The sequence below is a fragment of the Panicum hallii genome, chromosome 3 (assembly GCF_002211085.1).
Source record: "Panicum hallii strain FIL2 chromosome 3, PHallii_v3.1, whole genome shotgun sequence".
In the NCBI taxonomy this organism is placed as follows: domain Eukaryota; kingdom Viridiplantae; phylum Streptophyta; class Magnoliopsida; order Poales; family Poaceae; genus Panicum; species Panicum hallii.
Window position 1 is genome coordinate 5682987 of NC_038044.1, and position 258155 is coordinate 5941141.

At 46.7% G+C, this 258155-nt stretch overlaps 35 protein-coding genes, 2 long non-coding RNA genes, 1 other non-coding gene and 4 pseudogenes across 50 annotated transcripts; 22 read left to right on the forward strand and 20 right to left on the reverse strand.

The window, feature by feature from the left end:
* Nucleotides 1–7587: 7587 nt before the first annotated feature.
* On the forward strand, nucleotides 7588–9896 carry LOC112887196 (V-type proton ATPase 16 kDa proteolipid subunit-like). Its single transcript, XM_025953321.1, has 3 exons — nucleotides 7588–7797; nucleotides 7893–8178; nucleotides 9514–9896. The coding sequence occupies exons 1-3, from the start codon at nucleotides 7716–7718 to the stop codon at nucleotides 9644–9646; spliced, it is 501 nt and encodes a 166-aa protein (XP_025809106.1). The 5' UTR covers nucleotides 7588–7715; the 3' UTR covers nucleotides 9647–9896.
* A 416-nt stretch (nucleotides 9897–10312) lies between these two features.
* On the forward strand, nucleotides 10313–14389 carry LOC112887779 (zinc finger transcription factor YY1-like). Its single transcript, XM_025954049.1, has 6 exons — nucleotides 10313–10612; nucleotides 10725–10783; nucleotides 11005–11204; nucleotides 11694–11783; nucleotides 12374–12514; nucleotides 13580–14389. The coding sequence occupies exons 1-6, from the start codon at nucleotides 10500–10502 to the stop codon at nucleotides 14093–14095; spliced, it is 1119 nt and encodes a 372-aa protein (XP_025809834.1). The 5' UTR covers nucleotides 10313–10499; the 3' UTR covers nucleotides 14096–14389.
* Nucleotides 14390–14938: 549 nt separating this feature from the next.
* On the reverse strand, nucleotides 14939–15011 carry TRNAA-UGC. The gene has a single exon. It is a non-coding gene; the product is annotated as a tRNA-Ala (tRNA).
* Nucleotides 15012–19617: 4606 nt separating this feature from the next.
* LOC112884899 (tRNA pseudouridine synthase B) lies at nucleotides 19618–23987 on the reverse strand. Its single transcript, XM_025950526.1, has 9 exons — nucleotides 23068–23987; nucleotides 22629–22684; nucleotides 22463–22545; nucleotides 22161–22239; nucleotides 21563–21673; nucleotides 21023–21132; nucleotides 20821–20904; nucleotides 20337–20374; nucleotides 19618–20230 (listed from the first exon to the last, which is right to left on the reverse strand). Exons 1-9 carry the CDS (start codon nucleotides 23918–23920, stop codon nucleotides 20160–20162), a joined length of 1485 nt encoding a protein of 494 aa, XP_025806311.1. The 5' UTR covers nucleotides 23921–23987; the 3' UTR covers nucleotides 19618–20159.
* A 277-nt stretch (nucleotides 23988–24264) lies between these two features.
* On the reverse strand, nucleotides 24265–28856 carry LOC112884900. 3 transcript variants are annotated; one of them, XM_025950527.1, is made up of 15 exons: nucleotides 28454–28851; nucleotides 27703–27843; nucleotides 27501–27609; nucleotides 27274–27417; nucleotides 26976–27080; nucleotides 26529–26612; nucleotides 26280–26395; nucleotides 26087–26188; nucleotides 25893–26006; nucleotides 25752–25808; nucleotides 25589–25655; nucleotides 25044–25097; nucleotides 24886–24960; nucleotides 24744–24779; nucleotides 24265–24606 (listed from the first exon to the last, which is right to left on the reverse strand). In XM_025950527.1, the coding sequence occupies exons 2-15, from the start codon at nucleotides 27729–27731 to the stop codon at nucleotides 24493–24495; spliced, it is 1206 nt and encodes a 401-aa protein (XP_025806312.1). In that variant the 5' UTR covers nucleotides 27732–27843; nucleotides 28454–28851; the 3' UTR covers nucleotides 24265–24492. The 3 variants fall into 3 exon arrangements, with proteins under 3 accessions (XP_025806312.1, XP_025806313.1, XP_025806314.1); XM_025950528.1 differs by having other exon boundaries at nucleotides 28449–28851; XM_025950529.1 differs by lacking the exons at nucleotides 24265–24606; nucleotides 24744–24779; nucleotides 24886–24960; nucleotides 25044–25097 and adding an exon at nucleotides 25109–25143 and having other exon boundaries at nucleotides 25555–25655; nucleotides 28454–28856.
* Nucleotides 28857–31458: 2602 nt separating this feature from the next.
* On the forward strand, nucleotides 31459–36810 carry LOC112887313 (probable serine/threonine-protein kinase WNK2). Its single transcript, XM_025953454.1, has 9 exons — nucleotides 31459–31671; nucleotides 31789–31826; nucleotides 32859–33086; nucleotides 33332–33555; nucleotides 33633–33790; nucleotides 34861–35041; nucleotides 35136–35216; nucleotides 35325–35471; nucleotides 35557–36810. Exons 1-9 carry the CDS (start codon nucleotides 31597–31599, stop codon nucleotides 36366–36368), a joined length of 1944 nt encoding a protein of 647 aa, XP_025809239.1. The 5' UTR covers nucleotides 31459–31596; the 3' UTR covers nucleotides 36369–36810.
* A 1300-nt stretch (nucleotides 36811–38110) lies between these two features.
* On the forward strand, nucleotides 38111–40107 carry LOC112887699. Of its 2 annotated transcripts, XR_003227610.1 has the most exons (2): nucleotides 38111–39225; nucleotides 39834–40107. XR_003227610.1 is itself a non-coding variant. In XM_025953955.1 (1 exon), exon 1 carries the CDS (start codon nucleotides 38187–38189, stop codon nucleotides 39117–39119), a length of 933 nt encoding a protein of 310 aa, XP_025809740.1. In that variant the 5' UTR covers nucleotides 38111–38186; the 3' UTR covers nucleotides 39120–39314. The 2 variants fall into 2 exon arrangements, 1 of the variants encoding a protein (XP_025809740.1); XM_025953955.1 differs by lacking the exon at nucleotides 39834–40107 and having other exon boundaries at nucleotides 38111–39314.
* Nucleotides 40108–56504: 16397 nt separating this feature from the next.
* On the forward strand, nucleotides 56505–58071 carry LOC112886361 (general transcription and DNA repair factor IIH subunit TFB5-like). The gene is made up of 3 exons (XM_025952246.1): nucleotides 56505–56692; nucleotides 57427–57490; nucleotides 57608–58071. The coding sequence occupies exons 2-3, from the start codon at nucleotides 57456–57458 to the stop codon at nucleotides 57783–57785; spliced, it is 213 nt and encodes a 70-aa protein (XP_025808031.1). The 5' UTR covers nucleotides 56505–56692; nucleotides 57427–57455; the 3' UTR covers nucleotides 57786–58071.
* A 1874-nt stretch (nucleotides 58072–59945) lies between these two features.
* Nucleotides 59946–61489, forward strand: LOC112888080 (cysteine protease XCP2-like). The gene is made up of 2 exons (XM_025954432.1): nucleotides 59946–60881; nucleotides 61003–61489. Exons 1-2 carry the CDS (start codon nucleotides 59997–59999, stop codon nucleotides 61216–61218), a joined length of 1101 nt encoding a protein of 366 aa, XP_025810217.1. The 5' UTR covers nucleotides 59946–59996; the 3' UTR covers nucleotides 61219–61489.
* Nucleotides 61490–65282: 3793 nt separating this feature from the next.
* Nucleotides 65283–67703, forward strand: LOC112887094 (cytochrome b5). The gene is made up of 3 exons (XM_025953185.1): nucleotides 65283–65611; nucleotides 67065–67131; nucleotides 67225–67703. Exons 1-3 carry the CDS (start codon nucleotides 65534–65536, stop codon nucleotides 67479–67481), a joined length of 402 nt encoding a protein of 133 aa, XP_025808970.1. The 5' UTR covers nucleotides 65283–65533; the 3' UTR covers nucleotides 67482–67703.
* Nucleotides 67704–71021: 3318 nt separating this feature from the next.
* Nucleotides 71022–72138, reverse strand: LOC112885069. Its single transcript, XM_025950750.1, has 3 exons — nucleotides 72000–72138; nucleotides 71515–71735; nucleotides 71022–71321 (listed from the first exon to the last, which is right to left on the reverse strand). The coding sequence occupies exons 1-3, from the start codon at nucleotides 72136–72138 to the stop codon at nucleotides 71022–71024; spliced, it is 660 nt and encodes a 219-aa protein (XP_025806535.1).
* A 1506-nt stretch (nucleotides 72139–73644) lies between these two features.
* LOC112887218 (beta-sesquiphellandrene synthase-like) lies at nucleotides 73645–77740 on the reverse strand. Its single transcript, XM_025953343.1, has 7 exons — nucleotides 77316–77740; nucleotides 76339–76594; nucleotides 75722–76088; nucleotides 75401–75619; nucleotides 75019–75154; nucleotides 74360–74611; nucleotides 73645–74126 (listed from the first exon to the last, which is right to left on the reverse strand). Exons 1-7 carry the CDS (start codon nucleotides 77646–77648, stop codon nucleotides 73827–73829), a joined length of 1863 nt encoding a protein of 620 aa, XP_025809128.1. The 5' UTR covers nucleotides 77649–77740; the 3' UTR covers nucleotides 73645–73826.
* A 4937-nt stretch (nucleotides 77741–82677) lies between these two features.
* LOC112887497 lies at nucleotides 82678–83273 on the reverse strand. 2 transcript variants are annotated; one of them, XR_003227569.1, is made up of 3 exons: nucleotides 83255–83273; nucleotides 83073–83173; nucleotides 82678–82982 (listed from the first exon to the last, which is right to left on the reverse strand). It is a non-coding gene; the product is annotated as an uncharacterized LOC112887497 (long non-coding RNA). The 2 variants fall into 2 exon arrangements; XR_003227568.1 differs by lacking the exon at nucleotides 83255–83273 and having other exon boundaries at nucleotides 83073–83192.
* Nucleotides 83274–85336: 2063 nt separating this feature from the next.
* LOC112886584 lies at nucleotides 85337–85981 on the reverse strand. The gene is made up of 2 exons (XR_003227403.1): nucleotides 85803–85981; nucleotides 85337–85704 (listed from the first exon to the last, which is right to left on the reverse strand). It is a non-coding gene; the product is annotated as an uncharacterized LOC112886584 (long non-coding RNA).
* Nucleotides 85982–87473: 1492 nt separating this feature from the next.
* Nucleotides 87474–90860, reverse strand: LOC112887648 (beta-sesquiphellandrene synthase-like). Its single transcript, XM_025953881.1, has 7 exons — nucleotides 90743–90860; nucleotides 90262–90520; nucleotides 89634–89997; nucleotides 89246–89464; nucleotides 88641–88776; nucleotides 88156–88407; nucleotides 87474–87965 (listed from the first exon to the last, which is right to left on the reverse strand). The coding sequence occupies exons 2-7, from the start codon at nucleotides 90509–90511 to the stop codon at nucleotides 87666–87668; spliced, it is 1521 nt and encodes a 506-aa protein (XP_025809666.1). The 5' UTR covers nucleotides 90512–90520; nucleotides 90743–90860; the 3' UTR covers nucleotides 87474–87665.
* Nucleotides 90861–95539: 4679 nt separating this feature from the next.
* Nucleotides 95540–102245, reverse strand: LOC112885985 (pumilio homolog 1-like). Of its 2 annotated transcripts, XM_025951713.1 has the most exons (10): nucleotides 101454–101849; nucleotides 99202–100436; nucleotides 98816–98957; nucleotides 98620–98727; nucleotides 98004–98216; nucleotides 97805–97915; nucleotides 96546–96740; nucleotides 96234–96408; nucleotides 96066–96144; nucleotides 95540–95949 (listed from the first exon to the last, which is right to left on the reverse strand). In XM_025951713.1, the coding sequence occupies exons 1-9, from the start codon at nucleotides 101847–101849 to the stop codon at nucleotides 96104–96106; spliced, it is 2616 nt and encodes an 871-aa protein (XP_025807498.1). In that variant the 3' UTR covers nucleotides 95540–95949; nucleotides 96066–96103. The 2 variants fall into 2 exon arrangements, with proteins under 2 accessions (XP_025807498.1, XP_025807497.1); XM_025951712.1 differs by having other exon boundaries at nucleotides 95540–96144; nucleotides 101454–102245.
* Nucleotides 102246–106566: 4321 nt separating this feature from the next.
* Nucleotides 106567–108713, forward strand: LOC112887471 (E3 ubiquitin-protein ligase RDUF2-like). The gene has a single exon (XM_025953647.1). The coding sequence runs from the start codon at nucleotides 107065–107067 to the stop codon at nucleotides 108268–108270; it is 1206 nt and encodes a 401-aa protein (XP_025809432.1). The 5' UTR covers nucleotides 106567–107064; the 3' UTR covers nucleotides 108271–108713.
* Nucleotides 108714–111549: 2836 nt separating this feature from the next.
* Nucleotides 111550–112537, forward strand: LOC112886272. Its single transcript, XM_025952114.1, has 2 exons — nucleotides 111550–112009; nucleotides 112141–112537. Exons 1-2 carry the CDS (start codon nucleotides 111735–111737, stop codon nucleotides 112277–112279), a joined length of 414 nt encoding a protein of 137 aa, XP_025807899.1. The 5' UTR covers nucleotides 111550–111734; the 3' UTR covers nucleotides 112280–112537.
* A 6990-nt stretch (nucleotides 112538–119527) lies between these two features.
* On the forward strand, nucleotides 119528–122643 carry LOC112884112 (uncharacterized protein At5g02240-like). Of its 2 annotated transcripts, XR_003227037.1 has the most exons (8): nucleotides 119528–119860; nucleotides 120085–120356; nucleotides 120480–120516; nucleotides 120687–120784; nucleotides 120929–120990; nucleotides 121071–121194; nucleotides 121381–121568; nucleotides 122513–122643. XR_003227037.1 is itself a non-coding variant. In XM_025949441.1 (7 exons), exons 1-7 carry the CDS (start codon nucleotides 119671–119673, stop codon nucleotides 121498–121500), a joined length of 903 nt encoding a protein of 300 aa, XP_025805226.1. In that variant the 5' UTR covers nucleotides 119528–119670; the 3' UTR covers nucleotides 121501–121728. The 2 variants fall into 2 exon arrangements, 1 of the variants encoding a protein (XP_025805226.1); XM_025949441.1 differs by lacking the exon at nucleotides 122513–122643 and having other exon boundaries at nucleotides 121381–121728.
* A 70-nt stretch (nucleotides 122644–122713) lies between these two features.
* On the reverse strand, nucleotides 122714–123872 carry LOC112884113 (scarecrow-like protein 9). Its single transcript, XM_025949443.1, has one exon. It carries the CDS (start codon nucleotides 123699–123701, stop codon nucleotides 122736–122738), a length of 966 nt encoding a protein of 321 aa, XP_025805228.1. The 5' UTR covers nucleotides 123702–123872; the 3' UTR covers nucleotides 122714–122735.
* Nucleotides 123719–124625, reverse strand: LOC112885070 (scarecrow-like protein 9). Its single transcript, XM_025950752.1, has 2 exons — nucleotides 123796–124625; nucleotides 123719–123728 (listed from the first exon to the last, which is right to left on the reverse strand). The coding sequence occupies exons 1-2, from the start codon at nucleotides 124623–124625 to the stop codon at nucleotides 123719–123721; spliced, it is 840 nt and encodes a 279-aa protein (XP_025806537.1).
* A 2624-nt stretch (nucleotides 124626–127249) lies between these two features.
* LOC112885071 lies at nucleotides 127250–129105 on the reverse strand (annotated as a pseudogene).
* Nucleotides 129106–131964: 2859 nt separating this feature from the next.
* On the reverse strand, nucleotides 131965–135051 carry LOC112887529 (scarecrow-like protein 30). Its single transcript, XM_025953718.1, has 2 exons — nucleotides 134977–135051; nucleotides 131965–134291 (listed from the first exon to the last, which is right to left on the reverse strand). Exon 2 carries the CDS (start codon nucleotides 134196–134198, stop codon nucleotides 132000–132002), a length of 2199 nt encoding a protein of 732 aa, XP_025809503.1. The 5' UTR covers nucleotides 134199–134291; nucleotides 134977–135051; the 3' UTR covers nucleotides 131965–131999.
* Nucleotides 135052–136740: 1689 nt separating this feature from the next.
* On the reverse strand, nucleotides 136741–140109 carry LOC112887005 (uncharacterized protein RAB5IF homolog). The gene is made up of 5 exons (XM_025953077.1): nucleotides 139983–140109; nucleotides 138427–139462; nucleotides 138251–138354; nucleotides 137187–137316; nucleotides 136741–137103 (listed from the first exon to the last, which is right to left on the reverse strand). Exons 2-5 carry the CDS (start codon nucleotides 138568–138570, stop codon nucleotides 137065–137067), a joined length of 417 nt encoding a protein of 138 aa, XP_025808862.1. The 5' UTR covers nucleotides 138571–139462; nucleotides 139983–140109; the 3' UTR covers nucleotides 136741–137064.
* A 195-nt stretch (nucleotides 140110–140304) lies between these two features.
* LOC112887004 (kinetochore protein Spc25-like) lies at nucleotides 140305–143231 on the reverse strand. Of its 3 annotated transcripts, none has more exons than XM_025953073.1 (8): nucleotides 142913–143230; nucleotides 142740–142805; nucleotides 142224–142370; nucleotides 141978–142094; nucleotides 141801–141890; nucleotides 141572–141697; nucleotides 140907–141115; nucleotides 140305–140654 (listed from the first exon to the last, which is right to left on the reverse strand). In XM_025953073.1, the coding sequence occupies exons 1-8, from the start codon at nucleotides 143142–143144 to the stop codon at nucleotides 140643–140645; spliced, it is 999 nt and encodes a 332-aa protein (XP_025808858.1). In that variant the 5' UTR covers nucleotides 143145–143230; the 3' UTR covers nucleotides 140305–140642. The 3 variants fall into 3 exon arrangements, with proteins under 3 accessions (XP_025808858.1, XP_025808859.1, XP_025808861.1); XM_025953074.1 differs by having other exon boundaries at nucleotides 141572–141694; nucleotides 142913–143229; XM_025953076.1 differs by having other exon boundaries at nucleotides 140315–140654; nucleotides 142224–142280; nucleotides 142743–142805; nucleotides 142913–143231.
* Nucleotides 143232–143630: 399 nt separating this feature from the next.
* Nucleotides 143631–146581, forward strand: LOC112884360 (PGR5-like protein 1B, chloroplastic). Of its 2 annotated transcripts, XM_025949739.1 has the most exons (7): nucleotides 143636–144087; nucleotides 144301–144363; nucleotides 144465–144551; nucleotides 144660–144894; nucleotides 145021–145094; nucleotides 145200–145298; nucleotides 146217–146581. In XM_025949739.1, exons 1-7 carry the CDS (start codon nucleotides 143908–143910, stop codon nucleotides 146310–146312), a joined length of 834 nt encoding a protein of 277 aa, XP_025805524.1. In that variant the 5' UTR covers nucleotides 143636–143907; the 3' UTR covers nucleotides 146313–146581. The 2 variants fall into 2 exon arrangements, with proteins under 2 accessions (XP_025805525.1, XP_025805524.1); XM_025949740.1 differs by lacking the exon at nucleotides 145200–145298 and having other exon boundaries at nucleotides 143631–144087.
* Nucleotides 146582–146845: 264 nt separating this feature from the next.
* On the reverse strand, nucleotides 146846–150071 carry LOC112884359 (receptor-like cytoplasmic kinase 176). Its single transcript, XM_025949738.1, has 6 exons — nucleotides 149521–150071; nucleotides 148412–148737; nucleotides 148171–148306; nucleotides 147935–148077; nucleotides 147727–147850; nucleotides 146846–147456 (listed from the first exon to the last, which is right to left on the reverse strand). Exons 1-6 carry the CDS (start codon nucleotides 149585–149587, stop codon nucleotides 147038–147040), a joined length of 1215 nt encoding a protein of 404 aa, XP_025805523.1. The 5' UTR covers nucleotides 149588–150071; the 3' UTR covers nucleotides 146846–147037.
* A 6285-nt stretch (nucleotides 150072–156356) lies between these two features.
* LOC112887438 (dehydration-responsive element-binding protein 2C-like) lies at nucleotides 156357–157128 on the forward strand. The gene is made up of 2 exons (XM_025953612.1): nucleotides 156357–156647; nucleotides 156786–157128. The coding sequence occupies exons 1-2, from the start codon at nucleotides 156390–156392 to the stop codon at nucleotides 157104–157106; spliced, it is 579 nt and encodes a 192-aa protein (XP_025809397.1). The 5' UTR covers nucleotides 156357–156389; the 3' UTR covers nucleotides 157107–157128.
* A 5318-nt stretch (nucleotides 157129–162446) lies between these two features.
* LOC112885072 lies at nucleotides 162447–164849 on the reverse strand (annotated as a pseudogene).
* Nucleotides 164850–166685: 1836 nt separating this feature from the next.
* On the forward strand, nucleotides 166686–172046 carry LOC112885073 (annotated as a pseudogene).
* Nucleotides 172047–172897: 851 nt separating this feature from the next.
* Nucleotides 172898–176852, forward strand: LOC112886976 (replication protein A 70 kDa DNA-binding subunit C-like). The gene is made up of 2 exons (XM_025953040.1): nucleotides 172898–173301; nucleotides 174317–176852. Exons 1-2 carry the CDS (start codon nucleotides 173006–173008, stop codon nucleotides 176682–176684), a joined length of 2664 nt encoding a protein of 887 aa, XP_025808825.1. The 5' UTR covers nucleotides 172898–173005; the 3' UTR covers nucleotides 176685–176852.
* A 1974-nt stretch (nucleotides 176853–178826) lies between these two features.
* Nucleotides 178827–181163, forward strand: LOC112888130 (small nuclear ribonucleoprotein Sm D2-like). The gene is made up of 5 exons (XM_025954484.1): nucleotides 178827–178945; nucleotides 179293–179333; nucleotides 179455–179529; nucleotides 180583–180687; nucleotides 180774–181163. The coding sequence occupies exons 2-5, from the start codon at nucleotides 179316–179318 to the stop codon at nucleotides 180888–180890; spliced, it is 315 nt and encodes a 104-aa protein (XP_025810269.1). The 5' UTR covers nucleotides 178827–178945; nucleotides 179293–179315; the 3' UTR covers nucleotides 180891–181163.
* A 97-nt stretch (nucleotides 181164–181260) lies between these two features.
* Nucleotides 181261–184109, reverse strand: LOC112888131 (mitochondrial import inner membrane translocase subunit Tim9-like). 3 transcript variants are annotated; one of them, XR_003227723.1, is made up of 4 exons: nucleotides 183953–184109; nucleotides 183628–183860; nucleotides 182650–182713; nucleotides 181261–181462 (listed from the first exon to the last, which is right to left on the reverse strand). XR_003227723.1 is itself a non-coding variant. In XM_025954486.1 (3 exons), exons 1-2 carry the CDS (start codon nucleotides 184054–184056, stop codon nucleotides 183659–183661), a joined length of 306 nt encoding a protein of 101 aa, XP_025810271.1. In that variant the 5' UTR covers nucleotides 184057–184109; the 3' UTR covers nucleotides 181261–181462; nucleotides 183628–183658. The 3 variants fall into 3 exon arrangements, 2 of the variants coding, with proteins under 2 accessions (XP_025810271.1, XP_025810270.1); XM_025954486.1 differs by lacking the exon at nucleotides 182650–182713; XM_025954485.1 differs by lacking the exons at nucleotides 181261–181462; nucleotides 182650–182713 and having other exon boundaries at nucleotides 183296–183860.
* A 280-nt stretch (nucleotides 184110–184389) lies between these two features.
* On the forward strand, nucleotides 184390–187924 carry LOC112885074 (outer envelope pore protein 16, chloroplastic-like). Its single transcript, XM_025950753.1, has 5 exons — nucleotides 184390–184615; nucleotides 184739–184770; nucleotides 187128–187161; nucleotides 187267–187334; nucleotides 187457–187924. Exons 1-5 carry the CDS (start codon nucleotides 184390–184392, stop codon nucleotides 187778–187780), a joined length of 684 nt encoding a protein of 227 aa, XP_025806538.1. The 3' UTR covers nucleotides 187781–187924.
* On the forward strand, nucleotides 185092–185981 carry LOC112887517 (outer envelope pore protein 16, chloroplastic-like). Its single transcript, XM_025953706.1, has 3 exons — nucleotides 185092–185256; nucleotides 185381–185448; nucleotides 185559–185981. Exons 1-3 carry the CDS (start codon nucleotides 185232–185234, stop codon nucleotides 185880–185882), a joined length of 417 nt encoding a protein of 138 aa, XP_025809491.1. The 5' UTR covers nucleotides 185092–185231; the 3' UTR covers nucleotides 185883–185981.
* A 471-nt stretch (nucleotides 187925–188395) lies between the features above and the next one.
* Nucleotides 188396–191340, forward strand: LOC112885075 (annotated as a pseudogene).
* Nucleotides 191341–205271: 13931 nt separating this feature from the next.
* Nucleotides 205272–208343, forward strand: LOC112887616 (outer envelope pore protein 16, chloroplastic). 2 transcript variants are annotated; one of them, XM_025953840.1, is made up of 6 exons: nucleotides 205272–205591; nucleotides 205733–205784; nucleotides 206748–206779; nucleotides 207214–207247; nucleotides 207389–207456; nucleotides 207957–208343. In XM_025953840.1, exons 1-6 carry the CDS (start codon nucleotides 205478–205480, stop codon nucleotides 208092–208094), a joined length of 438 nt encoding a protein of 145 aa, XP_025809625.1. In that variant the 5' UTR covers nucleotides 205272–205477; the 3' UTR covers nucleotides 208095–208343. The 2 variants fall into 2 exon arrangements, with proteins under 2 accessions (XP_025809625.1, XP_025809624.1); XM_025953839.1 differs by having other exon boundaries at nucleotides 205281–205591; nucleotides 207954–208343.
* A 15697-nt stretch (nucleotides 208344–224040) lies between these two features.
* On the forward strand, nucleotides 224041–224924 carry LOC112883802 (metallothionein-like protein 2C). The gene is made up of 3 exons (XM_025949034.1): nucleotides 224041–224261; nucleotides 224372–224446; nucleotides 224551–224924. The coding sequence occupies exons 1-3, from the start codon at nucleotides 224056–224058 to the stop codon at nucleotides 224651–224653; spliced, it is 384 nt and encodes a 127-aa protein (XP_025804819.1). The 5' UTR covers nucleotides 224041–224055; the 3' UTR covers nucleotides 224654–224924.
* Nucleotides 224925–227626: 2702 nt separating this feature from the next.
* LOC112887705 (putative protein phosphatase 2C 46) lies at nucleotides 227627–229833 on the forward strand. The gene is made up of 5 exons (XM_025953962.1): nucleotides 227627–228241; nucleotides 228299–228889; nucleotides 228985–229098; nucleotides 229201–229465; nucleotides 229579–229833. The coding sequence occupies exons 1-5, from the start codon at nucleotides 227627–227629 to the stop codon at nucleotides 229731–229733; spliced, it is 1740 nt and encodes a 579-aa protein (XP_025809747.1). The 3' UTR covers nucleotides 229734–229833.
* Nucleotides 229834–230337: 504 nt separating this feature from the next.
* On the forward strand, nucleotides 230338–235095 carry LOC112884801 (pectin acetylesterase 5-like). The gene is made up of 12 exons (XM_025950376.1): nucleotides 230338–230624; nucleotides 230791–230873; nucleotides 231331–231460; nucleotides 232085–232164; nucleotides 232241–232330; nucleotides 232905–233029; nucleotides 233715–233775; nucleotides 233857–233907; nucleotides 234027–234104; nucleotides 234205–234310; nucleotides 234533–234678; nucleotides 234800–235095. The coding sequence occupies exons 1-12, from the start codon at nucleotides 230375–230377 to the stop codon at nucleotides 234920–234922; spliced, it is 1323 nt and encodes a 440-aa protein (XP_025806161.1). The 5' UTR covers nucleotides 230338–230374; the 3' UTR covers nucleotides 234923–235095.
* Nucleotides 235096–237017: 1922 nt separating this feature from the next.
* On the reverse strand, nucleotides 237018–239794 carry LOC112884800 (E3 ubiquitin-protein ligase XB3). The gene is made up of 8 exons (XM_025950374.1): nucleotides 239488–239794; nucleotides 239330–239389; nucleotides 239112–239183; nucleotides 238904–239025; nucleotides 238675–238815; nucleotides 238459–238566; nucleotides 237846–238107; nucleotides 237018–237716 (listed from the first exon to the last, which is right to left on the reverse strand). The coding sequence occupies exons 1-8, from the start codon at nucleotides 239668–239670 to the stop codon at nucleotides 237306–237308; spliced, it is 1359 nt and encodes a 452-aa protein (XP_025806159.1). The 5' UTR covers nucleotides 239671–239794; the 3' UTR covers nucleotides 237018–237305.
* A 10524-nt stretch (nucleotides 239795–250318) lies between these two features.
* On the reverse strand, nucleotides 250319–252559 carry LOC112884248 (probable clathrin assembly protein At4g32285). The gene has a single exon (XM_025949625.1). It carries the CDS (start codon nucleotides 252305–252307, stop codon nucleotides 250457–250459), a length of 1851 nt encoding a protein of 616 aa, XP_025805410.1. The 5' UTR covers nucleotides 252308–252559; the 3' UTR covers nucleotides 250319–250456.
* Between the last annotated feature and the right edge of the window lie 5596 nt (nucleotides 252560–258155).

Genomic DNA, 258155 nt, shown 5'->3' on the forward strand with positions numbered 1-258155 from the left:
GATTCTGCGTCGAATGAGTGGGGATCCAGCTTTTTTATATATAGATGGTAAATCAAATCAAGACCAGACAAACTTGCATTTTCTCTAGGCATTTATTTGTTGGGGGAAGCATCATATCATCTGCCTGCCCCTTTGTTTAAAAATGGACATTATGCGGTTTAGCTGAGAATTGGTTCCATGAAAAAAAAAGCACCATCGGTCAGACAATAAAAATATAGGCCGGCTAGGCGACAGACCGCACAAAACATGAACTTATGCATGCTGTCTTTTCAATGGTAGGAGCGCATTCAGCAGATCACCATTCACCACCTGTTGGATTGATTCCATCCACGGCAAGCTTTCTTTCTTCCTTCTTATCTCCGGCCTTGCAGATCTTTGGTTCATATCTTCAGAAATGACATGACTTGGCAACTGGGCGCTCTCTCTCTCTCTCTCTCTCTCTCTCTCTCTCTCTCTCTCTCTCTCTCTCTCTCTCTCTCTCTCTCACACACACACACACACACATTTACTTTGTTGTGTTATTAATATAAAAAAACATAGAACTAACCTTGGATATGTAAATTTCTAGCTCCATCCAAAGTAAGCAAGGAAAATTATGATTTATACAAAAGGAGGCCTTTGCCCCAAAAATTAGTTCTTAACGTATTTATATTCTGCGGGGATTCTTAACATATTTAAGTACCAATTGTTGGGAATAAAGATAAACCCTTTGGAGGAGATAGATTTTGTTTTTTAAATCTAATTAAGTCAAAATTTATAATGCCACCATAAAAAGAAGTGCTTTGTCTAACTGGGCCAATCATCTGCAAGTGCTTTTAAAGTTGGGGAGACTACATACACATATATTGAATTGCTCATCGTTGAGTAGTTGGACAGAAACTATCACACCAATCTACTATCTCGGACTCTCGGTCATCTTTCAATTCAATCAGGCGTTTCAATGGCACTTTTCTGTTTGAAGGGGGAATGCGGGAGAATTTGAAGGCTGCAAGCAGCTTCCCTTTTAATTTTCTCTTGTGTACTACTCCAAAGGAGGAGATATATATTATCCTTTCTTTCCTTTCCTTTCCTTTCTTCTTTTTGAGGGGCCCCAAAAAGCCCGTCAACTAACAAGCAAGTGCTTTATTTTGCATGATTGGGAGGCCATACTATATCAAGCTGATAATACTAGGTTGCAGACAAATTAAACTTACTTTTCTGAAATGGAGTACATATTAGGAGTACTAGTGGTATATTCCCTCTGTTCTAAATTACATGTCACTTTTGGTTTTATTAGATACATATAGTATTTATTATGTATTTAGATATTGCATATGTCTAAGTGCGTATCAAGAATCATGTGGTTATAAAACTAAATGACCTATAATTTGGGACGGGGAAGTATCATCCAGTTATGTATACATATGGATAAAAACGTTCTCCCAACGCCCCATGAAGCTTACATACAACAACCTAGGCCAAAAAAGATTATGCATTAATAGTGAACTTTGAAACTATCTTTTACCAAATCAATCTGACAAGCGGACATTAACTTGTTTATATTGCAAGAAATATTTTTATAAATCATAATTTTAAAATATTGATGGAATAATTGTAAACAGTTAGTACCAAACTATGGATCCTCCCCAGCGGACAGCATCAAGGACAACTAAATCCTTGGAATGTTTAACAGTCCTCACAACTATTGTGACCCTCCTATTTTTTTTCAATTGTATTATTAACTTTGCTTAGGAAAGACATAAATATAATCTAAATTAAAAAAATTATAAGGGATGGATTTTTTTCACCTCGTAGTGTTTGTGTGTTACCACGTGGGTAAATATACAGTAGCTACCCTCACAAAAGAAAAGGAAATTTGCAACAGCTAAGGAACATGTGAACGATGTTTGGTCAATTAAAATGCATGCTTTAGCTATAGCGACCTCCTGGCTACTCAAGGCCGGCCTTTTATATATCTTTTCTGACTGTGCAGTTTTCTATAATAAATCATGATCATTGTTAAGTCTCATCATCCTAGAGGTTGCCCGGCCTGGACCAAATGAACTTTTGGAAATCCACAATAATAATCAATAATGAATCATCCTAAAGAGATCGAATTTAGTGGAACTGAAGCTAGCCATGGAAAGAAGTTAGACTAGCCACAGAGAAGAAGATATGCATCTTATTAATTTAATAAGATGCATGCATGCATGCATGTACCTTTTTTATGCAATGAGAGAAGAAGATGCATCTTATCAATTTATTTTGAAGCGTCATAGAAGAACGTAAGAAGATATTAGTTAGCTAGTTATTTGTATGAAAAATAAATAGATTTTATTTCCATGTACAGACAAGATTAAACGAAGTTTATTTAAGTTATGCACATGTCTACTGTATAGTACTTGGCAAACTAGGCCAGTGACGTGCCAAATAAACGTTGGGCACAGCAATAATTGGAACAAAAAAAAACACATGCACAAACATACACGCCGGTTGCAGTATTATTGCAGCACTGTGCTTGAGTATGCGTCGTCGTGGTCTCACACTCGCACAACTTTAGTGAAATAAAGTGTGCGTGTATCCATTTCACCACGATCGATCAGGACGCTTTCTTTACACGAAAGGTTGGACGGTGGATGGATGTTTTCCGTTGCACCTGTCGACTGTCGTCCAGCTAGCTGGCTAGTAGCTAGCCCAACGCAAAGCAAGCAAAGCCTGCATCACAAATGCATGTGCACGCGGGCCAACAGTAGCACCCGTGTGTATGTATACGTTCATGCAGGCATGCGCCCACATTTCGAAAAAGCAAAGATGGTACTTTTATTTGGTTGCTGATACCGCACGTTTTGCATATGCGTGCATGTAATCATATATATCCTAGTCATCATTACAATTCAAGTTCAAAAGCTTTGGCCTTGATTGTTGAGTGCACTTTTCCACTCAACATACGTGGTCTTAAAAAAATTACTAATTACTACTAGCTAGTAAAGATATTAAGATGGAAACATGTGATGTGTGTACAGGCACAAGAGACACACCTATAGGCCCATTTGGTTCCGAAGGGCTAGACTTTAGCCACATCACATTAAAGAGAATCTTACCATTTAGGAGCATTAAATAAAATTTGTTTAAAGAACTTTTTGCACAGATATATGCTAATTTGCGAGACGTATTTAATAAGCCTAACTAATCCATAATTTGCAACAGTTTTGTAACCATCCGCTAATCATGGATTAATATACCTCATTAGATTCGTCTCGCGAATTAGCCTAGCGGTTCTGCAATTAATTTTATAATTAGATTTTATTTAATACTCTAAATAATAATATTATATTATTATCTTTGGTGTGACATGGTTAAAGTTTAGCCTATAGAACCAAACACCCCGTGCAAGGATTATTGCTTTTAGGGTCGATCATGGTCGTCGCTTTTATGGATCGTCCCCTCTCCAATGGATCCGATATATTACTGGGGTGACCGATCGACAGTTGCGAGATTCTTGTGTGATCGTCGATGGTGGTTTGCTGATGACGACGAAGCAGTGCATGCGCGTGTGCATCCACAGTACAGTAGCCAGTAGGCCTCATGAGTGGCAGGGACAGTGCAGTGCGTCGTGGGAGCAGAGATCCACCGGCTGCTGCCCGGCCGGCCGTACAAAAGGCCCGCCGGCGGCGGTCCAAAGATGCATCTATCACAGTATCATACGGAAATTAAGGTAGCTGACTGGGTCGATCGAGCTCAATGCAAAAAGATATACTATTACTAACGTGCACAGTGCATACATCTAATGGAAAGGAAGAAATTAAAGGGCTCGCCATTATTCTAAAAACTTTGAGAAACAGTACAATAAGTAAGCATGGTGACCGAATGATAGCTTACTGGTTAAGGTTGTCATCTGCACGTAATGCACACCCATAAGCAAAGCAAGCATCAAAAGCAAAGCCGCGGCAGCCGATGGAAGATATGCAGTAGTACTACATGTGTATGATGGATGTGCGATCCATCGACATTCGACATGAACGGCCGACCGGGGCCGCATCACAACGTACTACTATCTAGTAGATAGTGTACGATCGGTGGATCGAGTATGTACGTCGTAGCTTTAACTCCACTTTCAGGTGTAGCAGGAGTTGTCGATCTCATCGTATGCAGCATGTTTGGATCCAAATGCTAATGTTCCAAAATGCTAAAATTTAGCACTATTTCATTTAAACTGGAGTGCTAATATACCTATGTCCTAGCTACTAGCGAGATCCTGGATCATGGTTGTGATGGGCGTATCTATGACATGGATCTACTCCATCCGTGTCAAATTATAGATATTTTTAAGATTTCTAGGTGCATAATCTTTTGCTATGCATCTTAGGCGGTGTTTGGTTCCGAACGTCTAAACTTTAGCCCTGTTATGTCAAAAAGAATCTTATCATTTAGTAGTATTAAATAAAGTCTAATTATAAAACTAATTGTAGAATCTCTAGGCTAATTCGCGAGACGAATCTAATGAGGTATATTAATCCATAATTAGCGGATGGTTACTATAGCATCACTGTAGCAAATTAGCACCCACATGTGTAAAAGGTTTTGTAAATAAATTTTATTTAATACTCCTAAATGACGATTCTCTTTGATGTGAAAGGGCTAAAGTTTAAATCTAATGAATCAAAACAGCCCCTTAGATATACAATATATCTAGATTTATATGGACGACATATAATTTGAAACCAAAGGAGCATATCATATCATATGAGTGTGATGACATGTATGATGTGTCTATACATATTCGTTGGTACTCCTCTCGTTCCATCGTATCTAGCATATCCCGAACGCCCGGCCGCGCCAGCTGTGGGTCTCTCTATCTGTCACCTCGTCATGTCAGAATATACATAGTGATGGATCGGTGATCCGTATTGCTCCGCATCCACTATATATAACTGACGATGATGGTTGTGTTACCAACAATCTCGATCGATTCATCGGGGGTGTTTGGCGCAGCTTCTCAACCAGCTTTTTAACATCTTTAAGCGCTTAGGCAGCCAAACACCACGCTTCTATCCGCGCTTAACAAACCAGCGCTACTCTGTGCCTTCGTAAAACCAGCGCAGAGGAAAAGCTGAGGCCACCCCGCTTCCCACCGCTTATGCGGTCTCAATGCCCTCAAAGTTGCAACAAATTACCCGCAATTTCCACCATATAAAAAGAACCACCCAACCCACCCGCGCCCCTCTCCTGACTCCCTACGGCGCTGCGCCCCTCTCTCATCCCGTTCCTCCCTCCTGCACCCCCCTCTCTGCTCCATGGAGAGCTAGGGTTCTGCCCCGCCCCCTGCTCCACCAAGCCGCCCCCCAGAACAACGCCGGCGACGCATCTGAGCCCCGGGCCGCGCCGCCCCGCCCAGCCGCGGCCTCCGCCGCCCGGCCCCGGGCCGCGCCGCCGCAACCCCCCCCCCCCCCCCCCCCCCCCGCGGCCGCGCCCTGCCCCGGGCGGCACCGCCCCGCCCGGCCGCGGCTGTTTGTGATTTTGACATGAGATTCACATTTGTGGTGGCGGGATGGCCTGGATCTGCTCATGATACACGTATATGGAGGGACACTTTGTATGGCAAGTACAAGGATAAATTTCCACATCCTCCTCAAGGAAAGTTCTATCTTGTTGATTCAGGTTATCCAAATCGAAAGGGTTATCTAGCACCATACAAAGGTCAAAGGTACCACATTCCAGAATTTCAAAATGCAGGGCAACCGATTGGATTGAAAGAGGTGTTCAACCATGCTCACTCATCACTTAGAAATGTTATTGAACGTTCATTTGGAGTCTTGAAAATGAAATGGCGCATTCTTCGAAATGTGCCAAGCTACTCAATGGAGAAGCAAACAATGATCATAATTGCTTGTATGGCGTTACATAACTTTATTAGAGATAGTAATTTGAGTGATGTGGATTTTGATAGAATGGCAGCAGATGAGACGTATATCAATGAGGATGGGGACATGGGAGCTAGTACAAGTCAATTTGTGGATGAAGAAGATATGAAAGGTGTACGTGATGCCATTGCGCAAGCATTGACGGGAGGTTACTAGATATGTAATATTTGCCCAAATAACTTATGTAACAATCATGAATTATCTAATATATAATTATTTAATTTGTGTTGTTAATTATTTTATTATTAGTTTGTTATTATAAATACATAAATATACATCTATACATACTAAATACATGTATTCAGACAACAGGGAGAGTTTTCCGGTCATTTCCCACTTCTGACAGGGTTTCAGCCCATTCAATAAGCAGTCTGCCAAACATCTAACTTCTGTGACCAGCTGCTTCTTCAACCAGCTGCTTCTCTGGCCAGCTGGCTACCAGCTAGCTTCTGAACAAGTTCCAGCTGTCCCAAACAGGCCCATCAACTCCCTCCCCGGCCGCTGGATATGAACATGGCCACGTGCGCAAATGAAATTAAAGCATTGGAGATTATACAACACACTTCCCACTGACAGTAGATAAATTAAAGCAAATGAGTGAAAAACATTCGCTTTGAATCTGAAACACACGCACGTAAACAAAGGCTTTCACCCCTAAAAAGCATGAAAACAAGGGTGAAAATATTTTCCGTTTTGCCCAAAAATAACCTTATTTTTCAGTCAAATATAAAAGCTTCAATTTCATCTTAAAAAAGTACTATTGCATCCAATGGCCCCAGCTGGGAGCAAATAGGGAGGGTTGTCCGCCCGACTGGTCACGGGAGGCGGAGGTTTAGAGCCCGTCTGACGCGGTTTCCTCAGCAGCTCCACAATCAGCTTCACGTGAAGCTCTATGTAGAGTTGTAGTCATTTTTTAGACCAGTTTGGCAGAGCTCCCAGAGCTGATTCTCTGCTGAATCCAGCAAGAGCTCTGCCAAACAGTTTTTCAGAGAGAACTGATTCTCTGCTGATTCTGTGGAGTGATTCTCTGAAATGAACTAAGAGGCTGGGAGCTGAAAAAAGTAGCTTCTCCTGATTCTGTGAAGTGATTCTCCATCCTGATTTTAAGAGTTTATGCTAGAGAATTAAAGAGAATCACCTTTAGCCACAGAATCACTTCTCTTAGAGAATCAGCTCCCACAGAGAATCAGAATCAGTTAGAGCTCTATACTATCAGTGGGAGCTGGTGGAGTTAGCTCCTCCTGCTGTATCGCGGAAGCAGCCGCGCCAAAGGTGGCCTAGAGTACTGTGTCCGTGAGGTCGTGAGTTCGGCTCCGGCAGCCGGCAGATCTTAGCTTTTTCACAGCAGCTTCAACCAAACAGCGTTCAGCTTTTTCACAACTGCCATCTCACAGTAGCTTTTTCACAGCTATCATCGCTTTTTCACAGTTACCGAATCCACCCTTAAACCTCCTCCTGTAAACGCTTGGTCTCGGTCCGCCGCTTGTTTTGTAACTGGGAGAACATTCACCAATCCAGGCAGTATCGCGCGCTCCGCTCCTTTCTGCTCTATATCTCAGCCCAGGAACTAAGAGGCAGCCCACGAGCCGAGCTCAAAAGAAGGATCAAAATCCCAGCCCACGAGCCCACGAAGAAATAGTATTGTTACTCTTTTTCTCTCTCTTTCTGCCGGTTGCTGGAGTCCACAGAAAAGAGAGAGGAAGGGCGAGCGAGTCAGATCGAGCTCCAGCAGGATCATCGTGGCCTGACCCTGACCCCGTCCATCCTCTCTCTCTCTCCGATCCCCTCCTCTCCTCTCTTCCCCGGCGAGATCCCATGGCGGGCACCACCTTCAGCGGCGATGAGACCGCCCCCTTCTTCGGCTTCCTCGGCGCCGCCGCCGCGCTCATCTTCTCGTGTAAGCACCACCCGCCCTCCTCTCCGTCGCTTCCCGCGCCAGATCTCTTTCCCTCCCCGCCTCACCGCTGGATCCGTCCACCCTCGGATGCTCAGGCATGGGCGCCGCCTACGGCACGGCCAAGAGCGGCGTCGGGGTCGCCTCCATGGGGGTCATGCGCCCGGAGCTCGTCATGAAGTCCATCGTCCCCGTCGTCATGGCCGGAGTCCTCGGAATCTACGGCCTCATCATCGCCGTCATCATCTCCACCGGGATCAACCCCAAGGCCAAGCCATACTACCTCTTCGACGGCTACGCACACCTCTCCTCTGGACTCGCCTGCGGCCTAGCCGGGCTCGCAGCCGGGATGGCCATCGGCATCGTCGGAGACGCCGGAGTCAGGTAACATTATCCGTTTCATTCCATTTCCTTTCCTTCCCTTGCGGTACATGGATCACGGATCAGGTGGATCATGGATGCTGCTGCAATTCAAGGGAGCTCTCATTGTAGTTGAGATCCCTTGTACACTTTTATCTGGTTTGATTACAATAGACAGCGTCTTGATAACTGATTCCGGCTTAATAAATTGTTGTCAAACTAAGATCTGGAAGTAAGTAATGTAGGATGGGCGGCAGGCCGAGCATGATAGTTCAATGGCTAATTGATGAAAATGACCAGATTTTTCTATCTTGCCTTAGGAATGGATGGTTGCAAATTACAGAGGATGAATGCTTGTCAGTTTAAGACCTGTTTGAATTTGATCTCATATTATTTATGACTATGCAGTCTCTGCTTCTTGAAAGGGGAAAAACGCACTTGTGTCTGAATTGGGCATGCTTCATTAGTTACGCATAGTAATGTTGTCATTGTTCGGCCTCTAGATCGATGTAATAAACAAAAGGGCTCCTTCATGAGTTTGATGTGTCTCTTTAACATGCAAATTATATAGTATGGTAGTGGTGCATTCATTGAGGACTTGTTTTAGTTCTGATTTGAGATTTCAAAATTCATGATCCTCCAAACTCCATCTAGTTCAGATCATTCCACAATTTATTCCAATAAATAGAGCTTTTAAGATACTCATCTGCAGCAATTTTCCACACGAGCTAGGGTTGTGGTGTCCATTAAGGGTTTTCCCTTTCGTAGTTTTATTTGTTGATTGGTGTTACCTACTCTACTGCTGTAAAACTATGATCTTTAGACTCTCATTTATGACATCATAATGCTCTGGTGTCCTAATCCACACTAACCTTTTGCTTTCACACTCAGTTGACCTGCTAATAAATCTGTCAATGAATGGCATGCAAGTATTTCAACTCAATTTATTTTGTTACCTCAGCTTTAGTACTTCTGGATCTCTGTTGTACCAAAACTTATTCAGGCTGAGTGTAAATAATATGCCGTGGTAGCACTAGTTTCTGTTATTGGTTGCTAGTGTACACTAGATTTTCTTCTAAGGAGGTATATTTTGTTCCATGGCCAAATATGTTACAGCTTAGCCCATGTTTGCATTAAGTTGTCATTATAATTTTCTTATCATCTGCAGCATTTTTCCATGTGAGCTAGGCATGCAGTGGACTTGGGGAGGGAGGAAATGGGTAAAGGGTTGTGGCATTAACGGTTCCATTTTGTAGTTTTGGTTGTTGGCTTTGGTGATACATGTTCTACTTCTACAGCTTAGCCCTTGTTTGCAGCAAGTAGGCAATCTTAGCTCATTCTGACTTGTCTCCTCTTCAGGGCGAACGCACAGCAGCCAAAGTTGTTTGTGGGCATGATCCTCATCCTCATCTTCGCGGAAGCTCTTGCTCTGTATGGTCTCATCGTCGGTATCATCCTCTCCTCTCGTGCTGGCCAATCTCGCGCCGATTAGAGGGGGGGTCGGAGAAATGCACACGACTCATGCATCATTGTATTCAAAGTGTTCCTTTTCTCGGTGAACATTGTGCAGGATCATGTTGAGCCTGTTCCACCCTTTGTAATACTATTATTATCATTGTTCTGCCACGACAAACCTAGCTAGCGCTTGTAGTTGGTGCTGTTGTATTTATTTGAAATAATAGGCAGCATGCCCCGGATGTGATGAATAAATAAGCAAGCTGGACTAGTATTTGTTCGTTCAATGCTGTTTGATTTCATTGTGCTTGTAGTGTCTGCAGCGATCTGTTTGCTTTGTGTTGCTTCATGAGTTGTCGGTGATGCCATATTGCCATCACTCATCACTGATGCAGAGTTGCTGTGATGACAATGTTTACCGGTTCTAGTTATAGCTTCTTGTTACTTCTTCCATGAAAATGTGCTGAGCTGACTGTTTACACCCAAAAATAATAAAATTGATGGCGCAAAAATATGTAAAGACATCAACAGTGCCAGATGAAGTATAAATTGTGCGAAATGCATTTGCTTTTATGTAAATCTCATGGAGCTTAGAATGAAACAGATGCGTGCAGCAGCGTACGTAACAGTCATCTTAGCAGGATCTACGGTTGAATGGTGCTTTAAGATTCGCACAACAACGCATGGGATGGAGGGAAGAAAGCAAAGCCAAAGGCTTTCTCCGGCCGCCGTTAAACTAACCCGCGAGCAAAGGTGAGCTCCGGCTCCGACCGACCAAGCCAAAACCGACCGAGAGGCTGCTCCGACCCACCCGCAGCCGTCGAGAGAGAAAGACGAAACCCTAGGGGGCAGCGAGCCAGCCATCGGCGCACAGGGAAGAAGGGAAGGCGATGGAGTACCCGGCGGCGGCCGCCGGATCGGGGGGCTACAAGTACTACTACCCGCCGCAGCCGCAGCCGGTCCGCCGCCCGCCGCGCCCCGCCGCGCGCTGGGTCAAGCAATGGTGCGTCCTCGCCCTCTCTCTCGCTGAGAACTTTTTCAGTGCTTCTGCCCCGCCTGGAGTCCGATTAACCGTGAGCGCTCTGCGTTGTTTTTTGGTTGCGTTCGGTTCACAGGATCCCGCTGGATCTCGCGTCCTCAGGCGGAAAATGCTCACTCTTCAAGTGGGTCAGAGGTACTGATTTTACTAGTTACTACTACGAAATCTCCTCCCTTTTCGTCATTCCCTTGTTGGGATTGCATGATGCATAGGTTCATTCTTGAATTTTCAAGAGGCTGGGTCTGGTGTCCATTGGAAATGCTGATGGTTCATGGATCTATAGCACTAGCTAGGGCTGAATTGTGGTAATCCGCAGCGGGTGATTAACCACAACCACCTTCCTTACCGGTGTGCAGAGGATGGGCACAGAAGCTCCAAGGAAAACCCCAAAGTGCTAGAGGCAGAGGCGCCCAAGCCTGAACCCACCACAGAGATCCTTTTCCTCTGCAGCTACGAGAACTGCGGCAAGACCTTTGTTGATGTCAGCGCACTCCGCAAGCACGCTCACGTGCACAATGAGAAGCAGTATATCTGCAATGAGCCCAACTGTGGGAAGGTATCTTACTATCTTCGCTGGGAATTGGCATAAGTACCACCTTTCTTTGTGTTGTTGAATTTATGCGCTTCAGCGTTGGTGTACTTATATGCACCCACCCATTCATGAAACATCTAATTATGAACTTATTTCTTAAGGAAATTATGATGTTCTTGTTGAATTGAGTATGTCTAGCTCAGACTATCTGTAATTGCTCAATATTTAAACTGACTAGTCCTGTTATTTCCCTGTAGTGTAATTGTTCTTTTTATAGATTTACTCTGTTATTACATTGCAACTAATGGCAAAGTATATAGTAACTAATTTGATGCTACCTGTCATACAGAAAAGCCCTAAACAAACAACTGTACATTTAACTTTCTAAGCCCCTATGCCCTGTCTTTATATTAAATACCTATAAACTAGTAAACCACATTTCTGCTATACGTATGCTGAGAACATTCAAAGTGTCAATGTAGACCCTAATTACTTAGTTGTTCTGTCTTGCAGAAATTTGTCGATAGTTCCAAGCTGAAGAGACACTATCTTACACACACAGGACAAAAAGATTTTGTCTGTCCGCATCCAGGCTGTGGTAAGGTGATTACCTCGTCCCTCTCTAGCAATGCACTTATAAGGTACCACTAATTTCTAAGGCACTGTGGCTCCTTTGCTTTTAACCTTCAACATATACCTTATCCTTTCCAAGTTATATATATCCACACCATTCTTTACATACCATGTCGTGTCTAATGGTGAGCTGCCATCTGATTCTCTCTATTCGAATATGTTCCTCTATTTTTGTAGCTCAATCTAATCAAATTTCATTGGATCCATCCAGCCCCATTGTATGTGTGCATACTCAAGTACTCAATCGATATGTTCCTAAAATTGTTGCTGATTTGGAGGGTATACAACAAAAACCTTCCAGTTTGCACATCCATGACTGATGACTCCATGAATGATCAGTTTGAAATAGTTTTTTTTTCCTCTAAAAAAGTAGGGTCCTCAACTGGCATCTGCCTATTGAAGGCCATTTAGGCGCACGAGGATATGGTGGCCTGACTCAAACCACCTAGCCAACTGGTCCTTTCCAATTCCTTTGTGTTGATGTGAATGGATGTCCTTTCTTATGTGTGCATGTTATCTGGCTATTACTGCATTCACATTTTGTAACAAACTAATTTCAGGCCTTCTCGTTGGATTTTAACTTGCGGTCACACCTCAAAACACATGCATTGGAGAATTATCACATATGCCCTTTCCCAGCATGTGGCAAAAGATTTACAAGCGACTCCAAACTAAGAGTCCATGTCAAGTCACATGAAAAGGTATGCTGCTATTGTGCTTAAACTTCTTTAATCATGATACAGGGTACACTTGCCTCTTGATTGCTTGTTGCCTGCAGTGGTTACTATTATTTTTATACAACCCTAAGTTACAATCTTGGTACTAAGTGGATATGAGAAGTGTGTATTAATAATCAGTGAAAGGTTATCTTAACGAACTATTTTCTACACCCCAAAGCTATCATGCCAGACTATATTGCAGTATTTCTCAGTGAGGCTGCTCATCTTGTCTGTGTTGTATGTTGTGCTTATGCTATAGTTTTTTGCTATCAAGCTATCAGCCTATGAGCTTCCTTGTAGATTTCTTCCTTCTCTTAAGGATGAAGATTACATTGCAAAACAGTCCTTCCGATGCATTTATTTTTATATAAGGTGAAGGGTATCTCAACGCACGGATATTATGTTGTTTGTGGCCACATAGGACTATAGAAACAGCTTTACCCTGACACCTTGTAGAGATTTTTTGGACTATTCAGCAAGTATAACTGATTAAATGCATAGCAAAACTCCTATTGCAATAAGTTGTAGCACATCAGGTTTGTCAGATTAATCTCATATCAGTTTACTAAATAATCAAGGAGTCTCCTGGGTTTAAGCTGGCTAGCGCATAGGATGTGGATGGTGGGATGTCTCTCCCTTTGAGAAAATTTTCAGAAGGGATGTATCTCACTTCTGACTGCACTTGTGTACAAGAAAAAAAACAACTAATAATCATTTTTGAAGTCCAGTATTACATTAAAAAATTCACATTTGCTAATCTGAACTTGTATATTCTTTCCATGTTAAATACAAAGTTTGCATATGCCCATGGTCCTTGGAAATCTATTCTAGTTTTTCTGCAAGTTTAAATTATTAACTGTAACGCATTAGCAAAACTATATCTAACTAATGAGATTGATTCATATTGATTTAGTATGGCTAAACCAAATAAGCAGTCACTCTTTAAAAGTTCCATAGTGTTCCAGTATAAATTTTACAGTTGCTAATCTGAACTTTGCATTCTTTTGCCATGTGTAATTGATTGTGTCCATTGTGGTCATGGTGCAGACTGGAACTCCTGTTGCAGTGCAACATACTCCACCAGTAGAAAAACCTCACAGTGCACCAAAGCCTTCGACTCCAGCAACCACAAGCTATGCCGATCGCCCGTATGTCTGCCCCTATGAAGGTTGCGACAAAGCATACATTCATAGTTACAAATTGAACCTTCATCTAAAAACTCAGCATCCTGAACACAGCCAAGAGGAAAATGGTAAGCTTGGTGCTTCTGGTCAGCATGGTGTGAATGAAACGACGTATCAGTATAGCTATGCTGAGGTTGGTGACACTGCACCAAACCCCAAAAGAAGCAAGTCACACAAGGTCCACTCGTCTAAAGTCTACAATGCCAAGATTTCAACCGTGATGCCTTCCAATATCAGTGGTGTCAAGAATCAGTGGTCAGGTAAAGCTACGTACGAAGATGATAGTGAAGAGACCGAAGAAGATGGGGGCAACAACATTGAAGATGGCTGGAGGTATGGCAACAATGCTGATGATGAGGAAACTCAGGATGAAGATTGACCAACAGCTCGTCTTTGCCCCTTTCCTGACATCCAGCTGAGTTTGTGGATTCTAGGTAGATGTGGTTGTCTGCTACATTTTGGTTTTTGCGAATTCTAAATATCAGTAATCAATGTAGTGGCGGGTAATTCTAAGCTTTAACCATAGGGTAGTAGTCGGTGTAGATGGTGCATGATATATTGTACTCTGTTTTGTGCTCCTGGATATTCACTTCCCCAGGAAACCTATGTGAAATAGTTGGGATATGTTTGCCTTGACATTATTTTTCATTTTAAAGATTTTTCACTTCGGTTACTATATTTGCTGAACATGAATGAACAAGGGAATGAACAAGGGAGTTGAAAAACTAATCCACACAGTTGATGGAAAAGAAAAAAAAAATGGTGGAATAAGCAAAGTGCTGCGTGGTGTGCATGGTGCTGTTAAGGGGCCAAGTTTTACTTATAAATTATAATGTACTCATTTAAAATCATTCAGAAATCGCCTGCTGATCTTGGGCCCTGCCAGCATGATCTTGATGGTAGGAGCCAGCATCGACAGGTTGGTTGGTTTAGTTTGGTTTAATCTGCACAGATAAACCGTGGTGAAAGTGAAACCTGTCAGCCGTCCAAAAGGTTGAGCTACGAATAAGCAATCCCTACAACCATGGTACCATGGTTGTTCTTTTGTGCTGGCTGCACATCCCCAGCGGCTGCGGCTGCACAACAACACAGGCCAGCGTCGTGTGGGCACCTAGTGAGTAGTGTGACTCAGATCATGCTGGCAGCCTGGCACTTCCGAGCACGGTTGCAATGGTTGGCGAGACGGTTAATAATAATAAAAGGGGACAAAAAAATAAAAAAATGGAGATGCGGGGGATCGAACCCCGTGCCTCTCGCATGCAAAGCGAGCGCTCTACCATTTGAGCTACATCCCCTGGCTGTTAAATCTCCGAATTAAAATTTATAATTCAAAAGATGCGACCCGCTCAAACGCGAAAGGAATTTTTACGTACAGAAACAAAATTCCTTTATCTCGAGTATTTTCTATTGAAAAAGATACGAGTCTCTGATGGGGATTCAAGGAGTTGATTGAACCTTCCTCTGCAACCATCTCCAGCAGCCAGCAGGTTAATGCGTACTGTCTGAAGAGGCAATACAGTACAGTACAGCAGACGATGAACTCTGTCTCCAGCAGCCAGCAGGCAATTCAGTACGGTAGAACATGAAAATGATATGCTACTGCAACCTTGATCTAACTGAAGTAGCCAATGGTGATAAGTTGAAAATGCATCGGCACCAGGCAGAATTAACGTGGCGTCGCCCCTGCATTTGACGAGCTCAAACAAGATAGTATCAAGCTAAAAAAACACAAAGTTTCGGCTGTGAGGAGTCTAGTTGCAGGCTAAGTTTACAAGCAAATGAATGAAGATGCTTAGCGCGAGAGCAAAGTCTTAAAGTGCTACGCATCGTGCTGTACCAAAGTCGCTAACGCGCGACCCCGACGCCGCCGGAAGTCGCCAGAACGCCGCCGCCGGAGCCCTCGTCTCCTCCCAGCAGGCGTGCCGGCGAGGCGTTCGCTTAACTCGGCTCGGATAATCGGATGAGGTGAATGCACGACAGCGCGAGCTTCAGTCGATGGCGCGGGGCCCGGGTGAGTGAAGAGCTGTAGCTAGGGCTTGAGGATGGGAAGGGGATGGATTGGTCGGGCCTCGCGGTTGCAGGGAGAGAGGGCGGCGGCGGATCGCCGACGAGAGGGGAGAGAGAGGAGCTGCTGCCCATCTCAAGTCTGAACGAGGGCATGGGCTTATATGTAAATAACTAGGGGTCTTTATGTAAAATATTGGTCCGTTATTTACACAAAACACCCTACTTTGGATCGCGATTAATAGTCGCGATCCAAAGAAGGAGTCTTAGTGCAAAATATTGATACGGTAACTTTACAAAACACCCTCGGATTGGAATTTCTATGGGCAGACGGCGGCCGGCGAGGGGGCGCCGAGGCCAGCGGGCGTCGCGATGCGCGCCTCCACGGCTCCACCCATCGACAGGGCACACTCAGCACCGGCTCCGGCGCTTGCTAGCGCCGTCGGCCACACGCGTGCGCTGCCTCCGGCACCAAGCCGCGGCTTCAACTGGGGGATGGATATGGATCCAATCCTCCCAGGCCTGGGCAATTGACGGATGAAGCGATCGCCTTCCCTCCGTCCTTTCAATTCCACGACATGACATGACGTCGGGTGTTCCGGCTCGACGCCGTGGTAGCCGCGTGTTTCGGCGTCAGCTCCGGCGCTGCTCGCCTCGCGCATACAGACGGCCTGGACGGCCGCAGGCGCGGGCAACGTACGCGCGCTAGCTAGCCAAGCTCATGGCGGCGAACCGCGCCAGCGGGCAGGGCAGGAGCCACGCCGGGGCGCCTGGGCCGCGAGGTCTAGTTCCGCATCAATCCTTCGCTCTTCTTCCTCGTGATGCGAATGCGATGAGGAACAAAGGCCGCTGCCGGGGCAGAGGCAGAGCACGACGCCTTCAGCTAGCCCGCCGCCTTCCCGGGCGGCGCCGGGGCGCTCTCGGCGCAGAGCTTCGCGCGGGGGTACGGCGGTCACGCGCGCGAGGACGGTGGACAGCACTCCTGCCGGCAACCAGTCAGGTCGATCTTGGCCGCATGAGGTCGATCCGACGACCAGGAGAGGCCAAGGGGTGGACGGTATTAATACCGTCCGCCCAACGTCCGGCATTCCTCGCCGCGCGCGGCTTACGGAGGCGCCCGGAGCACCGCCGGTTACCGTTCTGCGCTCCCGGCGACCGGACCTGCACGTTCCCACAGCCGCGCGTGAGGGGAGCGCCGGTGTCGCCGCTGATGGGAGGCCTCTGCCCGGTCCCCCGTCCCCGTTTAACGGATCCATGCCGGCGCCCGGCGTGGCGCGCCACCGGAATGCGAGAGCTCTGCGACCGCGGCGAAAGAGCTTGGAAACTACGAGTGGGGGAGGCGCTCTTCGACAAGGCCGCCGGAGCGACGGCCGCGGCGTCCGGTGCAGGGTGTCGCGGCCGCACGCGCGACAATGCAGGAGCCAGTGCCGGGGCGTCTGGAACGTGCCGAGGAATAAAGGTCGCCGGGGCGGAGAACAACGTCCTCAGCTAGGCAGCTAGCATAGTGCCACAGCTTGCCTTTCAGAGATACCTGAAAACCTCAAATGCAGTTGCCACCGCTTGCCTTTGTACTGATTTCGACAACGAAGCAACTGAAGTTTGCACACCTCACTGAAAAATTTGTGGGGAATATGCTAGATATATAAACTGAAGTAACCAATGGTGATGGTGATCTTTCGACAGAACATGAAAATGATATGTTACCGCAACCATTTGGTGAGCTCAAACAAAACAGTATTCAAGCTAAAACAGCACAAAACAGGAAAAAGGGAGAGATGAAGAGGTGATCGGTGTTGGATCCACTACTCTGCGTGTGATGGTTCATGGTTGCTAGGGCGTCGATAATGGCCCCCTGACCTGGGTCGGTTCGTTGCGTTCAGTACAACGGTCTCATCAGTCCTCGGCGAGGGCCCCCGGCAGGATGATGCGCGGCGACCGTGTTCTGGCTTGACGCCGTCGCGGCCGTGCGGTTCGGCTCCCGCGTGCTCCCTGGCGCTGCCCCGCCTCGCGCAGGAGCCAGCGCCGCGGCGCCTGGATCGCGAGGTCGAGCTCCGCACGACCGCACCAATCATTCGCTCTCCTTCCTCGTGATGTGATGAGGAACAAAGGCAGCCGGCGCCCAGCGGGGCAGAGCACGACGTACCCAGCTAGCCTGCTGCCTTCCTGGGCGGCGCCGGGGCGCTCTCTGGACGAAGCTCGACGCCGCGCATCCTGCAGGGGATGAGGGGAGCGGCGGTCAGGCGCGCGAGGACCGTGGAGAGGCCTCGCTGCCGGCAACTGGTTAGGTCGATCTTGGCCGCACGAGGCCGATCCAACGGCCAGGAGAGACCTAAGGGTGGACGGTATTTCATTTACCGTCCAGAGGTAAATGAAATACCGTCCGCCCAATGTCCGGCATTCCTCGTCGCGCGCGGCTTACGGAGGCGCCCGGAGCGCCGCCGGTTACCGTTCTGCGCGCCCGGCGACCGGACCTACACGTTCCTGCAGTTGCTCGAGCGCGGCTTGCCGGTGCCGGTGAGGTCTCTGATGGGAGCCCCCGCCCGCCTAAGGGGTCTGTGCCGCCCGGCCTGGAGCGCCACCGGCGCACGCGTTTGCGTCGCGCGGGATGGGGATGCTCGAGCTCTGCGATGACGACGGAAACGGAGCTTGGAAGCATACGGCGGGAGGCGCTCATCGACGAGGCCGCCGGTGCGACGGTCGCGACCGTCCAGTGTGCAGGGTGTCGCGCGCGCGCGGATGGGTGTCCGAGGAGACGTTGGATGGAGGCGTTCGAGACGCGGGCGGACGTGCGCAGTCCCGCTGAGTTAACGCAGACATGGGCTCGCAGGAAGGTCGGCGGCGGCGAGCGTCGTCTCCTGCTTATCTGCCTGCCTAGGAGATGACTTGACTGATGAGGACAGACGGCGAGGCTGCTCAGCCTCATGGCGACGAGACGCGCCGGCGGGCTGAACCGCGAGGTCGAGTCCGCATCAACCGTTCGCTCTCTTCCTTGTGACGTGATGAGGAACAAAGGCCGCCGCTTTGGCAGAGCGACGTCCTCGCGAGGCCGCTGCCTTCCTGGGCGGCGCCGGGGCGCTCTCTGAATGGAGCTCGGCGCATCGCATCGCGCCGGGGAATGGGGGTCATATGACCGTGGAGATGTCTCGTACTCGCACACGCTGCAGGCAATTAGTCAGGGAGAGAGGGCGGCGGCGGATCGCCGAGGAGACGGGAGGAAGAAAGGATCTGCCGCCCGCCGCCCATCTGGAGGACGGCATTGGCTCTTTTGGATCGCGATTAATAGTTGCGATCCAAATCAGAGGTCTCAGTGCAAAATACAGATATAGCAATTTTTATAAACCACCCTGGATTTGGAATTTCTATGGGCAGGCGAGACAACGGCCGGCAAGGGGGCGCCGTTGCGCGATGCTTCAGGCGCCACCGCTGCACGCAGTTGCGTGGCGCCGGACGCTCGAGCTCTGCGATGACGGCGGCAGCGGAGCTTTACAGGCGGGATGCGCTCTTCGATGAGGCTGCCGCCGGAGCGACGGCGAGGGTCGCGGTCGTCCGGTGCAGGGTGCGCGCGCGGGGGTGGTGTCCAAGGAGGTGGTGGAGGAGGAGTTCGAGACGTAGGCGGATGTGGGCAGCCCCGCTGCGTTGACGCCGGCATCGTCGAGCAGGACGGCCGGCAGAGATGAGCGTCGTCCCCTTCTGCCAGTCTGATTTGCTGCTCCTACATCTTTATTTTTCTGCATTTTGTAACACTTGGCAATGCATCAGACTGGTATCCTCTAATTTGGATTACTACAATTCGTGGTCTAATTAAATCAAGTCAGGCGAGGCTGCTCAGTCTCCTTTTTTTTCCATCTTTTTTCCTTGACAAGCTGTATACATGATCAAATCAGATAGTCATCTCGGTAATACATATTACACAACCTTTTCATGAAAGTGTTGACGATCAAATCATTCAGTCCTCTTTATAAGACATATTGCTCAACCTTTTTCATCGAAAAGTTGAGAGAAGAAACATCAACAAGCCAACAAAATTGTCTGTCTCCTTCACTTTCCAAAAAGAAAAAACTGACTCTCTCTCCATCCCTTGGATAGTCAGCTCAGAGATAAGACTTTGGTGTCCCCCTCAATTGAGAATTGGGGGTTCGGTTCAGAAAATCAACAATTCAGATGAATGCAAGCTAGCTTATGTATCCGTGACTAATTTCGCGTTCCTAATCTATGCCTATGAACTGAGCGAGTGCGCATTTCTTCAGCTCCACCCAGTCCGCGCTGACAGCCTTGGGAGTTGGGAGTGAACGGCTGCCCACCCATTTCAGGATTCAACACAAACATCTACTCAAGGTACCACTTCACTGTCGACTTAATTCCTAGTGGCGCCATGGGAAATGGTTGTAAGCTGCATGTAACCCAGCTCACTGGCATCTTCCAGAAGGCATGATTTGTGCTCATAAATATGCCTTGGTAATTTGTTCTTCAAGCTCATCGAAGTTCCAAGCATCATTGACTGAGTATTCACCTGCAAAGTAAGTGTTTATTAGAACCTTCAGAGGGAACAAATTTCACTTCATTAGAACTATTGGACCATGTAGACTGTAACCAAGATGCACGGCATTGGAAATTACCTATTGACTCTCTCCGCAAGGCAGTTAAATGAGCACAGCTGCAGGAAAATTCATAGATTTAATTAAGTCATAAAAATATATTAGCATGAAGAAGATGGAGATGGCTAGTAACAGTTACTAATGAAATGGAAAAAAATAGCATGGGGTTAATCTACAATTAACGGATAAGAGTGTATCTTAAACTACACTAAAAAAACAAGAAGGAATAAGCATTTGGATTCTAAAACTCAGGTGAACAGATATCAGAAACTAGTCAGCTTCAGGTACTTGATCGGGCACATATATTAATAAGTAACATAAAAGGATGAAAGCAAGTAAAGCGAATTGCACAATCCTAATGACTCAAACCTTTATAGAAACCTGAATTTGATCCTAACACTTTTATTCAGTCATTGCACAACATACATGCTGATGTTCATTTATGCAGACCCCACACACATAAAGAAAAAGAAAATAAGGCTAATACAAGAATAATTGAGCAAACCTTCCAAGTGCTTTCCCCAAGTCTGCACACAGGGACCGAATATATGTCCCTTTTGAGCAAGTAACCCGAAATATCAAATTCTGTCTGTAGACATGCCGGGAAAAAAAACATCAAGAGGAGTTCAGGCAATCATACAAACAGTATCCAGATATTTATTATCCACTATGAATTCAAAGGTAGGAAAAGAGGAACATAAGATTACCTGTCTTCCAAACTGCGCTCAATGTCAAACTGGTATATCGATATGCGTCTTGGTGAAAGCTCTACTGTTTCACCCCTCCTTGCTTTGTCATACATCTTTTCACCACCAACCTGATACCCGTTATACCACAAGAAAACAGCACAACTTATGAACTCGTGATTTCATGGTTGATAAACCAGTAACAGGCAGTGTGACAGCACATGGAAGATCAGTAATATCAAGTTGCATCACGACCAAATCCAACTATACCCTTATGGCCTTATGTTATTATTTTCAGCAAGCACAGTACATAAACAAGTCCTAAAATAGTGTGACAACTGTAACCTGTATGCACCTTATATATTTATCTTTTTTTATTTTTCATAGAATCAACAATATACTCCAAGTGGTTTGTATCCAATTATCTAAAAAGTGTCAGACTGCTGAGCAGATTGTCATTCATGCACAACAGATAGTTAGCAACTCCCATAAACAACTTTAGCTACATTCTCTTAAATATATTAAATGGGAAAATTAGCTTTAGACACAAGGATAGTGTACCTTAATGGCAGAAAACATCGGAGGAACTTGCCATATCTCACCCTTGAATGATGCTGCTGCCTTTCTAATGTCTTCATCTTTGATGTGTTCCCATGGTTCCCTCTGGATAACCTGATCATAGAAAGATGATAGGCATAACCTTCATTTAAGCAGAATTGTAGAGATACAAATATAAATTGAACGAAAGTTAATATAAAAAATTAGGCATGCGGAACAGATTTGGGAAATCACAAATGGATTTAAATATTATTTCATGAAAAGGTTTAGATTGCACACAATCAACTACTGACATATAAATAGAGTTAGTAATTTCTGACATTTGCAAAGACAGGATCAACAAATTCTTGCAGAGGTTAAGTCACCAGCTAAATGCTATGTAGATTATATACATGCTGATAAGGTGATGAACCTCTTTTCACAATAGAATATTTCAATATAATTTTTCAGCAACATCAAACAGAAGCATAATTAAATGTAAATCTAATAAGTTGGTATTTGGTATCGCTTCCCGAAATTCCATGCAATAAGTTAGATCCATTTGTGATCCCTGAATAGAAGAATGTTCAGCAGATCATCAAAGAGATGCTAGGATACATACTGGTGAATCTGCATCCCAGGTTGATGTGGCTTCTCCAAGTCGGAAAACACCGCTATAACCTTTAACCATTCCTTGGTAGCTTCAGAAGCATAAGAAAATTCATTCAAAAACGGAATTTACAGCAATGTGCTGGAGATGGAGGGATGATAGCATCTAAACTGATAGTTCCAGAGTCCATCATACTTTATTTATCCCAAAAACCTAATATACTAGAGCAAATTTTAAGTAAGATAAACCACAAGAAGATCGTTCCAGTGTCCACAAGAATAAGCTTTTTCCCAAAAGGTTATATAGGACGTTACCTATCGACTATTTTGGTTGCTTTTCCTACACAAACAATCAACAATCCAGTTGCCATGGGGTCCAGAGTACCAGCATGTCCAACCTGCCACCACAGATATTACAAATGTATACTTAGTGCTAAGAGCTAATACTACATTCTGATATTATGGAAAGCCCTGATATCACCTTTTGCACCTTCACTAAGCGCCTCAACTTTCCACAAACAGTAAATGAAGTCCATCCTGATTAACAAAAAGATGAGTTCAGATAAATAAATTAGGATGGAAGGCAACAGGGTACAATAAAACAATGCCCCAAGCTAATCCTGTCTTCACATTATAGGAAATTGTAAGACTAGCTCTCCAGATAGGAAATAGAATAAAAAACCATATCTTTGAGGCAAGTTGCAGTAGTGCCACACTGCCTGACTGCAATGCGATCGTTGTACTAATCGCACATATTTCATGAAAGAAATACCTGTGCATCAGATAAAATAGCTAAAATACTAGTGCTATATTAATCTTACACACGCCAACCTACTAGTATTGTTGAATGTTGATGCAACAGGGTGAGAGTATGAGAACCTGCAACTGCAATGCACCAAAGGGGAGGAGAAAGGCACCACCTTTGGGCTTGTCAATGAGCACGACGGTCCCAGCCGGCCCGTCCCACCTCGGCGGCAGGTCCGTCGTCCTGGTCACGAGATACGGCTGCGGGCGCTCCTCCTCCCTTGGCACCTCGCGCTTCACCTGCCGCGGTTCCGCTCCTGCTGCCGCCGGTCTCTTGGCCTTTGTGCTGGCTTCGCCGGGGGGCTTCCTCAGAGACCTGAAGAAGTCTTCCACCTTCCTCTCCAGCACCTCCCCTTTGTCGTTGTCGCCTTCCTTCTTATTGGCCACCCGGTCCTCTCCGTCATCTTCCTTCTTCTCATCATCGAAGAAGACGAGGCCCCTGTCGGCGTCGGAGGGCGGCCCGGCGTCCGCGGGGACGAATGCGTTGTCCAGCGACTGGTGAGGGAAGTACTTCTTCTCGAGGCGGTAGAGCATGCGGTAGTGCTTGTCCTTCTCCCACGGCATGGCGAAGGTGTCGTGGAAGTAGAGCGCCTCCTCGCGCGCGTGCAGCCGCGGGAAGTCCACCACCTCCGGCTGGAGCTCCACGAACTCCGACGAGGAGGACGCGGAGGGCTTGGCGGAGGCGTCCGGGTCCGGGAGGAGGCGGCTGCGGCGCTTGCGGAGGTACCGGCGCTTGGCGCGATCGAGCGGCTGCTCGTCGGGGGTTGGCTGCGGCTGACGGTCGGCGCTGGCGTCGGAGGAGGCTTTGGGGGGCTTGGGGTCGGCGGGGCGGTGGACGATGAGGTCGTAGTAGAGCGGGTAGGGAGTCGCGGTGAGCGAGAGGAAGCGGCGTGGGAGGCGGAGCAGCGGCGACGAGGAGGAGGGCAGCAGCGCCGCCGCCGCCGCCGCCATGGCTCCCGGTGGAGGCATGTGTTGTGTGTCTGCGGTGCGCGGCGTTATCGGTGAGGAAGCCTCATGCGGCAGCCCAGCCGTTAGATCTGCAGCGGACGGCTCAGATGATAACCTTTTCATCTTTTTATAGTTTCAATGAACATTACATATGGCGCGTTTGGTCGGGGCGTAATTAGTGTGAGAAAATGGGAGTTTAGAGATAGAGATTTAGAATTCTCTTTGTTTGACGGGAGTGGGAATTTTAAAATGACAAATACAATAGGGATCCAAGCACAACATTTAACCTAGCAAGGAACCAAGTCATCTGAATCACGAGGCAAGATGGATGATGATTCTTGAGCATCAGCAAAATGGACTCTCCATGAGCAGAACAATCGGTTGGTATATATGTATAGATCAGATAACATCCCTCGTGTACAAGCTCCCATTCCATCACGAATTCGCCACACGTTTACTTACAGAAGGACCTCGCATCAGCAGCTACACGCACTCACCGTCTCTACCTCTCTATATCAAAGTGGTACTAGCATATCATCAGCCCACCCGCCGCCGCCGCCGCCACCATTGTTTCTGTAGCATCATATCAAGAGCTAGGCGAGCGTGGAGTTTGGAGGGGTGATACCCATCATCTTGTAATACGCCTTCTCCGCCTCCGCCATCCTCGTCTGGAACATGCCCCATTCCTTCCTGCACCGCGCCCTCACCTGGACGACAGATTGAGATGGAGTGAGACCCCCCCACCCCCAAGAACAACAAGATGGCCACGAGGTTGTAGCAACCGCGCTCCTCGGTAGAAAGGAATAAGGGATTCAGTAGTGACAAGTCAGATAATAAGCGTTACCCCTTCCCATGGCGCTTTTCCGTTTTCTGACTGCCCCTGTGAGTTATTGCACATATGATGGTAGGCAAGAGGTAAGAAATCCGTAGTTGCGATAGCGGCTGTCAATCTGAAGAAAGTAGAGACAGAGAGTATTTCTCCTTACCTGGTTCCCGAGAGAAGGAACCACTTGGTGAACTATCCACTGTGAATCGACAACTCCAATCTTTTCATGAGCAGGCTGCGAGTAATGACCTCATTCAGTGAGTGCATTCAGGATAGCAGGTTGCTGGAAGGCAGAACTTTGTCACAAGCAGAACATACCTCCACACATTTCCTGAGAGCAAAATCCAGGCCCCAACCGTGAATCAAGTCATTCTGCATCCAAAATCAACATTGAACAATTACGCGAAAGGAAGATTAGGCTGTCTCCATCGGTAGCCTGTAAAGCGTTCTGTACTCTATATATAGAGGAAGATTTCGTTCTCTATTGCTCCAGCAACGTTCTCTAAATGGTCCTCTAAAATAGAGAACGCTACAGGTTTCCTCTATATATAGAGATTCTCTCTCCTCTTCTCTATTTTTTCTTTACTTTTCAAACACTGAATTAAATAAAAATAAAATATGTCCATAGCGTTTGAGGTATGATAAATACGTACGTACAAAAATTTGGAACAAAATACGTTTCTAATATAGGGTTTAATGTATAGAGAACGAGATTTAGAGAACGTTGTTGGAGAGAAATGAGATATAGAGGAGAGAATCTTATAGAGAATTCTGTAAATGAAGAATGCAGAAGATGGGATTTGGAGGATATCGCTGGAGACAGCCTTAGAGTGAAGACAGAAGTGAAAGTACAGCAGACAAACCTGAATCATATGCCACACACATCTCCATGCATCTCTAGAAAAGACAGGAGCCATTATCTCAACAAACCTGTACATCAAAGATACTAAAGTTAGCTCTCTATGTAATGCATGATAATCTGGTGACAGTATGATGGGAACTAGGAAGCATTCTGGGAAGACATACGCAGCACAAGGTGGAAGATGAGGGTCAGAGCACCAGCCCGGTCTCTCCTCTGTATCCCTACAACAAATGATGCTAAAATTAAACACTAGGCCTCAACAAAAGAACAAACAAGTATCTGCTTCAGATCAGAATTACACTCACTTGTGAACCTCACGGTCACCTCTTCTTTTTGTCATCTGCCATGTTAATCCCCGATCAGGCTCTAATCCAGGTTGAGAGATCTCCAGATTATGCTTCTCAACAAGCTTGATGTACCTGTAATCCAACACCATCATGATATGTAAGCGAGTCCTGGCAAGAAGCACCGAGAGGAAGTAAGGGGAATGAAGGCATACTCCTCTGCATTAAAATGCTCCACCCCAAGGTCCTCATCCCAGATGAATATGTACTCGTAAGCTGACACAATATCAGGATGCAGGAATCTCTTGGCATACCACCTAGAGGTGTAAGTTGACAAACAAACTTTTAACAAGCGACTATTTCAAAGCAACTGAAATACAATAAGTACATTAGAGCACAGAAACATACCATTTAGTTTGTTTCCTGACACTTATATGGATAGCTCGCTTTGACCACTCAAATTCATCCCACTCGGTCACCCGACCATCATAGTGGAATAACAGAATGGCAAAATTCTCAGAGAACTGCAGAACCAACAACGAAATAATAAGGTAGCTGAGTTAAACTAAATGCCATATAAGGATCAAGTGCTTAATTTTTATCAAAACTAGGGAAAAGCATTTTGTTTCAGCTCACTAATACTACTGGCAAAATTACCTTCTTCACTGCTCTGTTTATATTTTCCTTCTGTGCTATCCCAACAGTAAAGGTAACAAGGTACTTTGGTTTGAAGGGCAGGTCCTGTATATTCAAAATGAAATTTCAGCATACAACATTACAAGCAATAACGTGGAAACAGTGCAAAAGTTAGGTTCTTCAGTTTGAATTATTTGTCAACCCATCAAACAATAGTGATGTTAAGCAATCTATATGCTTGCAGCACATGTCAAAAGAAACATCAAAACATAAAATTTGGAAATGGAAACAAGAAAGAACAAGCATAAGAAGGATCATATGCTTATAGCATGTTGGAAGAGAATCATCAAAGAGACAAAAATTTAGGTTTTCAGAATACTTCTCGACATGTTCAGCTCTATAAATACTTCAAATTCACTTGGAGGAGATGGTGAGATGATGCAAGTATGGTGCACAAGAAAATAATACCTCACTTGGCTCTCCCCATAACCTGCGTAGATGGAAGTCAGACTCTGGCACAACGATACCTGGTGCTAGCCTCTCTGCACCCTTGGGATTTGTTGGGACATAAATCTAAATATCATCAAAGGAAAATCTCAGTCAGTAAGAATGAATTAGATATTTGTGAGCAAAATAGTGAGCAGAAAGAGTAAATGATTTATTAACATGTTTACATTTATCAAGTATTCAAGGAGAGGGTCGTGTTTAATGGATACCATTCAAACGGCCTATCACAAGTAGTATAGCACAAAGTAATATAACAAACCTTTAAAGTACTGTTTGAACTTGGTCCGGTACCGTTTCCCCTTGCATTTCTGGCAGAAGTCCAAGCATGATTGAGTATAGCTTGGGTAGTCAGCCCAGAGTTTTTGTCTTCAATGTATGAAACAAAGCTAGCTGGGAAGTGAAGCTGGCAGATTTCAAACAGACATAGGTTACATCTTTACAATTAGTGGAAATATTGCAGTTACGTTGAAATCACTATCATGATACCTTTGTTATGCTGACAGATGGGAATGAAATTCCAATGAAAAAGCCAAGGACCGCTCCAATAATCGTTACCATAACAAGCCTCATGCTTTCATTTGGAAACCTAAGGACACTGCAAGCATCAACATGCCAGAATGAATTAGTAGGCAAAAATAGCCATCAGGGAGTTCATAGCTAAAGGGAAGACAAGAATAGGTATACGAACCTACGGCCGAAAGTTGCGAGTTTCGCCATGCTCTAGTACAATGATGCAGCTAGAGGAGCAAGACAGTTGAAACTGACAAATGTTAAGCATCATATGGCGAGATCATAATGGAGGCAGCTTTGTGGAATCAAAAAGGGAAGCCTGGAGGAAACACAGACAATGGCAATCCATAGTCAGAATCAGAAGACTCCAAATAAAGTTTTGTGTATTTACCTAGCTAACGTGTAACAAGCCAACAATTAAGCAGAATAGGTGAGCCTCACAAACAGTAGCATTATACGATTTTGTGCGTGTACAATGAACAGCTGCACAATTTTCAGTTTTCCTTGCAGTCAAATTCAAACAGCTTATTTTCCTCTATGGAATTACAATTACTCACAAGTACAGAGTAGGCCTAGTAGGAACAGCTGAATTAACGGCTTCTGTTTATAGGACGCAAAACAGCAGCTCCGAATTCGAAACAGAAAACTGCGCATCTATATTTATTCTTTCTTTCTGCAGATGTAGCCAGTAGCAGAAGCCCCGTGCATCTGAAATCCCAATCCAAAGACCAGCCAAATCACCTACCCGCGGCGCTTAAAAAACAAATCTTTATTGTTTTTATAATGATGAAGCAAATAAAAGAAGAAAAGATCTTTGTTTGCACGGCGGAACGATATATAATACTACAAGTGGCTAGTACGACGAATCGAACCAAAAATCAAAGCAGAGGGCGGAAAGGAGGAAGCTTTGGCAGCAAACCAAACCTGACCTGGCCTCCGCGAGCTGCCTGGCCGCCGGACGGAGCTGAATCCCGCGGCGCCGGGCTTCCGATCGAGGGAAGCGGGCGCTGCACCCCCCGGCCGAATTCCGGCCGATCAGCCACCGGCCGTGGGCACGGCCGCGGCGGCGTCGGCGTGGAAGGGGCGAGGAGCGGAGCGCGTGGGCGGGCCGAGGCGTGCGGGGGAGGGAGGCAGGCAGGCGCGCGCGTATATATGCGTGAGGCGGACGGTGGACAGGGTGGAAGTCGTGCGCGCCGCGGCAATGTCAGTTGCGATGGAACGGAGGAGCGCAATCCGATCGATCAAGGCGGAGCGGAGGAGGAGGGAGGCAACCAAACCCAAGGGAAAGTTGGGGACGACAGGGAGAGCGCGGACACCGCCCGTCTCTGCCGTGGCCGTGCCAACAAACCATGGCCGCCAGCCAACCCGACCAACCGCGACAGGCAACCTGGCCCCTCCCCGTCGACGGGGACGACCGGGCCGTCGGATGCCAACGTGCCCTCCTCCCGCCGCCCGATCGCAGGACCACCCGTGCCACGCACGTCACGGCACAGGTGTATGGGCCGAGACAGCTCCACCATCCCCGCCCCCCCCCCCCCCCCCCCCACCTCTCTCTCGTGTTGGGGCCGGCCTGGCCAGAAGAAGAGCATGATCCATGTGTTGTGTAGGCTTCAAACTTTTTTCATTTTTATCGATGGCAGCTGTTAGTTTTTTTTTAGATAACCACAGGCACGTCAGCACGTTCCTGTGAAAAAGGGTGTACCTGTGAAGCCATTCGGAGTAGGCAAATACACGTTTTGGCTACCGGTTAGAAAATAGCTACGGTAGTTATTTTTTCTGACCTCCAACAGTATAGGCAAAAGCATACTGCATTCCACTGGTAGTTGGCTCTCGCCAACGGCAAGAAATCTCTCTCCTCCCGAACCGGCGAGTTCTCCCTTGCCACACAACCTTCTCTCTCCTCCCACCCAACTGACCGTTGGTCCAGCCGCGGATGGCTTGGCCTGGCAGAGCATGCATTTTAACTTCCCTCTCCCCTGCTAGTCAAAATACCTTGCTTTTATGCCTACTCTGTTGGAGACGGATATTTAGTGCTATAGTATTACCACAGTAGCTATTTTGCCTTTGCCTAGCCGAATGGCTCGCCTGTTGGAGTCAGCCTTATCTGGCTTCTTTTCCCCTTTGAGAAGGGACTTGTCTGGCTTGATCAAACACGAACACCTTTGAGGTTCCCTATAATATCCGGTGCCTAGATATTCAAGAACGTTGCGAATTTGACAAAGCTTACGTGGTCAGGTTTATTGTGGTAAAATATATTTCAGGGATGTTTGCCTGTTACTGGATTTATTTTAAAAATTAACATCAACGTTCTTCTGATAATAGTCTACATGCCGTTTCTGATGATAGTCTATATGTCGTCGTTACGAGGTACATGTGATGATTTCGTCAATCTCAATAAAAATAAGATATATTAGCTCAATCTAAGATGATATGGAGCGTCCTTATGCGTACATTGACGGCTTCAAATAAATAGATCACAAGGATATTTGTAATAATCTTTCTATTTTAGATGGCTTCACGTGGCAAAGCATATCGATATTGAATTCAATGTTATGATTTTGCTACGCTCGGGCCTAATAAGCTATAGTTATTTATTTATTGTAAAATAAGGACGGCCAAAATATTCCACGTGAGGTACAACTTGAGTCAACATTTTACAAACTCGTATAAACGTGCAAAGCCCTTGGCCACTGCTTATGCGTAACATCACACAAAAGAGAGAAGGAGATGCATTCCAAAAAGGACACCACAGGGACAATGAAGAAATACCTACATAAATCATAGTACTACAATCAATGCTTAGAGAAATCGTAGCAGCTTAAAAAGTCAAAGCGCGTATTCTGAAAATTTATGCATTTAATATACTTTGCCTAACAAGAGGCAAGGAAAAAAAATAGTCTCTTCGACCGTTAGGCGAAAAAGAAAAGAAGAACATCCTCAACCACGAGGTAAGTTACGTGTGGACCATGCTGCTCTAGTCGTATTGATTAGGTCAAATCCACGTATGCCTAATTTATCTTAATAATAAAATATACAAAATAGAAATCTCTTCAAATAATTAATTCACTGTAAAACTGCAATCACGTGCACATAGACACGGTTGATCCGATACATAGCCAGTTAGAAAATCTACTTAGACCCTTTTACGGTTCCACTTTTATCTTTTACGAAAAAATAAGAAAATAAGAAAAAGTAGTATTGATCTGTAAAAATCCATTTTACTCCCCTCATCAATCCATGTTGTCCGTTTAACTCCTAACAAAATCTAGGCTGAATTTATTTTTTCAACTATTTCAATTGATCCAATCTACCTCTTATTAAGATTTCTTTTTTTTATTTCTCAACATACAAGTGGAATTTTAGTTTCAAATTTTGCAACATGACTTGTAATATGATGCCATATGCCAGATAAACATAATTTTTCATCAATACTTTTCATGCACTTTTCATGCAAAATTGTATCTCTACGATCAATTTTATATTAAATCTTTCTAACCTACGAAAATAACTATTAAAAATTTTTAATATATTTTTTAACATAAGGCTCGTGTTGTCTACTCACTCATAAAATTTGATGAAAAATTATGTACATAGAGAAATAAAAATGAGAAATATCATTAGAGATAGATTGGACCAACTAGATTATTCGGGGGAATAAATTGAGTCTAATTTTACGAGTGAATTGATGAAAGAAGTAAAATAGACTTCTTCCAATGGAATTTGATCTCACTACATCCTACCAAAACGCTGCCAGACAAGAAGAGAAGTTGTCTAAAGAAAAAAAAAAAGACAAGAAGAGAAGTTCTTTTAAGAAGAGACCGGTGTGTGACGTGAGTACGGAGCCTGTGACTCTGACCTTCGTCTCCTTCGCTCAATCACAGACAGTGTCTTCTTCTCGTCTGGGCTGGGTCTGAGTCGGGTCGGGTCACAACTCACAACTCAGAAAGGTTGCTTTCCGGCCGGAAAGGGAGCCGACCGCGAGCCCCCTGTGATCCCAATTAAGCGCCTAACCGCGACGCCCCAAAACGGCAAGCTCCCTCCCAAACCGCCGCCCGCCCCCCTCGCCGCCGCGATGCCGCCCACGCCGCCGGAGCCGGAGACGGAACCGGAGTTCGCCGAGGTCGACCCCACCGGCCGCTACGGGCGGGTAATGCCTCCCCCGACCACGCTTGTCTCCCTTCCCCTCCCCGCCTCTGCTCGATTCCGCCTCTGATGTCTGATCCCTCGGCCCGCCACCGCGCTGACGCATTCCGCCCTCTTGCAGTACATGGAGGTTCTTGGCAAGGGCGCCTTCAAGACGGTGTATCCTTTCATTTTCATTCCACAGGACTTTAACGTCTGATTCCGATTTGGAGTCCGTCCGGGGGGTTGTTTGACTTCGAGCTATCGATTAAAGATCCCTCTTTTAGGCTCTCGGCTCTTTGCTCACCGATGGCCCGCGCCATTTGGATCGTTCAATGCTTTCTGATGCGCTCATCGCCCCGAGTTGCAGCCCAGATGCCTCTATGTGTGGCCGCTTGGGGCGTAGGATACTCTGTTTGTCTGTCTGTCTGTCTGTCATATGTTGCCTTTGTGTGCAAATTCTGACCTTTCATTTAAAGACGCGACTGGCATTGCTCTTCTGTGATTTGCTTGGTGCATTGTCTTTCTTGCAGTTCCCCATTTAATTTTGTACCTGCTGTCCTAGGTTCATTAAGTTGACATTTTGCTATGTCACTTCCAGGCAGTGATTTGAGACTCACATACACGACTGGCCTGATTACTTAGCAGTTTTTTTTTCTTTTTTGGTCTCGTGAAATAGGAGAAAGGCTATCTTGCTGTGCGTTACTGTCATTTACATTAACATTTCATATGTTTGTAAGAATACATGTGTCATTCTACTGTACACTTATAGTTCTTTTTCCCTTATTATATGCAGGATACATATATGTTTGATATGTAAGTTTTCATGGTAACCATTAAAATTACTTGGCTACTTGGAATTAACAATGTTTGTGCCACATTAATCTTATGCATTTGATGCATTGGTCATGGAGTACTATTTTTTAGATGCTGCTAATAGAATTGTTTTCCTTACATTGTAAAAAGATCAATTCCATTATTTTTTTTATTTATGGTAGCATCAAGGTTGTGTGTGCATGCATTTCACTTGAAAAATTCTTTTTGTTAATCGTGATGAAAAAGCAAAGTAAATTCTACTTTAAGGTACCTGTATTAGTGTGTTTTTAATCCTGTGGAGATATGACAGAATGATAATTTGTATTGCCAACTGATAGTGTTATCTGCACTAATTCTATGCACTTGGGATCCTTGATCTATATTTTATTGGCATAGATACAAGGCTTTTGATCAACTTGAAGGGCTAGAAGTTGCTTGGAACCAGATCAAAGTGGGTGATTTACTTCGAAACAATGATGATTTGGAGAGGTTGAGATCAGAAGTGCGGTTGCTGAAGACTCTCAAGCATAAAAACATAATAAAGTTCTACAATTCATGGCTTGATAGAAAAAACAACAATATAAATTTCATCACAGAGGTCTTCACATCAGGGACGTTGCGCCAGTACGTGCCTTTTTTATTACCATTTGTATGCGCATCCTACATTAAGTAGCTGAAACCATCTAGGTTGACATTGTTGTTGTCACCCAGTATCCTGCCCCCTGATGCATGATAATATGTCATCTTTGCACCAATACTACAAGCACTCAACATTGATATGAACCAAACAAAAACTATATGCATGCTAGGTCTCTCAAAATGCACCTCTCTCTTGCTGAGCCTTATATCTATCTTATTCTTTTTTTCAGGTACCGCATAAAGCACAAGAAGGTAGACATTAGAGCTTTAAAGAAATGGTCAAGGCAAATCTTGAGTGGTCTTGTCTACCTGCACAGCCACGACCCACCAGTAATCCATAGAGACTTAAAATGCGATAATATATTTGTAAATGGAAACCAGGGTGAGGTAAAGATTGGAGACCTTGGTTTAGCAACTATCCTGTATAATGCACGTTCAGCTCATAGTATTATTGGTAAGGAGTTCATTTGATTAAAATATTCTAATTTTTTCATCAGGCATTTAGTCTCATGTGACCTCTATTCTTCATAGGTACACCGGAATTCATGGCACCGGAACTCTATGACGAGGAATATAATGAACTTGTAGATATTTATGCATTTGGGATGTGTTTACTGGAGCTTGTTACATTTGAATACCCATATTGTGAATGTTCTAATGCGGCGCAGATATATAAGAAAGTTTCTGATGTTAGTTTACTTATCCTCTGTATATTTTTTTGGCTATCTAATCAGTTTGTCTTTATGAGACTCTATGCACGTTTTATGGTTAGGGAAAAAATTTAAATGATGCTTTATGCTATAATGGGTTATCTCCTATCATTACAGTTAACTGAGAACCATACATTATTTTTTACAAACAAATTACATTTTTCTAATGCAATTTGTCAGACTAGGAATCTTGCATCTACCGAAAGTATTCAAAGTGTAGAATCAAGATAAAAGTTCTAAAAATGTGACTCATACATCTATGCAAAGAACAATTTTGATGTTCTTAAGATGGAAAGATCTTGTAGGCTCCAATGGAGGGTTTCTTATTTTAGTTGCTGGAGTGTTTGTTCATTGCTTGTCAGCATACTCAATGTGGTTTGAATGAAACTTGAATATTCTTTGCAGTTTTTAAGTGAGCAAACGTGGTTATTCTTATTCATCAGTGAGTACTGTGCTGGAAGCACAGCAGTGCATACATATTACATTAGTAACCGCTAGCATGATTTACTTGAACTGTCGTAATGGATAACACCTGTGGTGGCTGTGTACTATTTTATATGTCTGTGCTTTATTATTACTGTTCATAGAAATTATATCTTAACCACTATCGCTTGAAATGTTACAACGGATTGATGGGTAGTGCCTGGCCGCAGCATCTAGCTCTGTGGTGGTCTTGTGTACTACTACTATGTTGTTTTACGTGCTCAACCTGCTGTCAAACTACATATGGCGTCATACTTGTGGATGCCGTCATTCTGAAAGAGTTCATGACTTTTTTTAATGCAAAACACAAACTAGTTTGTTAGCCAGCAATTTCATGCTTTGGAGGAATAGCTTTTCTTTGCCACCCTTCTTTTTGTTGAGTGAATTGAACACAACTAGAGTATGCATATACTGGATTAGATTATAGTCCGCTCTATTAAACAGATCTATATCACTATTCATGTCCTGTGCATCCTAGGAAATATATGCTTAACTATTATTGTCATAGTACAGTCAGGTGACATTATACCTTTTCACTTTCATAATCTCTTGATGTGGTATGACAGGGTGAAAAGCCTAGTTCGTTGACTAAGATTGATGATCCTGAAGTGAAATTATTTATAGAGAAGTGCATCGCCAAAGCCCCTGAAAGACTCTCAGCAAAAGAACTATTAATGGATCCTTTTCTCTTAGATGTTAGTGATGAAAAAATATTCTATCCACTGCATCCAAATATTAATGCATCAGGTATGTGACTGAATTTGCGATATCTCATGTTACAGATGCAGGTTTCAGTAAACTTTTTTCTGGTTCTAATATAATCATAGAATAAAAATGGCAGATACTGCTGGCAGTCCAAACCCTAGCACAAGCTACAGATATGACAGAGCAGCAGCATCTGTGGGACGCCATGATCACACAGGTATAGACGTATGGTCATGAAGTAGTGTAATGGTCTGACAAATGTGACAACAATTTAATGATTCACTGGTTTGAGGCTTCTCTCCTTATGCCTTATCGTGAAATGCAGGTAGTATGCCAGATTCACATCCTACCGACAACTATGCACATGACACCATGGATCCACATGCTGCAATTGGTCGAAGTATCACAGTTGAGAGTCAACGGAAGGATTTGAATACAATATTTTTGAAGCTGCGTATTGCTGATTCAACAGGTTTTTATGATCAAATCTTGTTTTGAGTTATCATTGTAATGTTAATCCGGCACTTCTCCTCTATCCATTTTTCCTCCCAATGCAGGTCATGCCCAAAACATCCACTTCCCGTTTGATATTGAAGCTGACACTTCAATCAGTGTTGCAACCGAGATGGTCGTGCAGCTGGATCTAACAGACCAAGATGTAACAGCAATTGCAGAAATGATAGATGCTGAGATACGTGCGCATATTCCTGATTGGGCAGTAGAGGAGTCAGTTGACAACCAAGGGGATGAAGGTGCTCATTCTGAGACCCATAGTTCAGAAGGTGATGAGGGAATTTCTGAATTACGTAACGAGCTTGATGCCTCACACAATGGCTTTGTTCAAGAACAGCTTCCTTCTGGAAGGAAGTACTGGTCAGACTCACCCAGGAGAGATGGTGAAATATCTCATTCAATGGTTGTGGAGCCTCAAATCGGTGATAATATTGCCAATGGAATACCAAAGAGGAATGATTTGGATGATATTGTGATTGCAAAAGATAAGGAGGACCAATCCTTTGGCTCTTCCATCCACCCTGTGGAAGGTATCTTTGAACAAATATCGTCATCTGTAGACTTGTCCAACTCATCTGTGGTCGGCCGCATTTCTAGAGGAGCATCTGTCGGTAGCAGCCCTCGCTCTTCAGATGACGAGCGAGAGTACAATTGTGGTCAGCATCTGGTAGCAGATATCACTGAGAGGTTAATAAACTTATTGGCTCAGCAGGAAAAGGAGCTCAGTGCGCTGCAAAGGAAGCATAAGGCAGATATAGAGGACATGTTGAAAAGTTTACCTGCAAAGGATCGCGAAGAGACCTTAACTAGGTGCCGCTTGAAGATGGATGAGAAAATCAGAGGCGACAAACTTTAGCTAAACTGTTTCTGGTGCACCTTCTCTGAGTGTTGGTAGATTTATGCATACTCACGCCAAGGAGTTGTTTGCAATTGTTGTTGTGCAAAATTGGATCTCTCTGTTGTGCAAAAGGTAGTCTTTTTCATTGTTCTTTTTGATATAATGGAGAAGCTGGAAGTGCTTGTCTGTAGGTCTTTCGATGACCAAGCACTAAATAGTAACCAAACTGTGTGGAGGTTTTTGAAGGCAAGATGAAGTTTCTGCTCACCAAAGAAATATGCAGACACCACTATGCCGCTGTGTGCCTGAATTGCTCATAAGGAGTGCCTCCCTTTTTTGTTCTTTTGTTTTTTCTTTTGTATTTTGACCTGCCAAGGACATACACGAGTGTTTGAGCTGTTCCATACTTGTAATGACAAACATAAAGTGCAATTATTTTCTGGATCACATGGTTCCCCAAGTTCTTAGAGCTGTACCATATGTGTGCACATACTTATGCTTGGTTCACTCATTTCTATGATTGTCTGAGCGCGCACACATATACAGATAGATGTATATATTTGTTAATTGCATGTGTGGCGTGGAGGCTGCTGAAGCTGCGGAGGAACTCTCCACTCCCAGAGTCCCAGTGATGAGGTAGCAGATCTGGAGTGGCCAGTGGATGATAAACAACCATTTCTTCAACACATGCATGCTCCAGATCTCACATGCGTATGCCTGGCTGCCCCAGCTTCGTGTGTCTTTGTGCACTTCTTTTCAGTGGTGCATCTGAATCTGTGTACTTGAAACCTGAGGCTCTGTAACCCAGCTGGTTGGGTTAGGAATGGTGCACACAGAATTTGGATCTGTGTTACAGTGGGAGTGACAAGCTGGGCCACCCTCCAATGCTATGCTGTCTCCATATCTTGGGATCAATCCCCTCCATATAAGGAGGAAAGGGAGGGATGTGGGGACTTGTTGACCACTACAACTGGTTTTGTTTGGGGATCTTAAACTGAACAACCAGCAGGTGAGTTGCAAGACTTACAATACTAACAAAAGATTACATGTAGCTAGGTTGCCTTGCTCAAAATTGTTACTACTTCATTACTTTTGCACTGTGGTGACTCTCCTATAGAAGCGAGATTGCAGCTTATGAAGGTGTTCAACGATGACGGTATGCGCCCCACAAACAAAGCCTCTGTCGTGGGTCCGATGCATGCACATCAAACCAATTAAGAAGGATACATGCCCAGATGCACAAGAAAACAACAAGCACTCCCCTTGCATTGCATGCCTTGCTCTCCTTTCATTTTCGCACAACAGCGACGATTAAGACCCGTGGATACCATCGCAAATCGAGGAGCAATGAACTGAAATGGACACGAACAAGAGAAACAGAACAAAATCAAATCCAAAATCGCCATGCTGACTGATGGTACCTATATATATGTATAATTATATATGTGGTGGTGATGATGGTATATATATTCATATATATACAAATGCATGCATTCAACAAACAGGCCCATCATCGAACAACACATGAATCCAATGCAATTATGCAGCATTTTGCCTGTATCCAGCCGAGCTGAATAGAATAGTGATGATCCATGATCGTCAGTTCATCACCCACCCACCCTGCGATCATGCATGTTCCTTCTCTCTCGCAACAACCTCCTTCCCCTTCCTCCCCTCTCTGCAAGCGGCAAGAGCCTACTACTATATAACCTTCTCTTCTTCTCCCTGCGCCGTCCTCTCTCTCTCTCTCTCTCTCCCTTTCCTTTTCTTCCCGGCCTCGACTCCCCCCTCTCTCTGGCGAGGACAACACTACATGTCGCGGCCGCGGCTGTAGCCATGCAGGACCACGTGTCGGCCTACATGCACCGGAGCGGCGAGCAGCAAGCGGCGCCGTCGTCCTGCGACCTCGCCGCCGTCGACGACGTCCCGGCCAACGGCCACAAGCCCGGCAAGGCCGTCACCGCCTCCGTCTACCGCGCCAAGATAGCCGGCCACTCGCGGGTCGTCACCGTGTCCTGGTCCCGGGACCTCCTCTCGCACGCCTTCGCCGTCGCCATCTCGGGGGCCGACGGCGCCGCCGCGGAGTGCAGGATCGAGCTCCGGCCGTGGCAGTTCTGGCGGCGCGCCGGGTCGCGCCGCGTCGAGCTCGGCGGCGGCGCGTCCACGGCCCCAGCCACGGTGCGCGTGCTCTGGGACCTCCGCCGCGCGCGGTTCGGGGCCGGGATCCCGGAGCCCCGGGGCGGGTACTACGTCGCCCTGGAGGCCGCGGGCGAGGTGGTCCTGGTCCAGGGCGACATGCGCCGGGACGCGCTCCGGCGCGCGGCGTGCGCGCCCGCGGAGGCCGAGGCCGTGCCCGTGGCGCGGCGGGAGCACGTGTTCGGCCGGCGGCGGTTCGCGGCCAAGGCGCGGTTCCACGACCAGGGCGACGTGCACGACATCGCCATCGAGTGCGGCGGCGGCGGCGAGGGCGGGGACGCCGACATGGAGATGACCATCGCCATCGACGGCGAGGAGGCGGTGCAGGTGAAGCACCTGCAGTGGAAGTTCCGGGGCAACCAGTCCGTCACCTTCAGCCGGGCCAAGGTGGAGGTCTACTGGGACGTGCACGACTGGCTCTTCAGCGCCGGCACGCGGCCGGCGCTCTTCATCTTCCGCCCGATCGTGCTGTCCAGCGCGTCGGCGCCGGCGGGGATGGCGTCGGGGCTGCTCGACGCGACGGTGGCCACCACCGGCTTCTGCTTGTACCTCTACGCGTGGAAGCTCGACTGAGCCAGCTAACGACATTGCATTGCTAGCTGGGTCTCTGCTGCAAGCTACCATGTTGTTGATGAGACTGTCTCTGTCAGCGAAAATGCCTGTGAACTAAAGTTGATGAGTAAGAAATTTTTTCTTTGATTTTGTAATTCTTGAAGAAAAGGTTACATATATAACTATTGGATATATATAATTCTTGAAATTAAGCTACGAGGCCACTGCCACAATCCTGTTGCATTTGTCCAGCAAGTAAGAGAGGCGAGGATCAGAGCTTCTCTCTCTGTGTGCAGAAGCTATTGGATCTTCTCACCAGGAGTACTTAGGCCAGTCCTAATGGAAGTTTCATATAGATCATAGCATGAAATTATACGCCACATCATCAATTTTGCTGATATGGCAAGGAGAGAGAAGAAGAGAGTTTTATAGAATGGGAGAGGGGTTTTATCCCATGAAGCTCAGTCGGCACAGTTACCTAGTTCCCAATCTTGATAACTGTACCATAAAACTGTGCACTGGAACTGGTCTTACGTAGTTTAGTTAATTTTCTATCCACACTTATTTGAGAGTTATCTAACAACAGTATCTGAGAGTTGAGGTAAAAAAGAAACAGCATGTTGACTTTATGCTACATTTAGACAACAAAGTACTTCAGTTATTTACATGTATGTTCATGGTGTATGTGAAGGATACACTGTAACTTTTGGAGAATATGTATATGATGATTGACAGAGGAGGATTGGAGGAAGAGATCTTACTGCCAGCACTGCATGATTAGGGAGATGATATGAGAGAGAGACAGGTGGTCTGCAAGACTGGAGTGCAATGTGTTGGGTGGGAGGCACATGGGAGGATGAGACGACAGGGAGTGGGTTCCAGTGCTGTGGTGTGCTGCAGCAGGCAGCAGCACTTGTGGTGGACGACTGACCTGACTCAGCCTCGCTCGCTGATCCAAGAAAATAAAAGAAGTTATATATATACATGTTGCCACCGCAAAAGGTGACAGATTGGATCCACCACCCTAATCTTCTTTCTTTCCCCACATACAGCTGATTAGTTTTATGTTTATCAGCAGCCACCAATTGGGTCACATTATTAACCTGCTAGCCAGGGCATGGGCATCCTATGTGATGTCTTCTCCTCCCACCTCTCGGCTGCTGAAAACATGGCACAGCAGAGCAATTTCACAGTGAGATTCCTGTGAAGTTCTTGGTTCAAACTGCGCCTTAGTTCTGTTTGTGGAACCAGACAATTTGATTAGCTGCATGCATGCATAGAGGAAAAAAAGGGACAAATAGATGATACCACGAGCTTCGGGGTTTACGCGGTTCCTGTCATCAGAAATTTGCAAGGCTGTATCTCCATTTGTTTATCCTTGTGATGTATCAGCATCGCCCTTATATGAGTGATGATCGGGAGTGTTGGTGAGATGCTAAAAGGCTGTCAGATTCCATCATGGGAAATAAAACAATGAAGGGAGGAAGATGGCGCGAGTAAACAATCTCCAGCCATTTTGTTCCCTTGCTATGCATCTGTTGGATATATAGCTGGTGCCCATCAAGGCTTTAATTATTTTACTAAATATAAAGGGTTAATTATACTACTTGTGATTGGTGCCAATTGTCTTCATGGCATTCGAGTAATGGCATATTAATTAATATACATCACACACTGTCACACTGCAAAGATATTTATTACCAGTTCATTTTATAACATAACAGAAAGTTCTTTTCATTTTTCGCCTCTCCAGATGTTGATGCCAGCGGAGGATGGTTTGATTGGCATAGCGCAGATCAAAACCTGGCCATGCTTGGAGTTTATTGACCAAAGTGCCGGAATGCACGCTTCAATTTATATTTAAGCCCAGAGTACAACAACAAAAATAAAAAAGGGAAAATGAAATGACTGCGTGGTAAAAAAATAAATGTGAAACAAGAAGTTCAAGCAAATATTTTTCATTCAAATTGAAAACCACAATCTTTGTTTTGTTAAAAAAACATAATAATTTGGCCGATAAACCAAGAACAAAAAAGGTGGTAGCTAGCAAGGAATAAATCAAAATAAAATGGAAGCAGCAATTCCATCTAAACAGTGTTCCCTCAAGAGTAGTTTTGAAAACAACTATGGTGCTGTGCGGGGGCAATCAATTCAGTTTTTTGTTTCCAAGACCCTGAACGGCAGAGAGCAAGGCCATTAGTCGCATCTCCCCGTTTCCCTGGTCAAATTAAAGCTGCTACCTCTGTCGCTAGGACAATCTTCCTAAACAAATCAACTTGCTTGTTTTAAACATATATGCAGTTTCCTGACAGAGCCCACCAGTGGTCTGATGGATTTCTTTGATCCCTTTTTTTTCTCCTGCTCGATCTGTTTCGGAGTTCAGAATCGGAAGTTGCTTGGTCAAAACTGTGGTAGTTGCATAGTACTAGTATTTACTATTGTTAGACTCTGCAAATACCTGCAGTGTTTGACTTTGACTCCCACGAATAGGATATATTACTAGCCTGTTACTCCGATCCTTTTCTGAAGAAAACATTAGTATATCTGTATATGTAAAGTGAAACTAGTTAAACAGTCCATCAGCAACAGAAAGGGATCAAGCTAGCGCAACAAAATCTACAATGTATATCACACAAAGAGGAGGAGGAGGAGGATTAAAAACAAAGCAGAAGGTTAATTTGATGCTGCATGCAGAAGGTTAAACTGGTTAAGCAGCTAGCTTAGTTAGCATGGAGGTTTATACTCCATGCGCAATGCATGCATCGGTGGACTGGAGTATGCTTGTCTGTGCCCGGGATCAGCGGACAGGGGTCCCTTAATTAGCTTGTGGTGGATTCCAGCAACCACTACCATTTGGCCTTGTGCACATGCATGTCCGATCCGACCTGGTTGCGTTGCTTTCTTCTTCCCTGGGATGCTGCCTCAAATCACATCGGCTCAAACGGCGGATGGATAGACAACCTTGTCCTCTTCTGCCCCTACGTCTATAGGGACTACTACTAGTAGTATGCGTGTGTGTGTGTGTGACTCATCAGCATGCATGCAAGGAACAATAATCACAACCCTAGCTAGCTAGCAGTATTTCTTAGCTCTTACTACATTGTAATGCAAATGTATATATAATAATGGCATGCAATAGTACTGCAAACAATGCATGTAGGCATTGACAATTTGGCATGCATGCATAATATCCAGTTTACGCAATGCATGCAGGATGGCCGATCAGCCATTCAGCATATATACAGCTAGCTTAGCTTGTGCACATGTCATACCAAGTGCTAGCTACTACATCACAAATACACGTCTTTTGTACTCAAATTTATGATGGACCATGCTCCATGCATCATGCTGCCATTATTGGTCAGTTATATTTGGTTGAAAAGAAATATATTATTAGTGTGAGAACCGCCCAATTTAACACCATTTTAGACGAGTCGCCGGTCGTTATAATTAAGAGGAGAGCTAACACGCGCTCGCGCTTCGGCGTGCCACGTGTTAACCCACATCTAAATCGTGACGACCAACACGACATTCACCCAAAATGAGGCTAAATCCGGTAGTCCCGGTATGTGCTCCACCATATGCCCAAGATCATGCATATACACATACCGTTCACAATCTAGTATTTCGCCATTGTACCACAAAGAGCAATTTTAAGCAGCAAGTTCAAAATGAAATTACGGTTCAACACGAGTTACAAGCCTTGGGCTCACAATCCAAATAAAAGGGACATAGATCATGAAGTTTAGTGTGACGAGATAATTTCCCAAAAGACGAGTACGCAGCGGAAAAATAAAACGCGCAACGAGACGGAGTCTTGCTCAAGGACGCCGTCGACACCACAAGGACCTACTCCTCGCCCGCACCGGGATCGGCGGGGTAGAAGTGGCCAAAAACAATTTCCGGCTCACCTGCAACTTAGTTAAGAAATATAGCAACATGAGTACAAAGGTACTCGCAAGACTTACGCGAATAAATAAACAAGGAGTATGCAAATGAGGGCTCACAAGAAAGCTTTAGGGTTAAGTTGATAGCATAAGCATGAACTTCCTAACCAAAACCTATTCTAGCAATCCTAGCATTTTTATTATCTTGCCCAACCCACCATAAAATTTTAGTTAAACATTGACCAACCATAAGAGGTGACATAAGCGTCATAAACCACATACGACCAAGATCAAAACACTACGAAGAATTCGTCGAAACTTGAGCTTGCTCATAACCGAGAGCGCGGCAATTCGAATTGATTCATTAACTTTGCAAGGGTGTACAACTTTACCCACACGACACAAGGACCATGCGACTCACCCAACCGATCACGTGGGGTGAGGGGGTACTCGCGTCAACCTTTCCCGACGAGTTCTAACCGTTGAACATCACGCCTAACTTGCGCGGAGAGTTACCTAGGTCCACCGGGGACACCCCTAAGGCTCTCTACAAAGCCCCACGGCCACGCATCTAGGACCGTGCATCAACGATTAAAACTAGAGGGTATTTGGTTTATCCACCCCATGAATGGATATGTGGTAGTACGATAAGTGCTCAATTTCCAAGGTCATCCACGGACGGTCCTTAATCGGTTTAAGCGGACTAAGCCTCCGAGACTCCTTTCTCTAGGCCCTACCTTCCGCTCAAACCCCAAAAGCACACTTCCAACTAGACCGATCCAACCAACAACCCGACACCGGGTAATATGCTCAAGATAATCAAGGGTGGTGAAACAAGTGATCCTATTCCAACTTTCCCTACAAGATATCTACCAACTCTAAGCACAACTAAGCATTTAGTTAATTAAGTTGCAACTAGCTACGTGTGCCAAGGACATGGATATATAAATCAAGGAAGGACATTGCATGAAAATAGGACCACGATGCAATAGATAAGTATTTATCATAAGCATAGATACCCAAGTGAAATAACTAAATTTAAGCAAGTTAAATAGGTCAAGGAATCATGCTTAGCTGCTTGCCTTGGTTCTCTTCTTGCTCAACCTCACACTCGGCTCCCGGCTCGGTCTCAACGAACTCGGCGGGCTCAACGGGTACGTCCTCCGGCGTCTCGGTCACTAGAATGCATGAATGAAATGTATGCATTAGGATGATGCCAATGATGTGAAAATGAGATGATATGCAATGATATGATGATAGAAAAGAAATGTCACATCAACGCGAAAGCAATACCAACATTGCACTACAAGCTCGATTACTAAATTAAATACTAAGCCCGAAGGCAAACTTGCTCATGCAACAAATTAACAAGAACCAATCATGATTTAATTTCTGCACCCAGAGGATCTCAAAATAAACTCATGAAAGTTGAGTTTGTATCAAAAACTTATTTGTAGAATTACTTATGATATTTACAAATTTCAGCCACTAAACCCAAGATAAATCTTACAAACCATGCAAAACATTTTCAAAAATCCTAATAAAATTAACAGAGGTACAAGACATGATAACCAGGATAACAGAAGTGGTTTTACCATTTTATCAATTTTCTATCAAAAGATATTCATTTTATAAGATTGCAGGCAGCAAAACTAAAAACACATTAAAAACCTATCAAACAGTACTGGAACATATACACCACTTGCACTATGAGAAAGAGCATTTGACAGGGAATATAACAAACTTTAGTTTGGCATTTTTAGAGCACCACAAAATAAGATTAAGGATTAACTTGGTTTAACAAGAATACTTTATAACTTAAAATACAGAACTCTAACATGCATGAACTTAATTTATCTAAGTAGATCTATTACAGAGGATTCAAACAAAACAATTTTCACAATTTTTGGAGATCTACAGCAATTTCTACGCAAATTACAAAATCACATGAAATGATAAACGGGGAAACGAGGCGGCCGGCGCTAGATCCACCCGGATCTAGCACCCCTGGGCACCGACAGGTGGGCCCAGGCGGCCAGCGCGCGGCCCAGGCGGAGTCAAGGCCAGGGGGGGCGGCCTTGACCCGCCACGGCGCGGCCGGGGCGCGCCCACGGCGCAGCCCGCGCGCGAACGCGCGCGCGCGGCGCGGCGGCAGCCGGCAAAGGGGACGAGCGGCAGGGGGGGCGAACGGGGCAGGGCGGCGCGCGCGCCAGCCGCGCGGCACGGCAGGGACGCTCGGCCGCGGCGCGGACGAGCGGGGCGGGGCGGCAGGCGACGGCGCGGCGGAGGGCGGCGGCGGCGGGAAGGGGCGAGCGCCGGGGAGGAGCAGCAGGCGGAGGGGGGAGCAGAGGGTGGCCGGACTCGGGCGAGGAGGAGGAGGAGAGGCTTCACGCGCGGGGAATCGGGCGGAGGCTCACCGGCGGCGGGGATTGCGGCGGCGGCGGGCGGCTCGGGCGGAGGGAGAGGAAGAGGCAGGGGCGCGCGGAGGCGGGGAAAGGAAACGGTGCGCTTTGAAGAGGGGAGCGGGGGAGGCGAGCGGGCGGCGCACGGGAGACGAGGAGGCGGCGGCCACGCTGGACGGCCCAGCGGCCGCCGGCGTGCCGCGCCGCGCGGACGCCCAACGGGCGGGCGCAGAGGCGCGGGCGGCGCGGAGGGGTGGCTGACGTGCGGGCCCAGGCGCGCGGGGGAGAGGGGAGAGAGACAGACAGGTGGGGCCGGGAGGAAAGGGAGAGAAAACAAAGCAACGGTTCAACTTACAAATTCAAAAACGTGCACTTCCCGGGCTCCAAAATTCACCAAATTTTTACTGGAGCTAGATTAAAACATCAAGAACACAATGCAACAACAAGAGCTCAAAAATCCGTCATGGATTGCTCACAAAAATTCAAACAACGTTGCAGTTTTCAAACTTTCCAAGAATTTTATGGCTCGGGTTAGGCATTCAAAAATTGCACAAAAACATCCACAAATCACCATTTGAAATCTAGTATTTGAATAAAATATTTGGGGGCACAGTCACATAGCAAAATTTAAACTTACTTCACAACTTATACATAATTCACACAAGAAAAATGGATGGTCACATGTAATTAAGTGCATATGATGCTCCATAATGCTTTGATGATGCTCATGATGATGTTACTTAATTTTTAATCCCGTGCTTTAATTTTTGGGTCGTGACAATTCTCCCCCCCTTAAGAAAATCTCGTCCCGAGATTTGGTAGACAAAAGACGATAGAGCTTCGGGGGTATTAAGGCCATATTCACCTAGACAAGGTAACATCGAAGAAGGGATGTGCAAGGCATGGGTAGTGTGGAACGGTAGGACACCTTTAATTTCTCTTCGATGGTGATTGTGTACACATATAAGATATCTAGAAGGATGAACTTCTTAAAGAAGGTTGGGTGCGGTGGGAGAAGCTTGAGGACTCACTCATTGGAAGAAGAAGTCGGGGTAGTCTTGACGCAAATGATCCTCGCGTTCCCATGTGGCTTCGTCTTCGGAGTGGTTGCTCCATTGAACTTTCACAAACTTCACCATACTTCGCTTTACTTTCCTTTCAACGCGATCTAGGATGGCAATAGGATGCTCTTCGTAGGTAAGACCCGCTTGAAGATCGAGTGATTCAAGGTCGATGGCGTCGGTAGGAGCACGAAGGCATTTCTTCAATTGAGATATGTGAAACACGTTGTGAACGGTGGAAAGTGATTGGGGAAGATCCAATTGATAAGCCACCATTCCAATCCTTTTTGTGACTTGAAAAGGTCCGACGAAACGAGGTGCCAATTTACCCTTGACCCGGAAGCGACGAGTACCCTTGAAAGGAGAGACCTTAAGATAGACATAATCACCGACTTTGAAATGGAGTTCACGGCGGCGACGATCGGCATATAGCTTTTGACGGGATTGGGCAATGCGAAGATTTTCGCGAATGATCTTAACTTGGTCTTCGGCATCTTTCACCAAATCCGGGCCAAAGAAAGGCCTTTCCCCGGATTCGGACCAATTGATGGGCGTTCTACAACGCCGTCCATAAAGAGCTTCAAAGGGGGACATCTTGATACTCGCTTGATAGCTATTATTATAAGAGAATTCCGCAAATGGCAAACAAGTGGCCCACTTCTTCTCATATACTAGAACACAAGCCCGTAACATATCTTCAAGGATTTGATTCACCCTCTCGGTTTGGCCATCGGTTTGAGGGTGGTAAGCGGTACTATAGGTGAGGTCGGTTCCCATGGCTTCATGAAGACTTCTCCAAAAGTGGGCAACAAATTGCGGACCACGATCGGAGACAATTGTTTTAGGAACACCATGAAGACATACAATGCGAGTAAGATACAATTCCGCATATTGCTTGGCTCGGTAGGTAGTCTTGACCGGAAGAAAATGAGCCGATTTGGTTAAGCGGTCAACAATTACCCAAATAGAATCATACCCATGAATAGTCTTCGGCAACCCGGTGATAAAGTCCATTCCAATATTTTCCCACTTCCAAGATGGAATAGGCAACGGTTGAAGGGTACCGGCCGGTTTGAGATGCACGGCTTTAACCCTTTGGCAAACATCGCACTCGGCGACATATCGAGCGATTTCCCGCTTCATGCGAGTCCACCAAAATCTTTGCTTGAGATCTTGAAACATTTTGGTGCTACCCGGGTGAATCGAGAATTGAGAATTATGAGCTTCGTCAAGAATTAAGCGCCTCAAGTTGTGATCCTTAGGCACGACAATACGTTTCCCAAAGAATAGGACCCCTTGATCATCATAAGAAAAACATTGAGCTTTACCCTCCTTCATGAGTGTACGAATTCGGGCCATACCTTTGTTATTTCTTTGAGCTTCCTTAATTTGATCATAAAGATTGGACTTGATTATAAGAGCACCGAGATGACCTTCCTTGACCATTCCTAATTCAAGTTTCCGGAATTCATCACAAAGAGTATGAAGAGGAGGTCCCATGGTCAAACAATTGCATTGAGCCTTGCGGCTTAGTGCATCGGCAACGACATTTGCCTTGCCGGGATGATAGTGGACTTCAAGATCATAATCTTTGATTAACTCAAGCCATCGACGTTGCCTCATGTTGAGATCGGATTGGGTGAAGATATATTTAAGACTCTTGTGATCGGTGTAGATATTGCAATGATTTCCAAGAAGATAGTGACGCCAAATCTTTAGAGCATGGACCACGGCCGCAAGCTCCAAATCATGGGTTGGATAGTTCTCTTCATGACGCTTGAGTTGACGAGAGGCATAAGCCACCACTTGGCCTTCTTGCATAAGAACACAACCAAGACCGACGCGAGAGGCGTCACAATAGACATCGAAGTTCTTGTGAATATTTGGTTGAGCTAGAACGGGAGCGGTAGTAAGACGATCTTTAAGAGTTTGAAAGGCTTCCTCACAAGCTTGAGACCATTCAAACTTGACTCCATTTTTCAACAATTCGGTCATAGGCTTGGCAATTTTTGAGAAGTTTTCTATGAACCGGTGATAATATCCCGCAAGCCCAAGAAAACTCCGAATATCGGTGATGCTTCGAGGTTGCATCCAATCAAGGACATCTTGCACCTTGCTAGGATCGACGGCGACTCCATCCTTGGAAAGAATGTGACCAAGGAAGGATACTTTCTCGAGCCAAAACTCGCACTTGCTAAATTTAGCATAAAGACGATGCTTCCGAAGTTTTTGTAACACAACATGGATATGGTGAGCATGATCATCCCGAGTCTTCGAGTAGATAAGAATATCATCAATAAAGATAACCACGAAGATATCAAGTTCCTCCATGAAGATACTATTCATTAAGTACATGAAATATGCCGGGGCGTTGGTGAGGCCAAAGGACATGACGGTGTATTCATAAAGACCATATCTAGTAGAGAAAGCCGTTTTTGGAATATCTTCTTGACGAATTTTGATTTGATGATACCCCAACCTTAGATCAATCTTGGAGAAATAGCAAGCTCCCGATAATTGGTCAAACAAGATATCAATTCGAGGAAGGGGATACTTATTCTTGACGGTGACCTCATTCAACGGACGGTAGTCAACGCACATCCGTAGACTATCATCCTTCTTCTTCACAAAGAGAGCCGGGCATCCCCAAGGAGAGGAGCTCGGACGAATAAAACCCTTATCCAAAAGGACCTTGAGTTGCTCCTTCAATTCTCTTAGCTCATTAGGAGGCATACGGTAGGGACGCTTGGAAATGGGAGCCGTCCCGGGCATTAATTCAATAACGAACTCCACCTCACGATCGGGAGGCATGCCCGGTAATTCTTCCGGGAAGACATCCGGATACTCGCAAACCACGGGAATATCTTCCAACGCCGTGGTTTCGGTACCCGCCAAGGAATAGAGACAAGCTTTCTTTGTGGCGAGAGAGAGAAGAACCCTATCCCCGGAGGGGTGCAAGAGATCGATGGTGCGTGGCCCACATTTGATAACCCCATCATGTTTTCCCAACCAATTCATCCCAAGAATTACATCTAAGCCTAGCTTATCTAGGATGAGAAGATTTGCTCGAAAAGTGGCTCCCTCAATAAGAATTGGGACCTTATCTACAAAGTGCTTAGAGATGATTTCCCCACCCGGTGATTCTATGTGGTAAGGTTGTGGTAGGGTTTGCATTTGGAGTTTGCTATGCATCATGAATTTCTTATTAATGAAGGAAAGGGTTGCTCCGGAATCGAAAAGAACGAGGGCGGGATGGGAGTTTATAAGAAGCGTACCCATGAGCACTTCGGCATCGTCCGGAACCTCTTCCGCGGTGGTGTAGTTGAGACGGCCACGCTTAGGAGCTTGCGATGGCTTGGCTCCTTGGCGTGGGGCTTGCGGTGGAGGGTTGTTTGGTCTTGGGGCATTGGAGGTGCCGCCTTGCCTTGGTGAAGGACAATTCTTGGAGATGTGACCCGTGCCACCACAATTGTAGCACGGACCCCTTGGAGCGCCGCTTGGGTTGTTCCAAAAGGCATTGGCCGGCCTTGGGGGTTGTCCTTGAGGTGGTTGAGGATGACGTACCACCCACATCGGGCGCGGTGGTTGCGCACCCGGCGCGCGCGGTGGGGGAGGTGGCCCCACACGTGGGCGAGATGAGCTACCACCCGCCGAGGTAGGAGCGGGACACTTGTGCTTAGCTTCGAGTCTCTTCATCTTGTGCTCGGCGCGGATAGCAATGTTCACCAAGTCGTTGAAATCATCAAACTTGGTGGTGGATAGCTTGTCTTGTAGCTCTTCCGAGAGGCCGTCATAGAACCTCTCCCGCTTCTTGGCATCGGAGGACACTTCATCGGGTGCATATTGTGATAGAGTGTTGAAGGCATTGACATAGGCCATTACATCCCGATGGCCTTGGGTGAGGTTGAGGAATTCCTTTTTCTTGATGTCGATGATACCTTTAGGAATATGGAAGGAGCGAAAAGCCGTCCGGAATCCTTCCCACGTGAAACGGTGATTGGCGGGTTGAGAAGCCTTCCAATTACGCCACCAAGCCCCCGGGGCATCATGGAGTTGGTGAGCGGCGAATAAGACCTTATCATGCTCATCACATTGGATGAGATTAAGCTTCTCCTCAATGACGTGAAGCCAAAAATCCGCGTCAAGAGGGTCCTTGGAGCCACGGAAGATTGGTGGGTTGGTGCGGAAGAAATCCCCAAACTTGTTTACTTGCGGTTCCTCCCTAGGAGCTTGAACTCCAATGTTGCCCAAGTTGCCGATATGATTGACCAATTGCCCAAGTAGTTGAGTTTGTTGGGCGAGCACATCCGCGAAAGTGGGGTGGACGGGAGGTCCGGGAAGGTCGTTGTTGTTGTTGTTGTTGTTGTTATTGTTATTCCCACCCGAACCGTTCCCGCGGTTCGCGCCGGTTCCCGAACGCAAATTCATCCTAGCAAGAATTTAAGATAAGTTAGCGACCGAGGAAGAAATGATAATCTTAAGGAGAACGATGGAATGATAAGGCGTAGGTAATGACTTGACTTAAGATCGAGATTCGAACGGTAACTTATCAAAGAAAATATAATAATGTGCCGAGTGACAAAGATTTGATCATCACCATTCGAGTCACTAGGGCAGATTTAGGGAGCAAGAAAGACGGAAAACGGTCACCCATATGATTTATAATTGTTATATGAGTATGCGTGCATGCATGCAACATATGAGTGCAATATGTCGTCACCTCACATCGTTTCCACATGACAATATAGGGCTCATATATAACTCTTAAGGAAACACGTATGAAATATTCAAATAACTCACATAATTAAAATACCAATAACACATCGAGGCATAACCATAATCATGCAATTAACTTGTCCTTAACTCACAAGCATCCAAAGAGTTTAACCATCACAAAATGAGCGCGTCTTAACGTTCTAGCGCTTAGTTCCACCTTACAACCGCATTACCCCAAGTGCCACGTCCCTCCTACTAGCACTTGGACTAATGGGCGTCTTTCCCTCTCTCTAATCGATAAGCCATCATGGGTCAAAAGGCTCCGGAAACCCCAAAAGACTCGCACGGGTGGCGGGCACCATGCGGAACCGACGCACGGGCAACCCCATCGAAATGGGATTATACGGTCCCCGCGCCTCGGCCCAAGTACCCACCACATGCGGAAAGCGGTGCGACGGAGGCGCCTCCTCATGCGGTGTGTTCCGTGCCCAATCATCCATGATCTTCCTTGGCAACTTCATCGAACGAAGGTAAGGCTCCACTTGGTATTGGAGGCGGACGAGACGACTCCTTGTCTCCTCCAGCTCCCATACCAAACTCCGGTGCGCCATCTCGTAGGCGGAAATGGTGTCCGCCATGCATGTCTCCAAAGTGTACGGTCCCATCGGAGGCGAGACAACATGAGCAATGGGATCCTCCGGTCCCCTCACCGGAAGGTAGGTGAACGGAGCCTCCCAAAGCTCACGGTGCTCGTGGCGAAGACGGGCGATGGCTTCACGTGCCACCTCTTGAATCACCATCTGCACGGAGGTACCACAGGCGCGGAAGTTGTACCTCACAGCTCCCACCATCCACCTTGGCTCAAGGTGGAGGCTCGCCATGTAGTCCACCAAACCAACACCACAGCCGCGAGCATAGACCTCATACTCGGGCTGGAAAAAGTAGTGCGAGCTCCTCAACATCTCGTTGAGGATCGCCGGGAACCCGATCGTGTCCGGAGCGCGAGTCGCCATGATCAAAGTGGCCATCTATTCAATAAAACATAAGAAATTAAGCATATTTAATTGACAGGTGAAGCATTAGAGAGAATAATAGCTCTAAGACAAAGGGAGAAAGTTAGCAATCAATCCTTAAGTTCAAATTTTAGAAAAATAAATATTAATGCAAGTATTCAATTTTGTTTCGCTCTCAACCCCCCTTTTAGCAAACTTTTAAGTTCACTTCGTGGAACCTCGGCTCTGATACCCGCTGTGAGAACCGCCCAATTTAACACCATTTTAGACGAGTCGCCGGTCGTTATAATTAAGAGGAGAGCTAACACGCGCTCGCGCTTCGGCGTGCCACATGTTAACCCACATCTAAATCGTGACGACCAACACGACATTCACCCAAAATGAGGCTAAATCCGGTAGTCCCGGTATGTGCTCCACCATATGCCCAAGATCATGCATATACACATACCGTTCACAATCTAGTATTTCGCCATTGTACCACAAAGAGCAATTTTAAGCAGCAAGTTCAAAATGAAATTACGGTTCAACACGAGTTACAAGCCTTGGGCTCACAATCCAAATAAAAGGGACATAGATCATGAAGTTTAGTGTGACGAGATAATTTCCCAAAAGACGAGTACGCAGCGGAAAAATAAAACGCGCAACGAGACGGAGTCTTGCTCAAGGACGCCGTCGACACCACAAGGACCTACTCCTCGCCCGCACCGGGATCGGCGGGGTAGAAGTGGCCAAAAACAATTTCCGGCTCACCTGCAACTTAGTTAAGAAATATAGCAACATGAGTACAAAGGTACTCGCAAGACTTACGCGAATAAATAAACAAGGAGTATGCAAATGAGGGCTCACAAGAAAGCTTTAGGGTTAAGTTGATAGCATAAGCATGAACTTCCTAACCAAAACCTATTCTAGCAATCCTAGCATTTTTATTATCTTGCCCAACCCACCATAAAATTTTAGTTAAACATTGACCAACCATAAGAGGTGACATAAGCGTCATAAACCACATACGACCAAGATCAAAACACTACGAAGAATTCGTCGAAACTTGAGCTTGCTCATAACCGAGAGCGCGGCAATTCGAATTGATTCATTAACCTTGCAAGGGTGTACAACTTTACCCACACGACACAAGGACCATGCGACTCACCCAACCGATCACGTGGGGTGAGGGGGTACTCGCGTCAACCTTTCCCGACGAGTTCTAACCGTTGAACATCACGCCTAACTTGCGCGGAGAGTTACCTAGGTCCACCGGGGACACCCCTAAGGCTCTCTACAAAGCCCCACGGCCACGCATCTAGGACCGTGCATCAACGATTAAAACTAGAGGGTATTTGGTTTATCCACCCCATGAATGGATATGTGGTAGTACGATAAGTGCTCAATTTCCAAGGTCATCCACGGACGGTCCTTAATCGGTTTAAGCGGACTAAGCCTCCGAGACTCCTTTCTCTAGGCCCTACCTTCTGCTCAAACCCCAAAAGCACACTTCCAACTAGACCGATCCAACCAACAACCCGACACCGGGTAATATGCTCAAGATAATCAAGGGTGGTGAAACAAGTGATCCTATTCCAACTTTCCCTACAAGATATCTACCAACTCTAAGCACAACTAAGCATTTAGTTAATTAAGTTGCAACTAGCTACGTGTGCCAAGGACATGGATATATAAATCAAGGAAGGACATTGCATGAAAATAGGACCACGATGCAATAGATAAGTATTTATCATAAGCATAGATACCCAAGTGAAATAACTAAATTTAAGCAAGTTAAATAGGTCAAGGAATCATGCTTAGCTGCTTGCCTTGGTTCTCTTCTTGCTCAACCTCACACTCGGCTCCCGGCTCGGTCTCAACGAACTCGGCGGGCTCAACGGGTACGTCCTCCGGCGTCTCGGTCACTAGAATGCATGAATGAAATGTATGCATTAGGATGATGCCAATGATGTGAAAATGAGATGATATGCAATGATATGATGATAGAAAAGAAATGTCACATCAACGCGAAAGCAATACCAACATTGCACTACAAGCTCGATTACTAAATTAAATACTAAGCCCGAAGGCAAACTTGCTCATGCAACAAATTAACAAGAACCAATCATGATTTAATTTCTGCACCCAGAGGATCTCAAAATAAACTCATGAAAGTTGAGTTTGTATCAAAAACTTATTTGTAGAATTACTTATGATATTTACAAATTTCAGCCACTAAACCCAAGATAAATCTTACAAACCATGCAAAACATTTTCAAAAATCCTAATAAAATTAACAGAGGTACAAGACATGATAACCAGGATAACAGAAGTGGTTTTACCATTTTATCAATTTTCTATCAAAAGATATTCATTTTATAAGATTGCAGGCAGCAAAACTAAAAACACATTAAAAACCTATCAAACAGTACTGGAACATATACACCACTTGCACTATGAGAAAGAGCATTTGACAGGGAATATAACAAACTTTAGTTTGGCATTTTTAGAGCACCACAAAATAAGATTAAGGATTAACTTGGTTTAACAAGAATACTTTATAACTTAAAATACAGAACTCTAACATGCATGAACTTAATTTATCTAAGTAGATCTATTACAGAGGATTCAAACAAAACAATTTTCACAATTTTTGGAGATCTACAGCAATTTCTACGCAAATTACAAAATCACATGAAATGATAAACGGGGAAACGAGGCGGCCGGCGCTAGATCCACCCGGATCTAGCACCCCTGGGCACCGACAGGTGGGCCCAGGCGGCCAGCGCGCGGCCCAGGTGGAGTCAAGGCCAGGGGGGGCGGCCTTGACCCGCCACGGCGCGGCCGGGGCGCGCCCACGGCGCAGCCCGCGCGCGAACGCGCGCGCGCGGCGCGGCGGCAGCCGGCAAAGGGGATGAGCGGCAGGGGGGGGCGAACGGGGCAGGGCGGCGCGCGCGCCAGCCGCGCGGCACGGCAGGGACGCTCGGCCGCGGCGCGGACGAGCGGGGCGGGGCGGCAGGCGACGGCGCGGCGGAGGGCGGCGGCGGCGGGAAGGGGCGAGCGCCGGGGAGGAGCAGCAGGCGGAGGGGGGAGCAGAGGGTGGCCGGACTCGGGCGAGGAGGAGGAGGAGAGGCTTCACGCGCGGGGAATCGGGCGGAGGCTCACCGGCGGCGGGGATTGCGGCGGCGGCGGGCGGCTCGGGGCGGAGGGAGAGGAAGAGGCAGGGGCGCGCGGAGGCGGGGAAAGGAAACGGTGCGCTTTGAAGAGGGGAGCGGGGGAGGCGAGCGGGCGGCGCACGGGAGACGAGGAGGCGGCGGCCACGCTGGACGGCCCAGCGGCCGCCGGCGTGCCGCGCCGCGCGGACGCCCAACGGGCGGGCGCAGAGGCGCGGGCGGCGCGGAGGGGGTGGCTGACGTGCGGGCCCAGGCGCGCGGGGGAGAGGGGAGAGAGACAGACAGGTGGGGCCGGGAGGAAAGGGAGAGAAAACAAAGCAACGGTTCAACTTACAAATTCAAAAACGTGCACTTCCCGGGCTCCAAAATTCACCAAATTTTTACTGGAGCTAGATTAAAACATCAAGAACACAATGCAACAACAAGAGCTCAAAAATCCGTCATGGATTGCTCACAAAAATTCAAACAACGTTGCAGTTTTCAAACTTTCCAAGAATTTTATGGCTCGGGTTAGGCATTCAAAAATTGCACAAAAACATCCACAAATCACCATTTGAAATCTAGTATTTGAATAAAATATTTGGGGGCACAGTCACATAGCAAAATTTAAACTTACTTCACAACTTATACATAATTCACACAAGAAAAATGGATGGTCACATGTAATTAAGTGCATATGATGCTCCATAATGCTTTGATGATGCTCATGATGATGTTACTTAATTTTTAATCCCGTGCTTTAATTTTTGGGTCGTGACAATTAGGAGGCATATATAGTGTGTTTTCGGTAATGTAAAGAAAAAATAGAATATTGACGATGCTTTCTCCTTGGATGCCTTTGGCCAGCCGCCGACTTAACAAAGAACAAGGGTGGACCATTTGCTGCACGTCGCCCTGCCGGGCCTTTTTCCAAACTTTCAACACAAAAAGTGCTCGATTTGGTGGGTGCTTGTCTTCTTTTTTGCTCGTGGGATGTGTTTCAGAAGAAGCTTGCACACTTGTTTCAATGGGTCCCAGCACCATCGGTCATTGTAGTTTACTTCGGGTGACTATTCTTTTTAATAGTAATTTGGATATGAAGAAAAAAATTTCAGATCACTAGCAAATCGAAAAATTCGTGAGAGCTTCATGGGCGGATGGAGAAGTCCACAGGCCCAACAACAACTTCTTTAAACCGCAAAGCGGCCCAGAAAAGGAAAAGGAGATATAGGTTACGGCCGGCGGACGGAGCGGCGACGCCGGCGAGCGAGGAGCCGCCTTCAGCCTTGGTGTTGGATCCGATTCCGGAGCGGGAGGACTGAAACCGGCGAGGCAGCCGCAGCGGACGCGAGATCTCGGGGACGGTCATCGACGCTAAGCAGCGGTGAGGGCGGCCCCCATCTGAACTTGCTTGTTCTTGCCCCCCCCCCCCCCCCCCCCCCATTTTCAATCGACATGGTGACAAGGTCCGGATGGAGCTCCCCAAGTGGGAGTGCTGATTCAATTGACTTTGATTGATTGTTGTCCTACTTGCTGTTACCATTAAAAAAGGAGAGATTTTGTTTATTGTCTACGGGTTATTATGTGCCAGTGGAGTCGCTGTGTTCAGTAGATTCTCGGTGTAATTCGTGTGGCGCTCCCATTGATTTTGCGGTTCTGGACGAGGAATTACAAGATCCTTGCATGCTGAAGTTATGTGCCCGGGAACACGTGAGCAATTACCATGGGTCTTGCTTAAACACACAACAACAACAAAAACGAAATGATTTGGCTACCACTGCTCGTTTTGTCAGAAGAAAAAAAATGCTCAGGGAGGAAAGTAAAATTGGAAATAACACATATTGTAATGATCTTTTTGGTGAATAAGGCAGTGCAGGATTTCTTTAGTCATAGTTACATATGATTTCAGTATTACCATCTTAGAACACCGCAGCTTATGTGTGCCTGTTGGTTTATGGTCTGCTACTTTTGCAGCTGGCTCGAGAATCACTGCATTACCATCTTAGAACACCACAGCTTATGTGTGCCTGTTGGTTTATGATCTGCTTTGTGCGAAAGTTTGTAGTACTTGTGCTGCTTGCTACTCCAGCTGACATCGATGTGTTGTTTGCCAATCAGGTAATTTTCTTGTCTGTAGCACAGACAAGATGGTTAATGCGATCAAGGGGTTGTTCATCTCCTGGTAAGCTCCTGATACAACTGAAAACCAAATCCATCATTGTTTTCTTGTTAACAAAATATTCCTTTAGAGTTGTTCATAACAAGCTGCACTCCTGTCAATCCTCTGTTTTTTTTCCAGTGATATACCTATGGCACAGTTCATTGTTAATCTGAATGCCTCAATGCCGGCATCAGAGAGGTTCATCGTGCACATGCTGGATCCTACACACATGTTTGTCCAGCCTCATGTGGCAGAAATGATCAGAAGCAAGATAGGGGAGTTCAGAGACCAGAACAGCTATGAGAAGCCGCAGTGAATGATCATTCCACCTTGCGATTTATTTGCATTGTTTCCCTCCCTCCCAAAGATGCTTAACTTGCGCTGAAATCTGCGGAACTTCTATAGAATGGGTGGTTGGATGGCATTTCCATGCCTCACCCATGATGATCAATAATATATATTCGTATTTTGAGTCTCAAAAACTGGTGTATTTCAGTGACTTGCTTTGTATCCGGGTTGAGCCTTTTTCTTGGTCCTAGCCACTTGGCAACGCACTTTTTGGCGTTGAGAAATTGAAGCTGCAGTTGGTTACCTGTTTTGAAGTGTGGACCAACTCTGATGTTTGTGTGTTTTTTTGTGAGAGTTGATGGTTCCGTGAAATAAGTAGCACTGTTGTCGTATTTTCTTCTGGTCGAAAGAACCGCATTCTTCGTTGCGGAGGCCGGAATAAAAACTAACTCCGAGTGAGACTGGGCTGACGAGCGGCGATCATGGGATGGGCCGGCCCACACGGAAACGAAGGGATGGCCCGAGACTGTTTTGGAATCCTACTCGGTTACGGTGTTGGGCTAGCGGTAGCATAAATAATCAGCAGATGCAGGCAGGGGCGAGAAGCGACGAGTGCAGCGTGAAGCAGGGCTCAAAGGCAGCCACAGCCGAGCTAGGTTTTCGCCGGCCGGCTGAAGAGCTGAGACCGTAGCAGCGGTGAGGACGAGTCATAAAATTCTCCGCTTTCTACTTACATGTTTTATCTATCTGTGTGTGCTTTGCAGTTGATCTAGATTTTTAGTACTTTCGCTCCTAAACTAACAAGTTTTCTTTCCCAATGCAATCAGGTATCTTCTCCTGTCCGCAGATCAGAAAACATGGTTGACGCAATCAAGGGGCTGTTTATATCCTGTTAACTCCAACTGACCGCACCATTTTATTTTACTTTATTTTATGTCTCACTTGCTCTCTTTCAGCTTCGTCATAATCCACACCTGCTTGTTACTAATTCCTTTTTGTTTATATATACAGCGACGTGCCCATGGCGCAGTTCGTCGTCGATCTGAATGCCTCTATGCCTGCATCCGAGAGGTTCATCGTGCGCATGCTTGATCCTACACACATGTATGTGCTGCCCCATGCGGGGCAGATGATCAAAAGCAAGGCAGAAGAGTTCAGGAAGCAAAACAGTTACAGGGAGGCATGAAGAAGGATCACTCATTCGCAATTCCAGCTCCACCCTCCGTTCAGAGATATACGTCTCAATTCGGCTCATACCCATGACCCCATGTGATAGTAGCACTATCATAGAACATGGGTGTATAATGCAGTGTTCTTATAGTTGAGTAGGCTACATCGATCTTACATGTATTTCCATTGTGATGAATTATGATGATATATACGTGTACTTTTCATGAATATAGATCAACCTTCATACAAAAATTATCTGACATGGGTGGCTTGTTGGAATGCACTGTGCTCCACTAGGATCTACTAGTAGGAACCAAAGATATCCCCAGTGTTGCCTTTTTTATGTCCTGCAGGAGAGATGAGGATGCCATGTACAGCATGATCTATGAACATGGCGCAAAATGATGAATCTGATGCCCCTGTTTTACTCCATGTAGCAAGCGTGGTCCAAGAGATAACGTGTTCTTTATGAAACGGAAAGAACTTGTACTGACTGCTTTACCGAGATAATCCTGTAAGCTAGTGAACTGCAAACAGGCATAGAAAAAAAAAACCAACCAACCATTGTTGTGTTCCATGTTCAGCAGAGACAAGAAGCATAAGCCTGTAAAGGACTCCAGGGTCCAGACTATTGACAGAGAGCCAATCCATCAGGTTGCAATTGTTGGTTGCATGTACAAGTTCCCTTAGGTTCAGACTTCAGATGCATGCCAGATTAATTCCTTCCCCTGAAGGAATAGGTTCAGACTTCAGCATCATTCAGATCTGTCTCTCGATCTGAACTTTGCAGCCAAACAAGCATCGCGCGTCGCATGCTGTTTCTGCACCCGGCATGCTTGGAAGCAAAGTCTATCAGACTGATCAGAGACCAAAGCTTCAAGCCTTGGCATGATTCAGGGAACACTCATTGGCGCCGGCCGCATTTTCCCTTCCCTTCCTTGGCTTTGCTTCCAAGCGATCACCACGATGACGAGTATATATACACATGCAATCCTCTCATGCGATCTCACAATCAAACAGAAACCTCTTCCCCTTCCTACTGAGCAAGCACTGGTCACTTGTGATCAAGATGGCTTCGTCCTCTGCTCGTCTGATGAGCAAGCTCTCCCTCGCCGCCGTCCTCCTGCTGTGCGGCGGCGCGTGGCTGCTGGCGGAGGCTCGCCCCCACGGCGGCGACATCGACAGCGACTTCTACTCCATCGTGGGGTACGCACCGGAGGACATTGGCAGCCATGACCGGCTGATCAAGCTGTTCGAGGAGTGGGTGGCCAAGTACCGCAAGGCGTACGCGAGCTTCGAGGAGAAGCTGCGACGGTTCGAGGTGTTCAAGGACAACCTGAAGCACATCGACGAGATCAACAAGAAGGTGAGCAGCTACTGGCTGGGGCTGAACGAGTTCGCCGACCTGACGCACGACGAGTTCAAGGCCACCTACCTCGGGCTCAACCGGCAGCCGAGGAACTCCGCCGGCGGCGGCTCCTTCAGGTACGAGGGCGTGGGCGCCCGCGACGTGCCCAAGGAGGTGGACTGGCGCAAGAAGGGCGCGGTGACGGAGGTGAAGAACCAGGGGCAGTGCGGCAGCTGCTGGGCCTTCTCGACGGTGGCGGCGGTGGAGGGCATCAACCAGATCGTGACGGGCAACCTGACGTCGCTGTCGGAGCAGGAGCTGATCGACTGCAGCACGGACGGGAACAACGGCTGCAACGGCGGCATCATGGACTACGCCTTCTCCTACATCGCCGGCAGCGGCGGGTTGCACACGGAGGAGGCGTACCCGTACCTGATGGAGGAGGGCGACTGCGACCAGAAGGCCGGCGACGAGCAGGTGGTCACCATCTCCGGGTTCGAGGACGTGCCAGCCAACGACGAGCAGGCCCTGGTCAAGGCCCTCGCGCACCAGCCCGTCAGCGTCGCCATCGAGGCGTCCGGCAGGCACTTCCAGTTCTACAAAGGGGTAGGTCGTCTATTACGATCCTTCCTCCATTGACGCTATCTCGCTCCTTTACTTGGATGAGTGATGAGTCGTCGTTGATCTCATCATGCAATGTGAATGATGACCTCCGATCCTGCTGCAGGGCGTGTTCGATGGCCCGTGCGGCGCGGAGCTGGATCACGGCGTGGCGGCGGTGGGCTACGGCACGAGCAAGGGGCAGGACTACATCATCGTGAAGAACTCGTGGGGCCCGCACTGGGGCGAGAAGGGGTACATCCGCATGAAGAGGGGCACCGGCAAGCCCGAGGGCCTCTGCGGCATCAACAAGATGGCGTCCTACCCCACCAAGGACCAGTAGTGACACTGTGACATCACTACTGTGTCCATGAACATCAAGATGCATGATGATGATCCCTGAAAACCGGGCTTCTCTCTTCGATTTCGATCAAGTCCAATCGATCATAGCCTCTCTCTTCTTCTTTTTTACTTCTCATCTTTTATTTACTTTTCCCTTTCTTGTTGAGCGTGTTTAATTTCTCGAGGAGCAAAATTAAGGACACTCATGCACGAGCTGCTTGATGAAATGATGGATGAAATTGAATAAATTTTTACTTTTATTTTACTGGCTATATGAATTTGATCGTTCTTTAATTTCTTTTCGCCGTTCAGTAATACGATCAGCCTTATGCGCCGTCTGGTAAAAACAGGGCGCTACAAGCAGGCACAATATAATGCAAGCGAGAACAAGAAAATAACTTTTTTTTCTTACCGCAAATTTCTACCAAATGAGATTAAACAAAGCCAATTACCATAACTATGAACAGTGGTCGTCGAAGGGCAGCGAAGTCGTGCGTGTGAAACAGATAACTTGTGAGCATTGTACCGCATGACTCTGACCCATGCATCTAAGTTCAGGGATTGTTGTTTGCGCCATGAGAGTAACTTAATTGTTTTATTTTTTGGTTGTACCAGTGCCCTTTTTTCTCTCATCCTTTTCCGATTTACTATTTTTATCGATGGAAGAGCGAAAAGAAAACTGTAATTACCTACAGCGGTGGCTATGAATTTCACCCTATTTTTTCTATCCGTGTGATGCACAACATTTTCTTTCGGACCCAGTTGTACACTTATGCAATCAGTTTTACTCCTGACATGCACCTGTGTACTAATAAAAGCTGGAAGCAGGTGCTGGAATTTTCGTGGGCTTGATCTATTAACAAATTCAAAAATTCTAATAAATTTTAAAGGTTCATGTACGAAAGAGAAAGTGGTTTAAATTTAGTCCTACCTTACTAGTGGAGGAGTGGGATGACCAACATAAATATGAAGGTTGTCTCCATTCCTCTAAGCTACGTGATTTGGGAGGGAAGATAAACACCACATGCACGCGCATGTTGAGCTAGGTGTGAATGGTCCGCCGAAATTTGGTTCTATGCATGGGTGTGGCTTCCTTTTGCAATTTTAATTTTGGTGACTTGGTCCCTAAGTTTGCAAGATATAAAAGTCTGAACCCTAAACCTAATCGGTTTAGATCCGGATCACGACGCGAGGTCGGTTTAACTTTCCTATATATATATATATATATATATATATATATATATATATATATATATATATATATATATATATATGACCTATCGGCCTCCACCAAAGACACACCAAAATCTAGGATTTTTGCTTCTTCTCGTTGCTGCGCCGCCACCATAGTCTTCTCCATCCCGAGCGCCAGCGTGCACCGATAAACAGGAGAGCAGGTCTCCGGAACTCTTCGCCTTTGGGATCTTACACCGGGAGAGGGCGAATAAGATTTTTAGGACTCGCTTTTGCGCGACTGCTCAAGATCTTCACCACGACGCGTCTTCCACCCAACTCCGTCGCCTCACGGGCCAACCGCTTTTGTTGTCTCCAGCGGCGGCGGTTGTCGTCGTCAACTCTTCAGTCAAGGCTCAGTACGTGTTCTGTTATCTGATCTGTTCCTTAAGCATGTATTCTTATTTGCTGGCTATGCTGTTTATGCTATCTAGTATGTTAGACTTATGCATGTTAGTTCCTGTATTCATTATGATTTATTTTATACGGAATTTAATATTGCATTGCCTATATTCTCAACTGCAGGCACACAGTTAATAAGTTTTATAAAAAAGAAAAAAAATTCCCTCCAAACCATGGGATTCTAGTTTAGGCGATCATTAAGCAGGCCTACAACTACCATTTCTCTTTCAGGAGAGGTATAGGAAAATAAACATGCGCTTAAGGAGAAAGTAACAAGAAGGAAAGCGTGTGTGTGCTTGTGCGGAACAAATTAAAGATACTTTATCGTACTGTGCGCGCGTGATGGGCCGGGGATGGAGAGTGCCAGCATATATTGGGCTCGCATTCGCATCTGCATCTGCATCTGCATCTGCATCTGCCAAGCCAGAGGTTTCCTCAGGCTTTGTGCACTCTGATCACGTGACAGAAATTAGCTGGACAGAAGAGACCAGCTAGCATACCCCTCATGGCAGATAAGAGCAGAAAGAAAGAATTTTTACGAGATGGTTTTTGGAGCAGTCCCTTGCCATTATTAGAAACTACTACGGCTTTGTTTACGCTACGCTACCCTTACAAAAAGGAGGGAGAAACAAAGCTCATATGAGAACTAACACAGAAACTACAAAAGGTAGCTGAAGTTGTCAACTCTAACTACTGAATACAAAAGGAGGTCAATTCTGGCAGCCGTGCAGTGCGAAACGTCTGACCATGACGAGTGAAAGAAGCGCACAAATCAGGGGGCGCAGCCACCAGCCCACTGATCACAAAATGCAGTGCAGAATTATAAAAAGAAAATGCAGTGTAGCCCAACTACCATGCATCTACCACTAGTCCTTGCTCTAGAAACTTCTCTTCTATATTCAACCACCAGCCCGAACTGACTAATGTAGATGGTCATGTTTTTTACTCCATCCATCTCCCTTCTCCATTCAGCAGCAGCTGCACAACAAAGACGGCATTGCAGTTGCAGACTACTAGCAGCTAGCTAGAGATGGATTGAACATCTCTTTTCTTTGGTGGTAGGTAGTGTGTGTGTGTATACATATACATATATATATATATATATATATATATATACATATATAGTGGCAAATCTACTTTATAAGTATAAAATGGAAGATCCTACTTTTCTCTACCGCAGGCCAAATTTCTTTATTACTGATTCGTTCTGGCTCGCTGCTGTCCGATTGAAGATCTGGATCTGAGAACAAATGAATATAGAAAAATATATTCGCTGCTGTATAAATTAAGTAATTAAATGACAAAAGCAAATTGCTACATACACTCGACCTGGAATCAAGTCTCTTCCATACTCTTACCAAGTACCAAGCATATAATACTTGTAACAAAACTACTAGGCTAAGTTAGGCCTATTTCACATCTCCATCTCGCATGTTTAACTTATATAATATATCGATCCTATGAAAGCATCGTCCTAATGATACTAGTCAAACGCCAACGTTCCCGTATGCCCACAACTAACATGATGAGTTATATCTGTTAGGAGTATCTTAAGATTTGGCTATATATATCCACCATGTAAATATAAAAGGCCGGTTTTTTACTTTATCTAAAAGAATGAGTATCTTGATTTGTGGTAGTACGTTTGATAGCTAATTGCATCTTTGAAGAGGAAAACAGAACAGATATGGTTGAATCTCAACGTGATCTTCAGTTCAACCTAACAGAACAACGCTTTAGCATTGTGTCAAATCGTAAGACTAAAGTAGCTTTCGTAAAAAATGAAAGAGTAAACTGCACCGCCAATCCTCGAATTATACTATGTGAGGTCCAAATTACAGTTGTTTAAGCTAAATCGAAAGTTATATAATTTATTTAAATAGAAAATTATATATGCACCAAAAGAATTCATGCCAATTGTATAAATATATTCAAATACAAAAGATCCGTTATAAAAAAATTGTAAACCAAGAAACTCATATGATCAAATTTGTAAAAAAAATGAAAAGGATAAATTTTGGAGAGAATATTGTAAAAAGAAAATATTCAGCATAAAATTTTGGAAAAAAATAGAAAAATATAAGAGTTGAGCAGAAAATTTTAAAAATAAAATTTAGATCTACATGTAAGCTCCATATAAGTTGAACACTTCCTAACTTAAAAATGATGATTTAAATTTTACTTGATACAATTAGCAAGTTTAAAAATTTAAGAACCGTGATAATATCTCGAGCCAAGTTCAAGTGCATTTTACAGAAAGAACATGAAAAAGAAGGAAAATTGAAAGACCAACATGACACGCGGCAAGGCAGTAAAATAAAATCCACGGGCCTGCCGCCCCCTGCCGCTGACAGGTGAGTTTGGTGTGGCCACTGGCCAGGGGACGGGTGGGCTGGGGGTAGGTGGCGCGCGGCCGAGAGACGGAGGCCATAGCAGTAGGGCAGAATTTGTGGCGGAGGTGGACTCGGTTGCGTTGCTGCCGCGGCGGTTTTAAAAGCAGAACAATCCCCCCTCTCCCCCTGCCCACCTCGATTTGCCCAATCCAAGGTCGCGCCCGCGCGCATCGATCTCGCTCGGGAGTTCGGGATCTGCCGCGGCAGCTGCGACCTACGCCCGTCGATTTCGACCCCATCCATCCATCCATCCATCCCGCGTAGCGCAAGAGAGCCGCGGCGCTGGAGATGTCGAAGGTTTACACCCTCGAGGAGGTCGCGAAGCACAACTCCAAGGACGATTGCTGGCTCATCATCGGCGGCAAGGTATACCGACATCTCATCTCCACTCGTGCGTGCGTCGGCCATGACTTTTTGGTTGATCCCGAGTCTCTCTTCCAGTCCTGCTCCCCCCAATTCTGATCCAAGGTTAGGTTCTGTGGGTCATAGCGTAGTCACGGTAACTGGCGGCCGGGCCCCGGTCAACTGGCAACGAGGCAACACGACTCGTTGGCTCACTGGCGATGTCCTTGGTTGAATTTTAACTTCATGCGGAGGTGCTCCCAGCGGCGGCGCTCTTGTTTTCTCCAAGATGGATTCTTGATTCTGTATATGCTTTGGTCAGCCAGTGCGACGAGCTAGCAGATCCGGCATAGTCCATTATCTCTTACTGTTTCTCTGCTGATTGGTTGGTCCAGTATTTGCTTTTAGTGTAGGCTCTTGCAAAAGTCTCTGCTTTCGGATCGGCCCCGAATCAGTCACTAGTTGTTTTGACTGTGAATTATGTTGCTTTAGTGGATATTTAGAATTTAGGCTTTGTGTGCTGACAGATTAAATCGAATCTGCGTGTTTGGTTCCTAACTGCAAGCAGATCCCATATTTCGTTACTTGGCTCGTGCGCCTTTTTCTTATATGATGGCATGTTTCATCCTCAATTTCCTCATGTCTTTCATGACGTGGTGTGGTAGTTCTTTTGTGCAAAGTGCCATAGTGCAGACAGGATTCTACAACTATTTTTTTTTTCGCGAAGCAGTTAAAGCTTGCTGGACCGTAACAGATATCCTGCTCGAGGCCATTGAAACATCAGTAACAACTACCAGAAAAAAATAATTATAAAAAATTTACTTGAAACGAATGCATGTTAAACCTTTTCCAGCTGTTTTGTCTCCTTCAATTAAACAGCTTATAATGCTATCAGCATCAAACTGTCCATAATTCTGCTGAGTGGGTTCACAGACTTGTAGTACATTACTTTTGTAGCCTCCATATTTGGCACCTTACACGAGCTCATTGTAAATTGTAAGTTCTGTTCATCAGGGTACCATATCTTTGCTCTGCTAGGGAAAGTTACACATCATCTTGAACTAACAAGTTACTATTTTTCTTAATCTTCACATTAGTAAGCTTGTAAATTGAGGTGGAAGTTTAGTACCTCAGATGCTTAAAAATGGAGGCATCTCCAGCCTCTGCAAAGTGCACACAGCTGAACCTTGATGAAACTTGTAATTGCTGCTTAACCTTCAAAGTTTTTTTGTCTTTACTTCAAAACCTGAAGGTTTTATTCGCATGAAATTAATTGATAATGACATGTTGATTATCTTTTATCACACTTCTGTTATTGGCCGATCTCTTTTGCTGGTGGCATGGCACCAGCTCTTTCATTAATGTTGCTATTCATGCCACCATCTCTTTCATTAATGTTGCTACTTTGACTAATAATCAGAAATTTTATCCTTTCTCCTTAATAACCTCATCAGTTCTGTGTTTTGCTGTGGAATAGGTGTACGATGTGACAAAGTTTTTGGAAGACCACCCAGGAGGTGATGATGTTCTGCTGTCCTCAACTGGTAAGCCTTCTTGTCTTTGCGTACCACTAAATAGGGACTGACAAAGTTGGCAAACATACACTGTAACCTACAATACGTCTGTACCTTCTACAGCCAAGGACGCGACTGATGATTTTGAAGATGTCGGCCACAGCACCACTGCCCGTGCGATGATGGATGAGTACTTGTTGGGTGAAATCGACTCATCAACTATCCCTGCTAGGACAAAGTATGTTCCCCCCAAGCAACCGCACTACAACCAGGACAAGACCCCAGAGTTCATTATCAAGATCCTCCAGTTCTTGGTTCCCCTGGCAATCCTGGGCTTGGCTGTTGCCGTTAGGATCTACACCAAGTCGGAGTCTGCTTAGCTTTGTTGCCCTTGCCCCCTTGGGGATTATAAGAGTCAAACTTGTTGAATAAGTTAGCAAGAGTCCTGTGAGGTTTTACATGTGTAACATGTCATGAATTTGCGGCAAATGATCTGAGCTATTGTGGGTTCTGTGGTCCTTGGATGTCCATTTTGTGCTTAAAGTAGGATTGGAATGCGTCGTACTACATTATCTGGCATCTCAGTTGTTGGTGATTCTGCATATTGCTAGTCACTGATTGTTTCAAAGCAGCGCTATCAGCTGTTCTTTTTTGGTGGTGTTCTGTTGGCTGGTGTCAGTTACAAGCGAGATATTCTACTCTTCTGATTATCTGAGTTGATCTGCCGCTGCTGCCATCGATGAGTTAGTGTCATGAACTAACCAAAATAATGTTTGTACAAAGCGGGTGACATTGCCATGACCAGCAGGCCGCCGGTTATATTAAGTTAGCAAGCTACTCTTCTGTTATGATTAGTTACACAGTGGGTGTTGACCAAGCAGAGGCGGCTCCCTTTTCCCCAACAGACAAGCTTCCGAGCCAAGGAGCGGCTTGAGCTCGTGCACGGGGACTTGTGTGGCCCGTGACATCGGCCACACCGAGAGGACGACGCTACTTCCTGCTGCTCGTCTACATGTGGGTGATGGTCCTCGGCACCAAGGAAGAGGCTTCGGACGCCATCAGGCGCGCGGAGGCTGATGCGGAGGCGGAGTGCAGCCGCAAGCTATGCGTGCTGCACACCGACAACGGCGGTGAATTCACGACGGCTGAATTCGCGTCGTACTGCGTTGATGAGGACATTCAGCGCCACTACTCCGCGGCGTACAGCTCGCAGCAGAACGGCATCGTCGAGCGGCGCAACCAGATGGTTGTGGGGATGGCTCGGGCCCTCCTCAAGCAGAGGGGGATGCCGGCTGTCTTCTGGGGAGAGACGGTGGTGACGGGTGTGACGGCTGTCTATATCCTCAACCGCTCGCCTACGAAGGCTCTCAACGGCAGGACGCCGTATGAGGCTTGGCATGGGCGCAAGCCGGCGGTCTCCCACCTGCGGGTCTTCGGCTGCCTCGCGTTCGCCAAGGAGCTTGGCTACGTCGGCAAGCTTGATGACAGGAGCACTCTGGGGTGTTCATCGGCTACGCGGAGGGCTCAAAGGCCTACCGCATTCTCGATCCAGAGACTCAACGTGTGCGCACGACGCGCGACATAGTGTTCAACGAAGGGCGAGGATGGGCATGGGACAAGACGGCGGAAGACGGCTCGACTCCGACGTACGACGACTTCACTATCGAGTATGTCCACTTCGAGGGAGCTGGGGGAGTAGGCAGCTTCTCTTCACCGAGCGTAACTACCCCAGTCCCTAAGCCTCCACCGACCCTGGCGCCCGCTACTCCGGCAGCGCCACGCTCTCCAGCCATGACTCCGACTGTGACTAACTCTTCACCGACACCACTACCGCCGGCGACCCTACGCACTCCAGCACCACCAGCCACCCCTCCGGGCACGGCTACTCCAACACCAGCTCATGTCGAGCATAGCCTGGTGGAGTTCGCTACTCCGCTCTCTCATGACGAGGAGTGCATCGACGCGAACCATGACGGCGAGCGGTTGCGGTATCATACGATGGAGGAACTTATCGGTGACCAGTTGGTGCTGGAACTGGTATCTCACGATCTGGAGGCGCAGTGGCACCTTGCATGCGACGACGGCGAGCCTCGATCTTTTGCAGAAGCCGAGAGACACGCGGCATGGCGTGCCGCAATGCAGTCGGAGATGGACACGGTTGAAAAGAACCGCACCTGGGAGCTTGCTGACCTCCCTCGAGGTCACCGCACGATAACCCTTAAAGTGGGTGTTCAAGCTGAAGAGGGATGAAGCTGGCGCCATCGTCAAGCACAAGGCTCGCTTGGTGGCACGTGGTTTCATGCAGTGGGAGGGGATCGACTTTGACGATGCCTTCGCCCCTTGGCACGGATGGAGTCCGTGCGACTCCTCCTTGCGCTGGCTGCCCAGGAAGGCTAGCAAGTTTATCACATGGACGTCAAGTCGGCGTTTCTTAACGACGACTTGAAGGAGGAGGTCTACGTGCACCAGCCACCGGGATTTGCGATCCCCGGCAAGGAGGGTAAGGTGCTACGCCTGCGCAAGGCCCTCTATGGCTTGCGACAGGCACCGAGGGTGTGGAATGCCAAGTTGGATTCCACGCTCAAAGTGATGGGCTTCGAGCAAAGCCCGCACGAGGCGGCCATCTACCGGCGGGGCAATGGAAGAAACGCCCTGCTAGTGGGTGTCTACATCGACGACTTGGTGATAACCGGCACCAAGGATGCGGAGGTGGCGGTGTTCAAGGAAGAGATGAAGGCCACCTTCCAGATGAGTGACCTGGGACCTCTCTCCTTCTACCTGGAGATTGAGGTGCACCAGGACGACTTTGAGATCACACTTCGACAGACCGCCTACGCCAAGCGCGTCATTGAGTTGGCTGGGCTCACCGACTGCAACCCAACCCTCACTCCGATGGAGCAGAGGCCGAGGCTGAGCCGCGACAGCACGACGGAGGAGGTGGACGCTACGCAGTACCGGCGTCTTGTGGGGAGCCTTCGCTACCTCGCCCACACACGGTCGGACTTAGCATTCTCCATTGGCTACGTTAGTCGGTTCATGCAGCGACCGACGACGGAGCACCAGCAGGCTGTGAAGAGGATCATCCGCTATGTTGCGGGGACTCTCGACCATGGTCTCTACTACCCGAGGTGTCCTAGGGAGGCACACTTCATCGGTTATAGCTACAGCGACCACGCCGGCGACATCGACACCAGCAAGAGCACGAGCGGGACCCTCTTCTTCCTCGGCAAGTGCCTCGTTAGCTGGCAGTCTGTCAAGCAACAGGTGGTGGCCCTATCCAGCTGCGAGGCCGAGTATATAGCGGCCTCCACCGCTTCAACTTAGGCGCTCTGGCTCGCTCGACTGCTTGGTGATCTCCTCGGCAGAGACACTGGAGCGGTGGAGCTCGGGGTGGACAGCAAGTCCGCTCTAGCCATGGCAAAGAACCCCGTTTTCCATGAACGAAGCAAGCGCATCGGGTGAGGTACCACTACATCCGAGACTGCTTGGAGGAAGGGAGCAATCAAGGCAAGCTACATTAACACCAAGGGCTAGCTTGCGGACCCGCTCACCAAGTCTCTTGGGAGGATCAAGTTCCTTGAGCTTTGTTCCCGGACCGGGATGGTCCAACTTTCCCACAAGACGACGCACAAGACTTAGGAGGAGAATGATGGGATAAGTCTTTGTACCGTTTGGTCTTTGTGGTCCTCGGCACGGTGGTCTTGCTGCCCCAACCAGGACAGAATCTATCAGGATAGCATTTAGCATCTTAGACTAGCTTTTAGGACAACATCTTAGACTAAGCATCACTAGCTTTTAAACTAGCATCTTAGACTAGCATATTGGCATATGCTTAGCTGTCTTGGCCAGTATCCCCAATCCCTCAGGTTGGCATAGCATTATGTGAGAAATAAATTAGAAAATTGCCTCAACTCCTAGTATCATCCTCTCGATGAGAGTAAGAGTTTTGATATTAGCAGAATTGCCATTGTAGCCTCCACTGCATTGTTGACTACTGCATACATCACCTCCATGGTGCTGAGCCTGGTAGCAAGATCTTTGCTTTCAACCACGCATTTGTCCAAACGTCGAGGCGCTATGCCCCTGATAGTCAAGAATCCTTTACTAAGTCCCTTGTCCTCCTGTCCTTGAGGGTCCCTTATCTTCAGATCAATCTCAACATATGCATCATCTAATAAAAGAAGTCCTCTTTTTGGGCCAGTCAAGATCAATGATTCATCCTGTATATGGAAAAATTTACATGATAGGTTAGTGAAGTATATTTCTCTGTTATGATATGTTAGAACCAGATATCCATTGACAACCACTAGAGATAACAGTACACGGTTGAAAACTAGAAACTTGCTGCAGACCAGTTTTATAGATATTGGACTTTTCTGTACATGCAAGAAGGGAGTGCTTAATCCTAGTTACCTTAGAGCTGATGAGTTGACAATGATCCTTTTCGCAACGGAAGAGACGAAGGCACTTGAGGTCAACGCTGTCTCGGGCAATGACAGTGCCATAGACTTGGATTGGAAAGCAAGCATCCAAGGATACTATCTTCACCGAGAGGATGCGTACTGCAGGACGGTGGAAGTGCTGGTCGCCCTTATTGCGAACTCTGTCATTGTATCTCATCGGACCAAGTGGCGCTGAGGTGTGGAGAAACAAAAACAGAAAAATTGGATTATTGATGCTTACCAATTAATGCAGGCTAAATTGAAGGAACTTTTGATCGACTTACACTCCTCGTCGATGGCGAATGTACTGAAGTCGGCGTAGTGGAAAGGGTTGTATAGTACTTGCCCTCCTGCTTGGGATCGTAGTCGAGGATCCTATCCCTGGCGGCCCTGTCAGCGTTCACCGCCCAGACGCGGCGCTCCTCCTTGCGCGCCGCCTCCTGCTCCCTCAGCAACCGCCTCTCATGATCCGCGACCGCGCCTCCGCCTCGTCGAAGAAGAAAGGCTCCAGGTCTGTGGTCTCCTCCTCGCCGTCATGGTTCTCCGCCGTGCTCGCGGAGGAGCCCAACTCGCCGCCGTCACCGCCGCTCGCCATGCACCGCACCCGAGAAACAAAAGTCCGAAGTCCTTTTCTCCCTGGCTATCATCATGTCACGAAATTAAAAGGACCAGGCCAGGCTAGGCTAGGCTAGGCCTGTTTGTACAAGAGTCCACACACATGTCCGACTCCGATCCAGATTGCAAAGCCATCCCAGGCTAATTTCTTCGGATCTTCTACTACAGACACTACATGGAAGTAAGAAGGGCTTGGGGATTATTTTCTCCAGATTTTATCATTGGTTCTGTGCGAAGAAGACTGAGTTCGACTTGAAAACTTCGTTGCGCGGCAGTATAGATTAATTCTGTGCATCTGTTCTGTAGAGATTGGCGTGAAAGACTTGTGCTCGCTTTATCCTAAAGCTTCTCCAGGCGTTGATCACCTCCAGCCCTATTATACCTTCCACGGAAGTAATCAGAGGCAACGTATTGCAAGCGCTGGTCCAACACGTTAGACATTAGAGTCAACAATATAATGATCTAAATACATACAGTACAGGTCGATCCTGCCAATAAAAACTCAACAGTAACCTTATCCAAGACCTCACTCAAAAGTGGCCATTATCGACCAAGTAACCTTCACGCGCATCTTTGTGACGCCGACAGTAATCTCTTCTGCTTTCGCGCCGTTGATCCTGGGAGCAAATTCAACGGTGCTTTTGGACTTGCCATCACTTGTTTGGGCAGCAATCGCAGATGACAATTCTCACATGGAAGAAGTTTATCCCCTCGATCGCACAGCTCGTAGTCGTCCTTACTTTTATAGACAGCATCAGTAAGTCTCATGGGACCAAGGGGCGCTGTGGTGCGAGAAAAAAAATCACACTAAGTTCCATGCAAATTAGATTCATGATGATGGCGAACAAGAAAGATGCATGCGGTAGATATGACGAATGCGCATGGCCAAGGATCTGACGCGATCGATCTGATGATCAGAATTGAACCTACGACACAGGGATGGACTCACACTCCTCGTCAAGATCGAATCTTGTGAGGTCGATGGAGCGCAATCTGTTGTAGTACTCGCCGCCTTGCTTTGGGATCGAAGTCGCGGATGCGATCTTCCGCCGCCCGCCGCCGGTGGCTGTGTTCCCTGTGCCGTGCCTGCTCCCGCAGAAACCTCGTCCGCTCCGCCTCCCTGGCCAATCGCTCAGCCTCGTCGACGAAAGGTTCCAGGCCTAGGACCTCCAAACCGAATGCCCTTCTCCTTCACCGGTGAGGAAGATCGAGCTCGCCGGCGCCCCGGAGGAAGCAGCCGCGCCCGCGCATGAAGCCAGCTGCTTCAGAATCCGATACCGAGGAGGTGCGCAGGCCGGAGCTCCGGCAGAAGTTGCGGCGCGCGCAAGGCGTGGATACGCTACCATCCGCCATACCCATGAACACATGCAGAAATAAAGATCTTTTTTTTCTGGCGGCGCGGCGGAGGGAGGAGCGAGAAAGAGATTGGCTCGGCCCAATAATGTATCCATCTCCAAAAGCCCAACTATTAAGGCCAGACCCAACCTTCTCTTTATACATGTGTGAGCATTTTTATTTCCATAATATATTTTCATTTCCAATTTTGTAAAACTAGTCATGGATTTTAAACAAAATTACAATACCGGGTGTCTTTAAAATCGCCTAGCGAATGGACAACATTATGCTATTTGGACCAACAATTTTTTGTTGTTTGCCAATGGCCAAATCCTAAATAAGCTCTGCAAATGGCTCCGCAAATAACAAATAGATGGTGTCCTTTAGGTTGGGGCAGTTTGTGAAATTGTCCTCCTGGTTGTACATGAACTCCATTGTCCTTGTCAAGTTGAATATCCTCTCCAGTACCTGCTTTGGGTAGGTGTTGTCCGGATTCAACCACTCGTCGTTAAAGTCTTTCCACGACTCCTCTTTTAGAGTGTGTATCTTCTCACATGCCACTTCAATCGAGACATTGTGCTCCTTCATGTAGCTATCGATTGTTGACGCGACATGAGGGATCAATTGTTCCCGCTGTACCAAGTGAAAAATTCAAAATATTGGTAAGAGAAATGTAGGTAGCATGCATGCCAAGCAGCATCTTAGCTTGTTGGGAACTGGCATTGGTATTTCTTGGTAACAAAACCATGTTAGGTTATCAATACCAAAGTCCCATCAGCACATCCAAATTGGAAACGGAATTACGAGTTTGACATCAGGCTTCAAATAATATCACATTTTTTAAGCTAAGGAATGAGAGATGTTACCTCATATGTTTGGAGATCGTCTAATAGTCTGAGAATTCTAGAAAGTGCCTGGACCATGCTAGGTACACGAGAAACCCAATCAAAACAATCCTTTGTTGCTATATCATTCATCCCAACGAAGGAAGCACACGACAGCATAGGACATCCTCCAGTTCTTATTGAAACTTGCAGGTGCTCTTCAACAGACTTTGGAATGTAGCCATCTTGAAGCATTTTTACCTCCGTGTTGTAGCTCCTAACCAGATCTTCAGTCTGCAAATCGAAGATAGTAAGTACATGGAAATTGTTGACATGTTAAAGACAAGGGTATGTGTTTATAGACATATTTGTTCTGATAGCATCAACTTAACATGCATGCAAACCTACTAGATAATTACATACATCTTCGGTTTCCTGGATAAACACATTCAAAGTAAGAATGAGAAACTGAAATAGATAATTGATATTGCATTGCATACTAAAAATTTTTTTAGGGCGTTTACCAGCAAATCCATGCAAACGTGTAAAGAGGGTCTGAACTAATGATTGTCTACTGAGCAATAACGATATTGATCACATTAGTTTCATCCAGAGCCTTTGTCAAAGGTTTGTAACAAAAATATTTGGTACTTAATATCATATCTCAAATAAATAAAATCTAAATGAGAATGGCAACTTACAAAGTACTTTAGATATGATATGCGGTATTTTTCCTCCTGGTGGAGCATATTCGCGATGGTGTGAAAGCTGTCCAATATCTTCCCCAAAGCAAATTTCATGCACTCTGGGAGGTCATGAGCCGCCTTAGCATCCCAGCTGGAGCAGATAGTTCAAACAAACATACGAATTTCAGTGTGTGAATTATAATATAATATATGTGTAATTATATATATCCAGCTATCACATTGTTGGATTAACTGAAAAGGTAGATCACTGATTACCTGGATAAAGTGGCATATATTATTATTTTTCTTTATTGTTCTTTGCGAATTCACATTAAAGATAGACATGAGCTTCTGTGAACCTAGGATGATAAAGGTATTTGTAATTAGCAATACAAACCTTTCAATGCATTGGGTAAGTATTTCACATTCTTCTGGAGTTGCATAAGAATCATAAATATCATCCAATAGGGTCGCTATGGCAATAATCATTGTCAATATTATTCGGCTTCGTGAATAACATGGTTCATAGTATACTCCTACGATCCATAAGTAGCATTCGACAAGTCTATCCCGAGCAAATGGAAGCCTCGATTCAACTTGTAAACCCTCCCACCACCTACATATACAGTTATTAGAGGTGTATCAGTGATTGCACTTGTTATTAGTAACTTGAAATATGAGAAAGCAATAGAATCACAGACGCTGGCAATCACTTGACCTTGTAATAATTTCCAGATCACGCTGATGATGAAGCTGCATGATATTTGAGTTCAATTTTGCAAGTTGCAATACCGTCTCATGCACTGTAGAGTCCTTCTCATATGCGGATATGTAATACTTTGACTCGTATATTCTAACCCTTCTTGGGAGAGGGATCTCAAGTGCAGATTTTATTTCACGTGCTAATGATGATTCTTCCATGTCGCGTAACGTTGTCTCTAAACGCCTTCGGGTGAATCGTATGGCTTCATCGAGTATTGTCTCTCCATGCGTCCTCATATGCGCAGCATTGTAAAGGCTCAGCAGGTCTTCAGGGTTGTCTGCTAAAAAACCTCCCTCTTCATTTTTGAATCTCGCAAACACATCTGGAATAGGGTGTTGGATATAACAAAATATCAGCTGTTTAGAATTAGAAGAAAGTTTCATACACTTTCAAAGACGTTTCTCATATTTATTCTAAGAGCCAAAAAGAAAAAAAAAACATGGCCACAGTCCACACGTGCCCAAGGCAACCTTCAACTGTGCTATTGAATTAGACCATGAAGACATATATAAATATATAATACACAACCGTGCATAATTATTTGGAATTCCGTCGTTTGTTTAATTTGTTACCCGGCGAAACCCTGTACCGATGTTTCCGAAGTAGACAAAACCAGAGAGCCACCGTCCCAAGATCACAGTCACTGACACCAGCAGCCTCAATCTGTGGTAATGCAGCACTAATCTCTTCCTCAAACAGGTGATCCAAGCACAGACGCTCCAAAGTATCGATGAGATATAGCCTCTCATGCTGGCCACTAAAGGTTGAACTTGCTATCATTTCGGCCACTTCTTCCTTGAGTTTGTCTGCTCGCTCTGCCATCTGAGTCTACAGATGAAAGGACTTAAACTTAGCATAATGACACAAGTTGAAGTAGAAGTAGTACTAAATACTAATCATTGTTAACTGATGTGCAGGTTTACAAGAGAAGGGAAGATCTTGTAAATGAACAAGGGAAAAGTCTAATTTACACACTCAAACTATCACAAAAGTTCGATTTTCAATCTTCAACTATAAAATCGGATAACGAGGGTCATCCAACTGTCGAAACTGGATAACTTTAGTCCTTTGGGTGGTTTCAAAGATGGTTTTGTATTTTTCTAAAAAATAAAAATTTTAGTTAGATCTAAAAAAACTAATTTATTTTAAATAAAAAATATACACTAGTACCTATTTTTTCTAAAAATATAATCTATCTGCTGTTGCTCTATGTAAATCTTATTTGTTTAAAAATAATAGATATAACTACAAGCAAACAAATATTATGAACACAAAAAAATAAAATAGATCCGGATAACTGACAAGTAGAGCGCCGATAGATAGATTATATTTTTAGAAAAATATTATCACCTATTTTGTATTTTTTATTTAAAATAAATTACTTATAAATTTTTTTGTTTAAATTTGAAATTTTTAATTTTCATAAACTGAAAAACCACCTTTGAAACCACCCAGAAAGCCTAATCTGTCTGGTTTTAGCATTCGAATGGTCTACATTTTCTGATTTCATAGTTGAAGGTTAAAAATCGAACTTTTATAATAAACAAACCCGTTGTTGCGACGAAGCATATGGGTTGGAGTAGCCAAGAAAGAAATCTCCCCAGATAGACGGGTGGAAAATGCCGGCGTTCTCGCTCAGCCGGCTATCATCGTCATCAAGGTGATGCCGTGTTCGTGCGGCGAAGGCCTGCTGCGATTGTCCGCACTGCAACCTGCAGGTGCGCTGCCGCCGCCGCCACCTCCATGAAGCGCTTGGGCATCGCCTGATGAGAGGCGGCGGCGATGCAGCAGCGACAGCATCATGGCAGCTCCTCCTGCTGCTGCACTGAGGTGGTTTGCAGGAGAAGGTGGTCATGACGGTGCTGCCGCGCGCGCTGTGCATCTCCAAAGTGACTCGCACTTCTTTGCACCTAATTAGACACGCCTAGTCTGGGCAATGCAATAAGATCTCGCTTGTGCCTGCTTCTTTCGGATTTTTTCCGCACTGCAACAGTTTATATAGACTCCTAGCACTCAAAAAAGATCAGGCAACAGTGTTGTTTGGGAGGGATCGACGACTTTTCTATGACCTGGCTCAACTTCAAAATTTTAGCTTAGTGCGAGGTACTACAGCCATGCACATAGCCCTGCTTGACCCAACAAGTGCATGCTTGAATATAGACACCGGCGCCTACGAAAGGAGTGACGCACAGAAGCAGCACCGTACCACTGTGTGTTCGACCAGTCCCTTTCCACCGTACCCCAGGCTACCAAGTAGAAGTAGCCAACAAACTCTCAACACACAAAAACCACATGCTACTTATTATCTCTAACAGATGATGCATGTGCATGCCATGTTGTTGTAATAGATTGGTCCAAAATGCTCACTGCGCATAGCCTTCATCAATCATCGTCAAATTCAGGCTGTGTTTGGTTCAGCTTTCTGAACTTGTTTCTACTTTCAGAAAGCAGAAGGTGAACCAAATAGGTTGAGCTTTTATACAGCTGTTTTGAAAAAGCTGCTTTTCTGTAGTACAAATTTGAAAGCAGATTGTACCCTGCTTTTGCAGCTTTTCCGAATTTGTGAAAACTACACACCTACTATTAGGCAAATATATACCCTTTCAATTCTTTTTTATATATAAGAAAATAAAATTTTTCATATATAGGAAAATAAAAATAAAAAAGAATAAAAAAAGTTAACTCCAAATATTTTCATATATATATATAAATAAAGATTTAAAGGAAAAAGAATTTGGTCATCACAAAGAAATATTGTATACTGTCAATTTGCATAAAGATAATATATAACTTTTTCACAGTCGACAACTCACAGCAGTTTGAACCAAACGACTTTCAGCTTTATCACAGCAGGCATCTCACAGCAGCTTTTTCACAGCAGACATCTGACAGCAGCTTTTTCACAGCTCACAGCTGAACCAAACACACCCTCGATGCATATCGTATAGATCAAACAAATTGCAAATGAAAGACACATGAACCTGCAGCATGCACACTGCACGTCAGCCTGACCTGGATTGCGCTCTGCATTAAAACAAGGAACATGACATACACACAAAAGAGTCCAGGACTTTTAATATTTTGTTTGAGGAAACCAATGGGTCCATGAATTATAGGAAGCTAGGCGCTAGTCAGGTATTACAAAAACATCAAACAATAAGCCATTATATTGGCAGATCAATGGGGCTATTGCAACTTCAGTTTTAGATCTAGAGCGGGAGGGATGTTGTGCAAGCAGATCCGGGATGGTTGGATGGAAAGCAGCAGCTGGGCGCTTCTGAAGTTTTTCATTCTGGAGTTTATGTTTAGTAGCTCTGGCTCGTTTGCCTTCAGAAGCACACTTGTCTCTAGTTTGGTTTCTGCAGTCAGGTTCTGCTTGTTTTGTACTTAATCACGGTTAGCCTGGTGTTGGACTGTCTTTTCTTATGAAAACGGGGGACGTGGGTCTTCATGACACTACTATATATAGAAACACACAATCTCTCCCAGACCATTCATGCCAGAAAAAAGGAGCTAATACGACTGAAGCATTATTACTGCCCGCAGCGGCAAATTGACAATAAGCTCCCGGGACACGAGTGTTAATGTGTTACAAACGAGTAACACGGAGGATACCTGTATGACTATTTGTGTAGGTTGATCACACAAACAAGCTAGTACAGATAGATGCGAAATTATTATGGACATAGACACATAGTTAGTATCCGTACCCGTTCCTGCACAGATAGTTTCAGTTACAGATCATTTTGGAAATTCGGAATTTCTTTATCGAAATTCAGATGGAGAACTTTTATGAAAATTGTAGCTTTAAACTAGATCTATTAGTTTTTAATATGTTGAAGTTTTTATTGGAAGTCATTTATATGCCCAACTAATTAACATATGTATATAAAAAGAAGGGTCAGAAAGGACAAAATATATTGCATTGATATTAGAAACCAGTGTCACGTCATGGGTTTGATTCCTACGAAATTGCAAGTGCGCTCAAAATTGTGTTACTTACATGAAAAATCACAAGGCCTGGGGAGTTTGCTTGTATGAAAAATAAATCATTTTTTAGGCAAAAAAAAGTGGATTCTGAACTAACTGTCTCTGCAGGTTCATTTACAAACTAACAGGATACTTATTATAGTATCTCTTCTAGTTCCTGAACCGGTTCCAATTCAAACACTGGCAAAGATGCCTTTTATATGAAGCGGCACATATTATGGTTTTTAAGTAATGGTCTCCTTTATGTTTAGAATTTCATAAAATCACTATATTATGGAAAATATTTTTCACAATTAACCAAATATAGTTCATGTATATAGATCAGTTTTATTCTCTTTTATCTTTTGGCCAAAGTTAGGCTGCATGCTCATAATTCATTTCTTTATTGAGGAGCAGGTACAAAATATAGCAGATGGAGAATTGAAGAACATTTATCCAAATGAATAATACACTCATGACAGCATTATTTATTCATGCATTCCCTCAATATTATTCTAGACAGCAGCTAGCTCCGTTATTTGAGCTTCGATCTCTAGATCTTCCCTTTTATGGTGTGGCTAAAAGCTAAACCAGTAAAGGACAATCAGGAACATCAAGGGTGAGCTAGCAGCGGCTTTGATCCAGCAGGCGGTTTATCATTCAGCCCACCGTCGGGGTCTGAGCGACGGTGTCGACGAAGACGCGGACGCGGTTGGACACCCAGTCCATCGTCACCGGAGAGCCGGCGGGCAGGACGACGACGTCGGCGTCGGGCATGTCCTTGAGGATGATCTTCTTGGCCTCCTCCGCCGGCAGGCCCACGACCTCCGGCCACGACGTCTTCTTCTCGCCGCCGGTGGCGTCCACGGAGCTCATCGTCGATGTCGATCTGCGCGCACAGATATATCAGTCAATAATTGCAGAGATCGATCGATCGACGGTGTTTATGGAATGAACTACTACTCGAGCTCGCCGAGGGGAATTGAGCTTACATGTCTAGAACTGATGGTGATTGTGTGTGAGTTTGTGATGATGACGAGTAGTGTCGATCGTGTGCTCGATCTGCGCCTGGGGAGGTGGTGGTGTGCCTAATTTATAATTATAGGCCTGCCCGGCCAGAGGTGAGTGAGAGCAGGATCATCCTGCTGTGTCGACATGGTTTTCCATCGCTAATTCGATCTCACATGCCCTGGCAAAAAATGAAAAACACGTGCCCGTGTACTTCTTGGACTCGGTGGCACGGGCATTCAGGCATCACTAGCTACCATACAAGATGATGAGGATAACGATGCCATGCATGCACACAAAAAATCAATCAGCACCGACAGTCCTTCACCACCTACCGTCCTCCGGTTCAGTTTTCACACGCTGTTGCATGCCATGGCACTATGATCGACAGCTTGTTTAGCTAGGGGAGCAGCGCGAGACGACACGGATGCTAGGACCAGCTCCATGCTTGCTGCGAGGCGTGTCCCATATGCTGTGCTAGGCGACACATGCATGACAGTACGTGGCAGAGAGATATGTGTCGAAAATACTTACAAAATCATCATGTATAATTGATCAGTGCACAGCCAAAATATCTAGGTTGCACATTTCACTCGTCCACGCATCAACACAAGAAATCATGTAATGATGTCATGCCTTTTTCTCCTTTTTATCTGAAAAACTGTTTGAAATGTAACATTAGTACAGAAGCAAAAATAACCACACAGAAACAGATAAGTGCTTTCTTTTATTATCTGTGGCTACATCTTTTTTTTATGAATATATGTCACCTCATTCACATTCTAGATCAGCTACGTCATTTTAGACCGGAGATAAGGCCACCACGCCAACACGTGTACACCCCGGACTGCATATTGGCTTCTTATTAAGTAGTAGGTTTGACATATGAACAAGATCAACGGATAATATATATGCATACTTTTTCTTATAGGTGGATAATATAGATAAGTTTGCACTGATTTCTTGCCCTTAATTATGTCTCTTCTAAATATATCCAAATGCGCTTTTGACAGCCTTTTCACAATGGAGATTTGCCGTCGGACACTAGGTGTAGGAGTAGAAACAATATTTTGATTTAAATTTGCATATGTAGTCTAATGTGTGGATCGGAGATAGACAATCTTTAAACAGCAGGGCAACTTCAGGCCAATTTTCACCACAGTGGCTTTTTTCAGTCATATTTTACCAGAAATTCCAGCTGTTACATGAACGATATCGTGTAAACCACCACAATTGGAGACCGCACACAATTTTACCCTGGATGACGTGATAAACTAAGCACCGTTGATTTTGACAAGCTTTGAATAGACTGATATTTAGCTGCAAGCAAGCCTCTATAAGTTTGGGAGCCTCCCTGCTCATCAGTCAAATTCTTCTTCCTTAACAACTCGCAGCAGAAGTCAGCCCTCTAACCAATATATAGATTCATTTAGTTAAAAGACAAGCATTCATAAATCATAGCTTAGTGAATCCTGCGCTGTACCACCCATGAAAAAAAAGATATCTCTATCAGAATCCATTGTTTGATGTATCGCCCTGCGTGCATGCTTTAATTTTGTGCTTCTTATTACTTAATTCTTTTCATATCTGAGATTGGCAAATGTGCAAGTTTCAAATGCAAGCGCTCTAGTTAATCATCACCCTTATGGTATATGTTGCATTTTAGAAAGTAGACACATTTATGTCCGAGTGATTTGTTCATCACCACCATTATTCCACCAAGATGAAGAAAAAAGCTAGTTTGAGACTAAGAAACAAGAAGATGCATGGTCCCTGTAAGGCTGCAGCTGATTCATCTTTTTCATGCCAGGATCGATGCTTTACACATAATATGGCATTATTTAGAGGAAAGCGATACGCTGGGGGCACATCAGTATCTCTACTAACCATGCCCTTGCTTATTTAATTTAATTATTATAGGGAAACAACACACATTCATATAGAAGATGGCTTTATTTGGCACGCATGATGCTTTGAGCAAGAAAGCTATGAGCAGAGCTAGCCCACATGGGGCGTCTCGGCGACGGTGTCGACGAAGATGCGGACACGGTTGGGGCGGAAATCCTTGGTCACCGGCGTGCCGACCGGCAGCACGTGGATGTCTGCGTCGGGCTTGTCTTTGAGGATCACCTTCTTGGCCTCCTCTATGCTCATCCCCACCACCTCCGGCCACGACGTCTTGCCGCCGCCGCACTCAGCTGCTTCCGCGGAGGAGCTCATCTTCTTCTTCTTTCACGAGCTGCGGATCGATCGGCGCCTTGCAGTCAAAAACATGCAGCTACATATATACAAGAAAAATATAAAAATTAAGGCAAGGGACTCGACTCACGGTCGTCTGAGTTGATGATGATGAAGAAGTCGATGTAACTTGTTGTGTGCTTTGTTCTGCTGGTTCAGCGAGTGATGAGCACCGGTACGGCATTTATAGAGCTGCAGGGCAGGTTTGGATCAGATTATACCGAGGATCATCGCGTGAATAGCTTGCCAATGTGGATCTGACTGTGTACGTACGTGCATGCACGTGTCACACGAGCGACCAAGTTGCTGGTCAAAGCATCGAGCAAGACGAGGCGCACGGTGTGGTCCAGGAATGGCACCGACAGCCAGGACACAATGCAACTTGCAGAAAAATCAACCACCAATGTATATGTGTCGTTATAGGAAAAATATCACACCATACATCATACGTCAACATACAGTTTAACATTGTATATTTCTACTAATTTATAAATAGAAAATACTAACTTAAGTCATATGTGCATGATTTATGTCACCATAGACCATTCTAGACCATTTTAAATTTGGATTTAATATATAGTTAATCTACTCACAAATACTTATGAACACAGCTGCTAGCCCGCTCAGCAGCACGCGCTGAGATAAACTTTACAAATTAGACATATTGTCCCAAAGATTTTGCATTACCACATAGCTAGATAAAGACAAGTTTGAGAGTAGGAAACAAGAACACGATGCAGTATTGACAGACGATAGATTCACTTTTTTCATGCCAGGACTGATGTTTTACATATAATACGATATCAATTAATCTATACTATAAAGATCGAAAACAATTAAAAACGTTTCCCATCTATATCGGGTCCGCCGTACACCTCAAGATGGACCCATCTGTCGGGATTGAGATAGGTGGGTGGACGGGTAGATCCATAGAAATGACCTTGCTAATTTGGAGAGTATTTTTGCCTAAAACCATCTGCCTAGCTGGATCTGCCCGCGACAGTAATGCTTTTAATTTATTTTTCTTCTCTTGCGTCAGCGTAACGTTAGGCGGCCTCCTCGCCCTCCCCTGCAGCACCGTGCCTGATTCGACGTCACGGCCATCCCATTCGCGAGCTCATATCAGTCTAAATTTGGTGTATAGGAGGGGGCAGTGAAGTTTGATTCCATGGCAACAGATTTGATTCAGGTGATATTTGGCATCCCCGAGATTGATTTTGTGCTCGATTTGATAGTGCGGAGGTGGCTTTGGGTTGTCTTATACTATTTGGGTAAACTGCCTGGCATTCTCCTCTTGCTCCACGGGACCTACTTGCTTCTCGTTAATCTCCTGCAGCCTGTGGAAAAGCTAGCTGCCGGCCATCACCTGGCTTCAGGCTGATCTCCGTCGCCTCCTGTCGTGGGGAACCCCGCCAATGGGGGAGACGGCGGCGCTGCGGAGCCGACGCCGCTGAGCCGGCCAGCGCGGTGCCGCTCCAACCGAGTGGAACTGGTTCGACAGGATCAATTCGGAGATCGTTGCTCCCGCCCCTACTTCGTCGTTCGCGCTGCAGCACGTCGCCGCGGACGGGGCTGGTGATTCAGGCAAGGCTAGGATGGGGGCCGGCGTTACGGCAGGGCGTTGGGCGGCGGCGGCCAGCTGTGCTCGTTCGGCACGTGCGAGAGAGAAGGGAAGGAGGAGGAAGAAGATAGTTCTCGGTTCGACGAAGGCAGGCAGGGGCATAATAGTCGGTTCATCAGCTACGAAATGAAGAAAGTATCTAAATCAATTGGAAAACGAAAGAACAAGTGGCTACCGTTTCATAATGGCCACCGTTTCGTAATGGTATTTTAGCAAAATCCAAATTTGAAATGGTATCTGAGCGAAGCCCAGTTTTAAAGATAGAGAAATTGCACGCTGGGCGCGAGCGAGCGGCCGAGCGCACGGGCTAGCTGCTGCGGTGGCGCTGGCATGCATCAGTTCGATCGATTACAATCCAATCGAGAAGAAACAAGCAATTGCTTTTTACAATTGTTTCCTGCTAGCTACTCGGATGAGCTCATGTATATTACTGGATCGATGGTGGTGGCACTTTGACAAGATACACTTGCGGCAGTTGTTGGAGCTGGATTTCTCTGATTCGTTCCCAAAATAGATTTTTAGGAGCATGTTTTAGGCACTTTTGGAGATACTACTCTTATGGTTTGTGGTTTTACACTAATAAACATGATAAATAATGGCAAATGTTACGAGATAGCAGTGACGTTTATCATGATACATGTTTTTAGAATTTATTTAAAATATTAACTTAATTTAATACACTTTTGAATTAAAATCTAATTAGGTTTCTTAAATAAAGGATATGCTTGCAGGTGTAGCAGTATCTCAACGAATAACCATGCCCTTTTGCTTATTTAATTTATAAATAGGGAACACACGTCAATACAGAAGCTGGCTTGGCATGACACCATGGCACGTACGCATGATGTGATCAAGAAAGCTCTATGCAGCTAGCTAGCCCACATGGGGCGTCTCGGCGACGGTGTTGACGAAGATGCGGACACGGTTGGGGCGAAGATCCTCGGTCACCGGCGAGCCGACGGGCAGCACGACGATGTCGGCGTCGGGCTTGTCCTTGAGAATGACCTTCTTGGCCTCCTTTATGCTCAGCCCAACCACCTCCGGCCACGACGTCTTGCCGCCGGCGCACTCTTCCGCGGAGGAGCTCATCTTCAGGCGCTAGCTGCGGATCGATCGATGCCTTGGATAGTTAAAACATATAGCTATATATAATATATACAAGAAAAAAATACAGAAATTAAGGCAAGGTACTTGACTGACTCACGGTCTGATGAGCTGATTGGTGAAGAAGTAGCTAGATGGCTACAACTACAAGGGACAAATTGTGCTTCCTGTACTACTGGTTATTCAGCGAGTGATGAGCACCGGTACGTGGATTTATAGAGCTGCAGGCAGGTTGCTTGGATCAGGATTGTGCCGAGGATAGATCATCTCGTGCATAGCGTGCCAATGTGGATCTGACTGTGTACGTGTGCATGCAAGTGGCGCACGAGCGACCAAGTTGCTGGTCAAGCTGTTGATCAAGGCCTCGAGTAAGACAAGAGGTTCACGTGCCAGCTGATGAAGAAATGTTGACGGAGAAAAACAAACCCCACACCCCCCCCCCCGGGAAAAAAATTAGATGATGGCGTGGCCCATGAATGGCCCTAACAGGCAACAGTCAGTACATAATAACTTGCAGAAAATAAAACCAGCACCGTCGCCTACTCTTGCCAACTTTGAAATGGCACCATCATCAACCAATCAATAGCTCTGTCCACACGCACAGGCACAGCAACCACGTGGATGATCGATACCGTCCATTCTATTCATTCAAGAAGGTAATTGTTGCATCACTCCCATCCTTCAGAAATAAGAAACCATCAACCTGATCCGGATATGACACACTCTACTATTAACGCTTGTCCTAAAAACTAATTAAACCACCAGCACTAATGATGTGAACCCGTTCCTTATCTTTCGATGCGAGGCGAGAGATAACTCGACTGATGGAGGAGACAACGTTCACGCTCCGACTGCAGCCTTCCAAAGATGTTGCGCCTTAGCAACCGATACACCGTCTCTAATGGCTGCCGCAATCTTATGTAGCGCAATACCCGGCCACTAGGGCACCCATCTTGCAAGCAAGCGAAGACAAGTAAGAAAAAGTAGAATAAGCAACTCAATTGCATACGGAGATAACAACCAATCTGAAAGCACAAAGGTGGAGTTCTGAATCGAGCAGAACGGATGGTCTAACCGACACATGCGTCCAGCAATAGCTAAACTTTCAACAAAACAAAACTCAATCTGTTTGTGACGGCTATGGAGGTATATGAGAGGGTAGAGGATGACCGGGACGTGGTGGAGGTCGTCCCTGAATCCTAAGACGCGCTCCTATTGGACCCCACTTGATACATAGGGCATCGGGCCAAAATCAGGTGACAGTACCGTGGACAGAAAAGGTCTTCTGTAGTAAATCAACGATCGCGGCCGCCTCTGGATGAGTCCGGATGCATATGAAAGTAGACTTTATAAGCTTTCCATGAAGTCCAAGAACGCTCCAACCGGAGTCGTATGACTGTTACAGCTTGGATCTGTCCTATAGTTTGAATCCAATATCCAAAACATGTTGGATTTGGACTCTTTCTCTCCTTGCACCAAAAGTGACGTGGTGGCCTGGTAGGGAATATTAGAAAGATTTGGGCTTGCTCCCCAATCAATTTCTTTGGTCCTCTATATTTTCTATGTAATTTCTACACACAGCTTTATCCAGTTGAGTAATTCTGAAAACGAGAATGTACAGAAATCATAGTGCAGCATTAATTGTTCAAACGTATCGAATTTAATCTTGATATAGAGTTGATTCATATTTAGACAAGAAGGCACTAATACGATCGTACCTAATAAGCTTTCAACGAAAACAGGACACTGCAGATGAAGCAGGGGGTCCACTGGTAGTGGCTTCATTACCTCTGGAGAGCTAACAGCTTTCACCCCCTCTGTCTCTCTCTCTATGTATATAGATAAATTCGAGATACAAATAGGTGCAGAAGGAGAGCTGACATGACGTTGTATTATTAGTTGGACATACAGTTTAATGTTGAATACCCGCACAAAAAAGTTTAATGTTGATTGCTGATACTAGATGGGGATCGTAAATCGCTCCGCCAACAATGAATGGACGGTATCCTTGAGCTTCCAGCAGTTTGTGAAATTGTCCTCTTGGTTGTACATGAACTCCATCGTCCTTGCCAAGTTGAATATCCTCTCCAATAGCTGCTTTGGGTAGGCGGTGTTGGGATTCAGCCACTCGCTGTTAAAATCTTTCCATGACTCCTCCTTCAGTGTGTGTATCTTCTCACGTGCCACTTCAATCGAGACACCGTGCTCCTTCATGTAGCTATCGATGGTCGAAGCAGCATGAGGGATCAGTTGCTCTCGCTGCATGATGAAGTTCAATATTCAGATGTATGGTAAGAGAAAGGCACAGCACATACATCAAGCAACATCCTAATCAGCTTGTCATGTGATCCATACCAAAGTCATGGTGCAAATTGAAAACTGAATTATGAGTTTCTTATCAGGCTTCCAATATTATAAATATTTTAATTTAATGAATTAGGGAGATTACCTCATATGACTGGAGGTCATCTACTAGTCTGAGAATTATGGAAAGTGCCTGGACCAATTTAGGGACACTAGAAACCCAATCAAAACATTCTGTTGTGGCTATATCATGCATCCCAACGAAGGATGCACACGACAAAATGGGGCATCCACCAGTTCTTAGTGAAACCTTTAGGTGCTCTTCAACAGACTTCGGAATGTATCCTTCCTGGAGCATTTTAACCTCCATGTTGAAGCTTCTTACCAGGTCTACCGTCTGCAAATTGTAGAAAACTCTATATATGAAAAGTTTCACATATTTTAAATAAGTTAGCTAGAGTATGCGTTTATAAACATGTTTAATTTGCACTGTTAGCATCAAGTTAGCATGCAAGGCTACTTGTTGCCAAGTAGTTATATCTTTATGATGTTTCGGATAATCATTCAGAATCCGAGAAAAATGAAATATGTAGATGCGGAAGGTAACTTACAAAGTATCTTAAAACTTACAAAGTATCTTAGATACAGCATGCGATATTTCTCCTCCTGGTGAAGCATATTCGCAATGGTTTCATAGCTGTCCAATATTTTCCCCAAAGCAAATCTCATGCACTCTGGGAGATCATGAACAGCCTTTCGATCCCAGCTGGAAATAATGATTCAAACAAACATATATGAAATCCATATGATCAACATGATACAAAAATGTTACTACATGTAAAAAATAAAAAAACATAATTAAACTGTGTAATTATTCATCAATGGCATTGGTTGAACCACCTTTTGTTTGATTTATCCCCCAATCTAGATGGAGCTTTTCCATGCATGACCACTAATAGGAGCTATGACAAATATTAACCCCAAAGACAGAACTAATTACCATTATAAATTTATAATACGGTCCTCTCAAGGAAACAATCTATTACTATATTATTTCAAACTTCATATATAACAACACCTTGTTTTTTTCTAGTCAAACATATATAATCCACCTAGTTAAAATTATCATATACTTTTTTCATGTTTGTGCTTTGCATAGCATATTCCACAGTCAAGACAAACATGAACTGAACCTAGGATATATCTTTAATTTAAGCAACGGAAGAGGTACAAACCTTTCAATGCAGTTGGTAAGTATGTCACATTCTTCTGGTGATCCATAAGAATCATAAATATCGTCCAAGAGGGTCACAATGGCAATAATCATTGTCAATATTATTCGAGCTCGTGAATGACATGGTTCGAAGTACACTCCTAAGATCCACAAAAAGCACTCCACAATTCTATCTCGAGCAAAAGGAAGCATCGATTCAATCTTTATATCCTCCCACCATCTGTACATGCATGCATGCATAAACTCTGTTTCACCTTGTGAGCATACCCAAGTTAATTATATAATTTATCTACATACTAATTAGCAACGTCACTTAATTATTTGTTATTTTTAATGTCAGTAGTATTTAACTGAACTCCAAAAAATAAAAACACATGCAGCCACTTCACCTTGTAAGGACACTCAACTCTTGCTGATGATGGAGCTGCATAATATTTGAATTCAGCTTTGCAAGTTGCAGTACCTTCTCATGCAGGGTAGCATCTTTCTCATATGCAGAGATGTAGTACTTTGACTCGTAGATTCTAACCCTTCTAGGGAGTGGGATCTCAAGCGTGGATTTAATTTCACGTGGGAACGACCCTTCCACAGAGGGCAGCATCATTTCTAAACGCCTTCTTGTGAATATTATGGCTTCATCAAGTATTATCTCCCCATGGGTCTGGAGATGCGCAGCGTTGTAGAGGTGCAGCAGGTCTATAGGATTGTTCAGTAAGAAACCCCCCTCCACATTTCTGAACCTTACAAACACATCTGGGATGATGGCATCAAAATCTTCAAATATCAGTACTTCAATGTAGATACAAATATACCATTATATTAGACTGGTTCGGTGTGTGAAATATTAAAGGAAATTGACATGAGCCCATCTCTGTGCCGTAGTGGAAAGTAGCAGATAATATGTTTTTTAGAAAATATGTTATTAAGAAAAAAAACAATCCATGTGCACTGTCCACGGTGCCACATTCCCACGCGCAGTCATTTGAAATTCCATGGACAGTTATTCAATTGTATTACCTGGTGAAACACAGAACCGATGTTTCCTGAGTAGATAAAACCAGAGAGCTACTGTACCAAGGTCACGGTCACTAACATCAGCAGCCTCAATTTGTGACAATGCAGCATTGATCTCTTCTTCGAACAGGTGATCCAAGCACAGACGCTCCAATGCATCGATGAAAAGCAGCCGATCATGCAGGCCACAAGCAGTTGAACTTGCTATTATCATTTGGGCCACTTCTTCCTTGAGTTTGTCTGCTCGATCCATCCAAGCCTGCTGAAATGGTAATTAAGAACTCAACCTGAGCATAGTGACAAGTACTGACCGGCATCTACTAACCTTTTATAATTAACGTCTTAATAAATTATATTCAAACAAGATGATTCGAAAATTCTTGACACCACTTCATTAGTTTCAGAATGTTTTGTGATAGCCGTACATATAGGTACAGAAGAGAAATACATCGATCTTTAGAAAAAACCTGTTGCTGAGACGAACTTTCTGGGTTAGAGTCGTAGCCAATGAAGAAACCACGCCATATAGATGGGTGGAAAATGCCAGTGCTTTGGCTCAGGCGGCTGTCAGCCTCATCAACAGGATGATGCCGTGTTCTCTCCGCGGAATCCTGCTGCCATTGGCGGCATTGCAGTGTGGTATGCTGCCGCCGCCGCCGCCGCCGCCATGAAATGCTTCGGCGTGGCCTGAGCAGCCGTGATCCAGCAGCAACAATGTGGCAGCTGCAGTGTTGTGGTCTGAAGGAGGAGAAGGTGGCCATGACAGTATGCTGACGCTGGCATCTAAGATTCTAAGTGCAAATGAGGAAAGCCTACGTGCTCTAGCAGCACTTGTTTTTGTAGTTGCTCTACCAATATTTAAAAAAAAACATGGACCCGCCGGGTAAGATCTCCTCGAAGGCATTGTGAATTAATGTAGAAGATTTCTCACGCATGCTGAGAAAATTCCCGAACCCCTACCCCACTCTTACACAGGGCACCGTTACCCGGGCCATAACTCGTGTGCGAGCTGGCCAATCCACGGACCGTTGCTATTTTCCACGTGCTTTAGGGAGTAGGCAGGCGAGGGGATTTTTTAACCTCAACTTAAAATTCGCTCCCATAAAAAATCAAACACATGACCTGAGAAGTGCTGCCGGGACCACCTAACCATCCCAGTCATGCACCCGTTGGCTACCGATAATTAATGTGCACACGAGGCACGCGAGGTGGGAAAAGGAACACGGTTAGTTCCTACCTGCTCTAGCAGACACGAGGAACACGAGGTGGCCCATCCTTCTTGTTTCCGCTTTTTGACAGCTAAACCACTCAAACTGAAATGTTTCCAATCAAAATCTCGCAGATCTCATCAGGAGCTACTATTCCACACCATGGTTATGGAATATTATTCCATACCCGAGCACACCCACCCCGCACCTGAAGCGATCCGTCCGCAGGCGCTCGGCACCGGCGCGACCGCGCCCGGTTTTGCATGAGGGAAGCGCTTGTCCGTGGGCCGGTGGACTGAGCAGCCAACGTCCGGTTTTTTTGTGCCTGTTTTTTCAGGGATCTGCAGGAAATGCTTCTTTCCTCGTTTGTAATTCTGCAGAGTTCCACGGAGGCCGCGCTGTATACAACGATGCTAGCAATTGGAGCGGCCAACACCTTCAATACTCACTTTGCCGCATCTGGTTCATCTCATTCATGGGTATCCTAATCCTAATAGAAATTTCCAATTTGAATACAAAAGTTCTACACCAACAAAAATTAGCAATTGAAATATAAATACAATAACTTTGCCACAACCGGTCTCTCTCATTCGTGAGCAGTCTAATAGATATTTTCAATTTGAATACAATTGTTTTACGCCAGGCTCAGTCGTGGTCACAAAAAATGAGAGAGATACAGAGAGAGCTCCCTGTCCCTGCCAAGGCCCATTTTGTTGCCCATAGACGGATTCAGACCAGCTGCCGAGGTCAAGCTTAGTCCTCTAGATCTTCTGATCGGCGTGGTCATCAGCTAGTCAACCTGCTTCTTATGGCCTTCAACTATTGCTGATACTTCATCTGAAATGCAGCAGAAACTGTGCAAAAAGAGAACTTATATATACTTGATATGAGATGCAGCACAAAGATCACCTCAGTGGGATGCATTGCTACCTTGTGATTCCTAACAAGTATGTGCTGATTCAAAATAAAAAAAATCTTTGTACCAATGAGTATTTCCAATATTTAAGGAAGAATAGTGATAGCATCATTATTCTGCAGCATGATGACCTGAAGACAAACTGAAAATACATTACCACGCAATATAGCTCTAGGAAATAAGCAGCATTCATATGCATATAAATCCAGTCTAGATTTACTAGGAAATTGAGCAAATGATGTGACACAAGCACTTTTGCCAGAAAAATGAGCACTGCAAAGTTCAGGAATAATTTCCAAATGTTACAGAAGATCACAAATGAAAAATCTCCAATGTATCTACAGATAGTTCAGGAAATGAAGGGTTTGTTTACATCCATATGACCATATGAGATAATCCTAAAATGATTGATTGCATATACTGGCTTTCATTATCGATTCAGTCACATGATCAGAGCTTCAAAACAATATCATTCAGAAGGTGAAATGGGCAAGGGGTAACAAAATTACACGAATTATTTTTATTTCTCACTAGGAGGGTCTGAACTCAACCAGGATAGCATGCTTGTTCTCTTATTGCCAGTAAATAGTCAGCTAACAAGATAGTTAAGAAAAAAAATCCACACTATATGTAGCACCATTCCGTTTTATATACTTCATAGCTCAGAGAAAGACTGAGGCAGTCCAGATTCTGCTCATGACACGGGGGAAGCAAAGTGACATGCATAATCAGATACTGAAATTTCATAATACGTAAGCATGCATATGGATAGCAATGTTGATCAGATTTGGGATTTATGAGCATATGAGCACCAATTTGTCACACAAGAATTTGTACTAAACATACAATAAACTGTAACAATCAGAAACCTCAAATCTGAAACATCAGATATATTGATACCACATTATGCCTAAAGTCTAGTAGGTGCAATTTAAGAAGAGATATTGACAAGAGTTTAGAAAACTAATAGAAGGTAGTTCGGTAAGAAAACCAACGAATCCAGACTCTGATCTAGGCTTTAATGCATAGCTTGAACTAGTACCCATCTAATGCAAGAGCCAAAACAAAGTGATCAGGAGCATAAGTACAAACTGATGACAGTTAGAAACGAAACTGAACCAGCAGGGGCAGGCTCTACCTGATGTTTCACAAGAAGATGGTCCCAGCGTTAGCATTCAGCACCTGGACAGAAGGTGCTCTGCAGGCGGTGCTTGGGTTGAAGCCAGCAGAGATTGGGGGCCTTATGGCACGTTGCCGCAAGTCTGCTCATTGCCACAACTCGTCGATTGGGAAAGGGCATCGGCACCAGGGTCGATCCAGTCACACAGCACAGCAGTGACACCACGTCACCACATCAGGGTGTGGTCATCAGCTTACACCCTGATGTCATAGCCATAGGTTCATATATATCATCCAGATTTAGAGAAATAATAGGTTCAATTAGAAAAATATAAAAATCCAGTTCAAAATTGCTTACACGTTAAGCCCAACATATCCAGACACAAATCATCATACCCTATTCATTACAAAGACAATAGCTGTGTTGAGGAGCCTGGTCGTAACTCGTAATTCCCATCGCCAGAAATTATCAAAAATGAGAACTATTCTCAAACAAGCCTAAAGAGCTCACCACTGCACATAACCTTGTCAAAAAAGAATAATTCCAAATGTTTCTACCGCTAGTTCGGGAAATGAAGGGTATGTTTGTATCCATATGAGATTCACCTAAAATGCATATACTGCCTACAGGAAAGAAGCATGCACCACATGAACATATGAATACAGTTTCGCTTGCCTCCAGCAGCATATCTTCTGGACACGCTGCTAACTGAGAATTATATAAAATGATTAGCAATCTTGAATATGTATGAGAGGCACATTATAATCATCACCAATCTTCACGAACCAGGTAAATTAGGACCTGGGACTAACTAATTGCTCACAACATACCCAAGATAGGGAATAGTTATTTCATACCCTAGGTACAGTATATATGGGACGACCTGTCCACTAGTGTTCTTGCCCACAAGCCTGTCAGTCTAGCAGGTTTCCCTCTTAGCCACAAACAATGGCCATGTATGTCACCTAGCCATCTGTTCGATGGCCGATACCACTCATGTCAATTCTCAGGTGATCGGTAGGGCCTTTATTAATTTTAAGCAACTTTGACGAGTATTTCCACAATTGGTACGTGCAGCTCTCTAGAGAGATGTATGCTGTTCTGTGATTGTTTAATTAGTGCAGCTATGTAGTATAGATCAAGTGAGACTTCTATATTTGTTTAATTACTGATGGATATGAATCCACATGCTGACCTCGAACATTGAGACTTCTAGGTCAACTTTAAGGGAGGACTAGTGTTGGGCTAGAGAGGTGATGTGTTTGGATGGTCCAAAATGCAAGGAACAATACCGAGATTTCTCTGAAATGAGGGTAGAGAGAGAATCATGCCGGACTGTGATGTGCTCAAAAGGTTTCTCTGCATTGGAATCTTCCAAGAGTACTTCTATGGAATTTAAACAGCTTAAAGAGGCAGAGACTTGTATCTCTTCTCGAGCTATTGTTGGCATGGCTCTTGCAAGTTCGTATGTTTAGCGGTAGTACTCATCTTCAAGCCATGTTCTTCTATTCGCGGCCATTATCGCGTTCCAGATTTAAGAGGTCATTAGCATGTGGGCATTCAGTTAGATAACTCTCCGGGCCAACACAGCTGACTACTTTTATCAAGGCGAGCTAATTATTATTTGCTGGCAAAAGAATTAAACGGTATGCTACTGAGTGCTGACAAGTTGAGAAACAAGCTAGCTCACAGCGAGTGCTATATTTTCGCAAGAGAAATAATATATTGACAAATAAATAATATTTTTGTGGTGCAAGGAACATTCAGGACAAAAGCCCAAGGTCGCTCCATCACTGAATGTACACGAGGCACCGTCAAAAGCTTAATTCCTTCACACACGAGCAAGGTGCCACAACCACGTGTGTTGATCATGACAGAGAGCAACACATATAATAGATGTAAAATTTCGCTCTCTTCCTTCAAAAATACAAATAAAAACAAGAACCATCATTCTCATCGACCAAAAAAAGAATCATCTCCAAGAGTGCTGCATTGTGAAATAGGCATGCCTGCCTATAAATCACCTTGGAAGCCATGTTTGTCTCAAGCAAAACTAGAAATGAAACATTCACATCTTAGATCTGGATTACATGAGACTCCATTAGCACAAGAAACAAGTCATAATACATACCAAACAGTCCAGGAAAGCTGGTACTAATAATTCAGCTTAACTGTAAACGAAGGCTAGTGCGCCTCTGCTTATGTTACAACAAAGGCCAAACAACAGGAAGCCACTACTATATCAACAGATACAACCAGAGGGCTAATGGCTTCGGCTTTTCTTTTAGACAGCTAACAGCTTACTTTCTCTCACTCTAGAGCTAAATTTAATTTGTACAGCAGCAGAGTAATAAACGTGCTTCTTACTCCCCTCCATCTTCCTCCTCTTTACAGCAGCTTGCAGATCAAACTTGCATGCATCACTCCTCCCTTGATTCTGCGTGGGTCTTCAGCTACAGGATTAATGTACACTCTTCGGCGCAAACATACAGTATTTATTTCCGGCAAGGCCAAAAGGGCCCTCTTATAAGGTTTTTAGTAGAGAAAAAACGTGAGTGCAAACCTAGCAACTGTTAGCTGTACAACTAGATTGTTTGCCCTTCAGGCAGCAGTGCATGCTGGTTGAAGCCCAAGGCGCTTCTCTGCAAGCATAAGAATATATACATTGTTAGCCCCTGAATAAGGACACATAATGTGAAGTACTGCAGAAATAAAGATAGGCCATATATACCTCCAGCAGCGACAAGTTTTTCTACGCGTGCTACTATGTGCTTCCCATAAGTGTACTTCTTGAGGGTGTTCAGGTGTGTTTTTATCCTTGTAAGGATCATCTCTCTCTGCTGATCATCACAAGTTTCTAACACCTTCTGCACCACATAGTTAGCAAACTGGTCTTTCATCATAACCTAGCAACCACAACGCAAACCATTTCATTAAGGCCTGAAGATACTGCAAACTTCCAACATATCCATTAGCCAGATAAGTGGAAAAACATTTGACCTGTTCCGCTTAAGAACTTTTTACAGAAAGGAGTGTTCCATACCTCAAGTGGTTCACTTTCACTAGTGGATCCAAGCATCTCACCAATAAGAACCTGGCGCTCTACAGGATTTCCAAAGGCTAAGCACTTCTCAATGACATTTGAAGCAAACTTTTGCTGGCTCATTTGCACAATTTGGCCAATTAACTTCTCAATAATAGCAGATCTCTCATGGGGTTTGCCGTGTTCCAAAACATGCTGTAAAGTTCAGCAAGTTGCTAGTTAGAAATAAAATATTGAGAAACTGAAACCCCTAACATAAATAAATCAAAGGAGAAAGTCCCAAAGATCTAAGAAGCGTGACTAAGAATGCAAAAACGGCTATCCCATAAAACACATCGACATTGTAAGTTCCACATTTCACTAGTGAATCAATCATAATTCCTAAAAGAATATGTACACTGGTTCCAGAGGGGCAAAATAACACATTGGGATGTTTCATGTTTGCAGTCGAACATTTCAATTTTGGCAGCAAAATTATTGTGTTATTCAATTGCCCCAACAGAAACAATATATGTAGAGTGGTCCCGAAAATAATTCCATAATATTTACAATTTTATAAACACAAATAGACATCAGCAGTCCCAATCAAGTTAAAGGCCATTTTTTCTCCATAAAAATACTATTTATTTAGAACTTGTGGAGAGTAATAACTACCTAGCACCGTATAGCTACATAAATCCATCAAGTTTACTACACATTAACTGGGGAAAGCATAAAACGGAAACCACTTAAGATACCAGAACAAGACTTCAGCAATGGAATGTCTACACTGAATTAACAAAATTCAATTTGTGCCCAACCTAGGTGCTCAAATGTTTGTGGTGAAACAATTGCATCAAGTAACATGTAATATCATTTTACATGAATTGAATGGGAACTAAATTCTAAAATCACTCAGTTTGACAATATCAAGGTACTAGAAAAAAGATTGCACCTCTAAATTATACTCAAGTATGCATATTTATTTGTTACTAACTTCAAGAAGAGACTGCAAGCTCTAATATTCACTTAACGGCAATTCCTGACCAGCAGGAGCAGCATAGTTGATATACAAAATAGTCCACCTCCATATCATTGGAAGGAGGGAAGGGGATCAGCAATCCACATTCCAATATTGATTGATACTAGTTATCAGGCAAGCAACATACTATGATCAACATAATAGCCTTGAGATGCTACTGCATGATAAAGCCCACCAAAACAAAACCAGGTAAGCAGGTACAGCATGTATCTCTTTCGAAACTGAACATGGCACTGACCTGAACAACATAATTGCCATACTGGTCCTGAGCAAGCAGGCAGACAGACTGGAGAATCTCATCCATCATTATTTGCTGTGTTTTGGGATCATCACAGTGCTCCAGAACCCTCTGTAGCAATTCATGTGATATAACAATAAGAAACTGCATACTACTACTGGTAAAGCTCCAAATGGATGAGAATGATGTATTAGCATACCTGAATAACTCGACAACCATATGGATGAGTGGATAGCATTACAACTTGGCCATAGAACGTTGAGACAATAAACTCAATAGCATGCTGAGGAATGCACTCTATGCATTTTTGTATTACATGGTTCCCATTTTGATCACGTACACAGCGCATGACATGTCCCTCCAGCTCCGCAACCATTTTAGTCTGCAGATCTAAATCAACAACCTCTATAGCCTGCATATATATCATCAATAGCATCAGGAAAAAATACTGCCCGTTGCAGTCATGTAGCTAATTACGTCAATTCTACAGATGCAAGGGGTTAGACAGTTGTACAAGGACACACAAAATGCATGCAATTAAGCTTTCCAGCAATCATCCAACATATATTTTTTCTCAGACAACTGCTTCAGTAGTTTGCTTCATGTGTTCTCATACTTAGTTGTTTTGTTATATGGAAGAGAAAATTACGGACCAATAAAACTACACCGATATGTAACGCAAATGACAATGTGATCGCTCAGAAACAACAAGCTAGCAAGGCAAAAGAACAGCAAGCTCTGCTTATTGAATAAACACGAAAAAATTTAAAAAAAAATCATATTTGTTAGGGGGGGATATTTCAGCTGACAAGCACCTTCTGTATAACCCGGCACCCATACATCTGAAGACTGAGAGCAAGGACACGTCCAATAAGTTGACCAGCCAATTCCTTTATCTGGGCAGTGCTTCCATGCTCAAAAAACTGAGGGAAAAAAGGATCAATGAGAATTAAGAGAGGATATAACACTCAACCTCAAACAGATACCTGGGAAGCACTTTCATGTTCCTACCTTTTGAACAACGTAATTTCCAAATACATCAGTCATCAATGTGAGAGCTTGGGGCATGATTTCCGAAAAAACCATGTCTTTTTCTTCAGTACTGGCTGTTTCTAGCTTTTGTTGTATAAACCGACTCCCATATTGATCCGCACTACAAAATATTCAAAAATTAGTAAGACAACACAGAAAGCTTTCAGGAAGTAGAAATAGGGAGCAAGTCTACTTTGTGATGGAAAACATTAGCAATATGTGACTGGGTCACTATATAGTTTGAAAATGTGCACTCAGTAAAGAACTCCTAAACTATGGTGTATCCTTTAACAATGCAAGTCACTAAGATAATTGGCATGTTAGTATAATATGATGCTTATGACAACATCAATGAGAAGGTGTACCTGAACTCAACAACATGGCCAGCTATTTCTGAGAGCTCATACGATTTACTTTTGTTGCTCTTGAATTCCTCCAGAAGAGAGGGCATCAAATTGGCATCCATCTTCCCACCCATGCCTGAATTCCATGAACCAAAGGAGCTACCAAAGTTTCTCATTCCTGATGGAAAGCGCATGTTGCGATCACCATGCCTAAGCGGGCTGCCTGGTGCAATAGGTGAAGAGGGGAGAACAGGACTAGTCAATGGACTTCCACCATAACCAAGGTTAAATCCAAGATTGCCATAGTAACCATATTGCTTTTGTGACTGAAGTAAAGGGCCAAGGTTAGCTTTCTGAGGACCAAGTAAGTCCATGTAAGAATTCCCAAGATGGACCCTGTCCATGAGAGGATCATCACAGGTAGCTGCAAGTTGAGCAAGGTACTGGATATACGCTGGATCAATAGGAGTCTGAAGAGAAGGCGATGCCGTTGGACTTCCAATTCCACTGTAGTTTAGCATGTTAGACATACCAGCTAAATTTTGTCGAGAAGATACAGTCCCTCCAGGGGATCTAGAACCAATCCTAGGGGAAGCAAAGCCAGATCCCAGTGACAAATTGTCAAATGATGTGAAACTGCCAGCATTAATCTGGTTTCTCATCGTAGATGAATTGGCTAGATTTGCAGAATAGCCATCAGGTACTTTAGACTGTCCATGCTCAGGACGTCTGATGTAGGAGTGCTGCTGATTGCCATTTGCTTGGTCACCCTGTCGATCGAACAGAAACTTCTGGACATTATCAACATCCTGATAGAGCTGAGACTGGTCCATAGTTTGCCCACTCATTGCCCTAGATGATAAGCTCATCCCAGATAAAGCTGCCACAAGATCATCAGGTTCACCTATAGCAGATGAACTACGGCGGAAAGAAGATGAACCACCATTAATCTTCTTGTCATTAGCACCAACTTTCACACCAATTGGAGGTAGAGACGGACTAGGGGCCCTCCTCACAAGCTCAGGATCTGGAGATGCACTTCGAGAAAGAGATGACCCTAAAATAGAAGCATATGTATTTGATGATAAATCATTGTTCTGAATTTCATCCAAGCCTCGTGAACTATTACTAGAGTGCAGGCCTCCCATAGCTCCAGGTCCACGATGTAGGCCATACTGTATTCCAGAAGAACCTAGCAAGTCATTACTATTGTGGTTGGCAGTCTGCCTATCCAAATCCCGTTGGTATGACTCTTCCTGCACCAATTACAAAAAGATGTACGAATCTGATTTAGATTAAAACTGAAGCAGAAGGAAAGAGCTGCAACAAAAACAAGGAATCTTAACATGTTAATGCTCAGGACAGGAATTCAAGGATTCTACATTACACAGTCGTCAATAAGAACAAGATTGACAAAGGGCTATCAACTGAGCAAACCACAAAAGTTAGAAGATTCTATGTACGACCTAACGGAGAAAATGGCTCTGCCAATGCATAAATGTGTTGCAATTGATAATCTACAACAGAAGGTTGCCAGCCATAGAAGTGCATCCAAGTATTACATTAGTGAAATATGAAGCAGTGCTTCCCATGATCGGTAAGTCATTTCGAAAACCACAAACCATGAACTCTTCAGAACTAGATTAGTTAATTAGTATCATGACATCTGCAACACCTTCATGAGCAAAATTAGAACAGCTTGCTGAAAATGTTACTTGGCTCTCTAAACAAGGAAAGTGAGCATTATTCTGTCCCTTGTGTAAACCCTTTTTTCAAAAGACGTCCCTTGTGTAAATCAAACCATGTAATCTTTCTATGTATGATATTCTGATCACAATAAGTCGGATCATATAAAGAAGTACGTGCGACAGATCAACAGATCCCATAACAGTAAAACAAAGACATCACCCAAAATCCACAGGTCTAAAGTGCAATAACGCATTCACACAGCAGTGACTGCACAATGTCAAGCATAGTAAATCTAAGAGATGGAGGAGCATCTGCCTTGCAAAAAAGAAACAGTTGAAACCAACAATAGAAGAAGCAAATAACGATTAAAAATAGTATTTCACCGCTAGTTATACACTCCACTATAAGTGGGATGGACTCAGACTCGTCACTCAGCAGTCAAAAATAGCAGCATGACACGCAACTAGTACAAGGTCAAGGCATTCTCACAAGACGTATACTAGCACAGAATGAAGATACATGTAATACTTAATAAAAACTATAGAAAAAGAAAGAAAGGGGGAGAAAAGATTCGATCTTTCCACCTGAAAGACATTGGAGAAGCTCCTCTGGCGACCAAGATCGATCCCGGGCAGCCCCATCGTCCCTTCTGCAGCCGCCGCCTGCGGCTGCTGCCTCCTGCCGTCCCCGATCCCGCCGAGGCCGGAGGAGCGGAGGCGGTGGTGCGAGGAGCGCCAGTCCTCCTTGGAGAGCAGCGGCGGCGGGAGGCGCGGGTTGAGGTGTGCATTGGAGTAGTAGTAGCTCTGGTAGGCCGGGTCGGCGCGGAGCTCGTCGTCGAGGAAGAGGCTGCCGGCGGCGGCGGCGGCGCCCATGGCGCCCTCGACGGTGGGCGGCGCTGAGCCGCTGCGGAAGACCTCGAAGTCCCGGTCCGCCTCCGCGCCGAACGCCTCGCCGCCGCGCGCCGCCATCTCCGTCACCATCGCGGGGGCCGCAAGAAAAGCCAAGATCTTTAGGGTTTAGCGCGCTAGAATCCCGCCATTACCGTGCTCCCGCGAGCAAAACCGAGAAAGTCGCAGCTTTTAACAAAAATTATCCGCGGAATGAGCACTAGCCGAGATCGGGAAGCGGCAAGAACCGATTTTGGCTGCTCAGAACGGACGAATCGGGGACAGAGCATCCATCTGCGGGAGGATAGGCGTTCGAATTCGGCGAAATGGTGCGGATTTGCGAGGGATTGGAGCTCCCCTTTTCCGCTGCAAGTGTGAGCAGTGGCGTGCTGGTAGTGGGGGGAGAAGAGTAGAGACTGGAGAAGAAAGGAGTCAGGAGCTTGGTTGCGGCTCGATTAAGTACAACGGCCGGAGCGATTCGGGTCGTCGGATCCGGGGTTGGACGGGCGAGATCTCTCCGAGGGCTTTGGGTGCTAGGGTTTTGTTGCTGGGGACTGGATGCGAGAGAGAGAGAGAAAGAGAGATGCCAAGCTTGACCTGCTCTCTTTTTTGTTGTTTAGAAATGGAAACTTGGTGGTAGTACTATACTAGAACCTGCGTGCTTACTCCATTGGTGTGTGACTGACTGAATATGTTGTAGAGTAGAATTCCTTTCTTTTTCGTTCGTATATGCTGCTGCTGCTACTTTGGTGATCGAAAGAGATGTTTTCAGGTCAGTTTCTCCAAAAAGTCCATTCTTCTCCAGGCAGGTTCCATCCCGGGCAACCCTTTTCTTTCTCTGATGCCCTTTAGGCTAGATTTGGCAAATGCCGTTGTTCTGTTCAGATAGATTACCAGCTCGAGCTTGTGTTACAAAGGTAAATATAGCAGAACTCTGTTTTGTTTATCGCATTGTACGGTAAGTGCAGATATTTGGGCCCCTGCTCTAGACATCAGATTTGTGTGCAGGGCACAGAATCACAATCATAAGCCGTGCATTGGGGTACTACTAAGGACACCAGTGTATCTTCGCTTCGTCTGCCCCTTCTTGTCCGGATGAACAAGAACAACCTTCACAGCATAAAATCACAATAAAATGAGGCATTGCTGCAAATGAAAAGGAAGGCATTTTTTTATTTTTTATTGTTACTGATGGGCCAGAGACTCAGGAGTGTGATGCTGTGGTGAGAATCTGTAATCCTGGCAAGGTACCCAAAAGTCCAGAGGAGCAGTGTGGTAGGAAGAAGTAACCGTGGGTGGAAAGTGAAACTGGCAAAGTGCTGGAGCTGGTGAGTAGAGTAGGGGTAGTAGTGACCAGTGATGAGTACGTGCACGGCGCAGGCAGGCTGCTGCTGCTCGCGTGCGCGCTGTCGCATGGGCAGTGGACCGGGGAGGAGAAGATGGAATATGGAGAGCACGTGACGGATCGGACAGTGGATTAGCCGCTCCAAATCAACCATTAGCGCTAAGCAGAGGAGGAGAGGGGAGGAGGAAGGAAAAGGTGAGGAGAGAGGGCAGGCCAAAAGAAAGAAGGCGTGCCAACACCAGCAGCCCGTGCGTGCATCTCGAGGCGGTCAGTCCACCGTCACTCAGGCTCCCGACCTCTCGTCCACTCAATGGCTCAACTATTTTTTTCTTTTCCGTCGTTTTTTTATCTTACTAACAGAAAGAAAAAATCCATCGTTCTATACAAAAAAAAATCGAATTAGCAAAACAGAAAGGGCTAAAATACACTTAATCGGTGACACAGACGGTGAGCCGGCCAAAGCTGGTCTGTGTAAAATAGGGAGATAGGCCAAGGCAAGCTCCTTTCAAGGCAACAAAAAAAAGGATAAACAAAGAAAGATCCCTCCCAGAGCCACTGGTCTTCGCTTCATTCTTTTTCTTAGTGGTGGTGATTAGTGAAAGACACAGATATTATATATAATAACCCTCAGTCGAAGAATCCGAAATCTTGTATTAATTGGCCCATCGTGCCGACGAGTCCAGAATCTCGTAGATGCAGCCCATCCCTCCATTTCTCAGCATTCCGGCCCAGGAGACCCGACCGCACGTGACATGGGCTAAATTCACTACCCATCGAGCTTGCAGCCCATCAGTATCATCTACGTTGAACCGGAAACGGAATAACCAACCCTACTTAAGTTGGTATGGTCTCACTGACCTGAGATCAGATCAGTCGTTGATGACCGGCAACAATTTTGCACGCGCACCCAACAACCAGCAACCCCGGAATAGATAACAACCGCGAACAGCAAGTTGGAGACCGACATGTGTTGCTCTCTCTTACTATAGTGGAGTAGTACCCACCTTTCGCCTCTTCCATTCTTGACAAACACCTGCTCGATCATATATACATTTATCAACATTAATCAGGACTATTAGTTTGCTTATCGGCAGCGCCTCGACTCTTGAGTTTATCCTTATTAAACATTAAGTTTGGCGTGCACAATAGATCGAAGCTGATTAAAATTAATAATACATCTTGTAAGCCGCGCGGGAACAGTTCATCGTCGAGTGAAGACGCTGTCAAGGTCCAGCAGGATATGGCCAAACCAAAACAATGACTTGCTTGCTTCGGTGCTGCCAAGCCAGCCGGTAGCTAGCTAGCAAGGACCGTGCATGCTCGGTTGGCAGCCACTGGGATAGCCGACGGCGACCCATCATCCATCGGCCGAGGTGGCAGCTACCAAGCTTTGACTAAATCGACTGTCAGACCGGCCGCCGGACCGCCCCCAAGTTCAACAAGTATACATGATGGTGATGGCCATAGAGAGAATTGAATTGGGTAATTTTTTTTGTCTTTGTCTGAGGTTAAGCTGACAAGGAAAGTTCAGCTCTGCAAAAAGCATCATCAGCTTAAGACAGCGTAAAGAAGCTGCCTCTTTTTCTAATTTAATTGCGAATTTCGTGATGGACCAAACACGATAGCTAATTACCTATAAGAATCGAAATGAGGCCCCGCTTGGGAATTGCACGCCCAACTAGCTAGAAAATTTTCACTCTGCCTTTCCAAATTTATAAGGTGCATGCACGCAAGGGCGTTTCAAGAACACAACGCAACTTTTTACAGGTTTTCATTAGACGATAAAAAGAGGGCATTTCCAACTACGCATTGGTTTATAGTTATGAAAGTGTCCCAAATAGATATGAATTCGATGTAAGCGCTCATGATTTAATTTGTAGTCGGTACAGATCGATATTTCAGCTACCTTAGCCTTTTTTGCTCTCTCTCTCTCTCTCTCTCAAATCGAAGTCAAGAGATCGTGCAAATGAAAACAACTTGCACAACAAAAAGAAACAATACAAACTAAAACCTGGGCCAGAGGAGTGGATGTGCACTAATTAAAACAAAACAAGTGTTTGGTCCACATGGCATTCAGATATGTGCGGCAGGCTTGGTGGTTAAGCATATGCGCATGCGTCTCCTTTCATGTATGGAGCGGGCATCATGCGCGCAAAACCAAAAAAACAATAATAAAAAGGCAAGTCTTACACCCCCAATCACGGAACCGGCCGGCCATCAGGGTGAGGATTGTATGTGCCAAAGCACTCTTGACCTAGAGCGCCAAAACGCCCTTGTCTCTTGCAACATTCTCCGCGGAAAAAAAACATTTGATTTGGTGCCTTTGACCTAACAAGCTAGAAGATGATCTGTACATGTGAACTTCCAAATGCAAAGCTTGAGATGGAGATGGAGGACCAAGCAAGGAAGCAAAGCGATCATCACAGGCTCTGGTAGGAGGTGAGGCCCTGGGAGGAGGAGCTGAGAAGAATCCAAGGCGGACGAGGCGTGACGGAAATGCCCTCGCATGTCAACCGCCTGCCAGGCGCGCGTCGACGGCGAAAAGCTGTTAGCTAATCCAAGGGCATTCCGGTCAAATCGCTTCCCACAGCGGAGGCGGATCGACCTTTGCGTGCGTCGGCCGCGGAAACCAGCGGCGGCGATCCGCCGTGCACATGCGCTGCCGAACCGGATCGACTCGATCGGAGCCGGCCATCAGCCGTGGCACGTCGCCGCCGTCAAGGGAACTGGGGGACGGGCGCGAGTTGACCGGCTCCAGCCGCCGCCCGCCTCCCTGCCCCCTCGGCGACCGGCCGCCTTGATAACTCCGTGACGCCCTTCTTCCCCCTTTCTCCTGGTCAAAATACAGCCTTTAGCATGCGTGCTGCGTATCGCACTGCGTTTTTCTTTTCTCTGGCGCCAGCAAGCAAAACCTGCAGCGATACCTATGCTCCGTTCCAAGACACAACAGTTGTAGATGCAAGCGGGTCGGGTCGTGCAGCCGCGAACGCCAGGCCGCACAGCCTGCACTCTCGACGGCCAATGCTTTTAATCGCCCTAGCAGTAGCAGCGGTGCGTTTCTGAATTTCTGGTGGACGCGTGCGGTACACCCCGCTCCTGGTCAAAATGCAGGTATCAACTAGCAAGCGACGCGGGGCCACCCCGCCCGCATCCTGAATAGCAAAACACTTGGAGTAGCAGCCAGATACCACAGGAGCACTTGGTTGCGAAAAAAGTGTGGTCTCTATCGCACGTGCGAAATGATCCAAACAAGCCCGTCCCAACAGAAGCACGCAAAGGAAAAAGAAAGGACCTTTTCAATTGCGTGTGGATCGAAACCGGGGGGGAATTTCGCGACGCCGCGGCGGCGTCGGCGAGGACGACGACCGTCGACCGGAGGCGGCGGCATCGGCACGGGCATCGCATCATCCTCTCCCGTCCGCCCGCCCGCTCGGTTCGTTGCCGTTTCGTCTCGCCTCGACGCGGCGTCAGCTGCTCTGTCTGTCTGATGAAAGTCTGAACGCGCTTTCCCTCGTCCGCGTCGCCTTCCGGGCAGCGGAGCGGGGAGGCAGGCCACTTGCTGCTGCAGCCGCTCGCTTTTCATTTCCTTCCCCCACTCGCCCGCCGGCCGGTTAAAAACCTCCCCGAAATCAATTCAATCATCGAGCAAGCAAAGGGGAATCGGAATCGGTCGCCTCCCCTCCCTCCTCCCCTCCCACCACCAACCCTTCTTCCTCTTCCGGTTCCCCTCTCTTTCTCTCGAGTCTCTACTACCGCCGCCGCCGCCGCCGACTGTCCGACTACTCTCGTAGCTGCCCTGCCTCCTGCAAGCAGCTGCCTTTGTTTCGATCAGCTCCCTGCTCGCGCGGCCGGCCGGATCGCCGGCGGCAACTCCCCTTGCTGCGCCGGCGCTTTCCGACCAGATCTGAGACTCTCGCCCCCCACAAAGGCCCCGTCTTCCGCCCAAAGCCGCCGCCTTTCGCGATGGCCTCGTCCCCCACGGCGGCCTCCGGGGCGTCCTACTGGTGCTACCAGTGCGACCGCTTCGTGCGCGCCGCGCCGCAGCAGGAGGGCGGCGGCGGCGACTCCCCGTCCGCCGCCGTCGCCTGCCCGGCCTGCGGCGGCGGCTTCCTCGAGGAGATGGGCGCGCCCCCGCCCCGGGCCGCCTACCTCCGCCGCCCGCGCGCGCACCACCACCACCACGCCGCGGCAGTCGCCGACCTGCGCCTCCGCCGCGCCCGCCGCGGCGGGGGCGGCGGCGCCGGGGGCGCGGGCGCCGACACCCGAGCGGGGCCCTTCAACCCCGTCATCGTGCTTCGCCGCTCCCCCGCCGGCGGGGACGCCGACGATGCCGCAGCCGCCGCGAGCAGCTTCGAGCTCTTCTACGACGACGGCGCTGGCTCGGGGCTCCGCCCACTCCCCGAGAGCATGTCCGACTTCCTCATGGGCTCGGGGTTCGAGCGCCTCCTCGACCAGCTCGCGCAGATCGAGGCCGGCGGCCTCGCCCGCGCGCGCGACCACCCGCCGGCCTCAAAGGCCGCCGTGGAGTCCATGCCCGTCGTCGCCGTCGACGCCGCCCGCGTTGCCGCCGAGTCCTACTGCGCCGTCTGCAAGGAGCCCTTCGAGCTCGGCGCCGAGGCGCGCGAGATGCCCTGCAGCCACATCTACCACGCCGACTGCATCCTGCCTTGGCTCGCGCTCCGCAACTCCTGCCCGGTCTGCCGCCACGAGATGCCCACCGACGCGCCGCGCGCCGGGGCGCGGGCCGCCGGCGAGGGCGCCGAGGAGGAGGCCACCGTCGGCCTCACCATCTGGAGGCTCCCCGGCGGCGGCTTCGCGGTCGGAAGGTTCGCCGGCGGGAGGAGGCCCGAGGAGAGGGAGCTCCCCGTCGTGTACACGGAGATGGACGGCGGGTTCAACAACGGCGGCGCGCCCAGGAGGATCTCCTGGGGGTCAAGGCAGAGCCCGTCCACGGAGCGGGGCGCCATCAGGCGCATCCTACGCAACGTCTTCGCCTGCTTCGGGCGCGGCCACTCTTCTTCGCGGGCATCGTCCTCCCAATCCCACACGATGCCGGAGCTCAACGACGCGGCGTCCGACCGGAGCGCCGCCTTCAGCCATGGGTCCAGGAGCCGGAGCACGAGCTGGCGGCTCGAGGACGGCCACGCCGATGCCATGGTGCAGAGATGAGAATTGCTGCACAAAGCTTGTTGCTTGCCTGCTTGTTTCATTCATGTATTTACTTAATGCTTAGTACTTAGAAGAAGACGAAGAAGAAACACGAAGGATTTGTAGAACAGAGGAATCGACTTATTGGTGGTGTACATAGGAGAGCAGCATCTCATCTCTCTAGAGACGATGGATGGATTGATGCTTGCAGGTGGGGTGGGGAATTATTGTTCACCGTGAAAAATGGTGATCCTGAAATGAGCATCCGGTTGGTGCATTAGGAGGTGATGAAATTGTTCTTTCATTATTGGTAGCAAATGGCTAGCATGATTGATGGTTCTTTCGATTGGGTTCAATGTGGAACCATTTTTTGCGTTTGTGAGAACACAATGAATGATTGTTTCATGTTTTGCTTCATCGCTGGCTGTTGCACGGTTCAATAGAAATCTTTTCTCTTTTTTTTCTGGAATAAATGTTCAATAGAAATCTTGCAGCCCAAAATATTTTTCTTTGTCCAGGCTCCTGCTTCTTGTCCGTTTTGCAGTCTTGCAGATGGATACCCCTGATGACTTTGACATGCTTCTGGATGGGTTCTGTGTTGTTTATCGCTATGATTAGTGATCAATCAGGTTCTTGCGATGCATGTTATTTTTGTCACAAGTCAACACCTCTCTATTCAGTCCATGTGTCCAAAAAGAACAAGATCATGATCCGTTTTCCTTGCGGCCTATGAATAGACTACCCGACGGAAATGTTGAGTTTTGGAGACATGGCGTGTCATATTCAGGAATTGGGATATTTTTACTTCTTTTGTATACTACATGACCTGTCTATTTGAAGCAAGATATTTCAATAAGTAAACACCGATGGTGTTGGTTGGATCACTATCCCAGTGTCCTGATGCAAAGAACAGAAAGCGGCAGCTCGATGAATTTACAGTGTGACCTGGCTCTTTTACGCAGCTGAAAAGGACCTGCGCTGCATATCTATGCATGGTACGTGCCTACAGGTAAAAAGAGCCCCTAGATTCTCCTCATGGTTGACTGCCTCTTGCAGTAAGTTTTCCGTATCCTTCCCTCATGGTCATGGAGAGCAATGCATAGTCCTTTCTCCTCTGTTTGAAAGTGCTTCTCTGCAAGCTTTGCTGCTGTTGTTGTTTTACCCCTCCTAGTCTCCTACTACCCATCTAGTTGCAGACTTGCCGTACTCTACTGAGTACTCCTGTCTGATCTGAATTGGATTTGGTCAATTGGGCACCACCATGGCCATCCCTATTCCAGTCATTCACCAACCAAGTCATGCTCCCTTCACTTCACTTGGGGTTGCATCGCAACGCATATTCGCATGGTCCATGCTATAGGGTAGTAGTACGATGGATCATCCAACTTCTGAACCTGAAGCTGTTTGTTGGGTTGTGAATTCTTATACACACGTAGTAGGTCCAGCGATGATTGGGCCGTGCGGCGGATGCTGCCACCGGTGCCTGTTCTGGTAGCTGAGCTGCAACGACGGCAACCGCAATGCGCGAGCAGGGAAGAAGCCCGTCCTGGTGGCGCGGGCAAGCAGCGGTACGGCCGCCATTTTTCCTGCTCGGCTTGTCTGCGTAGACGAATCGACAGGTATTAGCACAAAATCTTTGGCGCCATCATTGTGTCTAGTGGCATCCGACGGTTTAACCGCCTCGGTTGTTGTTGTTGGTCTAATCCTCCCAGTTTTGTTGGTCTGAATTCTGAAACGACAAACGGGATACAGTTGCACGTAGAGTTGGTGCTGGTCTCTTTTCTCTGTTTTCTTTCTTTGTTTTTTTTTTGAAGCAAGAGGTAGCTAGCTGGTTCTTTACATCAGAGCCAGAGTGGATGAACTTGATACGGACAGGCTTGTTTGCAGCAAAACCGGGTCACCTGCAGTTCGAGTCTCGGCACTGTAGCCTGGCCATGTTTGCCTATGGGCTCACTCGACTCGATCACGGGGCAAGTTGCTTGTGGTCTTGTGGATGTGCCGCAGAAGCAAAATCACATGCGGTGTCTGGTTTTCTTTCCCCATTGCTTCAAGAAACTGTTCAGGGAGGAGGTTTTCCATGCTGCTCTTAATGCCTGACGACTATATCCATTTCCTTCTTCCTGTGGCGTACGTAGCAGCGATCGATATCGCTGCCAACCTGCTTCTCAATTCAGTTTATCATCGGCGCTGTGTGCTATCTTGGGTCCGGTGAGGAACCCATTCAATTCAGAATTCAGTCGAGCCTAGAGATGGTGGTCCTCCTCCTTCACGAGTGCCTCATGGCCTCTTTGCAGCAGCCAGCAACCAATCAAGAAGATATTCAGGCTTTGGCTTTGGCACATACTGGTATATTATATTTTCTGCATTATTGGAGCGAGTCTCCGATTATAGCAAAAGTGATATGCAAATAATTTATTATTATGCTTGAGAGGGAGAAAAAGAAAAAGAAAAAGAAGACAGGACAAAACAATGGATGCATGCCTGTCCTGAGTCCTGGTGGTTGGCCGGCATCTGCGGACAACCTGCTGAGGAGAGAGCATGGTATGTTGTTGATGGCTGCTAGTCCCATGCCTGGCTGCTGGCTGGTTCATGCAATTGCAAGCTAGGTTGTTTTTGTTTTTGTCCTTAAAAATGCAAGCTAGGAGGAAATGCTGCCGTCCACGTATATGTGTATATATGTATATATGGCAATGCGTATGCGCGCACTCATGCATGACTGCGGCCGCACGGCACTCAAGCTGAGCTGACTGCGACTGCGAGGAGCATATTTTGATCTTACAGGCAAGAGCAGTTTCATGCTAAGTATCTTAAAGTATTAAGTACCTTCGCCCCTGGTATGTTCCCTAATGCGATCTAGCATTACTGCAGTCCATGTATATATGTATGATATGCCTCCGGAAATCAGGCTATCTGTTGCTCCATGACACTTCTACTCCCATGATTCATGGAATGTGCAGCTATACAGTTGCATAGAAAACAAAATAGAAAAAAGAAGTTGCTGCACACACTTTTTTTTGCATGGGCCGAAAGGAAGTTTGTTGGGCTTCTCATTGTTCACATGCCCACACAAACACAGCTTAGGCCCAACCTATTAGCTCGGCAACTTCTGAAACTTTAGTCTCTCAGTTCCATGATGAAACTGGAGCTCGTGCTGACGAGGACTGGCTGACTCAGAGGCTGGCCCACGTTATCTACTACGATGGGGAGGTTGTACTCTTCACGGTCACTGCAGTATGGGACCTGGCAGCGACGTACTCCGTCTACGTGTGGTTCGTGCCCGCCCCTCCCTCGCTTATCCGCGATCGAGTTTGTGAGGTCGCGGTTCATCCTCTCGTCGCCACCACCTCCAACCTTAACCCCTCTCCTCGTCGCCAGCTATAGCCAGCTTCCTCGCTCGCAGAATCCTCCGATCCATTCTTCGCTCATCTCTCTTCAGTGATCAGTAGGCAGCAGCAGCAGCAGCTACCGACCCATCCGATCCACCAATGGCTGCCGTCGTGAACGCGCCAGCGGCTGGTTGTTGCACGGTGGCGGCCCGCTCCTCCGCCGGGCAGCAGCAGCAGCTGCCGTCACGGCCCGCGTCCGCCGCGGCGCTGCTGCCGTCGATGAGGGCGAGGAGGTCAAGGGCGGCCGGGCGGCTGGTGGCGGTGGCCGCGGTGGGCGACGTGGCGGCGGAGGGCAACACGTACCTCATCGCCGGCGCGGTCGCCGTCGCGCTCGTGGGCACGGCCTTCCCCATCCTCTTCTCGCGCAAGGACACGTAAGCAATCATACTTATGGTCTATCGATTGATCGTCTCTCTCTCTCTCTCTCTCTCTCTCTCTTATAGGTAGCTAGCGAGCTTTGATAATAATCCATGGCCAAACGAACGGTCGATCCTTGTGCCCGCAGGTGCCCGGAATGCGACGGCGCCGGCTTCATCCGCAAGGCGGGCTCGACGCTGCGGGCGAACGCGGCGAGGAAGGACCAGGCCCAGATCGTCTGCCCAAACTGCAACGGCCTCGGCAAGCTCGGCCAGATCGACAAGTAACTCTACCTCATGCTAGAAATTCACCAACTACTATATATATTACCTTGAATTCTGTTCCATCCATGCATGCTGGCTCCATCAACCCCTACGAGTCAACAATAGAGAATGCACATGAATAATGTTCCAATTTGCTGTCAAATAAACTGGTGTGTGCTGTATACGTGCTCGTTTGATCATCAGCGCGGGTGGAAAGGGTATACTGTACACTCTGGATCTTTTCTGACAGGTTTTGAAATCTGAATATGTGTGTTGGATGAATGTGAATGTCATTTTAGTTTGCAATTTCTTTTTGTTAGAAAACATTGATCGCAGCTCGATTACGCACTCGGCAAAGAGAAGCACTCGGCAAAATGTAAATCAGAAAAAATCCAAAAAAAGGAAAAAAAATTTATTGGGGGAGGCATGCACACAAACAACTCCCTCTACCACTGCACCATTGGACCAAGTGTGTCAACATTAAATTTTTATTCTCCACATATTATAATTAACCGAGTGTAAATTGTTTATTTGAGATAGTAAATAAATTCAAATGAAAAGGTTGTTAACTATAAAGTGGCATAACTTTTCGGGATCTACAACTTTTATTTTGGTAGTTTTTTCATCCGAGACCGTTTACAAAATTTGAATTTCAAATTTGAAAACTTCAAACGTATTTTAATATGACACAATAATTTCAAATCAAAAAGTTGTCAACTACAAACTTTTATAACTTTTTGAGATATACAACTTTAATTTTGATGGTTTTTCCATTCAAGGTCATTTGCAAAATTTGAATTTTAAATTTTCTATATTCAGATGTAGTTTTTGTTGACAAGATGACTTTAAATTAAAATGTTGCCAACTGTAAAATTTTATAACTTCTCAAGATTTACAAAGTTTATTTTAGTTATTCTATCATTTCTTCATCTGACATGATAATTCTAATATTGTTTACAAATCTTATATATCTCCCTTATAGTTTCATAAACTACGAGAGAGATATATATGTTTTATGAACAAATTTATATTTATTTTGTCAAATGAAGAAATATCCAAAACAAGAATTGTGCAGCTTGATGAGTTACACAACTTTGTAGTTGAAAATATTTTTATTTGAATTAATTTACTACTTCAAAATATGATTTGAAAATCATCTTTACCTAGTGTTCTAAAAAAACACTCGGCAAAGACGTCTTTGCCGAGCGCAAAAAAAAAACTCGGCAAAACACTTGACACTCGGCAAAGATAGTGGATAATAAATATGATTATGATAGTACTAAACGCTCGTTCCTCTCGTGCTTGTCGTGGCCTAGCTAGTGTCAGCATCTCCAACGTTATCCAATAAATATCTCGGGATATCCCAATACTACTTTTATAGTTTATTGGGAGAGATACTTTTACAATTTTTCAATAATCCCAATACAACTAATATAATGGGGAGTCAAAATTCTCTCTTTATTGGAGGGGAGTTAGGGTAAAATATTGAAACAACCCAACAATTATTGGAAAAAAGAATTTATTTTGGAAACTGTAGGAGTATATCTTCTTCATAATATTATTGGTTTATTGGGGAGTGAAAGACCGCCGAAGATGCTCTAAGATTACGGTCGCCCAAAAAAAAATACGTGGGGGCTACCAATGATACTGGCAAGTAGGGGCCAGCTCCTTCCCATTTTTTTTTGTCGCATCGAGCCCACGCATTTCATTCGTTTTGTCATGCGGGATCAACGATGCATCAACGCTACACTGCATGCACAATTCGATTTTTATCTCTACCATATTTAAAAGATTTTACAAAAATGTTTTTTTAGAGGACCAACGGCGGGCAATAGCCGGCCTGAACATGTATTATGAGATGCAGGTTTGTAGCATACAATGATTCGTGAAGCTAGAGAAAAAGAGAGAGATTGCTACTCATCCTATTACATGGTCAAACTTGTCGTCGCACCTTTGTTAAAAAAAAATTTTAATGGACACGAGGCAAAAGTGATTTGTGCATTACCATTTCCGACTTGCTAAAATGGAATTTAAGTTCAATGTTTGCAAAATTATATCTTTTTTCGGATTCCCTTTTAGTCGGTATATATGCAAGTTATTAACACTCTCCAGACATCCTAACATTTTCATGATAGATTAAGAAGATAAAAAGTAACACATATACTCTCACTTAATATCTTGTTTGGTTGTCATTTGCTGATTTTATAGCCGGCTGGGAATAATTAGTTTTCAAAATATCCTAAGATACTTTATATTTAGGTACAAATTTTGAACCCTTCAAATACTTATATTATGAGTAATGAGTTTGCATAACTGTCTCTTTCTTCCATTCCCCGACCCTTAGTCGTCGGTATATACATCATGAAGCTAACAAAAAATCCATTGCAAACTTGGTCAAAGGTAGAAAAGCTTCATTAAGGGTAAAACTAAAACGTCTCAAATTTTTGAAACGGTGGGAGTACTAAGTTCTTAAGAGCTGGAGCTGATCATGCACGCTGTCCGGCATGCATAAGCTGGAATTATTTTAAGAAAACTTCAGCCACTAAACATTCAGTTATGTCGTCCTAGTGAAAATTGATCGCTTTTATTTTTTCTCTGTCGATCATCAAGATCTAATGATCTGACTGGTGCCATTTATAGAAAATGATCCCAAGTCCCAATCCTAGATCGATCGTCTCACCCTCCCGTTGTGCCCGCGTCGCCTCTCTTCGTGTGAACGAATGTGATACACTGATACCTAGCCTGCATGGCACCTTGTAGTGTACGCACAACTGTGAGTGCATGCCTTCAGCAGATCCATCACACACTTGACAGAGCAGTGACAGCTGCATGCGGTTACTTGCTTTGTGCTTATCTTACCAAGCAACCTTGTGACAGTAGTGTCACTGCCGATGTCAGTTGCTGCCCGTTGTTCATGCTGGACGTACGCTAGCCAAGCAAAGCCAGCTGCTTTCCATCCATCCACAGTTCGATGATGCATGCAGCATGCATCCAAATAAAAAAGCATGAAACCAAGGAGAAAGGCGCTGCAGGTTCCGTTTCTTTCATGCGGATCCGAGGCCAGTTCTTGTCACGGAATTCTGAATTCTGATAACTATGCTGTTGCATGCATAATCAGCAGTTCAGCACCACACCATTGATCGAGAATGGAACAAGAAAATATTCAGATCAATCGAAGACGCGATCGAACTCCAGTCTCATCCCAAACTTGGTAAAAAAGAACAAGAGAGGAGGGGATCGGATCGAACACTCTCTGGGCAGATCAAAGCAGATGCCATGGTCCGGCCGGGCGGCCGGAGCATACATGGTCGACCATATAAATGATGATGATTCGGCGGCTGCATGCATATGCATGCATGCAGAACGACGGCTAGCTGGCGGTGGATGTGGACAGATTTGCCGGACGGAGCTGGTAGGTAGGTGCTACTACCGCTAGCTAGCTAGTAGTCGGCGTCGTCGGCGTCGTCGTGCCAGCAGACGAGCATGGAGACGCAGCGGCGCACGATGTAGAAGCGCGCCCGCTGCTCCTTGATCTTCCGGGACAGCCGCGCGCCCGCCCCGCGCCTCCTCCTATGCTGCTCCCCCTCGCCGCCGCCCCGCGCTTGCTGCCTCACGCCGCCTCCGCCGTCCACGGCGTCGGCGGCCGCCGCCACGGCCGCTGTGGTGGAGTAGCTCCTGCTGAGCATCGCGGCGGCGGCGGCACTGCCCTCGGTGTCCAGGTCCGCCGACGAGGACAACCACCTCCTCCGGCCGCCGGGCAGCGTCCGGTTGCTGCTGCGGCTGCTCCTCGCCAGCTGCGGCTTGTTGCTCACCGCCTTCCTCCCCCTCTCCTCGCATGCTTCCATCTGCAGACGGAGATCGAATTCAGCGTCGCGGGTGACGAACGAGACGAGACCATCGACCGACCGACGATCGAGCAGATAGCAGGGACCCACCTGGCAGTGGCACGGGACACGGCGCGTTACTAGCTCACCTGAGACCGAGATGGGTGTGGCCTTTTTATAGAAGAGTACAAAAAAAAAAAACTTGCATTGCGTGACAGGTGCTGGTGCGAGTGTATGGCTCGCCGCTGGCTCGGGCGTATCTGCACTGGACTAGTAACTGAACTGAACAGCCGGGCCAGACAAGGGCGCAAGCCAACAACGCCGGCGCCCTTTCTGTTCAGGAACGAGGCCGGGATATATAGATCATTAGATTCGACAAAACAAATTCGAACGCATATATCGTCGTCACCGATCGCGTGCGCTCGAGACGACGAGCCACCCTGTCTAAGGAAATGAAAAGAGGGAATGGTCCCTCCAACCAATCACAAGAGAAAGGATCCATACGATCAGTGGCGGATCTAAAATTTTAGCTTAGGGTATGCCAGATCAATAGGCACACTCTGGAGCGTGAGAACAAGTGATGTGATTAAACCATAAAAAATCTATGTTGAAGATGACCGAGCAGAGTATTTGGATTATTTGAATTTTAATCAGGCGACTAATATTTTCTCCAAAATGAGAGATCTGACGAACATGATAACCACAGAAACATACGAGATGATGAGTACCCGTACCATATTGATCAGCGAAGATCAGAAGTTGATGGTACAAATACAATCCAATCCGACATGCTCAGCCCATCACGGGCATTGATGCCTGGCATAGGAAGGACATAGACCAACGATGTCTCCTCTCCTCACATTCCTATTATTTTATTTGCTAGTCAAGGTAGCCTGCGGGGCTCCCTAGTCCCGGCGGTTGCCGGAGGATGGGGTGGAATTTGTTGAACTGTGGAAAGTGGAAAGGATTAAGGAAGTGAATCGCCTCCTCGGGAGGCTCGGGCAAGCAGCACAAGAAATATCATCAGGGTGCACGCGGGCGTTTATCGGCAACGGGAATAATAAACATGAGCTGATTTTTTTAGATAAAGAAATATTTTAATATTTCGGCCTCTACATTATAGTATGAAATATTAACCATTATTATAAAAAAACCATGTATGCAAGAAAAATGATAAATTTAGTAAACAATTTATTGTAAACAAAGTCTATTACTAAACCGACAACCATTTTTTTGCGAGGATCTCCATAGCCATAGACTCCAAAGTTGGACAAGCCTCTGATATAGTATTTCTATCATTCTCCTTCCGAAGCATAGTCCAAAATTTTATCCAGTGTGTCGCCCTGAAAAGAATCTACAAATAAGGTTATGGGTTCACTTTATCAAAGACAATGATATTTCTACTTAGTCACATGACCCAACAAACAGCACTTACATCTGTAAGGATTAAATTCTTTTCCTTCCATCTAATCCCTTGTAACCAAGTCCCAAACATATATATGAGTGATATTGTTAGGTTTTTTAAACTAAAGGTGGTATGAGTTATTCTCCAAATTAATCTAACCATATGACACTGGAAAAAAGAGATGCTGTATAGTTTCATTATTACTATAATAGCAACATTTCTCATTCTTGTGCCAATTTTGTCTACTAGATTATCTTTTGTTAGAATAACCCCTCGGTGAAGGAACCATAGAAAGACTTTCCACACTTTTAATGGAAGCAAAACTTTTCCACAAAGGTTTGTTAATTGGAATAACTCCCCCATTTAGGATCTCTCTATACATTGATTGAACATGAGCTGACTCTGTTGAGCCAGATTTACAAGGTATGCCGTGGCCCAACTGGCATATACTCTGTAGCTCCGCCCTTGGATACGATACGCGTGTATAATGTATTCATCTATCTTGTTTATCTTGATCTCTCTGTCTCGATCTTCACGGCAGCTTGACTAACTTCGGCCCTATTTGGATCACCTAGGACTAATGTTTAATCCGGACTAAACTTTAGGATGCTAAATATTAGATAACTAAATTTTAGCTCATGCCTATTTGGATCTATAGACTAAATTTTAGATGAAAAATTATTTAAAACACATAAATAGGTGAAACTAAACTTTAATCTAAATTAGATATGTTCTGTGGACTTTAGTTAGGATTAAACTAAATTTTACTTCAAAATCAAAGTTTAGTCCACCTGCTTGAATTTTAGACCTAAAATTTAGTCCATGTATCGAACAAGACCTTCGTCGACCAAACAAGACCTTCATCGACGAAGCTAGGCTAGCTGATTCCAGTAGTCACGAAATAAAAGCCACAATGCATAGTGGAGAGTCGATGCGTGTGGACCTAGCCGTTGAGGTTTCTTTTTCTAGATTCCTTCAGGGGTATTTAACTCAACCACATTGTTTTTTAGAAAAGAAAATGAATATTGCTGGCATAATACTAGCTTTATTTACAGATTTTTCAGCATGAACATAAAACGGCAACTTCACGGAGGACCGAAAGGAAGCACATCCAAGTTGCTGCTGATGATCCTCATGCTTACTTATCACCACTCTCTAACGCTGCACGAATGATATAGGTAAACCCTCCGTTTCAAAGTGTTGGTCGTTTTGAAATTTTTATATTCACTATATTTGTTATGTATCTAGATATAATACATATCAAGATGTATAACAAAAACTATAAATTTAGAAAAGTCAAAATAACTTATATTTTGGAACAGAGGGAGTAGGAATCTGGTACGAGGAGAAGCAATATAATTAATCTTGTTTCGAAAAAAAGAACCCAACTCATTCCTTTATCAGATTTCAACAAAAACGAAACACCTCTACTCGATCTGCTTCTTCCTTACTTCCTAAATGCAGCTTGAAAAAGTTGGAGATTTGTGAGAGGATCTGCCTATATAAAGCCTTTCTAACAACCCACCAAGTTGCCTAAAAGAAAGTAGAGCACACCAAGTGAAAAGGGCAATAGGGCTAACAAAAGCGATATCATATCAATAGTTTTAGCTGCACGGCAGGGTTCGCACTATTTACGGTTATTTTCTCCATCCTGAAATATAAAATATTGAAAGGTTCAAAATTTATACCCAAATATAAGGTATCGTAGGGTGTTTTGAAAAGTAATTATTCCTAATCAGCAAAATGATACCAAAACAACGCATTAAGTAGGGGTACATATGTCATTTCCTTATTTTCTTTTCTTAGTTTGTCATGAAAATACTAGAATATCCTATATTTCAGGATGGGGGAAGTACTTCTCTATTCAAAATTTGGATGACAGTAGCATTGCATTTTATTGATGGCAATAGCATTGCATTCTATGGAAAGTGCAGTTTAGGAAAATTTAACTCTAGAAGACACATCTACTACAAAAAAAACACACTCCCTCATCCTGACGAAGCGGGCCCAATTTCAGAACGGTACAAAGCTCGCTCAAGAAGCGGACTCTCCCACGCGGGGCCCACTAACGCCTGCGGACCAAGAAGCCTACACGGTCATCATCCACCCGTCACGAGCGGGACGAAAGCGATAAGGAGACACAGTAAGCTGACCGCCTGCTAGCTGCCCACTCTCGCCGGAGAACCATGGCAACGGCGGCGCCGGCGTGTGTGCGGGTAGCTTCTCCGTTCATGGGCGCACCTCTTCGACCCCCTTGCCACGTTATCTCTGCGATCCTGGGGCCCAGGAGGGCCGGGCTGGCAGTCTCGGCGGCGGCCGCGGCCGGCGGTGGGTCACCGTCCACCGTGCTCGTCACCGGCGCCGGCGGCCGAACAGGTAGCTGTTCCTTCAATTCCCCCACTCATATGGAGTTCCTTAACACCCTTGTATTGCAATGTACTAAATAGAATCAGACACTGCACATTGCCTTTTGGATTTGTAATGTGGCTCGCGCCTCCGAAGCGGTTTCTTGGAATCCAATCCATTCTTGTGTCTATGTACTCGTACCCTGATTCATCTCCCCGATTGCGTCCCCTCAAATTCCTTCGCTGATAATTCAGGCCAAATTGTGTACAAGAAGCTGAAGGAGAGGGCGGGCCAGTTTGTGGGACGGGGGCTGGTCAGGACCGAAGAGAGCAAAGGCAAAATCGGAGGTGGTGACGACGTGTTCATCGGCGACATAAGCGATCCTGAGAGCATTGCTTCTGCGATTGAGGGCATTGACGCGCTCATCATCCTCACCAGCGCGGTGCCCAAGATGAAGCCGGGGTTTGATCCTAGCAAAGGAGGGCGCCCCGAGTTTTACTTCGAAGAAGGGAGTTATCCTGAGCAGGTGACTGAAATCATCTGTATCTCCTCACAAAATGGAAATCATTTATATCTTGCTCGCATTAGCCTTGCCAACTTGTGAATCTTTTTGAAGTTAACGAGTTGCATTGTTTGTCACTGTTTGAAGGTGGATTGGATTGGCCAAAAAAATCAAATAGATGCTGGTAAATGTTTCCCCTCATTTCGCATACACGTTATTTAAAGTTTCATTTAGTATGCAACCTCTCTTTTTATGCTAATCGTTTGGCTACTGATTTCAAAATGACCGTGTTGGCGAACATAATTGTTCTTTGTGTCTCTCAACTCCTCTTTTTTTTTTCTCATATTCATGCAGCCAAGAGCATTGGTGTAAAGCACATAGTTTTGGTTGGATCCATGGGCGGAACAGACATTAATCACCCATTAAACAAGTTAGGAAATGGGAATATACTGGTACATATCATATCCATGGCTTTTCTTCTTTTATGTTCTGCTCTACGTTTGTGTGTCCATGTGTATGTATCTTGTGCATGGGAATATCATCTGCATTATTGCATTGTTTGAGAACTTCCAACTAATTTTCTACTGAACTTGTAGGTGTGGAAGCGCAAGGCAGAACAGTACTTGGCAGACTCTGGTCTGCCATATACAATTATAAGGTTGTGTACCATACAGAGAGTTGTTAAGGCTATATTTGTGAATGTCTGTGTTAGTATAAACCTGTCCTTTTTCCTTGCAGGGCTGGAGGTTTACAAGACAAAGATGGTGGCTTGCGAGAGTTGATTGTTGGGAAGGATGATGAGATCCTGAAAACAGAAACAAAAACTATTACCAGGGCAGATGTTGCAGAAGTTTGCATACAGGTAGCTTCGTACAACAAAAGACACATTACCGGTAGATCAATGGTTTTCTCCAATACCAAATGTGAAGCTGCAGTTACTAGTTACTACCTATATAATGCATTGCATGTGTTGATATCACTCCCCATGAAGCTCTTATGGTAAGTGCTAACTCTATTGTCTGATCAATCTGTGGCTTTCCCATGCCAGGCCTTGCTATTTGAAGAGGCAAAGTTTAAGGCCTTTGATCTGGCATCAAAACCTGAAGGTGAAGGGACACCAACTACAGACTTTAGGGCCCTTTTTGCACAAGTTAATAGTCGCTTCTAAGAAGATAAGATTGTTCTGGCCAAGAAATGAGGACAACTTTTTATAGCGCGATATAAAACTTGTATTGGGTAATGTTAGTTTTCTGTTTACTGTCCCTAAAATATAACCACTGTTCCATGTAGTGTTCTTTTCTTTCTTTAGCCATGTTTGGTTTTGTTTCCTGCCATAGACAGAGGATTCTGCATATAATTTTAATGAGCTTTCTGTTAGCTAGTCACTTTATGGTTATATGGATGCATGAATTTATCATTTAGGGGTCTTGTGCTCTAGAGGATAAATTTCGATGAAGTTATTTGGTTACTTGGCCTAGTTTTGAGTTAATTCATTTGCCAGTTTGTAAAAGTTATAAGCCAACTTATTAGGCTCCTAAAAATATTTGCATAGTATACTTTGCCCCTTAGATTTTAGGAGCATCACCTTTTCTAAGTTTTTTAGTGTGGCCCTATTTGTAGTATGTGTTTCTTATGGGTGGGTTGGAGGTTTATTTCTTGGGAGGGGGCGCCAGGGTTATGGGGTTTCTGCAAAACTTAAGTCAGCTAGCCTGTACTTCAAAATACAGCATCCTTTTCTTTGAAAGCTTTGAAGAAATAAGCTTTTATTTGTTTCTCTGACCTAGGCTAATTTAGCAGATGAATTGTGCTATATGCTATGCAAGGCAAGGCCATTCTGTATAGTAAATCAAAGAATAGATAAAAATAATATTATTTGTCATTTCACCATTTAAGGCGTTGTTGTTTATCAACATTTTCTACTGCAAAATTTGCCTAACTTTCATGTTTTCAACCACGATAGGTAAAGTATAGCAGTTTCACAACCTACGAAGTGCTGTTACAAATACTGCATTATAAAAAAAATGATCTGCTAATTTCATATCAAACACAAGCGAAGCAACTACACATTGCTCAGTCATGCAAAATGTTCAAAAGAGAAATCAGTGCTTGTACTTGCTATATCAGTTCTTTCAAATATACCCATCACCTCCTTCCTAAATCTCATTTAACACCTTGTGTAGTGTGGTGCTTACAATAGTTCAAATGAGAGTCTACAGGATAAGCAAAAGCCAAAGAATCCAAGACCGTACAGTGTCTTCAACTCTTCATCCAATATTGTCTCTATTATTCACCAATATAAGTAATAATTTGCGGCACTCAAAGCATCCTGCTGAAGATTGTCTAAAGTTCCTGACAAAGTCATTACAATTGTAGCTGACTTGTACATAAAGATCAACTTTGATCTTACTGATTAGTATATGATTCTTTTGGTTTCCATGAGGACACTGCATGCATTATCCTCCCTTTCCATCCCTGTAGCAGCCAACCACTATCTACGTTGATGACAAAGTTGTCATGATAGTTCTTCTTTTTTTCATCTATTGATCTCTTCAGGATTGCTTGATTAACAGGAAGTTGCTTGAACCCAGCCTTGAGACTTCTCGCTTGCCACTGTTTGTAACTCTCTGGCCTCTCAACCCTTTCTGCACCTTCACATGCTACAACATTAAGAACATCCGTCCCAAGGAGATCCCTCTCTATTAATATCCTCGCTTCATCATTCTGAGCTACAATAGTGTTGTACATGTCAAACAGTGAAGAGTAATGGAACAACACCTCTCTGAATCGTGGAAGAAAGAAGGGGGAGCTGTAGAATCCATTCATGATGCCAAGAACGAAAACCTCTGGATTAATCTTTTTCATGATACGCAGTACTCTATCCCTTGCACTATCTATGTCTTCTGTCTCATCGCCAAGATATTTTGTTTGGTACATAGAGTTGACTATGAGCACCTCATCCTTATCAATGTTGAGATCCTCGGTGCAGATATTTTCCCATCTCGAGGCTATACCTTGATACTGAAAAGGTACATGGAACATTTCTGCATACTCAGCCAACCGTTTTCCTGTTGCATCAATCATTGCACAGGGGCGAAAACCTGGCTGGGGTACACCTATGCCTGTGATACGAAGCTTTGGGGGGCCACCTTCTCGCTTTGCGAAGCGCTTCATTAGTGATGGCCACTGAAAGCCAAGTGAGATGCCAAAATCAATGATATGCACCTTTGGTCGTCTGTGCAATACATCAGCAATTGTTTGGTTGGAGAAGTAGTATGCTACCCTGGCAAAAGGGCATGCTGCAACGAAAAGACGGTAGGCCTTTAACATGTCTGTGGCCCTTGTTCGTTTCTCCATCAGTTTCTGATACATTCTGAACCCTGTCCCGGTCAGCCGTGCCTCAAGACCATTCGCAAAGTAAAGCGCCAGCCTCTGAGAACTATCTCCATACGGTGAAGCGTGTTGCCTTATCTTCTTCAGTAGCTCACCAGCAAATGGAAGGTTGTTAAAAGCTATTGCTTGTGCACACTGGATGAGAAAAGCCCTGAGGTCAATCCCCTCTTCTTTCTTCTTACCTCGTGACTTCACTTGCCCTTGGCCATATCCTGTTCTTTGAACATTCTGTTGACTGTTTCTTGCTTCTTTCACCTTCATTTCTCTAAGGTAGGCAGCAGCACTATGAAGCTCCCAATCACAGAGCAGAACCCTATCAAACGTCTCATCCCGAATTGTTTCACTAGACGAGATGGCCAAATGCTTACTGTTCCTCGCTTCCAACAACTCCAAGTCTGCATGAGGATGATTCCGTATTTTGTTTACATGCTTGATTTTTTGTCCAATTGCTGCCCCAATCATTTGATTGTAATCAGAAAGGCCATTACTATCCAGATCAAACACCAACCTCTCAATACTGGGAACAAGCTTATTTGCTTCCTCAGCACCTCTGTGAAACTGTGAAGACAAACGATCACGTTCGGAAGCCCAATCATTGGCAACAAGTTGCATACCCTGTGGCCCAAGAATATCACTGGCAAAGCTACCACTGCCTGCCCGTTCGGTATAACTGTTGCTACTATCTTGGGGACAATCTATATGACTCTCTGTACGGATCATTGTGTTCTTAGGTGATGATGGATATGCCTGTCCAAGAATGTCATAAAAGTGCTTCTCCGTGGCCTGAAGTGCATCATGTCGTTGGTATATGCTGGCCTTCTCATCAGTGTCCTCCATTAATAGTCGGTTTATGTAGTCAAGAGTCATATTTGAGTTTATCTCACAGTAATCAGGACTTTCCATTGCACCAGATGTCCACTAGATCTAGCTTTTCTTTAAAGTTTATGATCGACAAAAGAAACACCTGCCTTTCACAAGTGTTTCTTGCCCATGTGAAGAAGGATTTGCCTTCCAAAACCTAATTGCCAAAAATGTACTTTTGAGGTGAACAACTAAGGTGTCCTGTGTAGTAGCTGTGTGGAAAAAGCATAAAAGGTGGTCAGCATGCTGCTAGTTCTTCTGTTAACATAACAGTGAAAGTCCTGCTCATTCATTAGCTAGCTTGAAACTTTGTTACCATAGTTTGGATCTTCTTGGACTCAAATTTGGGTCCCTATTTCTTTTATTCACAATGCCACCTAATTCCTCCTAAGTTGGTCGAATTTTTTTATATTTGTGCCCCATAGAAATTTGATTAAAAAATATAAATTCCTCTGGAGCAACAATCCCAGAAGTAAACCCAAAGTTCACGGGCAGACAACTAACCAGCAAAAAAAAAACTTCATCTTTTGCATGAAATGTAGAATAATTCTTCTAAAAATTGTAGTGACCTGGATCCACTTAATGTTGAGGATAATATGTATTGCTTACTTGGCTTGTAAAGTCATAACTTTGGCAAATATAAGCTGGGAACTCTGGAAGAGCACCTTCTGCTGAGAAGAATGTCGATGTATCCTTTTGCTGAGAAGAATGTTGATGTATACATAATTAGGATATGAAATTTTTGGTTCCATGGGAACATAAATTTCAAACAGAAGATATCCAACGCAATTATAAAGAACACTCCTGCTTAGTCAATTGCTGTGAATAGCACAAAATTACCTGAGGAAGCATCTGGTTAGCTTTCTTCAATGTCTCTTAGCCCAAGGAGATGGTGGAGGAAGGTCAAAACCCATGAATGCTTTACAGGCATATAGAGTATTCGTTGTCATCCGGTCCTTATGAAAGGCGCTGAGGTTTCTTCTTGTGCTGAGGATGAGCTTTCTTGTTGATGCAATTGAGAAAATTGTGTAGTGCTGCTCTTGGACTTTGCTTCTTGTCATTTTTCTCTCAACATGTTTCATTTCTTGTAAGCATCTTCTTGGCTTTCTGATTTATTACAAATATGATTGTGACATGAAGCTAACAGACAGTTTTCCAAATGTCTTCTCGATACACGTTCTATCACAAACTAGCAACATTGTTATTGAGCCAGACTGGGCTATTTGTTTTTTAAATCTTGCCCAGATGCCTAAGAATATGACGATATAGAAATATGTCATACCAAGTTTTTCTTGTTATCTTGAAATGATAAATTATAAATTAAATCATGATGAACATTGTATAATTGTGTATCACATCTGTGTGATCAAATTGAACTACCATTCCAGCTATCGATTCTTTTTTTTATGTGAAATTCAGCGATTGCTTGCTTGCGTCTTTTGTCTCTTGTGTCCTTCCCTGGTATTTACATTTTTTTCTCTTACTTCTATATCCACATGTTCATTTTTGCACATTATATATCTATGCAATTCAGCTATGGCCTTGAGTTGTTAGGATTTTGTTGGCTTGTACAGTGAGAAAATCTCCTGCAAAAATCACGAATAATTAAATCTAGTGGACCATGATCTATTTTCCTTCTGCTTTTCAGTTACGTGGAAAAGCCAAGTTACAAAGGTTAGCATCCAGAGATGCATAAGACATAAAGGAATATGATGAAAATCACTGCATTTCTAATACTTTACGTCCATAGGGACATTGTTTTGGTTAATACTAACTCCATCTTCTAACCAGAGGTGATATTTGCTCTGAACTTTCATGCCATAATATTGAGAGGTAGCCAATGCAATAACTACCTTTTCAGAAATTTCTGCTTTCAGAAATGTCATGTCTGCCAATTTCACATCAGGTAGGACCTAACAGTAACTGAGAGTCTATTCACTGAAATATTGGCAGAATAACTCAGACAAGCTTTCTGGAACAGTTTGTTAAGAACATCAGAATGGCAAAAAAGAAAAAGAAGTATTTGGAGCTACACTTTTCAGATTTGCTTGTATCATAGGCACAAGTTTTAAAAAGATGGGAGTGTCAACAGTAGTATCCCCGTGTCATCCCCTTTTGAGATAACGTCCAATGTTCACCCGACAAAAGAAGCAACTTCCAGATTCAATATTTGCAAGCCTTAAGCACCTTCAAGCATGCATACAAAGAACTGTCTGAATCCTATTAATCAGCATATGATTTATTAGGCTTCCATTTGGATATCTCATAAACTACACTCCCTTTTCATCCTCGTAGCAGCCAACTGCTGTCTTCATCAGCAAAAAATCTTCATGAGCTGCTCAAAGCCTTGACCTTGAGGCATTTAACTTGCCACTACTTAAACCCCTTTCTTCACATTTCATATTAAAATCAAGATGACTGGGTTGACAGGAAGCTGCTCAAAGCCTTGACCTTGAGGCATTTAACTTGCCACTACTTAAACAAAAAGAGCATCATATATCATCGTTTCAATATCAACTCATCCAACAGAAGAAGCAATTTGAGGTACTTTGAGCCTTTCTGCTGAAGGTTGTGTAGCTAGCTCGGAGGTCAGAGCTTTGAAATTTCCTTAAGTTCCTTGCAGAATTATAGTGTAATTGACTTGCAAACAAAGATCCACTTCGATCCTACTGGTTACTATATGATTCTTTAGGTTTCCATCAAGACAGTGCATGCATTATCCTTCCTTTCCATCCCTGCAACAACCAGCCACTATCTTCATCGACAACAAAGTCTTCATGATAAAGCTCCTTCTTTCTCTCTATTATTGAACCCTTCAGAATGGTTTGATTAACAGGAAGTTGCTTGAACCCAGCCTTGAGGATTCTCGCTTGCCACTGTTTGTAACTCTCTGGCTTCTCGATCCTCTCTGCACCTTCACACGCTACAACATTGAACACATCTGCTCCAAGGAGATCCCTCTCTATCAGTATCCTTGCTTCATGACTCCGTGCAACAGTTGAATTTATCATGTCAAACAGTGAAGAGTAACAAAACAAAACCTCTCTGAATCTTGGTAGAAAGAATGGGGAATTGTACAGCCCATTCACGACACCAATTATGAGAACCTCTGGGTTCATCCTCTTCTGTCTCATCACTTAGATTTTTCATTTGGTGCAAGCAGTTGATTATGAGCAGCTCATCCTTGCCAATGTTGAGGTCCTTGATGCAGATGTTTTCCCATCGTGAGGCAACACCTTGATACTGAAAGGGTACACTGAACATTTCTGCATACTCAGCCAACCGTTCCTGTCTCCTCAATCTTTTTACAGAGGCGAAAACCTGGCTCGGGTACATCTATACCTGTGATACGGAGGTTTGGGGGGCCACCTTCTCGATTTGCAAAGCGCTGGATTAGTGATGGCCACTGAAAGCCGAATGTGATGCCAAAATCAATGATATGCACCGTTGGTTGCCCCACCAATACATCAACAATGGTTTGATTGGAGTAGTAGTATGCTACATTAGCGAAAGGGCATGCTGCAATGAAAAGGCGGTAGGCCTTGAGCATATCTGTGGTGTTTTTTCGTTTTGCCATCAGCTTCTGATACATTTGACTTCCAGTCCCAGCTGCGCGTGCCTCAAGAGCATCTACAAAATAATTTGCTAGCCTCTGAGAACCATCTCCATATGGTGAAGAGTGATTCCTTATCTTCGTCAGTAGCTCTCTGTCAAACGGTTGGGTGTTAGATGCTATCGCTTGTGCACATTGGATGAGAAGAGCTCTGAGATCAATCATCTACTCTTGTTGCTTCTTAGCTCGTGACTTCAATTGCCCTTGGCCATATTTTTTGCTTTGAGCAATCTGTGAACTATCACGTGCTTCTTTTTCCTTCATTTCTCTAAGGTGGGCAGCATCATAATAGAGTTGCCCAGTGCAGAGCAGAACACTGTCAAAAGTTTCATCCCGGATTGTTTCACTACATGAAATTGCCAAATGCTTACTGTTCCTCGCGTCCAATAACTCCAAATTCATATGTGGATGACTCCTTATTTTGTTTACATGCTTGCCCTTTTGTGTAACTATTGCATCTGTCATTTGTTTGGAGACAGCGAGCTCACTGCTATCCAGATCAACTGCCAACTTCTCAATAATGGCAACAAACTTATTTGCTTGTTCATCACCTTTTGTAAATTGCAAAGACAAGTGGTCAGTTTGAGAAGTGCCATCATTCGCTGTCAGGTGTATACCCCATGGCCCTAGAAAATCATTGATGAAGCTACCACTGCATGCCCCTTCACGATAATTGTTGCTACTATCATCGGGACAATCTACTCGACTATCGCTATTCATCACTGTCTCCTTTGCTGAAGATGGATATGTCTGTCCAAGAATGTTATAGAAGGGCTTCTCTGTGGCCTGAAGCGCATCAGGTTCTTGGTATATGCTGGCTGTCTCATCAATATCCTCCTCCATTAATATTTTGTTTATATATTCGAGAGTCATATTTGAATTGATCTCGCAATACTCAGGGTTGTCCATTGGGCTAGAGCTTTACTATGGTTTAAAAAAGATGCAACCAATGTTTTGTAAGTGTTTCTTGACCAAGCAAACGAAAATTTGCCTTCCAATGCTTAATATACCAAAAATTGTACCTTCTGAAGCTCACAACCAACATATCCTGTGTATAATCTGCAATGGAGAATGGATAAAATAAATGTGTAACCATGCTGTTAGTTCTTCTGTCAACAGAACTGAACTGAACTGAAAGCCCTGTTCTATCGCCCTTATTCTCCTACCCTTTGGACCCATACCTAGGCAGCGCTGTAATATGCTCACTTATTATTCCAAAATAATTTGTGTTCCTTATGAATTGCTATAAAAGGATAAATTTGTTTGAGCAACAATCGCAGAACTAATCCCAAAGTTCGGAGCCAGCTAGGTGTACATAATTTTTGCAAGATCACTGACCAGCAAAAATAAGGCTATCTTTTGTATGAAATGTGAAAAAGTATTTTCAATGTTATAGGCTTGTAGCTATCTTGATCGTTGTAGTATATAGGATAATCTGTAATACTTCTACGCATGTAAAGTTATACCTTTGGCAAACATACTTGGAACTCTGGAAGGGCACATTAGTTAAGGAAAATGTAGACATATGAACAATTTAGGAGTTGTTTAAGCTGCACAGAAACATAAAGTTCAAACAATCTATAACCAAAAGTGTATTTACAGTAAATGCTGCTGCTTAGTCGGTTGCTGTGAACAAGCAAAATTACATGAGGAAGCAAAATTATAGCTTTCTTCAATGTCCCGGAGGAGATGGTGGAGGAAGGCCAAAAACCACAAACATGTTTTGCAGTCATGGACAGTACTGGCTGTCTTATGGTCCTTAAGAAAGGGGTTTGGGTTTCTCATTGTGCATAGGGTGAGCTGTTCTTGTCGATGCGTTTGTCAAACTGTGTGTTGCTGCTCTTGGATGTTGCTTCTTGTTGTCCTTTTCTCAACATCTTTCAGTTTTATAGAAGGGCTGTACTTGTATACCTTCTTCTTGGTTTATTTCTGATTTATTTGAAGGCGTGATTGTGACATGAAGGTACGAAAAGTTGTCTTCTGCATAATTGAGAAAGAAAATGGTTTTCTGGTAACGCTTTCTGTCAAAACCTAGGCAGCACACACAAAAAAAAACATTTATGGGAATGCAGATGAAGTGACCAATAATACAGAAATTATCATCTACACTATAATTTACTACTACCTCTGTTTGAAATTTGTAGGCGTATTGGGAGTATAAAAGGTCAAACTTCATAAATTTGACCAACAATTATTCAAATTATACATATGCTTAGTGTATAAAAGGAAGATGAATAAGATTCATATTTTAAAGATCTTTCAGTATGACATTGATTTTGTACAAATGATTGATATATTGTAAGAGAAATCGACAGTTAAAATGTACTGCCAAATACTTTTTAAAAATACTAATATAACTACCAAAAATAAAACAGAGGGAGTAGTAGTAGACAGGTGAAGGTGGAACAATTATAGATCAAGGCGTCATGGGAACTATATAACTCCAGCTATTGATTGATTGCGCATCATTCCTTCCTTGGTATTTAGATAACTGTTTATTTCTAGTAGTATTTCGATGTTCTTTCTACACATTATTATCTTTGCAGGGCAGCTATGGCATTGGGTTTTTTAATGCTTCGTGTACTTTTACTGCGAGAAGTTCTGCTGCATGAGTTGTCTGCTGCATGAAAAATGAAGAATTACATCTCACAGTCAGGGCTCCCCTATTGTTTTCCCCTCAAGAAATGAAGAATTAAGTCTAGTGGGGCATGATCTACTTTTTATGCGAAAATGTCAAGCTCCAAGGTTTAGCAGCTAAAACTAATGCATAAGCAAATGCTCCCTCCTGTCAGTAATAGATGATGCCCTGACTGGCCAAATTAGCTTGCTTCAAACATCCGATCAAAAAGTGTTATGGGATGAGTATTTCAAGAGGACTTTTTTGGTTCTTCGCTGTGGTTTCTGGAGTTATCTGCGAAGCCGATGTATGAAATGAGAGAAAAAAATAGGCATGTAGAGCAATCCATTTAGAACATATAAAGAACGGAAAAATCCGGTTTACACCCTCAAACTATCACAAAAATTTATTTTTCAACCTTCAACTACAAAACTGAATAACATAAGCCATCCAACTATCAAAACCGTGTAAATTTGGTCCTTTGGATGGTTTCAAAGGTGGTTTTTTATTTTGTGAAAATTAAAAATATACAATTTTAAACTAAAAAATTCACAACTAATTTGTTTTAAATCAAAAAAAATACTAAATGGATATAATTTTTTTCTAGAAATGTAACCTATTTATTGACACTCTACTTGTCAGTTATTCGGATCCAATTTTTTATTATGTTCATAGTATTTGGTTGCTTGTAGTTATGCCTATTATTCTTAAATAAATAAGTTTCAAATAGAGGAATAATAGATAGGTTACATTTTTAGAAAAAAAATTTATACTAGCTTCATATTTTTTCTAATTTAAAATGGATTAGTTATGATTTTTTAGATCTTATTAGAATTTTTTTTAAAACAAACCACCTTTGAACCTCTCAAAGGGCCAAATTTGCACGGTTTCGATAGTTAAATGGCCTATGGTACCCAGTTTTGTAGTTGAAGGTTGAAAATTGGACTTTTGTGATAGTTTAAGAATATAAACCAGATCTTTCCATATAAAGAATGGCAAAAATAAAGAATTACAGCTACCTTCTTTTGTTTATTTTTCCAAGATTTCTTTTGTCATAGGCCAGGTGAACCAAATAAAACAAGATGGAGAGTTCCAAATTAAAACCGGAATTGCATCTCTGGACGCGTTGTGTTCAGGAGTGCATAACAAGATACAGCCAGTACATACGAAGAACTGTTTAAATTTCTTACTGATCAGAACATGATTCATTGGGCTTCCATTTGGATATTGCATGCATCACTCTGCCTTTCCATCCTTGTAGCAGCCAGCCACTGTCTTCATCAGCAACAAAGTCCTCATGATAAATCGCTTTCTTCATTTCTATTATTGAATTTAAGATAGCTGGATCGACAGGGAGCTGCTCGAACCCGGCCTTGAGGCACCTTGCTTGCCACTGCTTGTAAGTTTCTGGCCTGTCTGTCCTTTCTGCGCCCTCGCATGCTATGATGTTTATCGCCTCCCGCGCAAGCACTCTCCCCTCTAACAGCTTTCTTGCTTCATTATCCCGTGGAGCATTTGCATCAAACATGTCGAACACTGAGGAGTAATGGAACAGGAGCTCTTTGAAACGCGTTATAAAGAAGGGAGAACTGTATGACCCATTCACGACGCCGAGAATGAAGACCTTTGGGTTTATCCTTCTCATGATTTTCAGCACCCTATCCCTTGCGCTATTCATGGATACTGTCTCATCGCCAAGAGATTTCATCCGGTACAAACAGTTGACTATGAGAAGTTCATCCTCCTCGATGTTGAGATCTTCAATCTGAACGTTTTCAAATCGTGAGGAAATGCCCTGATATTGGAAAGGTACCTTAAACATGTTTGCATAATCAGCCAACCGCTTCCCTGCCTGCTCAGTGATCTCCAAGGTGCCGAAACCTGGTCGAGTCACATCTATGCCTGTAATCCGAAGCATTGGAGGCACTCCTTGCTCAGCAAACTGCTGGATCAGTGATGGCCACTGAAAGCCAAAGCATATGCCAAAATCGATGATGTGCACCTTCAATTGCCCCCTGGAGGCTTCAACAATAGTTTTGTTGGCAAAGGCGTTTGACGCCCTGAGCAAAGGGAAAGCCGCAAGACAAAGTTTGTAGATCTTAAACACCTCTTCATCAGTTACTCGCTTCTCCAGGAATTTGCGGTACAGCTGACTCCCGATCCCAGCTAGACGTGCCTCAAGGCCATCCACTAAGTAAAAGGCCAACCTCTGAGTACAATCTCCATCAGGCGAGGAGTGCTGTCTTATCTTCTTGATGAGCTCAGTGGCCAGCTGACGGTCGTCAGCTGCTACAGATTGTGCACAGTGGATGAGGAGAGTCCTAAGATCGACCACTTCTTTGTTGATCTGCCTCTTGCCCCGCAGCTTCTGTTGAGCAGGTCCTTTGCTTTGACCTTTCGGTGAATCCTTCCTTGCTTGCTTTCCCATCAATTCTCGCAGGCTTACTGTTTCGTTGAAACATTCATGACGGTAGCAAAGCAGAATTCTGTCAAACTTTCTGTTTTGGCTTATTTCGCAAGTAACCGTATTCGTATGTTGTTTGCTGCTTCTCCCTTCCCTGTTATTCAAATCTTGGGTATATGGATTGTTCCCCCTGTGGTCTGTGATCTGAAAGACTGCATATTTGCTCTTCTCGACTTCTTTCGCCTTTGTAGTCAGCCTGCAGATGCAAAGCTTGTCGCTGTCCAAATAGATGACACTTTTATCAAACCCCTTTGCATCCTCGGCACTTCTTATGATTTGCAAGGCAGGGAAGCCAAATCTAGCGGCCCTCCCAGTGCTTGTTGAAGGCTGATATGGCATGAAAAGACTCCTGCCATAGTTATATGGACTCAAAGGGGCTGGTAAGGGGTGTAACACGCTGCGACTGGACATGTCACTAGTGGAGCTAGTGCTGCGAGGCCGTTTTTGGCAATTGTTCCTGCTCTCATCTGGGCCATCTGCTTCATTGTTGCTACAGAGTGGTGGCCATGAAGGCGGGTATACCTGCTCTAGAATATCATAGAAGGCCTTCTCAGCAGCATGAAGGGCGGGCTCCCCTTCATGCAAGCCAACCCTCTCATCGACATCCTCCATCAGCATCTGGCTAATGTTGTGAAGAGCATTGTTTGATCTGATCCTTTGGTAGTCTGGGCTTATCCCTGCAGGAATCTGAAGTTGGTTTTGTCCGAGGTTGCTACTGACATTATACATTCCAGGGATGGGGACCAGGTCGGAGATTTCTGCGTTCGATTCATTATTGGTTGGTTGGGGAAAGAACTGGGGATCAGACAGTCTGTAGTTATATGTTGTGAGTTGCTGCTGGGAAGAAGAGGAAGATCCATCACATGGTTTTTCGGTTCTTGTAATGGTGTGCAGGTCATCAAAGTGAGGTTCAATCACCATAGAGTTTATTCACCACAGAGGGAGGATTTTCCCTTCAAACCTTTATACAAAGATGATTGTTCTGAAGCCCACAACTAATGTTCAGCTTCTTCTCTGCAACAGGGAAGACAAAAAAACTAATTTGTATGAGTCTTCAATTTACTTCAAGGATAATGACAATTAGATTCACCTTTCTAATTTCTAGAACACAGAATGGTTCATGCAATCATGCGTCTACCACTAATTAAATGGTTTGGTAAGAATAGGTTTTACAAGAAAGGTTATTTAGATCAGCTGGGTTATACTAAGCCACAACCAATGTGTGCAATGTATGTTTCTAGTTAATTGAGGTGATAGCACTTAGGGGTCACTTAGTGGTAGCTACAGTATTAGTTAACTGAAGTGTTGGTAATGATGGGCCACAATAGTAGCTTAGATATTCTTATACGTTGGAGAAAAAGATTTGTGCAAAATGAATAGGAGTCATTAGATGCAGTTGAATGAATGGATTTAACCGACCCTCATACACTTTGATTGGTTAATATGGAAAGGAAAGCAACTGGTGCTTTTTATATTGGTATAGAAAATTGTTTTAGTATGCCATGGTGGGCAACATGTATGACTTCCTATTACAGATCTTGTGGTTTTGCATCAGTTCCTGGACTGCAAATGAAGAAGACTCAACTTATAGTGCTTCTTGCAGCAAAAGAGTGATCCTGATTTTTCTAATTTTATTTGAACAGATAAATGCCAACTTTTGGACATGAAGAACAAGCATTGAAAGTACGCGGCAACATACCTTTACAAATCAGCAACAGCACCAACGTCTTGTGTAGAAGATGGCAGAGGGAGAAGAGGGCATATGTTTTTCTATGTAGGCAGGCAGCCAAGCTTATATAGAGATCATAATCGTCGAGACTTGAGATGTCCCATGGTATTGCCACACTGAGCACAGATTCTGTGGTGTCGATGTAAACTAAATAAACTTGTTATGTCCTCTCCTCTCAGACGTTTCCTTGTAGCTTCAATTTCTTCTTTTCCTGTTGGGATGGTGACATTCAGGATGTAGACAGAATGCTCCAGGTTGTTGTCACCCTTTGCGTATAAAATTAGGCAGAAATTGATTTCTCATCCTCTTTATAATTCAGCCGCTGCAGTTTGGATGATCGATAAGGGGCGAAGATTGGGAGGAAAGAGCGAGAACGATTGACCAGCTGGTTAGGATTCAGTGCTCAGAGGAGTTTAAAAAGACATAAGATCATCCACGCAGCAAACCAAACTAACGTCAAGGTTAATGGCGTACTAATTCTTGTAAAACTTGTTAGCCTATAGTAGAACTCTTGCATTGTTCACCTAAATGACAAAAAAAAATCCTAACTTGGTGCGAAACGAACTTAGAAATTTGAAGAATTTGGGAGAGAATGCCCCAAGACTTGAGAATGATACCATGTACATAAAGTTTTAGTTCACCCATATGACAAAATTAAGTCGCAACTTGTAAGTGGAGAGTGGAGCTATAGGAAATATCATATAGTGGCCCAAGATTTCATAATGATACCACCCTGCTTTCCCGTGTGCAGTAGATTGTTTTATGCAATTGATTGTATTTTTCATAGACAGCAGATGCATATACTTTTTATGCGGTCTCCAGGTTTCAACCCATCTGTAGCAAACTACAAGGCACTCAACATCAATACAAATATATATTTGATTAAGCAGACGAAGTCGTACCATATTACGTAACAGCGTCCACAAACCATGAGGAAATGAACTTTACCTTCTGTTGATGATGAAAACTAGAGTAATGGACTGGCAGCGACTGTCCATGACAATAGGTACAAGATGCAAGTACAGCTAATGGCGCCAAAAGCGGAGTTGAAACAAATGGATCCAGGTTGGAACGGTTGAACCAACCAAAAGTCATTATCTCATCCTTTTCTTCCAAAGAAAGAAGAACCAATCGACTTTACTAAAGCTAAAGAGTAAAGAAATACCTGGAAATGGCGCCGGCAAAACAAATGCAGATGTATATGATCTAGACATAATTGTCTAAGCAAATTCACTTCTCAATGGTGCAAGGTTGTTCAAACCTGTGCTCTATTCTGGCAGGCTTTTGTAAAAGCATTTCCATAGGGTGTTAGCAGCCCAAATAGCCTCCACCATCTGGTGCAATATTTCCCATGGAAGATTTTTCTTTAACAAATCTTACCATATTGGTGACAATAATCATGCAGCAGTCTTCAACGTCGTTTTGGAAAGAAGCCCAGGATTTAATAGACCAGAGCTCTTGCTTTGGGTTTAAGGAATGATGCTTCTGACCAAACAGATTGGAACCTATGCAAAGGCAAAACGTCCTCTTATCAGCAACTCCTATGGAAAAGCACATTGATACAGTCGAAACATGCAGTTGATTTCAATTTTCAACTTCCTCCACTGTTGGTTCAAACATACGTTAAGTATAGATTCTGCTTGTCACCAATAGGTACAAGTGTCTTTAGATTTCGGCATTGCAGTATGGTTCATCTGACAAAATAAGCTTTCTGATAGTTCACCCAGCATCACATATAAAAAAAAAACTCAGAACAATTGATGCGTTAAATGTTGTACATCGAATTCATGGCTTGAGCAACAGAATGCTGTTTGACTGCAAACTCAGTGATCAACATTTTCCCCTCCGATTGAAGATTTCATTGCCAGTGTTCTACCTCGCACTGAGCTAAACCCATAGTACCAAAATTACACTGGGTTTGGGAAATAACATTACAACTCCGACCCGTTTTGATACAATGCTTGTTCTAAAATGCTCCTTAATCTACACTTTTCTGGTGTGTCTCTTCTGCTGACACGGTGAGCAAAGATTGCATGGTATGTGCAGCAAAGGAGCTTCTCAAAAGTGAGCCAAACTGTATACTAGGGTCCACGAAAGCTGCAAGCAATAAAAAAGGTAAATGAGGTGTCAATGATTAAATCAACATTAGTTCATTCCTATTGATGAAGTAGAATAGTTACCAGGAAAAGGGTGAAAGAAGCAAAAAGTCCCTCCTGAAGTAGCGCCCCATGGCCTCCATATTCCTCCTCGTCGATCTTCAACACGTATGCGTAGTACCAATAAATAATGCCAGTCGAAATAGCCATAAATCTGAAAAATGCCACATGATAAGTTATAACAAATCCATAGTAAAAGCTCACATGCTCAGGTCAAATAAACATCAGCCCTAAAGCCATAGTACTTTTACAGAAGCGTGAAAAAAGTAGCAACGGCTAACTGCATTTAGGTCGTGGCAACAAAAGTCATTTTCCTATGGCAATCAGTATGTCTATTGCTTAGCACACATCCGAAATAAAAGCAGGTAATCAGCCATTGCTCTGTTCTGTGTGTCTTTCCTGTTCCTAAAGCTACCTTAAGAGTATTGTACAGTCACTCTTGACCAAGACTCATGTAAACCCATGCATTTCAACCCGAAAATAGTCAAGACCAGAAGAATATGTATCCAAGGATGAAATGTTTGTGCACACAGCTATATACTGCCGCAGTTGTTTTTAGTACCGCTTAGGAATTAGAAGCAGAAAATAGCCAAAGTTCTGCATTCTACAGAGGTAACTAGCAAATTATGCTTGCGTCCAGTTAATCAGATCCCAACTGGCAAGCAAATTCAAGTGGTAACAACAGATCTGGCCCACATGTGACTACTAACAGTGGTGAAATCATCCCTCCCTGAACTTAATAACATGAGGAATCGAGGATTACTCTCCTAAACTCCAATACTCTAACACTGTCAATTTAATATCCACCATGTAGATATATTAGGCCGGTTTATCCATTATCTTAAAAAAACATTGATTGTGCTCAGTTGCAATGTCCATGACGTATAAAATTGACCCGAGTTTCTGATCCCCAGCAAGGGAAGTCAAGCCCTGATACGTGATTCTACACTGCAAAGAGTTTAATCTCGCTCATTCACGCGTTTTCGCTCCATTGTACATGAATTGCATCTAAGATTACCGTAGGAAAGCAAACAGATCTACAGCGCAACCCTGGAGCATGAGAAGATGAGAGAGAGGTTGGGACTCACAGCGCGATCCAGACGGCGCCGACGAGGGGGACGGCTCCCCAGAGCAGGCCGCAGAAGAGCCCCACCGCCTGGCGGATCCAGTGCACCGCGTCCAGCAGCTGGTCCTGGAAAAAGCCGAGAGCCGAGAGCATCAGCGGCAGCTAGGGCCGAGATAGTAGCCAGGGCGGCGGGGGTACCTTGTCCCAGGAGGCCTCCGGGTCGAGGTACCTGGCGAGCTTGGAGGAGAGCGCGTGGGCGCCGCCACCGCCGCCGTTCTGCTGCTGCGCCTGCGCCTGCGCCTGCGCGCGCGACTGCTTCGCCGACGACCTGGCCTTGGCCATCTCTCTCGCTGGAGGCAGAAGCGGGTGGAGCGGCGGCGGGATCCCCGTGGCGAGGCGGGAGATGCGGATCGCGGCGGCGCACGTGCACGGGGCAGTTCCAAATCGAGGCAGTTAGCTGGAGTCGAGCGGCGGCGCTCCCTTCCCTCCTTTTTCTACGGCCGCGCCCCCCGCAGCTTTTGGTATTTACGTTTATGCAATTATGCCCCTGGAGGAAGTGAAAAGGGACGAACCTGCTATAGCCTATATGGCATAATCATCATTTGCTTTTCTCTAGAAAGACACAAGAAAGGTGTCTCATATCTGATTCATATTAAGGAAAATAATTGGAGGTACAAAAGAAGGACAACTTGATATAAAATGATATAAAGAAAATAAATTACATCGAAAAGTTCTCTCGTCGTCATCTTCATTCGAATGTTCGTCATCCACCGGAGCTTAAAAATGCACTGAACGAATGTTCGTCGTCCACCTAAGCTTGAAAAATGCACTGGAAAGGCAGCAAGGGAAAAGAACACCTGTAAACGCCATCGCCACACAAGGCTTTGAAGACCGAAAAAACCACTCACCGCTTACAACAAGATCTAGTAACCCAAGCAACGCAGGCTTGCAATTCGTCACCACTAAAACAGAGGGTTGAAGAAACCGGATCTTGTCCAAGAATAAATCGAAAGAAGAGATCGAAGTTGCCACAACAAAAGATAGCCAACTGCATCTCTTGATTGACACACCAATTGCAAGATTTGGAGAGAACCTCAGATCCAGCAGAACCAATTTTCATTGGCCCTTCGTTGGCGCCGGATCGGGCGTCATCGAGGGAGGGTGAGGCCGGACATACCTTATTCCACAGCGTCATGGTCGTCACCACCTCACCAATGTCGCTAGAGAACCAAATCTGAAAGAAAATAAAAGAAAATAAAAGACTAGATCTATAAAGAGGATGGGTCCCCGCTCCTCCGCATACCGGCGAGGCCACCGGAGGAACAGAGGAGGGGGGCCGAGGGGGCGGCGCCGAGAGGGCCTGGCGGCGGCATAATCATCATTTGCTAAGAGACCAGGAATGGATTGAGGGGGCTGTTTGGTTCCGAAGAACTAAACTTTAGCCCTATCACATCAAACAGAATATTGTCATTTAGAAGTATTAAATCAAATATAATTATAAAACTAATTGTAGAATCTGGGCTAATTCGCGAGATAACTCTAATGAGGTATATTAATCCATGATTAGTAGATGGTTACTGTAACATCACTGTTGCAAATTATGAATTAATTAGGCTCATTAAATTCATCTCGCGAATTAGCACCCATCTGTGAAAAAAATTGTAAACAGATTTTATTTAATACTCCTATATGGCAAGATTCCTTTAACGTGATAGGACTAAAATTTAATCCTCCGGAACCAAACAGGATCTTACCTTTTCACTGGGTGATCAGGTGATGCACCTGATGATTGGATCGAAGCATTAAAAAGAGCATGTACCATCCTTTTACACATAGAAGAAAGTAAAGATCCCCATGAAAACTCGGAATTTAACCCTAAACCAGAACAACACACAAGTGAGAGGCCTTGGTGCATGGAGTGATCAAAGTGTAATGGAACAGCACATTGGTACATCGAGTGGCCAAAGTGCATACTCACCCAAACAATTACTTGGGCAATTGGGCATGCATGAGTGGGCCCTCTGTTAGTCTGTTGTATTTTATCTGGGGACGCACTGTCACCGAAACACCAATGTCTGTACCAAGGTGCAAGAAACGCCCTCATGGAAATTTCAGAAAACCAAGGAGTCACTTTCTACTCATGGTTGTGGAGATCTCAACGACACTTACCATATACACACACCATTAACCAGAACACGACTCATGAACTCATCCACTAGAGCAGACTATAAGAAATTATTTACAGGCCAAGTTAGCAACTCTGCCAAGCCAACCAAGCAGCCACACCATAAGGACAGCAGAATCACCACACTACATCAGCTAATCACTTGGTTCCTTCTAGGCTTCTACCAAATCACAGGCAGAAGAGGAGGATTCATCAGCTTGTCCAGGTCAGAATCTGCTTGGCTGCCAGCTCACCGCACGCCCTGAGCAAACAATGCGAAAACTATGACACGACATTCAGCAGCAGTTTGGTTTCCCCTTTATCCCCTTTAGTAAGGGGGTGTTTGGTTCATAAGGGCTAAACTTTAGCCCCGTCACATCAAAGAGAATCTTGTCACATAAGATTCTCTTTGATGTGACAGGGCTATTTAGCCTCTAGGAACCAAACGGGACCTAAGAATGATCAAGAATAGAATCCCAAAAACACCATTGGTCTAGAGATACAGTCAACTTGCCTTGGCACGTGAGGAACGACGCAAACTGCCAGGAGATGTTGCTGACAGGGCTGTGGCTCCTCTCTTAGCAGGAAGAGACTGCTTCTTGCTTTGGGAATGGCTTTGATTTGGAACATCCTCACTTCTGCCATCAACTGAAGTCACCATGGGAGATGGAAATGGTGCAGCAGAGACATCTGGTTCAACAACTGTGCTTATAGGAAGAGCCCCTGAGGAATGCAGTGACAAGAGTTAAAGGATAACCCCAAAAAAGTACAGAACATGCACTTTGATCTGCAAGTTCATTCCATAATGGGAAAGAAAAGGAGATCTGGTTCTTAAGTTGGAAATCATGCACTGTACTATTTGTAAATTGTAACATTAGAAATATACTTTGGAGATTCCACCACAACCAGAACTACATAAGAACCAACCCATAAAACCTCTGCAATTGACAGTGCGCAGTGTAATTCATTTATGTATATATAAATGATGTATTTGGGGCAAAGTCACATGTTTACTTGGGAAGAAAACAGGTCTGCTCTGCTTAACCCCATTGCCCCTTACTAGCATTTGGTAAAAAAGAAAAGGCAAAAGTTCATGTTAATATTATGCTTGTAGAAGATGTTTATGAATCTGACACTTGTTCATATAATTGTACCAAGGATATAAATATTATTGGTTACCATTCATTGCAGAAGACTGGAATTTCTCTCTGATGATCCTTACAAACTTGACTACATTATCACTCAAATTCAAATCCTTCACCAGTTTCTCAACATCTTTGATGTGCGGATCACATTCGAGCACTGCTGTGACAAAAAAAAAACTTTTAGAAACATGTCCATGTGAAAAATGGAGAATGAGGTATCAACAAAGGCAGTTGACAAAATCTCATAAGGAGCTTCAACTCACAGTTATATCTATCTTTGTCAAAATTTATGCAAAATGAGTATTCTGTCTCTGGACTTTGCGGGTCAACCTTGTTGAAAACAAACTTCACACCTTCAGGAAGCAAACAGGATGCTTGTCAGGGAATAAGGCATCAACTTCATGTACTTAAGCGTAGTACGAAATTTGTTTATTGCTTACCTTCTTCTCCTCCAACGATCTTGAAGCCAAGAAACTTCTCATACCAGAAAACAGCTTCTTCCATCTTCTCCCGCACTGCTGCATCTTCATTAGTATTTGCTTCCAGTGGTTCAAGAGCTGCCATAGGCCATAAATAAAGTACATCACCGGGCTCGCATATTATATTTATGACGACTTCTGTGAACAATCAGGCACAACAACCGCCCAAAAGACGAATGTAGCATGGGAAGGCTAGATAAGGTGTACCTTGAAGTAGCTCGGATATGACTGTGGTGCGTTTGTCCCTCTTGTCCCTTAGATCGGCAACCGAGTTACCGAGCCGCTCAATCATAGCAGTGGCGTCAGAAATCGACTCGGTGGTAAGTTTGCCCTTTGATTCCTTGCACGACTGAACTGCAAAGGGCGGAGTGGAGTTTACACACACCAGATTTCAGCATCCATGCGGTGGTCTCATGAACCAACCAATTGCATAATCATCTAGCAAGATTAATGATGCAATGTGTGCGGTTTTGGGGTCAACACAAGATACAAAAATTGCACATATCATCAGAATTTCAGAGTAACAGAGGGAGAGGGGGGGGGGGGTCGTGCAGTATGCATTTTCAGGCTCCCAGCCGTGAACCGTAAATTAGGTAAGCGTGATCCCAAAACCGTGAATAACATAAAAGGCCATTACTGAAGAAGGGGAAGGAACTGAACTGGACAGTCCTGAAGTCCCACCACGTTACTGCCCAAAATTTGTTAGAGGAAGCTTGCACGTACCGGAGAGAGTTTCGGTGAGCTGAGATTGGAGGTCGCGCAACTGATCCTTGAGCCCTTTGAGCTGCTCTGCACCATCCAAACCACACGGAATCACTCGAAATGGTGGCACGGTTTCCGCGGGCCAGAACTGGGATTAGGGAGCGGGAGGGGAGGAAGGGCGACGTGGCAGTTACCTTGGGTGCCTTGGCGCGAGAAGGCCTGGAGGGCGAGCGAGCGGGCGGACGCTAGCGCGGCGGCGCCCGCCCCCCGCTCGCGCTGCGCCGCCATCCGCCCCCGCAGCGCCGCCGCCGCCGTCTTCCTCCACTGGGGATCCAGCGCTCCCGCGCCGCCTCCGCCAGGCGCGGTGGCGACGGGGGCTCCCCGCTCGAGGGCGGCCGCCATCTGCTGCTCGACCGACGACGCCATCCGCTGCTCGGCTCCAAGCGGGCCCGGCACCCCGACGACGAGCGTCTCTCTCTCTCTCTCTCTCCTCTCTGATTTTTTTTGGTTTTTGGCGAGAGAAGAAAGAGAGGGAATTCCAGAAACTTTTTGGATTTGGAGTTTGTGTTGGCCTGTTGGGGCATGGAGATCCGTAGTTGGGCTGGGCTGGATAGTTTGGCCCATCTTTACGGTGGGTTTGTTTTGAGAGTCGGGCCGGGCTGGATGGCTTATTTTTTAGAAGAAAAAAAGAGGCTACAGGAACGTAATTGTTCCACGTTCCAAGCTGCTAATTTACTACAATCTTTTCGCCCAATTGAAATCTCGCGATCCAGTAGATTTCAATTTACAATTTAAGATTATTCTAGATCCGTCTCTTTTCGGCCGATCGCGATTTCAATCTCCTGGAGCACAGGAAGCGTGCGTGTGTTTCGCATGAGCAATAAAACGACTGGAAATTGGATAAGATAAGACGGAACGAACGCTCTTACAAAAGATCTGGCCCGTGCGATGCCGTCGCCCCGCTGAGCGGAGCCACACGGTGGCGGGACCCCTTCGCCGTCGCTCCACGCAACCGCCGCTCGCTCGATTTCCTGCCCGGAGCACGACGGCCAGGTGATGCCCGATTTGGTTGCCTTCCTGTTGCCTTCGCGCCGCGCTCCGTTCGCACGCAACGCATTCCCCCCACCCCAGCAGGAGAGAGGTGTCCGCGACGGGGGCGAGCGCTGCCGCTGCCGTTCGGCTTGAGTCTATGGCCGCCGCCGCCCGAGTGGCGCACGGGAGCGGCCGCCTCAGCCGCCCGCGCCCGCCCCGGGTGGGGCTGCGCGGCGCCTGGGCGGTGGCGGCGGCCGCGGCGGAGGGGCCGTCCTGCCTCTACGTGGGCCCAATCGAGACCGCCAGCCAGGAGAAGCTCGAGGCGCTCTACCACCAGGTGCGTTGCGTTGCTAGTTTGTTCCTGCTCGGTTTGATCAGTGTTTTCACCTTTCGGATTAAAGGGAAACAAATATATATATATATATATATATATGTTTTTTCATACATTATTAGCCGTCCACAGCAGCAAAGCCAGCCGAACAGGCTGAATTGCTAATTGCGCAATTGGATTAACAGTCATTAACATGTTGATATCGTCTACCCTGTGCAGGCCAGGGATTCCTACTACAGCGGTCAGCCATTGATCGTCGATGACATGTTTGACAAAGTCGAGGTAAATTCATACCTCTGTAGCAATCAAGATTAACTGATACGTAATCCTCCACAAATTTAGACTTCAGCTTTGTCTTCTCACAAATCATCTAACTCTCGCAGTTGAAGCTCCGGCTCTATGGCTCCAAATCTGTTGTGAAATACCCCCGTTGCAGCCTCATAAGGCAGTCAACTTATGCCGACGCTGAGGTAACCTTTCACATTATTATTCGCTTAGAACTTGGTCCCATTCCCTCAACGCCAAGCCTAAGATGGCTTACACTTTGATGTTTCAATCGGCCTTTGGGTGTAGGGCAGGAGGACCAATCAATGTTTATGGCATTATCAAGCATCTGGATGTTGCTGCTCCTGTTTGGCACCTCAGCCTTCCTGGTTCCAAGTCTCTACACCCTGAGCCTTGCATTCGGAGACGCATTCGGAGCAAGGTACCTCTTGTACGGCACAAAGTCCCTTGACGCTATAACAAGAGTTAATGACCTGGCTTTAGTTGGAATGGGCTACCTGGTTGGTTACCCCATTGCATCTGCTTCTGGTAAGAAATTGATCTTAAGTGCTGGTATTTGGAGTTTCACCTTCACCATATCATGTGGTAACATACCTCATGTCTTAATTTCCACTCATGGGTTAACCATCTGATTGAATCTTTTTCCTCGGTCAGTTGGTGCACTGCGAGGCTTATTGTCAAATAATTTGGTTGCACTGAAAGGCTCCTGCCCAAATTGTGGCGAGCAGGTCAGCTTTAGTTCTAGTAATGACATTAATCAATTATCATTCTGCTTATTATCGTTTATCTATAATCATCTGGCGACCTGAGAAACTTGAGCATGTTGCTGTCAGGTATTTGCATTTGTTAAGACTGATAAATCCATTCGAGCACCTCATAGAGCAGAATGTCATGTTTGTGAATGCCCATTGGAGTATCGTACTAAAATTGAGGTATGTGAAATACCTGTCATTTTGACACCACTTTGCTGTGTTGAAATGTATAGTTGTGTACATTTTAGAATTAAAGGGACAGAGCCCCGTCCATAGATTAATCAGGACCAGCATTACAAGATCACAGCACAGACACCACCCTTGCTGTTTTACAGCATCACAACACAGACAGAGACATCACCCTTGTTGTTTCCACACACACCAGCTTCACAACGCAGATCAGTTAAGAGTTCACTGAAAGGCAACATCATAAGGCTACACTCCAGAGATGCAGCACACATTTCCCACTAAAAAGACATTCCTCTGGTACAGCTCCGAGTATCAGGCAGATTCCTTTATCTTGCCATGCTCTTCGGCTTAGCTGATTCTCCTGTTGCCCGTCAGCTGTCAGATCGCACCAGACCATATCCATACTGACACCGGCCTTCTCGCTGATGGATAGGCCATTCATCAGTAGGCACCAGGAATCCCCAAGAGCAATTTCAGCCTCGACAGGGAGTCCAGCGTGTGTGCACCATGGCCTTATAGTCTTCCAGATGGCGAGTAGGACACATATAGCTGTGAACATTTTAAATTTTGGTGTTGAATTTATGTTATTTGGGTAGAAATACATGCAAAACAGTACGGTTTTCTTTGCCAGGGTGCAATACTGTGAAATCTTCACCGAGCTCTTGCAGTATCACAAAAATTCTGATTCCCTTTTTATACGTCGTGCATTGAGGTTTCAGGCCCTTAATTCTCTGGCACAATTGACACGCAGTAATGGGTACACTAATGAATATACAAGACAAACTTAGTGTAGGAGCTTTGATTCTAGATTTCCATTGGGTTTGGGAGTTGAAATATTTAGTGGATGTATATTTTTTGGCATCACAGAACAAAGTATATATATGTTTTCCTTGCGGTGTTGCTATGTAGAAATCGTTGTCAGGGCCTAGAAGAAGCTGGGTCTACGGCCGAGTTTATCTAGTGAAGCAAGGGCATCCTAGGAAACGGAAATGGATAAAAGACTAGAGTTCCAATGTCAGCTGCTGAAGAAAGTTAAGATCATCTTGCGAGATGGCACTCTTCTGATCGACTGAATCATTTTTCAAATACCACTCTTATTGATCAGGAGGGCTTATTGTGTACGAATCCATTGAAAGATTGGTCAAGTAAAGTATTTTGTAAAACAAATAGTACATTCCTTTCTGAGATTTCCAAACACTGCAGATGAACCCATGTTGCATTGTATTTTTGTGTCTTTTTTTTGGATAAACCTATGATACAATGGTAAAGCACCACTCGAGAAGCTACGAAGGCATCCATGCTATCAGGAGGGAGGGTCCAAAAGGCTGAAACTCTGCACCAAACATGTTTAATTATTTCATCGAGGATGCGTGTGAATTAATATATTCTGGATACTCAACATGTATACAAACTTGGTCAGATGCAATCAGCGTTATACAAGTGTATATGAAGTTTTCAGGGTTAATTAGTGTGCTCTCAGCTTAATTTGCCCAAATCTGGAACAGCTTTGGCAGTGGTAGTCTGGTAGAGCTGTTGTCTTGAACAGAATTTCGCAACACTCCAAACTGGATGTAATTATGTATTTACATAGTGTATTTTACAAAGATTCGAAGATGTAAAAACTACATGATAAACACAAAACACTCGGAACTCTTGCCTCTTTACAGATCCCTCTGAACCTATATTATGTTACCTACACCTGCAAAACAAAAGGAAAATACTCTAGCCACTCAAACTGGTTTTGGAGAGGAAGCAGGCTTCCCCTTCATGGACACTTTCACGCCATTGCTGTCCAAGCTCCGACTGCTCGGCCTCTTTTGTAGGTAATGGTGCCCTCCCTCCTTGGCGTCCTGGAGCTGTTCTAACGCTGTTACCACCTCATCCATGCTGGGCCTGTGCCTGGACTCCACTGAGAGGCATTGCAGTGCCAGCGTTGCAGCCTTTTGTGCCCTAGCGAGGGAGTACTGCCCGCCCAGCCGGGGGTCCAGGATGCGGAATATGCGCCGCTTGCTTCTCAGGTATGGCCTAGCCCACTCCACCAGGTTGTGCTCCCCGTTTGGGCGGTTCTTGTCCAATGCACGGCGTCCTGACAGCATTTCTAGGAGTACTACTCCAAAGCTGTAGACATCGCTCTTGGCCGTCAGATGACCTTCGCAAGGTAAAATGAAACTGATTAGTAGGTCCTGTAATTAGATTCCAAATGACTATAAATTAGCTAGAATACTTCATAGGGAGTGGCAGCAGTACACCGGTGAACAAAGTGTGAAATGAGACCCTAAAGTTCGATCTACAATCCTCACAATTAAATTATATTTCAGATAGATTTGCTTAAATTTTGGTGATACAATTTCAACCATTTGAATGTGATTAATGGTACAAGTTGCATACGATGATTTGGAAACTGGAACAACGGCAGTACCTGTCGCAAGGTATTCTGGAGCTGCATACCCATGTGTACCCATCACTCTGGTGGAGACATGGCTCTTGTCACCAGTTGGACCATCCTTCGCCAGCCCGAAATCGGAGAGCTTTGCATTGAAGTTCTGCAGAAAATTTACTGCTATGAGCTCAACTAACTAAGCTATTTCTGCTGGTCCAAAAGGATAAGACTATTGAATATTGCATACCGCATCTAGAAGAATATTAGAGGTCTTGAAATCACGGTAGATGACTTTAGCATTATCGCTGTGGAGAAAGGCAAGACCTTTAGCTGCTCCAAGGGCGATTTTCATTCGTAGGTTCCAGGGAAGCGGCTGGAAATAGGAGCTCCCTGCATATTGAGAGTTGAGACATTATAGTATCATTCCTTCAAATTTGAGAAATAGCAGTTAGAAGCTAGGAGAACAAAAGGCCACATGCTTACTTCTGAAAAGATGATTCTCCAAACTCCCGCGCGGCATGAACTCATAGACAAGGAGCCGCTGTTCATCTTCGAGACAGTAGCCAACGAGCTTTACAAGATATGGGTGCGACAGCGTTCCAAGGTAATTCACCTCAGTCTGCACATCGAAGGAGCAGCATGTCATACAGGATGCAAAAATGGCATGAAACGATAGGACGCTTTTGCCCAACAAACAATAATTCAATATACTGTAGATACTAACCAGCCACTCCTTGTGACCCTGATAACCTTCCTGGTTCAGCTTCTTGACAGCAATGACCATCCCTGTGCCTGGTCTAGTCGGGGCAAGTGTCTTCTCATCGATCCAACCCTTGAAGACCGACCCAAACCCACCCTCGCCGAGCACACTGTCCGGTCTGAAGTTTCTGGTGGCAGTCCTGAGCTCATTGAAGGTAAAGGCCTTGACATTTGCCGACTCCAGAATCTCGTCCTCGCTACGTGGGGTTGGCAGCATTGACGCCGACGACGCATGGCTGCTGGAGCTGCTCAGGGCTGCCCCATTCCTACTGGCGAACTTGGAAGTTGCCCCTGCTCATCACCAAAAAAGAATAGAGTTTCAGACTTCTGCCCATCGTATTTTTAAGTTATGAGCATCTTATTACTACAATATGTATTTAGGAGCATTTGGTTTTCTTTCAGCATTTTAGGGAGGCAAAGAAAAGTTCATGACTTCATGGGCGGCGAAGTTATTGTTAAAAGGTTGCACGAAAAGAAGGGAACTTTCCTCTCTACTTCCTTCCCTTGGCGTAGGAACAACTTAACTTTCAGCGCGGCAGTCAAGAACATTGAAAAAAGGCGCCGAGATTTAGCTAAAAAGTTTCATCAAGATTGAAGTTCGCGCTCACGATTTGACAAGTCATATAAAGTTGGCTGTACTAGCAATACTAGCATTTACACTGAATAACTCGTCTCCTAAAATGGAAAACGAAAGGTTTGGCCTTTGTCCATGGAAGGATCCAGGAGGAAGAATCCAAGCTGAAAAGGGCTTTGCGGTTTTCTTTTGAGCACGCGCGGGCAGCACTAGGTGCCAAACCACGCGATCACGAGTGATAGATCGATCCTACTCAACCATGATCGATCCAACACAACTATGTAGCCTGCCTCAAGACATTAAAAAGAAAACTTTATGGACGGGGATTGGCATCGGCTAACAGAAACAGTAGCTAGCTAGTGTCCAATTGAACAGAACACTAGAGGACAAAGAAAGAGCACAAAATTAACACGAAGGTATGATTGATTGAAGAAGTAAAATAAGTGATCCGAAGAAGAAGTAGGAGAAGAATTGGAGAAGGGAACCGAGAGGAGCCTGACCTGATGGGGAGAAGGCGCTGCGCGACGGGCTGTCGGAGCTGATCTTGGCGCCCCAGCAGTTGCCCATGGCGAAACACGGAGGAGCCGATCGACCCCGGTGGAGAAGCCGCCGGCTTCCGTCCGGAACCGTATCGGATCGGGATTCCGAGAGCTCAGAAATGGAGTGCGGAAGAAGCGCAAACTCCGAGGACGGGAAACCGCAGGTAAATCGAGGTGGCGCGATCCCCCGTCTCACTGAGCTCGCAGGAGAGAGGGAGAGGGAGAAGAGAGAGGGAGGTGGGGGAAGAGAGGAGGGAAGGGGTGTCCGGCAGAAAAGGCGATGGCTTTGCGCGGATGGACGGGACGGGATGGGACGGGATGGATGAAGCAACCAACCGAAGCAAGGGGGCGGATAGCTGCCCGCTATCCCTTTCCGGCTCACGCCCCCCGCGTTGGCCTCGAACAAGGGGGCTAACTTTCCCACCCGCCCGCCCGGCCGCCAGAGAGAGAGACAGGCAGGCGGCGAGAAAGGGTAGAGCTGGGGGGTGGTGGGGGATCAGATCAGATACTGCTGCCTGCCTGCCGCCGCCGCTCCGCTTCACTTCTAGAAGGAGAGAGGGGCAGCCATTAATGGCGGGGCGGGGAAAGGCAGGGGTGGTTGGGTTGGGTCGGGTCGGGTCGGCCAGGAAAGAAGGCGGGGGCGGGGCCCGTGCCGGTTAGGCCTCGTTGCAGCCCAGCCAACCGGGCTTTTATTCGCGCCCACCTCCACGTGCCATCTCAATGACACGTGGGCCCAGTACCAAGGTGGGCACGCTATTTTCCTTTTAAAAAAGGGTAGTCCCCGGACGCCGTACGGCTCCCATGGAGTCCAAAGGGGGCGCAAGTTGACGGTTTGGGCTCAACCCGTGGAAGCGTTTGTTTATTCGGAAAACAAGTTGAATTCAAATTTGTTTTTGGTCATGGGGTCAGACGTTTCGCGGGCGTGTGTGCGCGCCTGGCGACGCCAAGAGACGCCCGCCCCTGCGTCGTGTGAACCCGGTTCTTCCCGGGCTCCGTCTCGCTTTATTTTTTGAATACTCGGATGGGATGGGATGGGATGGGATGGGATCGGAGGCGCCGCCGTCGTGATCGTTAAACTAGGAGGAGTATTTAATTTGTATTTTGTCTCCTTTTGCTCCCAACCGCCAGCAGGGACGAGGTCTCAAATCTCGATGCCACGCACATGTTCACACACGCAGCGATGGTTCGTGCTTCCAAGGGCAGGCAACAAGTAGGAAAGAAATCAAACCAGTAGTAGGTGATTGTTGAATTGTTGCATAGTTTTTCTCTCGCCAACTATGATAGTACTTGTCAGGTAAACTCGCCTATTATTACCTACTAGTACCGTATGCAGCTGACTAGCTAAATTAGTAACTTATATATATATATATATATATATATATATATATATATATATATATATATATCTACTTCTACGTGTGTATCTCATGATATGTAGGACGTATCTGATCCAATGAGAAAGATATGTATAAGGTGTATATGATCATACTGAACTATATGTGATGATATATATGGGTACATGACCATACATAAAGTACGTGGACATACTCAATTTTATATACCAGTACTAAGGTATAATAATATATATTTAAAAATAGGGATGCTTTTAAAATTTTTCGTATATATATATCCCTTTGAAGTATCTTGAAATAAGTATATAAACATATTCAAAGTGATAAATGAGTATTCATATACTAATTCTAATTCTAAGATACTTCTATGTATGGTCACGTACGTTATATATATAGCATCATAGATATTCTAGTATGATCATATACTCCATGTACATGCTTTTCATTCAGTCAGATGCATTCTACGTCATGAGATACACATATAGAAATAGCTATAAGTGTGTGTGTATATATATATATATATTGGCAAACCCTCCACGATGATGATAAGCTCATCGAGCCATTGTTCCATCGGGAATTGGCGTCACCGTCCAACCATCAGGCAATCGGTCGATCGATGTGCGTGGTGCATAGTATGGACAAAAATGAGCTTTTTTTTCGCGGCCGCAAATCGCTCCGTCCGATGCAACCGCGCCAACTCGCGATGGCGACGAGGCAACCACTCCGAGACGGCAGCGATACGCAACAAAGATTATTGCATTTCGTTCAAGATTAATTAGGGATCGGGCTGGCTAATCAACTGCCCCCTCAACCTCATCAGGTCGGCATGACGACCGGGCAGCCAGGGAAGAAACAGATGAAGATGCTCCGAGACTATTCCTAGCTACAATACACTCCTACATGTGTACGGGCGTTACCTACTACTCCTCCAAGAAATTGTTAGTAAGAAAAAAAAAGGGGGGCTTTCGACCTATAATTTCCCATCCGTGCAGCGTTCAGCACAACGGTTGGTGGGGTCTCTGCTACCGTGTGTTTAGTTTGTCTAGTGGTGTTTCTTCTCTTCATCCACCTAGATCGTTTACTATGCACGTGCACATGGGTCGAGTTTGAATTGTATGCCCAGACGACGATCGTCCCATCCTACAGGTAGTAGGTCGATTTTTTTTTATTTCGAAAGAGTATAGGTCGATAGGTTCAGTACATCCATCTCCAATGCGACGATTCTCCATGGCATTGCATGCGACTCGCGGTGAGACCGGGCAGGGGCAGCCGGTGTGAAGCTGCGTGCTTGCATTGTTGACAGCTGCAGATAGATCCGAGGGAACTTTGTGCCATCTGTCTGGGCTCCAGGGGACACGCACGCGGCCTCCAGGGTGGTAGCACTAGGCTACTAGCACACCACCCTGCAAAAGACTTTTGCGAACCCGGGCGCAAAGGTCTAGCGGCACGTTCACGTATGTGCGTGCGTGTGCAAGTTGGAAGCGTCCACTGTTTGTGCCTCTAGAGTCTAGAGTCGTGAATATGTAGTGTTAGGCTGCTATCCGATCCACACCGTCCGTGAATGTAACGTGCTTAATTAGTACTCGCCTAGTGGATTCCTGCCTAATTTCCGTAAACATTGTTACCTTTTACTACTAGTAGTATTACTATTAATACTTGCAGATAAAATTATATACGTAATCGAGCAGAGTAACTAGTCTAGTCGGGCAAAAAGCGACGCGTGTTATTTCTTACTAACCGGGCCATATATAGGCTCGCACCAGCTTTTCGCGCACGGTTCCAACCAACTTATTAGACCGGCAGGCTGGCTAATGTGTAGTACTATAGAATAAGCTGCATATCAGAGTAGTGTGTGCTATAGAATAAGCCGCATGAACATCGAGTAACCGTTAGGCCAGCTTCAGTGCGTCTATATATATATATATATATACTTATTCATTGCACAATTATCAAAACTAAAAAACTTAGTAACTGAGCCAGAATAGTGCTATGCATATGGTGATGAAACTTCTCTCTCATCTAATCAAACTCTCGCTCCTCTCTCCTCGTAATTACACTGTCGTTTCGGTAAATGTGTGTCTATAAATTTTTTTCATAAAACCTCTACTAAGCTAAGACTGGTCTTATATATACAGTTCAAGTGGAGTAGTAGGACGACGCTGTTAGTCCAATAAGGTCTCTGGACGCTGGTAATTGACTTAATTACTCCCTGCTCCGTCCGTCCTGGAACTGAACTTAATAGCGGCGGCGCTGCTGCAGCGGTGGCCTAGTGTGTCCGTTCGTTAAAAGAAAAAAAATAGAGGTGAACAATACATAGACTAACAGAGTATCTTCACACCGGCTACTGACGGAAGCAGGAACCGAATTGATGCCAATTCAGGTACTGAACCCACGTGCGTATCTTTTCGGCCTCGCCGATGGCGACACGTGTCCATGTACATCGTGCGTCGTTGGGCTAAGTTTCGGCACGGCGCAGCTGAACGTGTATTACTATGTATACATACCGTATACGATACGTACCTCCGTCAATTGTGAGGCCGTGCTAGCTTGCTGCTGCAAAGTGCGACGGGATGCATGGGATGAATCACGCGCGCGCGCCAGCAGCGCAGGGGTCAAAGCATAATCACGGGGATAATAGCCGGCTAGACAGATTAAAGATCGCAAGTGTACGTTTTGGCGTCGCATGCATGAGCACGAGCTACCACACGTCTTAGCTAGTGCACACTGAGTTCATACGGCAAAAAAAAAAAATTGGTGAACGATTAAGAAAAAAAACACTTATTTGCAGCCACAAATCCGTTCCCTCGATCGAATTGAAGCAGACAAATCGGAACTAAATCTCGATCGAGGAGAAATATTATTCCCGTGACGGCCCCAAAAGTCGTTTCAGAAAAAATTAATCATTTAAAGAAAAAAAGAGTCGTCGTCAGACATCATAGGATGTGTACTAATGGATACATGCATGCACCAGCACCAGCAGGCAGCAGCACGGGGGCGGGAGGAAGAAATGGTGCGCGGTCGATGGAGGAGCGCAGCAGCAAGCATCGGTGCGCGTGAATTATTTATTGCTAGCCGGCCGGAGTCAACGCTATACGCTGCCAGGGAAAAACTTTAATTTCAGGTCAGGCCGCTACGGCGGCCTGTCTGTGTCTGTCTCCCTCCTGCAAGAGTTGGTGAGCTTTTTTTATTTGTTTTTCATTTTCTTTTCAAAATCTCTACTCTCTGCTCCGCTCGGTTTCAAATCTGATATCGTTTTAGCAAATCAAAATATATATATATAGACAAATCTATAAATTTAGATTTGCCAAAATATTACCAAATTGTAAATTGTAACGGAGTGAGCAAGTAGTACCATACTTGATTGCTAAAATAACACTACTACATTTGACAACTTGGATGCTTATCCGCTCGGCATTTCCAACTTTTGTCTTATTTTCAGCCTCGGCGAGACGTTGGCCCGCTGCATCTTGTCTGGGCCAGGAGCCTGGTTTCGCACTTTCGCGCTTCGGCCCGGAGGGACACAGGTGCTATGCTTTCGGTCTGCTGGTGCCAGTCAGCCCACTATTTCTTCTTTGCCCTTTTCCTTCTCCTCTCTAGAATATTTTCTATTTCTTTTGGGGTATGTAGTGGTGTTCAAGATTTATAAATTTATAATGGTATGCTTACAATACCACAAATCCTAACGGTATATCTGTGAAGCGTGATAATTGTGATGGTAGGTTTCCAATTAACCCTTAAGTATGTGGCTCTCTTGGAGCAACCGTGGTCTTTATTCAACAATTTTATGAGTGTCGATTCAGTATGTTTTATCCACCATTCTAAGTATTATTTTCAACATGTTTTGTCATTATTTAATAAGTGCACATCGAACAATTTTACAAGAATATCACTCCAGCCTTTTCTTTTTGGCTCAATATTTCTTCTTAACGACCTTATTTCTTTTCCTGGACATGTGTTTTTTACTTTTGTTGACCCAGCATTTTATTCAACGTCTTCAGCAAATATTAATTTCAATTTCATTTTTTTCATTGATCATTTTTTCTAACACAAGCTAATTGAACAATTATTTTGTTCCCTTAACATGTTCAATAAAAACTGGCCCCGCATTTATTCTGTTATTCAACAATGTTTACGGATTGAAGATAACTTAATGTTTCTTTTTTACTCTTCATCAGACCCAAATCGTAATACTGTGAGCCTAGCTGGTCACCTCAGTCCTCACCCAGCCATGCGATTGTTCTTCAAGCTCTGTCGTCGACGGCCTTTTCTCTAAGGCCGTCGTCGTCTCCCCCCGAGCCCCAAATCCTCACCGGAGTTGGGGAAGATGTCTCTGACATGATGAACTAACTGCGGCACAACCGGGCAGCTTATCATTGACGACCTTTTCTTCAAGGCCGTCGTCTCCCCCCGAGTCCCGAATCCTCACCGGAGTTGGGGAAGATGCCTCTGACACGATGAATTGCGCCACAGCAAAAACCGGGGTGATCAAAACCTCCTACTCTCTCGATTATCGGTCAGCTTTTCCCTTAACCTGTGGCCCACATTCAGATTTGTTCACTCATTTAGTCATTTCTTACTCCGTTACTGCAAGTCTGCAAGTCATGTTAATTTGTGCTACTCGCTTGCTCGTAAACCGCATCACACACTCCATTACACACACGTGCCAATAATCCCCAGCTGGTGCCGTGGCAGTCGCCGGCACGTGTCGCGCGGGCGCGCGCCCACAACGGAGCAGCACAGTTGTGTGCCGGGCTGCCGGCGGCCGTCGCGGCCGCAGCTGCACGCCTGTCAAGGGGGACAGGGGAACGAGCGGGGAGGCGGAGCAGAGGTGTCGAGGCGGCGAGGCCACACGTGCGCCTCCGCGGAGGCGGCCTGCCGAGTGGATCGGGACCGGGGGCCACCCCCACCTCCGGCTGACCTCACCCGGACAGGGTCGCGGGGCAGGCCACCTGGCCCCCGGGGCTGCGACCACGGCGGCGCCCCACCCTACACGGAGGCACCATGCAGTGCCAGGCGCCGGCCGGCCGCCCCGCCACCCGCCGGCCCCGCTTGTCTCTATCCATCCCTCGCGCCTTCATTGCATCGGCATGCATGCCAACTGCACACACCCCATCCCCCGCCCCCTCGCCGTGCCTATAAATACCGGGCGCCGGGCAAGGCATGCCTTCACGGCTTCACGTACATGATCGATGCGAGGATTTGCATCAGCAGGCAGGCTCAGTAGCAGCCGCCAGTTCCATAGCTAGGTAGCTAGTGGTGTCGCCGGAATTGATTGCTTGGCTGGCGACCATGGATGTGGTGGTGCAACACCAGCAGCAGCGGCTGCTCCCGCTGCCGCCGTTTCACCAGCAGGGTGTGGCTGTAGCGGCGGGTAGTGGTGGTGGACAGCAGCCGCAGCCGCAGCCGCAGCAGCACCAGCAGAAGGCCGGCGGCGGCGGGCGCAAGTGCTGCCCGCTGCGGCGGTCGCGGAAGGGGTGCATGAAGGGGAAGGGCGGGCCGGAGAACCAGCGGTGCCCGTTCCGCGGCGTCCGGCAGCGGACCTGGGGGAAGTGGGTGGCCGAGATCCGCGAGCCCAACCGCGGCGCGCGCCTCTGGCTCGGCACCTTCGCCACCGCGCTCGACGCCGCGCGCGCCTACGACGCCGCCGCCAGGGCGCTCTACGGGGACTGCGCCAGGCTCAACCTCATGCCTGCGCTCCCCCAGGCGGCAGCGGCGGCGGCGGCGGCGAACAATAACATGGTGGTCATTAAGGCGTCCCCGGCGGCGTGCCCGTCCTCCCCTGGACACCAACACCAGTACTACAACTACAAGCAGGAGCCCGTGATGATGGCGGCGGCGATTACGCACTCCGCGCCCTGCTGCTCCGCCGACGACGCCTCGCCCAACTCCAACTGCTCTAACTACTCCAATTCCAGTTCCTCGGCGGCGACGACCCCGACGGCGGCGATGCAGCAGATGATGGCGGACGAGCTGGCGGCGGCCGCGGACCTCCACCAGCAAGAGGCGGAGGCGGAGGACTTCGAGGACTACGTGACGCGGCTGCCCAAGGCGGAGGACTTCGGCCTCGGGGGCTTCCAGGAGGTGCCCCCCGAGGTGTTCGACGAGGCCGCCGGCGGCGGCATCTGGGACCACACCGTCGCCTGGCCGTCCTCGGCCATGATGCTCGACTCCACCCTGCAGGTCGTCCCTCTTTAATTGACTGGACGACGACTCGACTCATCCGCCGATGACGACGCGCCGCCCTGCGCCGACTGGACTACATCCCTTGCTAGCTAGCTTCATCGATCGCCGGGCGCCGCCGGCGGCCTCCATGCCGGCGATCGAGAAGGTAGCTAGCGGGTCGATCGAGCTGGTGTACGTGGCGAAGTGGATCGACGCGCGCGCGAGGACATGATCTATATGTTCTTTCTCAATTCCTCCTCTTTGTGTGGGTTTCATTTCGACCGATCTGCTTCAGGTTTGTACAGTATATTGAGTAGTGTATGCGTGTGTGGTACAGTATGTATGAGCTACGAGCCATAGCTTGTACTGTGGTGTGGTACACAGCACCTGGCTCGCCGTACGTACGAATACAGTAGTGGTATTGTATAGCCAAAAATACATATGCCTCGCGCGTGCGGGTCTTTATTTGCATATATATATGTTTGTACAGTGCTAATGTACAGTGCTATGTGCCGGTGCTGACTGCATACATGCATGCACATCTCTGAAGACAGATGTGGTCACATCTGGTAGCGCCACGTCAAGCGTTCAAACCTTTCTTTGACGCAGCATCTCGGCCGGAGATAATCACGCCTGTCCAACCTGGGTTTCTCGAAAGTTCTTCGGACCTCACTCCTTCGCTAGGTTGTCCTTCGTATCTCGGCCAAAAATAATCACAGCCAAGTGTCCTAGGTTGTCCGTTTGCTCTCGCTCAAAAATCATCACAGCCGTCCAAATATCTAAGCGTTAGGTTTAAAAATATCTCAGTCGTCCAAATATCTTCGTGTTAGGTTTCTCGAAAGTTCTTCTGACACCTTGCTTAGATCATCGTCATCGCCGTCCAGAGGCTTAGATATGCCATCAAAAAAAAAAATTTCGTGAGATGTTGCTCCATTTAGAGAGGCTTGGATCTGCCATCATAAGTTCTTCAAGACGTTGCTTAGATCATCGCCGTCGAGAGAGGCTTGGATCTTAGTATATCCGATGTTGATTAGATCATCGCTGTCTAGAGAGGTTTGGATCTTGGCAAATAATGTGCACATGGTTGTCCGTTGAATCTCGGTTAAAATAAATTACAGCCGTCCAAATATCTATAAGTTAGGGTTTCTCGAAAGTTCTTCAGGATGTCTAGATCATTGCCACTTAGAGACTTGGAAACCTTCGAGATGTTGTTTAGGTCACCGTCGCCTAGAGAGATCTGGATCTTGGCAGACAGCTTTGATCTAGCGCGGCGTGAGTAGCCTGCGCTACTAAGCCATATGGTGTTGGCCCGCGCCGCTGATGACATGACGTGATCTGGCCCGCGCCGCTAACACCACGTGGTTCGCCTGTGCCGCTAATGGCGCTCGTTTAGGAAGTCAATGCCTACCATTCAGAGTTTCTCAAAAATTCTCTATACCTTGCCCATATTGCCGCCACCGACCACCACCCATGGGGACTTGAATCTTGACAAACAGACTAAATCCAACGCATCATGATGTGATCTGCACCGCTTAGACACTTATGTGTGAAGTCTAGATCTTGGGGCATCGCTACCCAAGACGCAGTGGTTAAGCAGTGGGTTCGGATACAAATACACATGTAGTCTATTGCAATGCGAATCGCTCCTATGACCCCGTTCAGGTCTTGTTAGATGAATCCATAGTGAGGCAAATTTCGTTGAAGCCTATGAGGTAACTGCTCAAATCAAGCCTCGTTCACCTTGGCAAGCGCCAAATGTAGGCTCCTTCACCGTAGCAACAATCAATAATAGTGGGAATGGTATCGGATCAGGCAAAAATATAAATATCACCTGCGAGTAGAGTCATCGTGCACGCTCGCAAGATGTTACCCACTCCAGATCCGTAAGGGTCTACCCGTGCTCATGATGCATAATAAGTTGCCACCATTGGCGTGTTACAACCATCCATATATCGCTGCTTACACCATGCTGCCGTATTCAATCTGTAATAGCGTGTTCAGTTGAATAATACATAAAATACTATATTTTTACTCTCTCCTTCTTCAATTTAGGTACTTCAAAATATTCTAGAATTGGCAAATTGTACTAAAGATAGCACGGGTCACGCGGGCAAAACCATCTTGGTTGGGTTGAAATTAAAGAAAAGCTATGCCTAATTTGAATTAAAACTCTCTATAAGATACGTTGATAGTATTTTAACTTTCCTACAAATTATCGACGGGTGCTAGGCTGAAATTAATAGGGTTAATATGGTGCTCTAGTCTTAACAAATAACTGTCACCGTTAGTATGCGTGCCACAAGTTTGACTCGGATTTGTAAAAAATATGTGCAATATTTGTATCTCCAAATAAATTTATTAAAAACTAGATTCAAAGATCTTTCTAATGATACTAATTATGTACCATAAATATTAATATTTTTTAATATATATTTAGTCAAATTTGTTCCTTAGGAAATGAAAATATTAGATATTTAGAGAGGGAGGGAGTACACGATTAGAGCAGCCCCAGCATAGGAGGCGGGCGGCGGCGCTAGGAGTTGTAGCGTGATGTTGACTCATGGGCTGGCACAAGAGCATCATGGATCTATCCATTGGCAGGCCGGAGTTGACGGGAGGTACACACGTGCCATCGTGCATGGAGCCCGGTGTTTGGTTTTAGAGAGCTAAATTATAATCCTATTATACTAGAGAATATTATTCTATCAAAAAAAATTTTATTATTTAGAAATATTAAATAAAATTTAATTATAAAATTAACTGTAGAACCTCTAGACTAATTCGCGAGGCAAATCTAACGAGACATAGTAGTCCATGATTAGCGGATGGTTACTACAGTATCACTGTAGCAAAGTATTGAATTAATTAGACTCATTAAAGTTATCTAGCGAATTAGCACTTCTTACAAAAAAATTTATAAATAAATTTTATTTAATATTTCTAAATAAGTAAAATTCTCGTTTGATGTGACGCTTTAGCCTAGGAGGCCCTACCTACACGGTCATACATATATATATATATATGCATGTGCGCACGTGCTGTTAGAAAACACAGCTCGCGGGGGCATGCACGCCGACACGTGCGTACCAACTAACGTTGCTGCTTGGCAGTTGGCACGGCACGCAGCAGCCTCAAGAGGTCGATCAGCTGGCGGGCCCGGGTCACCTTTTGCTCGCCTCGCCGTCCGGTTCAGCAGAAACATTGCACCGGGACGTAGCGGCGGTGCACTGCCTCTGCATGTACGTATAGGGTCGCGTCGCAGCTCCGAGCATGCGAGTACGTGCCGCTCATAAATTGCGAGTGCGCACCACTACATTGATTGCGCACACGTGTCGATCGGGCGGCCGGGGCCCGCAACACCTGTGAGCTGGGAGCCGTGACACGCATACGTACGTGCACAGCCCCGTTCCCCGCACCACCTGGTGCCGTGGCGGGCGCCAACAAAGCGTACATCTGAGGCCAGGGCCCACACCCCAGCCATCCATCTGCCATTGCATGCGTACATGCAATGGATGCATGCGACGCGAGCGCACGACACAGAGCAACACCGGACGCACGTGGCATCTTCGGAAGCATGTGCGCACGCCTGCACGGGGGCACCCGTTTCAGGCGCCCTTAGATTTTTGCTTTTTCCAGATTGTGTTTTGTTGTGTTTTCAGACAGGCAAGATGGTCCGGGGAACGTTGTGAAGGAAAAGGCTCGACGAACATCTTACGGAAAACGCCAGAGTTGCGGATATACAATTTTTTTCTCTTTGAGAAAAAGGCTCACCGGCACGTGCTTTTTGTAATTTCACAGAATTTTACACCAACTTTCGCAATCGTCCCATGTACGCGTCGAAGGCGTGCTCAGCATGAGGCCACCGGCCGGAGCGACGGACGGATCGGACCGCTGCTTGACTAGCTAGGCGGCCCAGCACTGGGTGCCGGCGTGGCGTTGGCCGGCGGCGGGAACCAGAGCCAGCAGTCGTACTTGTGGAAGAAGACCTCCTTGGGCAGCCCCACATGGACACCCGGTACATGAGCGCCAGCTCCACGGCCCCCCTCACGTGCACCGCCGCCACGGAACGCCGGCCGGGTGCACCACCCGCATTAACAATATAATTCTTGGCCGATGCTAGATCATTGTCCGTCCCGCTGACCGTCACCAGATTCATCAGGATAGAATACGGCTAGATTTCAACACTTTGCATTTCTGAATTGTGATACTCTACCATTTAGAACGATCAGGATTGTTCAGCTAGAGCAATTCACGATCCAGATGTTACAGAGAAAACTTTTGCGTGGATCACGTGTCAGGAGTTGACCATTCCTCTTTGCCAATTCGAAATCCTGCAAACGGACTGTGCACTGATTAGAGCAACTCACTGATTGTTAACTCCAGATCAAATGCTGCTTATATGGCTAGTAGATGCTTATGCTCGGAATTCAGGTTCTGATTTCTGAATCGAATGATGCAATCCTGTGAAAGAAGAAGAAATAAAGTGATCTGGTTTTGCCATGCTAGTGAGTGAAACCTAATCGAATGACGCAAACTAACTATCTGGCATGCTTAAATGTAACTGCAGGAATCTGGAAGTCTGGCGTGATTAGCACCATTTCTTTTTGGAAGCAGGGTGGGTAATTTATGGCAATAACTGATGAAGAAGGGTTCTGAACCTCCTTGTTTCCTTGACAGGCAAATGTTCTCAACTTCTCCATTCTGAATTGCTAGGTAAAGGTCCGTGCGATGCTACGGGTCCATAAATTTGAACAAAGTAAAAATAATTTTAAAGAAATATGGTAAGATAATAGATACATTATCTAAGCTATAAATTTCAGTAGCAAAATACATATTAAAGATGATGGAAAGAAAGTGTATCTAACATGTCAAATGTCTTCCTTAATTTGGTTCTATTTCATATCAATGTTCACTGTCAGACTCAAAACCAATCCCAAGTAAATGACATCCAATAAAATAGAATATATCACTATAATAAACTTAGTGCATCAATTTTCTGTTGCTCCTGTACTTCTCTTTGAAATAACTTTCCTCTAAATCCCTCTCTGTCAACACAAAAACACAGAAAATAAAAATCCAGCAAAGATGTATTTAACATAACATAGTGCATACGGAATAGCAGAATTCATTAACCTACAATATCTCAATATCTCAGATACCACTGCAGAGTGAAGCATGCCAATCAAGCAGGAAGCCAGGCAAAATAGATACCACCGCAAGCAAAACTTGTGAATCTCGGCAGCAACTATATCAATGTTGATTTTATCTTAAACCATTGAGAAAAGCACAAAGCAATCAACTGAAACATCACATCTGGATGCTACCTACTGGAGGACAGAGGGCTGTGCAAATGCCATCAATAAGGAGAATTTTTCATGCATAAGCGGTAGCATATAGGCAGTTGGATTCAGCGGTATGACTCCTCATCTTTCGCTCCCAAAAACTGAGACATCTTTCCACTCGAGCAGTTCTTGTTGGAGCATTGAAAGGGGAAAAAAGAAAATGTAAGACTACACTATTAAGCGTTTCAACAAAACTCATGGCAGAGCTACATGCAATTCAATGATAATAAAATGTAATGCAAAATTGAATGCAAATCTAAAAACCTTTCAAAGAGTAACCTCTCTTCGGATAAAGCCTTCTCAAGCCTCTCCCCAAATAGTGTTGCATGCCAACTCACCTTTTGATCCTGCCCATGTAAATAATTTTTACTCTAGGTAAGTCCGTTTTACTTGAGTGTTAGTAGAAATCAAGAGAAATAGAGGCAGACTTTACTTCTTTGTACTTCTTTGTTGAATTGGGGATGCCATTTCCATCGAACCATTTAGGAGTAAAATTTACTGGCTCTTTATCTTTCCAGTATGCTGCGACCATTCTAATAATAGGCCTGTCCTCATCTAAACTCTTAGCGGAATGAGACCTATCGTTTGTCAAGGCCTCATCTCTAAATGGCTTCTTAGGATTTGCAGGCTTCAACCAATGAGATAAGCTTGGGAGCTCCAGCTCTGAATCATTGTTCTTTAGTACCTTCTTTCTGGTGGCATGAATAGTTGCCTCATTTTCCAGGGATTTCTCCATAGATGGTGTGTTCACGCTGTCTCTTATCTTGTTATAGGATGAAACATTGTCATTCTTTTCACACTTTGGATCCTCCTCTGATTGTTCAAGATGTAAGAAATCTTCTTTTGATACCCCACATTGTTCAAAATTCTTGGCAGAATCTAAAGTTTGGTGTTCTTCATCCTGTGCACAAGCTTTAGTAATGTTCTCATTTGTCAACTCTTCCACATTAATTGCAAGGGAAATAGCTGAAGACTGCAACTCATCATTTGTTTTTGAAGAACTACAATGATGAAGCCTAAACATCCAAAATATTAAACTGGTTCGGCTACTACTTTCTACAAGAGAGAGAGAGAGAAGAGAGAGAGAGAGGAGCAACATCTTCAGACATAAGAATAATTACATTTCTTATTCAGTAATGTTATTAGTACCAGTAGCAGAGGTACAAAGTTTGCATACCTCATTGCATCTGGTACAGTAGGTCTCTGATGAGACCTAGGAGTTTCACAGTTCTCAACCTTCAGGGACATCCTAAGAGTTTCATCAGACATGGCAGGAAGACATCCTGGATGTGTTTCTTTCTGATGAACTGAATTCACATTCTTGGGCACTCTTTGAGTTTCATTTGTAGTTTCCAGCAATGCACCATTGTATTTTTGGATAATAGCCTGTTATCATGGTGAGAAATTAGTCTGCAACTAAGAATCCAAGACAATATGGTGTATGCACTAATAAAAGATAACTGATAGAATTCACCATTATGAAGCTGCTATTCTTTAACCACATCACATATGACAATATATGAGATAAAGTAACATACATTGGTTATTTACAAGACATAATTGGATTAAAGAAAAGAAGTGTATTGTGTTTATACAACCAAATTGGCTACTGCATTGTCTTGAACTCTTTACCAATTACCAGCACAAGTTCAATCAAATGAGCAATGAATCAACTTAAAATTTGTGCCAATTTATGTCCAAGTAAAGTTGACATGTCAGTATCCAAGAGAAATTAGCATGTCAGCGTGGGCAAATTATTTTACTAATACCACAAGCATTATATATATATAAAAAACATTTTGAAGGAGCATATAACATATAATGAGAAACTTATGAAAAAAAGGGAGGTAGCAGGACCTATAATCAACTAAGGATCCCCAACTGTACATGCTAAATTCAGCTGAATTGAAACCATGAGATACAGCACCGATGACCAAGCGCATGGAGAAAAAAACAATAATCACAATTAACAAACTATAAAGGGGATAAATCAGCGCAGGGCCTGATTTTGAGAATGGACGCACCTGAGGTTCAAGCTCCTAATCCATCCCCTTCCTCCAATCGCTCTAGTCGGCCCATGAGCTTGCCGTCTGCTTCGCCCTTGCTCCCTCGTCTTCAACCAACAACACAAGTCAGCAACACCGAAAACAAACAAAAGCAGAAGCCTTGGAGGACCACGCCCGTGGCTCTGCCGCATGTGCAAGATATACGGAGGAGCAGATGGGATCCGCTCCGCATCCCCGCGTCATCGGTGGAGGATAAGGTGGCGGCGGTGGCGACGACGACGATGGCGCAGTCAACGCGACCGCCGAAGCACGCACAGGCACTGGCACCGGCGTTGGTGGCGGCGCAGCATCCGGAGACACCCCAGGCGGAGGAGGCGAAGGGAGCGGCGGTGGTCGGTGCGCTCGTTGGTCCTGTCGCCACCCTCCATGTTGAGATGCGTGGCAGGCCCTCATCGGCGGGCAGTGGATGACGCCGGTGAGTGAGGGTTGGCCGCGGGTTGGGAGAAAGAGGTGACTCGCGATGGACGGCTGAGGGTTGGGAAGAGAGGCGCGGGCCTTCGTCGGCGGCGCAGCGAGCCTTCGTCGACGAGCAGGGGAAGAGATGTGCGACAGGTGGTGGGTGAGCGGGTACGGCGACGACAGCAAGGCCGGGTCCAGGGCTGCTGGCGGCGCGTTGAGGAGGGTAGCGGCGGCGGTTGCGGCGCGGGGGATTGAGTCGCGAGGTGTAGGGTGGAGCGGCGGCGGCGCGTTGGGGAGGGGCGCGCGGCGGCGGTGGCGGTCCAGGGGATTGAGTCGCGAGGTGGAGGATGGAGCGAGTGGGAGGACGCCACGAGGGGTAGGGCGGAGTGTGGTGGAGTGTAAGGGATGGTGGTGGGGTTCGGAGGGTGGTACCGTCAGTAGATGCAGGGTGGGAGGCGCGGGGGTTAGAGGCGGGTCGGGGAGGAGGGGGTGGACAGTGCAGATCGTACGGAAAGGATTGATCAGACGGCTAGAATGTAGGATGTAAAGTTGGTAGAATTAGGGGAAGATAGAGCCACGGGGTACGGCACGGACGCTGCTTTGCTTTCTAACAGCGACGGCCCTGAGGTGGGGCGCGCGGGGCAGTCGCCCCGGGCCCCCGGAACGATGGGGCCCCACCCGGAATTGATGCAGTGGCCCCCGGAACTGCAGCTCTTCCTTTCCTGCGTTGCTTTTGATTCCTTGGGAACACCAACCGCCAGAGTAAAACACAGGAGCAAAACGATCAGGGAAACAAAACGGAAGCCGGAACGACTCATGAAAACTCGCGCCGCGCCGCGCCGCCGCCCGTCGCGTTTGCTCGCCAAAATCTGCACGGCACATCGCTTCTCTTGCCTCCGTGGCTGTCTCCGCCTCCGCTCATCGCGGCCGCCGCCGCCCGCCGCTTGCTGTCAGTCTATCACCCACGCCGGCCACGCGCGGCGCAAGTGCGACTGCGACACTGCATCAACAGTGCAGTAGCAGATCGCTGAGAGGCTGATTCCCTGTAGGGCAACCATCCGCGGTATAATTTTTTCTCTATACTTTAGATGATTATTGATTACTAATTAGACTATTGTTTAGATATTTAAATGAATTGTTTGGGAATTTTACAGCAAGCCATTTGTAAGCTATGGATATTTTTGAGTATGTTAGAGAAGTTGATTCTTATCCTAATACTTCTATTGCTTATCGACTTTTATTTACTGTGCCCGTGACCGTTGCGTCAGCTGAAAGAAGTTTTTCAAAGTTGAAGTTGCTAAAGAATTATTTGAGGTCCAAAATGTCTCAAGAAAGACTAAATGGTTTGGCTATTTTATGCATCGAGAAAATATTATTGGATAAAATTGATACTGATGCTATCATCAATAACTTCGCTTCGAGACATGTTAGAAGACAATTTTAAGGTAATCATATATTTATATTTTTTCTTATGATGAATAATTTTTTGATATATTAGCAACATGTATTATATATATTATTAAAATAAGAGCCTCTATATTAAATCTTGCCCCGGCCGCTAATTTGTCAGGACCGTCGCTGCTTTCTAAGTACTGCAGATTGGGCAGGGGCGGGGCAGGGCACTCAGCAGGGGCATTTTGGTTATTTCATGTCCTGCTGCATTTCCTCCCGAGTACCGAGTTCCCATCAATGGCTACTCAACCAAACCACGGCACGCCTGCTCCCATCTCCACCGTTCGCATCACACCACCTCGAGATCCGCAACATCGACCTCCCCCCGCCTTGTCTTGTCCTGTCACTCACAGGCTCAGGCTCAGCTGACAAACAATTGGCTCACACAGAAAGCGCTCCACCATCTCTCGCCCCCGCCGCGTGATCGCCGCGCCGGGACATGGGGGGAGGCCTGGAGGTCGGCCTGTCGCACGGGGCCGTGGCGGCGCTGTGGAGGTCACCGCCGTCGAGGTGGCGCCTCGTGCTGCAGGTGGCGGACGTGCGCCACGTGCCGGACGGCAGCGGCCTCCGCTCGGCGCCGGAGCAGCGGTACCGCCTCGACCTCTCCGACGGCGTGCACTCGCAGCCGGCACGCTCGCCGCCTCCCTGAACCACCTCGTCAGGGACGGGGCCCTCCTCCGGGGCTCCGTGGCGCGCGTCCTCGACTACACCTGCGACTACCGCCGCTGGTGAAGAACCGATATCGATCCCCCCTCTCGTTTTTTTGGGCAAGTACTGTACTTTTTGAACAGAAAAGAAAACGGTTCCATCCTGATCCAGTGATCTAGGTTTTTGTAGGGCTTTCTTTGTTTTTCTTGTTTGTTTTTGAGTGGTGAATGCTAGTAAAATACAACTATACAATGTGCTTGCACCAGAAAAAGCCCTTAACGTCTTATGGGTTATTTCTGAATTTTGGATAAACTGAAACGTTGTACCCATAAGGTCATCGCGATGTATTCGGTGACAATTTCACAGATCTGTAGAGTCCTTATCCAAACTTTCAATTAGTCTGGTGCTCTCATTTCCTCATTTCCATCGGTTACGAGTTCAGTTGTGCCTGTGTGGAATATGCTTGTCTTTTGACATAAGGACATTTCCTCAGTAAAATGACATCGACCTTAGTTTACACATGCAACAATTGCCTAAGAAAATAAAATTCCATCCCCTTCCACACGAATAACCATTTGCTGCATTCCCATATTTTCCATGTCCTAAATAAATGGCAGGCTTGCCAGTTTGTAACCACTGGAAGATGGTTAGTGGACAATCCATGTAAAATCAATGTCCTTATGGATTTAAACATAGACATTCTTGGTGTAGTGTTTTTGGACTTTGTAACCAAAACCTTTGGTTTCAGCATAATCCAAAGAGAAGCAAGCTCTGACATTCCAATTGTTATTGACGGATAATTTACATGCTAGTTGATTTGTATGCTGTTGTCACTTCACTGTTATTTCTAATCCAACTGTTTTATGGTATGCTAAATGTTGGTGAAAGATAACTCTTCATTCCCAATGAGTTGCACAGCACAGTGGCATCAAAAGGAGTTGCATTGTTGTGCCATTCTATATATTATTTAAGCTCACGCAGTTGGGAAATATGAGCCCATTCCTTGGAACATGTCTCTTAGTAACCTAAGGCATTTATCAACTGTGTCTAACAGTTCCTAGTGGCTTGCTGCTTGGAAGTTATATTGATCATTCCTATTTCCCTGTTACATTTTGCATTTTCCTTTTTCAGAACCATCATCGTCATTCAGTTACAAATTCTGCAACCTGAGTGCGCTCTAATTGGGAGTCTCAAGCTCTATGAGCCAACAAGGAAATCTGGGGGGTTCAGCACTAGATCAATGAGATATGCTCCAAGGCCTGATTGTGAACCTTATTATGGAGGCCAACACATTCATCAGTCTTGTATTGCCTCTGAGGCTGAGGAAAGGACTAATTTCTTATCATATAATGGGCCTTTTGGTCGATCCAGTCTACCTGGTAGAGACACGCCATGTTCTCTTGCTCCATTGGCAGAACCAGATGCCTGGAAAACGGTTGGCCAGATCAAGGATGAATACTTGGGGTACTTCAATAAGCCAGACTTCATCACTGTCAAGGCTGATATCTCATTTATAAGTACTGAGCGCTTTCTCTCTGCTGCTTGCACGCTGGTGGTCAATGGTAAGCAATGCAATGTTGAGGCATCTGGCAATGTTGATGGGATGTGGCACGGTAAGAGATACGGGCAGAGCTTTGAATCTTGTGATTATGGGACATGGCACTCTAAGAGATGTAGGCACAGCTTTGGTTCCTGTGACTATGGGTACTTGGTTCACATTCAGATCCAGGATCACACCGGTATGACTTCTGCTACTGCTTATAGAGAGGCCGCGAAAGAGATATTTGGCTGCACTGCAGAGGACCTCTACTTGATGGAAAATCGCGTCTAGACATCTAGTGATTCTTCGTTGCTGAATGCGGGTTTTCCCGTACGGATTGGGCTATTACTGCAATTTTGGTGTGTATTTCTGTGACGTACCTGAACTGAGTCACTGAGAGACCCATCTCACAACTGCATGTCCTGCCAACAAGGGCTGGATTCTGTGGTTACCAGTTCCATGCAGTGAGAGATCGATGGCTGCATTGAGTGATTGAGTCTATGGCTGTGCGTTTGCACGAAATCAATCGAGATGAGGCCTGTCTGAATGGGCCCTTCTCTTGTAGTTCTGCTTCTGTATTTGATCAGATCATGCTGTAATTCATCTTTTTAGTCAAAAACCACGCTGATCATCTATTCTTTTACCGCACCAACTCTGAAAATGTTTTTCTTTTCCTCAATCCCAGGCTCTGAAAGGTGAAAATTGAAACAATGGGTTTGTTTTGTTCAACGTGGTCTGGGTTTCTCAGTTTCTTAGTGAAATGTGCTTAACTATTTATTTCCTATTTCCACTTACGTTTGGTTTCTACTTGTACGTTGCTAATTCGGATGGACTGTATTTGTCCATTTTACCTACAAGGGTTCAAGTGCACGGAGTTCCCAACATGTCAACTTATTTTCTTAAGTTCATTTGAACATTTTATTCACATATTTGAACGGCTATGCTAACTAAACGGCAAAGCGCTCAGCTTTGAGCCAAATGTTCTGCTATTTGTTTCACTGTTTTAGTTGTTTTGTCACAAACAGGCTCAGTGTTTCTTCCAGTATAACTGCTGTATTTTTCTAACTCTTCAGCCCTGTTCAATTTTCTTTGACCATTTCTGTTCTGCAATTTAAGTTCGTTACTCAAGATAAGTTTTCTGGATGAACAAACTCCTCGTATGTTATATCTCGCTAAATCTAGTGGTGTGTTTCATGGATTAATTATAGTTATAGTCAATAAGAGTGCTGTTCTCTGACTATTTTTCCTTGTGTGTCTTGGCTTCTTCATTCAGGGTCATTATTGTTATGCAACTTGAGATATTGCAAGCTGAGTTCACACTGATCGGCTGTCCCATGATCTATGAGGCCAATGCAACTCAACGTATTGGTGTAGCCCGTTCTGGTAGTCTTGGCAGCCATGGGCCTTGCTTCATGTCAGGTGCTCAGCAAGTTGTTAGCAACTCATCATGTTTTCAGGGTCATGGCTTGTTGGATTCTTCAGTTACTCCAAGCGTAGAACCTACTGTGAATAATCTGCTGTTCGGTGAATGTCCTAGTTCAATGCCAGCACAGGGCACAGTAGATGCCATGATGCAGCAGCTTTCATTGAATGATTATCAGAACCAAAGGTTTGTGGTGACTGCAACAGGTGATGCCTTTGGCTCTTCTGGCAATACTTATGGAAACCCAGTGGCACATTCAAATCTGCATTCAACTCCAATGCATGTAGATAGAAGCCACATGGCTAGGAATGAGTCTCTTTGCATTACTCCTATCAGTGCATTGAACCCTTACCAAGCTAGATGGAAGATCAAGGCTATGGTGACCGCAAAGGCAGATCTTAAGCACTTCACCAGTGCCAAAGGTCCTGAAAAAGTCTTCTCCTTTGATCTCCTTTATGCACAGGGTGGAGAAGTTCGTGCAATATGCTTCAATTTGCAGGCTGATCAGTATTTTGACCTAATTGAGGTTGATAAGGTTTACCTGATATCTAAAGGGTCGTTGAAACCAGCTCAGAAGAAGTTCAACCCTTTGAAAAATGACTACGAAATTGTAGTGGATCATAGAACATCTATAGAAATCTGCTGTGGTGATGAAAGCAGCTTCCCTAGGCAACACTACAATTTCAGACAGATCAGGGAGATTGAAAACATGGATATTGGTGCTTTTGTGGATTTGGTTGGGATCATTACATCAGTTAGTCCTTCTACCATAACAATGCGAAAGGATGGCACAGAAGCCAAGAAAAGTACTCTTCAACTGAAAGATATGTCTGGTCGGAGCGTGGAAATAATCTTCTGGGGCAAATTCTGTGACGCTGAAGGTCAACAACTGCAGTTACTGTGTGATTCTGGTTCAAACCCTATACTAGCTCTGAAAGGTGTTCGCATCAGTGATTTCAATGGCAGATCGGTGGTCACTGTCAGCTCAACCCAGTTAAAAATAAACCCAGACGTGCCAATGGCTGAAAGGCTGAAGCAATGGTACATGTCTTGAGGAAAGACTGCTCCTTGTGTTTCTTTGTCTCAGGATATATCAAGCATAAGCAGGATCTATGTGCAGAAAACAATTGCACAGATCAAGTACGAGAACCTGGGGCGGTCAGATAAGCCTGATTTGATCACTGTCGGGGCTGTAATCTCACATGTGGTGGCAGATAACTTTTGCTATCCAGCTTGCACCTTGGAGTTTAATGGTAAGCGATGCAACAAAAAGGTGACAAGAAATGGTGATTGAACATGGTATTGTGGTAGATGCAATCAGAGCTTTGAAAACTGTGAGTACAGGTACTTGCTTTTGTGCCAGATCATGGATCACACCGGTACTACTTTTGCTACTGCGTTCCAAGAGGCTGGTGAGGCAATAGTTGGCTACACAGCTCATGAACTTTTCGTCATTCGGAACGTAGATCAAGATGAGGCGACGTTCGCAGAAATCATGGAAGCGGTCCTTTGGCGCAAATACCTATTCAAACTGACAATCAAGGAGGAAACCTTTAACGGCGAGCAGCACGTGAAACCCAACATTGTTGGTGTTGAAAAGTTGGATGCGTCGGATGCGAGCCATCATCTCTTGAAAGAGATCGACAACCGTTTGAAGGACGTTTCATGCTCTGCTCCGGAGGACGCTACGTCCTACAACCCAAATGTTGGTGTTGCCGGTTTGGGAGCCGGACAGGGCATGCAGACCTCCAGTCATGCCTATGGCTATACCACTGGTGTTGGTGGTGCAGGTCCAGTCTGTCAGTAATCAGGGACCGCGATAGCCCCTGCTTTGTATGCAGTCAGCCTGAGCGCTGGGCTATGAGCTGCCCTGTCCGAGCTACTTTGTCTGGCTGCTAAACACCTGTCAGATGAAGTGGTTCTATGAAGTTTGCTTTTGCTTTAGCACCTACTCTATAATGTGCTGTAGTTATATTGTGAGCATCTAGTTATGTCCCGGGGAACATAGTATGTCGCGTTACTCTGGAACCTATGTTAGTAAGCACTTCAAGTTAAACTTATGCTCTAGACTGTTTGAATCGAGACTCGTGTTATATTTGTTCAGTTCATCGATGGTTTGGTGTTCGGGCAGTTAACTTTTCTTTCCCCTGAAGAATAGTTGTTCAGGTGTAGAAACAACAGGAAAACGTAGTGTGGCCTGTTGCTGTTAGTGTGTGATGGAGCTTTCCCGAGGATGATTTTATGAAGAAGGGCTACGTCTTCCTGTACCTGGCGGCTGGCGCTTGCGATTTGGCTCTGCTTAGGTTGTCAAGTATGTATGCAAGGCGTGAGGTAACAGGTGCTATAAACACGCATGATATTCCATTCATGTTTTGTGTAGATGGCATCTGGATTAACAGCTGCCCGTGTGCTCCGATCCTACTTCGACACGCTTCATCATAGCACAGCAAGCAAGCATGTATGGTGTCGTACGTCCATGTTGGCTTTAGATTTTGGACATCTCAGAACCTGCATTACAGAGTACAGCGACCACACCGTCACAACTTTACGCACAGCCGGTTAGCTCACCAGCTCAAGCTGATGATCACTAAGGCCTGCATCTGGGACCTGCAGGAAGCCTGAAAGATCACGTGTTAGATTGGTCTCAAGAACAAGGATCATGAAGAGCAGAAGGACAGAGAACTCAGCAAAGGTGAACGGTGGAGATGAGGATGAAATTACTTTTTTTTTTTGAGATACATGAGGATAAAATTACTGTTTGTGGCACTACGATGCCCGTGAAGGTTGTTTTGTCAATAAATGATTTTTGAGAGTCTCCAGCCCAGCCTCCTCCAGTCCGCATCAGAAAGCTAACTAAAATGGGCCCGTCTGCGAGGCTCCGGCCCATGAAGCCCATCGAAGAGGGCATTCCCGTCTTTTAGCGTCAATATTTTGCTTCCCACCCTCTCGGCGGAACCGCCGCCTCCCCAAAATCCCGTTAACCCTTCTTCCCCCCCAAATCGAGTCGGCTCCTCTCCTCTCTCCTCTCCTCCTTCCCACGGAAGCCTCCAGAAATTAGCGCGATGGCGGCGCCGGCGCAGCTGACCCCCGGCGGGGTGCCGGCGGTCTCCAGGCACGTCAACGGCGAGGAGACGCTGCAGGCGGTGCTGCAGGTGATTGACGTGCGGCATGTCGCCAACAAGAACAACGACAACCCCAGCGCCTCCGACCGCTTCCGGATGCTGCTCTCCGACGGCGTCTACTCGCTGCAGTCCATGCTCGCCACCGCCGAGAACCAGCGCATCCGGGACGGCTCCATCCGGAAGGGGTCCATCATCCACCTCCAGGAGTACACCTGCAGCACCATCCGGGGACGCAGGTGAGGGTTAATCTTGCCGCCCCGGTTCGGATCGCAGATTTATTTGTTTGCTTGCCTACAAAGGTTGGATCTTGGTTTTGCATCCCGCGCGCTTCGCTCAATACGGAGTATTTTGCTGCGAGATAGTTGGGGATGCAAACCCTGCAAATCTTTCATAGGAGATTTGCGGCTGCCACTTTGAAATGGTAGGTTGGGATTCTGTGATGGTAGACAATGGTATTTGGACGATGTGGTAGTAGTGTTCATGCTCCTTTCGGTCCAGCCTGAGGGGGAAGTCTCATGCTCGTTGATGGGTTTTCACTATCTTTCGGTTAGCTGCCGGCTAGGTTGTGTTCTTGTCCATGGAGTCTACTAAGTTTGCAGCTAATTATATTCTCTTTTCTGTGCCTGTTGCGCTTCTCCGCGTGTTTATTTTGGATCCAACAATAGACATGAATGTTATTTCCCTTGGCATTTGCAACCTCCCAATGACAAGAAAACCTTCAAACATGCGAAACTTAATGTGCAAAGTACCTTTTACTCTGTATAAACATCTTGTGCTGTTGATGCTCCTCAGTGCAGTGAAATGGTGCTGTAGTGTTGTGCCAGTTCTTAAAATTCAACAAGCTTTCATTCTGACATCCATGTCAAATCAGCAAAACATGTGCTGATATGACCATTCAAATGAGCTGTAGAAGTAGCTCTGTTAAACAGGTCTGAACCTTCATATTCTTGTGGCCTAAGTCTGCATAATTGGAGAGCATGGAGTATCATAACAACAGAATGCCATTCTGCTGATAGCATGATTTTTAAGATCTGAAGTGGGTCACTATTGTTTCCTGAATATTTCAAGAATCGTTGTTTGCGTAACTTCTTTGGTTCTATGACTTCAGTTAACTCTTAGAAATACCTATTCTAGTAGAGTTGACTAGGCATCTTTTAAAGAGAGGAATATCCTATCTGAACGTTAGTTTGTTGGCACCTTTTTATGCCTTCTTATCAGTTTGAGTTGACAATGCCTTTATCTTTTATTCAGGATCACTATTGTTCTCAAACTTGATGTTCTGCAAAGTGAGTGTGAGATAATCGGAAGCCCCAAACCCTATGAGCTGATAAACCCACCTACGGAGCAGGCCCCCAACTTACCGGCCAATGCTGCTCAAGTTAATGGTGGAGCATATTCCAGTGGCCCAGGCACGCTGGGATCTTCTGTTGCTCCAAGGGTTGCGCAGGTTGCTAATAATGTATCACATGGTGGATCTTACGGTGGTCATCCGGGTACGGTGAGCCCTCCAATTGGTCGAGCAGTAGAACCTGTTCCCAATGTGTCATCTGGTGGCTCTTACGGTTCTCATGGTACAGCTTCAGCACATAATACAATGAATGCTGACATGGTGCAGTCAAACTTGCAGCAGCCTTCACTGAACTCTCACCAGAACCAAAGGTTTGCAGTTCCTGCCATGGCTGGTGGCAGTGGTACTCCTGTCAATACTTACGGCCGCCCTGCACAGCCCTTTTATCAGCAACCACCTCCAGGGCATATGAATAGAGGTCCTGCTACTAAGAATGAAGCTACCCGTGCTGTTCCAGTGGCTCAATTGAACCCCTACCAAGAAAGATGGACAATCAAGGCTAGGGTGACTTCAAAGACTGATCTTAGACACTACACCAATAACAAAGGTCCTGGAAAAGTCTTCTCCTTTCATCTCCTTGATGCACAGGGTGGAGAAATCCGTGCAACATGCTTCAATGTGCAGGCTGATCAATTTTTTGACCTAATTGAGGTTGATAAGGTGTACCTGATATCTAGAGGGTCGCTGAAACCTGCACAGAAGAAGTTTAACCCTTTGAATCACGAGTATGAAATAACTGTGGATTTCAGAACTTCTATTGAAGTTTTCCCTAGTGATGATAGCAGCATCCCGAGGCAGCAGTACAATTTCCATCAGATAAGCGAAATTGAGAACATTGAGGTTGGTTCTATTGTGGACTTGGTTGGGATTGTTACGTCAGTTTGCCCTTCTGCCACAATAACGCGGAGGGATGGTTCGGAGGCCCAGAAAAGAACTCTTCAACTGAAAGACATGTCTGGTCGAAGTGTGGAAGTAACCTTATGGGGGAAATACTGTGATGCTGAAGGCCAGAAGCTGCAGTCGCTATGTGATTCTGGTTTGAATCCTGTACTAGCTTTGAAAAGTGTCCGCGTTACTGAATTCAGTGGTAGATCTGTGAGCACAATCAGCTCAACCCAGTTAAAAATAGACCCAGACTTTCCTGAGGCTGATAAGCTGCGACACTGGTATGCAAGGGAAGGAAAGACTGCTGCTTGTGTTTCTTTGTCAGCTGCAAGTAGTATGGGCAGGACTGATATCCGGAAAGCAGTTGTGCAGATCAAGGATGAAAATCTGGGGCGATCAGAGAAGCCGGACTGGATCACTGTTAAAGGTGCAATTTCGCATGTGAACACTGAGAGTTTTTGTTACCCTGCTTGTACATTGGAGGTGAATGGTAGGCCGTGCAACAAAAAGGTGATAAATAATGGTGATGGGACATGGCTTTGTGAGAGATGCGACCAGAGATTACAAAAGTGTGAGTATAGGTACTTGCTGCAGTGCCAGATCCAGGATCACACTGGGCTCACCTATGCTAATGCATTCCATGAGTCTGGTGTGGAGATACTTGGCTACAGCGCTGAAGAGCTTTACAACATAAAAGAAGAAGATGCAGAACAATTTGCAGAGATCATACAGGGGGTTCGCTGGCAGCAGTTTCTATTCAAACTGAAAGTCTATGAGGAGACCTTTAATGATGAGCAGCGTGTCAAGTGCCAAATTTCAAAAGCAGAGAAGCTGGATTTATCTAGAGAATGCTCTTACCTTCTGAAGGCGATTGGTGCCCTATTGCAGGATGATACAGGCTCACCATCTGAGGTTCAAGGCGCCATGGCCTATAATGCTGGTCTCAATAACTCGGGCACTGGACAAAGGGTGCCAGCCTCCAACAGCGCCTATGCCACGAGTATGGCCACCCCAAGGTATGGTGAGTCTGTGAACCAGCTTGGGCAGCAAGCTAACACATATGGTGGGGTGTCCGCTCCATTTTCAGCGACACGGAATGTGCAGACCTGCATGGCTTGTGGGTCAAGTGGGCACAATGCGCAGAACTGCCCTTCTGGCATATATAGGCAGCAGCAGCAGCAGCAGCCTGCTGGGAGCACAGCTAGCCCCTACGGCTCTTCACCTGGTGACGCCGGCTCTGGTCCGTGTTACAGATGCAATCAGCCTGGGCACTTTGCCAGAAATTGCCCTGGTGTGGGTGCTGCACCCCAGCAGCAGCCGTATGGGAGCGGCGTTGCATCGGGAGCATATGGTAGGCAGTCCTACGTTAGGGCTACGAATTACTGAAGTCAGTATCTTGCGAATCCAGGTTCCTAGTTTTTGTTGAGATGTCGGTCTGTATGGCATCACTGCGTCTGTGTAAAGTAGATAACTGTGTCTTTTGTGGTTGTCTGAATCTGAGCTATGTATGGATACTTTGATCAGTGTTTATATTCCTTTTATATGCGTTTTGTATGATGGTGTGTGTCTCAAAGCCTCGTTCTAATAACCTTGCTTCTGCTCGCCGCTGGCGCAGTCAACTCTTTCTGGTAAAAGTGCTTTTATCTTTTAAATTCGTGGTCTGTAATTAGGCTAGTCAGCAGCTTTTAAACTTTAAAGCTTCTGTAAACTTAATCAGGCGCCAGAGTGCGACTCATCTTTAAATTATGAGCATTTCGTTTGCTTTCTTGTTTTTCGCAGTAAATAATCCTTGAGGTTTATCTTCTGTGTAATGGTTGTTTTGGTGGGTGGTTAGCTTCTGCTTTTTTTCCTCGGAATTTCTAAACATCCATCGGGTGATTTTTTCATCAGATTTCACTCGGTTTTTGTATGGTTAGGATTATTCGTTGATTCGTGCTGATTGGCTAAAATGGCGAAGCCATAGCGCATGGGTCTTTCTGTTATTTTTTTAAAATATGGTTCTAAACCCAGCCATATTAGATGGTTTACACACGAAAATTCGAACCGTAGTTGCTAACTCCACTCTGTAATGAAAATGGAATGAGGTAATCAACCTGCCAACACCAACTGACCCCGGCGGGCGTTGTCATTTGCAGTGTTCCAACTCCATCGACCGCCTTCCTAATTACCCAACCGGCTGCCTTTCAGCACCGCTCGCTTCCCACTTCTAGCTACAGCATCCGGTAGTCGGAGCTTCAAGCTCTCACCCGAGCCCAGCAGCTATTACCGCTTGTGCTTCTCATCTGCTTCGTTCTCGTCCAGCTAGGAAGGTATTACCTCTGACAAACTTCTATATTTACGATTGTATCGCCATCGTCCATCGTTGCTATGCGCAACACCTGGGTCACGCTTGTCTGCACCTCCCGCTTGTTGTGAGCTCTCTCCATCCTCCGCGGCTCCACGCCGTCCTTAGAATGTTCTGTTGCTCGTCGACACTACCCACCCTGCTGGGATTTGATGTAATTGCAGTGTGGTGGATCGGCATGATGCATGCTTTCGGTGGGTGTTGGGACTAGTGTGAGGAATTCAACCGTTAGGATTTTGTTTACCCTTTCCGATGATGATTAGCTATGCAAGCAGAAATCCGATTTATTTGGTTGTTATTTTTCGTTTTTTTTTGAAAAAATAGGTTGTATCGGTTTATGTTTCTGTATTCAGTCTTCACTTTAGTCTGTCTACTACGTTCAGTTCAGTACAGATTCATTGTTCAGTTTTCTGAATTCAACTTTTATTTATTCAGTCTCTCATTATTCAGATTTATGAGTTCTATTATCAGTTCAGTCTCTCTTCTATATTCAGTTATATTCAGTTCAGTGCATATTTCCTTTTGCAATATAAATATTTCTCTCTCTCTCTCTCTCACCCTTTTTCGTCCCAGATTTTCGTACTCGACTATATCTGGATTGAATTTTGGATACAGAGTCTCTCTTGTATGCTAGGTTTAGTACATATTTTGTTTAACAAACTAATGTCTCGTCGTCTCCTTTTTTGCCTCCAACCTGTCCTGCTCCATTCGACCCTAAGGTCTGTGTTCCCTATATTTCATTTTTGTGGCTCTGTTTTGTTTGTTGTATTGGCGGGGAGGCCGGAGTCACGTGAATTCTGAGCAATGGATCGGACAATGATGGAATTTTGAGTGATCTATCTATGTTTTCACTCAATTTTTACTTCGTTCATGTATGTTTCACATTTGGTTGAAAAAATTGGCTCCATCACTTAGTTTTTCCTTTTCTTTTGGAATTGATGTGTCATTATCTCATTGGTCCAAAACTGATTGATAACTGAGAACAAAATCACCCGCATGATAGGTAGTCACTTCCTTTTTTTTTTTGAGTGTGAGTGAGCTTCTGCTTGAAATACGTACATGAAAGTTGAAACTGCACAAGGCCGAAACAGTCTGGTCCTGGGCGGCTGGGCCCAAAGCCATCACGGCCCATCCGCCAATGCTATGGCGAATTCCACATCAATTCAGGGGGCATCGTGTAAAACCGTAGCCCGTTCGTCTTCGTCCTCCAGAAAAAGGAAAAACCCCTCGTCCCGCCCAGCCTAGGGTTCTTCCTTCCCGCCGCCGCCGCCTCACCGCTCCGACTCGCTTCCACGCCACCCAGGTAATTGCCAGCAGCATCCGCGCCGATTTTCCTTCTCCCGCCGGCGTACTCGTCTTATTCACCCTCTTCTCTCTGATGGACGTCGCTGTTGTAGTTTGGAGATCGATGCGGGCTTCAGAATTTGAGATTCCTCCGTTGTTGTTTAGATGCCTCAAAAGTAGCCAAGGGTCGCTGTTTCGATTCGCGGATTCCTTTCTTTGCTCCGCCATTGAGCTGAATTTTAGCTGTCAACGCTAAGAACTAGCAGACCCGTAGAATTTTTTTTTCTATATATGGATCTGAGATTTGGTACATATAGGTCTCATTCAAGCGAATATCGAGTGACTTGGCTTTCAATATATTTGCAGACTGCCAGTTCTACTTCAAAGCCATGGCGGAGGAAACCAATGTAAGCACACTACTGCATTTCTTCCCTTATGTGCGCGGTTGTATGCTCTCCTCTTCTTGGTGCCGTGAATTAGTTGTGATTTGGTTCTTGTGTGGCCTTCCCCTTTCCTTTGCTGAAACAGGGAAAGAAGGAGGAGGAGGAGTTCAGCACAGGTCCTCTGTCAGTGCTCATGATGAGCGTCAAGAACAATACCCAGGTTGGTGGATTTCCACTGGAAACTACAATTCCTTCTTTGCTGATTGTCTGCATTGATTTTTCTTGTTCAAGTATGAAAAGTATGTTTGTGTTGGAGTATATGTCGTGTAATCTGGTACCATGATCCAAGGTGCCTGTCCTGCTGTGTCAATACCCTGCCACAGTGCCACCTCTTTCTCGAAGTCCTGAAACTTAGATCCATGGTCAGGTGTAACCATAGTCTCTGTGTATCCTTTATCCTAGTTTGATTTTGCTATTGCATTTCTCTCTTATTCATTGGCTGAGACAAGTGTTAGCTCTGTTTGCCCTGAACCTTCTGTTTGAGCAAATCATAGGAGCCATTAAAGCTTCTTAGCTGAAAGTGATGCAGTAGCCTCAGTAATCAGTATTGTATTTGTATAACTTAACTGTGGATAAAACATTTTGTGCATGGAAGTGATGTGATAGTCTTGGTAGTCAGTATTGCATCGCATCATGATTTTGAAAGTCGCAGTACTAGCACCTCTCAGTCATAGGGTTTCCTATCTACAGTATCTATCTACAGCATCATTTTTATATTATTTCCATTGTCAATAGTTATATTAATTGCCAGGATCTATTTCTGAGCAGAATTATTGATTTTGCACCAATTTAGTTCATTTGATGTTGGACCCATTCAGTCAAAAAGTGCTTCTCACTTGCTATTTCGGTTGCCAGAAATTGAGATTGCTGATCTTTATTGCTTTGATGAATTGCAAAAATAATCTATAAGATGTATGCAGTAACTTTCTTGCCTGCTTAATTGCTGCCAACTGCTGGGCAAGCAAGTACCATATCCCATAAAGCCATATTTCCACCCATGTGACCTAAACTGGCTGTCATGTTTTCCAAGGATATATTTTTCTACAAGTGTGGTTGCTATATCATCGTTGATTTAGTGCTGTATAGTTGTTTCTCTCTGCTTTTTTGCATATTATAAGAGATTTTTGTTGAATTGCATGGTGCTGACTACAGATTATTATGTGTTGCGACCTCTCCTTATCCTGATTATTATGTGTTGTGCCCTATATCTTAGGTTCTTATCAACTGCCGGAACAACAAGAAGTTACTTGGTCGTGTGAGGGCATTTGATAGGCATTGCAACATGGTTCTTGAGAATGTTAGGGAGATGTGGACTGAGGTATGCGACCACATTCTTCTTGCTTTTGTATTGTTTCCTTGTCTTGTATGCTTTGCTCATTCGTGAACACTTGTTGCTTGTTTCAGGTACCAAAGACCGGTAAAGGCAAGAAGAAGGCTCTTCCAGTGAACAAAGACAGGTTCATAAGCAAGATGTTCCTCCGTGGGGATTCAGTCATCATTGTTCTCAGGAACCCGAAATGAGTCTCTTGCACACAAGAAGATCTTTGCAAGTAGTAAAGTGCTATGAATTAGTCTGTATGCCAACTTGTAGCATGGGATTGCAATAGATGACGATTCCTGAGCCAGAATTAGCTGTGTATGTCAATGGTGGAGGGTTGTTGTTGGATGCTATGAATTGGTTTTACCTCTTGTAACTGAATTAAATTTGTAGTTTATGTTTGGAATACCGGCAAACTCCACTGTTTGAATTGGCTGTCATTCGAGAATAGTAATTACCAAGTGACCTGAGTGCCAGTATCGAGTAAATTGTGATGTGAACTGTGCAATCGTACACAAGCGGGATTGCAGAAAGGAAAAAAAGGAACGTGGAGCATGTCAGGACTCGGGAATCAGTCGTTGGCAGAAATGTTCCTGCCGTTAGCCTGTTACTATCATAATATTTCATTTCATTTTTTACATGAATGCATGGAGAAAGTAAACCAGCCAATTGTTAACCAGAGTTTCCAAAGATTCAATCTATTGTGGCCGAATTTGAAGTTTGAAGGTGTCTCATAGGCTGATGTGCATAGTACTGCTCTGGCCTCAAGAATGACCTGCACAGTGAAAACAGAACCCTCATAATTGATGCAATGAGGAACATAGTTTTAAAACATCAAGAAATCTGGAAATTTTGGATAACACAAAAAAGAGATGAAATGAGCCTCTCAGATCAGATAGAGCGCATACGAATCATTTAGTTGTGCTGTAAACATTAGTCAGTGTGATTTTCCATGTTATCAGAAGCAAGAACACAAAACCAAATGGACAAGCCCACCATCATGAACCGATCGACCCATCTGCTTCCTCCTGACAATTGGAGCGTCTCGTCGATGCTAAGAGACCGACATATGCATCACCCAAGATATGCAATCATGGTGACTATACAACCTATTGTCAATGGTATCATTGTCTTTGCTATCTCAGATCCATTTATGATGTTTGCCATATTACTCTGATCAATCACATTTCTGGAATGAATCATTCTTGTCTCATCTCCTGAACTCCTTGTGCAGAGAAAAAGGTTTCAGGAAATAGAGATACCAGGATGCAGGAAATAATTGATTCATCTTAGTCCAGGTCATGGGATGAAAAAAGAAAACTGTTTTGGTCATCTTTCAGGAATACCAGGAGCTGAACAACAAATTCCACCTATCGCTTAGGATGGGGAATTCAGGTCTATATCAAGGCAGCAGAGTAATGGATTTGAAATAACAAATTTCATCAAACAAAGGAAAAGACAAGACATGATGCATTGTTAAATATAAAATAGAGAAAGAGAAGGTTTTCGCTCTTCTGCTGCACATTTCTTCTGCGCTTAAGCATAATGTGCATAGACTTAGTGACGATAACACGGCAGAGTGAGGTCTCATCAGTGACGATAACACAACAGAGTGAGGTCTCATCTGCAGAAATCCAACCTTTGTTGCCTGAGTGTCCATGCCTGTAAGGACAAGGGCAATGTGCCATGCTCAAATAGCATTAAGGTAAGACCCAACAAAAACAAGCTTTAGTTATTGCCATGCCCACAACGCCTAAGGTAGAAGGTAACATTAAGGTGGGCGATGGGCCCCATTTGCAACAAGAAAATCTCATCCCCCCTTAGATTCTCCGGGCACTAAAAGGCATGCGTGTCATGGAGCAAGCGGAGACGAAAGAGAAATATTTTTTTACTCCTCATGTCCACACTTTATAAGCTTAAGGTTGACCTTAAGGGCTTTTCCCCCCTTAAGTTGTGACTTACCTGCTATTGTCACCAATATTTGTTCATTAACTTGCTGCATGTAGTTTGCGAGCTGAGCTCTTACCTGCTATTGTTACCAATATTTGTAAATAAATACTGCAAAGAATATGAACTTAATCCATAACAGTATTCCAAGTAGTTTGTCAAACTTGTACACATTAAGAGTATTTACCCAGAGGAGTTGGTCAAAACTAGTGAGATCAAATCTCTTAGCAGACTACTCTGAATTTGGGATGGTCTCTTTTAGCTCAGAAGCATCATAACATTTAGTGGCTTTCAGCTTATGAGTATTAGCCTTTTGGACTTCACAAGACACAATGATGGGTAATATGATAACAGTAGCAATCAGAATGACACAAAAAATGTTGTTTGTTAACGGTCTTATTTACCTTATAGGCATTATTATTCCAATAAAAATCTGCAATAGAGGAATGCACTATACTGATCAGGGTTAACCATTTTTGTTAATAGCATAGTCTTTGTGGCAGTTATATGAGGCTCATTTGTGGTTGCAGACGTTACTCTGATGAACCACATCTTCTGAATGAAACATTGCTGCCTTTCCCAGGGTGGAGAAAGAAAAAACTGAACTGGATTGCAGTGATGTTGTACAGGACGGAACTGAAGCTAAACATGAAGCATCAGATGAGATGGAAAAGAATTCTTTTTTGCATCCATATCAAGTTATTACCATGCAAGGTGTAGTTGGAATAACAAAATTCATTCAGAGGGCAAACAGCAGGACATGAAGAATCCATCCATCGATTCATTCATCAAAATTTCAAACTTTTTGTGTGGCACAAATCAGTCACTCTTGGCCTTCCAATTCCTAATGATAGTAACTGCTATTCTCGTCTTATGCCGTCGTGTTTCAGTTTCCTTGAGATCACAAAGCAAAAGCTAAGCTAGACTGAAGAACTGAAGCAAACAAAGTAGCGGGCCTGCAAGCAAGAAGATGACAACGAATTGGGCTCGTACAGAGGCGTCGATGGGCAAGAGCAGCGGTGAATCAATCGTCGAATGCTGCCGAAGAGGAGTTGTTGGGGTCGGCGAAGTGGGCGAAGCGCGTGGCGGACGCGGTGGATAAGAGCTGGTACTTGCGGACGCAGGAGCGGACGCACTCCTCCTCGCGCTTGCCGAGCGCCCGGCGGTAGAAGGAAACGACGCAGTCGGAGAAGCAGCGCTGCGTGAGCCAGTTGTACAGCCGCATCCTGCGAGGCAGCACACCGGGGTGGGGAGAACACGGCTCAGCGAGCAAGAAAGGAAAGGGCTCCTCGCGAGAGACAGAGAAAGGAGTAATTACGCGTCTCGGGTCTGTAGGCCATCGGCGATGGCGTCCATCCGCGCCTGGTCCTGCTCCTCGTCGCCGGCGGCCGTGGCAGCGGCGGCGGCGGCGGCGGCGTCCATGGCTCAGCTGTGTTTCTTGGAGGACGGGCTGGAGCAGAAAGAAGAAACGGGTAAAGGCGTAAAGCAGGCAGAGAGCCTAGCTAGAAGACCCTGCAAATACAGGACGGGATGCGGCCCATGGGCCTTCTTTTCCTGCAGAAGGGCCCTTGGTCCGGCCCGTTCTGGAAAGGGCCTCGGTTCCAAGTTCCTTGCCTGCAGCATACAAAGAAGTTCCTTGCTTGCAGGCTTGCAGCCTTGCAGGCGGCAGCATCTGCATTCCACAGAGAACTCAGGTGAGGTCCCTGAATTGCGTCTCCATTTTTCTTTTCTTGGAGCTGCGAGAGATACAGAGGGATGAGCAAGATCACGGCAGCCGAATCATTCGAGGCCGAGGTCGTCTGGCTAGGGCTGCCGCGGCGGAACACCATCGCGGTGAGCATTGAGATGGACAGGCCCGTGCTGAGCCGCACGCTCCATGGCTTCCTGCTGCCGCACCGCGCCGTCCGCAGCTTCCTCAACGTCGGCGCCGCCGCCGCTTGCAAGGTCGCCGCCGAGGACGCCCTCGACTGCCTCACCACAGGTCTCCCCCCCCTCCCCCCCCCCCTCCCCCCCCCCCCCCCCCCCCGCGTTAGTCTGCTGCGCTCCGCTCGTCCGCGTCTCGTTTCCTGTTTGATTCGCTGACAGACTTCTGGCTTCTTTGCAGGGTGTGTTTCAAGGCACAAAGTTGAGTGTTCAGTGAGTATCTGTAGAGACTTCCCCCGGTCACGAATAATAGCTGAATTTGAGTTGTGTTCAGTTAGCTATCTTCAACTTTGGTTACAAGACTTTTCATGTCTTGAGTTTTGATGTTTGAAAATCGTATGTACGAGTATATCTGCCTTGAAAAGTAGCTTCATAATATTAAATTTTGTACGTAAACGCACAAGATTATTTCCGAGTAGATATGAGCGAGAGATATTAAAATCCAACTTATACTACAATAAAAAGTTGTGGTAAAAAACATGCTGATGTCTAATTAAACGGCACTGCTCATTATATTAGTGAGTGGAGGGAGTATACATAGTACTACATTGAACACTTGTTCTTACGTGAAAAAGTCAGTGGCTAATTTAAATTCCTTCCTAGTAATACATTGAACTCTTCCTATTACATGCATACCGTACTAAAACAGCACCCTTTATATACAGGTGAAGAACATGTTCAAGGAGGGTGCATACTGGGGTAATTGTATTAATTATCGCAAACTCGATTATTTGAATTGGCATAAACCCATGATCTCCTTCAATTCACCGACCCTCCAGCCCATGATACGCTTCTTTCTTTCACAAATCAAACACGCATGCAGGTGCTGCTGCTGGAGCTTTTGAGGCCATCGAGTATGGGGTGGAACTGATGCGCGGTCGTTCCGATTGGGTAACCACACGAACACTCCAATGTTCTTCTTGAAGGAACCTTGTTTTCTAATGTCAGCAGAAATCTTCATCTTTCATACTGCTGTTTTTGGCACTCGATGAATCGTGCAGAAGAACGCCATGATCGGAGGTGCCATAGCTGGCGCTCTCATCTCCGCCGCCAACAGCACCCACAGAGGCAACAGGAGGGTGATCAAGGATGCCATCGCCGGTGGCGCCATTGGAACGGCTGTCGATTTCATCAGCCACCGCAGGCATGTCGTTTTCGGCCCCATCAGACTCGATGATACAGATGGAATTGACCAAATGTGGGACATACCCCGAAATGCCAATAAAAATGGCGTCAAAATGGACAGATCATGGGACTTCAAAGACGCGAGCGATTGGATCTGTGGGATGTGGGCCAAAGGACGGACGTCTCCTACACAACAGTAGCCTTTTGATAGGGCAAGCTGGCCCAGCCCGGCCCGACCTTTACAAAAAGGGTTCTACCTCCAATCCACTGGCTCACACCATAATAAAGTCAAATTGTAATGTGATGTAAACCTCAATAACTCCTTACAGAGGAAAATTGGGAAATGGATAAGATATTGAACTTTTGTGTTTTGAAAATGATGCAAATTCAGTAGCACATGAAATCAGAAAAAATTTGTACTGTGCTCACGAAAAATTAGTCTAAAAACTAAAACATAGATGGATACATGATGCTATGTAAAATTTGTGCAACGGAAGATTATGGAGAGCGTAGAAAAGAGAAATGTACCAACTTGTGCTAGTTTCGAAAAATGCCAATTCAATGGAACGAAATCAACATCTACGCCCCATGCAAGTTATAAAAGAAGAGGCTGAAAACTAGAAGAGCCTTTACAGCTATGGATGCAAATAGATACACAATAAGCAGTTATGGGCCGCCTTAATTCATTTTCATTTTATTTTTTTTTACTTTGACGTTCATACTAGTTCAGTTTTTTATATGTTCTTTTCTTGGGTAAAGACTAGAGAAAACTCGCTGGTACGACAAGGACAAGATGCAGTCTTTTAGCCCGGCCCATTGAGGAAGGGAGCTCCCGGCACGCTCTGGAGAATACTTCCCTCGCTCGCTTAACCCTACTCTAGTCCCGTGTTGATTGATCGATATACCAAATACTACCAAAGCAGAAGTTAAGTTCCTTGCTTGCAGCACCTGCAATTCTTCGTTCAAAAATTAACCAAAAACGAAAGAGTTCCTTGCTTCTGCATGCCTTCGAGCAGTATGTAACTTGTCTGATTGTGTATCTACTATCTTGGTGCGTGCGCAGAGTCGCCGAGGGAGAAGGAGAAGAGGATATCGAAATGCCTGAGCTCACAGAATTCTGGGTGGAGGTGGTGTGGCTGGGGTCGCGGCGGTGGTGGCCCAGCAGCGTCACGGGGAGCTTCGCGGCCAGGCCCGTGCTGAGCCGCGCCGCGCACGCCTTCCGCAACGCCGCCGTGGCCGCCGCCTGCAAGGTCGCCGCCGAGGACGCGTTCCACTGCCTCACCACAGGAGGGGGCGTTCCAAAGCACAAGCTTGAGCATTCAGTAAGTGCATCAACATACCGTACCAGTACTTTTTGTTGCAACGTATAGATGCAAATGCAGTGGGGGATACGTGTAGCTTACCCATTTCCTGATTTCTTCTATCTATCCGTACACGTATTGCAGCTGAAGAAAATCTGCAAGGACGGAGCGTACTGGGGTAACCGATCAACTGAATGATTGTCCCACCCTTCTTCATCTCCTTTCGTACCACTTGTTTCTTCTTTATCCGACGACAAAAAAAAAATGCTTGCATTGCGTGCAGGTACGGCTGCCGGAGTTTATGTGGCCATGGAGTCGGCGGTGGAAGAGACGCGTGGCCGCACTGACTGGGTAATCAAGCTTAGCTTACTACCTGCTCCAATGTTTTGACTTGATCGATCTGCATTCCCGCTGTCTGCAGCGAACTTCCTTCCTTTTTTATAAATGTGCTGTGTTTCTGATCGATCCTGCAGAAGAACGCGGTGATCGGAGGCGCCTTAGCTGGTGCGGTCATGTCTGCTGCCACCGCCGGCAGCAGCGGCCACAGAGACAAGGTGGTCAAGGACGCCATCGCCGGCGCCGCCATCGCAGCCGCCGCCGAGTTCATCGGCCACCGCGTTCGCGTCGATCTGGGTCCCGTCAGGTTTGCTGGTGGCACCAGAAGCAGAAGCAACCAAACGAAGGAAGGTCGAAATGGCGCCGAACCAGGGGAGCGCCAAGAGGTGGTGGCTCCCTGGGTCGCGGGCCGAGAAGTGGAGCTGCCTCTGCAATTCAGGACGGATCCAGCCCTTTCATGATGGGCCACGCAACCGGGCCTGGCCGTTTAAAAAAACGGTTTAGCTCCAAGCCCCGCTCGTTTGTGCGTGTGCATACGTGTCCCATCAAAATGTGAGCCCAATAAATTTGGATGTAAACCTCTCATCATTTTATGAATAATAACAATAAAGGCATTAATTTCATTTTCCATAGTGAAACACACTGAAAAGGAAACATGTTTATTACCCCGTCCGTCTCAAATCCTACTACTATCATTTTATGCTTTCGAATTGTGGTGCAATGTGTACTCCAGTGAGCCTGACGATGTCGAGCTCATGACATGGGTGGTGGCGTTACACGTACGAGCCAACACATCCAACGCGAGCGCACAGGTCTGAAGAAGATAGTGCACGCGATTTCCTCCTCGCAGTAGCGTGGTGACAGTAACACGTCCAACGCGATCGTCGCTACTCTGAATGAGACTAATTTAAGTTGAGAGTGACGTATTGATCATACCAGTACCAGTACCAGTGTAACTGTTAAAAGCGAAAAAAAAATGTCCCATTGAATAAGCAACGCACTGCAAACGGAACCACCAGAACACAGCACAATGGCTCTAGCGCCACGATCCTCCTTCATTCCATGGTGCAGCAGCCATGTGCCTCCTACTCTTCTTCCTAGCGCCACCCGTCGCGGCTTCCTCGCCGCCTGTCGTCTCCCGTGCCGAGACGTCGTTGTCGTCGTCGTTCAACGGCAGCTGCATCGCGGCCGAGAGGGACGCGCTGCTCTCCTTCAAAGCAGGCATCACGAGCGACCCCAGCAGACGGCTGAGGTCATGGCGTGGACAAGACTGCTGCCAGTGGTACGGCGTGAGGTGCAGCTCCAGGACTGGTCACGTCGTGAAGCTCGACCTCCGCAACGATTACTTGGACGATGATCTTTCCAGTAATGACGACCGCTGCGTGGGCAGATAAGTTCATCGCTTCTTGACCTACGCCATCTCAAGCATCTAGATCTTAGTGGAAAATATGCCGATACCGGAATTCATCGGTTCTCTGAAGAGCTTGACATATCTCGACCTCTCTAACATGAATTTCAGTGGTCGGGTACGTCCTCAGCTAGGCAACCTCACCAAACTGGCATACCTTGACATTCACAAGGATTTCTTATATGCAGATGCATCTCCATATGCAGCTTCATCGGATGTTTCATGGTTGGCAAGCCTTTACTCACTAGAGTATCTTGACATGAGCAGTGTGAATCTTAGTGCAGCGGTTGGCTGGGTTCATGCGGTGAACAAGCTTCCAAATTTGAGAGCACTATATCTCAGCAATTGTGGACTTAATAGTTCAACCCCGTCACTTCGACACTATAACCTTACGGTTCTGGAGGAACTTGACCTCACCAGTAACCCTTTTAACAGCCCTGCTGCACCCAATTGGTATTGGGATGATGTAACTAGCCTCAAGGTTAAGGGTGTGAATTGTCAGGGCCCTTTCCTGATGAGTTGGGAAACCTGACCATGTTAGAGGTCCTTGATACGGGATGGAATAACATCGAGGGGATCATACCATCAACACTGAAAAACATGTGCAGTTTACAGGTGGTATACCTCGCCGGAAACAGCATTGGTGGTGATATAACAGATCAAATAGAGAGGCTACCAAACTGTTCCTGGAATAATCTGAAGGAGTTAATTTTGTTTGAGACCAACATTACTGGCACGACATTAAAATCGGTACTCAACCTCACTGCCTTAAGCGCACTTTTCCTTGAAGGAAACCACTTGAGTGGTTCTGTGCCTGTGGAGATAGGAACACTAAAATATTTGACTGAACTACATATTGGCAACAACAGCTTGAGTGGTGTGATATCAGAAGCTCACTTCTCTGGCTTGACGAATTTGGAGTCTATTGACTTTTCTCATACTCATCTTCAAGTCAAGGTGGACTCGGATTGGGAACCTCCTTTTAACTTGGACAGGGCATTTCTTTCATCTTGTCATTTGGGTCCCCAGATTCCTAATTGGCTTCGATGGCAACAGAACATTTATGAGCTTGATATTTCGGATGCAGGTCTCATTGGTAGAATCCCAGATTGGTTTTGGACTACATTTTCAAATGCCACGCATTTGGACCTCTCTTGTAACCAAATTAGCGGTGAGTTACCACTTAGTTTGAAGTTCATGTCAGTAGAAGAGCTTTTTCTCCAGTCAAATCGTTTAAGGAGCTGAGGGAAGCCAGCCAATTGAGTCACTGAAACGACCGCTGGGGGCGCACCCTAAGCCCAGCTTCTCGTAGCTGCTATTGCGAAATACGGCTTCCTTAATATCCAAATTTCCACGGTTCAATACCAGGGTTGCCAAGAAGAATTGCGCTATTGGATATCTCCAAAAATTCTTTAAACGGACATCTGCCATCAAATTTGGAGCTCCATATTTACAGGTTGCAGTTCTCTTTTCCAACTGTATAACCGGGATCATTCCATACTCAATTTGCCAAGGATCAACTCTGCAAATTCTTATAGTTTGGAAATTCGTACTCTCCTGCTAAGCAACAACAGCCTTTCAGGTGGATTTCCTTTATTCTTGAAACAATGCCAAAATCTTGTATTCCTCGATCTAACTCAAAACAGGTTCAGTGGGAATTTACCTACGTGGATAAGTGAGGACATGCAAAGATTGGTGATGTTACGGTTAAGATCTAACAACTTTTCTGGTCATATTCCGATCGAAATAACATGGCTTCTTTCTATTCGTATCCTTGATCTAGCAAATAACACTTTTTCTGGGGTTATGCCACGATCTCTTGCGAACTTGAAAGCTCTGACTACCACTGTTGTGGCATTAGATATAAAAGAGAATCCTTTCCGAGAACTTTATGAGTACGAGACATTCTCAAGCGCTGGTCGGTATAATAATGATAGCTTATCGTTGGTAATTAAAGGGCAGGTGCTTGAGTACAGAGAGAATGCCATATATCTTATGAGCATTGATCTGTCTTGCAACGGATTAACCGGGCAAATCCCGGAAGAAATAGGTTCACTTCTTAGGCTGGTAAATCTGAACTTGTCATCAAACTTCTTGAGTGGAAATATCCCATATAAGATTGGCAATCTGCAGTCGTTGGAGTCTCTTGACTTGTCCAACAACCAACTTTCTGGTGAAATTCCTCCGGGATTGTCAGATTTGACTTCACTGAGCTATCTGAATTTGTCCTACAATAACCTATCAGGCAGAATAACGTCAGGACATCAACTTGACACTCTCAAGACAGACGATCCTGCTTCAATGTACATTGGCAATCCTGGTCTTTGTGGGCATCCACTTCCAAACGCATGTCCTAGAGATCAGCCAGCACAAGAAGATCCCGCCAGGTGGCATGAAGATGACAGCACTCAAATGGATTTTCATCTTGGTCTAACCGTGGGATTCTTGGCAGGCCTTTGGATAATATTTTGTGGCATTTTGTTCAAGAAGGCATGGAGATACGCCTATTTCAAAACATTCGACAAACTATACGACAAGGTGCATGTCTTCTTTGTAGTCACCTGGTCAGAAACCCAGGTGCATAGAGAGACAGAGGGTGTGTTCGTTTTCTAGGGTTAAAAGTTTAGATGTGTCATATCAAAGAGAATCTTATCATTTAGAAGTATTAAATAAAGTCTAATTACAAAACTAATTGCAGAACCCTAGGGCTAATTCGCGAGACGAATCTAATGAGCTATATTAGTCCATGATTAACGGATAATTATTGTAGCATCACTGTGGCAAATTATAGATTAATTAGGCTCATTAAATTTGTCTCGCGAATTAACACCTGTCGGAGGAATTCTCCAGCCGGGTGGCGGAAAGCACCCGCCTAATCCTAGTTAAGGATGGGTTTGGAGGAGACTTAGGAGCGCTCGATCGGTGAACAGATGTACGCAGGAAGGACACAGAGACTTAGAGTGGTTCGGGCCGCCGGAGCGTAATACCCTACGTCCACTTTGGAGTTGTATTGCTTCAAGAAGCCTGGATGGAGCCCAGCATGCAGCTTGTGTTCGTGTAACCTGGAACCTGGGATCCCTAGTGTGAGTGTTTGTGATACCCTTTCTAACGAGTGCATTCTTCTTTTTATAGTCCAAGGGGAGTGCTCACACTGAGCGGGACCCCGACATGTGGGTCCGGCCTACAGGAGCTTGTTCTACGAGAGATATGGAGGTCATCTCCTCGAGCTCCTCTCCGTAGTCCTCTCGATCGGGAAGTTGATGTGCGTATCCACAGTCAGGATACGGCCGTGTACAGCCTTGTCTTGTACAGTGTTCGGTGCCAGCGTTGCCCTACAGTGAAGCCGTGCTGTCACTGTTGGGATGGAACCTCCAGTCAGGGGGCGAGCCAGCGCTGGCTCGCGTCATGCGCACTGTTACATCGCAAGCCTTAGCACGCCTATTACAGACCATCATCACACGCGCAGCGCCGTGACGGGACTGCACACAGTCCGCGCACTGTGCGCGGCGATACGACGCGCCGCTTTCAGATCAGGCGGGCTTACCGTGGTGTCAGCTTACCTGCCCCGTGCGTCAGTGGCAGGCCGCACCTTTTGACCTTGGCGCGCCCAGCTTACCTACCGCATTGAATGCTGGTAGGTGGAGAGGCGACCCGTAAGGGGCCTCCGGCCGCAGGCACGCGGCGGGGTCAGCCCCGCTCCTCCCGCCGGGCAGCACATGGCGGCACCGGACTCCTTCCCGGGGGAAAGAGGGGTCCGGGGCCCCCGAGGCCGGCCGGAGCGGGCTGACCTGTGATGGTCTGGCCATCACACGTGGCGGCCCCGGACCTCCCAGGGGAGGCCGGGTCCGCAGGGATTACCCGAGAGCTCTCCCGCCCACGTGGGTGTGCAAAGGCCCCGGACCTCACGGAGCTCGGGGAGGGTCCGGAGACCGTGGTCCCAGCAGTCAGGCCCGGAGGCCGTATGCCACGTGGCCCAGAGGCGAGGGGGAGCGTGGATTATGAGAAGTCCCAGGGCCTGGACACCCTAGCAGGAGGTACCCCTATCTGTATGTACCGACAGAGGCCCCCGGGCCCACCTCGGGAGAGGGATGAACCCGCAGGTGGGGCCAAATCCCAACATCGCGCCGGGTGTACAGCTCGTTCCTGCCAGGCGAGGGCACGGATGTCCTTTCGCCCGTAGCGGGAACCCCGAGGGACCCGTCCTCCGCGCATCGAGCGCGTCAGACGGTTCAGATTTTTGTCTCATTCGAACCCGCCGCGCGGCTCGGGCGGTTCAGATTCCGCCCTTCCCACGATCCTCCAGCGCCCACGCCAATGACTGGTGGACCCGAGCCCACCGGTCATTGAGTGTGAGGGTAGGGGAAGGCGGCGCTGGCGACCGCTCGGCTTCCCCTCGGTCGCCGCGGGACACAAAGGGAGGAGCAGTCTTTTGCATAAAAGGTATGCGCCGAAGGGAACAGCTACCTTTTCGCTCTCGCCAACAACAGACGCCGTAGCGCCCCTTCGTCTCCGCATCCTTTCCCGCGATCAGCTTCCTTGCGCCCGGCACCTCTCTTTACCTTGCTCCTTCGCGATCCACCCCAACAATTTCCATGGCTTCACTTCCTTTCCCGCGCCGCTTCCAGACCCAGGATCAGCTGGACGCGGTGCGACGCCTTCTAGGGTGGACTGCGCCGGCGAATGTCGGGAAGGTCAAGGCCGGCGAGGTCCCCCTCCGCGAGCTTGCCGCGGGGGAGTTCGTCCTCTTCAACTCGTACATTATGTGCGGGTTGGTTCCTCCGATCTCCTCCTTCTTCCTCCTGCTCCTGGAGGAGTTCGGCCTCCAACTTCATCATCTCACCCCCCACTCCGTTCTCCTCGCGGCGGTCTTCGCCCATTTCATGGAGATGTTCGTGGGGGTGCGCCCCTGCACCACCATCTTCAAGCACTTCTACTCCCTGGTCGGGACCGGGAAGAAGCGCGGCGAGATCGGCGCTTACTACTTCCAACTCCGGCACGGGATGTCGGGCGCCTACATCGCCGCCTTCTCCAGCTCCAAGTGGGAGGACTGGCGTGAAGGTTGGGTCATTGCGGTGACCGACCCCCACGACCGCCTAGAACTGCCGGAAGGGGGCCCCCAGAGCGACCGGAGCACCTGGAAGGCCAGGCCATCAATACCGGCAGAGCTCGACCAGTCCTGAACCGGATCAAGAAGCTGGCAAGGAGCGGCCTGACTTCATGATGGTGCTGGCGACTTCCTGAAGCGACGAATCGCCCCCCTGCAGCATCGGTCCCGGATGGCCTACGTGTACACGGGGCTAAACGACTGCTGCAGGATCGCGCGGGGGCCCGGCGGCGACTTCACCCGGGCGGAGCTGGAGGCGGCGATCCGGGCGATGACCGGCGAGGCGTTCGTTCCAGAGTCCCTGGTCCTCCGAGCGGGGTGAAGGCCCTGTGCGAGGACCAGGCTCTGCGGTCAACGGTCCTGGCGTCGATGCCGACCCTGGACGAGGGCGGCCTGGCGGTCCGGCAACTGGGGGGGACCCCAACCGCGGGCTCCAGATCCCTGGCGCCACACCGGACCGCCAGCAACGCCCCAGCGGAGGTGCCGGGGAGCCGGGACCCAGAGGTCCGGCCCCCGGCGGGAAGGGAAAAGAGAAAGCGCCGGTGCCAGAGCACCGGCAGAAAGACTGTGCGGGTGCTGCCCCGGCCCAAAGGAGCGGCGAAGCTCAGGGGCGGGCACCCGAGCGGCGCAGCCAAGCCGAAGGAGCAAGTCCCGGAGGCTCCAGCGAGGCGACGGCTCCTTGGTGGGGGAGCCGGCGCCCAAGCGCCAGAAAACCACGGGAGTGGAGCAGAGCGGTGCTGTTCCTCCTCTCCCACAGCACCGGCCTCCACCGGGACGACAGACTCCACCGCCACCACCGCCAGGGCCGCGCCCAGCGACACCACCGCCGCCGCCGAGAACAGACCTCCGTCCCAACGCCGCCGCCAGGGTCCTCGGCAGGGAGGAAGGTCCCCCCGGCCGCCCGGGGCAGATGGGAGTGGTACGACTTCCCGTAAGTGGTCTTATCAAGGTTTTTCATTTTCTTCCTCAGCTTCTGGTGCTTAACCAAACAGGTGGTACGGCAGGGCCGCAACCTTCAAATGCTTCAACTGGGGGACCCGGCCCCCAGCCAGCGCCGGAGTCCTCGGCAACGGCCCCAGCAGGGCCTCCGCCAGGAGCAGCTCCAGAAGCCTCCGGACCTAGTGGTCCGGAGCCGGAGGCTACCATGCCGCCACGTCCAGGAAGCCCCCCCCAGGAGGAGGCGATTCAGGCCCATTGCGGCGGCAGAGGCCCGGCAACAGCGCCGGGCGCCAGGTCGGGCCTTCCCCAGCCGAACCGGCAGCTGAGGGGGTCGCTGCTACGGCGGAGGCTGCTAGGCCAGACAGCGGCGACGGCCGGGCACCGGAGGCAGCGGAGGTGGCGGCTCCGGAGGCAGCAGCCGAAGTCGCCAGTAGCGCCGCCCCACCAGCGGAGGAGGAGGAACCGGAGGTGGTGCTGGGGAGGCCTCTCCTCCGAGCACAGCGGAGGTCCCACTCCCCCGGCTCATAGCCAATGCCAACCAAGCTCAACTGGAGCTAGAGGCTGGCATGCGACGGGAGTGGGAGAAGCTGGAGGCGGAGCGCCAGCGGCTCTCCGACTGGGAGGTCCGCCTGGGGGACCGCATCAACACTGTCTCCGCCCGCTACGCCGAAGAGCGCGCCAAGCTCGCACAGGGACGCGAGCTCCTGCGGGAGGAGCTGGAGCAGGCGCGCTATCGAGAGGCAGCAGCGCTCGAGCGGGAGAAAGCAGCCAACCGGCGGGGAAAAGGAGGCCCTCGAGCGCAAATCGTCGCGGAGAGGCTGAAGGAGGCGGCGACGGCCAGGAGCGGGCCGCCCGGGAGCTGGCGGAGGGCGGCGAGGGAGGCGTTTACAACGGCCGAGGCGCAACAGGCCTCCCTTGCAAACAGGTGGCGGCGGCAGCGAAGAAAGAAGAAGAGGCTGGCCGCCGAGAGGCAGAGGAGGTGGCCCGGCTGCAGGAGCTCCAGAAGCGGGAAGAAGCCGTGGAGGAGGAGCTGGCGGCCGGGTACCAGAGGCTCCAGGAGCGCGAGGCGGCGCTCCAGGAGAGGGAGCCAAGTGGAGGGCTCCTGGCAGAGCAGCACGCCGGCGCCAACCGATTGACAAGATGGGTTGGCACGGTGAACCCTCTGCTAGAGGCGCTCGGGGCCAACCCCATCTGGGTGCCGGAGGCCCCTTCACCTTACGGCGCCGCACTCCAGCTGCTGGACTCCACCGCCAGGCGGCTACAAGATGCGGAGGCCGGCTACAGGAGCTCTGGAGGCAGAAGGACGAGCAGTTGCCCGGGCGATGGCGGAGTACATCCTCACCAGCTTCCGGAGCCATGATCCTGCCGTCCAGCTGACTCCCGTCCTGGTCGGGCCCTCCAGGCAACGGTAGCCGCTGCGCGGGAAGGAGTCCAGGAGGCAGTGGACCTGGTCGCGGCCCGCCTCCGGCGACGTCCCGAACCTGCAGAGAGCGAAGCGCCTCCGGACCACCAGAGCAGTAGTGCTAGTATCTTTTTGTTATTTCTTTGTAATATAATTTTTGTTATTGTAAATGACTTGTAATGCTGTGCATATTATCAGTGATGCATTTAAACATTTCGTGTGTCTACTTCTTTGAAAAACTTAGCTGTTTTCGAGTACACCGAGGTCCCCTGGCCCCTAGGAGGTAGTCGCGATAAGTCGGACTAGCTGCCATAGAACGAGGTCCTGCACATAACTTATGATCGACGTTTAGTAGACATCCCACAGGTTTTCGGTCTGGCCAGCAGAGGCCTCTTAAGTTGCGAAGCGAGTCAGAGCTCTAGGACCCATGTTTAAGGGCTAAAAGGGGTCCCGGTCCCCTGGTACATGGTTCAAGTGCAACGGCGCTTACCCTAGGAGGCAGGCGTGTAGGTTTAGGGTGCGGAACCAGGCTAAGCGGCTACACAGCCCTGGACCCTAGCAAGGGCGAGCGCGTTTCCCTGGAGCCAGTTAACAGGGGTCCGGTTCCTTTTTTCCTTTGAGACAGAGGTCCGGGGCTGGGACGGAGCCACGCAACTTAAGAAACCGCCATGACACAGACGCGGAAAACATGTGAGGGTTAGCGTAATCAAGAAGCGAAAAGATGTAGACTTGTATAGACTTCAAGACACATTCGAGAACAAACTTTCCCTTAATGAATTGGTACAGAAAGTTGTGCGATGTACGCCAGGGGCCGGGTTTACGAGGCGGACCTCCACCGCCCTGGTCCGCACGTTAATGCTACCAATTACAAGGGAAAAATTCTTCCTCAATCGGGTCCTAGGGATAGAACTTACGGAGGTGCTCAATGTTCCACGGATTGGGTAGTTGCATTCCATCCTCCGCAGCCAAACGAACAGATCCGGGACGGCACACCTTTGTCACCTTGAAGGGCCCCTCCCAGCTGGGGAGAGTTTGTGCATACCCTCTCGGTTCAGGATCCGCCTTAGGACTAGGTCCCCGACCCGGAGCTCCCTGTAACACACAACCGTTGGTGGTAGCGCCGGAGCGCTTGGTTGTACCGTGCGTTTCGGACTGCTGCTCGCCATCTGCGTTTGTCGACGAGGTCCACATCCTGGCGACGCTCCTGTTCCTGCATTTCCTCATCAAAAGACCGGACTCGCAGAGAACCCATGGTGATTTCTGGGGGAAGGCACGCTTCGGCCCCGTAAACCAAGAAGAAAGGGGTTTCCCCTGTTGCCCGGCTAGGTGTGGTCCGGTTCCCCCATAACACACTTGGGAGTTCTTCAATCCACCTTGCGCCATGCTTCTCAAGGTCACAGTAGGTCCGGATCTTGAGCCCTCTGAGATCTCAGCGTTGGCCCGCTCAACCTGGCCATTACTTCTGGGGTGCGCCACTGAGGCGAAACAGAGCTGAATGCCCATATCCTCACAGTACTCCTGGAAGTACTGGCTCGTGAACTGGGTCCCATTGTCTGTGATGACGCGGTTCGGGACCCCGAACCGGCACACAATTGACCTGAGAAAAGTAGTTGCTGACGCCTTGGTGATATTGACCACTGGGGTTGCCTCCGGCCACTTAGTGAATTTGTCAATGGCAACATAGAGGTACCGGTACCCGCCAACGGCCCTAGGGAAAGGTCCCAAGATATCCAACCCCACACCGCAAAGGGCCAAGAGGGAGGAATCATCTGCAGAGCCTGAGCTGGAGTGTGTATTTGCTTTGCGTGGAACTGACACGCTTTGCAGGACCTTACCAACTCAGCTGCATCCTGGAGCGCTGTCGGCCAGTAAAAGCCATGCCGGAAAGCTTTACCAACCAGCGTGCGGGATGAAGAATGACTTCCGCACTCGCCTCCATGGATCTCCGCAAGCAAGTCGCGGCCCTCTTCCTGGGTGATGCACCGCATGAGGACGCCGTTGGCGCCACGGCGATAGAGATCCCCTTCTACCACCGTGTATCGCTTAGCCATCCGGACAATGCGCTCAGCGGATGCTTGATCTTCAGGAAGGTAATTATCTTTCAGGTAGTCCCGGACCTTAGAGATCCATGCATCGGGACCTTCCTGAGAAGCTGGGCGTGGCTCCCTGAGGTCTCCGGGTCCCTCAAGGGAGCACACGACCCTTGGCGGGCACCACGGATGGAGCGCCGCCGGGACCGCCAGCTTCGAGGTGCTAGTCCGACCCCCTTCGCCTAGGTTGGCAGGCTGGGCGGAAGGCTTCAGCAGACGTCTTCGGAAGACGCCCTCCGGCACGGGTGCCTGAGTCGATGCGCTCGCGGAGAGTGCATCAGCTGCTGTGTTGCCTTCGCGTGGAACATGTTGCAGTTCCAGCACATCGAAGTCCTTCTCCAGCCTCTTCACATAAATGAGGTAAGCTGCGAGCTGGGGGTTGTTGCAGCAACACTCCCCCCGGACCTGTCTGATGATGAGTTGGGAGTCCCCTTTGACCAGGAGCTCCCGGACCCCCAGGGACAGAGCCGCGTGAGCCCAAAGATCAAGGCCTCATACTCCGCCATGTTGTTGGTGGCCTCAAAATCGAGGTGCACCATGTACTTTAACTGCTCGCCACATGGGTCGATGAGGACTACGCCAGCCCCGGCCCTCTTGCTGCGGGCGGACCCGTCGAAAAAAAGGGTCCAGTGAGGCCCGGTGAAGACCGGAGCCCTGTCCTCCGGACGTGGGGGGTCCGTCCCTTGGTCCGGTCCCCCAGAGTCGCTTGGTGTAGGCGTCCATTCCGCGATGAAGTCAGCAAGGATCTGGCTCTTGATGGCGTGACGCGGCTGGAAGTCGAGCTGGAACCCAGCGAGCTCTGCAGCCCACTTGGCAATGTTGCCTGTGGCGTTGGAGTTGTGGAGGATGGCCCTCAATGGATAGGCGGTCACCACCACAATCTTGTGGGCCTGAAAGTAGTGGCGGAGCTTTCTGGACGCAACGAGTATAGCATAAAGGAGCTTATGCGTCTCAGGATACCTGGCCTTTGCCTCATGAAGGACCTCACTGACGTAGTAGACCGGCTTCTGGACGGTCCTAACTCTGCCAGGTGGGTTGGATCCTTCAACTTGGGCTGGGGACCCGTCGGCCCCCAAGCTGCTTAGCACTTCTCCGGGTCGGAACCCGGCCGGTCCCTCCGAAGTAGGGCCGGTTACTGGAGCGGAGGAGGCCGGACCTCCTTCTCCGGCAGGGGGGTCCGCAGGGGCCCCCTGCGAGAGAAACTCAGACCTCTCGGTGACCAGCACCATGCTGATCACCTCGGTCGTTGCTGCAAGATAAAGAAACAGTGTCTCACCTGGGTCCGGAGCGACCAGGACCGGCAAGGAGGTAAGGTACTGTTTCATCTCTTGGAAGGCACGTTCTGCCTCTTCGGTCCATGCGAATGGGCCGGACCCCCTCAACAACTTGAAGAAGGGTAGTGCCCTCTCCGCCAGCCTCGAAATGAAGCGGCTGAGGGCTGCAAGGGACCCCGTCAACCTCTGTACATCCTTGAGGCGCGCAGGGGGCCTCATTGCTTCAATCGCCCGGACCTTATCTGGGTTGGCTTCGATCCCCCGGTGGGAGACCAGGAAACCAAGGAGTTTTCCTGCCGATACCCCGAAGACGCACTTTTCGGGGTTAAGCTTGGTGGAGGTCGCCCGTAACTTGTCGAAGACTTGAGCTAGATTCCCTAAGAGGGAATTTGACTCTCTAGTCTTGACAACGATGTCATCAACATACACCTCGACTATATCTCTAACCAAATCTCCTAGAGTGATGTTCATTGCCCGAGCAAAGGTGGGTAGAGCATTAAGCAATCCATAAGGCATCACTATATAACAATAAAGACCATCCACTGTTACAAAAGCTGTATGCTTCCTATCATCACTAGCCATCTTGATTTGATGAAAACCAGAATAGGCATCTATGAAGGACAGCAAATCACACCCGGAGGTGGAGTCTACAATCTGATCTATACGCGGGAGTGGATAAGGGTCTTTTGGACATGCCTTGTTAAGATTGGTGTAGTCGATGCACATCCGTAGCTTCCCGTTGGCCTTTGGGACCACGACCGGGTTGGCCAACCATACAGGATGGTAGACCTCCTCGATGAAACCAGCCCGCAGCAGCTTGCGGACCTCTTCACGGATGAAGTTTTGTCGCTCGATGGACTGCTTGCGAGGCTTCTGCCGGACCGGCCTGGCGTCGGGGTGGATCTTCAGATGATGCTCAATCACCTCCCTAGGGATCCCGGGCATCTGTGACGGTTCCCAAGCGAACACGTCAACATTTGCCCGGAGGAAGGCGATGAGCGCGCTTTCCTATTTCTCTCCCAGGTTGCCACCGATGCGGGTGGTCTGGGAGGTCTCCGCTCCGACCTGGACGGTCTTCACGGGGACATCGTCCGTGTCGGACGGACGGACCTTCGGTGCCTTGGTCAGGGCCTTAGCTCGTGAGGTCGAGGGGTCGGACCCCTGGGCGCCAGCTGCAGGGGCAAGTCCCGTAGCCAGCGCATGGAGCTTTTCGACCGCTACAACAGCGGCGGCCCGATCGCTCTGGACGGTGAGGACGCCCGCCGGAGAGGGCATCTTCAGGACCAGGTACCCGTAGTGGGCAACGGCCATGAACCGGTACAGGGCCGGTCTGCCGATGATGGCGTTGAATGGGAGGTTAACTTCCGCGACCTCGAACTGCACGTTCTCGGTACGGAAATTGTCCTCCGTCCCGAATGTAACCGGTAAGGTGATGGTCCCTACCGGGTACACGGGATCCGGGCCCACTCCTGAGAATGGGCGTGATGGAGCCAACTTGGACTCCGGGATCTGTAGGTGCTTGAACGCCGCATAGCTGATGACGCTGAGGCCGGCGCCTCCGTCAATCAGCACATGGTGAAGGCGAACATTGGCGATGGTGGGTGCTGTGATGAGCGGCAGCACTCCTGCACCCGCCATGTTCTCTGGGCAGTCGGATGGCCCAAAGGAGATGGTGGTGCCCTTCCACCGCTGGTGGGGCGCCGCCCTCGGCACCCCTGGTTTCACCGAGAGGACCTCCCGGCGAAGGGCCTTGACGTCCCGTCGGGAGACGAGCTCCGAACTGCCACCGTACATAACGTACAGCTTCTTGCGGCGCTCGTCCCCGCCGGACTCGGAATCGGACTGCTGGAACAGTCCCTTGAGGTCTTTATTGGGGGTTTGATACCCCAACTCCCTCTCAGTCGCAGCTGCGTCGGCATCAGAGGCTTTCTCCTTGCCGGACCGCCGCGGAGGGAGGAGCCTCCCTTGGAGGTTTGGTCACGCCTCTTGCTGAGACGCTCCGCGAGCTTCTGGATCTCGCGGCACTCAGCGGCGCTGTGGCGAGCCCCAGGATGGACAGGGCACGACCCTGGGTCGGTGCGCTGTTGTCGTGGGCGCTTGCCACGGGAGTTCTGGCCCCCGGTCGTCGCAGCTGCAACGGCCGGACCCCCAATCCGTGACTTGTCGAAGCCACGGTTCTTCTTGTTCTTCTTTTTGCCGCTGCCCGGCGCAGCGACACTAGGCCCACTCGTTTGAGCAGGTCCCGCCTGGGTCGCAGAGTGCCATGCACGGCCTTCTGCAGCCCGGGCGCACTTGTCCGCCAGAGCGAACAGGGTGGTGACGGCTTCCACCTGGTGGGTCGCCAGCTTCTCTAGCATCTTCTCGTCTCGGACCCCCTGTCGGAAAGCCGTGATAATAGATGCATCGGAGATACGTGGGATAGTTCCACGTACCTTAGTGAAGGGGGAAATGAAGGCCCGGAGGGTTTCCCCGGGTTGTTGCCTCACGGCGTGGAGGTGGGCCTCCACGCCATGCTGCTGGTACGCGCTGGCGAAGTTCACCGTGAACTGTGCGCAGAGCTCACCCCAGGACTGGATGGATCCCGGGGTAAGGTTCATGAGCCAGGTCCGGGCTGGCCCGGTCAAGGCTACATGAAAGTAACTTGCCATGACGGCTTCGTTACCTCCAGCCGCCGTGATGGCGGTGATGTAGACCTGCAGGAACTCTGACGGGTTGGAGGACCCGTCATATTTTTCTGGCAGGTGAGGCCGAAACTTGGACGGCCAGGCGACCGCGCGAAGGTGGTCTGCGAGTGCTGCGCAGCCCACGCCCGACACTGGCGCCTGGGTGAGTCCTTGCGGCCTGGCCGTAGCCGCATCGAGCTCAGGGGCAAGGTTCCGACCCTCAATGTTGAGCCGTCGGTTACGTGCTCGCTCGATGGAGATCCTGGCATCCTCTCCCGCATGCCTGCGGTTGAGCTCCGCCCGGAGATCCTCGGTCCGTGCACTCCTCACTGATGGTGAGTGCACAGAACCGGATGCGCCGCCCTGACGACGGCGCTGCCTGGACACAGATCCACCCGCTGAGCCTGGGGAAGCCTGTGCCAGGTTGAGGAGACGGTCGACGTCGTCACGCCACTGTCTGTGCGTGTCTGGCGACGCCGTCTCGCCAGGGGGGTTGCGGAGCAACTCCCTGGCTGCCATGAGGGGCCCGCTCGGTAGGAGCACCGATTGGGCCACAGAGGTCCGCTCCGCTGCACATGGTGGAGCAGCACGCGGGGCCACCCTGGAGGCGGGATGGCGCGAGGCGTGTGGCGCCGTGGACGCCACTTCTTCACCGATCAGGAGGTCATGGTGACCATTTTCCTGCGCCATCGAGGTCGTGAAGGTAGACCGAGCGCGAACCAAACCTAAGCCCCCCTACCTGGCGCGCCAAATGTCGGAGGAATTCTCCAGCCGTGTGGCGGAAAGCACCCGCCTAATCCTAGTTAAGGATGGGTTTGGAGGAGACTTAGGAGCGCTCGATCGGTGAACAGATGTACGCAGGAAGGACACAGAGACTTAGAGTGGTTCGGGCCGCCGGAGCGTAATACCCTACGTCCACTTTGGAGTTGTATTGCTTCAAGAAGCCTGGATGGAGCCCAGCATGCAGCTTGTGTTCGTGTAACCTGGAACCTGGGATCCCTAGTGTGAGTGTTTGTGATACCCTTTCTAACGAGTGCATTCTCCTTTTTATAGTCCAAGGGGAGTGCTCACACTGAGCGGGACCCCGACATGTGGGTCCGGCCTACAGGAGCTTGTTCTACGAGAGATATGGAGGTCATCTCCTCGAGCTCCTCTCCGTAGTCCTCTCGATCGGGAAGTTGATGTGCGTATCCACAGTCAGGATACGGCCGTGTACAGCCTTGTCTTGTACAGTGTTCGGTGCCAGCGTTGCCCTACAGTGAAGCCGTGCTGTCACTGTTGGGATGGAACCTCCAGTCAGGGGGCGAGCCAGCGCTGGCTCGCGTCATGCGCACTGTTACATCGCAAGCCTTAGCACGCCTATTACAGACCATCATCACACGCGCAGCGCCGTGACGGGACTGCACACAGTCCGCGCACTGTGCGCGGCGATACGACGCGCCGCTTTCAGATCAGGCGGGCTTACCGTGGTGTCAGCTTACCTGCCCCGTGCGTCAGTGGCAGGCCGCACCTTTTGACCTTGGCGCGCCCAGCTTACCTACCGCATTGAATGCTGGTAGGTGGAGAGGCGACCCGTAAGGGGCCTCCGGCCGCAGGCACGCGGCGGGGTCAGCCCCGCTCCTCCCGCCGGGCAGCACATGGCGGCACCGGACTCCTTCCCGGGGGAAAGAGGGGTCCGGGGCCCCCGAGGCCGGCCGGAGCGGGCTGACCTGTGATGGTCTGGCCATCACACGTGGCGGCCCCGGACCTCCCAGGGGAGGCCGGGTCCGCAGGGATTACCCGAGAGCTCTCCCGCCCACGTGGGTGTGCAAAGGCCCCGGACCTCACGGAGCTCGGGGAGGGTCCGGAGACCGTGGTCCCAGCAGTCAGGCCCGGAGGCCGTATGCCACGTGGCCCAGAGGCGAGGGGGAGCGTGGATTATGAGAAGTCCCAGGGCCTGGACACCCTAGCAGGAGGTACCCCTATCTGTATGTACCGACAACACCCATCTGTGCAAAAAGTTTTATAAACAGATTTTATTTAATACTTCTGAATAGCAAGATTCTCTTTGATGTGATGGGTCTCAAAGAGCATATTTGTAGCTCCTCCTCCCCCGCGTCGCTCCTCCTTGGAGCGGTTTGGGCGGAACCCGCTCCCCGACTGCCGCCCCGCTCTCCCATCTCGCCGCGCGGAGAGGTGGGGTCCGCGGCCCGGGCAGCCGGTGGGGTGCACGGCTGCGGTGGTTCAACAATTTTAAGTAATGGATCGTTCACATCACCACGACAATGTTGAAAGCTCTCGAGGAATAAAACTATAATAAATGTGCGATATATTATTGTACTGTAAGTCGGCAATATAAGAGTTTGTTAATTGTAAAGCAACCTCAACAATTTGCTGTGTGATCTGCTTGTCGTTTGGAATTTCCACAATATATTGAAACTAGCTAATACCTTCTGTTATCCAATATCCATTTGTGATTCCATTTTCACCTCTTACTTTTGAGGTTCCGAACATGCTGTCGTATGTCAAGACGACAGCATATATGGATTCTTTCATGATTTTCTTAATAAACTTCTGAACATTTTGTTTTTCGTGGAGGATCCTAACGAGAGGAGGGTCCATTTGCAGTTTTTTTCCGAGCTCAGTCATACTACCATGTGTATTCTTGGTTGAGCTTACTTCTCGCGTCGTTATCAGTAAAAAGAAAAGGTTTCTGATACAGAGGAAGCTGTTTTTACGTGCTTACCAGGCATGCAGTGGCGAGAGTACTAGCTGTAGAGCAGTTAGCCTCACTCCTCACGAGTTCGGGACACATGACGTGGCGTTACACGAGAGCCAACACACAGTACTCAGTAGCTTGCACGCAGCGGGCACATTCTGGACCGTCCATGCTTGCACGGACCACACGTGGCGAGGAAGAAGGGGACGGCTCGTCGTCTTGCCCGCGAGCCCTGATCGATCAGGCGTAGAGACACTGGCTGACACGCGGGCCAGCCCAGCCGCACCGCGCCAAGGAAAAGGAGAGAAGAGAGGACCAATCCACGCCATGGTGCCATGGTGGCGCGCGCGCCTCACGCGAGTAGATGAGCTGTGGCCGCCTGTTGTTGGAGCAGCAGCAAACAAGGGGGAAAGCCCTCTGTCCGTGGGGATTGCCATCGGTTTCGTGGCTTGGCAGCCACCGCCACCGCCCTCTCTTTCCCATTCTTTATCTTCTCCGAGGCGAGAGAGTCTAGCGCCCATCTCACATTGTCACACGGCGGAGCTGCCAGGGAAGGAAGAGAAGAGAGAAGGAAGGCAGGATGCCCCACGGCCGCCTCTCGGGGTCGCTCTGCTCGCCCAAGATCGACGTCGTCATCGACATGGGGAACCCCTTCCTCAACCGCACAGTCGACGGCTTCCTCAAGATCGGCGCGGTCCGTTCCCCTTCTCCACTTCCTCCCCTTCCTCCTTTCTTTTCCTGCCTGCACATCACGAATTCGCAATGTGCCTGCATGCCTCACATCTATCTATTCTAATCTAATCGATCCCTGATCTTGTGTTCGATCCTTGATCAGGTCGGCGCTTGCAAGGTGGCCGCCGAGGAGACCTTCGAGTGCCTCCACAGAGGTTCTCTTCTGTCCCTGCTTGCTTTCCCCTTTTTCTTTATTCACTGCTCTTCTTCCAGTTCTGTCATACTGTATTCTCCTTACTTTGTTTATTTATTTTCTACCTTTCCTTTTTACAAAAAAAAAAACTCATTATGTTTGAACAAAACTGGTAGTCTCTGTTCCATAGCCCAGGACCCTTGTTAGATGGAAAAGTTTTGATTTTTGGTGGCACACATGTCGGAGATTGATGCTATTGTTGCCGGCCAGAAAAACATTTGATCATTATAACCATACTTAATGGAAAATGGATTGCACCACTCTTGCCTCTGCAATTAACCGCAAAGACTGAAACAGTGGGGCAGATACAACTCCATACTGTAATTTGTATGGCCTGCATTTGGCATTCAGTACTATACTGAATTTTCTGCACGTTTCTGCAGCCTGTATTTGGCACTCTGTATTATACTGATTTTTCTGCACATTTGTGCAGCCTGCATTTGGCATTCAGCCTTATCCTGAATTCCTGCACATTTGTGCATCCAGCATTTGGCATTCAGTCTTGATTAAATGACTGAAATGACAAGAAAATTCTGATGTTGTTACTGAAGGTGCCCTTAGTTCTGAACATAGGGTCTGAGCCAGTGCAAAGTGGTGTTACCACGACGGATCTTAACTGATGCACTGACACTAGCTATAGGCCAGCTTGTACACTTCTCTTATTTCTTGTTGTCTCTTCCTTATATTGCCATTTGTTATTTTCTTGAGTACCTGTTAACTCTCCTCCTTTTAATTAAATACTTGGTAGCAGGCTTTAAGTTTGTCCTATGGTATTTCAGATTGATTCTAGTATGTATCCCTGTTGTGGCTGAAAAGCTTATGGGACACTTGCACTCTTTGTTGCTATATTTCACAGCCAAACAGGAAAAGCTGTACAGTGTGCCCTTCTATTTCAACACTTTATAACAATTTTTTTTCTTTGCAGGGGATGTTTCAAAGCACAAGCTTGAGCATGCGGTAAGTATTTTCGTGGCGTTCATCTCCCTATTTTTGAACTATTCTAGCTTCATGCCCTTTTGACACTTGGAGAATATACCGTGATCCAGTGTTCCCAGGCCTTGGCAGTTAGATGATTCTACGCTTCAACTTCCTAATTTTTTTAAATAAGGATGCTCTTACATTATCACACATGGATAATAATTTACTTGAGATTCCAAAAATACATGTAATTTTATTTTTCAAAAAATTCATGTAATGAGTACAGCAGATCTCTAGCTATAGTCTCAATCCAGTACATTGTCATGTGCGGCTCCTCAGGATAGAAATGTAGAACCCCTGTGTCTCTTTTGCTTATTGCTACATGCTCGTGGGTCTGTTGGTTTATTTCTTCATAGAGTAAGTTCCTGTTTGCATTACACTAATACGCTTTTCTCTTCTCAATATCTATGCAGCTAAAGAAAATGTGCAAGGAGGGTGCTTACTGGGGTAATTAATTGACCAGTTTTTACAGTTTGTTGTTGCAAACTCATATAAATGCATGGGCTTCTTTCCCTCTTTTACACTCTGGCTAATTCAGATGTTTGTTCCTTTCGAAAAAATTCAGATGTTTGTTTGTCTAATACGCAGGTACTGTTGCTGGAGTTTATGTGGGCATGGTGTATGGAGTGGAAAGGGTCCGTGGTCGCAGTGACTGGGTAAGAATTAACTGAAATATGAATCATTCAGTTTTATTGTTGTTAATTGAACATTGTGTCAACGAAATTTTATGTGCCTTCCTGTTGGGGAAAAAGTTAATTGCCCACTTGAAATGTAGACGTTACTACAGATAGGATAAGATTTTTCTGTGAATGGTACAAGTGAAAGTTAAGGCGCTATACGGCACTGGTACTGTATGCATCAAGATTCTTGCAACATTTGTTCTCCCCCTCTTTGTCCAAAGATCAGATAATTGTCATGTTAATTTAGTTTGTTAGAAATCTAATTGATGTGAATGTAGAACATGATAGGTCCTTTTTTTTTCATTTTATCTTGTTGGAACCATTGAGCACAGTATGACAATAATGTAGAATCTATGACAACAATGTAGAATTTCCTCACCAAAATAACTGTAGAATCTGCCTGGTTCATTCCATGCATGTTTTTAGTCATCTTTGGTGTTCATTAATCCTCTTGTGTTCTTGTTCACCTTCAGAAGAATGCAATGATAGGAGGCGCGTTATCTGGTGCCCTGATCTCTGGTGCCAGCAACAACCACAAAGACAAGATCATCAAGGATGCCATCACCGCTGGGGCGGTTGCAACAGCCGTGGAGTTCATCAACTACCTTACCTAGTTGTGCAACTGCATTTGCAGTGCCATTTTCGTACAATAACAATAATAGGACTTCTTCAGTGAAGCCATGTTCAGTTCAATAAACCAGCATCTTCAGTCTTGGTTGCTCCTCGCCGCTTTTGCTTTGCGTGAATGTCCTGATCAACAGTTTTTCGTTATCTTTGAGGCTTGCAGTCATCGCTGTGATTCTGTGACGATTTATTTGATTGAAGGAAAAAATATATATATATATATGCAAGTTGCAGCACCAGGGGAGAAAGCACCTTGTCCTGTGCCCTGATTCCATTGCTGGTGCAATTCATCACCAGCAAGTCAGCGTCTGAACTTTTCTTCAGCGTTGACGTTCCTACTTGCTGGAAATAAGATGATGATAATGCCCTGCGCCTGCGATTTCTGATCTTCCAACTGACAGTGAAAAGAGTCATTAGCTCCAGTGGCCACACCACATCATTGGGTAGATTTCAATGCAGCCATTTTTTTTTGAAATAAAATTTCAATGCAGCCATGTAGGGAGCGACGGCTGCCATTGCCATGGAATCATTTTTTTTTGTTCGAAAGGGATTACCGTGGAATCATGGATTCTCAGCTCAGATGCGACAAAAGGCCACGGCTTGGCAGCTCCAATGGGGGAAGGCGGCGGCACCGTCGAGCGCTGCGGAGCATGTCACGACCCAAAAATTAAAACCACATGGAGGAAAATTTAAGTACATCAACATGAGCATCATCCAAGCATCAAGGAGCATCATATGCACTTAATTACATCATGAGCATCCATTTTCTTGTGTGATTTATGTGTAAGTTGTGAAGCAAGTTCAAATTCTGCTATGTGACTGTGCCCCCAAAGAATTTATTCAAATACTAGATTTCAAATGATGATTTTTAGATATTTTTACTCAATTTTTGGATGTCTCTGCCGAGCCATAAAATTCTTGGAAAGTTTGAAAACTGCAGTTTTGTATGATTTTTTGTGGGCAAATTTTGATGTCTTTTTGAGTGTTTGTTCTTGCATTATATTCTTGGTAGCATGATCTTGCTTCAGTAAAAAATTGGTGATTTTTGGAGCCCGGGAAATATTTTTGTTAGAGTTTTGAAGTTGGCTTTCCATTTTCGGTTATTCTCTTCCCTTCCGGCCCCACCTGTCAGCCCCCTCTCCCTCTCCCGCGCGCCCGGGCCCGCGCGTCAGCCTCCCCCTCCGCGCCTCCCGCGCCCCTGCGCCCGCCCGTTGGGCGCCCGCGCGGCGCGGCACGCCGGCGGCCGCTGGCTCGTCCAACGTGGCCGCCGCCGCTTCGTTTCCTCCCGCGCCGCTTCGCCTCTCCCTCCCTCACTCCCCATTCGAATCGCGCCGCTCTCCTTCTCCTCTCCAACCCTAGCTCACCGAACGCCTCTTCCTCTCCCCTCCGCCACCCGCCGCCGCAATCCGCCGCCGCCGCTTCACCTCCGCCCGATTCCGCGCGCGTGCACCAACCCCTCCTCCTCCGCACCCGGCCCCAACCCTTCGCCGCCTCTCTCCCCGGCTCAATCGCCTCCCCCACGCCCGCCTCTTCCCGCCGCCGCCGCACTCCGTCGCACCGCCGCCCGCCGCCCCGTTCCGCTCGCCCGTGCCGCGGGTGAGCCTCACCGTCGCACCCCGCTCCGCGCGCGCGCCTTCGCCCCGCCCGTCTGCGCCCCCCTGCCGCTCCTCCGCTTGCTGGCCGCCGCCGCGTCGCGCCGCGCGCGCGCGCGTTCGCGTGCAGGTCGCTTCGCGGGCGTGCGCTGGCCGCGCCCGTGGCGAGTCAAGGCCACGGCTGGCCTTGACTTTGCCTGGGCCGCGCGCTGGCCGCCTGGGCCCGCTTGTCGGTGCCCAGGGGCGCTAGATCCGGGTGGATCTAGCGCTTGCCGCCTCGTTTTGCTTTTGTTATTTCATGTGTGATCTTGTAAATTGCATAGAAATTATTGTAGGTCTCCAAAAATTATGAAATTTGTTTTGTTTGACTCCTCTGTAATAGATCTACTTATAGAAATTAATTTTATTCATGTTAGAGTCCTGTACCTTGAGTTATAGGTTATTCTTGCTAAACCAAGTTAATTGTTAAACTTGTTGTGTGATGCTTTAGAAATGCTAAACTAAATTTTGTTAAATTTCTGATGAAATGCTTTATCTCATGGTGCAGCTTGTGTAATTGTTCCTAGGCTGTTTGATAGGGTTTTAATGCATTTTTGGTTTTGCTTCCTGCAAACTTGTAAAATGAATAACTTTTGACAGAAAATTGATAAAATGATAAAACCACTTCTATTACTTTTGTTATCATGTCCTCTATATCCAGTAATTCTTTGAGAATTTATAGAGATGCCTTGGGTATCGTTTAAGATTTAACTTGAGTTTGACGGCTGAAATTTATAAATAACATAAGTAATTCCACAAATATGTTTTTGAGGCAATTTCAACTCTCATGTTTTACTCTTGAGATCTCCTGTGTGCAGAAATAAAATCATGATTTATTCTTGCTTTATGTTGTGTGAGCAAGTTCGCCTTCAGGCTTAGATTTTGATTTATCGATCGAGCTTCGTGTACTTTGCTTGCGTGCCTCCTTGTGTTGAGTGGTACTTCATTTCCATTTCATATCATACCAACTCTTTCATATCATTAGCATCATCCTAATGCACACATCTCATTCATGCATTTTAGTGACCGAGACGCCGGAGGACGCGCCCGTTGAGCCCACCGAGTTCGTTGAGACCGAGCTGGGATCCGAGTGTGTTGTTGAGCAAGAAGAGAACCAAGGCAAGCAGCTAAGCATGATTTCTTGACCTACTTAACTTGCTTAAATTTAGTTATGTCACTTGGGGTATCTATGCTTATGTTAAATATTTATCTATTGCATCGTTGGTCCTATTTTCATGCAATGTCCTGAAGCGTCCCCCTATCAAGGAAGACTTAAAAATGATGCTTTATCAGTCCCAGGAGGCTGATAACACTTTTATTACATCATATGGTACATCACCGTACAACTCTACGCGGTAATGGGCAGTGAAGCGCCACTATCGTGAGGATTACAACTAAAACCCACACTACTACACTAGCTACGAAAAGAGGGTCATCAGAGTCTTGCGCCATGCGGAACTCCAACAGTGGCCCTAACCACAGGCAAGACTGGGTGCAGGACGAAACCCTACTCGACGTCTTCGGGGAGTTAGTCTGGATCTTCTACTGTAAAAAGGTAGAATGGGCTGAGTACAAACGTACTCAGCAAGTCCAATCACACCCACGGAGGGGGGGTATAACAGAAATCAATGCACAGGACAATCCAAGGATAAGGTTATGGTTCATTTGCGGAAAACTCGGTTGTATGCAAAGGTTCGTTTAAAAATATTTTCAAAACAAGTTTTCTAGTACCAAGGAGCACATGATGTTGACTCACACAGAATCCAATTTCTAACCTGCTACCGGACTCCCCGTCCGCCGTAGCACACGGCGCAACTGCCGGACACTTTCCACATAACCCACCTCAGTCCAGCCATTCCCAGAGAGAAACACTAGTTATGTGACCACACCATAACTTTCCCAATACCGTGGGCACGGCTATTCGAATAGATTTTAACTCTGCAGAGGTGTGCAACTTTACCCACAGGTGGGGGACCACAGCACGATCACCTTAGTGTCGGTGCAGATCCCAGCAAAGCCATTACCCACCTTAGCTAGACCTGACTAGCCACCACGGGATCCATCAAGGGGTCATTCGACCTATCTCCGAGGTTTAACCGGGGCATAAGTCACACAGAGCTTATCCCTTCTCCTTGATCACCCGTTGCTCTCAGCTCTCCTGATGGCTATCAGACTAACTAGTGGGATTTATGCTAAGCCGTTGCCCATACAACGGTCAAGTGGTTTGCACGACAGGAAGCTAGGTGAGATGACACATCAACTCGGTCCTTAGGGGTGACAAGATAGATATCTCCCTTCCTCGCTCAACCACACAGGTACGGGCACTCCAACGGCAATTCATGCAGAAATGCCATCCATCCCGTCTGACTCATCTTTCAAAACCACATTTTATCCCTTCCCACACACACACATTTTCTTTATAAAACCAGGTGGTCAAGGTATGGTTATCACAAACAAGGGTGGCTATCCTACCATATTTTCAGCAAGCAAAACTATGCAATTTTATAAAACAGGCCACTGGATTGTGTTTATAAAAACTAGAACAGAAACATGCATCAAAGGGCGGGATTGAACTTGCCATCATCAAATCCTTGCGGGAGGTCCTGATCGAAGCACTGTCCCTCGGGCTCGGGGTTGCAGAACTGGTCCTCGTTTGCTTGATCATAGTCGGGACCTTCCTCGTTCACTCCGTGTCCTACGACGCAAACAAACAGGCACACAATCAAGCGAAAGAACTAAAAGTTTTTATCGTTGAGCTTGAATCGGAAATAATTTAGTTATGGAGATAGGGGTAATATTTTTAGGTAGTTTCGTAATGGCATGGTTGGAACTATACTAGAAATGGTGTGGTAAAGTTTCAGGTCGATCGGAGGTCGTTTGGCGCATAAAATGACGAGTTAACGGGGTGTTAGGGTCTAAACAAGGGTCCGAGGGCCTATTTGTAAATATATATGGTGTGGAAAGGACTTGGTCATAATTTCTAGAGATGTTCGGGGCTCATTAGAAAGAGGTGGGGGTTTATTTGATTTTACGTTCACATGGTGGGGGCTAGTACTCGAAATAAACAAAGGCGGAGGGTTTTTATACAAAGTGACGCATAGGGGGGTTCTTTTGGGGAAATACAGGAAAAGGGGGGGCTTTGGGTAAAAAGCCCTTTCTTCCTCCCCTCTCCACGGGAAACAGAGGAAGGGGGGGGAGAGCTCCTGCGCCGGCCAAATTCCGGCGGCCAGGGCTCGACGGCGGCCCGGGGGTGGGGGGAAAAAGGAGGGGGAGGCGAGGGGATTCCATCCCCGGCCTCACCTTGGACCGAGGTGGATCGAGGGGGCGTGCCCACGGGAGCAGGGGCGGTGGCGCTAGGCGGCTCGGCGGGGCGGCGCCGGGCTTGGGGAGGCGAGGGGATGGGCGGCGGTGCAGGTTGTGGGGAGCCGGGGGGGGTGCTCCTCGGCCCCTTTTATAGGCGCTCGAGGCGATGGGGAGGCGGGACCGGTCACCGGGCTCGGCGGGCGCCATTAATGGTGCTTGGCCGCTCGCGGCCGTCGTGGTGTGGCGAGGGCGCCGAGGCGTCGCACGTGGGGGAGGGCTGTGCGGCCACAGTGGCGAGCGCGCGCACGGGGTGCGGCAGGGGACAGCGGCGGGCGGCGCGGCTGGCGACGGGCGGTGCGGCCGCGCTCGGGGGCGAGCACGCGCGTGCGCGCACGGCGCGGCGAAGCGCGGGCCAGGGCGGGGGCGCGAGCGGCGGCCAGCACGGCGCAGCGCGCGCGGCCACGCGTTGCGCGTGCGCGTCGCGGAGGGAGGCCGGGCAGGGCTCGTGCGCGGCGTGCAGGACCGGCGCTCGGGAGCAGAGGAAGGAAAGAGGAGGAGGGAGGAGAAGGGAGGAGAAGGGAAAAAGGAAAAAGAAAAGAAAGGGAAAGAAATGGAAAAAGGAAAGGGAAGGAAAAGAAAAGGGAAAGAAAAAGGGAAAAAAAGAAAAGGAAAAGAAAAGATGACGCACGTCGGCGATTTTCGCGGCGGCGACCGTAGCTGGTCGGCCACGCGCGCGCGACATTCGCGCGAGGAGAAAAGGGAAATCGCGTCGGCGCTGATCACGGAGAGGCGGTCGCGCGTGGTCGCCAGACCGCCAAGCGGTGCGGGATGGGACAGTGGTCGAGTTCGGTGTCAGTCGGAAGGGTTAGGGCTAGGGTTTTGACGACGAACAGTTTTTTTTTGAAACATTCTAGCGCGTGATTTAATTTGGTAAATTTTTAGGGCGTTACATGTCCTCTCTTGACTTTGTATATCCATGCCCTTGGCACACGTAGCTAGTTGCAACCCAATTAACTAAATGCTTAGTCGTGCCTAGAGTTGGTAGATTTCTTGTAGGGAAAATTAGAACAGGATCACTTGTTTCACCCACATTTTATTATCTTAAATATGTTATCCGATGTTGGGTTGTTGGTTTGGATCGGTCTAGTTGGAAGTGTGGTTTTGAGGTTTGAGCGGAAGGTAGGGCCTAGAGAAAGGAGTCTCGGAGGTTTAGTCCGCTTGAACCGATTAAGGACCGTCCGTGGATGACCTTGGAAAATGAGCACTTATCGTACTACCACATATCCATTCATGGGGTGGATAAACCGAATACCCTCTAGTTCTAATCGTTGATGCACGGTCCTAGATGCGTGGCCGTAGGGCTTTGTAGAGAGGCTTAGGGGTGTCCCTGGTGGACCTAGGTAACTCTCTGCGCAAGTTAGATGTGATGTTCAACGGTTACAACTTGTCGGGAAAGGTTGATACGAGTACCCCCTCACCCCACGTGATCGGTTGGGTGAGTCGCATGGTCCTTGTGTCGTGTGGGTAAAGATGTACACCCTTGCAAGGTTATTGAATCAATTCGAATTGCCGCGCTCTCGGTTATGAGCAAGCTCTTTATCCCACGAAATCTTCGTAGAAGTTTTGGTCAAATGGTTGGTGGCATGTTACATTCCCCTTGTTGATGCTTAGGAATAGAGTTATCTAATTAACTAAAATTTGAGGTGGGTTGGGCAAGTTAATTAAAATGCTAGGAGGCTAGATGGTGGAATTAGGGAGCTCATGCTTATTTAATTTACTTAACCCTAAAGCCTTTTTGTGAGCCTTCATATGCATTTTCCTTGATCTATTTATTCGCGTAAGTCTTGCGTTATTATACTAAGTTGCAGGTGAGCTGGAAGTGGTGTTTGGCCATTTCTACCCCGCCGAACCCGGCGCGGGCGAGGAATAGGCCAATATGGTCAATGGTGTCCTTGAGCAAGACGCCATTAATATTATCTATCGTTATATTTTCCGCTGCGTAGCGTACTTGGGGTTATCATGATAAACATTAAACTTCGTGGTTTTTATCTCTTCTATGTTATTGTGAGCCCGAGGCTTGTATCCTTTATTGAACCTTAAAATTCAGATTTGGAGCCTTCCCTCATGTCAATGTTGTAATGGTTAATGGCTTAACTTTGTATTAAAATTTGCTCTTTGTGGATCAATGGTGATGCATGAGCTTGTGACGGTATGTGCATATGCGTGATCTTGGGCATATGTTGGAGCACATACCGGGACTACCGGGTTTAATATTATTTTCGGCGAAAAGTCGAGCTGGTTCTTGGGAGTTTAGATGTGGGTTAACCCGTGGCGCGCCATTGGTGCGAGCGCGAGTTAACTCTCATCTTCTTGATGAGAACCGACGGTTTCGCTTAAAATGATATTAAATTGGACGGTTCTCACAGAGCGAGGGCTCAAGCTTGCCCGTCCGTCTCTGGAGCTAAGCGGTGGCAGACACCAGACAGGATGGGAGCGTCTGTCTCTGTCCCCGCGTAGGCGACGGGCTCCCTCTCGCCGGCGCGTCCTCCGCCGAAGCCGGTGAAGAGCTGGAGGAGTTAAAGCTTCGAGGTGATCTCCATCCGGGCGGGAGCCCCTCGGGCTCGCCATCGACGCCGGCCGTGGCTGCTGGAGGCGGGAGGGCGTATGAGCGGTTTTTGCAAAAGTTCACAATAACCCCCTAAATAGGATCGAGATTTATAATCGCGATCTAAATATTTACAATAACCCCCTGATTCGGATCGCGATTAATAGTCGCGATCCGAGTATTTTTGTAAAACCCCCTAGTTTGGATAATATTTCTCAAATTGGTCCCTGGAGCGAGGCTGCTGTCCTCTCGGCTCCTCGTTCGATCTGCCATGGCGATGGCTTTCGCGCCGGCCGGCGGCATGGACTCGCCGGAGATCTTCGCCTGCACGTTCTCGTGCTGCTACGATAGATTCTCTATTCTTTGCGCCGTTCTCCGCTCCTCCGCACGTGGATGTGGACCGTCTTTGGGTCTCCCGACTCCGCCGCCGTTTTTGTGGGACCGGACCAGGGAGCTCGACTGGAATCGCGCCGACGGTGAGCTGTACCGACTGATGGCAGGAGCAGCTCGCGCGTCACGAGGCGTCTCTGGGAGAGAAACCCCGCGACAGCACGCGACGCCTTCGCCAGCACGACCGATTCCGGCTGCCACGGCGGGCGGCTGATGACCATGCAGCTGTCGGTAGCCTGTTGCAGCCTTGGCCCTGGCGCCCATTGACGCCTGGTAGGCTGGTACTTGCAGCGGGGCATGATGGTTCACCTGAACTGCACTGATCTTATTTCCAAACTGATTTGGGTTCCTTTTTTTGTTGTAAAAGGAACAGATAATCTCTAGCCACGCGTGCTACGATCAGAATCTTGACTCTGAACATTATCAATGCAATGGTAAATTACTGGAACCAGAAACAAGATAGCATGAAAGATGGTGGCCTTTCCAGATGGATCCATCTTGTCTTCAGAAGAACCTGAGGCATGGCCAGGAATGTAATCAGCTGCTACCGTTGATTCACATTCCGTTATACTCCTGCAATAATTTCTTGAGAGACATGTGGATGGAACATGGAACCTGAAAGATTGAGAAGCACTTTAATAAGGACATTGTCACCCGTGGATATCGACCTACTTGAGATTCCAAAAACACTTGTTCTGAACACTGAAGATCTCCACATATAGTCTCAATCCAGTACACTGTCATCTGGGGAGTTTGGTGTGCGGCTCCTCGAGATAGAAATCTAAAACCAAAACCGTGCTCATCTGTTGCACAATGCTACATGCTTCTGTATCTGTGATTTTATTTCTTCATAGAGTAAGTTCCTGATTGCATTACACTAATATGCTTTTCTGAATATCTGTGCTGCTGAACAAAATGTGCAAGGCGGGTGCTTACTGGGGTAACTAATTGGCAAGTTTGTACAGTTTGTTCTTGCAAACTCAAATAAATGCATTGGCTTCTTTCCCTTCTTTTAATCTCTGACTAATTTCAGATGTCTGTATATCTAATACGCAGGTTTTTTCGATAAGGTCTAATACGCAGGTACGGGTGCTAGAGTTTATGTCGGCATGGTGTACGGAGTGGAATGGGACTGATTAAGAAATAACCGAATCTGAATCTTTCGGTTTTATTGTGGTTAATTGAACACCGTGTCAAGGAAATGTTATATGCCTGCATGTTGGGGAAAAAGTTACATGCCCACTTGAAATAATGTAGAGTAGACCCTATTAAGTCTTAGCTAAGATTTTTCGAATAGAGTGAGTGAAAATGGAGGCAATCTTTCGGTGTTCATTTATCTTCTTGTGTTCTAGTAACCTTGAAGAATAACACGATGATAGGAGGGGCCTTATCTAGTGCCAACAAGAGCCACATATACAGATCATCAAGACCGCCATCACCAATGGTGCGATTGCAACAACAGAGTTCATCGACTACCTTACCTAGTCATGTAGCTGCATTTGCAGTGTCACTGGCAAAAATTAGAGTAAGAACTTGCTATGTGAATCCATGCTTAGTTCAATAAACCACCATGTCAGTCTTGGTTGCTCTGTGTGAATGGCCTGAGTAACCATCTTTCGTTACCTTTGTGGTGGTTTGCAGTCATCACTGCCTTTCTATTACGATTTATTTGAATGAGCAAAACATAGATGCAAGCCTTTTCTGCGATGATTGCTGGTGCAGTGGTGCTAGTGGATCTCCAAAACCACCTGAACTTCTGATCGTCAGGGATTGGCAGCTGTTGACATTGCAAGAAGTAAGCTGTTGCACTGCAATTTCTGATCGTCAACTGACATCAGATAATTTGTTTCGATTGCGTCATTGGGATTCAGCCCCAGTGTCCACATCACATCGTTGGGTAGATTTCAATGCAGACATGGATCGTCAAGGAATGAAGGTTGCCATTACCATGTTGACATGGATCGTCAGGGATTGGCAGCTCCAGCGGGGTGGAGGCGGCGGACGCGAGATAAACTACGGAGCTCGATCTGTAGCACCGGGAAGCGCTGCGCAGCGAAGGCTCCAAGCTTCTGCACGTCCGTCTCCCGGCGCTAGGCGGTGGCGCCGTGGCGGACAGGATGGGAGCTCCGTCCCGTGTAGCCCGACGGCGTGTCCTCCTCCGAAGCTTGGTCTCTTTCCGTACGGAAGACCGCGTGCTCTCCATCCACGCTGGGTCGCCGGCCATGGACGGCCGCCGGAGAGAGGGAAAGGAGGGGAAGCAGTTTTGCAAATTACCCTCTAATTTGGCATGTAATTTTTCTCCGCGGTCCAACATTTTACATAAAACCCCCCAAATCGGATCGCGATAATAGTCGCGATCCGAATATTTACAGAAAACTCCTAACCCGGATGACATTATTTCAAATTCGCCCCTCGTTTACGCCCGCGTTCCTTCTTCCTTCTCCCTCAATCTTCCGCGGCGAATGGCTTTCGCGTTCGCCGCCGGATTCGCCGGAGATCCGTAGCCGCCCCTGCTGCTGCTTCCCCTCCAAATCTTCTATGCCCGATGCCATCGTCCCCTTGTCCGCTCCCTTGGATTTGGACCTGCCATTTCTCCGTGACCCGACGCCAGACCATGGCAGCTCGACAGGAATCTCCAATCTCGCCGGCGAGCTTTCCATTCTTTTTTCTCTGCTAGATTACGTGTATAGCCCGAGAAAGTATCACTGCCGACCGTTTTCGGACTGATTAATCTTTTGAAGTACCAAGATTGATAAATCTTGAGGCACGCATTATTGGAATGACAAGAAACTGAAACTGATGACGACGACGACTCTGAACTTCGTTTCAGAAGAACCGTTAGTCCTAGGCCAGGAATATAACCAGCTGATGCTGTTGGCGTGATCTTCAGGTGAAAAGTTCTATTTTTCGACAACTTGCCTGGGCCAATGGTATGTCCCTGAAGCAACAGCGAGGAAGGGTGACCTTTTCGAATTCATTAGTCTTTGGTCAGGCGTTACTACGCAGCATGATCAGAAACCAAAACTGAACTGACGACCACCACCACTGTCAACTTAGCTTCAGAAAGAACCGTGAGGCATAGGCAAGGAATCAGCTGCCGCTGGTGATTCACTGTTGCAATATCTCCTCCTGTGATGCTGCAGCAATAATTCCTTGAGAGACGTGTGGATCGAACCTGAAAGATTGAGAAGCACTTGAATAAGGATGCTCTTACATTTATCAGTTGTGGATGATGATTTACTTGAGATTCCAAAAACAAACGTTATGAATAGTGCGGATCTCTAGTTATAGTCTCAATCCAGTTTTCTTTGAAAAAAACATGTCGCAATCCAGACTATGAGTTTTTTTAAAAAAAAATAAGCAATCCAGTTTTACTGCCATCTTAGGAATTAGATGTATGACTGGAAATGTTGCATCATTCTTGTGTATCCCTGAAAAATATGTGGTTTTATTTCTTCATATATAAGTCCCGTTTACACATCAAACTGATGCATTTTTCTGAATATCTATGCAGCTGAAGAAAAATGTGCAAGGACCGCATACTGGGGTAACTAATTGATCACTCTGTACCTTTTGCCACTTAACTCAAATAAATTGTGGTGGCTTCTTTCCCTTCTCCATCTATACTTTCTGGCTGATTCAGATGTTTCTTTTTATCTAATACGCAGGTTTTGGTAATGTTGGCATGGTGTATGAATGGAAGGGTCCATGGTCCCTGTGACTGTGTAATAATTATTTCAGCATGGATCTTTCAATTTTAATTGTGCTTAATTGAACACCATGTCGAGGAAATTTTATCTGCTTGCCTATTGCGGAAAAAATTGCATGCCCATTTGCAATGTTAACCTTTTTACAGTATGGCTAGATTTTCCTACGCTTTCTATGTAACATATGTACTCCCTACCTAGTTATGCAACTGGATTTGTGGTGCCATTGTTGCACAACAAAAAATAAGCACTTCTTTGGTGAAACCATATTCAGAGGAGCCATCAGTGAAGCTACCATCTTCAGTCTTTGGTTCCTGAATGGCACTTTTGCTTTGTGAGCATGTTCTAAGCAACTGGGTTGTCCTGCCTTTTTGAATTCCATTTCATCTTTTTTATTCTTGGATGATTTATTTGAGGGGAAGAAAACATATATGGAAGTTGCAGCGACAGGGGAGAGTCTTGCGTGCAATGATTGCTTGTGCTAGTGGATCTTCTTGACATGCAAGCGTCTGAACTTTTGGTGCAGTGTTGGCATTGCTAGAAATAAGATGGTGATAAACTGATAATGCCCTGCAGTTTCTTATCGTCAATCGACATCAGATAATCTATCTTTGATTGCCTCCTTGGGTTGAAAAGAAAAAGCCATTATCTCCAGTGTCCGCATCGATAATTCCGCGCAGCCATGGATTCGCAGATCGCAGGGATTGAAGATTGCCACAGTCGTTAGCTTCTTCAAGCTACTACAGGCACAAGGAGACGGTGGACGCCAGACAACGCACTGAGCTGAGCAGCAAGCCAGGCAGCCAGCAACCCTGAGGAGCGGTGCATCCAGGGCCCCAAGCTTCTGAATGATGCGTACTCCGTCGCGACGCTCGGCTCCGGCGCTACGCGGTGGCGACCTTGGCGGCGGCCGTCCAGCGTAGCGTAGCCCCCCGTCGCTGGCGGTACTCCGTCGAAGCCGGGGAATCCGTGAAGGTCTTGAGTGGGCAAGAAGCTGGAGGTATTCTCCAGCCGGGTCAAGGAGCGGCGGAATCCCCCGCGGGCTCGCCATCAACACCGGCCGCCGCCCACGGCGCCCAGGCCGGCGGTAGGGAGGGAGCAGGAGCGCTTTTGCAAGATAACCCCTCGTTCTGATCCACTTTTTGCATAAAAGCCTCTTATTTGGATCGTGATCCGAATATTTGCATAAACCCTCCATTCTGGATCGCAATTCATAATCGCGATCCGAATATTTACAAATAAGCCCCCAACTGAGATGCGATTTTCAAATTAATCCCCCGCGTGCGCCTGGTGTTGTTGATCTCTTGTGATCTGAAGGTCATGGCTTCCGCGTCCGCCGCGAGATTCGCCGGAGATCCGCACGCCCCCTCGTGCTTCTCCTCTGCTGATTCACGCTGCCTTCCCCTCTCTGCCCCTGGAATCCTAGATGCCGAGCTGCCCCAAGTTGGAGGGGGTCTCTTGAGACTGTTCGGGATCGGATCATGGCATGGCAGCCCGACAGGAACCGCGCCGGCGAGCTTTGCCGATTGATGGCACGCCGCCGGGAGGAGCCGCCCGACGCCTTTTTCCGGAAAGCACTGATGGGTTCAGTTGTCGATCAGAATATCTCATTTTCAAACCGATTTTGCACTTTTTTTCTTAATTTCGATATTTGACACTCAATTTGCACGTCTCACGTTTTTAGTCCTTAATTTGAAACCCTCCGTTTGCGAATTCTTTCGATTTGGAGGATTTTTTCTGCTTTCCTCATTTTCCCTTCTTTTCTTTTGATTTTATTTTATTGGCCAAGTTAATGGACCAATTTACCCCTGACTAATTGGATACGATCGTCCTTCTCAAAAAAAAATTCCAATCGCGAACGGATGTAAGATCAGTTGGAAGCCTCGGTAGCACCAGACCACCTCAGTAGGAGATCCCAAGTTCAGACCCCTTTCGGAAGTGGATTTCGGAGGTTTTCCATAAATTTTTCTGAACTGCTGCAAGCCTCAGCGCGTGCTGGAACTGGTGTCCAAGATCATCTCTTCAAGCCAGCCATAAGAGCGTGAGTGTAAGGGTAGAATTTAGCTTGCGCATATGTGTAAGTGTGGTATTTTATATATGTGAAATGTATGTATGTATAAGTTCTGTAAGTGGTACTCTTGTTAAGCGAGGCTATCTTAAAAAAAATTCTAATCGACGTGGGGCATCGAGGAGCCCCGCGCCGGCCTATGCGAGGCTGCCGTGCGGAGCGATGCTCGGCGTGCTGCCTGGGGTCGCGCGCTGCGGCTGCCTGGTCTGCGGCGCTGAACTCGCCGTCGACCCCGTGCGCCTCCCTCCGCGGTACTTCCTGTCCGCCGCCGTGGGGTTGCAGCCCTGCCGTCACACCCGGAGGCTGAGTGCTGCCGCGGGAGGCTGCAGCGTGGGGGTGCTGCAGCCATATCGTCGCGCCGCCGCGAGGGCTTCTGCTGTTGTCCTCGGAGGCCGGGCACCGCCGCGCGGGGCTACAGGCATGCCATCACGCCGCCGCGGGGGCTGCAGCTCGCCTGCTTTCATCCCCGTCCCGAAAGGCCGGGCGCCGCCGCGGAGGCTGCAGCCATGGCGTCGTCCCCAGAGGCTGGGCGGCGCTGCGGGTGCTGCAGCTGCGACTGCGCGGGAGATGGCGACGGCGAGAGGGCGGGCGCGGATCGGCCCCAGCGGTCTGCGGAGCCTGCTGATGCGATGGACCTGGCGAGGGATGGCGAAGAGGTCAGCAGGAGAGAGAGGCGAGTGAATGGAGGACGCAGGCGATTGAGAAGAAGATACAAGCAAGAGAGGTAACAGGAGAAGATCTGGGACCAAATTGGTCCATTAACTTAATTTGTGAAATCAAATTGAAAAGAAAGAAAGAGAAATTAAGAAAAAGAGAAGAAACCCTACGAATCAAAAGAATTGGCAGGTGGAGGGTTATATTTTGAGAGGCTTGCGAATTGAGGGTTAAAATATACGAGGTGTACGAATTCAGTGTCAAATATCAAAATTTCTCTTTTTTTTCGCTTAAGGGAAAGTAATCTTGAGCCGCGCGTGGTGTGTTCAGTTGACCAGAATCTCAACACTGAACATCATCAGTGCATTTGGTAAATTCTGAAGGGAGAAACAGGATAACACGAGAAACGATGACACTTTTCCGGATTGATTAATCTTGAGCCACGGATTATTATGACGAGAAACTGAAACTGAACTGACGACGACGATCGCTTTGCGCTTCGTTTCAGAAGAACCGTGAGGCATGAGCCAGGAATATATTCTGCTGCTGCTGGTCATTCACTGTTCCAATATCTCCTTCCGTGATGCTCCAGCAACAACTCCTTCCCCTAGAGGCATGTGGATAGAACCTGCAAGATTGGGAAGCGCTTTATCCTTGCAGGGCTCATGGCTCATCCGTTCATCCGCCGAGTCGATGACTGTTGCACGATGCCCCGGCCGCAATAATTGGCGCACCGGGCACCCACCAATCACCCACTGTTCTGTGCTCTCTTCTCTTCTCGCCGTGCAAGTTACACGACGGGCGTGGGCGCCCGTGAGCCGTCGTTTTCGTTATCTGCATGAATGATTTTGCATCTGCAACTGCAATGCAGCCAGGCTCCCCTGTCGTCCCCATCTCTGGACGACGCAGCCAATATGGCGACGACCCGTGCACAGGTGCGGCGGTCATGTCGTCTCCCGATCGCACAAGATTCTGATTCGGCCCGGTGGAGCGTTCGTTCTTCTGGAGAAGGCCTCAAGGTTTTCCGTCTGAGCCTGACTCTGAATTATTGGCCCTGGATTCTGCAGACCTGAGCACCAACAGTCCAACACTACCTGATCAGTCAGGTTAGTTACGCTAAACTGATCCCAAAAGGGTCTAATTTTCTAAACCAAGGTGCTGGTTGATGCTTCCAACAGTCAGCGAATGGCCAGCTTTTGCACAGCATAAACTGTTCAACAACGCCTCATTCATCTCTGGTATTTCTGCCTCATCTCCTTGCATATATGCAGCCCTTCTTCATCCCAGCATAAAAATTGATTACATGTAAGTAACTTTGTGAAGAACATCCTTTTTCTTGCTGCGATATCATGGCCGACAGACACCCAGCCTACATAGAGTGCTCGAGAGTAAAGCGAATGAAACCACTGCAGCGAAATTCCCTTTTCCCTCCAAAAGATCAAGAGAGAGAAAGGAGAGAGCTCATCACTCACCGGCCTCTCTTTCTTCTCCCTCTCTCCCAGTCTCTGTCTATCCATATTCCTGCTCCCAAAGCAGGTGGTGGTCCCGGGCTCGCTCGCGTCCATTCTTTCCCGGGCATCGCCGCGCGTCGCCATGCGTCTCCCCCGCCACGCCGCCGGGGCTATTTATACCCCTCCGCTCGCCCTCGCCATTCCTCATCACAAGCGAAGCAGAGCACAAGAAGCACCGCACCTTCTTCAGCACCAGCTCCTGCTCGTGATCAACAAGATCAGCATGTCTTGCTGCGGAGGCAACTGCGGGTGCGGCTCCGGCTGCAAGTGCAGCGGCGGATGCAACGGGTAGGAATCTAATCGAACCTGATAGCTGATATCATCAATTCAATTCCATGACGGAATCTGTAGCAGCTGATCGTATATCTGACGAATGTGTATGATCCACCTGTATGCAGCTGCAAGATGTTCCCTGACGTGGAGGCTGCCTCCACCACCACCACCATGGTCATCGCCGCCGCCAGCAGCAAGGCGTAAGTCGTGGGGAATCATCCTCTATTAGTTTCGTCTCCGATTCGATCACCGCCGCCGCTGCGATGTCACTCAAACTCAACCTTGACTGCCTGTGCGTGTGCAGGAGCTCCGGCGGGTTCGAGGCGGCCACCGAGAGCGGCGGCTGCGACTGCAACACCTGCAAGTGCGGCACCAGCTGCGGCTGCTCCTGCTGCAGCTGCAACTGAGGCGGCCATGCGCCGCCGCCATGGAGCACGAGGAGGAAAGGAGAAGCCCCCCGGCGTAGTATATAGTAGCAGCGTCTAAATAAGATCTTGCCAACTGCGCCATCCATCATCTACCGTGTCGTAACATTCATGGTCGCCTGCCGTGTCTCAGCTGGGGTTGTCTGAACGTCTGGTGATCGACGATGCATGCCGTTCGTCGATCTCGTGTGTCCTCCTCGTGCATGCCACCTTTAATATATGTATTTCAGCACTACCTGTGTGCCTGGTCCAAGCGTCACTGCTTTGCTTCTTGCATCTGTGTGCTTGCGAGATGCTACCTGTTTGCTCCTGATTACTGAATGCCTTGTTCAGACTACAAGTACTATGCAAACTCTGAAGAGAACAACATGTGGACAGAGAAAACAGTTTCTCTGACCAAACCATGGACAGCCATCTGAAGAAACAGAAAACAGGATCATGTATGTGTTTTCCTGATCGTGCATGCGCAAACTCATTTCAGTAGTAAGGCACCAGCCTGCTTTTCGATAGCACAAACTTGGAGAGCAGAGGAGAATCTGAAGAGAAACAGGCAGCCATGTTTATTTATGTCCAATCATCATCTGACGATTGTCAGCAGGCAGCGTTACAACACTGGCCCCGGATGTGCATGACCAGACTCATGAACACCGGACGGCAGTGAACATATCTCTCGAAGAGAGCCAGCTGATCACATGCACCGCCCATTTGATGCCTACCCAAGTACCTGCCAAATGTCACACCTTTCAAAACTCTGAAAAGACTCCGCAAAATGCAGAGTACCCTGAGAACCGAAACAGCAACAGGGCGAGCTACAGTTTATGACTACTATTAATTTGACATTTTCCTTTAGTTAATGGAATATGGATACCTAATTGAGCCAAAAGTTCCGAAGAGTAATTCCGACATAGTCAGAAATCTAATTAAACCACTAACCTCATTTTTTAGATTTTTTTAGGAGATTTAAAACAGACCCGTCACCAGCTGAATTTTTTTGTTTCAAAATCCAAAAATCAATACGGCAATTCCTGCCATAACATGTACATGGTACGCTACATTGTTTCAGATTAATTTTGAGTTGAATGAACCTTGGAGAAGACAGAAGAGAATAGACACAAAGAAAAAAGTGAAAGCAGAAACAGATGAAGGAAAACAAAAGTTGGAGAATCTGTGAGCGTCCAGTCTAATCATGCCCCAGCATCCAATACACATACATAGTGGTGCCTACAAATCATCCATGTTTTTTTTTCAGCGCCTCTCTTCAAGTCAATTGGACACTTTGTAAGTATTTTAAGAAGTATCCTATACCCTTGCTGTAGAGCAGCAGTAATCAATAATAATCCTCTTCATCCTACTCTTTTCAAACAAAATCATCTCCGTCTTCTTATTTTCTCTTCACGTTTGAAACGGGTTCCATTTGAACTCCGGGGAATCGGAACGTGTTTCTTTTTTTCCTTCCTCTTCAATCAGCTTTCTAACCGAGAAGTCCATAGTTACAATTTTATTTGTTGGGGGTTTAGCATTTTCCATCGGATGTTTTATTGTCACACTGATCCTGATGTCAGCAAAAAAGTAAATAGCATGGCAATTTTGAAGTGACACTGTAAATAGGTTAGGAACCCTTCGCCCGATTTTTTATGCATTCCTTACCGATCAAGTTTACACCGAAACAGTTAAGATTGAGCCCATCAACAGATCATGAATACTACTAAATCTGGTACTACGACTTAAGACTTTATGAGCAACCTTCACCAGTGTTGTACTCATACTCCGCCATGATCTACAAATAGTCAAACAACAAACAAATTCTCTCTAGCTATCATATCCAACAACGTCACAAGGCACCAGCTAGATCACGCATGCTGCAAGCTAAGATCCGGCGGGATATTCGCGGCGATTCATCGGCACCGGTACACATACTAATACTTCATCTCATTGTTTAACACTGCCACACGCATGAAAAGTCCACTTGCTCCATCCTAAATAAAATTACGTTTGAATTCTCATGTATATACGCAAGTAGTGCCACCGTATACCAAAAGAGAGGGAAAAAATTACTCCAGCCTGGGGATTGACTTGGGGTTGCCCCGTCCAATCGCCGGCTTTGTTTAGAGCTGAACTCACCACTGCGCAAATTAAAATGGCCCTCTCTTGCGCTGCAGGTGCTGGGTGTACTCCCCACCGGTTAGTATAATCCTGCTCCTGAACTTTCCTTGGTTACAAAAGTCAGCGCAGGTGCATGTAGTTTATGAACCTATGTATGGTGATGAACTGATGTCTGATGATGATGTGCTGCAGATGTGGGCGTGGCGTAGCATCAGAGAAACGGGCAGATTTGTAATGCAACTTGAGCTTGAGCAGCAGGGCAACTTGCTGATCCGTCTCATTGTGTCCATCTGCATGTACTGGCAGCTGGTTTCAAGTGATTGGCTCTTCAGAAATCCCAAGGAAGAAGAATGCCAAAGGACAAAGTGATTTCAGACATCCAAATTAGAGGTTTGATGATGAGTTATACTACACTAGACGCGTAAAGATTATTGGGTCCCAAAAGAGTTTTATACCAGAAGACGTGTATACATTTCTGATGCAAATACGGCATCTCAAATGTATGTAAAAAGGACCGGACGTCACGACACGTTGAGCGCCGGCCCAAACTAGTCACACACCCTGAACCGCCAAAGCAGCTTGCAATGGTATTCTACTCGTCAGAATCAAAAGTCAACTTGGATTACGAGGATAAAGAAACCCTGATCGCAGAGACAAGAAAACAAATGCAAAGAGATAGATCCTGGTCAACTCCATAAACAAACCTTATTTGCTCGCGGCAATGTCAACGCCCCCCCGTTCCTTCTTGCGGCCCATTTTTTGCCCCCGACCGGCGCCACATTCCCCGATGCCAATCCAGATCCGGCGACGCCGACACGCTGCCTATCTCGTCCACGTCTCGTCGCCGTCGCCATGGGCAACCGCGTGGCGAGGCTGGCGGCGCCGTGCTTCGCGCCGGCCCACGGCGCGCGCGGCCACCGCGCCGACGGCTGGGGGGCGGCGGACGTGCACACCAACGGGGCGCTCGATGATGGCAGCAGCAGCATCGGCCACATTCTCAGCTTCGATGGCCGCGAGGGCCCGGTGTTCGCTGGCGCCATCCACGGCGTCTTGCTGCCGTCGAATCAATCCACGTTGGGCTGCGCGGCGGGCGGCTCCGTTCTCAACGATCAGATGTCGTTCTCCGGCTCCTCGTCCTTCGACAGCTCCAACTCGTTCTCGTTCCGGACGCTCCAGCCGCGACAGTACTCGGGGCCGCTGGAGTACAGCACGTCGCCGTCGACGTCCGCGACGACCTCCGGCGTGTCCGTGGCGCGGCAGGCCCCGCGCACCGACGAGCAGATCCTCGCCGACCTCTACGCGACGCGGCACCGGCGCCAGTGCCTGCAGCAGCAGGCGTCCAAGACGAGCCCGCTGCTCGGCGGCCTCCGCAGGGCCGTGGCGTCGGTGCTGCGTGCGGGCCCCTGCGTGTCCCCCGGCAGGAACCAGGACAGCGGCGAGCACGCCGTGGCGGCCGGCAACAACGGCGCCGGCATTTGCGCGGCGATCGGGAGCCACGCGGAGAGCAACAGCAGGAACGGCGAGGCCGCGACGGGCGACGGCGCGGCGAGGGTGCAGTGGGCGCGCGGGAAGGCCGGGGAGGACAGGGTGCACGTCGTCATGTCGGAGGAGCACGGATGGATGTTCGTCGGCATCTACGACGGCTTCAACGGCCCCGACGCCACCGACTACCTCGTCGCCAACCTGTACGCCGCCGTGTGCCGCGAGCTCAACGGCGTGCTCGCGGAGGACGTCGACCCTGCCGATCGTCCCGACTGGAAGCCGCCGCCGCGGTGCAACGGCCACCGCACGGCGCGGAGCCACGAGCAGGAGGTGCTCGACGCGATGGCGCGCGCCCTGGAGAGCACAGAGGCGGCGTTCTTCGCGGAGGCGGAGGCGCGCGCGGCGGAGTGCCCGGAGCTGGCGATGATGGGGTCGTGCGTGCTGGTGGTGCTGATGAAGGGCGCCGACGTGTACGTGATGAACGTCGGGGACAGCCGCGCCGTGCTGGCTCAGCGGGTAGAGCCCGACCTCGCCGGCGTCAACGAGGAGATCAATCGGCAGCTCGACGCGTGCGAGATGGAGGAGCTCGCCGCGCTGCAGCTCACCAAGGACCACAGCACCAGCGTCTACAAGGTGAACGACGATCACTGACTACTACTACTTTATGGCTTGCTCGCTGGTTTGACACATCGATTCTTAGTTCAAGTTGTTGCGTTTGATCGATGCAGGAGGCGAGACGGATCAGGAGCGAGCACCTGGATGATCCTGCCTGCATTGTGAATGACAGGGTGAAGGGTTCTCTGAAGGTTACAAGAGCCTTCGGAGCTGGCTACCTAAAAGAGGTGTGTACCAACTACACCTGTAAACGGAAGATTAGGTAGCTCATTCTTCATTGCTGAAAAAATTAGAGAAGCCATTCATTGATGTATCCGTCGGTGTTGCAGCCCAGGTGGAACGAGGCCCTCCTGGAGGTTTTCCGGGTGAATTACGTCGGGACGTCGCCGTACATCACCTGCCGGCCCTACCTCCAGCACCACCGGCGGGGTTCGCGGGACAAGTTCATGATCCTCTCCTCCGACGGACTCTACGACTACTTCACCAACGAGGAGGTGGTGGCGCAGGTGGAGGCCTTCACCGCCAGGTACCCCGACGAGGACCCCGCCAAGTACCTCAGCCACGAGATCCTCCTCCGCGCCGCCAACCAAGCCGGTGAGTGTGTTCCTGATTAACCAGTGGAAAAATTGGAAAATCAAAGATGTTACTGGTAGTGCTTAGTATATGCTTACGAGGACCAAACCAAATTATTGTGATGATGCATGTAGGGATGGGGTTCCATGAGTTGCTCGAGGTTCAGCAAGGCGACCGAAGGAGATACCACGACGACGTCTCCATCATCATCATCTCGTTGGAGGGGAAGATAGGTCATAGGTCTGTGAACTTTGTCACTACTGATCATGACATTGTAATGGTAGAATGAATTATACTAATCTGCAATGTACATTGTAAAAAAAACAAAGATTAATTTTGAAGGACAGTAGTACCACACAGGGAGAATTAGCTAGCTAGCCACAAAGGCAGTGAGCAAAAGTTTTGGCGGCAGTTCCTCTTGTTTGAATAAGCACCCCCCCCCCCCCCCTACATAGAGGGGTTGTATTGTTTGAATTGAGTTGACAGGTTTTTAGTTAAAGCTGTGACAAGTTACAATGGATTTTGCGAATGACCCTTCAGCTGATTTGGTTAGAGGATCCAGGTCCTAGGTTCAACTTCACCGTGGGAACGAATTTTAGACTGGGTTAGTTTCCTCTTAACGAAATACGGTGGGACGGTGGGGCCGGGTCGAGTTTTTCAGTTACAATGGATTTTAAAGATGGACTATGAAATGACGAGCAGACGTGCCATATTCTTAGTTGCGATTGGGAGAATGGACAAGAACGGACACTTGGGCCAAAAGCCTTGCTTTTCTCGCTGGCGGGCCTAAAAGGCCGAAGGATACGGAGCGGGATTCAGCGTGGCCCAAGCAAAAGCAGCCCAGCCCTAAACGAGGCACGCGCGGCCACTAACCGCAGAGCGACACTGCCACTGCCGACCGTCGCGATCAGATCCTGCGCTGCCCCGACCATGCCGCCGTCGTCGCCGCCGTCCTCCGCGTCGGCCCCGGCCTCGCACCACCTGCGCCTCTGGTTGCGCCGCCGCGGCCGGGCCGGCGCAGCCGGGGCCACCTTCGCCGTCGCGCTCCTCGCGGCCGCGCTGCTGCTCACGCTCTCTTACTACGCCTCCGCGCCCCTCGCGTCGGACGACTCCGCGACCGGACGCAGCCCCGCCCTCGTCGGTCTCACACTCGTACGCCGAGCTCAGGAGAAGGGCGCGCGTAAGTTCCCGCTTCTCAATTCCCCTGCCGTTTTTCAAATTTCAACGCCGCTTTCTCTGGCTTCGGTTCCTCACTACTCCACTACCTAATCGAAACTGGATTTGTTGTTTCTGTTTGGAGTTTGTGCTCACGGTTAGAGTGGGACTTTTTGCTGTTATTTTTGCAGTCTGCTTGGATGGGAGCGCGCCAGGGTACCATCTGCAGAGAGGGTCTGGGACAGGATCGCAGAGCTGGCTAATCCACTTGGAGGTAGGTGACGTTTTCAATCGAGTACAATTTTGGTACAGACTCGTACACCTTTGGTCTTATAGTTAGTTTGTACAATTCATGCGTTGTGAATTTGAATTCCAGGTATCGAAATGAGTTCAGAAGTGAGAATTGTCTGTCACTGAAGTTGTTTCATAATGATAGGCACTATTTGCTTGTGTGTGCTGTTAAGATGGAAAAAGCTTTCTAACTCCACTTCTTTTTCTGGTTGTTCCGCTCTGTCGGGTCGATGATTGATTTGCAATGCCTATGTTAGGAGCATATAAATGTATACCAATGTGATAGGCTAAGGAGCATTTTCCATTTTCAGCAAAACATAATGTTGCAGTATCCGTAGTGGTGTAGTGATACTCTGTTAAGGGTACTACAATATGATTGTCCGTTGTTTCAGTGCTTTATTCTTCTGTTCCCTAAATTCCCTATGTTTCATGACCACTAGGGTGGAGGCTGGTGCCGTAATCTTAAGTCATGTGCGTCACGTCAGAGATCAATTTTGGGCTCATCCCGGTACATGGAACGCCAGGTTGAGTTTACCGGAATCTTGCGCGATGATAAATCCCAAAATCCTGGTATTGATGTTTCCTAACTGTCTGATGTTTCATGTTTGTCACCTTTCCTTTTATGATGTGTCTTGCTAAAGAAATTGCATGATGTGTTTCTGTGTCTGAAACTCTGAATTGCAATGTTACACTCATTAATATGTCTTCAGACCTCGGGAGTTGTGCCTGCAGAGAAGTTTGTCTTTACTGTTTACAGTTTTTTCAGAAGCATCAAGTCCTCGTCAATTTTCTAACCGTTCTTGAATTGGTATTTTACATATTAACCAGTTACTCCCTCCAGTCGACATTTCTGACAATTTTTGTACTAGCGCCAGGCAAACTCCCCCAGTCGGAACGACATGTATTTCCAACCAGAGCGAGTAGATTATACTTCACTAATTATCATATTCACTAAATGTAATTGGCTAGCTCGCAGTCTGTTTTAGTTTAATTTACAGTTTTCCAGTTAACTGTGATCAGCATTACATCTCAAAAGAGAGTCGTTCCTTTAGTAACTATAAATGCTTTCAACTCTGTCTTAATTTCTCACTGCAAACAGTGAATTTCTGAATTCTTTACTTCAGCAGTTAAATGGTCATTATGGTGTATTATGTCACAATATTTTCATATATTCATACCTCTCTTAATTTGCAGATTTTTACAACTGGAATAAAGTGAAGATAAGGTATTGCGATGGGGCATCATTTTCTGGGAATGTCAAAGATGAGTTGCAGGTCTGATTTGCTTATTTTCCAACAAATGTGCTGTACAATCACTGTGTATAATGTGTTATTCCGTGAATTTGTGCAGAATGGCACAAGATTCTTCTTCAGAGGCCAGCGTATCTGGGAGGCAGTTATGAACGAACTTGTATTCAAGGGGCTCAGAAATGCTAAACAGGTCATTACTTGCAAGCAGAGTCAATTGCCTTCTCTCGCAAAAAAGAAAAGAAAAGAGAAAAATACATTTCTTATTTTGATACTGTATGAATCAATCAGCTACCATCTAGATTCATGAACTTATTATGCTCCATATGTGTTTTAATTTGATTAGGTGAATGTTACATCATAATACCAAAATGTGTCACTGGTGCACGATCAATTTAATATGGATTGTTTCGCAAAGAAACACAATATGAACTGGGTTGTGGTACTGAAAGTTATCTGTAAATAATGGAACCTCACTACTTATTACAATAGTATTAGTCTCATATACTTTTGCATTCATCTAAGGGATCACTCTATCATTAAGTCATTGTCTATGAGCTACTAAAGACTATTTTGGATGGTCTGCATTGATGTTTTCCTGCCTTCTAATACACTGCACCGCACATTCATATGTACTTGGAAGTTTAGTTTCTAGGTATCATGGATGTATATATTGATTTTATACTTCATAATTCATCTTTTCCCATATAAGTAATTCAACCATTATACTGATGGTGTGATGCTGATATTCTATTTCCAGCTTTCAGGCTTTCCTAACAGGATGCTCTGCTGGTGGGCTAGCCACCTACATTCACTGTGATGCTTTTCGTGCGCTGCTACCAAAGGATTCTAGGGTTAAATGTCTTGCAGACGGCGCCTTTTTCCTCAATGTGTATGTTTATGTATAGTATCCTTCTGATTGTTATTGACACATTTTGCCATTTATTTGTTTCTTTTGTCACGTGTGCTGTATGGCTTATCTTTTCACATAAATGTGTGTAGTACATCCTGGTGATAGTCTCAAGGCAGGTTCCAAAAACTGCCAGTGGCAGGAAATCCTATTGGGAGACAGGATTTGCAGGGAAAATTTAGTCTAATTTAGAGAATATGAATGCTATTTCGTTAGAGTTTAGATATCGTTGCTCTTATAGATTTGAAGAATGAAAAGATTATAGAAAAAATTAGTAGTGCTTATATACCAGTCCAAATCCTCAGTAAATTGGCTGGTGACAACTCAGGTACCAGCATCTGACAGCACCAGGAGTTATTATAGGACCTGAAAATGGGACCATCTTAAGTACTTGCACCTCACGGCATTCAATGTCAACAAAAAACCATTTCAATATTCAGATGCATTTTTGAACATGAGAGAAAGGCATTGCCAGTTATATATCTTTCTAGCTGATTAAGCATTTCCAAATGCCAGCCAACAAGCATCAAATTTCACATTTGTTAAATTCACCAATCAGGGATGAGATAGTCCCTTCAGAAAATTTAAAAATACTGGAAAATGGGAATTGTACAACTTTTCTGTGTACTTGGCTATCTGATTCATTTGTTCTGCTCTTCAATTACAGAGAAGACATTTCTGGGAAAAGAACAATGCAGTCTTTTTACAGTGATGTTGTCCGCCTTCAGGTTTCTTTCCATCTCTGACAACCTCCCACCATGTTCTCCTTTTCCAACATTCATGTTTCTTTTCTGAATGCTTTGTTTCAGGGTCTAAGGGAAAGGTTTTCGCACTGTAACTCGAACATGGAGCCAGGCAAGGTTAGTATTTAATGTGTTAATTCTCAGTATAATATAATAATTAGGCTGTATCATCACTCATTGCTATTGCTGAAGTGCTGAACTTATGATATTCTAATGCCACTTATACTGTGTTTCAGTGTTTCTTTCCACGTGAATTTGTAAAACATATTGCCAACCCAGTATTCATTCTTAATCCAGCGTATGATGCTTGGCAGGTATCCTCATCCGTATCCATCAGATTTCAGAGTTGTCCTATTTCTTTGTTAAAATAAAAATATTAATTTTTCAACAAATGCTTGAAACTTTAATTTTCAGGTACAACATGCCTTAGCTCCGGAAGCATCTGACCCTCAGCATTCATGGCTGGACTGCAGACTGGATATTGCCAAGTGCAGCTCTGAGCAACTTGAGATTCTCCAAGGTTGACACACCCTACATATTTTTTTTCTCGAATACACAAGAGAGCTGCGCATCATTGCATTAAGATAGGAAGGAAAGGTCAAAATAGCCGTACAATGCACACCACACACACCCTTCAGCTTTTAGACTGGATCGTCACACCCTACATATAACCTGTTAACTTATCTAGCTTTCCGGATTCATAGTCATGTGTTTTGCCATGCACAATACAAAATTTTTGCAGGTTTCAGGAAAGAACTGCATGACGCCATAAGAGAAGTCAAGCAGAAAAGGGACTGGGGTTTTTATATCAACTCCTGCTTTGTTCATTGTCAATCGTTGAACTCGTTCACCTGGCACTCTCCAACTTCCCCCAGAGTGAACAATAAGGTGCTGTTACAATCATATATGAACTTGGAGATAACAAGCTTGTTACAAATTTTAAAACTCACTTTGGCCATATTGTGCCTGACATTCTAATCTTAAATATGTATTCGCAAACGCTCAACAGAGCATTGCAGAAGCGGTTGGAGACTGGTTCTTCGACAGGAGAGAGGTTAAGGAAATAGATTGTGAATATCCCTGCAACCCGACATGCCACAACTTGGTTTTCGCTAAGCCTTTCAAGATTTGAAGTTTTTGGCCTCCTTTTTCTGTTATGACTTTGTTGTAAAATTAGCAAATAAACTTGTTATTATTTTTTTTCAACTTATGTTGGTGAGCGATACCCTGAAAACAATACTTGACGTAAAGCTGTAAAGTTATCAGAATTATACAATGAGAAGCATGTTAACAGTATTGTTGTGCCATGATGATGCTATTGCTTTGCTGCAAGCTTAACTGATGCTTAACAGTGACCCTGCCTTGTGTCAGAAAACAGGGGAGCTGTCATTTTCCTTACAGGGAGGGCACCCTATAAGGTTGAAGCATCAATCCAATATTCCATTCCATGTGGAGTATGAAGGTAGACGTTTCTGTCGAGCAAGGGGCGCCCAGAACAGTGGCATTTCCCCCTCCAATCCTGATGCAGACGTGCTCAACTTGGACGTGACATCCTCATCAGCTGTGGAAAACTATAGGTACGCTTTCTGTCCTTATCAAACCCATAGTTCTCTTTTCCCTTTTTTTCATACCGAGTGAAACCAGTTTCGTTTTCACTATCTGAGTTAATGGCTCGCTTAGAAGAGCTCCTACTCCTAGAATTTGCTGCTAAATAACTCTGTAGATTAAACAAAGTGTTAAATATCCATATTTAAAGTCTAAACTGGGATTAAGATGACGACCCAGAAGCACCAGTTCTAAACTGTAGTGCCGCAGGCGCAATAAGCCTCGGTATTCTTGGATCACAGTAAGCTAAGTGACAACGACATTGGCGATTGAGTGCTGGGTCATTAGCGCATCAAAGGGCACTACAGAAAGGCAACTTCTGGTTCTCTTTCTGGTCATTTCATCAGCTGATAAACTCAAGGGAAAAAGGTATGATGCCTAGATATTTTTGATTTAGATAGATTAGGGTTTGTATCACCCGATGACGTGCCTCCTTGACAGCTAGCAAAGCTCCACAAATATCTAACTCGCCTGCCTGAGCCTGCCTTCGTCACACACCCTCGAACAACAGCGTTTGGTCAACCACGCGACCTGGAAATGCATCCATGGGAGCTGGATGCATGGATATTTTCCAACACGCTGTGTCCCATTCAAACTAGACTTAAGACTATATTGCCATGTTTGCTTGTCTGTTGCAGCCGTCTTGCAAACTCTGCATGCCGAAGAATTCCTAGCACCGGTTGACGAGTTCTGGAACTCTGAACTTGAGTGCCTAGTCGGCTAGTCCACACGGCAGGGTTTGGCTTAGCTTACACGAGTCAGTCAGCCTTCAAAAGATATGGCTACAATGCTCCACACCTGCTCCTACAGACATCGCCCATCCTCGGGCCATGCTTCAATCAAAACTGTATCATCTATTCTTCCATTTCAGACTCCATCTTGCAATGCAATCTAAACATCCACGATCGTAATTCTTATCATACATCTCACGAGATCATTGCAGCTACCATCCAAAAGAGCGTCCGCCATTCGTTGAAGTTGAAGAGCACACATTTTACCCGGTGCACAGCAACACAACTAGCGTCAAGCTGCGGTGGCAGTGGCTGAGCCATCAACAGTCTGTTCTGGGCTTCTGGCTCCGCCGCAGCCATCACGGACCATTGGCACCAGCCAGAGCTGCGACAGCCGGACGGCGATGGCCGGTGGGCAGGCAGTCCCACCGGAGGTGGTGACCCTCACCAGTCACGCCGCAAGTTAAAGCGGGCGCCGGTACATTGTCATCCCGGCAGGAGCAGGCAGGCGTATCTCACCTCAGACGATCCAAGCCACCGCCATCCATGGACCACCACCGTGCTCTGCCTCCGGCCCGGCGGCCCCATCAGTACACGAGCCCCGCCCATAGAGATGGAGAGCTGCTGATCAGCCAGCCTCTCAGCAGTGCAGAGCAGCCATTTAACACCAAGGCAACAAGACGGCCAAGACCGGGCCCAAGACAGACCGGCAGAGCTCACATGCCATGGCAGGGCACCTTTAGAGCCACAGCTTGGCACCTTCACATCACACCGCTGCTGCAGCATGCACCTTGCAAACAAGTCTGCGTCCTTCATCAGATCACCAGGCCAATCCGCCAGCCACAGTACCCGGCCGTGTCTGTGATGCCATGAATGGAATAGGCATGCCTGTGGTTCAAGCAAGCATAGCATAGGAATGGGACGCCAAGGAATCTATAGCTTGTGGTGGTGACAATGGAATATGGCGCGGCCAGGTGAATCCTGGCACGCCGGAAAAATAGGGCAGACAGACAGAGACATAGCGAGACACTACTTATTTAGCTCCTATCTATATAAACTCACGATCACCTCTCCCGACACATTGCTTGGATTGGGATTGCCCGTCTTCTGACTCTCGGAAAGCCGCTGGCGGTGACGGCTGCTTGGCTTTACCACTTGACCGCCCGCAGGCAGTCTGCTTCACAGGTCGTGCTCGGGCTTGTCCAGGCTGCCACTGTCGCTGTCGACCATCCGGCTCGAGCCGCGCCCGATCTTGGAGAAGGACCCCATGGCGGACGAGAGCCCCTTGAAGCTGCTGCTGCCCCCATCACTGAGGTTGTGAGACCGCCGAGACCGCCGCCGGGATAGCTGCGGGGAGAAGGCTGCCTTCTCGGGGTCACTGGGCGTGCTTGTCCGGGCCACCAGCAGCCGCGAGATGCTGCCGCGGCAGAATGGGCAGGCTGGCGACGGCAGCGTTAGGGTCGTCGGGTTGGGTTTGCTGTGGCAGCACAGCGCCAGCGTGCACGGCGCGCACATCTGGTGCCCGCAGTCCTGCACCTCGATGGTGCATGCCTGGTCGAAGCAGATGCAGCACAGCTCCGAGTCGCTCACCTGTCAGTGAACCCAAATGAATGATTCATTAGCCCCTCATTTGACACCCAGCACACATCAATAAACTACCAAATGAATGTGCCGATGGAATTCAAATTGCACAATCGTCACAGAAGCAATTGAATTTACCTCTGAGGATGCATCGTCCACAACATCGGCATCGCAATGCGAAGGCGACGGCAGAGAGTACTTTGTGCCCTTCAAGATCTTCTTCTCCCTCTCCCTGTTGGCTTCCATCAGGGCTGCTTCCAGGAGAGCCTTTGCTTCCGGATCGAGCTCGCTGATGAACTTAAGTGGGGAAGGCCACACCATGGGCTCAGCTGATGAAGGGTTTAGCAAAGCCGCACATGCTTCGTAGTTGCGCTTCAGTGCAACAGCATAGGGAATTCTCCTGCATGGATCAAAATCATTCGCCATAAGATTCAGCTGAGAGTATGTACAATTCAGCAAAAGGACAATTTGAGAGCAGCACGGTCAACATCTGGTCCCTCATTGAATTTTTCAAGTCTGGATTCGGCAAGTGGGTGGTGACTCCACTTGCAAATGTGAATTCAGCAAATGGTTGATGACTCCTCCACTTGCTAGTAGGCAAGTCGAGTTGAACAAGGGACACAGGGGCCAGTTGTTTTTGTTTCTTATAATCACAACCAACAAATAACTTGGTAATCGGAACAATAACTATATACAAAGGTTTCAGGCCTTGAGCTATAAATTAATTGCATGTCAAGGATGTGGTGCTCACCCTGCAGAGTCCCTTTGGAGACGATCTGCTCCCCAGGCAAGCAGTTTCCGGATGCAATCCAGGTTCCCACTGCGAGCAGCCAGATGCAACGATGTGCTACCAGGGAACCTGCAGCAGAGAGCAATACACGAATCAGCATCTGCAATCTGACTGAGGAAGAGCCAATTGAGCCGATCCCCTCGCTAATGGAGGCAGCGGCAAGATCAGCAAGATTACCCGTACGAGCCGGTCAAAGCGGATACAATGGCGCCGTTCTCCAGCAACATCTGCACGCACCCTGGCCGCCCCTGCCTGGCCGCGAGATGCAGCGGCGTGGCGCCGTGGTCGTCCCTGACGTTGACGAACCGGGCGAAACCCCTGCCAAGCTTCGACAGCAACGAGTGAGTGGCACGGACATATCGCCGGGGAACAGAGTCAGACAGCCACGAGGAGGCAAAGATCTCACCATGAGTCGGCCACCGGCGTCGTCTGCGCCGCCGAGAGGATGGCCTGCAGGCAGTCGACATGGCCGAAGTAGGCAGCGTGGTGCAGGCAGCTCCGCCCGTGTACCGAATCGAACATCAAGATCTGATGCACAGATCGAACTCATGATTAGCGAGTGAGTCTTGCAGGCGGCGGAACCATGAGGGCAAGGAATTTGAAGCTTTGCTCACATTGGCGCCGGCCTGGAGGAGCCTGAGCACGCAGTCAATCTTGCCGTGCATCGCCGCGAGCATCAGCGGAGTCTGGAGCACAAACAACAAGAAGCAAGCAGAAAAGGATGAGATTTTTGTCCTTTCAGGGGGTAAAAAAGGGAGATTTGTCAGCAGCTAGCAGAGAGATCCTTGCAAGTTGCAAGCAAAAAAGGCGTCAGTTTGATGGGATCCAGCACCTGCTTGTGCCGATTCACAACGTCCGGCGGCACCCCGTTATCCAAGATCATGGACAGCACCTGCAGGAAAAGCAGCAAGAGATGGGTTGGTTCAGAGGCCGAGGAGAAGAACTGGAGGAGGGGATCCATGGCGCGGGTGACAGGGCAGGAGGAGCGACCTCGAGGCGCCCATTGGCGGCGGCGATGTGGAGCGCGGAGAGGCGGTCGTAGAGCGTGGCGCGGCGGGCGAGGGAGGTGTCGGCGGCGAGGAGCGCGGCCAGGGCGTCGAGGTCCCCGAGCTGCGCCGCGCGGAAGTAGTCGTGCTCGTCGCCGGTGCGGGCGCAGCTGACGCCGTGCCCCATGGTCGCCGGATAGTTTGGTAGGCTTTGGTAAAAAGCGGCTGCTCCGGCCCGACTCCACCCGCCGGCGGCGAAGTGGGGAGGGGGGGAGGTTGGTGCCGGGCGCCGAAGCAGCGTGGAATGGGGAAAGAGAGGAGACGGCTTTACGCCTTTTTATCGACACGCTCCCAGTCAGACCGTCTGTCTCTCTCTATTTAGCCAAAAAAAAGAAACAAACAGAAATTCGAAATATCTCTGATTTCTTTATTGATGAAATCAAACGGGGTAAGTGTAACCGCTAATTGACGTGTCGTTCACTCACAGCCGTCGGATCATCTGATCGGAAGTTGCCCGGTAGAATCACTTTTCATTCTTGTCCAACACAACGGCTTTATTTTTTTTCTCCCCAAAAAACAACGGCCCTTAGCTTGTCCTCTGAAAACTTTGCCCTTTTTTTTTTGCTGCCATGTCACAAATATTCTCCTTTTTTTCGTCGAGGAATTGTTCTCTTATTCTTTTCTTTCGGTGTGAGATTAGATGCTAGCCACTTACAAAGCTGTTTTTCGGACTTGTTTCCGCCATCCATATTCATATGCTCGAAAGCGAAGTGTTTGTTTTGCTTTCAGAAGGCACAAATATAAATACTATGCGATTTCAAAAGGCACATGTAAATCGATGTTATGGTGAAGGGAGAAAAGAAGACATCTGAACGGCCTTCTTTCTGCGAAGTGGGTTTTCTTTGTTTAAAATTTTCCTCATGAGAAGTGAGATTTGAAAGCTTTTGAACGTGTCCAAGAAAGAAGGGCAAATATAATGAAGGACCCCATGCTTGAAATCGTGTCGGCGCTATTGGACAGGTCCCTTTTTTTTTGGGGTGTGGCCTTCACCTTTTCCCTTGTTTTTTCTTTCATCCTAATGGTTGGTGGGTACAACCGCAAGCGTGATGATGGTGATGATTCCTTCCATTGTTGTGGTACTTTTCGGTACAACATCTTGCAAGTAATGCGGCTAAGGAAGGGGCTTTTTCGGGAAAAGCATTTTTATGCCTTTTCTCTGTGAGGTGACAAAATGCTATTATTTGGATCATTTTGTTTTATGCCCAATTCTGTGTGAGCTAAGTACATGTAGCATACCATCTTTGCACAACAAATATGACTACTGCCACCATTGCAATACAGGAGTAAAGTTATATGAGTTTTTGACACAGCAACCACACCACATGAACAAGTAACTAAAGCCGGATCAACTGCGGTGAGCAACACGAGCACGTAAGGGGCATGAATGGTGGACCAGGGAGCTTATTTTTGCATTGGAGGGGAGCCAAGCTGTAAAGCTGGTCTCACTCGCTAGGCCTCTAGGCCATGCCGTGGATGTGATCCTAGCTTTGTTGCGTTGCGCCTTGTTTGTTTGTTTCTTCTGCAGCACCGCGTCCGATGCAACGGGAGTCCCCGGTTCCACCGGGGCACTCAACGTCGTTGGATCGAAGCGCGTGTGCAGACAAACCGAGTTCATCAGATGAAGCGATTAAAATTCGCATCAGTGGCACGCTCCATTACAAAATTCAGGGCAGGGCTAAGCTTCAGGTTTGCATTGGTAAAAAAAGAGAGTAAATTTTAAAGCAGTTTTTTTGTGCTTGATGTTCTCGCAGCACCGGTGATTAGGTGGTGCAGAAGATCTGCGCCAGCCGTCGGTGGGAGCACGTACACGCGCCATTTCCTGGCCTCGACTGGATGTCTGGTTATGGCACTGTATTATGAATTGCATTATGCCGCTTTGCTTTTAGTTTATTTTTGGGCCTTGTTGTCACGTCACACACCTAGGCTACTTGCGTGGTGCAGTGCAGCACCAGGGAGGTGACAGTTCGGACGCGAGTTGTACACGTTGCCTGTCGCACGCACTACGCACATCTCCATCTCATCTTGTATATATATAGTAATACAACAGTAAAAATCCATGGTGCGGCCAGCACTATGCATGGTTAATTTTGGCCATGCTAATAACATGCTTGGAGGTGATGTGGACACCATGCATCTTTAACCTCACAAAACGAGATCTGGTACGATCTGGCAACAAATTTGCGTGCATGTGTGGCGTAACCACACCCACACACAGGCACACACCTCAGGTTTATAGTAATTTTCCTTTTGCAACTTTTACCCTATCTATCAGATTAACTTTGGGCCATACGTAACTGTGGTAAATGCAGTCCGTAGCTTATTAGATGCTTGCCCGTCATTAGCACTGTTGCGGAGGTGGAGGGCGGGCCCCACCGCACACCGTACGTACACCTCCCGTGCGTGGGCCCGGCATGGAGTGGGCCCGGCCATGAGCGCAGGCCAGCGTGGACCGTGTCCCGGTCCTGGTGTGGTAAGAAGTCACGTATATAGAAATTTTCATATTAATTTTTGTAAAAAAAATTTGCAGCGTTAAATTTTATGAAGATCTAATGGTCTAAACTAACTTAAGACTCCATATCAAATACGATTAATAAATTGCTAACTTAGAAATTTTAAAATTTTAAAAAATAGAATATGATCAAAGAGTTCATATCGAAATAGTTCATAGAATCCATTCCGAATATTTGAAATTAAAAATTTTGAAATTAAAAGAGCGCTACATTGGCCAGCCTAGAGAAAACGCACGCAGGAACAGTTCATGTGTGCGACGCTGGGTGTGTGTTCTCGGAAGTCGGATCCGGTCTGATCATATCCCAACAGGCGGCCGATAGATTCTGTGTCGTGCCCGATTTGGATCGCGTTTCCGTGTGCCGCACAAAAGGTGTGTGTTCAAAATGACTCTGCGTTGGAGCTGAGCTTCATGTGGATTGATTCGTGGAACATACGGGAGGAAAATTGATAGTACTCCTACGTGACAGTGCCATCATTGGCTACAAAAGTTTGACAAAAAGTCCATATCGAACATGAGCAATAAATAGATGAGTTTAAGAATTAAAAATATAAAAAAGTAGTTCTTTTTATAGCGATTAAGAAGCAAATTTGGAAGAAAAATAGTAATATAAATAGTATAAGCCAAATACAAATAATAAATAACTAAATTTGAGCTAAAAAGAAATTAAAAGTTCGTAAGCATTTCATGTCAAATATAATTAATAAAGAGCTAAATCTGTAAGTAAAATTAATAAATATGGTTGTTAATTTGTATATTAAGTTTGAAAAACATAGATAAATAAAAGTAGGTGTCAAATATAATTAATATATTATTGCCTCCATTCTAAACTGTAGGTCGTTTTGATTTTTAGAGATTCATAGATTTTGTTACGCAGCTAGGCATACATTATATCTAGGTATATAGTAAATACTATGAATCTAAAAATTAAAAACAACCTACATTTTAGAATAGAGGGAGTATAAAATGAGTAGTGTTAAAATAATCCACCATGTTCAATGAGAGGGTCTAGAAATTCCCATGATAATCAAGAAAAGAGAAGAATTTATACTGTTGTATTTTATTAGGATCTAACAGTCTAAACTAATTTAGTAGTCCATATCAAATATAATTAATAAATAGATAATTTTAGAATTTAGAAATTAATAAAAATTAGGATATGATCAAAAAGTCCATGCTAGATTTGATAACAGGCTGCCCCGACTTGACGAAACTGACCACCAGGCTCGGGCTGAAATTGTCGACCCGCTATAAAAGTCGGGTCGGCATGAGCCGAATATTTTGACCCGAAGCCTGAAACAAATCTAACCCAACCCAAATATTTTGACCCGGAGCCCGAAACAATTATAACCCAACCCGACTTGATCTAAAAATTATACCCAAAAGTCAAGTTTTACCCCGCCTGACCTGACCTGACGCGACCATGAGCGGTTCGGGCTTGCGTTGAATAATCTGGCCTGGTCGGGCTTAGGATGATGGATGAAAACAACGGATTTCTTTTGTCCTTGCCCGATGGATGATCTGATCACGATTAGTTAATAGCTAGATACAAGAGTAAAGAAAATAAGAAAAATAGTAGTTGAGCAAAGAGTCAATATCGAACACGAGTAATAAATAGAAAATTAAAGAATTTAAAATATAAAAAATAGTAGTTAATTTGTATAGTGATAAAAAAAATTAATTAGGAAGAAAAATAGCTAATAAATAGGATAACTAAAATACAAAAAATAAATAACTAAATTTCAGTTAAGAAAGGAAATACATGTTCGTAAACATTTCATGTCAAATATGATTAATAAAATGCTAAATCTAGAACTAAAACTAATAAAATTAGTGGTTAATTTGTATTTGATTTAAAAAAAGCTAAATAAAAGTCTATTTTAAGTATAAATAATAAGAAATTTAAATTTATAAATAAAAGAATGAAAATATATATTTTAATTTCTATTTAGTTGAAAGCAAATTACATGTATAAATAGACATTTATTTCATCGACATTTAAAAGTATGGCTTAAAATCATCACGCTAATAAATATATATATATACACAACATTGATTTTTATAATAATATCAGGGTTTACGTTAATCGAAAGAGTTTGTTGAATATAATTAATATATATACCTCAAATTGGAAACAGTAAAAATATGTACTATTCTACATACATTTGGAAGAAATAAAAAATAAAATCCATATAAATTGATGAATAAATAAATAACTAAATTACAAGGGAAATAATGAGAAATCATATTTTATTTTCAATTGATGTTTGGAAGCAAATTACTTAAATAAAAAGCACGTGCATCTTGCCACTACTGGTATAACTTCTTCTATTGCTTTTATAACGAGTTAACTATTACCTCGATTACATATATGTGTAGCTTTCTTGAGCAGTTATATAATATTGTAGAGTATAACAATTATATCATGGCAATTGCCACCTTCTAACATTCTGTTACTAAATATTAGTTTAGAAAACACTCAAAAGATGTATGCTTTTGCTTTTGAGTTACAAATAAATAAATAAATATTAAACGTTACAAATAATTATGAATCGATAGCTAAGTAGAGGCTGGACTATGATATCTGTTGAACTTTGACATGCCCTTCATCATATTGTCAATATCCCAAACACCAGTACCTTTGGCAATAACATATTTAACCCTGACAATTATTAGGATATGTTTGCTGGGCCTTCTCCAATGATTGCTCCAACAACTTTTTATTGGTAAAGTTCTACCAAATAGGTAAAATTAAACGGCTTCACCTAAAAAACCCATATGAAATCTCAAAACAATTTACAGTAGAGAGTAGGAGGAAAAAACGGCTTTAATAAGCTTTTTCTCCTTTTCTCAAGTTCTAAAGTGTTATCAGAATTACCACATTACCATTAAGAAGCTGCTTTGCTAAAAAAAATTAAAACTATTCTGACTCCACCAAAAATATTACACCATTGAAGCCAAAACTAAATCAATTTTAGAATCTTTTTAAAAAATCAGTTTTAGAAGAAGCCGAAGCCCTACCAAAATAGTCATTAGTGTTCAATTTAGGGAGCGCGTTGACAACCCTGGAAAAAATTATAGGAATGGCTATAGAGAAGCACAATGTAATAGTATTAGCTTGAAGGACAACTATGATTGAAAGAAAGGAGAGAAAAAAATTAACATGAGTCAGATTCCAAAAGGGTGATAACAACCATAGAGGATGATGAGCATAAAGAAGTTCATACCTTACCGACTAAAATAGTAAATTTATAGACGACGTACACGGCACGTGATGGAAAAAAGGTTGCAGCAGCTATAACACAATATAGATGCATATGTGTACGAAGTTTTAAGAATTGAAGATTGTAGAATAAAGCAACACAACAACTAGCTACCCGTGCTATTTACGCGGACCATCTTGGTTCCGATACAATGGATCATCATCCGATCCTCTTCTTCAACAGGGGACGTACGACTGGTCAGGTCGGTCGTCCCTGCTCTCGTCTCCACTCGTGGCGAGTGGTGACCATTTCGCGTTGATCCCATCCATCGCCCGGTCGTTTCCAATGCACGGCGGCGATCATCGAGCTCCTCCATTTTCTTCTGTGGTATACTGGTATGCATTAATGCATTCATACTCGCCCAGCAACATCGAGTAACCAACTGTCATACTACTAGTGAATGGTACCGCGGCAATGGGCATAGATTTTATGAGAGCAACGGCCCTACCTACCTTCAAATGCCTACTATGTGGCTTTGGATGTATAGCCTGGTAATAGTGCCAACAAAGCGACCGTCTGATCAGTTGCTCTCGTGCAATCCGCCCCTTATGATGAGCATGGACCAACAGTAGCAATTCTACTGATGTTCAGTCTGGTTGGGAATAAAGAGGCTTTTGAGGAGCTATCTGCAAGGGGATAACAGGTTGGTACGAGGGTTAGCGCTACATGGTTATTCGTACAGTACCTCCTACTAATCGCGGATCACATTAATGTTTGATGGGAAAAGAGGTTAGCATAAGAGCGTTGCTTGGATGGTTAGTGTGTGGATGGTTACCCGTACCTCCTACTCATGGAGGATCACATTGAATGTTTCATATCTATACGGCTATTCATTCAACGTGGCCGTTCACAATAAGATGCATGTCACAACTCCGTCAATCTCTAAATATATTAGCACAGTTTAATAGTTCACATTTATGAGTATCATAGTTCATACTTCGTCAATTCCAAGAAAATTAAACAAAATTTCATTTTCCAACTCCTTTTGGTATTATATAAAAGGTAAATTAGAACCCCTCAAATAATAATAATAATAATAATAATAATAATAATAATAATTTCACCCATCGAGGATACCCAACCAAACTTTTGGTCCCTTATATAAAAGGTAAATCTAGAAAATGCATGACACCGTTGGCCAACACACCGCATCTACCCGTACACATCACAGCGTTGCAGCACAATAATCACGCATTTTGCCCTTATTAGTTTGGGCGAGAAGTTGACCACCTCAACCTACGTTCGGATGGATCAGGTGAGAAAACGTAGCGGCTGACCCTTTGAATAATGCGCGCTAAAATCACCAATTCCTCAGTTAAAATATTTTTCAAGAACTGATCATCCAATTCAGATCGTCCATCTGAGCCGCATCCCTGTCGTTTTCCCCTGTGACCGAGCTGCGGACAGATACGACTAATTCGCGTAAAGAAACTAAACTGATCGATCGGAGTTAGGTGTGGACTTTCTTCACCAGAGGAATGAAAAGATCTTCAGCATATAGAGTAGTATATGTACATGAGCCCGCGTTGTGCATGTGTAATGCTGACAAGTTAGCATGCACGGCCGTGTTTAGCCCTGGCTCGCTCGAGAAAACGCTCTCACAACACAACAAAACTTTGTTGCGTGGCGATCTAGGAGTATTTGGTATAACAAACTTATATGGGCAATAGCCAGGTGCGCGCGCACGCGCGTGGGGCGTGTGTGATATATAAACTCCATATATGGTCACGTACTCGACGTATCTACCATTACAGATGGTCTATTATGATCACATACACCTCGTACGTAATTTTCATTGGATCAGATACGTCCTGCATCATGAGCTACAAGCGCGTGTAGAACAGATTATATATATATAAATATAAATTTTGCACTATTCAAATGCCCCTTTTTTTTTGTCAGCTTCCCTTTCGCTTTCAGTCTGACGGTGGGTCTCGTCTCTCGCGGAGAGGCTGACACGTTCATTAGATTATTCTTTGGATTATCATTAGATTATTCTTTGGATTAACGCAAAGCATAACGGCTGAATCCGTTGGTACTGTAACCACATCTGCCTCCACTAATAACAGCTGCAAGTAGGTTGCAAATCTTAGTTGCACGCAAATAGCAAAGAGATAGCTCCCTTTTTTTTCCTTTGCAACAGTAGCTCGTGCCATTCCATTCGGCTTCATTTTGGGGTTACTTGACTCTGTTTTCGTTTAAAAAAAAAGACTCTGTGTTCAGTTTCTACAAATTGCAACAGTACTAATTTGATAACAGTACTAATTTTCGGAGTACAACAGGACTCTTTTGAATCAAGCCAGAGAGAGATCCTATTTGATAACATTGACGACAGGTACAGACTTGTGTGTTTGGGCTGCATTTATCTCCGTATCGGGCCGAAAAGAGTCCTGTCTCCGTTGTTTGTTGAGGAGGAAAGGTAGGCCCGGCCCGTGAAGCATTAGGCCCATTTCCGCCCGATTCATGTCCTGCTGCCTGCATCCAGCGTCAGCTGAGAGTTCTTCTGAATCTTCTAATAACGAAATCTGTGTCCAAACCGAGCAAGCTCATTGGATCACGTCGCTGGCGAATCTTGGCCATCCATGTCCCTGTGCGCTGCCTCCTTCCTTTTCTAGCCAAGCAGCGGGTGCGACGCCCCGAAGAATGAAGAGGAGATGCGGCAGGCGCGACGCAAGTAGCAGCAGATCAGCGCCGGCGCCGGCTGTGATTCTCTCCACCTCCTCCCCAGTCCCCCGACCCGCAGCCCTTCTCCTCATGGCTATGCACGTTGTCGTCCCATGGTCGCTCTGTTGCAGGCTCACCACCTCCGTCACTTCGCAGACGTGGCCCACCAGAGCTCGTCGCGAGGGTGCTCCCAGCTGTGTGCGTGGTACGCCTTCGACACAGCGAACAGCCGGCAGCCGCGCATGGTGGAACGAATTACGGCTGGTTCTGCCCGGCGACGCCGTAGGCTGGGAGCCGGGCTGGCGGCAACTCAGCATCCTCCTTAACGCCTGCTGCTGCTGCTGCTGTGTGTGTGTGTGTGTGTGTGTGTGTGTGTGTGTGTGTGTGAGAGAGAGAGAGAGAGAGAGAGAGAGAGAGAGAGAGAGAGAGGACTTCCCATGTGCACGACAGGAGGCAAGCTCAAGCAGCAAGGTGGATGGTGGACGTGCACCGTACCGACGCATCGACACTGAAGCCTTGCGTTCCGGGTCCCAGGTCCCTTCCATGCTCCCTCGCTCCATTGCTGCTCTTGTCTGTCTCATTTGTCCTAGCGCAGTCCCCTCCTTTACCAATGTTTGCTCCCCCAACGAATCGCTATGCCTCGCAGTTGTTCGATGAAATGCCCCAATTTGCTTGTTTAACGATGAAAGCAACAAAACTGCTGCAGGTTCTTATACTCGAGCTATAACATCAAATCTACTTTCCAAATTCCATTATGGGTGCAACAAGTGAGACCACTAGATAATTGGCGTAGACTAACTGCAGCTCCTTTATTGGTTTTCTTTCAAAAAGTTATTAAGTTTGCTAGAGTTATTAAGAAATTTTCAGTATTGTCCTTATGTTAGTTTAGTACTAACTAAAGCGATTCAAGCTAGCTTGCAGGATAAACCTTCCTCCAACATGGCTAAATAAACTTACCTGTACACATTTCCCTTGGTGCGATCAGTTTCCTATATCATATCTCACAGGTTGTGCTTAACTTTTTCATATTGTACAGGCTATTTCGGCACCTCGTACAACTCCGAGCACAACAAGTTGTCAATTTACTGAAAAAGGAATGGAACTTTTCAAAAAGTAATGATTAGTGTTAGACTTTTCTAAAACCTACATGATTAGTTTGTTAGCTGTAGCATCTTGGTATAACCGAACCTATTGAGTTTGTTGAAGGAATAAGCTTCTTGTATTACATAATTTGGTGAATTGGACACAGGAACGTGACACCAAGCTAGGTCCGGCGCGTGGTTAGGAGTTCGGTAGAGGTGATTGCGGAGAAGGAAGAAACATTGATTTTTTTTTTTGCTATCACATTCATCTGCCCATCGCTGTGATTCTAGACAAGCTGCTACTACTAAAGTTCACTGAAAATCAGGTCCATGACACATAATATTAGCTTGTCGTCGATTATGCCAACCAAATTGGTAGCAAAGAGTAATGCCTTACCTTTACACTGCCTGAAGGGATAAAACTTTGTCCAGGTTACACATAAAGTAACCTGCAATGAGGGAAGTGACAAACATTGTCCCAAGGAGGATGGGGCATTGACTCATAAGGCCAATTCAACACTATCAAATGTACGAGTATATTTATAAAAAAAAAAAGCATCTCTTTACACAGACAATTATATGCTACGGTACCATGTGTAATGAGAAAAAAAGTTCTCCAAATATTGGCGAAAGATGGGGACAGATCCTGCGGATCGAAGGCCCAAAGTACAGTCTTCAAAGATATACTTAAATTTAACTTCAAAACCTGAATTTTTGTATTAGTTGCTGGATCCATATGAGTATTAATTTATTCTCTCAGGTCAAGCTGAGAGTATACAGTTCCTGATTTCTGTAATTTTAGAGTCTATGAAGTTTAGGTAATCTATAATTTTGATTGTTATGCAAGATATACTTCAGTATGTTGTTTCTACATTTTACACATTATTACAAGTTGTATGAGAATGGAACATGTAATGCAAGTGAGTCTTGAATTTGATTGGAAAACAATATTTCTATGGTAGAAAGAACATATACACACACTGTCCACTCCTCCGCTGGCCAGCCCAAGCATGTTTTTCTAGTTCAGCCCATAAAGGCTGGGCATTCAGAAGATGTTGCATTCAAATTACATCGACCCAGCTGGATTTTCATCACCTGCTTGGCATTCTTCTGACAAGCTGGAACTGACGCCAAACATTGCAAGCTAGAACGAGCGAGCACTGACAAAGTGTCAAACATAACGACATTTTTCAACCGCATCGCAAGACCCTGAGCTTGACATCAACTGCAAATTGCATGACACAAACAAGATCGACATCCAACAGAACCGGATTCTTATCTCGGTAATGGATTAAATTGTGTAAACTGCAGACACATTCAGAATCGATCGAGAGACAGGCACTACAACTTGCTGTCATCACGAATATTATTCACACCACAATGATGCTCTCATCGCTAATAGTATCCACCAACATGGTTGTACGCCACCGGCATCCCGTAGGGCATGGCCACGGCGGTGTTCGGCGCGAACACGCTGCCGCCGGCGAGCCCGTTGAACCCGGCGGGCTGCCCCTGCATGCCGCCCTGCCGGTACTGCGCCCACATCTGCTGCTCCTGCACCAGGAGCTGCTGCTTCCGCTCCATCTCCGCCATCTGCACGTACGCCGGCGGCGGCACCGCCAGCGACGCCGCGAACGGGTCGCCCCCGACCGCCTGCACCGTGCCGCCGGGCGCCGGCAGCATCAGCACGGGCGCCGCCGCGCCGCGCCCGGGCGCGGGCAGTGCCACGCTGCTCGCGCTCCCCGACGCGGCGTGCGCGGCCACCTGCTGCCGGACGGCGCCCTGGTCGTACATCCCGCCCAGGAGCAGAGGGTCCATTCCGCCGCCGAGAGATGCCGTCTGCCGGGACAGGCTGCTCGCCGTCTCCACCAGCGCCAGCTCCCAGTCCGTCTTCCCTGGCTCCGCGGCCGCCGTCTGCCACGCCGAGGTCACCGCCGGAGCGTCGTCCGAGTCCGACGGGAACGCGACCCAGCTGCTGTCGGTGCCGCTCGTGGCCGGCGGCGCGGAGAAGAGCGCGAGCGCGAGCTTGTTCTCCTGCTCGTCCGCGGTGGCGGCCGGTTTTCTAAGGTCCACCAGATCAGCCTGACGTGCCTGATCGGTCTTGTTGGCCGCCAGTGCCGCTGCCGCAGAGGCTTTCGCCGGCACCGATCGGGTGGTATCAGCGCTGTAACGCTCCGGCGCCGGGAGCGCCTTGACGCTGTTCATGTCGGCGTACTCCATGGGCTCGTCTTGGGCATGGCCAGCGGATTGGTGCGCCGTTTGTGCTGGAAGTGGCGGCGGCGAGCTGCGGCCTGCCTGCCCGCGCTCCCGCAGGAACTGCTCCAGCGTCTCGAGGAGCTTCTCATCGATGCGCTTGACCTCGGGGAAGTCGGAGGATCGCGCGACGCCGACGTCGTCGCACCAGGCGTAGAAGGCGAGGAGGCTGTCGATCTGCTTGGCGGTGCTGACGTAGGTCTCGAACGCCTTGACGCACTCGGGGTACTCCATGTCGAAGAAGCGGTCGAGGAGGAGGGCGAGCACGGCGGAGAGGTCCTCGTAGAGCTGGAAGCTCTCCTTGAGCAGCGGGTAGAGCGTAGCGAGGACGACGCGGCTATCCCTGGCAGCGCCCGCCGGGCGGCACGCCAGGAAGCGGTCGAGCAGCTGGCGCAGCTGGCGCGCGCGGACCAGGAGCCCCTCGGGGTCCATGTCGCTCACCGACGCCGGCGCGGGCGGTGAAGCGCCGCCGCCGATGCCGCTATTGTTGTCGTCAGCGAACCGCACGACGCGGGGCGGTGGGAGGAGCGAGACGAGAAAGCGGACGCGGTCGTCGAGGTAGAGCGCGTAGGCACGGATGAACGCGGAGTGCTCCCACGACGCGGCGTGCGCCTCGTCGCGGAAGTCGAGAAGCAGCGACAGCACAGGCTCGCCGGCGCGCCTCCCTCCCTGGGCCGGGCGCAGGAGCTCGCTGCGGAGGTGCGCGTCCCCCTCGGCGGCGAGGCGGTGCATGAGCGCGAGGCACTTGGCGGCGACGACGTAGTCGCGGGTCCGCGCGAGGCGGCGCGCCAGGGAGGCGACGCAGGCCCGCTGGGAGCCGCCCGCGGCGAGGCGGAGCACCTCGCGCGCGTGGCGGTCGTCGGGGGGCGCGCCGTCGTGGGAGGTGGCGCGCACGATGGCGACGTCGAGGTCGGGCTTGACGGCGCCCGAGACCCGGGCCATGCCGATGGTGGCCTGGTCCTTGACCGCGCCCAGCGCCTTGCGGATCGACATGGTGGCGGCCTGGGGCTGGCGCGCAGCCGCGCAGGGAGAGGGGACGTCTGCGGCGCCTCTCTGACGATCGCCTCCTCCTCCTCCGCCCCCGGCTCTTGGGAGTTGGGAGAATCCAAGAGACGGAGGAGAAACTGAAGAAGAGGACGCGGTTTCAGCGCGAGGAAGAATGGGCGGGCGGGTAGCCGACGCGCGCGAGGGCTGCTGAGACGGACCGTCCTGATGGTGGGACGTGGGGAGATGGACGGCCGGGATGGGCTCGCGGTCGCACGTACGAACTGGGACGACCGGCTGGCCGAGTCAACCAGCCGGCTTCTAGACGCTGGGCTGACGCTGACGCTGGGTCCCACTCCCACCCCGTACACCGGCGACCGAGACGGCTGCCGGTGGCCGTCGGAACTTTCGATGCGGAAACGGTGGCGACGCCACGCGCGTTTCTTCTTTTTCCTTTGGGCGGACCGGAGAAGACGAGACCAAAATGGCGTAGGCGTAGGTGCCTTTGAGGGGAAGCACCGAGCATCTTGGTCTTCCCGTAACGCTAGGGTACGTTACAAACTCTTCTCATACCTTACCTTATACTATTTCAAGGGCAATTTTATTGCACTTTAGTTTAGCCTTGTTGAGTATAAAATCTTAATAATAATCTCGTTTGGTCATGCCGAAGGTTCGGTACGACTTCTCAACCTGATAGTCACACCATCCGCAGAATTCAGAGTTAATCTAGCTCACAAAGTATAAAAGTCAGACCTTAGGCGCTGAATTCAATCTCTGATCATGGCATGTTTGGAATCCGGCTGCAGCGATGATGAAAAGTTAGTTAAGTTACGAGCCGACAGCGGTAGTTCTTTCCTACCCAGCAGCAGCTGCTGCTCGATCTTGGCAAGAATAACGTTCGTCAGTTAGGCAGCCATCATCGTGGAGACCTCAGATCAGCCAACTTTTCTTTCAAATGATGATACTAGTTAGTACTAGCAACAAACGGACTTGCCGAGTCAGCATGGAAATTTCTGGGAAAAGCATTTGATTTCCAAGGGACCAATAATAAACGCAGATAGTATTCTGAAGTCCAATTCCACGCGCTCCTGCAATAATCCTCTCGTTTTCTGTCTCCCTCTCTCTCAAGGACGTACGCGTTTCATTCTTCCGTCTACCCAATCTGATTGCTTCCACTGCAGTTCCGTCTACCTAATTTGATCGCGAGAAAAAATATCTTCGAGCAGTTTTCGTGCGTCCAAATAACTCTCTATTTATTTTTTTATGGATCAGTGTAATGCACCAGTAAAGGCTCAAGGGGCGTTTGGATCCTCTCATTTTTCTACCAAAAAGAGTAGACTATTTGGTTTAGAATTTGACATCCCACCACTTTCAAACCAACTTCCAAAGTTTAGATACAAGCATATCCTAAATTCATAGGGTGGAAAATGGAAATTGATTCTATACACCACCAAGCTATGTTTCTAACTTATAGCACGATTTTTGGCTCACTCTTTTATAATAGAAATATAGCACATAAGTATCTTCCTCATATGGCCGACACTAGTATGTAAATATATTCCGTATATAATCATATTAGCTTAATAGATTTGTGTCTAAATTATAACTATTAGAATGTAATTTAATTTCAAGGTTCCAAACGGAGTCTAAAATTAATGAGAAAAAAGGGGAAAAAGTTTTAACTTTTTAGCATTTTCCCCAGAAAGAAAGGAAAATGGTTGAACTGCAAAATAGGCATGGGATCAATCTCTACATAAGATCCATGCACCAAAAGGTGTCCAGGGATCGTGGTCACGTCACGGGCAATTTCCGGTCATCGGATCGGCTGGGTGGACAGCCCACGTCGTGCAAGTTCCGATCATTTTGCAAAAAAACCGTCGGACTTTAGTGAAAGCAACCCGCAGTCCGGTTTCCTCTCTCAGGTAATTCTGCAAAAAAAAACTCACAACTTTTCTTAAAATCAACTCGCAGTACAACCTTCCCGGTTAAGATAAATTTATAAAGAAAATATGAACTTTTTATAAAATCAACCCGCCGTCCTAGTCCTGTCTTAGGAATTTTTTAGAAAAACCCTCAGATTTTAATTAAATCAAACCACAATCCGTTCCATCCGTTACTTCTACATGAGCAACATTGTACATACAATTGAACACCAAAACACATTGAAATCAAAAATTGTTCAATATAGAATTTAATAAAAAATTCAAAAACTACAATTTTATTATAGAGCATATTTTAAAATTCAAAACACTTTCACAATTTGTTTGCACAAATGGTTGTATGCGATCCGTCGTACCTACAATATGGATACCAAAACACCTTCAAACTAAAAAGTGTTCAATACAAAAGTTGCTCGGAATTTTAAAATTTATAGCTTTATTATATTGTATAATTTCAAATTCAAAGTGCTTTTATAATTCATCCGTATAAATATTTACGTAGGATCCATTCTACCTACAATTCGGACACCGAAATATCTTTACGTCAAAAAGTTTTGAATAAAAAATTGCTCAAAATTTCAAAACCTTAACAAACTTCTAAAATAAATGATAACCAAAATACTATAACCAAAAACACTAAATATAATAAAAAAATAGTTCCATTTCCATACCAAAATAATATCCTACTTAAGTAGTAGCGTCACGATAATAGAGAGTCCAAAATATTTACCAAGTATAATAACGGGCTACAGACCATGACACCTACATATACACTATGCATGAGCTAAAATTTATATAAATTATAATCTGATGACACGAAATACAGGTTCTACCTGCGCGGCAAAGCCGCACGCCTTTCTAGGAATCTTGGAAGCTGAATAGCGATGGGCCGACGTAACCTCATGGAGAGCCCAATAGCAATGGAATGCGTCCATTCTCTCTCCGAAACTAACGAGTTGGGCTCAAACACCCCCCTTTGTAAAGCCCACTTCTTGTCTGAAGAAAGAAAAGGGCCCAGCATGCTGCATGCGCGCCGTTGACTGCCACTACCTGTTCGTTAACTTTCCCTCGCAAAAGGAAACCCCGTTCGTTAACTGTGATAAATGCAAAGGAGCACGGCACGCCGTGTGAAACTCTGAATCTGAACCCATTTACAACGAGAACTTGAACATGCGGCTCAAGCTTTCGCCCGACGATGACGAGAGAACACATGACGCCCAAAATACTACACTCATCAGCATCAGGGAGTACGTACGGTACAAACCCTAGCGATCGAGTAGCATGACGCTGGGCATATCTTCACCTTTGGTATCTGCTTAGGCGCTAGCAGAGCGAGGAGGTCGACGAGATATATCGACAATTTAAAAGCCATATATATATAAATATAAATATAGCCATATATATATGTGTGTATATATATATTTGTGTGTGTGTGTGTATCATGAAACAAGTGGCCTGGATCCCCATGTCGATCATTTTTACTCCTCTAGGCCTCTTTCTCCTTCCAACTTAGATTTGGAATGTTCAACTTGAAATTCAAATCTCAGTAAGTGTGGAGGACCTTAAAAGTCAAAGACAATGGAAAATGGGCAATTCATTTATACATCAAAACTCTTTTGAAATGATGTTATTGCAACTTTCAATTCAAATTTAATTTAATTATTTTCCCCTTTCTTGAAAATGTCAAGAACTGACAGTACTGAGATTTGCACAACTAAGAAACGTGTGCCCGCGGGGAGGGGTCAACTCTATTAGTGCAACTAATTAATGGGGTGGCGAGGGGACAAACAAGTTCCATGGCGAGCTCACTCGTATGAGAGCATCAATACCCTCTCCAATCAATTAGGGATGCAACTAAATAATTATGATGGTATGACATCCTAATTTATTTCTCCTTCTAAATTAGTTACACGTAATACCATTCTATCTAGTTCATTTTATTAAGTTTTTGGATCGATCCAATGATCTAAAAAAAATATAACTTGCATCCCCTACCTTACCTCCAGTGTATCAGGAATGTCCCTAAAAAACTGAAGATAGCAATCATACAGTAGTCTCCCTCCAAAACCTCAAATGCATATATCCCAAAAGACTTTTATATCTGTTCCACCTACTATTGTTCAGTCGCTATTCGAAACAATGCAGTGTGTTCCCCACAGCTAGCTGATAAAGCACGTGCAGTGACACGCTGCTCATATTCCAAACGAACTGATGCCAGCATATTGCCACTTCAGCCAGAGCCACACTGCATGCTGGAGGAGGACACACAGTCCTAGATAGCAACACGAGATAGATCGATTCGACGGATCGATCTGTGATGAGATACCTTAAAGAATAGAGATGCTACGTCTTGCATGCATGGGTTAAATCATTGAATTCCTTGTTCCTCCTCAGGAATCTAGAAAAGAACTGAACAGAGAATAAAAGAGAAAACAGCCATTGCATGTATGCAAACGCAATGCAGGTCTCTGTCTCTCTAGATCTTTCCTGACTACTGACTCAGTATGTAGCCACCTCTGTGGAGTGGAGGACGGACTGTATGATGTACAGGTGTGGCCTGGTGTGTGGAGACGAGCTGTTGATGCATGAGAGGATCGGAGTAGGAGCATGAGCGCATGTGCTTGGTGGCTTTATTCTCCCAAAGGGGAGAACAGGGACTGCCGGGCGCTGGGCTGCTCTGGCTGGGGGGAGGAGAGAGATCAGAGATGGCTACTGCTGCTGCTACTGGTAGTAGTAGATGATGAGCGAGAGAGAGAGAGAGAGCAGCAGCACGGCCAGCCAGGGTTGTGTAGGGCTCCCTAGGCCTTCGAGAAAGCAAAGGCGACCCAAAGCAGGCAGGCAGGCAGCGCAAAGCGGAAGAGAATCTGATTCCCTCCGCCTCCGAGTAACATGCGCATATCAATGCAAGAATTCGAGATCTTGGACCATTCGCTTCCGATTCCAATTCCAATACGTACGCGCGCGGCCCGGCCACCGGCCGGGCGCCATTACCAATCAACCATCAGCTACTCCGACGATGACGATCCTACCACCACCACCACTGCACCTTGCTTGCTATCTCTCTCCATCTCATCTTCTCTGTCCCCGTCTTGCTAGTTGCTACATTCCATTCTCTCTCATGCTCTCTCCCCTTCGTGGCTTCGTACGCTGCTTCCTTTCGCTTTTCTTCTGTACCTGCAGTGCTGCCGGCCGGCCTCGTGCTTTTGGGAACACCGTTGCTCCGTTCTAAGCAAGCTAGCCACTGTGCTCTATAGTCCTCTCTCTCTCTCTCTCTCTCTCTCTCTCTCTCTGTGTGTGTGTGTGTGTGTGTTCCATCTCAAACTCCAATGTAACTGACCGGCCGGTAATCCTGCGCAGCAGCTTGCATGCCGCATGGCTTCCTCCTCAGTTCATCGTCTATCACATAGATGCTTCGTTCATAGATCTGATAGACACTACCTACCTACCTACCCCGGCCGGGCTCGTCTCGATCTCTGATGATCATCTCTCCTCGTCCTTCTCGCTTCCATATATAGATATATACTCGAATCCTTCAAAGATATGATCCACCCATTGCTTCCATAGCCTCTGGCTCAAGCTAGCTGGCTTACGTGTACATAGCAGCAGCAGAGATCACACAAACTCATATGAACAAGGAATTCTCTTAGCTTGCTTTTCAGGACGACTCCTTTTCCTTTATTCTATGCCAGCAGTGCCATGCATCATGAGCATCTATCTTGTCCTTACATGTATGTATAAACTATGCATAATCAATCTAGTATACCCTACCTACGATAGTGTATATATGAAACTATATTATGGAGATAAATTACTAAAGAGTAATACTACTACTACATGCTTATTATTAGCTAGCTAACTGTGTGTGTATCTTGCTATATACATACATATATATCTATATACCTACCTACCTACCCCCA

Coding starts and splice junctions, on each gene's coding strand:
- LOC112886361 (XM_025952246.1), top strand. CDS start 57,456: ATGGTTAATGCGATCAAGGGGTTGTTCATCTCCTG. Junction 57,491..57,607: donor AAGGGGTTGTTCATCTCCTG/GTAAGCTCCTGA, acceptor TTTTTTTTCCAG/TGATATACCTATGGCACAGT.
- LOC112884800 (XM_025950374.1), bottom strand. CDS start 239,670: ATGGGGCACGGCGTCAGCTGCGCCCGCACCGGCGACGAGCACGACTAC. Junction 239,026..239,111: donor TCCTCCAGGCCGGCGCCAAT/GTGAGCAAAGCT, acceptor TCTGTGCATCAG/ATCTTGATGTTCGATTCGGT. Junction 238,108..238,458: donor CTCCAAAGGGACTCTGCAGG/GTGAGCACCACA, acceptor TGATCCATGCAG/GAGAATTCCCTATGCTGTTG.
- LOC112884900 (XM_025950527.1), bottom strand. CDS start 27,731: ATGGCGAAACTCGCAACTTTCGGCCGTAG. Junction 26,396..26,528: donor TAAACAGAGCAGTGAAGAAG/GTAATTTTGCCA, acceptor TTGGTTCTGCAG/TTCTCTGAGAATTTTGCCAT. Junction 25,809..25,892: donor GGTGACCGTGAGGTTCACAA/GTGAGTGTAATT, acceptor CATTTGTTGTAG/GGATACAGAGGAGAGACCGG.
- LOC112884359 (XM_025949738.1), bottom strand. CDS start 149,587: ATGGGCAACTGCTGGGGCGCCAAGATCAGCTCCGACAGCCCGTCGCGC. Junction 147,851..147,934: donor CTAATATTCTTCTAGATGCG/GTATGCAATATT, acceptor AATTTTCTGCAG/AACTTCAATGCAAAGCTCTC. Junction 147,457..147,726: donor TCCAGAATACCTTGCGACAG/GTACTGCCGTTG, acceptor TACCTTGCGAAG/GTCATCTGACGGCCAAGAGC.
- LOC112887517 (XM_025953706.1), top strand. CDS start 185,232: ATGTTCAAGGAGGGTGCATACTGGG. Junction 185,257..185,380: donor CAAGGAGGGTGCATACTGGG/GTAATTGTATTA, acceptor ACACGCATGCAG/GTGCTGCTGCTGGAGCTTTT. Junction 185,449..185,558: donor TGCGCGGTCGTTCCGATTGG/GTAACCACACGA, acceptor TGAATCGTGCAG/AAGAACGCCATGATCGGAGG.
- LOC112884899 (XM_025950526.1), bottom strand. CDS start 23,920: ATGCCTCCACCGGGAGCCATGGCGGCGGCGGCGGCGGCGCTGCTGCCC. Junction 22,240..22,462: donor GCAACCAAAATAGTCGATAG/GTAACGTCCTAT, acceptor ATGCTTCTGAAG/CTACCAAGGAATGGTTAAAG. Junction 20,231..20,336: donor CTTGCGGAGAGAGTCAATAG/GTAATTTCCAAT, acceptor CTTACTTTGCAG/GTGAATACTCAGTCAATGAT.
- LOC112884113 (XM_025949443.1), bottom strand. CDS start 123,701: ATGTATCAGAAACTGATGGAGAAACGAACAAGGGCCACAGACATGTTA.
- LOC112887094 (XM_025953185.1), top strand. CDS start 65,534: ATGTCGAAGGTTTACACCCTCGAGGAGGTCGCGAAGCACAACTCCAAG. Junction 65,612..67,064: donor GGCTCATCATCGGCGGCAAG/GTATACCGACAT, acceptor GCTGTGGAATAG/GTGTACGATGTGACAAAGTT. Junction 67,132..67,224: donor TGTTCTGCTGTCCTCAACTG/GTAAGCCTTCTT, acceptor TACCTTCTACAG/CCAAGGACGCGACTGATGAT.
- LOC112884801 (XM_025950376.1), top strand. CDS start 230,375: ATGCCGCCGTCGTCGCCGCCGTCCTCCGCGTCGGCCCCGGCCTCGCAC. Junction 233,776..233,856: donor GTGATGTTGTCCGCCTTCAG/GTTTCTTTCCAT, acceptor GCTTTGTTTCAG/GGTCTAAGGGAAAGGTTTTC. Junction 234,105..234,204: donor CAGCGTATGATGCTTGGCAG/GTATCCTCATCC, acceptor TTTAATTTTCAG/GTACAACATGCCTTAGCTCC.
- LOC112887699 (XM_025953955.1), top strand. CDS start 38,187: ATGCAGGACCACGTGTCGGCCTACATGCACCGGAGCGGCGAGCAGCAA.
- LOC112884360 (XM_025949739.1), top strand. CDS start 143,908: ATGGCCGCCGCCGCCCGAGTGGCGCACGGGAGCGGCCGCCTCAGCCGC. Junction 144,895..145,020: donor CCCCATTGCATCTGCTTCTG/GTAAGAAATTGA, acceptor TTCCTCGGTCAG/TTGGTGCACTGCGAGGCTTA. Junction 145,095..145,199: donor GCCCAAATTGTGGCGAGCAG/GTCAGCTTTAGT, acceptor TGTTGCTGTCAG/GTATTTGCATTTGTTAAGAC.
- LOC112888080 (XM_025954432.1), top strand. CDS start 59,997: ATGGCTTCGTCCTCTGCTCGTCTGATGAGCAAGCTCTCCCTCGCCGCC. Junction 60,882..61,002: donor ACTTCCAGTTCTACAAAGGG/GTAGGTCGTCTA, acceptor ATCCTGCTGCAG/GGCGTGTTCGATGGCCCGTG.
- LOC112886272 (XM_025952114.1), top strand. CDS start 111,735: ATGGCTGCCGTCGTGAACGCGCCAGCGGCTGGTTGTTGCACGGTGGCG. Junction 112,010..112,140: donor CTCTTCTCGCGCAAGGACAC/GTAAGCAATCAT, acceptor TTGTGCCCGCAG/GTGCCCGGAATGCGACGGCG.
- LOC112887004 (XM_025953073.1), bottom strand. CDS start 143,144: ATGGCGTCGTCGGTCGAGCAGCAGATGGCGGCCGCCCTCGAGCGGGGA. Junction 142,371..142,739: donor GCTCACCGAAACTCTCTCCG/GTACGTGCAAGC, acceptor CGCCCTTTGCAG/TTCAGTCGTGCAAGGAATCA. Junction 141,116..141,571: donor CCAGTCTTCTGCAATGAATG/GTAACCAATAAT, acceptor TGCATTCCTCAG/GGGCTCTTCCTATAAGCACA.
- LOC112887313 (XM_025953454.1), top strand. CDS start 31,597: ATGCCGCCCACGCCGCCGGAGCCGGAGACGGAACCGGAGTTCGCCGAG. Junction 31,672..31,788: donor CCACCGGCCGCTACGGGCGG/GTAATGCCTCCC, acceptor GCCCTCTTGCAG/TACATGGAGGTTCTTGGCAA. Junction 33,087..33,331: donor ACATCAGGGACGTTGCGCCA/GTACGTGCCTTT, acceptor TCTTTTTTTCAG/GTACCGCATAAAGCACAAGA.
- LOC112887705 (XM_025953962.1), top strand. CDS start 227,627: ATGGGCAACCGCGTGGCGAGGCTGGCGGCGCCGTGCTTCGCGCCGGCC. Junction 228,242..228,298: donor TGGCGGCCGGCAACAACGGC/GCCGGCATTTGC, acceptor AGGAACGGCGAG/GCCGCGACGGGCGACGGCGC. Junction 229,099..229,200: donor GAGCTGGCTACCTAAAAGAG/GTGTGTACCAAC, acceptor TCGGTGTTGCAG/CCCAGGTGGAACGAGGCCCT.
- LOC112883802 (XM_025949034.1), top strand. CDS start 224,056: ATGCGTCTCCCCCGCCACGCCGCCGGGGCTATTTATACCCCTCCGCTC. Junction 224,262..224,371: donor TGCAGCGGCGGATGCAACGG/GTAGGAATCTAA, acceptor ACCTGTATGCAG/CTGCAAGATGTTCCCTGACG. Junction 224,447..224,550: donor GCCGCCGCCAGCAGCAAGGC/GTAAGTCGTGGG, acceptor GTGCGTGTGCAG/GAGCTCCGGCGGGTTCGAGG.
- LOC112887779 (XM_025954049.1), top strand. CDS start 10,500: ATGGAGTACCCGGCGGCGGCCGCCGGATCGGGGGGCTACAAGTACTAC. Junction 10,613..10,724: donor GCGCGCTGGGTCAAGCAATG/GTGCGTCCTCGC, acceptor TTCGGTTCACAG/GATCCCGCTGGATCTCGCGT. Junction 11,205..11,693: donor ATGAGCCCAACTGTGGGAAG/GTATCTTACTAT, acceptor TCTGTCTTGCAG/AAATTTGTCGATAGTTCCAA.
- LOC112885074 (XM_025950753.1), top strand. CDS start 184,390: ATGAGCAAGATCACGGCAGCCGAATCATTCGAGGCCGAGGTCGTCTGG. Junction 187,162..187,266: donor CAAGGACGGAGCGTACTGGG/GTAACCGATCAA, acceptor CATTGCGTGCAG/GTACGGCTGCCGGAGTTTAT. Junction 187,335..187,456: donor CGCGTGGCCGCACTGACTGG/GTAATCAAGCTT, acceptor TCGATCCTGCAG/AAGAACGCGGTGATCGGAGG.
- LOC112887196 (XM_025953321.1), top strand. CDS start 7,716: ATGGCGGGCACCACCTTCAGCGGCGATGAGACCGCCCCCTTCTTCGGC. Junction 7,798..7,892: donor CGCCGCGCTCATCTTCTCGT/GTAAGCACCACC, acceptor TCGGATGCTCAG/GCATGGGCGCCGCCTACGGC. Junction 8,179..9,513: donor GTCGGAGACGCCGGAGTCAG/GTAACATTATCC, acceptor TCTCCTCTTCAG/GGCGAACGCACAGCAGCCAA.
- LOC112887438 (XM_025953612.1), top strand. CDS start 156,390: ATGAAGGGGAAGGGCGGGCCGGAGAACCAGCGGTGCCCGTTCCGCGGC. Junction 156,648..156,785: donor CGGCGGCGGCGAACAATAAC/ATGGTGGTCATT, acceptor TCCGCCGACGAC/GCCTCGCCCAACTCCAACTG.
- LOC112885985 (XM_025951712.1), bottom strand. CDS start 101,849: ATGGTGACGGAGATGGCGGCGCGCGGCGGCGAGGCGTTCGGCGCGGAG. Junction 98,728..98,815: donor GAAATTACGTTGTTCAAAAG/GTAGGAACATGA, acceptor TTTTTCCCTCAG/TTTTTTGAGCATGGAAGCAC. Junction 96,741..97,804: donor ATGGCAATTATGTTGTTCAG/GTCAGTGCCATG, acceptor TGAACTTTACAG/CATGTTTTGGAACACGGCAA.
- LOC112887616 (XM_025953839.1), top strand. CDS start 205,478: ATGCCCCACGGCCGCCTCTCGGGGTCGCTCTGCTCGCCCAAGATCGAC. Junction 207,248..207,388: donor CAAGGAGGGTGCTTACTGGG/GTAATTAATTGA, acceptor TCTAATACGCAG/GTACTGTTGCTGGAGTTTAT. Junction 207,457..207,953: donor TCCGTGGTCGCAGTGACTGG/GTAAGAATTAAC, acceptor GTTCACCTTCAG/AAGAATGCAATGATAGGAGG.
- LOC112884248 (XM_025949625.1), bottom strand. CDS start 252,307: ATGTCGATCCGCAAGGCGCTGGGCGCGGTCAAGGACCAGGCCACCATC.
- LOC112886976 (XM_025953040.1), top strand. CDS start 173,006: ATGGCGGCGCCGGCGCAGCTGACCCCCGGCGGGGTGCCGGCGGTCTCC. Junction 173,302..174,316: donor AGCACCATCCGGGGACGCAG/GTGAGGGTTAAT, acceptor TCTTTTATTCAG/GATCACTATTGTTCTCAAAC.
- LOC112887005 (XM_025953077.1), bottom strand. CDS start 138,570: ATGGCCAAGGCCAGGTCGTCGGCGAAGCAGTCGCGCGCGCAGGCGCAG. Junction 138,355..138,426: donor CGGAGGCCTCCTGGGACAAG/GTACCCCCGCCG, acceptor GGCTTTTTCCAG/GACCAGCTGCTGGACGCGGT. Junction 137,317..138,250: donor GGCGCCGTCTGGATCGCGCT/GTGAGTCCCAAC, acceptor GGCATTTTTCAG/ATTTATGGCTATTTCGACTG.
- LOC112887648 (XM_025953881.1), bottom strand. CDS start 90,511: ATGGATCGAGCAGACAAACTCAAGGAAGAAGTGGCCCAAATGATAATA. Junction 88,777..89,245: donor CTTACCAACTGCATTGAAAG/GTTTGTACCTCT, acceptor CATTATTTCCAG/CTGGGATCGAAAGGCTGTTC. Junction 87,966..88,155: donor ATGACCTCCAGTCATATGAG/GTAATCTCCCTA, acceptor TTCATCATGCAG/CGAGAGCAACTGATCCCTCA.
- LOC112887471 (XM_025953647.1), top strand. CDS start 107,065: ATGGCCTCGTCCCCCACGGCGGCCTCCGGGGCGTCCTACTGGTGCTAC.
- LOC112888131 (XM_025954486.1), bottom strand. CDS start 184,056: ATGGACGCCGCCGCCGCCGCCGCCGCTGCCACGGCCGCCGGCGACGAG. Junction 183,861..183,952: donor GGCCTACAGACCCGAGACGC/GTAATTACTCCT, acceptor GCTGCCTCGCAG/GATGCGGCTGTACAACTGGC.
- LOC112885069 (XM_025950750.1), bottom strand. CDS start 72,138: ATGGCGAGCGGCGGTGACGGCGGCGAGTTGGGCTCCTCCGCGAGCACG. Junction 71,736..71,999: donor GTCGCGGATCATGAGAGGCG/GTTGCTGAGGGA, acceptor TCCACACCTCAG/CGCCACTTGGTCCGATGAGA. Junction 71,322..71,514: donor GTCAACTCATCAGCTCTAAG/GTAACTAGGATT, acceptor TTCCATATACAG/GATGAATCATTGATCTTGAC.
- LOC112887218 (XM_025953343.1), bottom strand. CDS start 77,648: ATGCACAGCGCGCGCGGCAGCACCGTCATGACCACCTTCTCCTGCAAA. Junction 76,089..76,338: donor TCGGTACAGGGTTTCGCCGG/GTAACAAATTAA, acceptor ACCCTATTCCAG/ATGTGTTTGCGAGATTCAAA. Junction 75,620..75,721: donor GATCTGGAAATTATTACAAG/GTCAAGTGATTG, acceptor CTGTATATGTAG/GTGGTGGGAGGGTTTACAAG.
- LOC112887529 (XM_025953718.1), bottom strand. CDS start 134,198: ATGGTGATTGAACCTCACTTTGATGACCTGCACACCATTACAAGAACC.
- LOC112884112 (XM_025949441.1), top strand. CDS start 119,671: ATGGCAACGGCGGCGCCGGCGTGTGTGCGGGTAGCTTCTCCGTTCATG. Junction 119,861..120,084: donor CGGCGCCGGCGGCCGAACAG/GTAGCTGTTCCT, acceptor CTGATAATTCAG/GCCAAATTGTGTACAAGAAG. Junction 120,517..120,686: donor AAAAAATCAAATAGATGCTG/GTAAATGTTTCC, acceptor ATATTCATGCAG/CCAAGAGCATTGGTGTAAAG.
- LOC112885070 (XM_025950752.1), bottom strand. CDS start 124,625: ATGGAAAGTCCTGATTACTGTGAGATAAACTCAAATATGACTCTTGAC.
- LOC112888130 (XM_025954484.1), top strand. Junction 179,530..180,582: donor GCGTCAAGAACAATACCCAG/GTTGGTGGATTT, acceptor CCTATATCTTAG/GTTCTTATCAACTGCCGGAA. Junction 180,688..180,773: donor TTAGGGAGATGTGGACTGAG/GTATGCGACCAC, acceptor TGCTTGTTTCAG/GTACCAAAGACCGGTAAAGG.